Source organism: Meleagris gallopavo, chromosome 3, assembly GCF_905368555.1.
Source record: "Meleagris gallopavo chromosome 3, MGAL_WU_HG_1.1, whole genome shotgun sequence".
NCBI lineage: Eukaryota > Metazoa > Chordata > Aves > Galliformes > Phasianidae > Meleagris > Meleagris gallopavo.
This window is the reverse complement of record NC_139406.1, coordinates 47,807,072-48,095,429: the sequence shown is the minus strand read 5'-3', so window position 1 is coordinate 48,095,429 and position 288,358 is coordinate 47,807,072. Positions and strand designations below refer to the sequence as shown.

The following is a 288,358-nucleotide window of genomic DNA, read 5'->3' as shown; positions in this document are numbered from 1 at the left end:
ATGTCACATGAGAGTCAGAGGATAGAATATGGTGCTTACTGAAGTCAGCAAATAAGCTAATTATACTTAGCCTGCTTGAAGAAGGGTACAAGTGAGGCCTGGTCCACCCACATATTAATGCAATCATCATTATCCTTATCCCTTGTTTGCTCTGTGCTCATAGTACAAAAAATTGTGTCTCAAGCAGAGTGTGCTACTGACCCCTTGTGGAAGAAACACACTGCAGACACTGCAGGGTGCACAAGTGCTGCCGTGTACAGCAGCAGGCATTCAGTTTGTACACTTACCTGCTACAGATCTACTTCTAAAGAAAATCTAGTGAAACAGCACTACAGTGTCAAGAGAGGTCAGTATGTTCTCATCACGTGTGTATTCTTCTGCCGATTTGCAGAAACTTTGTATGAAGTTTTTCAGGTCAGTCAAGTAAGCTTCAACAAATCTGAACTGTAAAAGTATATTTTACACTAAGTTTCCTACACCTTTGTCCTGCATTGCAACAGAATAAAAGTTTTATGTTGCCAGCTGCACAGTTCTTGATTTCTAATATCATAAAATCTTAGAATCCTTAGAGTTTGAAGGGATTAGATTTTTACACAGAGCTGTGTCTTTGCTATCTGCCCTTTCTTCTGGGTCTTCCATCTTCCCAACTATGGATGAAGCCCCAAAAATACGAAACATCAGTACCTTAATGGTAGCCAGATCCACTGTAACCATTATGAGCTGAAACCCTAGAGAGACCACAGAGCCCAAGCCTTAAGCCTATGCTAAAGCTACTACCATCACTTTCAATTTAATAAGTATGCAAACAGCTTGTAAGCCTTAAAGAACAGTAGGCATTTAAACGTTTTGATAATCTGCATCAACTGTTTTCAAACAGAGGTTAGAAAAGAAATCTCTCTGAAACTCTCATTTATTCACATAGATCTGTCATTTAAACCAAGATTGAAGAAATCTTGAAAAGGGAGAGACTCCCAGTGAGCCTCACCTCTGCCTGGGAAGAACACGGAACAGATCCTCCTGGAAGATACATTAAAGCACACCTGACCAATCTGGTGGCCTTCTATGATGGAGTAATGGCATCAGACAAGAAGGGAAGAACAACTGATGTCATCTCTCTGGGCTTCTGTAAGGCCTTTGATGTGGTCCCACACAACATCCTTAAGTTGGAGAAATATAGATTTGAAAGGAGGACTACACGGTGGATAAAAATTTGGTTGGATGGCTGCAGCCAAAGGGTTGTGGTCAACAGCTCTACGTCTAGGTCAAGGTTAGTCACAAGTGGTGTCTCCCAGATGCCCATTCTGGGCCCACTGCTCTTCAGCATCTTTATCAACAACTTAGATGGTGGGATCGAGTGTAACCTCAGTTTGTTGTCCACAAACTTGCTGAGTGGTGCAGTAGATACAACGGAAGGAAAGAATGCCATCCAGAGGGACTGGGCCAGCTTGAAAAGTGGGTCCACAAAAACCTAAGAATGTTAAACAAGGCAAAGTGTAAGGTGTTACACTTGGGTCAGGGAAATCCCAAGTATGTGTGCAGACAGAGTACTCCTCATTGAGAGCAGCCCCGTGGAGAAGAAACTGGGGGTCCTGGTGGATGAAAATCTGGATGTGAGTCAGCAGGGTGCTCTTGCAGCCTGAAAGGCCAACGGTATCCTGGGCGGTTCCTTCAAAACACAGGTGAGCCAGCAGGGAAAGGGAGGTGATTGTCTTCCTCTCCTCTGCTCCTGAAAGGTCCCATCTGGAGTACTGTGTCCAGGCCTGAGGTCCCAAGCAAAAAAAAAAGATGTGGAGCTGTTGCAGCAGGTCAAGGAGGCCATAAAGATTATTAGAAGGCTGGAATATGTCTGTTATGAAGAAAGGTTGAAGGAGTTGGGCTTGTTCAGCCTGGAAAAGGGAAGGCTCCAGGGAAAACTCACTGTGGACTTTTGTAACTTAAAGGAAGCTTATAAATAGGATGGAGACTGACTTTTAACATGATCTGATGGTGATAGAAAAAATGGGAATAGTTTTATACTAAAGGAGGGGAGATTTAGATTAGATGTTAGGAGGAAATTCTCTACTCAGAGGTTGGTGAGGTGCTGGCACAGCTGCCCAGAGAAGCTGTGGTGCCCCATCCTTGCAGGCGCTCAAGGCCAGGTTGGATGGAGCCGTGGGCAGCTGAGCTGCTGGGTGGCAGCCCTGCCTATGGCACGGGGTGGGACTGAGTGGACTTGGAGGTCCCTTCCAAGTTAAGCATTCTGTGATTTTATCATTAACAGAGCTCTAATTAGTACTATGAGCTGTATTTTATAGAAAAAAATATAGAAAATATTTATAGAAAAAAAATATATTCTACAGATGAAAATATTTTATCTATATTCTATAGATTAAAAAAAAAAAAAAGTCAACAATCTGCCCTTCTTACTTCGGTTGTGTTGTTTAAAAAAATATTTGAGTATCTGGAAGACTCAAAGGCACTTGATATTTCTGATGCTCTTTGGTGATACATTCTAAAGAACAAAAATACTTGGAGGTTTGCAAACTCCCTCACTAGATAAAGTCTGTTGCATCTTTAAACATTAAACATCAAACAACTCACAGTTACCAAACACTTGTTCAGGAATACAATTTTCTAATTCTATGGGTGATATCATTACAACTAAGAATCTTATCAAGTAAGTTGCAATCTCCCCTTCCCAATAATGTGTGCACAATAAGCAGTATTAATTCCATCTCATTACATTTTTTAATCAAAGCTATTGAAGAAGAATATCTTATATAACAAGTTTTATTAACCATTCAGTACATTAGCATTTCTCTCGAGAAGCTGAGACCTTGCTAAGCAGTTTCAATGAAAGCAATTATATAATGCTATCTGCATACAGAAAAATCCTCTACATTCACACAGACAACCATAAGTTTCTCCAGTAAACAGTCATGTCAAAAACTACTGAAAATACAAAGTTGGTTTTAACGTAGCAAAAATGTTCCTGCGGTTCAGAAAAACCGGTTTTCTAATAGGAAGAATTTGCATTCATGAAGACAGTAAGCTTGTGATTAAAAAAAAAAATCTTCTAGAAGCGTAAAATTACTTAATTTCTTGTAAATATGAAAAAGCATGCAAACACAGAATTGTTGCTTATTCTCTCTCTCCCTTCAGAAACACTTACTGGGCCAGAATAAAGAGGGTATTTTTGTTTTTATTTATTATTATTTTAATACAACAACCTCTCCCCTCACACAAAAAAGATCCCATACAGAGCTTTTTATCAGCTATCTTTCCCAGAAATGCTACTTTGGTACATTTGAACACTAAGCCCTTCATACCCTGCTCCCCTCTCCCAACTGGTGCAACAATGAAACAACTTACAGAAAGCTTAGCAAGACCTACATTTGCTGATTTTCCTTTACAGAAAGTATATACAAGTACGTAAATCCATAGCAGGGATATTACAGCTGCATTAACATAAACTCCTCCACTGGATTAAGAAGATACTTGCATTCTGTAAGGACTCTACGGCTGCTGCCCATTAAATAGTTCTATCAAGGCACTGTACAGTCATAAATCTACAATGCTCTCCGAGACGTGCTGAAGAATATCGTAAATGTATTTAAGTTGTTAAAAAGCCCTGAGTCAGAACTTTTTTTTTTTTTTTAAACCACAGGCTCAGCTATAAAACTTCTAAACTTCTTATACTAAAACCTCTGTGATAACAGTTTTGCTTTGTCAGCACAAACAAGTTACGAAATACATAAAAAGACAACAGTACGAATTCCAGCAACTTGTGCAAGAGTAATATACAATGTACATGGTGGCAAATCATACGCTTCTACCGGACGTCATTTATACAGTCAGTAAAAATGCTTCGCAATGCATTTAGACATCAAAACCGATGAAGCAAAAACGAAACTGAAATGTTCCCCATCCTTTCCCCAAGACAAACTAACTCAGAATTCAGTACTTAGAGAGAAAGGAGGTAGCGTTACTAAAAGTTAGGATGCTGTGATTTTTTAAGTGAAAATCTGACTTAGGCAGCACAAAGAACAGGATAGGCTTCTCGGTTCACCAGCTGCTACTGGAAAGTTGAGTTTCTGATGTTTAATGCACAGTATTGTAGGGGAAGCTTAAACAGATCACTAGCCCAAAGCAGCTTCTTCAAACAGCCTGGTGTTTGCATAAACTGCAACTAATACTGCTAAAAACAGGTATGCACACACAAAACTTAATCTCTAGAAAATATCTACACAATAAGGACTTAAATTATTTTAAAAGGTCATTTAATGTCTTCAAAAGAAGCTAGAATACCAATTGTAAGACTATGCTAACAAGGCACAAGTACTTGTGCAAATCTGCTAGATCCTCACTCAATTCAAGTTAGGAATAGTCGTTTCTAATCAACCTTTCATATTTACAAAGTAGCTCGCTTATTCTCCTGCCACATTAATTCAGTATCCATGCCAGTAAAATGGGATTTCTCCAAACTCTTAACATACAAGTACAGAATATTTCAACAACTGGAAGATAGGTATTATGAGCCCAAATTCTAAAAAGTGCCAAATGAGTTCAATGGGAATTTGGGGTATAGCAGATGATACACAGCAAGCTTGTAAAAACAAAGCAAAATAACAACAACAAAATACAATTATTTAGCATGTTCTATTAGCCTTTTAGGTTGTCTCTATACTTTAAAATCACTGTGTAGTGGTATGACAAGTTATGTATTCTACTGAATTGAAAAGAAAAAGGATTTACTTAAACATCTGAACATACCTTACACCTGAACAGTACTATCAGTTCTTTTCTTGATTGGTTGAGGAAGATAATGGAGGTATATCATCCAAATTAATTTCAAAACTGCTGTTGAATATTGAGGGACACTCATAAGAAACAAAGCCTGTTTTTCATCCTCTTTGTCCTCTATGTCTTTAAGTGCTACTCGATTTGCTAACATTTTTCTTCATTGAGTTTTTTGAAGGACAACTTGGGAAGGCTACACATCTCTTTCACCTGTTAATTAGGCCAGTAGCAATGTTTCAAGCATGTTACTCTACCTTGCATTTCTAGTTCAGTTGTTTATCTTGATATCTGGAAAGCATGAAATTAAATTCCCAACAGTGATACCTTTCAACTGCAACTGTCACACAGCGCTGTCCAAGTCCACTTGGCATGATTACAGTACAAAAGACTACAACTGCTCCTATAGCAACACCTTCAATCGCTGTGTCTATATCCATTTGACTGTGATGACATGCAAGTATTAAGAGTATTATGCAGTAATGTAGAGCTTCTCTTGTAAAGTACAAGCCTATCAGTGGACTTAGCTATTTTTGCTAATATCTCGCCTCCAGATTGGGAATATTTAACACTCAACTCCAGTTATCCACCCAGGATACTTTAGATCAATTCTTATTCAGCTGCATTTTTTCAACTAATGCAAAGTTGAACTGCTTTCAAGTAGTTCTGACTTGTTCCAGTAAAAAAGAATTAGAAAAATGCCAGCTGCTACAACAAGGCTTTAGTTTTGAGCTGTATTATCAAGAAGAAATCCACTCTGCTTTTATGTCTATAGAGGTCCCCTTGAAGAGTAAATAGGGCATGATATTCAAAACGTGTCTACCAGAACTAGAGGAAACAGATGTATACATTACAGGACAAAAATCAAGATGGATGGACACATGGCACATCTCACTACAAAATCATTTTTGGAGGAAGACTGAAGTGTCCTGTAGACATTTCAGCTGACAAACACACTGTAAAAAAAATCAGGCTTAGTGGCATACGTATTGTCTAAATAAGTACAGCACTGAGCACTTGTGCAATTGTAGTCTAAGTGGAGATAGTGAAACAACAAAGTGGAAAAAAAAGTTTTTCATCTAAAGTTTTCCAAAGCTCCTTGAAGTCTTCATATTTCAGTACAGGGATCCAATGAGTACCAAAAAGGGAGGGCTATTTACTTCGGCCAAAAAGACAGAGACATAGATAATTTTGAACAAATGACTATTAATATACAGAATAAAACAATATTATATTGATTCCAGATTAAGACTGTGTCCAATGAAAAATTACTGAAAAGAATGATGACCACATTTGCAATTCTGGATAAGGATTAAGTTGTCTATAGAAAAGTTGTACATTACTTTGTTAAAAGACACTGGCCATACATTGTTTCAATATATCATTGTAGCTGTTTCCTGGAAAATACTATTAAGTGTTTAAATCTTACTGTTTAAAAGTTTATCTATCTTTGCAGTTTACTAGTAACATTCTTCTGAGAATTTTGCCAAAGTTTACAAGGTTCTGGCATACCAACACAAGCTTCAAAGGACTGAGATCGATTTTTCCAAAGAGGCCAGTTTTATTCCTTTATTCCTACTTGGATCTTCCCTTGAACTATCCCTTTTGCCACATTTTTGCAGTGAGAATGAAACAAGAAATTAATCTTTGCTGAAAGGAAGGCACTTCAATGATTCCAGCATGTACTTCTTCATTGTTCTGCATTCACACAAAGCCAGTACAATGGCAAACGGCTACACAAACTGCACTCAGGAAACTGCTGAGTATCTTACAAGCAAGAACACATGCCTGGTACCTGCAAACAACTCTTAAATCAGCATGTTCTTTTTTTGTTTTTTTTTTTTTCTGTCCAAAAAGACAGAAGGACATATTTGTTATCAAGACATTAATTGTTTGCAGCTCCTCACAGCAGTTCTTTCAGATTCATGAATACTTTTCAGTCACATCAGTGACAGCTAACTCCCTCATACAATTTCATCTCACCTAAGCATGGCTCCGAAATCAATGCTCTGCCAACAATATCCTGAACTGCAGTATTACCTATCGATCCTAGCTAACATGGTTTTAACATTTAATGTAGATGAAAAGCTAAATTAAATTTTTGATCCTGCTGTTGATTACTATTTGTCTGGAGTCAACATAACTGAATTAAGAAAGGAAAACGATACCCGTTAAAAGCTTGCTTCATACTTTGTAAGGTAAGATACTGAAGTTTAACTTTTGCAAACTTCATGTCTTCAAGTTCTTCTAATTTGTAGACAAAGAGTATTTGAATGGCACCACATATATATCTGTTCCCTCAAAACGGATCAAATTCACTCATCTGAAATGGATAACTGACCCACTATTCTCCTTTCCAACCAGATTAAAAGCTATTCCATAAGAATCTATGAGGCTAGCAGAGTCAAGAGGTTGATATTATTTAGGTCAGCTTGAAACTGTTATGCTAAAGTGCAGTTTGAAGAACGTAACCTTTCTAAACCAGATTTGTTTCTTTTTCCTGTTTCTTTCCCACTCATCCTCAGCAAAGGGCACATTAAGGTTGAAATTACCTTAGCATTGTATTTTGAGACCTGATCTTATGGAAATAGTATTACCTTTATTACAGCTGTGCATACATTTTGTATTGACTAGGCATTATTGTGTATTTCAAGATGAAAACCATTACAAATTATAAACGTCACAGAATATTTGAACACTCTCCAGAAAAGCATTAAAAAAAAAAAAAAAAGCACTAAGTAGATTTATACTCAATAGTAACTGGCATTAAAAAAAATATAGAAAAACTACATCACTCAACACCTTATACACACATTAAAAAAACAAGAATGAAACCAAAACAAGATTGTCCCTTTACACTTTAAGGGGAAGAAAACGACAGAAAGAAAACAAACAAACAAAAAACACAACAAAAGAAAGGACTGCTGTAAATTAGCATCTTTTCTGAGTAAAGTTAAAAGTTGACTGCTCAAATACTGTTCTATTATTTGGTGTGTTCACAGTCTTTAATGAACCTGTGCTACAGTATTAGAAATGTTTTCATTAGAACCTTTTACTGCCTTTCAAACTTGCAGAGATTTAAATCACCAGAATGTCCTTACTATTTGTAAGCTAACAGATACTTGTTCCACTTCTTAATACAAAAGAATCCTTCGTTCGATCGCCTTGCGGCATATAGGGCATTCACTCATTCGGTCTCCACAAAGCTGACACGTCCCATGGCCACAGAGAAAGATCATGTTCTTCAGACGGTCCAAACAGACAGGACACATAGTCTGCAAAAGATTTTAACAGGTTATATAGTCAATGGCAGCAGGGATACAGTACTGAGTATGCAATACATAAATTAAAGTTAACAACAAGTATGCCATCTTAAGCATAACAGACTGTTGCCAGAGCATAACCCAGCTACTAAAGCATGTATTACTTAACCTGAAAAGTTGTGGGCTTTTTTTTTAATCTCCATGTGTGTGTTTTTTTGTTTGTTTTTTAAATGCACATTTTTACATCTCATCCACTTCAAGTACTGAGGTTTTTCCTACCCCATGATGACACAAATGTGGTGTCTTTTTTCCCCCCTGCAGGGAGTTGTAACATGATGGCCCTCAGGGTGCCTTCCAACCCAAGCCGTTCTATGATTCTATGATATCTTTAAGTCAATTCAGTAGTAGGTCGATATCACATTGGCAACATCACCAGCTACATTTGCAGAATTAAGACGCTATTTGAGCAGCATTCACCTTGACATAACATAACCTTTCAGGATACAAAAACTACACAAAGTTTTATGTCATGTAAAGCTCAGGTACGTGGTTTAGCAATTCCTTCTCAGGCTTGTAGTTCATCACATACTTACCTCTACAAAACAAGCACTGAACAAATGCAGAAATAATAAAAAATACTGCATCATCAGTATTGTATGTAAAGATTCAGTAATAGCAATTTCAGTCTTTGCTTGTGGAAATTATCTAAGTTTTATATGAAGAGCAATTTAATAAATCTGTGACCTTCAGTCATAACAATAGCACAGCAAACTTTTAAAATCCGTTTTAATTGCTGAACATTATAGTGACAGCCAATGCCCAATGAAGATCTCCTAAGGCTCTTCAACAGCAAAATTTATTTAGTACCAAATGTCTAAGGAACAACGTCCTTCACCTTTTGTCATATGCACAAACTGAAGTTTTTGTAAGGCATGTTCCTTCACCATAAACATATTGCAACTATATTTTACATTAGGATTTCATTTTTAACAGGTTTAATAAAGGTTAGTAAATGGATAGATGTTTTAACATATAATTGTTAAGTTTATTCTATAGTCTGACATATCAAATATAAGATGCGCTCAAATCTGAGACACACTAACATTTAAAAACACTGAACTCATACCTCATTCACTTATGATATGAAATGCCAGCAAGTCCAACATTCCAAACAAATTCATTTTATCACCACTTTGCACCTGTGTTTTGTTTCCACACTTATCATGGGGAGTTTACTTCAGACCATTCATCTCATGAGAGATGTTCCATGGCAGAAACCCTGTCAAGTATAATCTACAAGCATTCTTCCTATGGAAATGATAGATACTACTTCCTAGGGCAGGTAGCTTAGATGAAGACAAATATATATATATATATATATGTATGTATGTATATATATTCACCATCAATCTGCTTACACCAAATTTGAATTCACACAGAATTTGGCCAAATGCCTATTTTAATCTCCAGAACATCAGTATAATGGGCCAGCAGTGACACAAAATTTCCAGATAAATCCTTCTGTCATTTTGTTTAAAAATAAATAAATAAATAAAATAAAAAAATTATTCTTGACAAGAATGCTATGCTCCATCTTTGTCAGAATTTCAACAGTGTCATACCAAAACACAAATTAAAAACTTGCAGACCAACAGTCTGTCCGTCAGTCCAGCTTATTTTTCCATTCACACCAAGTCACCATTTATACTTCCAATGGGAAAATCAGAGCTTGCTTCTTTCAGTAATCTACAGACTTCAACATTCAATGCCTCATTACCTGACATCCTTTGATAAAAGACTGACAAAGGCAATCCAAATCTCACCTCTGGAGAAAAAAATAAACACAAAAAACTTTCAGACCTCTATGTGTTTAGAACCAATTTTTTGCCCAATTCCTCCAGCTAGGTACAAATGTAAAATATTTAAAATACATTACTTGTTTATTTCTTACTATGATACTATTTTAATATTAATACTACTTCATACAGTAGGAGAATTCAGCTGGCAGAAACAAACTTGCTGTCTGCTATGCCACTATGCTGACGAGGATTTTCTCAATCAGTTCAAAAGTTTCCCAGCCAGGATGCAAGACAAAGTATGTGAGTTTTACTCAGCTTCCAAGGAGCACTCAAAATTTAAGCACCAGCTCATATGCACTTTTACAATGCAATAAGGTTCATGCATGCCTTACATAGATTTTGTGCCACAACATCATTCCACTGTACTGCTAGTTTGCTAGAACACTGTGTGAAACCATATTTTACACTTCTTTTATCTGCAGGGATTGTTTGACTCCCATATTTTGAAGCAAAACAAATAGTATAAAAATGCACTACCATCTATTATATGCAGGAATTACTTTGAGAGAGAAGAGCAGTCTTCAAAAAGTGTTCAACACACTTATAGCTTGGTCTGGTAATTCAAATAAATCAATTTTTACCACTAAAAAGACGTTTTAAACTGTTTGAAGTATTTCCTCATTATCAAAAATATTTTCTCCAATAACATGCAGGTGCACAGTGACAAAATAAATTCATTTTTAAGCAGAAAGAAAGTGATGTAGGTATGGTGAAGGAACATACATAAGATATTAGACAGATGATGGTGATTATGTATGAAATGAGGTGAAGGTATTGCAATTACAGTCACAAGGGTTCACATTCAGGGAATCCCTGAAGAATGGTGTGGTCATCAGATGTGGAAGATTCAGCTGACATCAGGCATCACTTCTGCTTGGCACGAGAAATGGTTTTAAAAGCTTGCTGCACTAACATATTACATTATCATGGAAGGTATGAGTTGAAACATAGGTTTATACCTGCTGAAAGAGAACAAATTGATTTTGAGGACAGAAACATCAGTGTAAAAGGGAACTATTAAAGCATAAATCAGAAGTATACATGACCGAAGGTCAATGCTGTGCATCACTTGAAGCACAAATTCAAAAGAATAGATGACTAATTGTAATCAAATCCTACTTGCAGTTCGAAAGTATGATACAAAGCTTGCCCCCTCAGTGGAGTAAGCAGAAATGACACTAAACAAAACATGAAACAGTCTCAAGACAAAACCACACGAGAACAACCAGAACAACCTCCTTCTGGTCAAACAGGTGTGGAATAATCATTAGTTCTATACTGATTTTAAAAAACTTAAAAAAGATAAAAGTGAAAGTCAAAGCAAAAGAACCTCAGTTCTCAAAACATTTCAGTATTAAATATTAGGTGTTGTCAAAAATATGAAAAAACAGAAAACTTAAGTAGAAACTGACATGTATAAAATGATGTTTTTTCTCCCTGTAACAGCATAACTTTCTGATATTGGAAAGCTTCTTGTGAACATTTCTTACGGTAAGAATTGTTATGAATAAGAGCACTTCTGGAAAATTGGAGAAAAAACAAACCCGAGGTCACATCTAATCAAGGAGAATAATTGTAAAATGAAGCAGTCATCCTTTCATATCCCCATTAAAAAAAAATTATTACCATATCCTAACAAAACTCAAATCATTTATAAACTCGAAGTAAGTAGAAAAAATATTAATGCATTTAAAGAAAACAGATTTCTTGGATTTAAGCATTCATCAGTATATTTAGATATATCATTTTAAATGCCAAAGTAGTAGGCTTATTATGTCAATCTTTTTATCCAATTATGTTTAAAAGTAAAACTGAAGCAAACCAGCAGATTTAATAAGTCACAGATACACAGTAGCTCCAGACATTATTCTTGAAGAAGACATAGATTTTTCAAACGACATTATTTAATTTGTGTGTTTTTTTCTACACAAACTATGAAGGAATGTGTTTTGAATAAGATATTTGAGTTCTAACTGCCAGTGGGGTCTTTGGCCAATTCTCCATATACCAGGAGTAGTTCTTTTCAGACATGCTACAAGACTAAAACTTGACAGAACATCAGTTCTCAAATTTAAAATATTTAAAGTTATGGGCCCTAGAAGTGGTGATCCAAAACTTCAGTCTTGTATGTATACCAACAGCTGAGAGCAATAACTGTCTCAGCTGGATGTGATGCTGACATCACTGAAGCATCACATACTGCTATAAGTCTCCAAGAGGAAAAGGCTAGTTGTAAACACGAAGGCTTCTCTGTCTCCTGTATCCATTAAAACAATTTTTTTTCCAACTGTTATATACAAGGAAGCCAAAAACCACATTATCAAGGCTCTTTTCTAATACAGTAAGTTCACACAACAGTCAGACACTCCTTTACCGCTGAAAACATCTCAAATATTCATTGCTCAGATGGAAAAAAAGGAAACCATTCAGTGATTTACCATAGCAAAGTCTCACATGCAGACAAGTATGTAAGCCATTTCAAATGGACTACATTTACAGGTGTAGCAAATTTAAATATTCTCGATTCTCTGAAACAATATTTTCTGTTGTTTTTATAATGTTTCTAAATTGCATGCAATTTAGTTAACTGATGAATTGCCACTATCATCTATGGCTAATCTGAATAGATTTCTACCTGCAAATATGATGCATACTTACAAAAGAAAAAACTTTCACTTATATCCCAAATATTCCAGTTACGTACAAACACAATTGCCTGAAGAGTACGTACAGTAGAGCCTTTCATGATACAGCTGACAGTCACTGTTCAAAGGTAGCTCACAAACAGACAAGTAAATGTTAAGCTAGGCACAGAGCAGTGAAGAATATCTACTTCTGTGAGAACACCTGCTGCTGCAGCTAACACATTCAGGTCAGTTACAGCAGCACAGGACATACTGACTGGGCCGAGCACCCTTTTTTAAGTCACACTGACACAGATACTCTGGTAAAAGGAAAATTGCCATCTTTTTTTAAATCTGTATGTAGAAGACAAAAGGATCACAAAAATTATCGGTTATTTAACTAAAATTTAAGAACTGAATCACTTCAATGGGATATTTTGTTTTAAATAACAGAAGATCCATTGGCTTTTTGCAGTTACCTTACTGGCCCATAAAATTTTTATCTAGAGTTTTACCTGTTCCTTGATGTCCTGTAACTGCTGCTGCAGCTTTTGTACATCTGCATTGACGTTAGTGTTGTCTTTGTCTTTCTGCATAACTGGAATGTTACCACTCGCTAGAGAAAATAGAGATTTTAAAATTTAGAGAAAATAAAGGTATATGATTACACCTAATGAAATAGGAATAATTATTTTCAGAATATTAACTATAATTTTTTCAATTATCTGAAGTGATGTCATTAAAACACATTTCATAATCTGAATTCACTAGAACCTCACTGCAGCTCAAGTCCCAAGCAAAAAAACCTCTGAGTTTTGTAGCAACAAATGTGGTAAATACTTCCTCAGTAATGATGCTCAAGATGCCTGTAAGCCCCTCAGTGTTTTTAGAATTCTTATTTGTCAGCAATGATTCTCCAGTGAAGTTCTTTCCACACATACACAAAAAAAAAAACCAAAAAAAAAACAAACAAAAAAAAAAACCAACAAAAGCCTATAGCCAAGTCCTTTCACATTGAAAACATTTTTTTATCCATACAGCTGATTCTATTTGGTGACGAGAATTACACAAGTCGCAGGGAAGCAGTTTGCTGAAATTTTAAACAAACTCAGCGTACCATTTTTATCTTTGACAGATCCAGGAAGCAATGTTGCTATGTGAAACAAAAAAACCTGAAAAGTACTTCAAATTTCCAACACGCGTTGTTAAAAAATTATGATTTTAAGGATTATACTTGTCTGTTTAGGAATACCATGACAAGAATAACCTGGTTTTCCAATTCAGATAAAATGCAGCTCAAACATTGTATACCACATACATTATAAATATCCATGGATTATTTTTCCACGGAAATCATTCAAAGAAGTCATAAGAAGTTTAAGAAATGGTCAAAGATGCAAGATTGAAAATCCATCATGAAAGTTACTTATACCTAGCTGCAGAACATTTACCACTCCTTTATTAGTCAGATAGTTCCAGAAATAAAAATAAAACACGAATTTACTCAAGAAGTCAATGTATGTTTCAGCTTCTACTCTGGATGATGGAGGGAGATTTTTCGCGAAGTGGTTGGTGCTATCATAGCATCTGCTGCTAGCAGTGCAAACAGCAAATGGGATACGTAGCTTAACACTGTTTTCTTAAACTTTTCTTCAAAATGGAGAAGAAAAATTTAGGCCATTTCATAGAATGAGAATGAAAATACATTGGTGGGAGCAGGGGAAAGAGTACGGGTATTGGAGTCACTCACAAATATCATCAGTGGTATCTTCTGTACCTTTCCCTCCACAGCACATTATGAAAGGCACTCTTCGTTCTACCACTGCCCGACACTGTACACATTTCTTCATCAAGCTTGCACAATCTGAAAGGACAGAAATAATCTAAGTTTAAATCCTGCTATTCTTATTGTTTCTTTTTCCTATCCATGAACTTGTTTATTCTTTTCAGATTAACTTTATAGCAATATCACAAGAAAGTCTTATAATACAACTAAGTTGGACTCAAAATGACATTCTTAATGAGGTTTTAGGGTTTTTTTGTTTTGTTTTGTTTTGCTTTCAAAAGTCCTCTCTTTGAGGACTGTTTCAAAAAGAACATCCCGTGAAGTCTACTTACTCTCACAAGCACACATATGACCGCAAGGCTGGAAAAGGACTGCTGCCTTTTTGTCTGAACACACCACACATTCTTCAATCTGTAAAGTACAATAAACATACATATGAGAAAAGTTTATCTCCTGATGTTTACATGAACTTGCATTTTTCACTCTCTTTCATGAGGCACGTGGATTTTAAGGAGCTCCCTCTGATGCTGTATATACTAATTCATCACCTCAGAATGCAATTTAAAGCAGTTACCATACTGACTTTGAAGAACTGATATTTGCTGGCAAAATTTATGTGTTCAGTATACTGGCAGGCATAAAGAAGCAGCTAGGACATTTCTTTTTCTTTTACCTTTTCTATTTCCTTTGCCTCAATGTATTACAGTAATCTGTACTAATATTCTGGGTCAGTTTTCTCATGCCATTTAATGTATAGAAATGTATACAGCGGCCACAGACACCTCAAGCCACTCCATTCATATTGGTCTGGATCACCTCTTCCAGATCATAAAATTGTTGACCATGTTCATTCATTTCTTAGCACTACATTTTAATATAGATAATATATATATATATTTTTTTTTAATTTTTAAAATATTTTTTAAAATTCTTGCATACCAATAAAAATATTTAATATTTTTATATAGAAGAATGTTAGAGAAGTACTGAACAGATATTCCACTCTCTAACTCTGCAGAAGAAATCAAAGGAAGGTTATCCATACAGGTCAGTTTTCACATAGGACAGCTGACTTCGATACATTCACTTCTTTATATGGATGAGGGAAAGCAGCAACTCTGCTGCCCTGAATCCCCACGGTTAAACCTTTCAATTGAAATTTTTTTACATAGTCTGCAGAAAAAAAGCTACGCTAAGATTTGTCATTTGAAAATATGCATGGAAAAATGAGTAAACAAGTATGAGAAAGAATAAAAGACTGAACACTATAAACAGTACAAATTTATATTTGCAATTTGTATACTTACAGAGTAAAAAAAAAAGCAAACAACAAAATCCAACTAACCAAAGGTATTTGGATAAAGATAAAAAGAACAGAATGAATTTTCCACAGATTAGAAAACCTCTAAGTGGAATATAAGATTTATTTATTTAAACGGCCAAAAAGCAGCAGAAGGACAAGACCTGGTGATTATTGGGAATAAAGAAATACTCGAACAAAAGCAATGGAGATGCACCCAGACTAGTCACAAATACCTGTGAGCAAACATTTGAGAAACCTAAGGAACTTAGTCTGATTAGGTCCTCAAAATAGGACACAAATAGCTGATACTCTGAGGGAGAAAGCATAATAAGATATAACTTCAGATGGCTGTATTACAAACTCTGATGACCTGAATAATAAAGATAATGATGGGGAGAGAGAGAATGAGCAGCAGACAAGACAGGCAAACAGAAAAGAGCATCATGTGATACAGGTAGTTCCATCCAGTGAAACTACATCAAGTGTAAGGCAAAATACTGCTTAAAATACACTTTTTACCTTTGTCCTAGACTGAACTTGCTCTTTACAGATGAGGCATTTTTTCACCCGTGGTGAGCACAGAGAACATGTGGCAATATGTCCACATGGGCCAAACAGAGTATCTCTTTTCATATCTGAACACACCATGCATTCTTCTAAGGTTTCAGAGTCATTGTTGATCATAGATGGACTTCGGGAACCAACTTGACCACTATAAAGAAATCTTGCAGTGAGACTTTCTTATTATTATTTTTAGTTCATGCTGCACAACAATTAGCTGCTTATTTATACATTCCTATGCACTCAAGCACCAGTGTATATGATAAAACAATCCCAACTGTATTTTCCCAAAAGTACAGTTTACACCAGTAGACAAGGTTTCATGATCAGTTAAGACATTCTGCAAAAACAGACCACACAAATCAGAATAGCATTTTGTAAATATAAAAAACTTCCCTCCTATTTCCAAGTTTATTTCAGAGTAGGGTAATACCTTGTAGATTCAGACCTGCAAAACCTAGAAAACCTAGAAAATCCTGAATATGTTTGTAATAGTTTGCAATCAGGCTTGTAAAAGAACCCTCAAAATCCCTAAGTGTCCTCAACCTATTTGTCCCCTGTTTCAGCTCACCCAGCAGAGGGAGCACAGGTTAAATGTAAACAGCTCAGTCCCATAATGCTCACAAGCCCATAAAAGGTGGCAAGAAATAGGAACAGCCACAATGATGAGACTGACCAAAAAAAAAAAAAAAAAAAAAAAAAAAAAAAAAAAAAGACTGCAGAAAAACAAACCTTTCATGCTAGGGCAACATCAACAAAAAACAGTTCCTCTCTATGACAATTTGGAAGTATGGTCTTTGTTGTCTTACAGTGATTTTTAAACAGGAATTAAGGATGAGAATCAAGTCAATAATGGGAATATAACTATATAACTGGAACAAGTAGCAAGCTGTAAATTTTCATGCGCGAGATACCAGCAAAACTGTAATTCTTAGAGAAGAGCATCTGAGGTGCCATGTCTAACCTCTCCTTTTCTTTTTGGAAAGTCATACAATGATTCAGCTTCACAGGTACTCAGAAGGTCTGTTAGGCAAAGCAGAATCAGCACTGAATTCACGCCACATTATACTGGGCTTTGCCCATTTTAGTCTCCAAAACTTGCACAGATTTCTGAGCCTTCATGGGCAACCTGTCCCAACGAGCTCCTAATTCTTCCATTGATTTCCTCTGCCCCTTTCCTGGAGCTGGAATTCTACCAAATACAAGCTGCATCTTGCCCCTTTCCTCTCCCTCCCTCCCACAGGAACATGCATTTTGCTGTAATTCTAGTCCCTGGTACTGCAATCTCCACCCTGAGTGTAAGAACCAGTGTTGTTTACTTCCCAACTCATCAAAATCCTTGCATACCAAGCTCCAGGAAATAACCTGCTCTAGTCACACCCAGTCTAACTCTCCGAAATTCTTAGAACCTAATCCTAATTAGCTAGACCCTTTTTGAAGTTACCAAACCCCAAACCTATTTAGTCTCTCTCCCCGCTAACAGAATTCCTCACAGCCTAGTCAGATAGTTGTTTTTCCTAGACAAAAGCACAGCCAGGCCATCACACTGTTATGATGCCTGCAGCGAACCCACAGAACAGTAAGCCTTAACCAGATCCAGATGCCACAGGGCAGGGGTACAAGCCACCCTGGCTGGTACCTGCCAGAGGAAGAACAAGGCCTAGGAATTAGGTACAGTTCAAATTTCAGTCACTACATGGAACTCTTGCAAAACTTACTTAAGTTTCAACAAGCGCATTTGCAGATGGCATTTGGTGTACCACTGAATATAAAGAATTAAGCAAAAACCAAGAAAACGTTTGTAAGTTTTAATACTATACGTAATAAAAGCATGATTTTTAAATACATCGGTTAATCTACAGAAAACAGACTGGAAAGTAGGAATTTTATTATTATACTAACCTGACTTTTTCTTTGTGGCATTTAGCCAGTGCTTTGCAGAGGCTAGGGTCAGGGCAGAGATCAAGAGGAGACTGACCCTTCTTATTACGAATGCTGAGGTCAGCTCCATTGGCTGCCAGGAAGCAGGCGATAGATGCTGCACTCTTCTTCTCTGCTCCCTGAGTGCCAAGTCCCATTATTAACTGAAAGGAAACAAATACGTAAGCAACTTGAGACACTCTGCAGTTAAGAGTAGCCTGACCAAAGGAAAACATGCACATGTGCACATAAACATGCATATATCTGTATGCCCAAGGAAGTGACTCCAGAAGTAAGACTATTGTACGGTTGTTTAATTCTACATCAGTCGTACGCAGCTTTTCTTTAAAGGAACTAAAAGCCTTCAAGGAATAGCTCAGCTACTGAAACATCAAATCTCCTGCAAACCTACACACACTGGAGAAGTAGCTGTGCTTCTATAGTAAGCATTTCAAAGGGTATAATCCCAGTGTGTATGTATGCAGAATGCTAAAACCAAAACTCCTGAGTTCACACAAAATGGTAGCACCACCATACTTGAACTGAGAACAGCTGGGCAGAGAAGTAGTACACACTTTTATAGCCCAGTGCATATAGCAACTGCCCAACAAAGACTTGATTTAGTTTTAGGATCAGAGATACAACCTTAAAGTCTTTTTGTTAGATATGCCACCTTTTTCCTACTTTTCTTTTTAAAATCTTACTAAAATGAATCCAATGGTATATATTTTTTTAACCTATACAGCTCAAATGAAATTGGAAGAAGACAAAATGAAAAAATCTTCCTTTTTCTCTGAAACATGAAACTCTCAAAAACAGACGTTATAAGGTGAAAAAACACTAGAAAGAATAAATCAAAACAACTCCTTCAATTTCACCTTGGATGTCACTGATGGTAAGGCAATTGAAAAACCTATGTATCAAATGCTGAATCTCAGAAAGAATATTTATCTTATTAATTCCTTTCAAAATTAAATACATGCACACAAAGCATTTTGACCATGGCTCACGGAGTCCACTTCAGATCATGAGAACACAACCGAGTTCTAATCAGCTTCTTCCTATCACTTATAAGGACACATTTTCTTATTTATGTCAGTCGTACTTTTAATCTCTTTTCAAAGCTTAGCCCAGTGTCTTTCAGTAAAATTAAGTTGACAATTTGAAAAATATTTGTTGTATAGTAGAATTACTTTTGAAGTAAAGTTTTGAAGAAAGGCTTTTCAATCAAGTTTTTCTGGAATGAAATGCTAAAATTATCACCCACAGTTTAACTGTGAAAAAAGTATTATGATATTGGTAACAAATGACTCAGTAAATCTAATTCTGTGCTATGCTGCACATCTTTAGCATTCATAGGAAAAAAAAAAAAAAAGTGTTTGCTTTCTACCTCACAAATCACTCGCAAATTTTACTTCTCCCCTTTCTATCAGCCAAATTAGAAACTTCACGTGTGCTCACAAAGCATTTCAGATGCGAGCACTTTTTTTGTTAATTAAAAACATTTTGACCTTCATTACTTTGTGTTTCATAGACTATTTCCTTACTACAGTATTATTACTGAAATGAACTCTGTCAAAAAGATATGGAACAATCAATATATAAAGACTAAGAATGCTTTATTCTAACAGAAGAAGCTTTCAGAAGGTTATAGAAGAATCTGAACAATGAAAGCTACAAACAAATCATGCAAAATGTTGAAGCACAGAAAACGATTTTAGTCTTATTCTGTACTATATTACTGTTTATTTCTCTTTCCAAAAACCACTTCTGATTTTTTGGCAGCTGCATATGTTCACTATGAAAGACAGACTTCCAAAACTATTTTGAACTAAATGACCTCGATTTTTCTTTAACAAAGACAATGACTAAATATGAAAAGCCCCATTAAAAAAGGATTCCCGCCTACACTACAGTGTAAAGTGGTATTTACACAAACTTATGCTGCCAAAAAAACCAGAACAGTTCAACAGTACAGAAATGAGATAAGCTAGAATAATGAGACAAACACATAAGAAAAAAAGAATAAATAAATGCATTTTATTTACTGTGTTCTTTGATGGCTCCCAAGCAGTATCTACCTTGCCCACATCTTGCATGTCTTGGAGCTGGCGGAGCTGTGACAGGGTGTGGTGTCGCAGGGCTTCATGCAGGGGAGTATCCCCGTCTTTATCCTGGATATCCAGCTTAGCACCTGCACGGACTAAAAGCTGAGAAGAAAGAGAACTCACTTTAAAATATGAGCACAGATCCTTTCAAGGAATTTATGCTTTAGGATCCACTATCAGGTCCAAAAGGGTTATTCTTTTCCCACACCGCAGTACACAGTTGAGAGCTCAGCCTTCAATCGAAGCACTTCACCTCTTTCAAATATCAACTTTATTTCAGCAGAAGCCTAGTGCTTGACTGATAGCTAAAAGAGATGCTATTTCACAGGATTCTTTCTATTTTTAATTTGTACCAAATAGCCAACAAACAAGGCAACAGATCAGTGTATCAGAAACAGAACAAAGCGGGCAAACGTTCTGACATCTATGCATTCTGTAACATTAGGTTTCAATGACCTCCAAAATCACCACTTTCACACCATGCTAAATTTTACAACTTAATGTGCAGTAGTATTCTCACATTAACAAAGTAGTTGAACACATACTTAGGTTACTTCTTACACAGCAGAAGACATAAAAACCACTGACTATTAAATACCATCTTAGAACACTTTGGAAAGTAATGAACTGTAAGAATCATTCTTAAGGCTAAAATTAGCCGTATCCCCTGAAGACACGTTCCAGCTCAAACGGTAGAGAGGTAAATAAGGCTGCACAGGCCTTCATATTCATACTGCCCTTGCACAAAGCACTCTTATAATTTGATGCACCAGAACTTTCTTAAATATGCTGCTAAACAACACAATGAACACATGCTAACAAATAACAATGCCTGTAAAAAACAACAATCACGTTGCTTTTGAAAAGCTACAGGCAACAGCTGATGTTTTAACTTTTGTTTCAAACTTCTGCTACTCTTCAACACTCTGAATTGCAGTAGTGACAAAAAGAACAGCCCAGAAACAGGAATATATAAAGGGAAATATCTCCCTATTCACAACAAGCCCAATTGCAGGGATTTTAGCATCTTAGAATTAAAGAATCAAGACTCTAGAAAAGACTAAAAATAAAGTATCTATGAAGAAACTCAGAGCATGTATTTCAAGGAAATATCTGTCTGTAATTGACTGCAGTTTGTCACATTCCCCCAGCTCTTTCTTCCACAACTGAAGGCAAGAAAACCAGCTGAGATTCACAACAGCCCCACGTGGACACTCTACATCTTCTGAATGGACTCACTCTGACACAATCTTAATTTCTTACACCCATATCCTGTGTCTGCCACCAGTAATTTTCTGCTTTGGTTTCTCCTAGAAATAAATGGCAGCATGTCATTAAAATTTCTCTATCATTACTATGGATTTTTAGTCAATCTCTAGAAGATTATCTGTAAGAAAACTCTCTTCAGAGTGACATGGAATCCTTGGCTACCATGGAAATTCAAACCCTTTGCAGAAGTTAAAAAAAAAAAGATTAAAAAATTACCCTTTGTCATGGTAGCAGAGCTTTTAAAAGAACTCCGCTACCTTTGACCACTATTCCACAGATGCCTGAGGATACAACCCAACCCTGGAAGGTACCCAATAGGAATTAAATTTGAAATATAGGAGCCAACATGTTCTTTGCATGGCTGCATGAGTTATTTTAGGACTTCTCAAAGCTAATCCAACGTTGAAATATGGATACTCTACCGAGTCATTCACTTAAATATTCTTGGGTATAAGTATGCCAATCCAATACATAATCCAACAACACTAGTTCTTCAATGTGCCTACCTTCCTGCTCATCTGCTGCATTAGTGTTGGATTCCCAGGTACCGTGTCAGTTCCAGAAGGGCACAAGAGCTCACCAAATATAGCTGCAGAAAAGCTTGCAGAATGCAAGTGACACTGACTCTATGAAACCATTCTTTTGGTAGCAAGTGGTTCCAGATATAGGGCCATATCACATGTTTCACTGTAATGAGATCACATCCATCAACCCGCAGAGATGGAGAAACCTTACTGCAAAATAATGCTCAACAGAACCACAGATACAAGTCTACATAAGGGGCACAATTCTCAGTAGGCCTGAATAGGAAATATTTTTCATCATAAGAAGAGTCTCACAACACAAAGACAATTTTTGCACAGGGGGCCAAGTCCAGGGTGATGTATTCACTCTTAGCAAACATATTCTACAGCACTGAGGACTCTCTCCCAAGCTTAACAGCCCATGTCAGCAGTCCATGCCAGAATGAGTAAGCAGTGCCATACTCCAGTTTCCTCTGCCTTTAACCAGGTTTTGTTAAATGGAAGCATTAAACCTTCATAACCATGCAGGCAAACAGAAATTGCATTAATTTCACCGGTCACTTTATTACTGCTTTTAGCTTTCCCAAGTTAGGAAAAGAGAAAACCATACAGTAGACTGAAAAGCAGTGAAACTAGTACGGTGTTGTTTCACCTAGCCACAGTTTGCAGAAGCTGTGAGCAAGAACAATTACGCTCAAAGTAAGAGGCATCAAAAATGCTATTGTGAGGTCCCACTACAAGACCATAAAGCTCAGACAAATAACAGAACACATCATCCCTTACTCCATAAGAAGAGATTCCAGAACTGGCAATTACAGAAAGGAAACGATAATGCTCACATACAATAATTTAGCTTTCCTAGAATTTCCTTCATATAGCTCGCTGAACTTCTATACAAGTTGGTAGGTTCCCAAATTGATCAAAATTAATCATACAAATATTCAACAGTTATAACACGCTGCTAAGCCAATTACTAAATTTCATGAAGTATCTCTGTGTTAAGAGCTACAGTTACCTTGAATAAAGTACCATTAACCACATGGCAAATTGCAAGTAAAATACTTACCCTAACAATTTGCGTATGCTGACGCTCAACAGCAAGGTGCAGAGCGGTTTGCTGGTTAACATTCTGGATATCCAGGTTAGCATTGCCCTAGAAGATGTTCAAAGCATTAGACAGTTATCCCAGCAATTCATTAATGCAAGGCAGTCAATTAAAGCACCAAATAAAACCCTCAATATGATTACTGTTTTGAAGATTTGAGAGCAAAAGTTATTAAGTACATCAATCATTTGCTGTACAGATGTTTGAATCAGACTGGATATCAGACTGACCAATCCCAACTCCACTATGAGGACAAGGTACCAATCTCAAAAGCAACTCTGACCTTTGCAGCTCCCCATATGGCTCTCCCTGCTCCATTGCACAGCAGGTATCAAGAGCAAACTATTTTCACATAAGACGTTTAATCAAAGTACAACATATAAACCCTTCTGAGAAAAGAATCCTACCTGATGCACCAAAAGTTCAGCCACCTCCACGTGATTGTTGAGAGCTGCCAGATGCAAGGCAGTGTAACCATCATCTTTTTTCTCATCAACAATCCACGGTCGTGGTAACTTGGACAGCAACACACGCATTGCACTAAAATAAACAGAGACAGATAAATGCATTTGTGAGGTATTTGTTGAATAACAACACAACAATAGTAAAAACAGTATTCATTCATGGAGCTACAAAGCAGCAGTGAAAAAGACATGCATAAGCCTCTTTTTAGAAGTGAGAAAGGAGAAAAAGTGAGTGAAAAGTTGTGAAACAGCTCCAAAGCTTAATAATTTCATGCTCAGTTTCTTTCAGTTTAAGTACGCAAAGCAGCCAATCACTGAGCACTGAACAATAAAACTTCTAAAAACAAATGAAATAAATGCTGAAACTCTTAAGTGGCCGTTAGTGGAATACAGGATTCTCTGTAACAGAAAGTGGCTGAGTTTAAAACACCATGGCAGTGTTCAGTCTTCTACCCCACTTCTCTATGTGCTTACCAAGATACCAAGTGGAAGTGGATTTACTTTTTACATTTTAAATTCTAGGGTGGGGAAAAGCAATATGATTACTGTAGTATTAAAGTAAACTAAAATCCATTAAGTCCAAAGAACGCGGGATCGATCTGATCATCACGCATTCTCTCTGAAAGACTTTCCTCAAGTTCACTTGTCTTCACTTAGCTTCTGGAACAGGCAGGTAATCAAACATGATTCCCTTTGTCTTTGTAAAAAGCAAAAGGAGTTCCTTTATGACAGTTGCTCAGAAAGCTTCTTTACAAAATCCAAGCTTTAAAATACAATGCTAGCTAACGCAGGCCATGAGCTGCCTTCCAGTGTGGATACCAAAATGGAATTAAACAGATCTTCATTAGAGCCCTAATATCCCACAAGTAGAATTTCAGTAAGCCTCAGAAATAGTCTGATGCAAGAAAGCCTTTCAGCTTTTACTCAAAAATACTCGCAGCAGGTAACAATAGGCTGTCTGTATTACCAAACAATAACTTAGCTCCTAATTCCATCCCAAGCATCTGTTGCCTTGATCATCCACATGACACAAATGCTATTCACTCCTGAGCCCCCTTAAGGTAAGAGAATGAATTTCCTATAAAGTAAACAAGCTGTGGTTCTGCTCTAATGAGCAGAAGTAAGAGATCATGAGGCAGATTGTGCAGTCCTTCCTCCACACTGCTAGGACCCCATTCTAACTTCTTAAGCACCTCCTCATGTTCTCCCAATGCTATTTCACACCCTCTTCACACCAGAACCACTGTTTTTCCCCTCGATTGCAAAGTAACCACAAGAAGTAACTGCACTTCCAGGCTTCAGGGTCACACAGCTCCCGAGGAGACCGATGACCACACAGAGCCCACTGCCCACCTGCTCTGCAGGGCAGTGCTCTGTACAGTCGCCACAATCTCTTCCCTGGGAACTGAATGTATTTTGTAGTCAGTGAGTCACCTCAGCCTCCAGCAGAATCACAGCTTTCTAAAGGTAAGCACATTAAAACATTCCGTCTCTCAAGATCGCCTTATTTACCTGGCTAAGCTTCTCACTTCCTCACTGTTCACATCACTTGTAACAGCAAAATGAGACCACAGCACTTAACAGATTGTACATTATACAGTCCTGGCTTCTGTTCATCTCATTGTCTACAGTTCTGTCACATGTTAGTAAAAAAAACCTGCAATATTTGAGGAAAAAAAAAAACAAAAAACACTATCCTTTGAAAGATTCACTTACATAGGTGTTTCAAAAGTTAAGTACTTAACTTTTGAGACAGGAGATACCAAAACATTATGAAATGTAGCAAAGTACAGGGATATTAGTTGCACCGTAAGTATTATTTATTTTGCAATGAAATGATGCCTATCCAAACCCCAGATATAAACACACCACTAGTTAGAAACATGTCAACAGTTTCTGGCTGTCCCAGAGGGAGCAAGCCCAGAGCACTGTGGTTTGTGTCACACCTAGCTGACAACTGCACAGTGTGCCTGGGCACACCATCAGCTCTTCAGAAAGTCAAGCTGATACAGAGCACATCTCAGGAGCATGTGAGGCCAAGAGGAACATCAGCCCGGTCCTCTGCTTTATCCACAAGGAATCACAGCCCGTACTCTCTTCATTTTCTACTGAAAGGCTCAGTGCTTCAACAAGCCACAAAGCTCTGGAGTACCTACTGTGGATCACCCGATAAGCACAACACAAATAACATGAAAATTCCTTATGACGGGAAGAAAGAGGTAACATGACTACTGGCAGTGACCTATAAAAGGTGGGGCAACAGAAGACTAAGAAGAAAAACGAGGTGAAGAAATTCTCACAACTGCAACTACATCTTCAGGAATGCCGTGGTAAGGTACAACACCCAGACAAGCTGCTCTTTAAATATAGTTGGCTTATTTCCAAAGTTCTGGTCACTGAGCAGGGAATAACCCTAACCAACTCAGATTGTATTTTATGTCCTTGTCTTCTGCAACAAAATAAGGAACTGCCAGCTCAACAGATTTCAACAAAACAAAATAATATTTAAAGCACATTCACGTAAACAGATGCACCACGGAGTGAGTATGCCTCAGAAATACTATTATTATTTCTTTAACACCTCATCTATGAGAGAAAATTTAAAAATTGACAATGTAATATCTTGTATGATATTAAAAAACTCACTCATCCTCATATTTGCAAGAGCACAAACCTTACCAGTTCTGCTTTCAATTCTTTTCCTACTTAGTTTGCTTTAAAGGCCATTGAGATTTTCTTCTAAAGTTCAACTATTAAACAACCAAGGGTTACAACCACACCTTACTTTTGTGCAAATACTTACCAGAGAGCTCATCTGTATACTTTTACAAAACTGAAAAAAAACAATACGACCAATAAAAAAAAGCAGATAATTTCTGTGTATAATAGACATGTATATTACTTCTCCCAGTGAGCCGCTGGAGTGAGAGTAATTAATGTTCACTTTCTTCTGCCTAGGCAAGTTAGAGACCACACACTTCTCTTTGATCCAGACTGCACCAAGTTACTAGGCAGCAGGATGGAAGCATGGATTCATGGACATGACACCTTAGAAATTGGCAAGATATAAATACGCCATAAATGGGAAACTCTTTTAAGTAAGAAGTTCAGTGGCTGCAGGCTCCTTCCCACAAGCAGAGAGGCAGCTTCTTGCAGTGCACAAAACTCTGCTCTTCACGTTGCAGGCTTTCCTGCTACTGCTGTTCTATTTATCAGAATTTTCTAGAGCTGCTGCCAAAATTTTGACAACTTGGCTAAGTGGCTATCATTCAGAACAGCACTCACTGAAACAAGCATGCACTGTACCATAAAAAGTCATCTCAGTGAATTAATGTTGCATGCCAATTACACAGCAATTCCTAATTCACCAATCCACATAAAGTATTAATGAGGAAGCTGAATCACACTATTCTGTTTTCAGGATCATAACATCAACGTGGTCCTGAAAATCTGCTTTCCTTTTCCATACATTAAAACAGAATACAGGCTGCTTTCACTGTAATTGTATTCAAAGGATTAAGAAATCAGCAAATCTAAGAGTAACTACGAAATCAGCTTCAGACTATAATCATCTGCAGTTTATTCAGCTATTACAGATTATACGGCTAATTGAATAGCTTCAAAGATTACTGATAAACATTTAAAAGCCTCATTAAGACACCAAATTTGTGCCACTGCTATGCCAACTACTATTTTTGTTTGTTCTGTATCAGAAAAGTTTTGTCATTAGCTAGTCTACAGTAGGGGAGTTGGAAGTAGATGTTCTCTAAGGTCCCTCCCCACCCAAGCCACTCTATGACTGGCAGATTAACAGGAAGCTGATAATGATCTTAGACCTTTTTCAGTTGGATGATCTCGTGCAAGTTCAGTTTGAAATTTTCTAGAAAAAACTTTGGTGAACCTTTTAGAGTAAATTTTCTGCAAAGCATTGAAGTGGATGAAGGGGGTTCATCTTTCACAGGAGCTAAACACCTGCTCAGTGAAAACAGGAAGGAGAAAGTCTAAGCATGGGCAGAAATCAAGGTGTGTGCTGTTTCCCCAGCTCAATTGCTGGGGCATGGTAACTTACAAAGCCCACCATAACTCACGTTTTCTCTGGAACTGCCACCTTCTGGTCCGACTTATCCTCCCAATACAATGATCATCATCTAGGTTCCAACAGCTGGTAGTGACTTGGCACAAGAAACACCCATCTACAGCTTTAATTTGACCTTGCCATTCAAATATGCTTTTTGAGTGTTGTTTTTTTATTTTTATTTTTATTATTATTATTATTATTCAGAGAGTCTGGAATCATGGCTTAACATACACATATTAAATAATGAAGTGTACCAGAACACAAACTCAACAGCATGAATTTTCTGACAAAGCAGTCATCAGTGTCATGACCAATGGCTTGAACATACAGTATAGTATTCACTATTGACCTACATAATTTTCCTTGTGTATTTCTTCTTACAGAATTTTTACAGCTGCTCACAACACTTTTAGACACAGTTTGAATTTTGGGTGGTCCTATGCAGAGCCAGGAATTGGACTCTATAATCCTTGTGGGTCCCTTCCAACTTGGGATGTTCTGTGGTTCTATGATTTTGTGAGCACTACCTTAGAACGCTGCATATAATAAAGGCTTTATTTGTAAAACCTACAAGGTAAAAAATATTTACAAGGAAAATGAAACTACTACATTGCTGCATAGAAAAGATTTGAGGTTTAACATTCTGTGCTGCAAACCCATCCTTCTATCCTGTTTAAAGAAAAACTAGGCAGGAGATTCTCTGTTACCAACTGCAGTTGTGATTGCATGCAGCATGATAAAGGGGAAGGTTGGTTGCTTTATGTTTGTTTTGGTAGAGATTAGATACATATGTTGAAGTAAAAAAAGAGACTACACATCTGCTTAAGCACATTTAATTTAAGTTGCTATCAAAAGACACTGTCCCACTTTCCTCTACTCTGCCAATGCAAGCATTATGTTCGCTGCATAAACAGTCACTGAAACGACTGCCAGACTGCAGACTAGGTATACTCACTTTCACTCAGATCAGTGAGCTCAACCAGGTTACACTGCAACTTCAGAGCCACTGTGAGCAATAGGAACAAGGAAGTACTGGATCTGGAGCTGCAGGGAGGGCAGACTGCCCTTCCCAGGAGCAAAGCCTTAGTTCAGCGCAAACTGATCAGGAAACCTTATCTCTAGGGGTTGTAATAATGATTCAGTGCACCCTACTACAAGTTTCTCTACTCTCCTGCCATTCTCCTCCCTCAAGTCAGCTTTCCAGTGTTACAGTGTGACAACATCTTCCTCACACATGATAATTCACATTAAACTGTGTCTTGAACTGTTGCTCCCCCACCCACACACTCATTCCTCTGCTCATCCCCAGCCCTGCTCAGCCAAACCTGTTCACATGCTTCCTCTTATATCTGCAACACTTAACGAAACTGATTTAAAGACAGCTGCAATTGCAAAGTCATCTTTTAAAGTATATATTTACATATACTTTAAAACACAAAAGCAGCAAGACATTTTACTTATCCTAATCTTGTCTTCTGATCACATTTGTTTGAAAATAAAAGTAGTTCCCACCACAGCACCTACAAAGAACGATCTCGTTCTGTAGGATTATTTCTTGTGCAGATTACTACTCTAGTCCTGCTCACCAGGAGCCAAAAGAAGTATTTGTACCAACACAGTGCAAGAAGTAACACAGGAGCGGGACAGCACTATTTTTGGCAGCGCTATGATCTGCAGCACACGTCAGCACAGAGCTCCAGGCCAGGCAGCCCACTGCTCCAGCTCACAGCAGCTCACGGACAGCTGTGCTTGGAGTGGGAAAGGAGCATCCCCAGAACAAGTGACACGTGGAACAGCACCTGTGAGCGGCGCTACTGATCACCACACAACCAGAGTTCAGCATTTCGTATCCATCAGATCACTTAGTTAGCATGTGTTTAAGCAAGGAGGCTGCTTCCTCCTTTCATTTTTCAGTACTGTCAATCAGTTCTCAGCACTTGAGAACTTCAGTTCAATAAGCATGAAACTAAAGGAGCAGTAAGGTATGTAATACACAGGGATCACAAAAATCTACTCTATATTAGTAGAACATCAATTTAGTCTTCAGAGCACAACTTTGAAATCAATGGGAAACAAATGCAACTTCTACCAGAGAGCTCTGCTGCAACAGGAACTATGGGACAAGTGGGTGCCCACAGCTGGGGGACAAAGACTGCACAAAAAGGGGAGGAAATGAGCGAACCATGATCCAGGAGCGTCCCTTCAGGGCTCTGCCACTCATCACCCACCTCAAGGTGCTGAGCTTACATGGATGAGTAACGACACACTACGTCAGTGTTCACAGAGATGGTTAGTTTTAGAGTGAGAAACTCTTCAGCACTTTCACTCTTGCTCCCAAGGAATGTAAAGACTGCTGTGCAAACAAGAAAATCTTGAAATACTAGGGCTCCGTATTCTGTCATATATGTCAGTTATTTTATTCACTTCAGAGAATAACACTGCAGATATTCATAGAGAGATGAATACACTCTTCTGTTCTGCATGTGTTGCACTGGTGCAGTTAGAGGCCAGTTCTGTATACACACAAAAATCAGACTGACAGAGTGCGCTGTTCAGGGTTGGGCTGCTATCTTTTCTTCCTTTCCCTTAGATCTTTCTCCACAGAACAGCAGCACCCACCTCACACCTCCATTTATTTTTCAAAATCCGTTCCCTAGTTTAGCATGGAACACCGCAGGTCTACCGAACACCGCAGCGCAGGAATTCGCTGCCCTCCGGACTCTCCTGCCACTCCCCACCCCCCGGGCCGGTCCCCTCGGGCCGCCACACGCGGGGTCTCGCTGCCCTCGGGCGGGGCTGGAAACGCGGATCTCCCCCGGCGCGGAACTCCCCGGGCGCAGCGGACCCGCAGGCCGCTCAATCGATAGGCGGAGCGCAGGAGAGCGCCCGGATCGACAATCGGCAGCTGGGAGGCTATTTTTTGCGAGGGTTGACTAAATATGGTCAGGGAAGAACGAGGCGCGGGGGAGCCGGGCGGCCCGGCTGTGCGTGTTTCAAATGCTTAGCCGCCTATAAAGCCCGGCGGCGGGGCTGCGGCCCGCGAGCGGCAGTGCGGGCGGCGGGGTGCTGACCTCTGCGGACGGAAGGAAGGAAGAAAGGCTCCGGCAGCACGGAGCTGCAGCGGCGCGCCCCGGGAGCGCAGCTCGGTCACGGGAGGATGCGGGGCTCGGCCGCGGGAGCCAGAAGGAACCACCACTGCGGGGAGGGGGGGAGACGATCGCTGCCTTCATTTATTTATTTATTTTTATTTTTTTCTGAAGAGACTCCCAACTTTTTTTGGGGGAGGGGGCTGATTTTCTTTTTGGGCTTTTTTTTTTTTCCTCTTCCCCTCCCCCCCCTCCTTTTTGCCCGTGATTACTCTCATCTAAGCCCACCTTCTCATGGCTTGCCAGCACCTACCCTTGGACTCTTAGCTCCCAGCCCAGCAGCCGTGAGGTGAGGTACCACCTCTCCACCACCACCACCCCCCCACCGCGCAGGCAGCAGGTGCCGCCGGCCCCGCACCTCACCGCACCCTGCAGGCCCGGCCCGGCCCGAGAAGCTGGCAGGTGAGATGGCAGCTGCCGGGCCACGGCCGCACCGCTGCCAGCCTGCATGACCCTGAGCTCAGGTAACGCACCGCCACACCGCCTGCCGTGTTCTGCACGTTTAAGGATGCCTATGACTTTCTGCATGTGTGACTTATTTACTAGATGGAGTTTTTTTTGTTGGTGTTTTTCTTTTTTTTTTCTTTTTTTTTTTTTTTTAAAGTTGTGATTAATCCCTCTGCTCTAGGAGCAGCTTGGTTTGAGTGTGGTGGAGTATCATGCATTGGTGGTGTAAAGAACAGGCAAAAAGAAAACACCACGAGTCCAAAATTCCTAGCAAGAAAGCCCAACTTGTCAGGCAGAATTCTTGCTGGAGAAGATCAACTCAGATACCGCAATACCATTAACTGCTCAGCAAACAGCATTAGTTTCACTGATACTTTCCTGTTTTCCTGTGCAAACCACAACTAAAGGACTACCAACCACACAAAAAGCCACCAGCACAGCTGGGCAGAGCTCTGAAGCTACACAGAGGTGCTTCATCTCGGCTGCACGAGGGAACAACCTACTTACAGCACTAGGATGCTGCTGCATTGCTGCTCTCAGTGCTGTGCCGGCTTCTGCCACAAGCTGATTTGCTCTCTGCCAGCTGCACTACAGCTCTGCCATGAACTGCAGAAATCTGTACTACCTCTGCTCTCAGCTTGCCTTACCACTAGTACATTTACTAACTGTCACGCCATTTACCTTCTAATGCTGGAAAAAGAAAGCTTACTCCTCACAGTAACCCCAGTGAACCTCTGAACCAAATTTAAGCAGCCCCAAGCGGTGTCTGACAACTCTGCTGGAGCCAAACCACTCCAACACACCTAATGTTTAACTTCCAGACCTAGCGGAGTCTGATCTAATGGTTTGGCTGGGGTTGTTGGGCTTTTAAAATTTCATAACATTTAAAGCGTGAACAGCACTTTCACTGAAGCAGGTGAGTGCCAATTTAGGGAAAAAAAAACAAAAACAAAAAGAAAAGCAACCCTGTTCTGTAGAAGTGTTGAATAGGAATTAGCTGTCACATGTGACCTTGGGCCTGACAATCCAAACCCTGTCGCAGCAGTTAGAGGTTGTTTGCTGAACTCCATGCCATTATGCCTGAGATAAGCAGGACCACCACTGGCACACGTGCATCCACTTTTTAAGACAACTCTCAGCTACAGCAGAAACCTGCAGTGAGTTTGCAGAACACGGGGTGTATGAAGCAGGAAGGTGGGGCTGGGGAGGGTAAGGAAGTTTCTAACTGCTGTATTGGTTGAGCTTGTGGTTCCCTCCAGGATCCTACACGAAGAAACACATGTGGAAGTATGCCTGAAGACCTCAGAGAAAGCTGGCACTTTTGCAGTGGAATACAACTCCGAATCCCAAGAACACATCCTGCAAAATTACCAGTGATTCAAGTCTCCATTCAACCCTGGTCGCTCAGAACAGCAAGCAGCTGCAGAAGCTTGAATACGCACTTCTCATGTCAGTGCCATCAGAGCAGTGAGCTATAACTGGCTTTAAGCCACTGCACAGGTAAATTGCATTGTTAAATTAAGTTAGATTGATAAGATGGAGTTTCTATCATCATTTAACTGTAATATTGTTCTCCCAAAGAAATCTCAGCCCTGAATTTTACTTAATGAAAGAACCAGTAAGCAGCAGAGTCCTTTTCAGGTTCATTTGACAGATAGTTGAGCAACTCTACAAGTACCTGCTCAGAGCACATACTTCTTTATGTACCCATATGAACATACAATGCTATGGAATGTAAAGAAGTATGTATTTTTGGCAGGCACAGAACGACCAGTAAGAGGAAACTAACAGCTGTTGGGAAGAGTGTGCTTCCCCACATTTGAATGACATTCAAGTGACAAGTTAACTGGCTAAGGGTCAGCTGATATTGCCTAAATAACACATACTTATTAGTAACAACTCACAAAGCATTAAGTTAAGGGACTATATACGTGGGTTGAGAAAGTTCTTCTTGGATTACAAACAGAACATCAGCTGTAAACACAAAACCCACAAGGAGGCTGGGAACAAGCAGTTCAACATGCTAATTCAGATCAGCAAAAGTTATGATTATAGTACACCTCATACAATAGAACCTAAGCAAACTTTAAAAGCCCGATTACCAAAACACATCTCATTTAACCAAGCCATTGTTTTACTGATCGCAGCAAGTTCTGTATACTTACAATGACACCTTTTAAATTTGTATCTACCACAGAATATTTAACTTACAGACTGCAACCAGGACATTAGCAGAAACAGATGAGAAATTAAGGCTGTGATTTAGAGAAAAAGATTTACAGAAGTACATTAAGTGCAATGACATCTACCATTTAGTATATAACATTTAAGTTAGAATTTTCTCCAAATCAGCATTTATTATGCTCACTGAGCTCTTCAGTACAAATTGCTGTGTCTGGTTTATGCACAGAAAGTGACAATACAGAGATTTCTAGCCCCCAGTTGCTAGTCAGCAGATTAAAACTATTGACAGATTCCTAAAGGGAAAAAACACAAATGGTAAATAACACCTAAGTTACCTTACATATCATTTCAAATTAACCACATTTACTTTAAATCTGGATTTAAGAAAATTGGCCATGCAAACATTTTGTAACACCTTGGAAATTTTGAGACCTGCTTTGGAAAAAAGTCCCACAACAGTTTAAGTTCTAAAACCAGGATTAATTAAAATATGCGAATGCATACCATCCCTAAGTTAAGAGGCTCAATACTAAATTCAGGAATAGGGAAAAATCAGAGGAATACTCTCAGCCCACTGGTACAGCAATTCTATTCATAAAACAGTCTTCTAAGAGCAGTTAGATGATACATTCATGAGAAACAGGCACATTTGTCCCAGATTAAGAATCCTAACTCTATCCATCTGCTTACTAAAATGTCTGGGGAAAAAAAAAAAAGCAACAACAAAACCAAAAAGCAACATACCAATTTTAGATTGAGAACCTTATTTTTAAAATACTCAAATAATTCTCAAATAGCTATTATACATAGCCTGCTATTTTTATTGCCTGAAACACTGAAGAGTAACACACAGAAGAAAGAACCACAGAAGAAAGAAGGAAGAATGGTTCTCCTATCAGAACCACTGGCTAACATGAAATGCTTAACATTTTTTAAAAAGTCATTTTTCTTACAGGCATATATTGTGGCACAAAGACACCAGCATCTCTAAATCCAAATTCAAATCTAGTTTATAGTGGGAAACAATCAAACCATAGTGGCTATTCTCAACAGAGTGATGCTACTGAACTTGATCATGCTCACAGAAGTAATCTGGTATTACCACCAGCTTTACAGAGAGGTTAATTGCTAAGCATCCAGTTGTTCTACTGAAGAGTTCCTGCCCTCCGCACTAATTGATTTGGCCTCCACTGTGTACTCAAACTTTTAACATCTCAAATGTACTTAGAGAGGGTTTTGGTAACAAGTCATCATATCGAGTTCTTTCTCCTCTGCTTTGTGTAACATTGCAGCACTGTTCCGAAACAAAATGACAGTTCTGAGTGACACAGAAGTTAAAATTATACCTTGACACTGCTTCCTGCTAGTTCATGTTAGCGTAGCTCTAAGAATACATATCCAGTCACTCTGAAATGTCACATCCATCACTTAGATCAGCTGTTCGGTTTTTAACTGAGCACACGTTGAACTTTGGGCATCTGCTGACACAGTTGTAACTCAAACATTTCAACTGTGTGACTGACAGGGATAACAGATGCTGACATTATCAAATGCTACACGGCTTTTTTTCCATGGCCGTTTTTTGTCCCGATATGGCCACTACATGCAACTGTATTACCATCCAAAAGCACACTTGAGCAGCTGTATCTGTAAAACAGTTCCTGTATAACTGGTAAAAATAGAAACTAATTTTATAACCATCTTTAATGCTGAAGTCCAAGTGACACACCTGCTATGTTTCTATTAGCATGCATGGTGTTGGGAATATATTTACATAAATCTTCTCACCAGTATCAGACCATGCAGCAAACAGATGCAGACTATACTTGATGCAGTCATTATTAGTGAATGGCTCCAACTAACTTTTGTCTACTATTTCCCACTGCAGTCAAAGCTCATTTAAATTAAAAAAAAAAAAAAAAAACACCACTGAATTCAGCACACAACATATAAAAAGCCATGGTAGCATATGCACATGTATTAAAGGAAGCTTGGTTTAGGAGAATTAAAAAAAAAAAAAAGATTAAATCCCAGATTTATCTTTTTTTTTTAAACTGCATTTTACCTGATATATAACATTTCCATATACAATCAAATAGAAAAAAAAAATCTGTCTTGCTATATTATGTAATCGTTCCTAAAAAGTTAATACTAACCAGAGATATAGTGATGGAATTGAAAGCACTTGACATTTACACTGGTGCTAACCAAGTACAGCACTAAAGCAGCTGCAAAGGGTAACCTGCCAGAAAACCAAGGGGGTAGGGAGTGGCAAAATGAAACCTTCTCTCCAGTAATGCTTAACATTGAGAGGCAAAGGAACTCTACGAGTACAACCTGAAAGCACGCTGTTTTTGGTCATTACCCTAGAATTTCATTGCAGATCAAGAACAGTTTATACTGCAACTAGAATTTGAGCTGAGACTCAAAGAAATAGGCAAGGAAAACACAAGCCTGTATGTATGAGGCCTCACTGGCACATATCTTTAAATTCTTTAATTTTGAAGTGGCATAATGGAAATTTGCAATGACTAGAAACAAAACACAACTCAGGAGAAAGCCACACATTCTTTGTGAACAGTCCACATATGCTCAAGGGTCTTAAAAATGTTATTAAATTATAACCTTCCTGCACTCCAATGCTTTGCTAAAGCTGGTAAAATGGAACCAAATCACCTCTTCAATGGATTTGGTCCCCTTCAACCAGCTGTAGCTATGCATTGATCACTACAGGATTTTTTTATATATTTAAAGCTAGACGCTAAGCCAGAATAATTTTGCAGAGAGGGTAAATTTTTTCCAGGCACTTAGAAGACAGAAGGTAACAGGTATAGTGAATTCCATAGTTCAAAAATCTCAAGGTTGTACCTGTAAATAAACAGCTAATGGTGCTTAATATCATGTCTATATTCGTTGCAAATTGACCTGAAAACATTTTTGAAGATAGGCAAACAGCGAAATAAACACATTTTCCAATGACTGATTGTCTCCTGTATTTTTCCTCAAGTCTGCTGCACTTTTAACAGAACTGATCTCCCCCAAAAGAAGATAAAAAATGAACAGTATTTGCAATAGCACATCTACTTTCTGGACACCTCTGTTATCCCTCATTGTCCTTCATCCCCTTCTCTCCTTTAAAAAAAATACAACAAATTGCACAAGGGAAGCAACACCCCTGGGTAGAAACTCTATTTGCTGTCTTGTATGCTATCTGGGCATATTATTTACTATTTAAAGATAAAGTTGTCACTGACCTCAGCAGCTACAGGCTATCTAATTATAGGTCTGCCCATGGAGATTATATTCCTTCTCAACACCAATCTGAACAAAAGTCTTCTTCCAAAGCATTTTCTGACATAATACTTAATAGTAAATGGTTTTAAGAGCATGCTTTTAAATTTTTTTTTTTTAATATATTTTGAAGCATTCAGCTTCAAACTACATTGTCTGAAGAGCAAATATGGAAGCAAAGATTGCTTTTACTATTTCAGAAAACAATTTTACAACTCTGATTATTCCAGACCTTGTCTCTTTGAGGACTTGCATGACCAAACACTACAAATTCCTGAGATACTAAGAACAGCTGAAATCCTAACTCTCACAGAACACATCAGTTAAACTCCATTACCATCCAGTTCAAGCCATCTGCACATTCTAAAAGGACAGATCTATGAAAAATAATATAACAACTAGGGGGGAAATTGCAATTCCATTTTGAAACACTATTTCCTATTTGCTAGTTTATGAACACAGAATTGACAAACCGCTTGCTATCAAAGAGCAGTGTAAAAGCTGCATCTTATTCCAATTTTTTTTTAACCTAAAGAATAGTTCTTCAGTTCCTAAGAATGGTCTGAGGAACTAGTAGTACATGTGCCAAGAGAAGTCAGCTCCAAAAGCAGCCTCCATTTAGGATGCTGACTGCAGTGTGAATAGCTCTTTTCACAAGATACAATGCAAATCTCCATCTAACTGGGGCAATGGATATATAATACACCCACACTTCACAGTCTCATCTTCAGATGAAAAACTCAAAGTCACAGGTACGTGAATAGATCAAACATAACCAGAAGTTGAAAACGTGGGAAACAGAACTGATCTGTAGAGTATATTCAAATTTTATTCTGAAAAATCTCATTAACACTGAGGAGACAAAGTCTGCCGAGCTTAAAGGTTCACGGTACTTTAAATGAAAACAAAACATTCGTATAATAATTATTTATATGTTTAATATATTTGACCTTAAGGGGAGTCTAGTGCAGTCTATTCCATATATGGCACCATAGCTTCAAGCCACACAAACTCCAGCTTAGAAAGCTTAGATTAGGAAATACAACTAAGTGCTTAAGTAAAGCTTCAAGCAGAATGTACTGCTTGTGATCCATAACAGCTACAAGGTAAAATTCAGAGTATTATTTTTAACAGTACTTTAAATATATTGTGCTCAGTGCATTTAACAGATTAGTAGTATCTACTGTTCTACATCAGGTTAGAAAGAACAGGTGACTAATATAAAAAAAATCTGCTTTCATCTGGAGTGAAGCCAGTGGCAGAACTACAGATCAACATAATGAAATAAATGATAATCATTTAAGACTAAATGAAAGCAGAACTCAACTCTCATATGAATCAAATAATTATGATTGGGGCTGGGGGAGGATGTGTGGAAGGAGTGGCACAAAAGAAAGCTTTTTGAAATCTTTTTATTTCCATTAACTTCTTCCCAGGTCGATATGTAAAATGCCTAATTCTGTTGGGGAAAAAAAAAAAAACCTATCAACTTTCATAGTAGAAAAAAAGATTCTCTCTGTCTACCTGCTTCAGAGGTATCAAGCACAGCTGCGACCAGAAAGTAGATACTTAACTGCTTTATATAGCAAACCTTTTCAGATAATAGTCAAAACACATATGCAGGGAGGTATACACAAGGTTCTAATCACTAATATTGGAAATATTTTTTATTCTTCAAGTAAAAACTTTCAGAAAGAAGAAAGGATTCAGGGAAAAAACTGCATTATGCCTCACGTTCTACCAGCTGTCAAACCAAACCAGTCTAAGCTCCAATTTTGATCTCTCTGTCAAAGAAAAATCTTGTAGCTCCTAAAACATTCACCCACAGAAAAATCTCCAATACCCCTAGGAAGAGCTCTTTTTCCATACACTTTCCTTGCATTTCATATTGAGATCGTTTTCATGCAAACCAACCGTGACAAGAGCCTAAGGAAAGTAACACAGAAGTTAAAAAGAATCCAATCCAGGTAACTGGAGACTGCACACAGTATTCCTGGTTAACGCTGTTAATGTAAATATGGAGAGTTCATGTTAAATGGGTTAAGTTACCCATTTGTGAAACAACTGTCTTTGCCAAAAATATGCTCTCTTCACAACATCCTCAAAACGTTCTCTTACAGACCTGTTACAGGCACTGTAGAAAGCTGTAAATACAGTTATTGTTCCTATCAACCCCAACCACAACTTTCAACTTAAGTGATTCCATTCATTTTACATATGTAAACGCTCATATTTACTTTCTGACTATCAGCTCGATAGCTATATGCTAAGACATTCACCCACATGTTATTCCCATACACAATGTACTTATTCATCTAGCTTCATTCAACTGAAAAGCAGCAAAATTTAGCAGTAAACAGGTAAGCATATACATTACTTTCTTCATGCAAAGACAATTCTCCACCATGCAATATCAAACTAAAGTCCTGTTATTGTAACAGCCTTCAAGAAAATCAGTTTATCCGTAACATAATAAGCAACCAGCAAGTTCTCCCATGAAGCTCTACCAACACAATCATTTTTTTTGCAAACTGTCTTAACTGAGGATTCAAAACAGATGCATTGTATGCAACTGGCACAAAACCAATTATGCCTTAAATCTAACTTCTTCAGAATAACCTGTTACATAAAGAAGAAATTCCTTCTACACGTGCTTTTGAGGAAACAAAATCACGTTTCTTTTAGCAAAGGGGATTGGATCCAACAATCCTATCACTTCATAACCACACAGTATCTTTAGAAATCACTCAAGTGTTTCTAAAAACTCAAACTCCTTCCCCAGTTCCAACATTTAAGAACGGAAGCATTTTTACGAATGCTTTAAGATCCTACTTAACTTCTCACTTGTAAAAGCCTATTTGCAAACTTTTACAGACTTCTACAGAGATCCAGAGTTGCCTCAACACAGCACTGAATGCAGCAGATTAGCTGTTTCATACCAATTGTGGCTACTCTACTATTAGAAACAATTCCTATCTAAGCAATATCAAAATTTAAGAAACACAATTATATGCAGGCTCAAGGACCTTTTGAAAGAATAGCATTATTCCACATTCTATGCACTTGTCTTTCTCTTACAAATGAGAAAATATTTTTTTAAAAACAAATCTTTACCTTGGGTTTCCTCTAAGTGCAGCATGGTGAAGAGCATTAAAGCCATTGTTGTTGGTGATAGTAACATCTGCACCAGCTTCTAACAGTACAGCCAAGATGTCATCACGCTTTTTACTTATTGCATCATGGAGTGGAGTATCACCTTCAGAATCCTGAAACCAGAAACAGTTTGCATCAGTTTCTGTATGCATCCACATTAAGAAAAAGTAACACGTAAATATCACTGGGAAAAACTGGCTACACAAAACAGGTCTTTGTTTCTAGAAGTGTGGCTATATTGTAGAGTTCAGAGCATGGTGCTTCTGCTCTTATTCTGGTTTTAGAAACACTCGAGTAGGTGATCCATCCATGGGCTCCCAGTTTTCTATGATTACCCAGCTACCAGAACTCCAAACCAGAGTTTAAGCATGCGTTGCATGCGACAACGCTGGAGATACTGGTGTAGATATCAGCTCCTGTATCTCACATCTGGATTAATGAGATGCCCAAATTAACATTTCTGAGTAACAGAAGGTCAGTAACAAGAACACCACAACAGAGATTAGCCAGGCAGGGAAAAGGCAGGGAATTCTGAGTGATGATGGAGAAGATTGAGATAGTAAATTAACCACGTAAAAGATAATGCCAAAAAGATGATAGGAAATAAAAGCTTAAAGAAAAGGAAAAAAATAAAATGCAGACCGAGTAATGAATTTAGGCACATCTGCCATTTTAACCAAAGCACATCATTTTCCATGAAGCAAAGGCCAATCTCACAAGCAATATTAAGCTTTTAAACTTCTTATAGCTCATACTGGATTACATTACACAAGGAAAATGAAAATATTTCTCTGATTTCATTGCATAATTAAATTGAAGACAAATCATTTATATTTTTAGCTTGCCATTTTATTCTTCAAATATCCCAAATAAGGGGAAATACTACTTTTTCCTAAAAGTAGTTTGTACATTACTTATTGGAGGACCCAAATGGTTGGGCTAAAAAGGAATGTCCTATGATTAACAGTGAGAAAACACATCCATTTATGCTTATTTGCTGCTATCTAAGCAAACTTTCCAGATTTATGCTTCCAGTAAAATTTTAACACCATATAAGTCAGGAAGACTTTTGTCACTGACTCAACTATTAACTGATAAACACAGGAACTGAATATTTTAGCAATACAATCTAACATGAAAACAAATCTTTTGAATCTTTACCATGAGAATCACAAATTGACAAACAGAAAGTGTCAAATAAAGGAAAAACTCGAACCAGTTTGCTAGAATTTAACTATGCAGCTTTTATCTAGTCTAACTGATGGTATTTGTTGAATTTACTGCTTACAAATTAACATGCTTCTGTTTACACAGAGAATGGGTTTCAGTAGAAGAGCGATGGGCACTTAAATTCCAGTCGTGACTCAATCTGACTACTCTGTGCTCTTATCCACCAAGTCAGTCACCTACTCACTCACCTACTCACATTTGCCCGTTAGCACAGGATCTGAAAGTTCATTATGTTCAATGACAGTTTTATTTTCCAGGTAGAGATCCAGAGCACCATTCTACTGAATTTTTCAAACCAAATGCATTTCTGTTATTTTAAGTCAGAGATATTCACTTTGGCTACCCACAGATCATTTAATGATGCACATTATCACCCCTGACTAAACTCAAGACAAATACTCTTTACTTATCCAAAGTTCAACAAATACTAAGGAGGGTATGGATGAACACTAGCTGGCTGACAGCTCAGGCTCAGCAAGCTGAAGAGTCTACACACGAAGCCAAGTAAAAGCAGATAGACAATCAATATATTCATTAATTTTAAGTTTGCTTTACTTTTGTTACATGAAAATACAGTTTTGAAAAATTTACTGCTTTTTGACATGATGACAAAGCAAGATGGTAGATGTATTATTAACGTGTCTTGATTTTACCAGGACATTACAGCTGCTTCTTTCTACTGCAAACCTCTTCTGACTTGTTTTACTAATGCACTGCATGAGATTGCATTAAGCTCATGAAGAATATGGATGCTTGCTTATTTGACAGCAGGTTTCTCCTCTACCTTCTCAACAGGAGGTTCCACTCATATGTCACAGCTTCCACCACATTCATTACAGATAAAATTGCCTGTGTAATTATGGAACTCAAGGCCCCATATATCATGACCTTTTAGATAAAAGTCTGAGCTTTAAAAGAGAATTTGGCTAAACAGTTGTATCAATGATAGGTCAATTCTGGGGGGGAAAAAAGGTTTCTTTCAGTGAAACATTCCACAGTATCAACATCCAAAGAAAAATTCAAAGCTGCAAACAGCTGCAGATTAGATAGAACAAGAATTTGGAGGAAAAAATTAACAATCACAGATAACTACAGTCTGTGAAAATATCAACTAACATGAACTGGCCTGAGTAAATCAGGTGCCTTTATCAAGCTTTTTAGAAAGCCAATCAATAACAGCATTTCTATTACAGCTGTCACATTAGGGTAGAAGATTGGAGAGAGAACTTCACAAGGTCTATTCCTTTCCATACTATTTTCCATAATTATTCTATTATCTATACATAGCATCCACATGCTTCAAATGCTAAAAGTAGAATAGATTCACATTTTAGGTATTTAACATCTGCATTACCTGGAGACTAGGATGGCAGCCAAAGTCCAGTAAAGTCTTCACAACTTGAAGATGACCTTTGTTGACAGCAATATGAAGTGGAGTCTGCCTCCGTTTGTTGCGAGCGTTCAGATCCGCGCTGCCTCGGTGCAAAACCTCAATCACAGCACCCTCGTCGCCAAAGGCCGCGTGATGGACAGCCCTGTCTCCATCTTTATCCTAAGGTAGAAACATTAGTTTATATATTCCACACTTCATTTCAAGAAGAATTTAAACAGAACCATGAAAATTTCTTTGAAGAACGGGATATTTGAATGGAACTGAGATTATTTAAACTAATAAAAGAACTGACCAAATCATAAAGGAATAATAGAGAATGAGGAATCTGTGTACAGAAATATGCATTCTACAATATATAGTACTAAATGCTATACCACTGTCAACAAAAACAAACAAAAACACAATACATCACCCACCCTGTAACTAAGGATAACCCATTCTGTAATCCAGGGACTGCCAAATTCTAAATCATGGAAAAAGACCAGAGAATTGTTCATATAACTTACTTAATATATATTAGGGCTTATTGTATCTTAACTTTGAGTTTATAAATTGTTTTCAAAGGAAATTTGAGATTGAAGCTAAAATTAAATGCAAGTTCTGATTCTATGATGAAGTTTCACAGCATTAAAATTCTGATTCAATTCAGTTTGTCTCAGTTTCATTACTTCATTCTCAGTTTAGATGAAAGTCATAAATTTGCTAGTTAGGTTTGTTTTAACATCCATAAGAGTGGACTGTACTAGTGAGGGCTTGGACTTCACGATCTTTGTGTCCCTTCCAACTCAGGATATTCTATGATACCTCTGAAAATATCAACAAAATATCAATCAAGCAATTTTAACATTAGCAAGAGTACACAAAAGCAAAAAAGCAAAAAGAAAATAGAACACATAAGAGATTTCAATGGTATAGTAATTCCCATAAGCTAGTTGCTTGTCTGAACTTACGTGCGCAGTGAGATATCACTAAGCATTTGCAGGATTTAGTTTTGGCAACAGAAAAAGATTAAAAATTCAGAAGCAAAGTTGTGTTTAGTGTAGTAAAGGATCAGAAAAGGCAACTTTTCACTATTCCTCATCCAGTTAGAATGATCACCATGAGATTAAACTTAACCATCAGCATGCCAAGTATTGTTTTACTTCATTCTGAGAGCAGTTTCATAGGAAGGTGGTAAATTGCTTTTTCATATTTACAGTCTACAGAGTTTTCTGAGATACTTGCTGATGAAATCCCACTTAATTTATTAGATATTTTACAGTTTAAACATATTCCAGTTTTGAGACAAAACCACGATTTCACAAAATCTTAACATATGGAACTCCTACTTTTATGAGCAGTGATTTACAGAAATCTACTAGTTTTTACAGTAAGCTTAAAAAAAAGCACAATCTCAGGAGCTAATTTACACTGTATAATTGCTAGATAGTAGTCTATTAATATACCTAGAAAAAGCTAGCAACTAGTTAAGCATTTTTCCTAAGACAAAATAAATCTAATGTTTTCAATACAAAACCAAAATACTAAAAGCACCATATTTCTCCACACGCCAAGGACATGACATTGTCAGTGCTGCCAATATAACTGATACTCGTTCATTTCAGTGGACTAAAAAGCTACTACATATTGTTACTATTTAATAGCGGGCTTCTTAAACTGTCAGTAACAATTTTTTTCTGACAAAATAGAGGCCACTTGAACTCAGAATTAAGCTGAGTTAAGCAAAGAGGAGGCAACACCAACAGAACCTTCTTACGATTGAGATAATGGGAACACTAACAACCCTACCAGATAGATGATTACAAGATGCCTTATCTCAAAGCTGCATAGATAACACTCTGACCTCCCTCTGCAATGCATCTAATCCTTCCTTACACCACTGAAGTATCAGTCCACAATTTGATTAATGCTGCAGGTTGGATCCCATAGTACAGACAAAAAGCAGCTCAGATTAGTTAACAACAATGCAGGGTGTGTACTACAGCGAAAGCACTGCTTCTAAAATGAAGGTATTTCACATAATTTTGTCCACAGCAACAAAGTACTGCATCAAATCTGTCATTTTTGCCATTTAAGTAGAAAACTTCTACGAAGCAAAGACGTACTAGTGAATACAAAAATTATTTCAGTACCAAGGAATGTATCATTTCATCAGTGATAACACAGCATAACTAGCTTTTAAGCACAAAGCAACACATCTTATACTAAACACACAAAACACTTTGCCACACTGTGTCCAAGAAAAGCAATCTGTATAAAAAGTAGACCGATTCATTTCTCTGCAACCTGGTTACATACCATTAAAAAAAGTAAATTTTTCTACACCCATTATTACTCTGCTTATTTTTTTTTTTTTTAATAGCTATCTACCAATCAAAAAAGCAAAAGTAGTTAACCTGTCATCAGGAAGAAACATGTTAGGAAGCTTAGAAATATAGTTGTATGTAGTGCAAACTAAAATAAACACAGAAGAATTTACAAACTATTGCAGGAAAACAACTCCAACAGGTATGCTATTCATGTGTGTAAGTAGTTTAAAACTTAAGGGTACAAAAAAATATTTGAAATATTTCATTTACCTCTGCTTCTACATCCACATTCTGTTTCAGAAGCAACTTCAAAATGTCAACATGGCCATTCTGACTAGCTGCTTGCATAGCTGTGTGTCCAGCACACTGTCCATTTACCTGGAAGCAATTAACACTTTGAGATAATTTGCAAGATGCACATACCCCTACAAGACACTGCATACATGCAAGTGTCTTAGAAAACAGAGTATATTACTGAATCACAACACAAGGCTAGCAAATGAACTATTTTTAGAAAGCTGCCTTTTTGACATCACCTCCTCCTAGGTCTACTCTATCTTATTTTCATAGCATTAGCTAGATTGAAGGAAAGCAGCAGCATTTATTTCACACATTAAGATCTTAATGATAGCTGGAGTAAAAAATATAGATTACCTTTGGGCCTCTGTAAAGACAAGCTTTTGAAAAGAGGCCACATAATGATGTCTGTTCTCTGCTCTAAGTTATACTTTACTTCATTTTCTAATTTATGTCAACAACAAAAGTCAATCTGAACAGAATATCATGCTTTACATAATCTTGAGCTACAAACTAGCCATTGGAATTGATGAATATTAATCTTCCTCCTTCAAGGATACCTACTGTTGTAGTGACAAAAAATTCTGATTGTGATTTTGTAACATTTTCCCTGAATCAAGTAATTAAACATTTTCTGTCCAATTACACAGTAATGTGACTAAACAATTTGGGAAACAGTATCTGAGAGAGATTAGGTGATCTACTTTACGAACATAGAGGAAAAAAAAACAAAAATCCACTCATCCAAAATTACCCTCCCTCCTTCTATTCTCTAAAAACAAAAGTCTAAGACCCTTCATTAATTGTGAGAGTTTAACTCTCTGCCCTGACTCTGGAAGACATAGGACTGAAGACACTTTTATTCACAGCAGACAGCATAACAAAACTTGTCCACTGAAACAGGGTGTTAAGCAGCATTTCAGACATCACTCTGCACAATTCAAAGGAAAACAAATGGGAGATGATGCACTGGAACAAGGCGTATTACTTCTATGCAAGCATGCTACTGATTGCCTAAGGATATCTATTCCATTAGCATTACAGGACCCCCAGTAACTCACATCCACATCTGGTCTCTTTAGCAGATCTTCCACTTTAGCAACATCTCCATTGGCAGCAGCTTTAACCAATTCTTCATTGAGATCTCCAGATTCTTGGGTTTCAAATAATTTCTTCAATAGCTGGGACAGTCTCTCTACATTTATTAAACAGACCACAGTTAAGACTACAATTCTAGCCACAAAAGAACAGGAAAAACAACAGCAAAGATTGTCACAATTCTAAAGACATGTAACTAGCAATACACAAACCACTTTTAAAATTACAGGGTTTTGAATAAATCCTGAACCCTAATCCCTTTAAATAGTTGAGACAGTCACATCAAGTATTTCAGAACAGAAGGGGTTTTTTTAAAACACAAATAGCTCATCTACCACAAAATACAGAAAGGAGGGGGAGCAGGTAAAAATACAGATTTCCATGTTAATGTATCAGGATTCTTAGTCTTCTATCTTAACTGTGTCTATTTCCTGCCTTCTATTATCATAGTCATAGTGTGTCTTTTTTCTATTTTTTTTTTCCTTTTCAGGAGAAAATTCACTGTATCTATGCTCACAGTCCCTATGAAAAAGTCTAAAAGCCTATATAGAAAGATTTCATGACATTAGAGTAAATATGTGAAGGGGAAAAAAAAAACAATTAGCTATGACAAAGAAGAAAAAAGACGATTTAGTACAACCAATTAATGAAACAGTCAACAGAACACAAAATTTGTACTGGATAATCTTTCTGCCATCAGTATTAGATGAACACTAACACTTTAGGACAAGGGGCAATGATTTTAAACTGAGAAGGGGAGGTTTAGGTTAGATATTAGGAGGAAGTTTTTCCACACAGAGGGTGGTGACACACTGGAACAGGTTGCCCAAGGAGGTTGTGGATGCCCCATCCCTGGAGGCATTCAAGGCCAGGCTGGATGTGGCTCTGGGCAGCCTGGTCTGGTGGCTGGCGATCCTGCACATAAGCAGGGGGTTGAAACTAGGTGATCATTGTGGTCCTTTTCAACCCAGGTCATTCTACGATTCTATGAACATAAGCAGGTTCAACAGAACTGAAATGTGCTTATGTAGCCTAAAAAAGAAATTCCCACTATGATTAGCCGAAGTATATCTGATTAAGTTTTAAGACAAGAAACCTTTTAAGAATGCTAACGTAAGTTACTGCTTACAACAGATCCCTCATTTACACTTGCTATCTTCAACCCACTTAAAACAACAAATGTGCTGCTTCCTTCTCCCAGTGATACTCTCTTCATGCCTTACAGCCTATTCCAGTCTAACATCTCTTCTAACCACTCCAGCTTTAAAGCCCTCAGAGCTGGTCTCCAAAGATATACTTGCAGTAGCCAAAGAGAATCACACATTTGATTCTGCATCTATCAAGATAACAACTATAAACAACTCCATGCCTCCTGCAAGCTTCTCCTTCCACCTCCCAATTAAGAGTAATATTGGAGTAGCTAAACATCAAGTCTTGAGTTTTATTAACCTTAAATACTGGTACAGAGTTTGTATGTAACAATTCTGTGATTAACACAAGTACTTGACACACATACATTACTGGTTATTATTTAAACTTACCACCAGACGCATTACTTATAGCAGATCCTGCTGATGCCACCTTTGAGACAGCTGCTGGATTATACGTCCAAGATGTCCCACAAACCTCTACCTTTAAGTCACTGTCCGAATAGATCTGCTGGACACGACCAACTTTACCTAAAGTCTGCAATGAAGGAAACATCATAAGTAAATACACTAAGAATAAAGTAGTTAGATATCTGAACATTACAGAAAACAAATTGTATCAAATCAGTTGTATAATAGTACAGTTGCTAATCCTTCTTGCTAAGTTTCATCAGGCTAAGCAAGTATTAAACATGGTTTGGTTAAATATACTTTCTCTGACACTTTCATGGCCTCCAGGTATTATTAACAATCATAACCAGAAATATTACACAAGTTTAATCACCCTGAGTCCAAACATACAGCTACTTACAGGAAGCATTGCTTCAGCCCACTCTCCATGACCTCTCTGAAGAAGCTTGATTCGCTCCAAGTCATAGCACACTTGAACAAGGTCACCCACTTGAAACTGAGAAGTACCTCCTTCCGCACCTTGAGCAGCATCTCCACTTCGGACAACATTGGCTTTGGTGAGAACAGCTGGATTGAACGTCCACCTAGACAAAGAATCATTTCAAGTAGGTTTTAAACTTGGGAAATGAAATGAATGTTAAAAAATATGAATAAATAAACTGGATAAGGTTGTGCTTGTATGCCTAAACCTTCCCGTAAATTGATGCTGCAGCAGATGTTGTTAACTACTTCTTGCCCATATGAGTGAACGTTGCTCATCATTTGAATACTGCCATCCTCAGAGATGTAAATTACTGAAGCAAACAAGAAACGTCTTACAAGCTAACAGCTCATGACAATTTAATATTCTTGAAATTAGTTTTTTTTATTATTCTTCCAGGGCAAGAAAGAGTCAAATTGGAATGGGAAAGATTAAGTTTCTCACAAATGACTGTACTGTCAAGAAACAACAAGGGAAGAACTCTGGATGTTGCCCCTCCTCTCCAAAGTCAGAAGATGCAACACAGAGTTATAAAAAGATTCTCCAATCAAACGCATGGTCGAATTTAACTGAGCTATCCTATTTTTCCACTATCAATTTTATTGTTTTACAGAAATTTAGCTGTTTTTATGTCTGATTATATTCCAGTATTTAATAAGGTAGTCTGCACTTCACATGTAATTTGTTCCAGGATTGACTTGCATTCAACTGTTTGATCTGGTTGAGAAGCACCAGGTGACTGATGAAAGTCAAGGAAAAAAAAAAAAACAATATAGATTAGCTCCTCTGATTGCCTCTATAGCCACAATTATCAGACAGAATGGTACCTGCATCCCTATGGCTCCTATTAGTTGGGAAAAAAGATTTTTGCATTACTTCGCAATATTACAAGCAATATCCAGAGGGAAAGCCTGAACATGCTGACACTAATCTTGACAGATATTAATCTTGATACTTTTTTTTCTTTCTAAGTAGATTAGAGTGGTGAGCAATCACTAACCACATGAAGTTCATCAAGAGCAATGATTCTTAGCTCTTTTGGGACAAATTAAATAGGTCAGTCTCCAGGCAGAACTGAAATAATGACCTACTCACTGGCTGCTTTTTAAAGAGAAAACCAGTACCTGTAAGCAAAATGACAAAACCATTTGGACATATCAGCTCATATCTATCAGTACAGCTGTGTTTAAACCCTGTTAGCATCAAAGCAGCTAACAGAACATGAAATCTTTTTGTTTTGGCAACAAGTTCCCCAACGCTTCCTATTCCTGCCTCACATCTACCCAAACTAACACTCCATTGATCAAAAAAAAAAAAAGCTAGATACAGATCAAGTCAATGTATCTATACTATTAGATGAGATTCCTAACAAAGACATTCATCACCAGTTTTCTTAACCTATTTTCCTGAAACTCTACATTGCACTGCTCTTACCATTCTCCTTGAAACCATGGGGTACTTCATAATAATAAAAAAACAAGTACATTTCAGAAATAAGATATTCCACAACTTCATTATTTTGGACTCAACCTTTTTCTAAGTGCGAAAGGCAACAAATCTCCCTGTCCTACTAGAGCTTCAAATCTTTAAAGTTCAGAGAGCTTATATTTATAAATATAAATATATTTATAAATATAAAAAGTCCTCATTACATATTGCAAAAGAAATATAAAATATAAAATATAAAAATCCTCAGAGATATCTTAATATACACAAAAGCAGAACAGAACCTCTCTGGCAGTAAGCAATCACACATGCCAGAGGCAAAGAAAGTTTGTGATTATGAACAACAAAGGCTACAAAACAAACCTATTGCCACTTGGATATTGTACTACAATGTCATGATCCTCATCAATGCCACAAACTGTTCCAGTTGTTGTTAAGGTTTCAAACATGCCATCAGTCCATCCTCCATGACCATGCTGCAAGGACTGTACAATTTCCAAATCAAGGTCAATGTTTACAAGGTCACCAATTTGCAGACCACCAGGATTTCTGTTACCATTTTGCTCACCTAAAATAGAAAATAAAAGGTGTTCACATGACCACAGTAATTTTCCAAGCAATCTGAAAAACAGATTTCTGACAGAGCTGATAACCATGAGGCTCCATATCTACAAAACTGTAGTAGTCAAGAGCTAAAACAAATAGGAACGTGTTAAAAACTCTGAATCTCTGGGTATTAAATAATCTATTTCTTCTTGAGGTTTCAAGGCAAGTAAAAAAGATGGTAAATACTTCTTGCACTATGGCTTCTAACCAAGATGTAATAGCTATTATATGGTGCTAGACATACGGAAACATCTAGCTCTGATAGTTTTGAGGTAATCATATACAAAGTGCCACCTAACCATTCATAGGTCGAAAGATAGACAAAATGCTTATAGAAAGCGGTTTTGAATTCAGTCAATCCATGAATGTCAAATCAGAACTGGCAAAAGACAATCCCCAGAATGATCAATGACGAAAGCGTCTTTAGTGGTCTAAGTGGGAACATGACTACAAAAAAGAAAACTTGCAAATTTGGGGGCAAAAAACCTCCACCGTGGACAATGCTTGCTTTCAAAAGACATCATTACAAAAAGTCAATACCTGATGGAAAAAAGCATACATTCATACACCTCAAATTGCAGTAACTGATGAGAGAAGAAAGTTGTACAACTGCTCACTGATAGAAACAGAGGATGCTATCTGCTGCCATCCACAGAATAGCAGAGTGACAACCACAGAATTCATGAGTTCAGTGACAATATTGGTTGCATAGGAGAGGGTCAACAAAATTCCTTTAACAGTACTCCTGCCTAGGCAAGAGGCAATATGAGAAAGGGTCCTCACGCTGTAATACTAAGTAGAAACAAATAGTCTGACACAGAAACAAAAAACATTCTTTGGAGGGAGACCAATTCCACAGACTGAAATCCACACCAGATGTAGTTCTGCAGCTAGCAATGCCAGTAAGTCTGCAGAGGACAGAATGGCCAAGAAAAGACTTGATACTGTTGAAGAAGAAACTGCTGTGGAAGGAAGCACGCTTGTGAATGGGTGCTCATGTTCAATGAACTTTGATTTCTACAACCACCCATGTTGTCACAGTGACTTGTTTCTGTTCTAGTCTTTGTTTAAAAGACACATAGGACACTATTTTCAGTCTGCATCCTTTACCTCTGGGGAAAAAAACAAAAACAAAAACAACACAGAACATGGTAAACAGACACTTCTGCAAAGGACAATTAAGTTAAAGAATATTTCTTCAGAAAAACTGCCAATATGGAACTCCGTAGATAGAAAACTATCCAATAGAAGGCATTACAAACATCGCAGAGACAGCCCTGATTAGACAGGGAAGCTTAAGCAAGAGGAGAAAAAAAAACAGCAAAACAGTAAAAATGGTAGAGAGTTCTATGAGTGTTAATTAGAGAATGGGACCTTTGGAGGCTACGTGGTCTGAGCTCTTTGTGTAAGCTCTGAAATAATCCATCCTGTTTTCTGCCAAAACAGTGCTAAAAGCACATTTTGTCAGTGTTGCCTCACCACTTTTGGTAAGAGGGAGATAGATGTATTCTGTTCCCTAACACAGCCCACTATCCAATTTGCTTTATTTACAAATAAATGATGGCATTCTGCCACTTAGTATTCACTTCAGCACTCAGGTCCTCCTCATCAAGGCTCCTCAATTCCCAATTTGTTCTCATATATGGAGTTATACCAACAAGTGTGCAAAATTCCATTCAAATTTCACAAGGTCTCCATTTACTGAATTCTTTTCTCTCTTAAGGTTCTTCTGAGTAAATCCTGACTTTCAGTGACACCGTCCTTTCAACTTCTTGCCAACTGCAGATTTCCTGGGACTGCATTCTGCCTCATCACAAAGGTCACCAATGAGGCACAAAATAAAATTCAAATAACTCTGCTTATGTATACATTAACTCTGTTACGTATATTTTCTAAACATACCTAATTATTTAGAAGTGGCTGGGCACAAGAATAGGCTGCTCAGGGAGGTGGTGAAGTCACCGTCCCTGGAGGCGTTCAAGAAACATTTAGATGTGATACTAAAGGACATGGTTCAGTGGGCAATATTCGTAATAGGGGACAGTTGGACTGGATGATCTTAGAGGTCTTTTTCAACTTTAATGATTCTATGATTCTAAGTCTTTGTAAGAATGCATAGATACTTGGCTCCCTAGAAGTAGTGCCCAATGTGATTTCAATACTTAACAGTACCCTTGCCATTCACTTGGCACACTGATATCAAATACACTGAGGAAAGAGAAATTTACTATTAACACAGAAATACTATCATTTACATTCACTATAAAGGGCTGTAATTTTAGATTAAATTTGAAAAGAGAAAACAAGACTACATATAATTAACGCAGATCAAAGCAAATTTACTTTGCTTCCAACTCACCTAACACAGGACAATGGTCTCTGTAGAAAGAGCCTCCTTTTGCATCTTGGACGCATTTCAGGTCAGACTAAGGAAAGAGATTAAGACAACTTTAATCCTTACTGACTGAGTTTTATGGATAACATAGGTAACTGGAACTAGAATACATTTGATTAAGCAAAGCTGAAAGTTATGAAAGTCACTAACCAAAGAAACTCAAATACTTTCCAAGTTGTCAGCACTGACATTCTCAAGATTTTAGTAACTTTTACCAATATAAAAGGCTGTGAAATATAAGGTATTTTTAACTCTGAAAAGGTGTTAAAATGACATAAGCCTCCTTGGCATTGTTTTATGAAGTTATCCATAAAAAAGGCATATGATTGCAAGTGCAGAAAGCAGCATCTGCAGACGGTGCTTGAGGCCACAGCCTTTTCCTGAGTGATATCACTTAAAACTTGCCAGTCCTGCCCCCCTCTTCACAACTTTTTTTCCTGACAAATATGTTAACAACTTAGAAAATACAACCTGAATGAAAATTCTAAAAAACAAATAATTTCCCCATGAAGAATATTTGGAATACAAAGATATTAGGTTTTTTTGTTTTTGATTAATTATGCTGAGTTACACATGATCACTTAAAGAGAAACATTCAAAAGCCTAAGCCTCCAGAAAGATTTGTATTGTCTGAGGAACAAAAGTTTCAAGAGTGATAACCAGCTCCTGCTCAAAAAGCCAGTAGAGTCCCTGTAATTCTCCCTTCCTCTAATTCTCTCTCTGTGTAACCCTCTAAGCCAAAGGGCTACCATCTGGCATTGCTCCTTGCAGAACAATCCTCACTAAACAAAGGGCATTCTGTGTGCATGATGAGTTGGGAAGGAGATGGGGTACTGTCTGTAAACGTCAGAATATTCTAAGGGAAGGGGAAGGAAATAAAGGGGACAAGTGGTGGCTGCGATGTAACCAATCAAAACTAAACAAACATTTTTATAAATATTTTTCCTCCACACGCTGAGTTTATTGACTGGCAAAAGTACAAAAATGAACTCTCAAGTCGTTCAAGTCACCAAGTCACTGCTGGCCACAAAACTTCCCTCAGTGACTTGAAACTGCTAAGCAGCTAGAAACAGAGAACCCAGAGTATACGTGGACCTATGAAGAATGCACTGCCACATTCTGAAAAACCAATAGAAACAGGCAGATCGAAATAATGACACATAGCTACACCTCACGGGCAGCCATAAAGCAGAGGAGCTCAGCCGGCTGCAGTGGCGTGCTGCCACCCAGCGGGCAGGCCTGTCTTCCGCTGGGCCGAGAACAAAAGGCTGCTAACCCTCCCAGATGACAAGCTAATGAACGCCCACAGAGCCCTCAGTGAGCCGGGCAGCACTCAGTCTCATCCCCTGAATTGCAGGCTCCCATGTCAGGCAGCAAGCAGGTGGCTGCACGTGAGCCAACGGGAGCAGATGGGGGAGTACTGCTTCTGCTCCCTTCTGCACACCGAGCAGAAAGGTCCCGAACATTTCTTCCTGCAGACAGGTAAAGTTTGGGTGTATTACAGCCAGAATTAACGTACTGAGAAGTGATGGCTAAAAGCTAACTGCAGAAAAAAAGACTAGTTACACTCTTGAAACAGTAATTCTCACGAAGCAGCCTGAAATATCTCCAGTTTCACAGGATAAAAACCTACCTATCTGTTCTCTCTTACTGGCCAGCCTAGGGCGTGTTATTTCTGGAGTATAATAATATACATACTTGTGTGTAGCTATTCAGTAAGATGTTGCTTACTGTTCAACCTCAGCTTCACACTTGCCTTCATTCCAGCAACACTGTGGAGTCAATGTTAGATTACCAATCTAACTACCATACAAAAGCAAAGCAACGTGATTATTTTTCCACGTAAGCCTCTGCCAAAGAAAGGAGAAGGAATCAAACAAAATGTACTCAAAGTTGAGGTACTGACAGAGATTAGGACAGTAAAAGTAACTGATACACACTGTATTTACAGCCAAGAGTTTCTTCCACAACAACATGACCAACCCTGAAAAGAACACCAAGAGTTGTAAGACAGGAAATTGTACTTATTCTAACTCACTATCAGAAAAACTGATTGAGTAACTACGAATCTACCTCAAGCAAGCTAGCTGCTATCTTTACCTAAACCAAAAAACATGCTGTCTTCAGCTGAAGTAGCTTGACTTGAAAAGCAAGAGTGGTACAAAGGCATCCTCCTCTCAGGACTGTGAGGGAAAAACAGGCCCCTAGTGACATTGGGGCTTAAGCACACCCAAGTCTGGCCACAGCACACTGACATTTCAAGTACGTTTCAACTGCTAGCTCCTCTCCTCACTTGAAAAGCTCTGCTGTACTGTCCTTCACTTGACTCCACCCAGATTTTCAGAAGTCCTAAGAACACGAGTGTTACAGGTGGATCATTTGGAGATGACACATACAAGTACAAAATGCTAAGTATACCAAAAACCAGGAAGTTTGGTATACTTAGAGAAGAGATGGAAACCCCAGTCAAGAAGAAAATGGCTAAAATGTAAATGCAATAAATTTTAGCACAACACAGCAAGACTTCAAGTAACAGTTGATGCATACAAGCAGCAAGTATGAACAACTTTTGCCTAGAGTAATTATCATTTTTATCATCTACCTCCTTTACTTTGCTGAAAAACCCTTTGAATTCTAGGAATATATGACTGAATTATATAAAGATCATGACCTGATGAACCAAATAGGAAATACAGAGAACGGCTTACTTGGACTTACTATCCAATTATAGCATCAACATCATAAAATCTTCAAGGAATAAAAAAAAAAAAAAAGGTGCATTACAGCAATGTCAACAGTGCTGGCAGATAGTGTAAGAGGGCCATCATTCCTGACCTTGAAGAGTAAAACTATGTGAAGTAGCAGCTGCTTACTGGAATAATTCATTTATTCTGATCAACATGGGTGCCCAGCCACTCAAATGAGGGACACAAGTCTATAGAAGTAAGAAGGAGACCAGGCGTGATACTAAGAAAAAGAAGAACATTTGTACCAGATGCACTGAAATAGTGCCTACACTGGCAGTAAATACTAGAGAGATTACTACTGATCTGACAGTTATTCCAACCAATACTGTATCCCAGGTGAACACACTTCAAATATCTGTTTAAGTCTTTAATCTGAGAACAAAGAAGTGTGCCCTCACAGGGAAAATGAAGGACAGTGTATGCTGCATTGTCACCAGACTTCAACAAGGGACTGGACAAATGCTAGTTTTAGCTAAAAGCTTTAAGGAATGCATTATTTCAAATTTAATGAATTTAAATTCTTCCGTTCCAATGAGCTGACAGAAGTAAAAGCAATAAAAGCAAAAGCTAGAAGACAGCAGAGAAAGTAACTGAAATTACAAAAACGTATGAGGTGCTAACAGCAGCCTCTTGCAGGGGAAATTAGACTGCAGACAAGATCTGCATGAATGGCTTACAATCTGTCTACTGATTCTAAGTACATATAAAAACTTTCCACGTCAAACTTTCTCTATTTCTAAAGGGGACCACTTTAAATTCATGACTGTCTTGCTTGTAGGTTTATATAGCAAGTAACAAAATTGGAGGAGTGCATCTCTGCTTAAGGAAAATAAGTTTCTAAACAACTCAGTTACAGAGAGATGAAAAACTGGGCTTCCTTGAGACTACAGAAGAATAAAGAGAAGTAAGGCCACACAAAGAGGAGCAAAACAAAATCCACTGACAAATACAAAAAAAATGCACAAGGTACCTAAATACTGCACTGCTCCCACTATTCAAAAACAACTATCCCTACTTTCTGAATGACATCAAAGTTGAAGTTTGCCAATACAGAAGAAGCAGCCACTTGTAATAAGAATAGGAATCAATAACTCTTGTGCTTCCGAGCCATGTTCCAGACAAATTCATCGATTAGGACAAAACTTTGTCTTAGAGCAATTCCACAGCTACTCATGAACCAGAAGTTTGTTAATCCTCCCAAAATTCCTCATTTTTCAGGTACAGGGGACAAGATCAAGGACTAGACAGCTGAAGATCTGACTTGCATTCTATGTCATAACTGCACAAGAAAGTGTATTTCTATATAATTTGTAATACTCACCTGCAAAGCATAGCATGGCAAAAGATCTACCTTGGTTTTATTTGGTTTTTTATTGTGTGTTAATAAACCATTCTAATTACTGAAATTACTCTAGTGTAATTCCAAAGATTATCTTTTAAAGGTAACCCCCCAAAAAAGTGAATACCAGAAAGTAGCTATCAACCAGGATGAGAAACAAAGTTTAAAACATCAAAACATCAGGACAATAAGTCCTTCTAGTTTCCCTTATGTACTTAACTATATAGACTTTCGTGGGAAAAAAAGTGCACAAACACAGATGGCTTACAGATGACTTTGACAATGATGGATGAGAACTACAGTTACTTCTTTCAGAAGCTCCATAGATGAAAGGAGATCCTTCATCATGAAAAACAATAGGAGGTTAATCACAGCAGAAAAGGCAAGTGGTCAGAGCAAAGAAATTTAATAGCACAGAAATAATTCCTAAATAATTAAATATATTTAGGGCATGCTTGCTGTGGAACCATTTTCTGAAGTTTTTCTAGCAAAATCAATCTACTGAACACCAACGGATTTACAGTTCTACATCCTTAGGTGATTAATATGAAGAAATGAAAACTATAAACAAACTCAAAAACCTAAATCACAGTGTTCTCATTTGATTCTCTAATTCCATGCAGCATAATCCTTTTTATTGCAGTGGGCTGTGTTCACACACTCTTTAAATAGGAAAACATGGTTAACAGCTTGGTCTGGCCTAGAATCTGAATACATATACGTATGAAGTGCAAGCACTGCCGATAATCACATTAGTCCACAGTACTTCATTCCTACTATGGATATAACAAACATATTATTCAGCCCTGCAGCACCATAAAACCAGATTTCATTTCAGCGATTCACATTCTACATCATGATGGCAGCAGAAACTCCTAGACTTCGTAAAGAAATACATGATGCACCCCTCAACCACTTCATACGTAAACACGGCCACAGCAAACTCTATTAAAAACTGTAAAAACTGTAAGGATTTGACTGCAAATAAATGGAAATTGTCAGGCAGCACCTGCTGTCCTAGTAGCCAACCCCTGTCTCTCCCACAGAAAAGCTGGCAGGCCAGATAGATTCATTTTGAGAGCCAGACACAGCCTGTCTGTTATCAATAAACAACCCTGATTTACGATAATAAGCTGCTTTTCTTTAATCAGCTTCATTTGTGTCTGAGTCAAGTGTTATTCATTTGCAAGTACTGCTCTCTCCCAGCTGTATTTATGTGGACACACACTCTGCATATTGTTTCCACACTCTCAGGACATTCTTCATCAATCCTTAAGTCCCCAGACAAGTTTGCCCCAACTATATATGAGCTGACAGTCTATTAGCTAGCTTTATATAATAGAGCATCAATACTAGCAAATAGCCATAATTCAATGTACAAATTGGGATACAACTCATCAGTTATAAAACACATTTTTATGTGACTGTCACAGATACCCAAGAGCCCACTCTGTCTGAGGGGAAAACTGTTTTCGTTAAAAGTACTCAATGAAGACAAAAATAACACAGAGTTGGACTGCAATCAGGTAAGCACTATACAAAGCATCAAATTCTCTTTGATACGTATATATGCATATCAACATATAGTATATTACTCTTTATATGTTATGCATACTTATTGTGTTTCATGAACAATTTAAAAGATTTTTTGTTAATTATGAACTTGGTGGATCAAATATTTCTATTTGTACACATTTCAGGGGGAAGGTAAGCATTTACTTATCCGCTCAGCTTACAGTCATTGAAGCAGTTAAGTATTTTAGAAATATTTAACACTTCCTCATGAGACAAGTTTGCCAACGAATACAGATAGATTTACAAATAAGTTATTCCCTTAATAACAAAAATTATTTATTTTAGAACAGAGTACAGCTTATCTTAGCACAGTTTTTCTGCCGTCAAAAGGAACATTTAATGATTCCAGAGCATTATATCCCCTATCAGGCAGTTCACACATTTTAATTCAAGAACTCTGAAATTGCAAAAAAGAAAAAAATAAAAATTAAAAAATTAAAATCACTTGAACTCTATCTCAGTCGGTCTATACGTCAGTAATTAAAATTCTTTTCCACAAGTCACAATCAAATATTACTGTAACTATTTTTCCCTTCTGCTAGCATATTAGAAATGTTCTTTAAAACTGGGGGGACGAGGAAGGATGTGACTCGATAACGACTTGTATCTTATCCTTAGCACCTACCTGTTTCAGATTACTGATAAATTAGTACATAAGCTTTCCAAAATATGCATCAGAAAAGCTGACCTGCACTACAGATATTTACTCTTTCTAAATCCGACATTAAAATATGTATTTACTGCTAACATTGTATTAATTTCTGGCTTTATTCTAAAAATATTTTATTTCAAATAAGACTATAAGGCAAGCAGGTTATGTTACTCTCTAAAAAGAAGCAAACTAGTCATTAAGATTTTATTACTAATATGTATCTGACAAAATGACACCTCAATGTTAAGTTAATGTGGCTTTCCTCTGCATTATCAAACAAAAATCATGCAAAGAAAATGTTAAATAAGCTGTTATAAGAAGCTGATAATCAAAGTAACCTTTCCCTGACCCACATTAGGATATGAAAACACAGCAACAGAAGGCACTTAGGCTAGAGTCTAAGCTATCTTCTCTCTAAATGCAGTAGTAGCTGTAGAAGTTCAGAAGTGAAAAAACCTACGGCTAAAACAAATACAGGTTGTGATGTAATTCTACATCTCCCCTGCAAAAAAAAAAAATTGCTCACAAGAGGATTCTGAACATTTCTTATAGCTTAAAACCTGCAAATCTTGCAGTAATCAGACTAAAATTTGAAGTGAACTTAGGAGTTCAGGAGTTAAAAACTAAGGTCTTTAAAAAGTTCATGAGTAAGTTATTTTCCTTTCTGAATTTTAATTTAAGCACATTATTAGCACAACAATTATTATATGCAACATAAATATTTACTGTACTTAGACAAAAAGCATCTCTCAACTTTAAATTACTCACATTTTATGAATTCCCAGATCAGACCTTTTTCCTAATACATATGTATGATCCATACAGCTGTATTCACAATGACCCGACTAACAGCATGCAAACTGACAAAGGATATTAGAAAAGCAGCAGAATAAAGCTCAAGTATTCTTGCTACCCTTCCCCCACTAAACATTTTACCCTTTATCTTCCTTTATGCTTACCATGCCCTCAAAGCCAACTCTGTAAAGGTTTTTAGCACCATTGTCCCAAAGAACGTATGCTGCACTGTGTGGACTTGACGCACTCCAATCTTGGATTTCAGTTACCTATTTAAAAATAAGAAATCATTTATATAACAAAGATTCAGAAAAACTATTGGAACTTAAAATCTTATTGATCCCTTCGGACAAATTAATAAAACAGCAGTTCTATTGAATTTCATCAAACATTTCTTGTAATTCTTCATAACTGCTGATAGAACCATTCCCTAGGTGTCTTAATAAAATAGCAGCTTGTATATGTAGATGCTCATTGGCCTATTTTTCTTTTGTGTATATATAGATAGTAGATAACCTTACTGCTTAATTAAGGAACAAAAACTGTATTGCAAAAACTTATGATGCCCTGACACATTCTTACTAGAAAGTGTTTCAGTAAGGAAAAGAGAATGACAAATTTTGTTTAACCTACATTAGCCAAGTGGCAGAAGACTATGAAGAAACAAGGTTTTATTTGTAGAGCCAATCTGTTCAGCAACAGAACAAAAGAAGGGAAGAAAAGAACTTTCCTTGACGTTTCTGAAATCACGAGGCCATGCAGCAAATTCTCAAAATACTTCTATTACTCAAAGAATCAATTTCCAGAATTTGCCCTAATATGTACCTTTATTTAAAAAGTCTCTCTGTTCTCTTCTGTTTTCGTAGTTTATATCTATCTTGAAAACACTTCACACACAATTCCATTTTACTCGTATCTCATTCTTATTTAGTACACAAAAGCAACACAAGTACCTTGTTTAGCAAGGTTCAAAATATCCCACGCAATTCAGAGCGAAGGATAAAGAATCAAGATGAAAATAAACTATATGTGAATACCTCTTGCTCAAAGATATTTAAATTTATTATTTCCTCTGAATAAAATCCAAAATGAAATCCTCAGAAGTCCAAGATTGTCATTAATAATAGCCCATGTAAGGTAATAAAAGACATTGCCTATCTTACATGCTCTGCTTAAGTTCATACTTAAAACAAACTTTCCTTAGTTCCAGGTAAGTTTAGAATGTTGCAAATCATAACATTTGCAAGTTTTCCACATCATTCAATGCAATCCAATTCTCTTTTATTTATTTTTTATTACTATAAATGGTATAAAAAACTCATTATGTCCTGAACAAGCCAGTAATGTAACATACACAACCAAAACTTGCAAAGTTCTCACTTTAAATTGAGATAGTCTCTATAACAATCTGATGAAAAACAAAAATCTATGGTGTAAGCACTTAAAACCAAGACAAATGTGATGACCCAGAAGCAATCAGACTACAGAGTGCAGTAGTGACCAGCAAAGGCTATGCTTGAGAGGTCTGTTTTTATACCACCTCTAGTAACGCTGAAATAAATACACTCAAATCTTAAAGCCTGTCATACGCAGAACGGCAGAGACAAATATGTAGTAGTTTTAGAAATTTCACACTGGAACTGTAAAAATGTAAATTTCAATGAACTGGTCATGCTATACACCCCTTCCTTTTCTAACTGCTTGGGCATTATAGTTAGTCGTTTCTGAATCTTACTCTAACTATGGTGCTATTTGTACTCTTCAGTTAGAAAGGCCACCAAGCTCATTACATTATTACACAGAAAAGCAACTTTTTATTTAAGACAGTTGTGGTTTTTTGTTTGCTTTTGTTTTTACCTTTCCCCTACGCCCATTGCCACCATCTTGATCTTCCCATTGCCAGTCAACTCCTCGCACCACTCTGGCACCTGCAAAGATTCCTCTTGCTGTAATTTTCTTTGATTTACGGCGAGACTCCAGCAATACCCTGAGGTTATTAAAAACAAAACAAAAAAACACAACCACCCAAAAATGTCAAGATAATAAAGAAAGTTCAAGATGAATCTTTGGGAGTGGGAGAAGAGATCATCTTGAATAAAATAACTAAACAAATGCAGACCTCAGTATGTAAATCATCAACAAATTTCCAACTTGAACAGCAACCCACAAGACAAAAAGCTACCATCTTACTAAGCATGTTTTATCATATGCTTAGAACTAGCTTTTAATTCTACTAATTTCTTCCCCAAGCTTCCTACTACCAACAACAAACTGTGATTAGCTGCATATAAAACTGTACTCATTATTTAAATATTATTAAAATTAGTAAAGAAACAGACTTGTGAACAAAACAATCCTATTTGTCTCCGATGCACACAAGGCATTACATTTCTGCAATTATTCAAAATTATACCAAGTAAAGGAACTACATTTTTTCCTCTTCCTATGCCTTAGACATTTTTTACATACTGCAGATAGCTTATCATGGCAAACGTCATTCAATATATCAGCATTTATTTTTTCAGTCTTGTGTTTGTAATAACACCCTATTTTCCTAAAGCAAAACTCCTCTCTGCCACAGACTTAGATGGACTTGAAGTACGTAAGACCAAACAGAAGAGCTGATGGCTCTAGCAACAGAAAAGATATTCTCCTGCATTTTAAGTCATCTGAAAAGCCACCAGTCTGTATGTAATTTGACTTCTTATTTCATGCCACAAGAATGCTGCCAGACAAAAGTATTTTTCAGCTGAAATTTGAATGTTTCCTGATTCCTTCACTGTAACACCCTCCTGCTCAACTTTTAAGATCCAGCAGATGGCAGACAAGAAAAAAGTTAGACTGCTATGATCAGTGCAAAGAACACATGAAAATCTTTGGAATTTTTACCTAAGTAATACTAAATGGCGAAAGATATTAGAAAGATATGTTATTTACAGTAACCTTTAAAAATCTCAACATCTATGAAATTGAGACAAAAAACATATTACTTCAGTATGCACTTGAATTTGTTGAATTTTCTGAGGTTCACCTGGGCCCACTGCTCGAGCCCCTATCTCCAAAACTATCCTTTACACACCACAATGGACCACTCAAAAACTACAGAGGAAACTTCAGCTAAAAAAAAAAACAACAGAAATTACAAAGAAAAAAGGTCTGGCAAGCATTCTCAAAGGCAATGAGTTTTGTTTTGGATTTTTTTAGACAGAAGTAAAGCAGATCTGTATTTTGCTACTTAGTCCTTACAAATCATATTAAGCCAGAACTTTCTACTCTTGATTCCAACTTTTAAGACTTGCTCTACACCAGAATATTGTAACTCAGATACTAAGCTCATGCTGCTTGGTAACTAGGCACACTGGCATGAATCTCCAAAAAACAGTAGGTACTTTTTGATTAAGCGGTTGGCCCAGACATTTTTGCCATAGCTGAACTTCAAGGCAAATGTCCGAGAACATAAACAGAGTCCCTGCAAGACACTTAATGAGAATTCAGTCTGTGTGCTCCAACCACACCTCTCAACTGTAAAATTGCTGATAGAAGCAAAGTATTGAATCACAGCATATTTGTAAACCTATTTCATCAAGAAGGAAAAAATGGATTTAAGGAGAGAATACTTCAGAGAGCTAAAACACTTAGTCGTTACGTAGTACTTTAATGCAGCTCTTGAAGTGTTTAGTATCAGGCAAGTATCACTGTTCTCACTTAACCAGTAGATAAATTATTACAGAAAGAGGCTCTGGATCTAAACGAGTCATTTAAAGTCAAAGAATATAAGAACAGCTGTGTGAGAATAAAACAAATGCCATTTCTATCCCTACAGATATCCCTACTGTAAACAGCCATAAATTTGAGCATAGGAAGTTCCACATCAGTATGCAAAGGAACTTGCTCACAGTAAGGGTGACAGGGTGCTGGAAGAGGGCCCAGGGAGGTTATGGAGTCTTCATCTCTGGAGATATTCAAGGCCTGCCCAGACACCTACCTGTGCAGCCTGCTATAGTGGGCGTCCTTTGTAGGGAGACTGAACTCTGATCTCTAGAGGTCCCTTCCAACCCCTACAATTCTGTGATTCTACAGCACTCTAGGAGACTTAGTTAACAGACACTTAAGAAAATAACATTATAAACAAGATGTGGTTTCACAATCTCTTTTCTCTGTTTTTTGTACTGAACAGTTTAAGGAGTTCAATTTATTTCTTTTTCTTTTGTCTCCAGATCCTCTGTGCCTTACAGCCCACAAGAGAGAAACTCTTCCTCAATCTAATCTGCCTTTTGAACCTAAAGTGACATTCACATTCAGGAACTCATTGACAAGTCATATTGTGATTATACATTGAGCAAAGATAACAGTCTTTGTTTTAAATCTGCTAATTAATAACACAAGAACTAGGAAGTATACAGTGAGGTTAAAGAAACTGAGTAACTGCATCCAAACTTCTTTCTCTACTCCATTCTTCCTAAACTTCCACGTTCTCCAATCTCCAGAGATCTGTTTCATCCTCACAAAGAGGCAGAACCAGTAACAGAATCCAATTCTTAAGACAGTGTTTTATCTAACCCAAGTTTCAATAACCAAACCTGCAGTTACAGAAGTTCACCACTATTAACTGTTCCCTACTTAATTTCATGGGGGAAAAAGTTATATTTTACCTTTCACTTCCTGGTGTGGTAATTCTGTAAAAACGATGCCTTAAGTGATGCTTGTCCCCATGGTAACAAACTGTGCACAAGTCGTAATTCGTGCATTCAGCACATTTCCATCGGATGCCAATGATTGGTTGCTGTCGACACGTGTCACACATAGTGCCATCATGCTTGATACCTGGTAAAAACAAGATCAACACTGCTACATCACTATACAGATTTGTAATCACCAATGCAATCTGAAAATATACGTTAAAAAGTCAATAAAACCTGACAGCAGTACCACATCAGTCCATACAAATGAGGGGAAAAGAGTGACTTCACCTCGTATCTCCAGCTGTCAGCCTGTTCCTGCTCCATCTTTTTTTTTTTTTTCCTCATCTCTCAAATTCTAAGAGAGACGCTTCTTTATTGCACCAATACAAGTACTCAGAGATTATCTTAGGAGAATGAAAATGAGGAATCCTTTAAGAGGTTAAAAAGCTAGAAAAGTGCATATCAAAACATACAGGATATCTGGAATTTTATTTCTATCAACAAAACAACACAAAAAAGACAGCGAAGTTCAACCGTGTATAAGAATTTCAAGAACACTCTTTGTATACTGGATAAGATAAGCGTTCATCTCTATGCTTTACCTATAGGAAGAAGTTAGGCTCTCCTGGAGAGCTGTCACTAACTTCAGGAAATGTGCTACCATTTTGCTTTCTGAAGGAAAGCAGACCAGATGTAATGCACACGCATACACTCTTCCCAGCCTTCCACCATGAAAGTCAGGTTCTCAGGTCCACTATTACAGCATTGCAAAAACCCTTAAGAAAGGCAGAGAGCTGTTGGAGAGGGTCCAGAGGAGAGCCACGAAAATGATCAGGGGATTGGAGCACCTCCCTTATGAAGAAAGGCTGAAGGAGTTGGACTTGTTCAGCCTGGAGAAAAGAAGGCTGTGGGGTGACCTCATTGCAGCATTTCAGTACTAAAAGGGAGCCTACAAACAGAAGGGGAATCAACTCTTTGAAAGGGTTGGTAACTACAGGACAAGGGGAAGTGGTTTTAAGTTGAGGGAGGGGAAGATTTAGGTTGGATGTCAGGGGGAAGTTCTTCACAGAGAGAGTGGTGAGGTGCTGGAACAGGCTGCCCAGGGAGGTTGTGGATGCCCCGTCCCAGGAGGTGTTCAAGGCCAGACTGGATGGGGCCCTGGGCAGCCTTGTCTAGTATTACTGGGGAGGTTGGTGGCCCTGCATGTGGCAGGGGGGTTGGAGATTCTTGATTCTTGAGGTCCCTTCAACCCTGGCCATACTGTGATTCTGAATGAGCAGACAAAGTGATCAGCTATACACATTTTCAGTCCATATATAGCAAATACAGCGAAGCGACATAATATTGAAAAAATAATAAAAATCAAACTCTGGAGCTTTGGAGAAATCTGAGCAATAGAAGGGACACACAACAAGCACTGGCAATCAGTATGTAGCACAAATTAGAAGTGAGCTCTAAAGGTATAGAGGAACATGACATTTTCCCCATTACTCACCCTTAAAAAAAAGCCACCAAAAAACAGGTCCATGAAATTAATGAGAAAAGAAAATGGTTTTCATCTCCTCCAGAAGAGATGCTTTTGGAAAAGGACAGTCATGTTAGCTACAAACCTATTAGTCTTTTGTGCCCAAAGGATGAGCCACCTGCAGTGAAGAAAAATGAGCAGCTGGAGAAGCAAAACTGAAGGAAATGCCTTTTTGTCTGACTGTTTCACAGAATCATGCAACAGCTGAGGTTAGAAGTAACCTCTAGAGACTGCCTAGTCAAACCTCTGCAAGATCTCTGCAGCCTTTTGGCTTGACTTGACTGGTAAGCCAGTAAAACAAAGGTTTTACATCACATTCCAGGTGTGACCTGTAAGGAAGGATCACCTCCCTCAGTGTGCTGGCAGCACTTCACCTAAAGTGCCACCAGTACTGCATGGCCAAACAGACATGCTGCTGGCTCCTGGGCACTTTGCCATCCATCAGGACCCCCAGGGTCTTTCTGGAACCACAGATTTCCAGCCAGTTGGCCCCTAATACATACTGCTGCAGGAATTATTCCTCCCCTTTCTGAATTACATGAGATTCCTGCCAGCCTGTCGACACCCCTCCAAATAACAGCACAATCTTTTGGTGTATCTCATGCATCATTTCTCCTAATCAAGAAAGTTTCTCACTTCATCATCTTCAAGCCTTTTATAAAAAAAATTTACTTAGAAAGACTTCCAGCCTCACAATTAAAGATCTTCCACTGAAATAGAAGAGTAAGGCTGAAAAAGGCAAAGCTTTTGGAGCAAAGACTGCACGGCATGTTGTAAAGATGGGAGCAGTATTTTGGGGCAGCTGAAGATAGCCTTTACAAACAGCAACTATCCTGAAGTTGCTGACATTAGGCTAAATGATCACTGTAACTGCTAAAGCATCCATACCTTGACCACAAATTCCACACTAAAGTTTTGAAGGCCTGGCACAGACAGCTCCTGTAATCCATGACATTATTTGCTGATCCCAACTCCAGACAACACAACTTTTATACCATAATAATTCTCTATAACTATCCTTCTACATTTGGAAGTACTTAATGCCTGGGAACACTGTTACACTTAAACATCTAAAAATACAATTTTCCTTCAAAGCAAGAGCTCTGAATCATCCATGCTTCTATCATACTCCCAAACCACTGATGATATTTTCCCCAAGATGGAGGGTCAGGGAAGCTAACTTCCTTGGTTCTGCACACTAAGATTTTGACGCCTGGTATTGTGTTCTTAGGACAACTGCCTCACTGCTGCAAAGTATACTGGACCATTACGCTATTTTTGGAAGCCTTCAAGAGCAGATGCATTCAGAAAGCTGGGACCGATTACCACTTTTTTGCCCTGCTTAAAGAGTCTTACCAGATATAAGGCTTGGCCTTGTAGGGTTGAGCGGTGGCACTTGGAGTTTTAAAAAATGGATTGCTAAATTGGTATTTCAAAAAAGAAACAGAGCAGCTGTGCATATTTGGAATTTTTTAATAGCTGCTGAACTTCAGGGAAAACAGTTTGCCAAGCATTACATTTACTCTGGATGTAAAAGGACTAAGGAATTGGATGCCTGTAGGATTCTTAAACTGGTCCAAGCAGCAAGAAAAGGGAGAAAAAGACAAATATAAGTAGGAGTCCTGTAATGAACCATACTATCTCAAGGTACACGTAAATAAAAGCTAATCATTTCAAGCCACTGAAGCTAAGTTGACTTCCTTAAGAAGGAAGAAGAAAAAATGACTGATTGAAAAGTCATTTGACTATAGCATCTGGGACTTGAAAAAGAACAGTACCTATGTGTATTTGGAGTCTGTGACTGAGAAGGTCACATTTTTAATTTCACAGACTCCCTAACAGCATCCTGATAGGAACTCCTTTCTTCAGCCATTCCCTGACGCACAATTCCAGCAGCAACACCCACTTTGGTATGCAGAATCACAGGCGGTTTGGGTTGGAAGGGACCTTTAAGATCACCTAGTTCCAACCCCCTGCTATGGACAGGGACACCTCTCACTAGACCAGGCTGCTCACAGCCTTAGCCAGCTTCACCTGACCATGCTGCTCCATTCTCTTAATTATGCCAGCAAAAGGGTTTGCGAGGTGAAGCTGCAAACTGAGTCAGGAAACATACCCAGCTGAAACACAGCCAGGAGGAAAAGGATCCAGCTGAATTGGTTTCCCAACCCTGTTCTTTTTGGTGCTACACAACACCGCTGGCATAACAAAGCAAGCATTGCAGGGCCGGAGCAGGCAAGTAATCCTGTTACAGGATGTCTCACCAATGCATTAGAGATCCGGAGGGAGAAGTGGCTTTGAATGCTTCCTGCAACAGTGGACAAAGAGGCAGTTCTAACTTCACCCACTAAAAAGAAAGCTGAAACAAAAGTGTTACTACCACCTATAAAATGTGATAACTAAACTTTTACTCATGTCTCTAATACAAACAAAATGCACTACGTTAGAATATACTATTGATCTAAGACGACTGAAATATTAATGTAACTTGAACGAGATAGAGAAGAAGTACATGAGTGTGGTGGGCTGACCTCAGCCAGCTGCTGTATGCCCACCTATCACTCCCCTTCTTCAACAGGACAGGGAGAGAAAGTGAGATGAAAAAGCTTTAGAGTAGAAAGTGAGAAAGAAAAAGTGAGATCAACAACCAACTGCCAACAGGGGAAAAAAAAAACTTTGAACGCAACTTTGGGAAAATCTCATTTACTGCCTATTAAAAATAGAGTGGTATGATGAGAAAAAAATGTTAAGAACACCTACTTCCTATGCCCCTCCTATTCCCAGGCTCAACTTCACCCCCTTGTTCGCAACCTCTCTACCTCCTTCCTCTATCTTCAGGTGGGGCAGCTGAGTGGGGTCAGTCAGTGCACAACAACCCCCTTCTGCCACTCCTCACTGCTCCCCTGCCATAGCCAGGTCCTCTCCATGAGCAGCAGCTGCCTGCTGGGCGCATCCACCTGCTCAGTCCAGCACTGTGTTTCCCACAGGCTGTGGCAGGAAATGCGCTCCGTGTGGTCCTCTCCATGGGCTGCAGGGCAATGCCTGCTTCACCGTGCTCTCAGCTGGGGCTGCAGGGGAATCAAGGTCTGCGCCAACACCTAGGGCTCCTCCTCCCACGTCTCTGGCCTTGGTGCTCGAATCAAACTGAAAAGGATCTATTCACCAAAACTCACTGCTAAGATGTTACTTCAGACTGGCTCTTATGTTACTTCTGCTCAGTAACTCACTGCTAAGATGTTACTTCAGTCTAGCCCAAGGGACTGAATGCTCAGCAGCCTTAGTCTAGCCCAAAAAAATAAATCAGTCTGCATGCTCTAGAACTACCCTGGAATACAAAAGGAAGCACAGCAGAAGCAACTGGCAGGGTGAGTCAAGCGTAGGCACTGAAGCTAAACTGAAATTCTGACCAAATGCAAGCTGTAGCAATCAAAATGCTTCTGCTCTTCAGAACAAAGGCTATTTAAGAAAGGTTAAGAAACAGCAAATTCTGTGAAGTTCACATTTAGAAGTTTTCATTTTCCAGATCTGAGATCTTCCAGATTGCCTGGGCCACATCTCCTCTGTTGTTACTTATTAATATAATTAACGTAGGGATTTTACAGCCTTTATCTATGTGTTTTTAAAACCTACAGTTGCTCTTAAAGCTATGAAGTGTAACAAAAATATTGTTGTTCAAATCAGTTACTCCTTGTTACAAAGCTCTCTTCTGTACCAACCACACATTCAAATGTGGCAACACGTAACTGCACCCCCTCCCATCCCTCCAAAAAGGAACATTTTAGCATTAAAGATTGACAAGGAGTTCCCATACCACTCACTGTTAGACACAGCAGAAGTCAATAGCAATTCCAATCAGTTTTCAGAACCAACAAAATCTGGTTTCCAAGGGACTTGTGGATCTCTACAGAACTTCTAAGAAGCTGCAATCTTTTCACATAAGGACAATACTGCCATCAGGCAAGAGAAACCATAAACTACAAAGAGATGCTTTGTTCTCCCCATTCTTTCACTCCATACATTTTTGACACAATGGTGAGACTGGAAACAAAGGATTCTTAGAGATTAACCAAATTCTACCAAAACACACAAACAAAACTCATCTATAAAGTGTCGGATTTGGCCACAGCCAGACTTGCCATAGCATGTGCCCTGTCTCACAAGATACAGGAGCAGGGAGGATTATTGTGCAGGAGACGTGGGGGAAGGGCAGGCAGAACAAAAGACAGGCTCACACAAACAGGCTTCACAAGGACCCTTGCTCATCCAACTACTAGAATTTTAGCTGTGAGGGGTTCTGTAAATATTGACAAGCAGCCACTATGCAAAAATCAATACAACCATACTTAAGTGCCTAAATTGAAACCTGATGCACTAAAAAATCAAGTCAGTACTTCAGGTAAATCATCCAAGATGCTCTACTTTTTAAGATGTTCCATGCAGCTCTTCAGGTTACAGCAAAATATTAGTGCAAGTACAGAAAACCATTCAGACTTTCAGAAGGTTACACTTGAATTGTTAATACAGGCAGAGTGCAGCACTCAGCTGCCAAGCTGCACACACACTCACTCTAACTGAAGGATAATTTTGCATCAACATTTCATTTCCTGATCCAGCTCCACCACCACCTCCCCTTATTCAAACACAATTGAGTACATACCATATGCAGGAAAATTACATTGTTACTTTGAACCAAAAGCATAAAAGAGGAAACGGATGACAAACACATTTTTGCCTAGACTTTGTAGAACTAATCTTCAGAAAGAGCATAAACACAAAATTCTGTAATGGCCACAAATATTATCTTAACACAGTCGGAGGTGCTCTTTGCAAGCATGCTATTGTAGTCTTCACCTTTGGCAAGAGTCTGCCTCCTCTCCTAAATATACAGCTTGGTTCTACACATTTAATCTTGCTTGAGATAAAACTGTAGTTTTGAACAACTTCAAACTTACCCTTTCCTTTCCTTCCCACAACACTATTGAACAAGGGTACTCTCAAGACTCCCCTAGAAGTTTCTTTTTTTTTTTTCTTTTCTTTTTTTTTTTTTTTTTTTTTTGCAGACTCTTTGTTTAATAAATCCTCTCAATTACTTTACCTTGCTTAAATAAATGCTGGCCAATGGAAATACGATCACTAATGGGCTGCTATACAGCTACCTTGGTAGTGATCACTGAAAAAACAAGACTGGTACATCCAGAATAGTCCAGAAGAGATCCTTCACATCAATCACTGATCAGATTTTCACAAAAATAGTCCTAAAATGTTAGTATTAACAGCATAAGGTTTCACAAGAAGTTAACAGTACTTGCAGTAATGATAATAGTCTGCAGTTGCTACAAAGTAAGAGCAGCACTACATTACTGAGTCTATGAAATGCTGTTCTGGTATAAACCAAACATATGTATTTGTATACACATATATCAAAACTCAGGGTCTTGCTTGTTTTAAGTTAGAATGGGCTCCATACTTCCACAAGCCCATGGATTCCTGATGCATCACCACTGTTTCTGAAAACACATGCCTCAAACTTACCAAAGCAGCTACTCTGGCTGCAAGGACTGCTTTTAAGAACCTATAATCAAGTCAAGTTTTGAATGCCTAAGAACTCTAGGCCAATAAACAATCTAACTTTGCTTCCTACTGCTCTTTTTTTTTTTTCTCTGCTATAAACTTAAAATCATGTTATGATTGTAAAACAGACTTTTTTTTTTTAAAGCGTTAAACTATAAAGATACGCTTGATTCAATACTCTGATATGAATTATCAGCAAACTAAGAACATTCATAAAGCTTCCTCACTACGGTTAACGTTACGGTTATAAACCCCTGCCAACCAACTCCACTATTCCTGCTGTGACTTAGATCAAAATTGTCTAAACAACTGTAGCAATAGTATCAAATTATCATCCGATGTCAGAGTCCCTTATACTAAACAATGGACAGTCATTACTGTGGAAAAAATATAAAAAGCTGGAAAACTAAAGGGAAGCAATTTGGAAGAATACAAGATGGATCCAGTAGTAAAAATCAGATTGTAGCCCAAACTGACAGCATTCTAACCCCATGAGCTTTCAAATCAGACTACAGCACATTCTTTTTACTGCTTTAAACATTTTTACTCTTTCTATCTTCAGGGAACTGTGACCTGAAAAGCAAGTCCCTCTAGCAAAAAGCAACCTGCGTAGTTCCAAGCAGCAGTTCTGTAAGGATAGTGAACTCAATGGCCAAAAATCTGGAGAAATATTGCTCGCAAAGCCTGAATATTTTTTAATTTTCCCCAAAACAATATATGCATGAAGCAGAAATTAAAACTCTGATACAGAAGTATGAGCATAACTGAATATTCAGGACATAAAACTGAGCGCTACAGGAATATTGGGATATAAACCTGAATATTAAGCATACACTTCCAAATACAGTTAACTACAATGTCAGCTTTTAAGTCAGTCAGGCAAACTGCAATAATGAGTAAGCAAAGCTCATATTCAGCCCTCATGCATACACTTTGGCTGTAAGCAGAAGCAGCCCCACTGGTTTCCACAAGACGTCAAAGGCAGGTAAAGTTTCAAAGCATAAACATCTACAAGACAAGGATCCCCAACCAGAAGGACGACTTCCAAAAGCCATCTCCAGCTGAAGCCTTAATAGCATCTCCCCTTCAAAACAACAACAAAGCCCAACCGTGAAGCAAGGGGAGGAGAATCTACCCAGGCAGAAAAGAACAAAATCCATCTCAAAGGTTCACTATGAAAAACCTACGTGGCGTTTCTTAGGAAGATTTTTCTAATTAGAACTAATTAAATGAGTCTGTCTATTTCGAAGCCTGCTGGCTCCAATTCACCCCTTAACTAACTGCCCCTCCTGCAATACCACACACAGCTGGCTCAAAGTCGGTCTCCGCTTGCCACTGCATTCTGAATCAGAGATGCTACAACAACACGATGTCCGAGCACCCCAGCAAACAGCACCAATCACCCCGTTATTGAGGGGCTTCTCCTGGGAAATGCCCACCGCATTTCACATCGAACTGAACCATTTCAGAGTTCTCACTGCAGAGAGAAGGGAACGTTTCAGTGCCGCATCATCCCAGCACAGACCTAAACCTATTATCCGATCTGAATTTATAAACGTAAACAGGGAGCAAGTGAGGAATTAAAGGAAGAAATGCACCGATTTTCTTTCTCCCAGTACTTCCACTCTTCAGGTCTGCCGATACACCGAGCAGACAAGGCGCTGCTTACAGGACAAAGCGGCGTTCCCATCACCCGTACGTACACACACAGGCTCCGACCCCGCCCCGAGGAAGGCCCGCCGCCCCGGCCCCGCTCACCGGTGGGCGCGCTGTCCAGAATGCGGAGGTCGTAGGCCCCGGAGCAGCGGTAGTTGGCGGCGGTGCCGTTGTCCCACACCACCACCACCTCCTCGGGGCTCTCGAAGCTGCGCACGGTGCCCACGTGGCCCTCGCCGCCGTCCTGCTTCCCCCACTTCCAGTCGGGGCCGCGCACCACGCGGGCCCCGACGCCTTCCACCATCACGCGGTTGTTCCTCGAGCTGCTCATCCCGCCGGCGCCGCGCGGGCCCGGCCGGCGGGGCGGCCCCGGGGGGACGCCGATGGGGTCGGGAGCGCGGCGGGAGGCCGCGGGCCGCCGCCGCCGCGCCGAGAGAGGCGATCCCGACGCGACGCCGGGCAAACGCGGCGGCTGCCGGGCAGAGGCCTGCGGGCCGCTCTCCTCCCGCCTGCGGGCCGCCCGCCGCCGGCCCGCGACCGCCGCTACATCCGGGGACTGCGGCCGCAACAGCGGCGGCACCAGGGAGACCGGCGGCGGCCGGCAGCCCCCGCCTTCTCGCCTGCGCATGCGCTCCGCACCGGCCCGCTGCGCAGCCGCGGGGCGACGCCGCTCGAGCGCCCCCTGCCCTGCGGCTCCGCCGCCGTGAGGTGATTTGGCGGCAGCAGTGGGGGGGGGGGGGGCGTCTCGTCCTGGCTGGGAGTGCCGCGTCTCGCTCTTCCCTCTGTAATCTTACACAGAATGCGATCCTTCATTCGAAATATTGCTTTTCTTTCCCCCTCTGTGTTCTTTGACAACTTCTTGGAGGCGTCCATCTAAAAGGACGGACCATCTGTACTAGACAAAAGAGTGCTTTTTCAGTCAGCAGGGAAATGGCTGCAAAAAGGCTGCTCTTTGTATCCTGAATATTTGTACCATTTCTGTGCGTCTTTCTACTTTCATTGGTATTCATACGGTTAGAAGAGTCCATGAGGTCGTTTCCTGGTTTCTTTTGTGATCATTCTAACACAACATACAGAAGAACGCCATAATATAAATAGCCACCACACCACCATCACATCTCTCCCATCACTCATCCCTTCCAAAGCCTGAACTAAAGCTAAAAAATGCCTCCTCAACACAAGGTTTGGCCCTGGCAATAGTCACTGCCAAGCAGCGTCTGATTGCTACTTCTACAACGACTGCTGCTTTTACACTATGCCAACCGGTACCCCCCCAGGGAAGCATGCAATTGTCAGGCAGCTTGGGTTTCTGGCAGATGCATTTCCCCATACAGAAGCAGCCCACAGCTCATAGTAGCTTTTACATTTGGTATGTGGAATTAGAATTAAACACGTACACATGGCAGAATCTCCAAGGAATTCTGGATATTTCTTGATCTAACAAAGGTTCTATGTGGGATCTATCTAGGACAAATCTACCACATTCTGCTTTTCCAGGCAGTTATTGGCAAGTATAAAATTCATGCGTGCCTAAGCATAAGTAGGAGCACATTTTTATCACTCTTTGATAGGGCTGAATAAAAAAGGCTTTCTGCAACCAGTGTATGTGTGCCAGGAAAACCAGCAGAGTCCGAGACGAGAAGTAGTGACAAGTCGCCTGCAGAGACCTGTCACATTTATTTTTCCAAGAATGGCATCTTCTACAGCATAGGCCTTAAGCAGGATACTGCTGCAGTTCAGCAGCAATGCATGTGTGCAGGTGTTATCCTGGAACTTCTTCTAATGATCCTTCTCTGGTCACATTTGCACCTCTATACCGGTAGTCCCTGCCTCTCCTTCTACTCACCTGCTTTTTTTCAGTTGTAGGATTTACTTGTTAAAAAACAAAACAAAACAACAGAATCTGTAAAGGTACCTGACGTACCATGGAGGAGGTTTAGACACATGAACACAGATACTGGCCTCTATGGGCTGAAGGTGGGTGCTCCCCTGACAGCTAAGAGGGAGTTCTCTGTATGTTCAAAATACAGAGGCTGTGTCATTTTGTTGGTGTTGTCAAAATATTTTAGAATCATACATGGTATTACCTACCTGTACATCTGCTTGATGTGTAACCAAACAGTAAGAGTTTTTAGTTCCTGGATCTTCTCTCCAAAACAGATTTCAAAATAAGCAGTAGAAACCAGTTTTGAATGGAGGTTTAAAAAGAGACAGCAGAGAATGGAGAAGGACATAGCTTTGGTGAAAGATTTATTTTTCAAGCAATGTTGGTTGGATGTTAGTTTTCCTACCTAGTATTTTTCTAATATCAGCCACTGAAACATATATCAGCATGGAAATTAGTACTGCAGTGATATGCAAAATAAGCTACCTCTGAGTAAGCACCTAAAGGCTTTTTGAGAATCACGGAAAGAAAAAGATACAAGAACCAGAATGTGAGCAGCAAAAACAGAAAGGGAGTCTGAAAAGAAGCCAAAGCAAAGCTAGAAATAAATGACTCAAGGAAAGTAATACAAGAAGAACTATTTTACTTTCCAATAGGAAAAAAAAAAGAGAGAAAAAAAGAAAAAAAGAAAGAAAGAAAGAAAAAAACCCTCTTGTTAGCTCAGGGCATTTCTCGGGCAGAGAGGATTCATTGGTTGGTTGGTTTGTTTTACAGATAAATGCATGTGGCATTTTAAGTTGCCTCTAACAAATTTTTGGTCCCAAAGCTCACCAGCTAAAGGCCTTACTTACCAGAACAGTGGTACTATGATTAATCACTGCTGCCTGTGTGGTGAGGTAGAGCTCAGTTTGAACACCTCCAATAGTCATGACAGAGCAGCTGGACCACAGGCTGGCAGAAGGAAATCCACACTGCTCTAGGCATATTTGACTGTAATTACAAAGACTTCCTAATATGCATTCAGTGCAGGAATCTTGATGAACAGAAAGAGCCACAGAACTAGTTCTCTTCTGGCTACCAAAAATTACACATATTGCTGAGTCACACCATCCTCCAGCTGATGATTATGGTCTTTCCCACTGCTTCCTGCCATTTTAGAGCAATCCAACAAGGCGCCATGCAAGAAGACCTCTGGTTTATTCAGAATTCAGCATTATGCATAACCTAATGACATCCCTTTAAATTCCTTGTTATTCTTGGAGAGCATATGGCCCTTTTGTAAGTGCAGCTGTTACCCTCACACAGAGCACGACAAACCTCACGGAGCCACAGGAAACAGGGCCTTGGTGGTCATCCAGCCCATGAGCCTGTTCAAAGACATTCTGGAGGGCTGCTTGTCTGAACTCTGTCCCATTGTCTTGTGAATCTGCAAAATGTCATGCTACATCAGAGAATCTTAATATAAGTGTTTCCATGTATTGAAGACAGACTTTGATACAAGCTTTTCTGGACTGTTCTGCTTGACTACAGCTGATTTTAATTCTCTACTTTCCCCAAAAGGTTATTTTTCAATCCAGCTTTTTTTCTGGTGGAAGGAAAAAAAGAAGCATTATGAAAAGTCATTAAGAATAAGTAAGCAATTGCCTTGATTTTCTTGAAATATGCATACTCTTCCACGTGAAACTCACTTGACAAACCCAGGAAAATAGACTGAAATATTTGCAAACTAAGTGAAAAGCTGCTTTACTGAGAAGTTTTGCTCCAAAATGTCATTTAAGAAAGTATGTAAACAACTTCCACAGAAACCTCTGGTCTGATGAACTTACCACACATTTTTTGAAGTGAATAGAAAAAAAAAGAAGTTGTCCATCTGTGTCCTCTAATGTATATATTCTAGACTCTGAAGAATGAGTCATTAACATTAGGCCACATCTTGTTTGTCTAGGTTTTGTAGGGAAAAAAACACTAATTCCTCAGCCTCTGCTGCCATCACATGGCTGCGTATTGTCCCCCATTAATGCACCTATCCTGTTTACTGTTGCATTGTATTTTCATGCATTTTCTTCCCCAATTTTCAGAAATGACATAAGTAACTGACGTTGTTTTTTTTCCAAGTTTCTGCGGATTAAATTATTTTTACTGGCAGATAGTGAGCAAGCTGTCATACAACAGAACTAGCAGTTTTGGTGGGTTTGGTATTTGCCTTATGCTATGCTATGGATGCTTATTATGCTACCCCTATGAATGTGTTAATTACAGCATATATATTAACTGCCAATGTCAATGCCACTGTTTCTTTCCATAACAAGTTCTATCTGCTGTTCTCTTCTAGGAAAAAAACAACTGAGCAGAGATTATAAATAAATTACTTCATTTTCATACTGTGAAAATAAACTAATTCCTTGGAGAACCTGCTAAAAAGAATGAAATGTCCCAGTATCTAAGACCTCGCCATTCTGGAAAGCAAAACAAACTTTTAAAAAACACAACATTTTAGGATGAAGAAGGGTATTTTTCTCTGAAATAATTATCCCAGAATCTTCTCCCTTGAATAACTTTTTAAGGCTGAACTATTCTGACAAAAAACAACATACCTGAGAAAGAATACATAGTGTAAAAGTATGTACTTGTGTTTGTTACAAATCCTCCTACATCAGTACAGCAGATTAAAGAGCACATTCCTACATGACACTTCCAAATGTTTAGCCTGCAGTAGTAGGCCACCAACTGGAAGGCAGTCTGGTAGAAAAGGACACCTAGGAGTCCTGGTAAACACCAAGCTGAACACAAGCCAGCCACGTGTCCTTGCAACAAAGAAGGCTGATGGTGTCCTGGGTTGTATTTGTCAAAGTACCATCAGCAGCTCCTGTAATTGATGAAATCCTTCCACTCTTCTCAATGATGGTGAGACCAGGCCTGAAATACTGGATCCAGTTCTGGGCTTCCCAGTACGAGAGACATGGACACATCGGAGAGAGTCCATCAGAGTGGCACAAAAAATGATAAAATGGCTGGAACACCTCTCCTGCGAGGAGAGGCTGGGAGAGCCAGACAGTTCAGTCTGGAAAAGAGAAAGCTCAGGGGATCTCATTAGTGTCCATAAACACCTGAAGGGTGAGTGTGAGAGGATGAAGGACAAGAGGCAATTGGCACAAACTGGCACACAGCAGTCTAGCACTAGCACAGGTTGCCCAGAGAGGCTGTGGGATTTCCTTGAAAATCTTCAGAAGCCTCCTGGACATGGTGGTCCTAAGCAACCTCCTCTGTGTGTCCCTGTTTGAGCAGGGGTTGGGCCAGATGGACCCAGAGGTCTCTTCCAATCTTAACCATTTTGTGATTCTGTCCTATTTTTAAACTGACAGGAAAATAAACTGTCGTCATGGGTAATTTTTGTTAAGATCAATTAATCATGTCCTTAGTCAAACATATAATGTAGGGCCTTTTCTTATTATGAAGGATTTCAATATGCACAGTGCAATGCCTGAAAGATTATTTAAGTACTGAGTAATATATATGTTCAATTTTAACAATCTGCTAAAGCAGTATCAAACATAGAGAACTAAAGGAGAATCTAAACATTGTATGTTTTATCCTAAGTCCTAGTTACAACATAACGTAATCTTAAATTCCAGTAAGATGTCCAGCACACTCCATCAGATCTGTTGAATTCTCTATTTAATACAAATACTGCTAGAAACTTTCAAAAATACAAAGAAAAAAAAGCTGTTGCTAAACATACATATATAAAGTATTTTTAAAACACACCTCATTTAAGATTGTGTCTACTGCTAATAAATAACTTTAATTTATCATGCTAAAGAAAAATCTCAGGAATTGTCTAAAGGAAAAAGAGCCATTGGACATATCTGTCAGTCTACTGAGTTCAGATGGATCCATACTACATTTGTGAACAGAACAAGAGTTTACCAAGTATGTATGGTAGTCCTTTTACATTAGTATAGAACACCCTAAAATGCTTTGATTTTGTGTTTGAAATTTAAAAATGCAAAATTTTATCAGTTTTAAAGTGTATATAAAGGAATTAAAATAAATAAACAAAATTGAAAACATTTCATCTTCAGCTACCAAAATGATGCCTTGGGGCCAGGAGAAAATTTAACCTAGATTCAAAATTGAACTCTACTGCACTCTTAGAAAAATTCTCAAGTTTTGTAGCAGCTTTTGATAATTAAATTCATTTTTTCATTAAAAATGTTAAGAAAAATGTGCTCAAAGTATTTACTTGCTTTATACTGAGTTCAGTTTATTTTACAGTTTCATATTCTCAATTTTCAGCATGCCATGAATTATCATCATTGACTTCTGAACAGTCAGTTTGAAGTTAAATCACATTTCTGACAGCTACATCTCACAGATTTTTAATTACTCCTTGGATGTTTTAAATTACACAAAACAAGTTTTATCACCATTATTTAAGTAGCGATGAGTCAAATTTGCCCAATCTTCTAACTACAAACCTGCGTTTAGCAGTTCATCAACTGTATTCAAATGTAGGGAATTGATTTCATGTAGAGTAAATCCCACATGAGGTTGTCCAAGGGAGAAGAGTACCAGGCAGCCTTCATGTTGCAACAGCTGTTGACGGTATCTTCAACCACCTAAATAGAGAGTGAAACAGGGCTGTTATGTAGTTACATTTGTGCTCAGGATACCAGCTCTACCATGCTGAACTGGAATTCTCACCCTTTAATTGAAGGGACAACAGTTAATGGAAAGCTGAATTGAATGATACAAAGCATAGCATTCCCTTTGAATCTTATGTTTCTTCTAGCTTTAATGAATAGAAAGGGCTGAGGAATATTCCCTGCAGGAGCGAAGAAAAGCAGCGTGACAGAAAAAGATCTGGCAGTGTGAGGAAGTGAAGATAATGGCCTAAGCAGCAAAGTTCAGGAAAGGGGCAAATTGAAACAGCTATTCCTAATGCCACAGTCATCGACTTCTTTAGTTATTTTTCATGAACACCAAGGATACAAACATATACGCAGCTGGCTCTTTCCTTCAAAATCTGACATATGTGGGCTTTACCATTTCACTACTTGAGTCACATTTTAAGGACAGAAAAACTTGTCATACACATGAAGCCTTCAGAAATGCTGACTTGAACTTTTCAAACATGTTTTTCTTTCATTCCCGTGCTGATAATAAATAAATAAACACAAATCAAGCTATGACTCACCAATTTCTTCTGTAAATTATTATCTATTGCTTAAACAAAATAAATTGGGACACAGTGTGAAAGAACAACTCCATGCCCTTTCCCTTCTGACTAATCTTTATAATTCATTGCAAGCTGGGTTGATTCAAGAATATTAGTAAGCACTGGAGATCCCTATGCATCCTAATGCTGAGTCCTCACCTCAGTCAAATGACTGTCTCCAAAGGTTCCTAAACTCACCTTGCTGAAGTCAACACATTTTCAGAGTGAAGCTCTCTAGTGCAGCTGCTCACACCACTTCCTTCATAAGTGTTCTATCCGGGGTATACAGCATGATACTCCAAGTCAGTCAGGACATCCCTATAGCTTTCTCTACACACAGAGCAGAGAAATTGCAAGGTTTGTAACAAATGGTTTTCCATCCATTCAGTTTCCTTTTTCTGTAACAGGGTAAACAAGCAAAGTCCAGATCCTTCCTACCTTCAGCTTACTGATTCCCATACTCCCTTCAAATGTTGATGTACCCCTGTATCTCTGCTTCTCTTCAGAGAGAGTAACATACTCTTACTAGTTTACCCTTATTAATAAAATATAAATTATTTCGTATCTTATATTATTCCAATTGTATTGAATACTTGAGTCATTTTTGTATCATTCAAATTCTTCTGTGGAAAATTCTTAAACTGTACGAACTGTTTTTGCAGAAAATGAAGAAAAGTAACAGATTTCAGCTTGTCTGACTGAACTGTAAAACATGTTGGACTTTTCCAAATACCACATCCCAATTAGCACTGCAGTCAGAAACAGACATTTCCAAAATCTTCAGATGTTACAATCGGCTTTATGTTGTTGTCGAATTAGGACTGGAATCCACAGGTTTGACCAATTGGTAGGAACAAGGTAGCACTTAAAAGCAAGGAAAGCTGAAGCCTCTTGTAGTACTTCCCTAAGCTCTTTGCCTCAATATCCAAGACAGCAACGAGTTTTGCCCCCGCCATTTCGTGAAGAACAAGTCAGGACCAGAAATGTTTTCAAATTCTGTCAGAGCAGTGCCTCTCCGATAAGATCTGAGCAAGGAGAAGCAATGAGGTTGGCCACGCCTCATCTTCAGCTTTAGCATGCCTTTTCCTGTTTGTGTTTTTGTGATGATTCTCCAAGGTATAGCAAGACAACACTGCTAAGGTAAGCAATAGAAAAACTAAATCTGTCTTGCAAGGAAGAGTCTCAATAAATATGTCGTTCCTCAACAGATCATGGAGCTGAGGCATAAAATAAGCAGGAAGGTACTGCTGAGTCCTGTGATGTGTGAGAGTACCCCCAACAGCAGATGCTCAGCTGCTGGACATTTGCATTATCCCAGGCATGTGCAGCCTGAGGGTTGGCTCAGCTTGCAATGCACTCACCATTCACCCTGAGCTATGAAAGTGATATTTCTTCACTGCAGGGTGGTTCAGGGCATGTACCATTGCTCAGCAACAACCCAAACCATCAGTGTGCTATTCACACGACTGAAACCAGAGCACAGGGAAGGCAGCGTGGGCAGTGCTGATTCAAGTGATGGAAAATAATGTTATACATTTTGTTAAATTGGCTAAACACAGTACTCTGAACAGCAAAGAATATGCAGCCATGCATTCCGTTTTGATAAAGGAATTTTAGCATCAGTTTCAAGATTGCTAAATAAATCAATTTATGTTCACAATATCAATTTCAGTTAATGGAAATACACTACCTGAAAATTTCAAATGAAATATATAGAGTTGCAATCAGATATTCAACTCCAAAATGTGACCATGTCTCTCTATCAGATTTCTATGAGCCCTCTCTTACCAGAGAGAAATACCCCTCACTTCACAGCCATGCCTCATTCATCTCACTGCTTTTCAGCAATACATACATGTGTGAGCAAATATTTTCAAGGATGAAGCACAAAAAAAGTAAAATTTAGTCAAAAATCTCTGGGGAATACCTTGAGAGCCCACTGAGAACTGCAGCCACTGTCACTAAACCAGGGTGATGTGCTAGTTTCACAAAAACAAGGAGAGATATCCCACTAGTTTTATGTTTTTTTTCTTCTTGTTTCTTATAATTTTTAAGAAAAAAAACATTAAAAATTAAAATGTTTTGTTACTTATATATTAATAATACTCTATATTTTACAAGGGCTGCTCTGAAAGTAATGTTTCCTATTATATAATGTTGGCCCATGACATCAGAGGTGGATGTTGGTGGTATGGCAGTAGAGGCTGAACCTTCCCACCAATGTTCTGTTACCTGTTGTTATCGTGTGACAGATGGCAGCAGAGGTCTGACAGAATGGCGTCTGACATAGAAGTGTGTGTGAAGCAACAGTGTCACTGAATTCTTCTAAGAGGAAAAAATGGCACCCACTGACATTCACTGACGCTTGTGGCTGCAAGCACAGTGAGGCAATGAAGCCGTGTGTGATGTTGGTGTTTCAGCAGTGGTGACAGCGACAGTGGGTCATCTCTGCTGGTACAGATTTTTATGAGTGTAGCATGCAGATTCTTGTTCATTGCTGGCAAAAATGCAGAGCTAATGGAGGTGACCATGTTAAAAAACAATGTTTTGTAGCTGAGAATTTGCTCTATCAAATAGCATTATTGTGCTCTTTTTATCTGTCATAGTTTCCATGGAAATAAATAGGAGAGTAACATTCAGAGTAATTTATGTATATTTACGGCCCCAAAATCGTTACACTTCACTCAATGTGGCGTAGGCAAGCCAAAAAGTTGGATTTCAATGTATTATCGACTGTGATCCTACGATTTTACCAAGGAAAAATGCAGTCACACTGCTACTTCAGCTGGAGACATAATCATCAGAGCAGGTAAACACGTGCGGGTCTCGATGCAACAATCCGTGCTGCTGGAAGGGAGCATGCAGAGATACCCTGGGGAGCTCCAGAATGCACCTGCTCCGCTCTGCTTTACACTAACGCCTTGTAACGCAAGGGAGAGGTGGCAAAGCCGCCACGCACTTCAGTCTCAAGTACAACGTTTCCACGGCTGGTGCGGATTAGCCAAGCTGGAAATCCCCAGCGTCCCCTATCCCTCCCGTATACTTCAGGATTCTTGTCCTGTGCAATTAATAGCGTGCGGGCAGGGGCAGTACTGCAGTCACCGGGTTTACATAGGTCGGCACCAGCCGCTCCCTCTCCCCCGGCCCCAGCACGTCTCACGTGAGGGGAAAGCGCGGGGCTGAGGCACTCCAGGAAAGCACCAGCCGCGGGCTGAGGCGCCCCACGGCCCGGCCCGGCCCCGCCGCTTCGCCCGGCCCCGCCACCTCCTCCGCCGCCTCACGCCGCCCCCGGGCGCCCCGGGCCTGGCGGCCGCCCGCTCCCCGCACACCGGGGCGGGCCGGGGGCGGGCCGGGCACGGCGCCGGCGGCGCTGTAACGCGGAGCGGTGCCCGGCGCCGTGCGCAGCCGGCGGGCAGCGGGAGCCGGGCGGCGGCTCCTCCTCCTCTTCGCTCCGGCCGTGGGCGGCGGTGCGGCGGGATGGACTGGCAGGTGCTGACCCGGGAGCTGTCCCTCTACCTGGAGAACCAGGTCCGCGTGGGGTTCTTCGGCTCCGGCGTGGGCTTGTCCCTGGTGCTGGGCTTCGGCGTCGCCTACGCCTGCTACTACCTCAGCAGCATCGCCAAGGTGAGCGGGAGGGCGGCGGGCCGGGCTCCGCAGGTGTCCCACTGACAGCGTCCCGCGGCCCCGCGAAGGTCACCTCGGCCCCTCGGCGGCGGGCGGGGCGCAGCATCCCCTTCTTGCCCGTGCCGGGAGTGCCCGGCGTCCTTGCGGCGGGGTCAGCCTGCAGAGGGCCCTTCCGCAGGGCCGGGCCGGGCCGTGGAGGAGCCCCGAGCTTGGCTGCGCGGCCCTCCCGGAGCGAGGGGGTGCGCGGCCTCCCGCAGCCCGAAACGCAGCCCTGGGGCTGGAAGGGGGGCCCGGACTTTGTCTGACGTGGGGTGACGGGCTTTGCCTGATGTTGTCTTGCAGTGCAGTTAGGCGGGGAGTGGTGGCTCGGGAAGGGACTGAGGAATCCCCGCTCCGATGTGGGGTTTAGGAGCAGCACGGGTAATGAAGGAGTTCCCTGCCCTTGTGTCTGCCCTCAGTGCCGGTTTAAATACTGTTGGACTTGCTGGTGCTGCATTTTGGGGCTCTGCCACCCTTGTATGTCTGTGTGATACACTGAGTGGTTTCACACATCCTTTGGGTGTAATGAGTCTGATCCCATCTAAAGCGGCCCTGCGGAGTAATAGTGAGTGCCTCATTGAGTGCTTAACCAACTGAAAATACACATATGCAAAGATTTAAGGCTGGTAAAGACTTGCACGCCACCACGAGCTCCCATAGAATTGCTGAGAACATTGCCTTCCTCTCCGTCAGAAAAAGGACGCTTTATTTTTGTCAGAGGAGGCAAATAAAGGGTCAGGAGGACACGCTGCTGCTGCTGCTCTGCGTGCAGTGGTTTTTTTCAAATCTTCTGTTATTGTCCTGTTACTGGCTGCTTGCTGGAGAGTCAATGTAAAAGGGAAGCTTAAGAAATATGGTTGCTAAAGTATGAGTCACTTGGTGTGACGATTTCCACATTAACTGGAATTGAAGTATTCTCACAGTGAGAAATATATCTGCATGCAGAGCGTTTTAGAGGTGAGTACCAATGCAGTGCGTGCTGTAGCGTGAGGTGGGAGAGGGAGTGTCCTACCAGGTTAAAATAGGAACTGCAAGAGCACAGTCCACATCCCTGGTTAAGCTTCATTTCTGCGTCATACAGGAAAATCGATGCTACACAGTCTTTCTCACTTGCAGTGTTATGCTATGTTTTTGGTTCCTCAGGGAAAGGTATGATGCTGGTAGAAATAGAGCTGGAATAATGTATTGTCAGAAATAGGTAAGGAATCCTTAATGCTTAGTGATTTATTTTTTTTTTTCAGTTGTACAATTTTGACATTCCATTTGTTTTTTTGTTTACTTATATCTGCACTACAAAAGGAAAAAGTATTGTAAGTAAATATATTAAAGAAATCAATCTTCTGGGAGAGGATTTAAACAGACTTTTGTTGATTTACTACTTATTTATTTATTTTTCCTCTGACTGCCCATTCCTGACTGTAGTCTCTCTTCCTAGAAACCCCAGCTGGTGGCAAGCAATGAACGTTTCTGCCGCTTTCTGGAAGAGTACTGTCCTGTTCTGACAGAAACTTACTATCCCACGATTTGGTGCTGGGAAGGTCGGGTGCAGACACTCCTGCGTCCCTTTATCACCTCTAGACCCCAAGTACAGTACAGAAAGTAAGTGCCTTTCTTCTAGAAAGTGACTGTTTGTGTAGCCAGTGGTTACCTTACTCAGGGTAATCACAGCTACCATTGTTGCTCAAGCTCATGCCCATACATTTGCTTTATGCTCATCTCTAAAACTCTCTCCTAAGCTTCATACTGTTTCTGTCCTGGTCTCAATACGCAGTAAGTTTAGAAAGTCAGGATCCCTATTCTAGCTCAGAGAGTTTTGGAGCACTGAAATACTGGTGTCAGTATAGGAACTGATATGGTTATATGTTCACAGACTGGTTGAGGTTGAAAGGGACCTCTGAAGGTCATCTGGTCTAACCCACTTAGAGGTTGCCCAGGCCTTTGTCCCAGCAGCTTTTGAAGATCTCCAAGGAGGAGATTCTGCAATCTATGCCAGTGCTCCATCGCATGCGTGGCACAGAAGTGCTTCCTGATGTTCAGAGGGAACCTTCTGTGTTCCAGTTGTGCCTATTGCCTCTTGTCCTGACACAGGGCACCACTGAAAAGAGCCTGGCTCTGTCCTCTTTGCTCTCTCCCTTCAAGTATTTGTACATGTTGAAAGCTACCCCCTTGAACTGAACAGGCCCAGCTCTCTTAGCCTGTCTTCACAGGAGAGATGCTTCGGGCTCTCCAGCATCTTCATGGCCCTTTGTTGGACTCTCTGCTGTGTGTCCATGTCTCTCTTGTGCTGGAGGACGCAGAACTGGACTCAGCACCCCAGGTGTGGCCTCACTAGGGCTGAATAGAATCACCTCTCTTGACCTGATGGTGAGACTTTGCCCAGTGCAGCCCAAGATACCATCAGCCTTCTCTGTGGCAAGAGCATACTGCTGACTCACCTTCACTCGGTGTTCACCAGGACCCCGGGTCCTTTTTTGCAGAGCTGCCTTCCAGCTGAGTGGCTCACATCATGTTCTGGTGCCTGGGGTTGTTTCTCCCCAGGTACAGGACTTGGTACATCCCTTTGTAGAACTGCAAGCAGTTCCTGTGAACCCATTTCTCCATCCTGTTGAGATCCCTCTGGATGGCAGCAGAGTCATCTGGTGCATCAAATATTCTGGTAATTGAATGCTTTCATTTTTGAAAGGTAATACTGTCACTCTCTCCGTCCATTTAACCAATATGTTCAACCGTAATCATAGCACGGCTGCTCTCAGCCCAGTTCTGAGTACAAAAATTCCAGACATCTGGAGTTTTCAGAGTTACTTTTACCTCTCAGGTTAATCTTTTGTTCTTTGATGCCTAAATTCTAAGAGGAAAGAAATTAGATGTATTGTTTGTCCTTAGCTGATCTCTCTCACACAGAAGTGAGACTAAGTCTGGCAAGTGAGGCATTTGGCACAAGAGCTAAGGAGAAATACTTTTATGCTCCGGAACCTGGACACAGCACAAGTTGTTTCAGCTCTGTTTGCATGGTAGAATAGATTTAGCATTTAGCAGCTTCCCTTAGTTTTAGTAACTAGGAAACATTTCAGTAGCATGGCCATGTCCACTTTTTGTAGCCTTGCTTGTATACTCTCTGTTGCAAGGAAAGAAATGTAGTTCCATGGGGCAAAGCTTAATTTCACCATTTGAGATTGTGTTGGCATTACATGCTAGAGTTGCATCTACGGCCTATTACTGAAAAAGGGCAAAGCTGACATTGTGAGTTCAAGAAGGCTGATTAGCTTTAAAATCTGTAGAAAGTTCTATCTTTGAAAACTGTATTTTCAAATGAAAAATCAAATGCAAAGAAGGCTTAAATTAAATAAAAAATTTCTACATTAACTCCCTCACACAATGTATTCATTACCAAAAGATTCTGTATGTTTCTATTAAAAAAAAATTATATATATATATATATATATATATATATATATACTGAAACCATCATTGTATTGTTTAATGCATGCTTAGCTTCTTGGGATAGTATCATATTTATTACATTTTAAGATACATGTTTTAAGAGTTCATGCTAGCAAAGTTGGTAGAGATACAGGGTGAAATTCTGGCTTCGCTGATACTGTAAAAACGGAGTAGTGTCTGTCTGTGTTCCATGTGTTAAAAACATAGCAAAGTGTCATCCGTTGTACTCACAGCTTCTTTGAGTAGAGGGAAAAAAACATGTGATAGATATTTAGCATGCTGCTCAAAGTGCTATCAAAAGGTTCGCAGACACACAAAGGAAAAGAAAACTGTAGTAGGCAAGCCCACATAAAATAGGAGGCAGTGCCAAAAGCCAAGTTAGTTCCAAACTTCCACTACATCAACAGCAAATGATGAAAGGTCAGCTCTTCATTGACTGTACGCTGGAGTTGTGCCATGACTGCACTAACTCATGTCACCTGGAGGTCCGATTCTTTAGGAATGTTGTACCTGTAAACATACTGAGGTGGTACTTTTAGTGTTAAAACACAATAAACAAAGTAGATTTCATACCTGGTAATTTTTACAGTTTGAGGACTCTTACTAGAACACATATATTTTTAAATCTAATCATGGTTGTCTTTAAATGTGCCTTTCAGTGAGCTCATTAGAACAGCAGATGGAGGACAGATTTCGTTGGATTGGTTTGATAATAATGACAGCTTATATTATCCGGATGCCAGCACAAGACCTACAGTCCTATTATTGCCTGGTCTGACGGGAACAAGCAAGGAATCCTACATTCTTCATATGATCCATCAAAGTGAAACACTGGGATATAGGTACTGTTGTATTTCATTACTTGTATTTTGTGTGCAAGATCAAATATGTGTATGCAGGAGGCGTCTTTCTGAAGTAAATGAGATTTAGGGAAATTAGTTTATGTAAGAAAGTATTAGAGGTAATAATAATAATAATCACCAAATTATGTAATGGGCAGTAAATTCTAAAAATCTGTGTTAGTATCTACAGATGTGCTCCAGAAATTGCAGTGAACACAAGCTATGTCTGCATAGGTCTTTACTGCCGTGTCCTAAACACATCAGCACTTGTGTACCTTCATACTTCCTTGAGAAGGGGTTTGTATTCAGCTTCACAAAGCCTTGTGTGGATGGATTGCTGGCAGCAGACATTGGAGGAGGTCAGCTGCTGAATGCCAGAACTGCCCGATTCAGTAGCCTTCAATTTGTGAGTGCAGAAAGGGAAGCCAACCCACTCGTACTGGTAATGCTGCAGGAAGAGGTTTGTCACCTCTTGACTGCCACTGTGAAATTTAGTTTTGTTATTAAGGTTCTGGTCAGAATTGGGTATAATAAATGGATTAGTCAATGAGTAAATTCCTTTATGTAATCATATTCCTGCAACCTGTGCTTTAAAATACGTTGTCATTGTTCCAAGATCGCTGCTTGAAATGTAGCATTTTATAATTGCAGACTGGCTTCTGGTATTGACAATATGAAGTTCTTCAAGTATATATGAGTGTTTGTGCTCATTTCTGGCTATTTGGTCTCTGTTTGGACATCTGGGTGACTGCTTTATAAATTGTAAAAATACAGCAGCACTCTTAGCTGTTCAAACTGCTTTTAAAATCACTATTGCTTCAAAACTTATTTATAAACAGCACTAGAGGAAGAAAGACCCCAGTTCAACAACTTAGAATTGTTTTTAAAATAGTCCCAAAAGAAAAATCTGCATTTGATCACCTAACAAAGGAAAATATAGCATTAAAAAGAAGAACTTTAGATTTTGTTTTTAAACAGCAACATTTGAAAAATAGCAAAGTCGTTTTTTTCATTCTTCATTTCTTCACATGCCTTTAACCTGTCTAAATGTGTATTTTTTATTTTACTAAGTTATCCCAGTGACATGGTAGAAAAGCAATAGAAAAATAAGATTTATTAAGAAAGCATATATTTCTAGCGTAATATGTAACTGTTAGAAAATTCAGCAACTCTAACATAGAGAAAGCAGAAATATTGCTGTGCAGGACAAAAAAAAAAAAAAAAAAAAGTCCCCAAGAACTTGCACAAAATGCAGATGCAGCTGTTGTAGTTTTGATTTGGGTCATTTATTGCTATTTCATAAAATGATGTGATATGGAGAATATCTGCATCTTTTGCAGAGCACTGCTTTAGGCTCAGCACTGCACTGGCATAACTTACAGCCTGTAATTGGCCAGCTCTGAGTGCAGGCAGAGCAAGATCCATGCACTGTTGTCAGGTAAGCCATGCAGTTCTCATCCTGCAGTCTGACCTAGACTGACAAATCACAGTGTTCACTTACATTCACACTGACTTCAGTGAAATCCTGTTCTGGTATAAAGGTCATTCTGCACTTGTCAGATTTCAACATTTGTAGAGCAGTGGATGTTTATGTGCAGAACTTATGCATAGAATAGGCTTGTAATTCTTTATGTATTTTCATTTGTGTGTACACATTATCTTTTTAAGATGAACAAAGAATTTATACAATTGAATTTGCTTTCTCAATTTTCAGATGTGTGGTTTTTAACAATCGAGGGATTGCTGGTGAGGAACTTCTGGTAAGGATGAATGTTAAGATAAACATCTCTCATGTGTAATCAGTATATATGTAACCATCGGTGTCTATTTGTAAGGCCCTATTTAGATCAGAGAAGCTCATAGCGTATGTTGAAAATGCAGAGAAGAACATCTCATCTGGTAGATCAATCAGGAGCAGATATAACTTTTATTTTAAATCTCAGAGACCAACCGTTCGACACAACATTGTTTTTGAGTAGGAGCAGTGGTAATTACTTTTACAATTGCCAATATCAATTTAAGCTAAATTCTGATGTGGTTAAAAGGTTGTGCTGTTAAAATTTATCTGCATTATGTGTTACTGAATTAATGAAGCAGATTTGTATGGATAGCCATGTCTAAAAGTGAAATGCAGTCTTCTGTATTTCTCTGCAATTATGACACAAACTCAAAGCTACAAAATAGCTTTGCTGTGTGTCTGAGACATACATGTCACGTTTGCCTAGAAATAACTGGCAGTCCCACAGATGATAAGATTGTGAAGCTAAACATTTCCTGCAGCTGGGCACAAGGCGTGATGAAATACTGCTGAATAAGCTTTGTTTCTTCATATGTGTTTTGCTGAGAGTTTTGCAGCTGGTATGAGTATGCATAATACTCAGTATTGTTTTGCATTTTTTAATCCCCTGGTTTCAAACTTAAAAAGCTCTGAATGTTTTCCCATAATCAGATAAAATATTTCAATGCAAATATTGCCACGTTAGGGTAGTTTTCTGCATACTTCTGGAGATGGATGTACAAAGCAGTTTTGTGACACACAAAGTCCTTATTGATGAATTTCTGAAGCACTAACAGAAAAGATCTCTTGTTTGGGTGCATTGTGTGTAATTTAGTGTAATCGGATTTACATATTTAAGCATTATAAGTTCTTACTGTGAAGCGAAACAGCTGAAATTCTAACGTTTTCTACAAGGGAGTTTCTTCACTTCAATATGAAATCCCTAGTTAATGAGTTTGAAGCATGGTTGAGCAGCACAGTGGAAATTAGTCATGCAAGTAATTATTTTTCTCGTCTCTTCAAAGATGGATGTAAATTTACAGTATGTGACAGATATACAGGGAATCAGCTAAACAAATTAGCTGTTTTTTTTTTTTAATTAGAAGTTACTGTGAATTATTGTTATGGAATAATCAAATACTAAATGATCACAGCCAATGTGAGTTAAGACCTTAGTACAATAAATAGGTATCCTGCTAAGAATATCAGGAATTAACTGAAATTCAGTAGTTTTATAAACTATAGTTTTATAACTTTAGTTAGTTATAGTTTTATAAACTTTTAATCTGATACACTTTCACTTAGAAGACATTAGACCTTAGTTACCAAACGTAATTTATTTTTCCTTGTAAACTTGACAACTTAATTAAAATAAGATACATTCACACCATTTATAATTAATAGGATGTAATAAAGGGCACCGTGATTCATGTGGATGAGAATTGGAAATGCAACATAAATAGAAAACATCTTCAGCTTTAATTATCCAGATTTAGTTTTCTCTCCTTTTTTTTTTAATCTCTTACTTCAATATTTTAATATTCATGTTAAATGTACTTTAAGTAATTAGCTTCTTCTAATTAAACTTAATAAATTTGTCCACAAATATCCAAGCTGTTTAACCGAAAACAGTTTATAACAGCAACAAAACAGGGAAAAAAAAAAAACACCTTAAAATACAATGTTGCTTCAAGCAACAAAAATAAAATCAGTTAATTTAAAATAGAATACTTTTACAGTTAGTTTTAATGTTTGTACTGAATTCTGGCAGACTAGCCACTACCTTAAGTTAAGTCAAGGTCACTAACACGTTTAGTAACAACTGCAGAGTTAAAATCTCTCTTGCTGTTGAAGAAATCTAGAGAGCACCATTAGAAAAACAACAACAAAAACCAACCAAACCAAAAAAAAACCACCACTGTGACTCCTACTATTCCCATAAGTATTTATCTCTCTTACTCTGCTCCACAAAGTCTTCAGGTTGTGACCTGTGGTAGTTGTCTATGCAGGCGAGGCTCAAAAGCCAGGCTTATCCTACCTTCAGGTAAGCAGGGAGGGGAGTATCCAAATACCAGTGATGGCAATGGGAGGCATTCCACATTCCAGTTCAAGATCTGAAGAGCTGCAGCTAGTAGATAGAGAAGGAATATAATATATGTGTTCCATTGCTTTTGTTAATGGAGTATGGTAGCAAAGTGGGTAAACTGCAGTACTGAATTTTTATTTATCTGCTCATATTGTGTATAGAATCTAAATATAGTCTACCTTACAAGTTTGAGCTGACAGAACTTGAAATTTAGTATTTTCTTTGGCATTTGAATGTGGATGGTGATGGTCAAATTGTCATTATGGCTATTTTTTATTAGTAAATTATAGCCTTTATGATGTGTTTTCACTTCCTTAGGATATCTTAAAAATACTGGTGCTTGTCTAGTTTTATCTAGTTTAGCTAGTGACTCTGTGGTCAGATTTCACCTAATGATTTGATAGTTGCAGGTAGTGAACATCCTTATTACTTATTTTATTTTGTAATGATAGCAAGTGTCTTCTTCCTCCGCCTCCTCCTGAAATGCTTGGGTTTCTGTTTGCTATTTAGTGCACTTTCAGGATAAGTGTTAAATTTATCTTGTTATATAAATGCCCCACTGTACAGTTTGCTTTGTCCTTAAAGGTTGATATAAAAGCTTATGGTGGCATTTTTCCCTATGACTCCTTACAGACTCCAAGGACTTACTGCGCAGCTAACACGGAGGATTTGGAGGCAGTTATTCATCACATACACAACTTGCACCCCTCAGCTCCCTTCATGGCAGCAGGTGTTTCTATGGGAGGGTAAGGTATTATGTAACAGAAGTCTCAGCTTATCTGTGATCTTAATAAGACTGTTACAGCACGATTGTAAATTGTAATTATTCTGCAATACTTACTGCAACTAATTTTGGTCTGTCTGTACTTGTGAATATTCAGAAGACTCTTAGAAGCTTAACTTCCTTGAGGCTTTTAGCTCTGTGTCAGGTAAGGCAGAAAGTGGCCAGTGTTCAAAAGATGGTGGGGAGGAGAACAGAGGGACAAACAGGGAACACTGACAGATTGACAGAGAAACAGGTGGGCTATACAATTTGTGGAAGCTATGAAAACCACCTTTGGAACAAAGGAATACAAAATAGAAACTAGAACTAATGTACCTGTCTAAAACATCTTTCTTAACAGTCTCTGGAATTTACTGGTTTTAAAAAGATTTTCAATCTGCCTGGGCTCTGCAGTGTGGGTAGGTTGTGCTGGAAGAGATGTGGGTATCTGCTCTGTCTCGCTCAAAAGCAAGTAGTAGCATTGTTACTGAAGCCAGCATGAGTTGATTTTAGCATGTGGTGTTAAGACTTGCTGTGTTCTGGTTTGTGTCCAAAAAGCATAGTTAGAACAGATAGTGATAGAACAGTTGCTAGAAAAATCACTGCTAGAAAGTAGGAAAAATGTTCAGACAGCCTCTTGAACAAAAACTGGAGGAGAAGAGAGCTTCCCTTAGAAATATGGCAGGCACAGTGGAAACTGAGACTTCTTTGTCATGAGTTTTATGGACAGTGGGCAGATAACAGACCTGTACATTGACATTAATTTACCAATGACTTGTAAGAGCTTTGGGATAAATATGGGTTTTTGGGATAAATATGGGCATTGTAGTTATTAATAAAATCAGGAACTTGGAAGCCTTTTAAATCAGTTGGACCAATGTTTTTCCATTGTTCCTGTTGAAATTTGGTCAGTGTATTCAGGATAAAGAAATATGGACCTCTTCAGTTTGTCAGTATCAGTCTTTCTGGAAAGTCCAGAATTGGGCCCACTACTCCAGGTACTACCACCCAAGTGCCAAGTACAGGGAAATAATCACTTGCCTAGACCTGCTTGTTTTGCTTGTACTAACGTAGAACAGCATATTGTTAATCTTCATTGCTGCCAGGGTGCATTGCTGATCTGTGTTTGGCTTGCCCAGTCTTTTTCAGCAGTGCCACTCTTCCTCCAGTCATGAATCTGTCTTAGGTGTAAGACTTTGTATTTGCCTTTGCTGAACTTCACAAAGTGTCTGCCAGTCCATTTCTACAGCCTGTTGAGGGCACTCAGGACGGCAGCTTTGTCTTTTTGCACCTGCCACTCTGCATAGTTTTGCCTGCAAGCCCACCAAGGTTGTAGTTCATCTCATTATGCAGTTGTTAATGCAGGTGTTATGCGGTATCAGCCCCAGTATTGATCCCAGAGGAACATAACTAACAGATCCAACTCCTTCAGTTGCGGATTTTACCTTCGTGATCACAGCCATCTGAACCTAGTAGTATAAGCCAGTTTTCCACCACACTGCAGGTCACCTACAAATACTCTGTCTCTCCACTGGCTGTATGGAGACCATGGAACACTGTCAAAAGCCCTGTTAAAGTCAAAGTAAGCAACGTTCTTTCCTTTCCTATAATCTTCAAAAGTGGTCAGCTTATTAGAGCAGACAGTCAGGCATGCTTTGTCCTTGGCTGTTTGGCTGTTAGCAATCACTTTCTGATTTTCACATGCTTGGAAGTGGCATCCAAATGAGAGTGCCAAATTTGGGCTGACCAGCCTGTATTTCCTCCTCCTGTTTTTGCAGAGTTTGTGACATGTACTTTTTTCCAGGCATCAGGAATATCTTATAGTTGCTGCAACATTTCAAAAGTGATAGCAATTTCACAGAGATCTTGGCTCTCTCCTTCTGGAGCTTTGGTGCACCATGCTTCATCCCATATATGTCTGGTTTGCATAACTGAGTCCTCACCCAGTCTTCCTCTTCCATAAGTAACACTACAGTCTCCCATATTCTGTCACTAGGCAAAGGGACCTAGTAGGTCTGAGAACAGACTTAACTTCAGCAGTAGAGACAGAAAATAAAAGGTACTCTTGACGTTTTACAAATGTTTTGTCATAAGATCCCCTGTTCTGTTGAGTAGTTGGTCCAGGGCAGAATACAGGTTGGTCAGCTTCATTCTTTGAGGAGATCCTCTGAAAGCCATTTCCAGTCACACAGAGGATAACAATGAGACTGGATTTATCAAGGTCACAGTGTGCTTGAATGATCTGCTTGCCTTCTGTTGAGGGCACTCAGGATGGCAGCTTTGTCTTTTTGCACCTGCCATTCTCCATAGTTTCAACCTGGTTTCACTGTTGAGGGGTAAGGAGTGGATGCTGTTCTGAGCATTTCTTTTGTTACCAGTGTACTTAGGGAAGCCCTTCCTGTTCTGCATGTTCCTTCCCAGTTCCAATTCCAGCTGAATGCCAGGTATTCCATACAGCATCTCCTGCATGCTTGTGCAATGACTGTATCTCCTTGGCAGCCAACTCCCCACCCGCCCCGCCTTCCACCTTCAGAATATTTTTTTAAACTCGATCAGAAGTCCACATGGGGACTATCTCCATACTTCAAAATTAATTGGAGCACTCACATGTTTAAAATTAAGCAGGAGCAGAGATTTCATCAGGAGCATATTGTGAATATCATCCACTTTTCCAAATCTTACAATATTTTTAATTATTTATCTTTTTTTCAATTTTTTCTGAATTTCCAGTTAAGTTTCATAGGACATATTTGCCCATTTGAAAAGAAAAATAGACATTCACTTCACAAAGGTATAAATGTAAATGATCATCTGATCTTTGGTACATATTACTTTGGAAAGGGATTTTGTTTTCTAACATAAATATTCCTAAACCTTCTCTCCCCTACACATGTTCTGTAAATTCTGTTAGAAGTGGTTTCTTCTGCCACTGCAACATTTTTAATTGGTTTATGGCTCATTTTTCTTCTTGGAGTATATAGACCCATGGATCATAAGTTCCTCCTTTTCTGTGAGTAAGGGGGAGCACACACTACCTAGATCCTATATGTGTCACAGACAGCTTTCCTCGTTGGGTTTAACTTGAGTAGTTTGCAGGCACACATTCCCAAGCACTGTTAGTTATTCTTTTCCTGCTTGTTCCTACCAACTGGTGAGTAGGCAGGAACCTACATCTCCCTTCTGTACTGCTATCCTGCGATTTGGTGGTAGTGTGCAGGGATAAATTCTCTGTGATGGCAGGCTGATTCGCACTGTCATTGCTATAGGCTGCTGTCTCCTACAGTACAACAGATGAAGCCAAGGTATAGACTGTTGGTGATCCAGGAAGCTACGTGAATTTGTGGAGCTTCTAATGTTCTGACTTCAAGACTTGATGTTAAAATGCTGCTTGGAAACCTTGGGGTATCAAGAGGCAGTCAAGTAAAACAGTTGTTATTTTTCTTTTACTATCTTCTTGCTGATTTAATTTTTCAGCATCTGAAGAGTCAGGTACTCATGAAGTCTCCCCTTTTTCCCACTCAATTAAACATCAGCAGTACAGACTGTAAGTTGCAATTGGTCAGAAAGGCAAGATTTATACTATTTGTTTGGGTCATGATTTGTTAGTTTTACTAATTATCTATCACTTCATTCTTTATGTGCTTTCTGTTAAAGAAAACATGTTCTCTCATGTGTCTGAAGTGGGGTAAAGGCATTACATTCAATTCCAAAGACAGTTTCATAATGATGCAAGTGTGCCAGGGGTGCATTTATCATGCAGACTGATTAGATTTACTGGTTCAGAAAGTCTAAGAGTTGTAAAATTGTAAAACCTACTAACAGTCAAGAATACCTGTTCCATGAGTAAGGTATATTTGCTTGACGTTTTCCTCCCCTTCAGTGATATAAATAAGACTGGTACAGATATCTTTATTTTTAAAAGCACTTCTACCTATATCCCACACGATGCACTCGGTTCCTTTCTGAATGTAGAGAGAGAAAGCAAATTTCATGAGTCATATATTGATAACATTGACTACTTTTTAGAAGTATTAGGCACAACTGTAAGGCTCATAATGAAAGGAAAAGCAGACAAAAAGGTGCCTGATTGTTATATTTGCTTTAGATTGAAGCAAACAACTTGATAGTATATGTGTTTCTGTTTTTCATTTCTGTTTGTAGCATGCTTCTTTTAAATTACCTGGGCAAAACTGGCAGAGACACCCCTTTAATGGCAGCTGCAATTTTCTCTGCGGGTTGGAATGTTTTTGAATCTGTAGAATCTCTGGAGAAGCCGCTAAACTGGCTTCTTTTCAACTATTACTTGACTACTTGTCTACAATCCTCTATCAGCAGGTGAGTTGTCTTCTAAACTATTTGTCAAGATGGAAGGATGTTAGCGTAAGGTCTAAAGCAGGTACAATAACACTGGCAAAATTAATGCTGTAACAACATTTCACAAAGTTGTCCTGTATGCACTTTTCTATGGGCTTTGAAATCAAAGGGATCTTTGCAAGAAAAATTGTCATCAATGTGACTACATTTCTCTGTCAGCAGAAGACTAACATACTTCTGGATTTATGGAATTAATCAATTTAATTTTTTAGACACCTGCACATATAGAGTTTGAGTTGTATACTTACATACATGTATTATATATACTAATTCTTTTAAGTCAGCTTTGATTGCAGAAATGTGGAGAGAATTAGTTCATCCTTTGTTTTGTAAAATTAGGTTGTATTTTATATTTCAAATATTTAATTCTCTGAACTTCAGCTTCTTATGACTAATGTAGATTTTGACCTTGTTCTGGATGTGTCTGCATTGAAATGAATGATTCTTATGTTCTTGATTTCCACAAGCAGATTTTTCATATGATAAAATTAAAAACAGGCACGTTCTTGATAGGGAGTTGTTGTCTATACAAATGTACCTATGGACCACAGGGCTTCTACATCTGTTCATATAACCCTACAATTTTTATTCCTTTCTCTCTAGGCATCGACAAATGCTGGAGAAATTATTTGATATGGATCTCGTGATGAAGGTATGCAAAAATGCAAAAAACTTTCACTTTATTTTGATGGTGTTTTCCAAATGCTGACATAATTCCCTGTCCCATAATTCTGTACTTTAGGCTAGAACTGTTAGAGAATTCGATAGACAGTTCACTTCAGTCATGTTTGGCTACCGTACAATTGATGATTACTACGAAGATGCCAGCCCATGTCGCAAGCTGAAGTCTGTAGGCATTCCAGTGTTATGCCTAAACTCTGTGGATGATGTTTTCTCACCAGGTCATGGTAAGTTTAGCTTTTTTTAAAATGTATTTCTCTATTTGTGCAGTCCTTAAGACAAACTATAAAGGCCTGAGAATTAACTGTGTGTGAAGTTCTATGTAAATATTACACATAGGATCACAACCTCCAGGAGTTGGACAGTCTTGCAGTTTACTTAGTATAAAACACATACAAAATAGTTGGGTACAGAGGGGCCTGATTAGAATAGAACATAGAAGAAGCACATGGAGTGGCAGATATTAGCTTTTAGTCTCTATATAAAAGCAAAGAAAGACGTGCGTTTAGGGTGTGATTTATTTTTTTTTTTTCACTGTAAGAAAGATACCAGATGTATTGCTCTCCCAAAAGCACCTGTTTCTATTAACCAAGTATGGAGACAGCCTGTAACAAGGAGCTTAGTTATAGATGTCTGGACAGTAGGCATCCAGAGTTCAACAGAATTTAAAGCAAATATTCTTTGGTACCATTTTTTCCCTAGTCCCTACAAAGAATGTGTAGGGTTTGCTTATGTTTCAGATGACTCAAAGTCCCCTTGTTGTTGCTCGTGATTCCAGTGACATGAAATCCAGTTTGTGAAAATTAAAAAGGAAGAAAGTTAGCATGTGGACCAAAATCAATAAAAACCCAGCTAGATGAAGCAGCAATATTAAGTAGTAACTGATTGGCTAATACCTTGCTTTCCTTTCTCTTCCTATTTTCAGCCAGCCATGCAATCATTATGAATGCTGTGATTTTGATCTTTGACCCTGTTGCTAACTGTCTCAAAAAAGATCTGCTTATTTCTGCAGTCTGTGTATTGGTTACAGTGTCTGAGAAGGAAAAGAAAAGAAAACTTAATGTAGAAGAAAATCACTGTAATGAACAGCTGGTTGAGAACACCAATGCAGTGAACACCTGATATCTTTAAATACAAAGTTCATTCGGTTGATTTATCTCAGGGAAGTTTTCTTCTGTTACTACAAGTCAAGTGAGATTATTGTAGAATGAATCACAAAATTGAAGTTGGTAAACAGATTAGAACAACAAACAGAAGAATGAAGGAACTGAAAGATACTGCATACACATGTATGTTCTATTTATGTATGCCCACATGTAAAGCATACACTGAAAAATGCACATATTTTATGTTAGAATTTTGAAGACCTGTTAGAGACAAATGTGATATGAAGAGAAAAGGGCCATTCCAGTGGAGTGCACTAGAAAAAAAGTCTTTTTTTTTTTTCCCCTCCTCTTGAACAAAAATTTTCTGTGCTACTCAGGAACAATATAAAGAGCTGGCAGCCACCTATCCCTTACACTGGCCAAAACAGAGACCTAAAAAAAAAAAAAAAAAAAAAAAAAAAGTAAGATTGAGGCAAACATAGTAATACTCTTCCAGAATACTTCATTGACCTTTGACAATTAATAGTTCAGAAATGTAATAAGACAGCGTTTTATTTACTAGCCTCTGTAGGATTTTTTTTTTTCTTTTCCTTGAGTTACTTTCCTGCTGCAAGCATACACTGGCTTGGAAATGATAATGGATATGGCTATGACCTTAAACTCTGTATCCAAATGTAAAATCTGGCTAGTCATTCTGAAGATAATTTTTTACCCATGGATGACTTCCCCCATAGTACCACTAGGTGTTCTAGTGTGCCATATTTCTGCCTCTCTGATTCACCTCTGTTTAGCTTTAGCTCAGTTTGTGGTTTCTATTCAAAAAATGAAATACTGTGACAGGAGTAAGCTGGCTAGTTAGCACAAGTAGCTGCAGTGCTGAATATGTTAACCTTATTCCCAGTGGGAGCGGGACCTTTGATAGATAGACTACAGCTAGTGCACGGATGCTCTATCCCCCAAATCTGATATTATGAAATTCAGTCTGAACACAGGTAAACACTTCTTTTTTTTTTTTTTTTTTTTTTTTTTTCCTTTGTGGTTGGCCACACACTGGAGCAGGTTGTCTGAATAAGTTGTTCGAACACATCCACCCATGGAGGTGTGTCTGTCAGGCTTTGAACAGTTCTGGGCAGCCTGCTCTATCTGGTCCTGTCTGAGAGGGAGCGAGCTAGATGATCTCAGGAGGTCCCTTCCACATTCATTGGATCTGGGATTCTGTAGCTTGACAAACCATTGGACTGAGTCCCCTGGAGTATGGCTGTACTGCATTTCTCCTCTCTTGAAACTGGTCTTTAAATGAAACACGGCTCTTGGTGAACAGTGGATTATAAGGAAGGTCTCTTGTTGAAGATTAAGGATCAAGCACATTCTTAGAACTAAACAATAAAAAATGCATTAGGTGTCTTGCAGCGTAGAGAGAGGTGAGGGAGAGCATCATGAAGAATCTGAAACAATAAATGTTATCATCTGTTAGAGACTGTCCATCCTCTCTTGAACTCTGACTCTAGCTTGCCTTTCTCAATGAAAATGTCCATGGGAGCAGGCATTCGTTTATTCCTTGTTCACAGAATTGCAGTGTTGTCGTGATGGTGATTAGTTTACTCTAGGACAGGTCACCAGAAAAAATACTGATTCACAGATAATAGTATGACTGTATGTGTATCCTCGGCTCCTTTTTAGTTGGTGCCATATGTAACAACTTTTCACGTTGAGTGCTGGTAGGAAACACAGGGCACCCCAATTAACAGCCTAGAATTTGCAGCCACTACCATCAGTTACTGGAGGTCACTCATCTTGACACTTCAGCTGTCCTGTGATAGCAAACCTAAAGGGCTGGTGTTATTCTGGAGAGTGGCTTTAGTTTTTTTTGTTTTGTTTTTGTTTTTTATTTTGCTTTGTTTTGCTTGAACTTTAAAGTGTGTGAACACATGTAAGCCTATGGCAACCACAGGGATTTTCCAGTGACAGTTACATAGGGGATTCAAAGGTACAAACTTCCTTTTCAACCAGACTCCAGTCTTCTGCTGACTTTGGGAACTGATCATTTTGTGCCTGATTGTGGTTCATCTCTCCCAGTAATGCATGCCACCTTTTAAGATACCTTCAATTCCTTTTGTATATAGCCCTCTATCTAGGAAACATAAGCTGCAGCATAGGAAGTTTCGCACGAATGTGCGTAAGAACTTCTTCACGGTGAGGGTGACGGAGCACTGGAACAGGCTGCCCAGGGAGGTTGTGGAGTCTCCTTCTCTGGAGATATTCAAGTCTCGCCTGGACGCCTACCTGTGCGACCTGGTGTAGGGAACCTGCTTTGGCAGGGGGGTTGGTCTCCATGATCTCTAGAGGTCCCTTCCAACCCCTACAGTTCTGTGATTCTGTAATTCTGTAATTCTGTGAAACAGGCCTAGAAAACTCATTGGAGAGAAAGCTCTGCCAGAGCTCTTTTGTGATTAAATATCTTTTATAAAGCCAGCCACACCTGTCTTCCTCCTCCAGAGTTTGAGGAATGCAAACCCAAGTCTGCTTTATCAATACACAATTTGGACTTCAAGAGAGACGTCATTTATAAAGTGCAAGTGCTGGCTCTGTTGCTTCTTATTATCTGAAGACTTCTTGCATGGCTTCTATGCTTTGTACTTCCCAGCAATTATTTTTTAATATATTGTGAAAATATGTCCTTTGATATTAACCCAGTTAGAAAGACACAATTCATTTGCACATCCTTAATGTTGATGCCTAAATGTTCACAGACTTTGGCAGTTGATATATCTGTAGTTTAATCCTGGAATGCAGTTCTCATGTCACGTATTACTAACTAATGAAAGCAAATGCTTTCTTTGCATCTCTCACCAAAACTAATTGAAACAAGCCACTGCTTGAGGAAATATGTAATACAATCAAGTCAAGCCCTTTTATTTTGTAAATGTCAAAAATAAATTAAGAAGATGGAATGATAGCATTCAGTATCAGTGTCACATTTAACTTTTCATCTGAAGTGAATTTTTCTCCTTTCAGAAACTTTCAGCAACATATTAGGCATCCAACTTAAGTTTCATCATACTAATGCTTAGCTAATTGCTGCTGGTGTGTGTTGTCTCCAAGCTGAAACCCTACCCTTGAAGTTAGGTACTGTGCTTTTGACTGAACATCTGAATCCAAACCTGATATAATTTCTCTTGGGTGTTATTTTGCACCCTTTTCTGTAAATATGATGGTTTGTTTTTTTCTGTTGTCCTGCAAAGAAACCATAACAAATTAATTCTGAACAAGGTAATTCTGCACGGGTATTTACACTGTGGCTCTGTGATCACAAATTACAGATCTGCACACTGCTGGATCAAGCAGCAGTACAAATTTTGGTCAGTGGAAGCATATGTATAAGTTTAGATTTGGACAAAGATGAATAGTAATGTCTTTTGGCATGCCACCCTGTAACCCAGAGAGCATCACATCCAGTGCTCCATTTGTTTGCACTTTACATTGCAGAATTTGCTCTGTTGCACTGTGGGCTTATTAGTGGATAGCTAACAGTCCCTGGAAACAGCTTTGAGAGAAGCACCATGTGGTTGCCAAGCATCATTTGCATTTTGGCACATTTTTCAGTTCTCTCCTGAGAAGCTGCAGAGCAAGAAACTCTGCTGGGGAAAAATCATACAAATGGTGACCTAACTGTGTCGAGAATGTGCCATGGACAGGCTTTTCTGTGCACTGTAGGGGAGGTTAGAGCAGAAATGTAACAGCAGGTCAAACTTGGCAGCTACTGAACATCCTCACTGCAAATGGAAATAAATGGCTACATATTCAGCACAGTGCTGCAGCTTTTGATAAGAGCAATGATCTGTGGCAGAATTCTGCTGTAAATGAATGTAAGATAGAATAGGGAACATTCAGGATGGGGAAGATGATGTTCACAGAGACCTGCATATGGCTCACACTTTACCCAGCACAGAAGATTGCTGTTACTTATTTCTGTCTGGCCAGCCTCATTGACTTTTCTTTTTAGCTTTGCCTCAGCATTGCTATAAAAGGCCCAGGTCCTGCATGTGGCATTTCCAATTTTCCAGCTGAACAAAGGAAAAGTGAAGCAATTTTTGTACAGTGAGAAACACACTTCCTTCCACTTAGTAAAGGATTGAAATCACTAAATGCTGGAATCAATCTACTTAAATGCATGCAACTTTAAAAGAATGAAAAAAAACGACAGCAGTGACTAATGAAGAATCTCAACTTTGCAAGAGAATTCCCAGTGCTCTCTGGAGCGCAAAGGCTGTGCGCTACTCAGTATGCAATCAAGTTCCGATATTATGGGCAGGAGCCAGATAACACAACATTCAAAAAAGACACTAACTGTGCTGCATGTGCATTTTAGCATCCATGTTGAGGCCTGGAGTGGAACAGAGCCAGAGTCGTGCCACGCACTGCTGGGATGGACTTCTGAGGCACAGGCTGCTCTCATGAATGTGCAGATCCAGTGCTTCTGCCCCCAGCTATTTTAAGGTGGGATCTGTTTGCTACAGTCACTGCATTCAAGATCCCATGCAGCTTCTCCGGCTGACAGTCCTTCTTTAGCTAAGGAACGGGCGACATGCTGTTCCTTTAGTTGATGAAAATGAGAGCAAATTGGCATCTGAAGCATGCAGCAGTGAGCCTGCTAGCATCCAAATGAAAGGAGGGAATGGGTGCATAGAAAAGGTAAAGATGTGCAGGGATAATGACTATTCACCTTTATTGTAGAAAGTGCATAAGTAGTGAAGAAACACAGACCTCCAGAAAGCAGGGGGGACAAAATTCAGTCAGAAAGGATATGGGCAACTGACTCACCCTAAAGTGAACCTGAGTAAATGTCTCTTTTTAAAAATGCTTTTTAATGCATAGGGCAGCATTGAAAGTCCTGTGAACGAGTCACTGCTTTCTGTTGTGGTGCCAAGGCAATTTTAACTTAGTGTATGACCTGAAATCGGATTTATTTTCTTGTGTAATCATAACCTTTTTTAGACAAATACAGTGAAATTCCTATTATTTCCTTCTCTCTGGACAAAATGGGTATTCTTTTGCTGCTGCTCTGTCAGTCCTGAATAATTTAAAAAATCTGTATGAATTTTGGTGTTTTGTTTTTTTTTTTCGTTATTTTGTTTTTATACCACAAAGTTTATTATTTGTAAACTGGAACTTTAAACAGCATTGTTCTCTGGAATACATAGAGATTTCTGCTTGTTCAGGAGAATAGCATATTTAGCATAAGTAAAACTTCAGAGGAAGCTCAAAATAACAATTTCTTGAATCAAGAGCACAAACACCATAGTTCCATAAAACTCTGCCATTGCATTGACCAGTCTATATGGTGACAATGTTATCCCATTTCCTCCTCATTTGCTTACCTTGCGTGTTTAGATGATGAGTTCCTCAGGGCAAGCACTATCTCTCACTATATTTTCATGGTGTGGTCTAAACATACAGATGTAATCATACAGAAAAACGGATACAATAATGATAATAACTCAGGATTAAGTTGCTCAAGGCCCCATCCAACCTGGCCTTGAACACCTCCTGGGACAGAGCATCCAGAACCTGTCTGGGCAGCCTGTTCCATCCCCTCGTCACCCTCTCAATGAAAAACATGAACATGATTTCTGAAAGTTTTACAGCAGCCAGAAGAATCACGCAGAAAACCTGAGTTAATGATGAAGAGGTAGAAATGGCTTTCAACACAGCTCAGTTTCTAACTCCTGCCATACATTTAAGCTTATAGTGCATATTTATTCATATATAGTATGATAAATACCTAAAGTTCTTTTTCCTCCCTTTTAGCTATACCAGTGGAAACTGCCAAACAAAATGCAAATGTAGCTTTGGTTCTGACTTCTTGTGGAGGCCACATTGGTTTTCTGGAAGGAATATGGCCAAGGAAGTGCACTTACATGGACAGAGTCTTCAAGCAGTTTGTGCAAGCTGTGTTCGAGCATGGAAACAAAATCTTTAGCATGTAGCTTTGGCTATAGCACAGTGGCACATTCCAACAAGGGCAGTTAAGCTTAATGCACAAATTTTAACTACCATAAGCCAGCAAATGGAGAAAGTCCATTACTACACGCAAAAATATTTTTTGCCTAAGATTTTGTAGCAAGAAACTAAATAATATGTTGTCACTTTTGTATTTATTTTTAATATGCCTTACTAAGAATGACCTTAAATGAAACAGCATTCTGCATACATCAGATTGCACTTAACCAAAATCATCGAGTAAATAGATTGTAATTCCTCAAGATTTTAATTTAAACCAGTACATATTTAGAAGAGTTAATTTAGATGGCTTTTAATATTAGAATGGCAGCATTCAAAATAACATTTATTGTCCTGCCAAACATAGTACAAGTTGGCCCATTCCTTAGCTGAAGATCTTAAGAAAATATAAGGAAGGAACACAAAGAAGCACTGGTTCTTCAAACAAGTCTAAATTGCGGCATGCTATTCCGTAGCATTAGGCTGGTCAGCTTTTGCTGTTTTACCTTGACAATATCCAGATTTAGGGCTAGTTATTGTGTTTTAAACTATGCCAATGCCATATTCATTTTACGTGTGTATTTTTTTAAGCGGCTTACGTATAGTGTTTACATATAACCAAAAGATTCCTTTAAAAGAGTACTGTAATAACTTATGTAATTAAGAGACATTTTGCATTTCAGTGTTTGTGTATAGCTGGGCATTGTCATATCTGTAATAGATACTCCATATAACTGGTAAATTCAATTACTGTCTGTTATGTTTATATTACCTTGCAAGAACGTTACAGTTTTAAATAAGAAACCATAGAGCACTAGGAAATTATGATATAGTCTGTTTAAAATTAAAAACTGTATCATTCTGAATTCATTATCTCTGCTATTGTTTCCAATAATTTCCAATAAGAGCGTAACAAAGTGTTTCAAGAAAGATGAGAGCAGGGACACAGTGGTGTCATTGGTTTGCTTATTTGATCACGTCTGTGCTTCAGCAACAGGTTGTCAGTCATTGAAGCCTCCACCAACTGATTGCTGCCCTGGTGGCTTATGAGGTTGTGAGGCTGCCTGAGACAGTGCTATTTGCAGCCCTGAAAGAGGGAGAGCTACAGTGGATCCTTGAGGAAAATGGACAACTTTCAAAACTGCTGGGAAGGTCTGATTTAGGGCAGAGTGAAATGAAATCTTGTGAGCAGCTTCTGTGGAGGTCCTCTCCCATGATCATGATTGTTTTGGGCCCAGCATCACAAAATCAGGCAGTGAAGATGCCTTTACAATTTTATTATGTTTTGAACAGGGTCAGTGCAAGAAGAAAACGTGGATAAAAAGCAAGTCAGGTCATCTGTCTTAAGTAGTATGTGAACAGTCCTCTTGCAAGGCAAGTATCCTAGTAAAAGCAAAGGCAAGGGAAGAACAGAAATAACTTTTGTCTTCAGATAAAGCAGAAATCAAGATACACTGCATGAAAGCTAATTTTTTAAGGTGGGAGGTTACATTAAAAATTAGAAAGCGTTTTCAAGTTTTGACTTTTTAGGTAAGGCATTGGGCTTTGTACAGATAATAAAGTCTAACTTACTTCTTACCTAATAAGGACAGTGGAAAAAGCAGAATGAAATTTTATGCATGTTGCTACAACAGATGAAATCAGCACATTAGTAGGGTGCCTTACTCATTCTTAAATTCATTCCCATTATAGAAGTTATGTTCCTACAAAAACAATGAGCAATAAACTGTGTATTGAGCATTACATTTGTAAAATCATTTGGGTACGGTACTGTTGAAAACTCAGCAGCAAATATTAATAAAAAAAATAAAACCACTTATATTAAAAACACACCTTACTTATTAAATAAAAGTAACATGGTTGATGGCAGAATTTTCGTCTCTTTGCACTTATTTCATTTAGGTCCAATCCCACACACAGATCCACATGATACATTTCTCCTTATAAGTATCTATTAAGGTGTTTGTCATCCCCTCGATGTAGAGTGCTTTTGCTCACATCCTGTTGGGGAAAATGAACTGTCCAAAGCACTGCATGCTGAGAGACAACAACCAAATTTTACTGTGGTTACCTTCAAACTTTTCTGGTCAGATTTTCTGAAATATAAGATACAGACACTTAACTTGGTTATTTTCAGAGACACAAGAGATAATAAGAAACACTATAAGAAATTTTCCTATGTAGTATTTTTATATGTTGTACACAAAGCTTCACTAGCAAGCTAAAACACTAAGTCCAGGATGTGCACTCTGTTCAGAAGCATGAATTCATAGGCTTTTTGGCTTTTCGTGAGATTTGAGAAACCAAACAGCAACGGGGAAACAGGTGTTGGGGAGAACAATGTTGTTAGCAAAACACATGTTAGTGGAAAGATGGATAATGAGAACAAAATTCCAAGTCACAAAGGTACAGACACTTTGTAATGATAACTTTCCTCTTGCTTCCGAACTGTGTAATAGCCGAAGTTGAAAGGAAAATCTAGAAACTGTCTTGTGCAATCCTCCTGCTCATAAAGGTGCCTGTTAAAGATATGCTCCAAAACATAACCTCAGCTTGCTCTTGGAGCTTGTGCAATATACTGTTTATATCTGTGAGGCCTTCAGTCACCCAGAAACCATGCTGGATCTAAGCAAAGACTAAGGTTTTAGAGTACAGTGTATTAAGTCTTGTCAAATAGACCTAGACAAAATGAAAATTTAGAATAGAAATGAAAATATTTTTCTAAGGATGCAAAGAAACTAACCCATTGCATACATTTCACAAAGAACAGAAGGATTAATGCTTTTTTTTTTAGGAAACCAGGACACACACCAGTATGGCTTACAAGACTTACCAGAATGGGCTATGGAGAGCAGTAAACAACTCCATGAGAGCTACTGTTGATGAAATGGCAATAAATGCTGTTGACATGAAGCAGGTCTTCATGGTTGTGTTGGTAATGCACTGAGTATCAACATTCAGACATCCACATGCTGACTGTCATGGAGCACAGTCACTCTGAGAACTAGACTGACCACTACAGGGATTGGAAAAGGCCTCTCCTTTCAAAAGTTACATACAATACGTGTTTCTGGAAGCTCCTTACCTCCTCTCAGCTGCAAGTTGCCTCTTCCAACTGAGATCCAGTAGGCAATTGCTTGAGCCCTTCAAACCAACAAAACAAAGCAGCTTGCTTATCTTAGCAGTTCCCAAATGTTTCAGACTTTGGGCCTCTTCCCTTTTTCTGACCTCTCATGCACAACTGATGCACATTTACAGTCACTGGCCTGGCCCCAAATCACTGCAAACCAGACAGAGCTATACCTCAAACATACACACTTGATCCCTTCGTCAAGACAGGTTAGCAATGTTTCTTGCCAGCCTGGAAAACAACAACTGCAGATAACTGCTGTAGAATATCCCAACCATATATATGTATATATGTATATACATATTATTATTTGTTTCCATTCCAAGAGAGAGAAAGCAAAAATCTGCCAAACACACAAGAACCCACAATGGTCAGCAGTTCTTCATTGGCAAAAACCTCTTCCTCTGTGGGATCCAATTTTCCTGCCCTTTTTTTTTTTCCTACTAGATATGCAAGAACCCAGCCTCTTCCCTCCTCTTGGATGAGGGTATGGGGACTTCATGAATCTACAGAAAGGGTGGGAATAAGATCCCCATGCTGTCTCAGCTTCCCTTCCAGTCCATTAAAGGAACTATACATACAGTGATTAGAAAACCACTAGTCTAAACCAGCTTCACATGTGGCTTTGGCTAACCTGTCTGAGGAATTCTTCAGATGCATTGGCAGTGTGCGCAGGGTTAAACACAGCTGAGAGGTTTAAGCAACAACTACTTCTGCATCTGTCAGTCACCACTTCCTTGCCCAGATGAGGTACCTGATAACCAGCCAGGCAGGTTCAGTATGTGTTAACATGTCAAAGGGGCTGCAAGGTCTCTGTGCTAGCAGGACTGCCATGGTAGGACACAGGATCAAGAACTCAGACTGCAAGTATGCAGCAATTCCTTCTTGAGTCAGCTGCTGTCAACAGGCACTCCAGCAGTATTACACTTAAAATTAGTAAATAAAGCTAAATTAACATAAAATCCTTCTGGTTTTACACCTGTTCAATCAACATGCTGCACCTGTGTGAATGCAGTTCCTCCTTCCTCCGCAAGTCCTCTTGACCCAGAGTAAGACTGCTCCTAAGCACTGTTGTTCGCAGTCACCACATCCTCTGAGGAGAATGCATTTCTGAGAAGTTCGTGTTCTTTCAGCAAAGGAAACATTAGCTCGAACACTCAAACTGAAATTAGTGCTTCCAATGCTGCCACCTTCTGTGAAAAGTTGGAAGTTTACTCATATTCTTCTATTCCATGTCCTGAGTTTTCTCAAGTTTTGGAATGTAATGCTTTACAAGAATGCTTGCTTCTTTACAAAAAAAATTTGCTGTTCAGCAAATTACTATTCCATGGAAGGATGCGAGAAAAACCTAGCTTTACTTGCTTTGTGGTCCCAAGAAAGAAGGATGTAAAAACATCATGCTAAGTTTACAAAGCTAGCCGTCACATTAAAAAATGCTTTTATCATCCTCCAGAAAGTTTACAGGCAAACCAGTGATTAAAGTATCTTTCATCTGGAAAGAATTCTGCTCTCCTGCAGTAACCTATAAGAGACCACGTGTTGCTGCACTCACTGTAAAGTCTCAGCAGATTATCATGCATTGAAAAGGAGCTGTAACAGGAAGTTATAAATAACATTTCCTTGCTATCAGCTTTTTCAAATGCTGCAGCTGCTGAAAATCTCCATTTGCCTAGGAGAAACTGTGCTTCAGAGAGGTTTGTCAAGAAAGAAGACTTATCAAGGGCGGTTCCTTGTTTTAGTTAACAAAGCCGGGGGAGGAGGGGAATTACAGGTAAAGCAAAATGCCTCTACAGAGTTTGATTTATATATATATAAAAAATTATTCAGCAACTTGTGTATGTTTCCCAACAATTAATCTAGTATATCTAACAGCTATAGAAACAACAAAATGTTTGAGATTATAAAAAAAGGACTAAAAATTTTAGTATCAAAATGAAAATATCTTTAAAATACTTCAAATATTAACAAAGGAATATTTAGAGAAAGTTTATGCTGTGTAGTTCTCAAGTACTACTTTTGTGCTCTCTGTTAGTTTGAAATCTGCACAAGAAACTGGAGAACACCTGACACACATGACCGCGCACAAAATAAAATAAAATAAAAAATTCAAACAACTTTCAAAGTCACTGGTTGGTTAATGCTGAGGTTCACCACACTTGTCTCCAGTCATTCTGATGGAGTGATATATTCTCACCAGCATGAATATGTATAGTCAAATCAACTGAGAGATGGCTGTGTTAGCAAGCAGAACATACCAGTGCCAAAACCAACAAGTATACTACATGCATTTCAGATAAGACTTACTTTAGTTTTCTCCTGGCCTGGAAGTTCAGAAGGAGAATACTATGTATGCTGTATGATACTAGCTTCCTCAGCATTAGTGCTCATGGAATGGCTTGGGTTGGAAGGGACCTCTGAGCCCACCCAGTCCCACCCTGTGCATTGGACAGAGCTGCCACCCAACAGCTCAGCTGCCCAGGGCCCCATCCAACCTGGCCTTGAGTGCCTCCAGGGATGGGACACCACAGCTTCTCTGGGCAGCTGTGCCAGCGCCTCACCAACCTCTGAGTGAAAAACTTCCTCCTGACATCTAAATTTCCACTCTTTTAGTTTAAACCCTCTCCTTCTAGCCATATCACTATCTACCTGTGTAAATAGTTGATTTCCCTTCTGCTTACAAGCTCCCCTTAAGTGCTGAAAGGCTGCTATCAGATCCCCCCAAAGCCTTTGCTTCTTCAGGCTGAATGAGGATGAGGAGTGCGCTTTTGAAGCAACCCCCCTCCATTGCTCCTACTTGTCAGGCTCACTCTTGGAGTGTGCCAGCCAGATTTCTTTTGAGTGACATCAAACCAGCAGACATATTCCCAGAACATACATAACACGTTCCAGCCCTAGTGGTGGCAGCATTTACAGGGCTGAGCTGAAGTTGCCCTGGGTTGGTGTATCTGTGAACCTCAGCCCTGCTGATTTCACTCAGAACTTCTCCTGTTACTTGCTAATGCAGACATTAGCTCCGAGCTTGAAATATCCTGAAAGAATGAATCCACAGGGTAAAGTTAGATGGAGTACAAAACCATCATCCAGCGTAACAAGAATCATAGAATCATAGAATCATTAAGATTCTAAGACCTCTAAGAACATCCAATCCAACCATCAATCTAACGTCACAATACTCACTAACCATGTCCCTCAGTGCCACATCTACCCTTTTCTTGAGCACCTCCAGGGATGAGGACTCCACTGTTTCCCTGGGCAGCCTGTTCCAATACTTGCGCATTGTAAGACATACGTATATACATGTATGCTGTGTGCATGTTATGTACATGTTTATGCATATGAAGGACACATTTATGTACTTATGCATGTATTTATCTATGTATATTGAAGTACAAATCTCAAATATTGGCAGAGCTACTGTGCCCTATCTTGATTTCCTGTCAATGTTCACTAAAGTCGTTGGAGGTAGCAGCATGCTAAAAAAACTAAACTTTCTATATTATGCAGCCAAACTGCTCCTAAATTATAATAATGAATCTAACTCTTAAAACAGAATCTAGCTGCTGATGCGAGTTTCTAGTAAGATAGTCATACAGTAAATTCTTTTCCAAAAATGCTTCTCCTATATGTTTAATTGATGTAATTGCTGTAGGAATATTGACTAATTGCCAAAAGGAAGGGACAAGTCGCCTAAGCTACAGATCTGCAATTGGAAAAATATGAATCTTTAAGACTGTCTCTTCACTGAATTAATAAGACTGAAACAGATCATAGAATGGGGGGGGGGGAAAAGCACAGATGCATGGTTATGCTATAGAATGATTTGTGAAACACGGTGCAGAACTTGTCCAGCTGCCGGCATCTTACTGCCAAACGTGGTCAGACAGCAGCGATGGGACGAGAGGTGGTGGCATCACGTTGCACCAGGGGAGGTTCAGGTTGGATATTAGGAGAAATTTTTTTCTCATTAGGAGCGGTGAGGCAGCGGCACAGGCTGCCCAGGGAGGTGCTGCAGTCACCGTCCCTGGAGGTGTTCAAGAACCGTGTGGATCTGGCACTTAGAGACGTGGTCAGTGAGCACGGCGGGGATGGGCTGATTGCCGAAATAGATGACGCTAATGGTCTTTTCCAACTTTAATAAGTCTACGAATCCCCCCTTGTTGGTGCAGGCGCCTCAGCCCAGAAGACAGCCTGAAGGAACAGCCCGCCAGGCAACCGCACGCCGCCACCAGCCGTGGCAGCGCTCTACTGCGCCCGCGCAGCCCTTCCCCACGGCAATGCCCGGATGTGAGCCGCTCCGCGCTCCGCCCACCCGTTCCGCCCCGCCCCTCCTCCCCCCGCCCCGATCCCGCAGCTGGCAGCCCGGTGCGGAGGGCGGCTCGGCGCCGCCGCACGTCCCTGCCCTGGCGCGAGGTAAGCGGGCCGGGCGGGCGGTTGGACCGGGGGTCGTCTCCCACCCGCGGGTACGGACCGCCGCCTGACGGTAGCTCTCGTCGGCTCCGCGCCGGTAGCGCTTCGCCGAACCGTGCCTTCTCCCCGCCTCGGGCCTGCCGGCTCGGGCCTGCCGCCGGCCGCCAAGCCCCGCGACCGTGGCGGGGGCGAGCGGGCGGTGCCGACTGCTGTCGTGCCCGGCGGCACGCGGCCGTTTCCCTCAGCGCCCCCGCCCGCCCCGCGGGGACGGCCGCCCCGCGCTGAGGAGGGCCCGTCTGGCTGTGGGGTTCCGGCGGGTCCCGCTCCGACAGCGCTGTGGCCGTGGGGCGGCACCGGGCCCGCACCGAGGCCTTCTCTTGGCCTTTCTCTGGAGTTCTGAGGTCCGTGTGCCAGCCCGTCCCTGTCAGGCAGGTGTCCCTAACCGCCTCCCCCTCCTCCTTCCCAGCCCGTCAGAACCCGAAGCCTTGTTCCTGCCTCGGGGGCTCGGCGCTGTGGGTGCTGCGGCGTTGCTGGGCTCTCCTCCACTTCGTGTAGCGAAAGCTTTGGTCGTTGCATAGTTTGTTCTCGCGTTTCTTCAGCGCCTTCCCTTCTCCTCCTAACCTGGCTTTGTACCAGAGGGACTTCTTTGGGGCAGGAGCTGAAGAGCTGGCAGGTCCTTGCCCAGCTGCCGACGGCGTTAGGAGAGAGGGATTGGCTGCTAAGAAGCTGGAGCTGTTTGTAGAAAGAGGATGTTTTGTCAGTGCCCGGAAAAGCAGTACCGGCGAGGGAAGGATCGCAGTTTTTGCTTTCCTCTTGAAAGTCTTCCTTGAACGTGCCCTGTCATGTGGCCCGGAGTGGCTGGAAAGCACCAGGAAGGTTTGTGTGGCTGCATGGTGTGTGTGTGTCACCGTGATCTCAAATGCTGGGAGTCACTGGTGTTCTCTGAACTAAGAGACTGTAAGCCTGCAGCCTCGTTTGGTCTTTGTGCCTGGTGTTTTTGTCCTGAGTGCAGCTGTAAACTGACCATACCGCATCTCTTGACTTTGAGGAGTGGAAAACTGGTTTTTCTATATGCCACAGAGCGCATTCACTATTAGTAAGGCTCTGTTTTCTGCTTCTTGGGTAGAGACATGGAAATAGAATCAAAGAATGGCTTAGGTTGGAAGGGACCATCAAGCTCCGGGCTCTGCCATGGACATAGTTGCCAACCACTAGATCAGACTGCTGAGCGACCCATACAACCTGGATAAGAATCAGTATGAGAATACTACAATACGAGAAGTGCTATTAGAGATTTTTTTTCCCTATATACGTTCTTTAATGCCACTTCAAATGTATGTTGCTGGTCACATGGCTTCTTTAAATGAGAAAGTCAGAAAACAGCATTGGTGTCTGAATTTGAGCATGGTTCATATTGTGTGTTTAGAGATGGCCTCACGAGAGAGTGGGTAAATGATAATGGGGTTAAGGACAATTGTAAGTGTGAAATGTTGGAAAGAATGCATAGCTCTTTTCTTTTTGGATAATGAATGGTTATTAAAAGTTGCTTAATGTGAGTATCTGCCAAATTGCTGGGAAAAAGGCATGTGTTTGTGAGTGCTGGAAGGCTGACTGAAGTTGTGCTGAAATGAAATATCTAAGCAGTGTTGTATAGCTGGTAATTGTGAAGTTCCTGCTTGACCATAAAATCTGTCACTTTACATCAGATGAGTTAACACTTGAAAACTATTAGAGTTCTCTTTTAGAAATTTGTCTGGCTGTCCTTGGCAAAAATTAATAGATAAATCTTGACCTAAAAAGGTGGTAGGGAAGTTCTGAGCACTGTGTCTTCCAGCAACCTCAATTTTTTTAGAGAGATGATTATACCTTTACTGAACAATTATTGCTGAAAATGGTACCTTTGGATAAGAGAACTTAAAAGCTGCAGAAGCCACAGGTGTAAAAGAGCCTGGGATGGCTTCACCAAGAATCTGTCAGTTTTTAAACTCTAGTGCTTATTAACTGCTGCTTCTTCAATATTGTTTCTAGAGACATCATCTTCCTTAATGCCCGGGGCAAATGTCTCAAAAATGCTTCTTCCTAGACTTTCTGTCTCTGAACCATAGCATAATTGGTATTAGATGGAGAAGTTGTAGACAGTTGCTGATGTCCTTAAAGTTCTATAGAAGCAGACTCAAAACTTAGAATGTAATGAATTGATTTGCTGTTGCTGGGATGCACGGAGTTGTGAGGAGGCCCACTATGGAAAAAGGGCACCTTACTGTTTTTTGGAAAAATGGAAAAGGCCAAGAAACTTCAAATATATATACTGTATCTGCCACAGTTCAAAAGGTAGGACAGCAAAATGCCCAGCATTTTGAGATGTATAAATAAAAGCAGAATTTTTTGTCTGTTTGTTGTTAAATTGAATATCGAAGAAATTTTAAGCATTGTTTAAGGGGCTGGGAAAGGGTGGGAATATTGAGTTCAGAGTCTGAGAAGAAACTCAAAGTGCTGACTTGATCTAAGTGCTGTGTGAACATGTTGTGCTTTTTCTAGGTGTCATGAAACGTCTTGTTGGTAAGCATATACGTAAGGAATGCTCTTGGCACACCGTGATCAGTTACTTTGGCCTAAACATCGATTGCCTCTTGTAAAAACCTGTAAGTAAAATAAATGTAATTTGGTTGCTTCGATGATTTGCTCTCTGAACAAAGTTAGCATGGCCTGCCTCTAAAAGGAAAAGTGAATATCAGTTACTTTATTCTGTAAAAGAGGCAGGTCTTTGATTCTATTGTAAGAGCTGTCAAAGACTTTGAAAGCTGAATCAATTGTTGCGTTTTATAGAAATGGCAGCTCAGAAAAGGAAGTCTGCGTTAGTAGAGCCATCTGCTAAACGTCCCAGGCTAGACAAGAACAGCAGACCATCGTCAGCAAAGAAGGAGAAAGAGGTGTCAGATGCAAAACATGTCTCAAATAAATCAAACTCTAATCAGTGTGCAGTGCAGGAGAAAACTGTACTCAGAACCTCTGTCAAATCAAACAGGTCAGTGATAAAACAGTAAGTAATTATTCTACCTTTTCTTTCTAAACTGAATTAGTGCAGAAACGGTATAAAGAGAGTGAATTGGAGTTAAAGGTAGTTAAAATAGTTAAGTATTAAATAGTTAAATATTACTAGTGGGACAATCAGCTTTAAATCATTTTAATATCTTCTACATGATCTTTCTCCGGAACCGTTTTAGTGTCTTGAAATCCAGGAGCCCTTCAGAAAGGGTTCTAGAGGGAAAATAAAGCTGATACTTCATTTAAAGGCTACGTGTATCAACAATTAACATCTGCTAGAAATGTTGGAAGGCATTCGTGTGGAGTTCATGGTTCAGTCTTGCAATACAAAAAGGCGTTGAGCACTGCACTTAAGAGGAACCAGGTGGAAGTGATGTCTCTTTAGACAGATTCTAGAGAAAGCGATTCTAGAAGTATTACGAATATACAATTTCTTATAAAGAGGGGGAGGAAAAAAACAACAAACCACAAGCAGAGTTAGTAGGAATGTGACATTTTTTTAATGACAAATAAGATTTTTCTGGGTGCTGAAAAATAATTATTTGAATATTTCAGTGTCAACGCAAATGAATCTGAACTAGGAACACGCATGACTACAAGGTCATCGGGATTCAACTTAAGTAGTAAAACAGTACCTGACAAAAAGGTCCAACAACAGCCTAAATCTACAAAAAGTAAAGAGGTGTGCCAGAAAAAACCTGTGCAAGAAATTCCTAGGTCAAAATGCGTAACTGCTCCAAGTGAGCCTGGTGCGAGGAGATCACAGAGGCTGCAGCAGCTAACACACACAGAAGAGCCTGCAAGATCCCTTCGCAGCAGAGAAGTTAAAGAAGAAAAAGCTTTGGATGTGAAACAGAGTAGCCAGGCGAAAAGACCTGCTCACAATGTTGCACCAAAAGTGCTTAAGCCTGCTGGAGAGAAAGCAGAACAGAAAAATACCAAAATAAAGTCAAACAATGCAAAAGAAGATAAAGAAACACATGTAGAAGTGACCAGCTCTCCGAAAGAGAAGAAGTGTAAGGCAGACAAGAAAAATGATAATTCAAAAAGCCTTCAACACAGCGTTGAAGACTCATCGTTATGTCCTGATGACGGCCTTGAAGGAGTTAAGAAAGACCAAAAAGACCCCGTATCTCCAATTCCTAGCAGCACAAAGAAAGTGAAAGTAGATTCTCCGAAGCCAAATTCTAAGACAGTAAAAGGCAATATCAAACCAAACAAGGTTTCACAGCTGTCTGTAAGTGAAACAAAAGTAGCTGATCAACCCGAGAATGATGTGAAATCCAAAAGGGTGAGCATCCTTGAACTTTGTGAAGAAATTGCGGGTGAAATTGAGTCAGATACAGTAGAGGTGAAAAAAGATTCCCCTAATGCTGAGTGTAATAAAACAGAAGAAGAAAAGCATGCTGAAGTACAGCTGCAACAAAGTGAAACACTTACTCAGAAAGAACTTGCTCAAAGTACTCAGTGCAAACGTTTTTTCCCCAGCAAAAAAGGAATGCCTGTCAAGTGTACTTTGAATGGTAGAAGTAACTCCTCAAACAAAAACTCTAAATGGACCAAAATTAAATTACTGAAAGCCAATAACGTGAAGCAGACTAACTTAAATTCTGCTAATGCCCCCAAGCTTTCTTTGTTAAAAAATTTCCCTGAAGTTTCAGAGGCAAGTCCAATAGCTACAGAAGCACAGCATTCTAAGGCAGAAGGCCAGCTGCCAGTGACAAGACTGCCTGAGAATGAAAGTGCAGCTTGTGTGCAGGACAAGTCAGACCCTTCATCTGAAAGAGCTGGAAGTAAAGAAGTGGCATTAGAAATGAAACAACCCACGAAAAGAGGTGCGGAAAATGGTTTGTTGCATAATTTGACAAAACATTTCTCTGAGCCACGACCTGATGAGGTAAGTCATCTTAGTTACAGCGTGTGATGGGGAGGGTGTTCTGAGTCTGTTGTTTTCTGAGAATGCCCTGCTTAGAAGGTTTGTTTTAACAATGACTTTATTTTACAGTAACTTATGCTTTCAGATGTGTTGAAAGTCCTGTCGCTGATGTGTTATCATAGATGAAATGACAGTAAACTGGAAAATCGATCTGTTCATTCTCCCAAGTTCCTTAGCCACTTAAATGTTGATGGTTAAAAATTTCCTGCTGCAGCCAAAGGTTGTACAGGTTCATCTGGGTGTTTTGTGATGACTTAAGCTTTTCTGAAAAGATGTATTAAAAGAAATGGAGCGGGGGGACTGTTCTCTACTTCAGTATGGACTACCTAAGCTAATGCATTTTGTCTACTTAAAATTGAATTTCAATCTATGATTGAAATAGAAAAACTGGTGCTGTATTCAAGGTGTTAATACTGCGTTAATTGAGTGGTTTTGATAATATATTAGAGACATTAAATAGTTGTTTGCTTTTTTAAATTTAAATCTAATCTTCTGTGTTTTACTTAGAACTTTGAATTACGTTTGGAATCAAGTCCAGAAAGCTCTCCAGTAAAGCATCTTACAGCTCCTAAACCATCAAAACAATTTAAAAAAGAGCCTGGAGAATGCGACCTACAAGGTAATTGCTTACTAATATTTTTTCTTCTTTTGCTGATCAGCTGCATTGGAAGTAATAGTATTTCTTCCAGAGAGATATTTCACAGAGCCAAACTTCCAGAACTGGAACTGTTCACTAAAGGTTTTAATCTATCTTTACACCTAACACTATAACCACGTTAATAACAGCAAATGTGATTCTATCTGAGGGTTCTGAAGTGAGAAGTAGTATGTTTTTCTTCCCAGCTCTACTTCTGGTAATTCTTTGTGCTTTATGCATGAATATTTTAATGCTTCTATGTGCTCTATTTCAGCATAAGTGAAGTGACAACTTATTCATAAGCAAGCACAAAAAACAACCTTTTCCATGTAATAAATTAATAAAAAAACCTTCAATTTTTCAATTGCTTTCTTCTTTTGCGTCTCTTTTTGTTAAGGATCCCCTACTGGTTCCCACTTCTTTTGCATAGATATCAGCATTTCTTTCTTCTAATTTGTTGTGCTTAATCTTGACCAAATTATGAATTGTGTAATTGCTCTCTCGTTTTATTATGTATTTTTGTTTTTTTCAGCCTGTGAATTCTGTTTGTTAGACCTTGTGATTAGTGAGATGTAAATATTTTAGCTCAAGTACGTTTGATTAAGAAATACTGTCAGTGGATCACAACGTATCTTTCCCCTTGAAGTTGTTCATTCTTTTGTGTTCTTGAATTCTTGATTTGATAGGGTTTTGTTTTGTTTGAAAATCTGATCTAGAGAGCACTGCTTAATTATTTTGCTCTACTAACCAGTTACAGTTTTACTACTATTTTAGGATATTGTTGTAGAGCTAAATACTCTGTGCTGTAAGAGAATGTGAAAATGTGGGTTGTTTTTTTTTTTAAATCTATTCTGAGTTGCTTCTTCAGTTCATGGAGCATGCTTCAGGTGATGGATTTATGATTCTAATACTATAAACTCTGGTGTAGTTTCACTACTGCCCGTGCTTAGTGGTTGGCAAGCTGTTACACAGAGCTGCCCAGAAAATGTTAAAGAAAATTGCATGTTGTTTAAGTATAGGTGGTGAAACACTTGAATACTGCCTCAAAAGTTGCATCTCCTTATTGGTTATGAGCAAATTGCAGCATTATCTTGAACTTAAGTAAATTAGTTTCAGTGTTTAAAAGAACACACTGTGTAGTTCAAATTTTCTTTGTAGCTAACACCTTTCTAATGAAATGACAATCTTTGGTTAGTTGTAGGTTTGGCTCCCAAGCAGCTGACACACACCTCATCTACAAATCAAACTTCTGAAACTGAGAACAGGTATAGTATTTCATACGTGATGGAATGGCTGTAACCTTTCTTAGAGTTACGACCATTTTTATTATAAGACTGTTTTCCTAACCTCAACTTCCAATTTCAAATGAGTAGTTTCTTATTTTTATTAAATAAAAATAGACTTCAATTTTATCTAGTTACTAAAAGATATTTTTGTTCTGTTAAGAAAGTCAAGGAAGTACTTTTAAATAACTGTACTATTTTAAAGTAGGGTTTAGCAAGGTCAGGCAAACATTTCTAATCATCTGATTTGAGGAGGAGACTAAGAGAAAGTATGTAAGGAGGAATTACTATGTGATTTTTGCTTAGTGGATTTTTTTTTTGGTCTACTTTTGGGAGGATTTCCTAATCCTTAAAGTAGGATGTTCTTTGTATATGTGGTTTTTTCAGGTAAAGAAAAGAGTGCTTAATTTGAGACTTTCATATGGTTGCTCTAGAACTAAAATTCAGTGCTCTTTTGGTCAGCTGCCTTATAGAAAAGGGATGTTGCTACTATTAAGTTCAAACTGACACTGTGTAAGTAATGTTCAGATTGTGTAGACTTGTAGCTTTTTACTGTAGTTTTATGACCTACTAAAGAAAATAATTTCTTCATCCCTAAAATCTTGAACAGCAATGTAGTTGGCACAGCGGTTAGTAAATTGCTTCTTCTTTCTGTATTCATAACAAAGACAAAAAATGATTCATTTTCAGTTCTTCCTCTGAGGTCAGATTAACAGTTCAGACTATCCAACACTTTTGTATGTGCTAAACCATACTGCTGTGGAATTTCACAGGCAGTGAGTGTTAATGTAGATATAAGTGTAGTTAAAGGAACGTGTTCATTCTTAACTGTTCAATAGCTTTCTGCATTTACTCAAGTTTACTACGTTTTTAGCCATAATATCCATATTGCCTTACTATTATAGAGATGCATGTATTCTGAGAGCTTTTTTAGCCTGATTTCCCTGATTTGTCCTAGGCTTAAACCGTCATTCTGCTTGTGGTACCCTGCTATAATGCAAGAGTAATGCGTATTAGCTACAGCGTAGCTCTCTTTTTAGGTGCTTTGTAAGAAAAGGTTACAGATAGAAAAAGGCAACCCTTAAAGTAGCCAGTTAATGCAAATTTTGGGGTGTGACTATGACAGACTTAAACTGACTGAGAATATTGTAGGAATTTAAATTATTTATTCCTTACGTCCTCTTCTTCCTCCCTCTCCCCTTCCCTCCCTCCTTCCCATCTTCCCTCACTGACAGCAGTAAGTCTGAATTGAGTTTGAGAGATTTATGTTATCTGTTTTATAGAGCTTTCTGGAATTTGTGGCAACAATTACAGGGTTTGCTTCAGCAGCCTGACACGTGATACCTGTAACTAGTAATCTAAACCTTGTGTGGGAAATGAACAGCATTAGGCACCATCCTTCATGCTCTGAAAACGCCTCAGGTTTTTATTCTCTTAATAGGTGTGAATAACCTCTATCCTACTTGATAATAAATTCCACCTTTTTTTTTTTTTATTACCAAAAAAATCTTGTAATTGGTTTAGACACAAACTTTGTTTTTAGTCCTCTTATTTCCCTATTATTCCATCTGGTTTGCAAGCTAAAATATATAGGGCTATGTTTTGGAGCTTGAAACTTACATTTGCATCCTTTTGAAGTTTAGTTACTTAAAACTATTGTGATTAGTATGTCTGGAATGACAGGTATGAGCAGTCCCTTTTTAACATGAAATATATTTGTATTCTAGGGTTCCATCGACAAATCCTGCATTAACATCAAAGTGCAGTAACTTGCTGCCATCCGAGGAGCACATTCAAAAGCTAAAAGAAGCAGGAAAAGATGGTGAAAAGCAGCTGATCATAGTAAGTAACGTCCTTTTAGTAAGGTTTATAGTTTCTCAACAGATTACTTCTGAATTAGCAGTGCTGTATTTCTAAGAGCAAGAGTAAAAGTCCTCACTTGTAAGTACTACTATTGCCATTGTAACTGATTCATGAAAATGAAACCCTTGCTAAATCGTCATTTAGTTTTTTAGAGGAAGTGGTAGCAGAGTGACTTACATTTAAGAGTGATTCTTGTTAGAAAAATGCTGCTGCTTTGAAAAAATTGACTGCTCAGTAGAAATTCATTTGCTTTAGGGATAATGAACGTGCATTTGCTTACGTGCAAAAACTCAGTTTCTTAATATTCCAGATGCATGGGGGGATTTGCATCTGGTAGATGTGTGTGAAATTGGTATGAATGGTTTTATTCCTGCATCGTTCAAGTCTGCAAGATTCTGAGAGAAACTTTTTGTCTTGGAACAAATGTATGTTTATTTTTCTATGTACACACTGATTTTCACCATAGTATGTCACAGAAGCCTTGGGAAATTGAAATCTGGGAAGCTGCTGAGGGAGGGGAAGCCAGAGTGTTAGGAAGAAGGAGCCCGTGGGATGCTTCTCAATGAGATTACCACTCTCATGTTGCATTAATGTTCTGGCTAAAATGCAGTATTTTTTGTGCAAGGCATGGATTATACATAGGAAAGTATTAACCAAAGTAGAACCAGCTGAACTCTGAATGCTTTAATATTTCAAAAGCAGAACTTCTAAGAAGTGATTTGATAAGTATATCCTTGATTTGCCTAAATGAAACCCGTTTAGATGCTTGAATGCCTAGTCACAGAATGGTAAACAGTATAAAAGAGTATATTATGAACAATAGCTAACATTTACTTAAGTCGTTTGGCTGTTGCCTCTTTAAAAGTCATTTTACCAACAAAGTTAATGTGAGTGATTAAATAGCTACATAGAAAGAGCTGTAGAGTATTCCTCATCAGTGCAGTGAATTTTACATATTTTTTTAGTTAATAGCGTGTGACTGATGAGTTGCTTAGGACCTGTGACAAGAAGAAATAACTTACTGCTTAGCTACTGAGGAGAGTAATTTTTTCACCAGATATTCAAGTAAAAGTTGTAAGTTGTTTTACCCAGCAACATTTTAGATTATAAAGAATGGTCACCTCTGAAGAATAGTAGGAGAAATGAGAGAGACCTAGTTCTTGTTTTCTGTAAGTATTTCTGGAAAGTGCAAATTTAAAAACAAAATATTCTGTCTACTTGCAAGCAGCAGCTTCGTACCATCTAGTATGTTTTAGTTTTTATCACTTCATGCAAACCTTATTCACTTCAATTTCACTGTGTTTGGAGTTGGCTTTGTTACTCTCTTGAAAGAGCGTTTTGATAATGCCCATAGTTTGCTTTACCTGCAGAGCACTGGGGAATGTAGTACTCAGATTCTGTTAGCATTACCAAAAATACTGAGGATCTCAAATATTTGTTATGCCACCCTGTAAAATTGATGTTAGTTACTGCAGAGACAAGACAAAGTTGTGTCAGCAATAGTTTGTGCTGGCATCTGGGGGTGAAAGAATTGCCAAGTGGGCCTCTGAAGTACAGACATAGTTCATACTAATACTCAAAAGAATGGAATTAAAGACATGTAACAAACTATGGTAATTTTTGAAGGCAATAGTTCTGTTTTGCAAACCCATGGTGAATTTCTTAAGTGTTCATTCTGAATAGCTGAACAGCTATGAGAAGTCTGGGGGGAACTGGTTCTATGAATTGGTTTTTGTTGTTCTTATGGGGGTGGTTTTTTGGTGTGGGTTTTTTTTTTTGTTTGTTTTTTGTTTTTTTTGCTTTATTTGTTTTTTTGGAGATAGTTTCAAAGGTGCTTATGTACTTCTGTAATGCTCCTCTAAGAATAGTGAAGCAGTCTCATTCTTCTGTAATTTGAGCAACTATGAGAAGTCCCGCTTTTATTCAGAGCGGGGAACATTTAACTCACACTTTGTTATACCTTGAAGTAAGTAAATGCCTGAGAGGTGCCTTTTAACTATCTTGACAGTATAAGCTGGGTATATCTGTTCATCTGCAGGAAGGTCAGATTGAGCTCCAAAATATCTCATGTTCCAACTCCCCACTTTAGTGTTTAGAGAAGTAATCTGTTCTGAATATCTGTGAATTGTACTGTACAGGTAAAGTGAAGTTCCAAACTGGAACTTTTACAGGATTATGTACTTTTTTTCCTTATATTTGAATATGAAATCATCTGTTCTTTCAGTTTCAGAAGTTAAAGGAAGTGTAAATGTGCAAAGCAAGTATTGTCAGCTTGCATGAGATCTTGCTTTACATCCAAGATGAGAGAAGTCATCTGTTGTCTTCTTGTGAAATTCTGGTTTCCTGCCACATCTAGAACAAAATTTTGACCGTGAAAGTATGAAATGATAACGCTACAAAAGAACGTTCTGAGTAGTATCTCTGTACCTCACAGGTTTTCTTCCGTTTTATGCCACTAAGGACACATGTTTCTCTGCAAATAAAGCTAGTCTGTTGAAAATGGTGCTCACCAGTTTTAGGGAAGGACGTGTACAGCGATTGAACAGTGAAAACACATAATCAAAGTGATAACAATATAGCATTGCAGAGATTCTTCTGCCTTTCTAATGTTCTGAGCTAATACCTGGATGGAAACAAGCCTGAAGAAGCGTAGGTGATTTTATGAATGTCAGTAAATGCATGGATCAGGATTGCTTGATGAAAGGTGCTTTGATTCTGGTGCTGTGTATGGAAGTGGTGTGTAGCTTAATTCAGTTTATACATTTGGATGTCATACTTGAAATATTCCATATATCTTGTTTAAACTTGGACATAATTTTCAATTTGACTGAAATAGATGTTTTCATTTAAGTTGAAACCACAATCCTTGATGGAAATAATAAAGTAAGTGTAGAAGTGATTTCTCATGAACTTGAAGAAACTTGTGTAATAAGCGTTATTTAAAATTGCAGATTTCTTCCTTAAACTGGAACAGTCCAGTTGGCAATTTCTCTGAAGAAGTGGAGACTGATTTGGGGTCAATATTGTGGTGTTCTCAGTAGTTACGTGTCATCTCCTGCAGTCCCAGTGAGAACAACGCAGCGGTTAATGTATGAACGTCTGGGAAGGGATTGAGTAGAGATGAGAGCAATGACTCTCCCTTAATTCTCGTGTAAATCTTACCCTTTGGGACAGCTCTGCCCCTCGTGGGACTCTAATGGTCACCGTCTCTCATTGTCATTCCTTCTCATTCCTGCTCCTCCAGGAAAGCCCAGCTTTCTCAGGCAAATCCAGGTGGCGTGTGTTCAGCATTCTTTGTCCTGAAAGTTTTGAAGACTGTTCACTACGGTTAGCTGTGACCTGATACGGGGAATTCAAGCACAAAGGTTACTAGCATCAGGGCACTCTGTGATATACTTGAGTTGTGTTTTCACGTGGGTTGAGAATGGATTGTGCAGGTTTGGTTTTTAAGTTTGTATTTTTTTCATGTTGCTCTAACTGATGACCAGTGAGGACATCTCATTTTGCATTTTCTCTAATATATATTAAAAACAAACAAACAAAAAAACAACTGATACATCACAGTTCTGAAAGTTCTAAGTTGGCTAAAATTTCTTTTCAGAAAGAGGAGTATTGCTGGTGATTTATTTTCTTGTTGCTGTTGTAAATGCCGTGCACAGCAGTTCATTTCCAAGTGAAACTTGTTTCTGAGTTGGGTCGTGTCTTCCGATCCTCTCATTCAAGGAGATCCACCCATCAACTTCTGTCTTGAATGCATCTTTTGTTTAAATGGCATTCTTTGATGTTTTCATTTGCTGTGGGGAGCCCGAAAATCTTTGTGTTGTTCCTTCCTGTTCTTCTCCATTGTATTTCCTTTCCAGCCTGCCTGTTTTATGGCTGGGTTATATTCTTGCTCTATATGAGAAGATGAGAGGAAAAAATGATCTTGCTGTAACACACACTAGATAATAAAGAAAGAGGTGACCTAATCTGTGCCTGAAGAGAGAGAGAAGAATAAAAAAGGCCCCTTTTCATCTCCTACAGAGGCACCAAATGCCTTTTTTGCTTGCAGGGCTCCCTATTCCACACATGGAGGATCAGCAGACATGCATCTTCTCAAAGAAGATATTGGTAAGACTTTTCTTTCTGTCTAACGCAGATTTAAGAAATCCTTCTGGAGACTGAGACAATATTGTTGCAGTGTTCCATTACAGTTAGCCTAGAAAACCAGTGCTTCTCACCTATCCTTTATCTTTATGAATGAGGATTGCCTGATATATCGAGAATGCTTAACTGCCATCTACGCTTGCAGAATTTCATTTGGAAGTAGAAGTATTCCTGCTCCTTATTGTTTCTGTTTAGAAAACTGAGATTTACAGAGAATAACTCATTTTTCTTCCTACAACCACACGTTTTCTTAAATGCTGCTCTGATAAAGCCTCTTTGAGTTCTGAGAGCCAAATCTGACACAATTTTCTAGTTCTGGCAAGTCACAGAATCAGAATTGCAGAGGTTGGAAGGGATCTCAAGAGATCGAGTCCAACCCCCCTTCTAAAGCAGGTTCCCTAGAAGTCATCAGTATATTTATTGTCCAGTTTCTAATCCAGTGTTGGCTGACAAGATTGAAGCCCATCAATTTGAAGTTAAAGCAAGATAAACTTAAATAAATACTGCAATTAGACTGTGAGAGCATGTTGGGTTTTGTTTGTTGGCTTGTTTGTTTTTAATTCCCCACATCTGAGTTTTTAAGGGTTTCATTTACTCTCAAGTGTGGTGCATAATGTTGGTTTGTTCGTTTGTCTTCCCGTTAGGTAGAACTGGTGACCTTGAATGCAGTGTTGTTTGGGAACACTTCTTATCTCTTGATGCATGCCCTTTCCCCTTTTACTTTTGCAATGGTGCAAGGTTAAAAATAGCCAGATTCCCTAGATGTTTTCTTAAAGTGCAAAATGCATTCTTCATAACTCCTAACTTTATTTTCCATGTTCTAGTCCTGTATTATATGGATTTACAAAGCTTTTTTCTCTTCCTCCCTTGAAGCGTTGTGTCCTGCAGTGTGCGTCTGAAACTCTCTTTCAGTTACAAAGAAAAGTGCTATCACCACTATTACCCTCAGGACACTGCTAAGTATTTGCTTAACAAAAAAAAAAAAAAAAGGAAAATAGGCTCGACAAATGTTGGCTCTACAGAGTTCAGAAGATTGCTGTAGATGCTATAATGTGTTTTTCTGATGTTCACATAGCAGGTTTATGGCACTAACCTGTTTGTGTGTCACACATTGGTGCAACTGAGTGCGTCTCAAAATGATACCAGCAACATCTAAAAAACAAACTATCAAATATGGCAATGCTGCCAAAGCAGCATGTGTATTTACAATATGAGATAGGGCAAGCTAAGGAGCTTGGCAGCCGTGGGGATTTTCTAGCCTCTCCTTGTTGATGGCATCTACGTAGCTGTTTTATTTTTTGTTTGGTATTGGCTTGAGATAGGTGTTTTGGCTTAAATACCTTTAATTTCTTAGCGAGTTGAACAGAAATTGTTTCATTGCAGTACTGATATTTTAGGAGTTACTTTAGGTAACAGATTTTCTAATCTACTTCTTTTTTTTTTTTTAAGTGTGCTCCAAGCACCAGAGTAGATTCCCTCTTCACTTACTGTACCCTAGACATGGGGCATATGTTCTCCACCCTCATCTAGAAATTAAGTTTGGTTCAGTTGCTTCATTTTAAGATAATCGCCATGTATCCTTCCTGCTGAATTGCCTTTTCTCTTGTCTCGTAGATAAGCCCTTGAGCATAATTTGGTGACCAGATGGGGACCTTCTTTAGTATTATGTTGCTTCCTTAAGGGAAGTCTGCAGGTAGAGTGAAATGTATTGAATTCAATTTTTACACCTTAGGAACTTCATCTTGTCCTGACTTTGTGAATCTAACCTCAGGATGCTTCTCTCCTTTTCCTTCATCAATGTAGTGGTCTTCTGTTTGTCTTTCTGTATATGATATGAATGTGTGAACTGGCACACCATGTCAGATTCACCTTCTTTCTTCTGGCTGACTTCCACTCATGTGCTCTTAGAGAGGAGTTCAATTCTGGATCTGCGTGACCAAAGCAGTTGTACCTGTAGTCTCTTCTTGGAAAGAAACTGATACCTACATGTTGGAATTCTCTAATGGCTGCTTGAAATAAGTTGCTGTCATGTGGAGAACTGAGCTGGCATGCAGCTCTTAGACTTGCTTAAGGTGGAAGGAGTAAGAAGTAGCTAATCAACACTTCTGCACTGTAACAACATGCATTTATCTGTGAAGTAGACCTGTGAATGTATCAGCTATTAGAAAACTAATTTGGGTGTTAGATTTTCTAGCAAATTGTGTATTTTCAATTTGTGCACAAATATCTGTTACTTTAAAAAAAACATGCACAAAGCCTCATCTTTTGCTTATAGAGTATCATATGTATCAGAGCATATAATTACTTTGTAACGTGTTATGCATGTTAAAATAGATTAAAAGTGACACTTACTGCTGCTTTCATAAACACAATTTTCAGGTATAGTTACAGAAAATTGCATTTGAGCATTAGGCCGAAATTGAAGACACGCTTCTTCTGGCTGGAGACTTCAATCTAAACTAAATTGTTTCACTCTTTGTGAAAGAGCACTCTCCTCACCTGATGCTGCATTCCTTATTAGGCACTGACTGCTCAGTCTGAGCACATTTCCAAATTAATGATGCCACCTGGATGAACAAATCCCAAAGCAATATGCACTGAGCGGTGCCCTTAATTGGAAAATGCTTGGTTGGACAAAGGGTTGCAAGTAAAGTTGTATGATCTTCCATTTGTATTGTAGCTGCAGAACTGTAGTGCACACTAAATACTGTGGGTCTGGATGTGGTTTAGTGTGTGTGAAGAAATGGTTGTATTTACTGCAAGTAGTGTAACAAAGGAAGTTGGTGTTTGTTTTTTTTTAATAGAGAGAAAAGTCCATTGTCCATAACATAGGAAGGATGAAATCTAATTAAAATGGTAATTAAAATAATGGTAGTGTTTTAATGATAGGTGGTGTATGTCTCTTTTAAGGCTGTGTGGGTTTTCAAAAGGTGGAATTCTAATTTGTCTACTTACTATTTCTTGTGTTTCACTCAAATTTAGCCTTTGTATTGAGTGTGTTAGAAGATCAGTTTCACTGTTACAAAGGGCATTTCCAATGAGATGGAAGCTCTGTTATATTTTCTGTGCTTGGAATTGACATGGCTTTTTTTTTCTTCCTTTTTCTTTGATAGGACGCAGGACAGAAGAGATTTGGTGCTATTTCTTGTAATATTTGTGGAATGCTTTATACTGCATCAAATCCAGAGGATGAAACCCAACACCTGCTCTTTCATAACCAGTTCATAAGTGCTGTAAAATATGTGGTAAGAAAATATTATCTTCTACTTGCTGTGTACTATTTAAAATTAATGCTACACTGTCACGTTTGAATAGATTAATATCACAAGAGGCCACGAATCCACTGTTGGAAATAAATGGTTTCGAAAGCCATAGTAGACAGGCTCTATGTCACTTATAAAAGCATTCATTAGGATAGTGATGTTGCATTGCCATTATATTCCTTTTTTACAGTTCCTTAGTTGTGGGAGGTGGGGACACGGTGGTGGTAGGAAGACAAAGTAATGTCACTGTTTTGAAAGAGCTTAATACAGGTTTCTGCTTGCAGTGGTTGGACTAATTGTCAGGAACAGATCTGACTGTTTTTGTAATTGTGTAACGTTAGATGACTTCTAAATTGCTTTTTCTTAATTACATGTAATTCAAGAAGACTGTCTCGCAGTCCAGTTGATAGAACATCACAGTTTTTTTGAAACTTTACCAAATTTATAGTGCAATCGTAATTTTTAAGTATAAATTTCAACTATTATTCAGTAGGTTTGTTCTGTTTGCTCTAGTTAAGTATCTCTCCTATTCAAACTGAGATAGAAAAATTGTATAAAATTTTTCTGCCACTGTAAAATCAGCTATTTCTCAGTAGCTGATATTACAAGATCTATAGGAAATATCTGTTCACATGTCTGAAATCCAGAACAGAATCCCCAAAGTCTGTTTTCTTTATCACACATGTTACCTTCAGTACTCTACACTCGAGTAGATAAGACCTCCAGGATAACTGAACTGAGGCCACCAATTCATTTCATGTACGTACCAAATGGCAGTATGGGCTGCTTTTAAATCTCAAGCTCAGTTTATTCCATGATTCATAAATACAAAAATATACCTTCACAGCTAGCTTTTGAAACTGCCTGGTAAATGGTTCTGGTACTTGTTCTGCTCTTGGCTAGTTTTTGCTGAATAATGCAGACATCTTGAAAGATCTCTTCTGCTATGCAGCAGCTACCTTGTAGGGTGAGAAATGTTTTCCCATTTTACTCCTATTTGCCTTCTCCCCATATTCCCAAGTATTTTAAGATCTTATGTGTTACCAGAGATGTAAAGATAAGTCACTAGAAAGCGTTAGTTCTTTTGAGCAGAAGCTGGCATATGAGTTCAGTAGATATTTAAAGCTGCTAGGTTCACATGGTGATAGGAAGCTGCACTGAAGTTTGGAATCAAATATTTCAGAGATTGAAAGAGCTGAAATTTCTTACTTGTGTATAAAAAGCGAGAGAGTGGACTGCCTTAAAGCAGCTGTAAATAACTGAAGTTAGGGAAGATTTACCTCAAATTAAAAGCATACCTACTGTTCTTTCCGCTGCTAGGCATCTTGTTAAAACTGCACACAATTTGTATTTAAGCAAATGGTTTGCATTGTCAGTTCAGTAAGTGAACATCCGTATTTCTGAAATGTTAGGGCTTCAGTTACATTTCGTGACAGCTGACTACAGAGTGGTGATATAGCTGGGTATTCTGTAACAGAAACTGTAGGGTAAGGTGCAAAGGAAGGAGTATCTGAGTCTGTAAGTTCCTCTCTGGCTTTTTTCCTCGTAAAAACTTGACTGACTCAGTTTTCTGCCTTGCTAAGTAGGTACATCTCTAGAACTAACCAGTGGTTGGTGCTTTGTTGATTGTAGAGTCGTAATGTTCATGACAGAAACGCCTTCACCTTCTCTTAGAAAATAATTAGAATTGTAGATAAGCCTTCTTGCCAGTGAATTAGTACACTAAGTATCTTCTTACTAATGCTTTGTTGCCCAGATACCAGAAGAATGCTTGCTTGTTATCCTACTTTTGTTAGGAGGTTTCTAGTGGGGATTTCTGAAAGGATGATTTGGAGGAGGCGTGCTTGGTTTCTAAAGATTTATATGTAGTTATTGTATTGAACCTGTAACTACATTCCTTTCCCTGACAGAAGAGATGGTGCCATCAGGCAATTAGAATGTTTTAGAGAAGATCTTAGTTCAACCCAGGTGACCTTGGGTGTTACTGTATTAGCTCTCCAAATGTTGGCTTTATGTCATTAACACACGTGGTGCTATTGTTGATTTGGAGACTGTTTTGAAATATTTTAGGAGCATATTTATTTCCTGTTATTAACATTCTTCATCACATATGATGCAGTCCCAATCTGACTTGAGATAATTTTTCCAGTACCTGAAGGGGGCCTATAGGAAAGCTGGGGAGGGACTTTCTATAAGGGCAGTAGCAACAGGATGAGAGGAAATGGCTTTAAACTGGAAGAGGGTAGATTTAGAGTAGATGTTAGGAAGAAATGGGTGTTAGGGTGATGAGACACTGGAACAGGTTGCCCAAGGAGGCTGTGGATGCCCCCCTCCCTGGAAGCACTCAAGGCCAGACTGGATGGGGCTGTGAGCAACCTGGTCTAGAGGGAGGTGTCCCTGCCTATAGCAGGGGGTTGGAAAGAGATGATTTTAAAGGTCCCTTCCAACCCAAACCATTCTATGATTCTCAGCCTTTCTCCCTATTGAGTGTCTCTTGTTATGTGCTTGGTATTTCTGTTGATGATTCATCTCACAGAATCACAAAAAGAAGACTGTATGTATATGATGGCAGAGCTGCTGTTACTGTGAACTGTGAAAACTGGCTTTGTTGTTGTTAGTGGCTTGCCCATCTTCATGCAGCTGCTTTGTGGGTTATTTTTGCCTTTTTTATTTAAGTACCAAGTAACCAGAAGATAGTCTATATAAAATGATAAGTTATTTACTGTCTTCAACAGAACATATTTTTAAATATGTTTTTAATATTATATATTATATGTTTTAATTATTTTCTTACCTTTAGTAAATAATCTTTTTTAGATATCTCTGTAAGTTTCATGATGTCCTCAGAGGTAGGACAGCCTGGTAAGGAGATGGCGGAGAAACTCATTTTGTCACTGATGGCTAATAGAGACAACAAGGAAGATGCAGGGCCTTATGTGGAAAGAGGGGAAAATTAGAAAGTGTAATAATATTTTCTAGATTAGGGAACAGCAGATTGGCAAGGAACGGTATGGGTTTCCTGAAGGGTGGTATTTGCTGTTAAAGAGAAGCGTGCAAACTGAGAAAGCAAGATGGTAAGGTGGTCAGGGACAGCACTGAACAGGAGCAGTTTAAGAGATGTGCTGCTGTAGACCAACGCAGGAATCTGTCTCACTACCCTTCTGGTTTCAGACATCTGAAAATCTCCAGAAAAATACGCCATTCCAGCATGTGCTGGCCTTGTGTGATTACACACACATCAGTTGGTAACTTCAGTGCTAACTTGTAGGATGGATATGTGATTCAGTTTCAGTTTTAAAAAAGCAGACATCTAGCTGTCTCTGTGACACCACGTATTATCAATTCAGTATTTCAGCACAGACTTTTTTAGAAAGAGACGTTATTTTTAATGAGGTTTTTATCTTGTGAAGATAAATATTTAAGTTAGGAAATGTCTGTGGATTTGGTTGCGTGCTGTGAATGAAGTTAATGCAGTGTTCATATTTCTAGCTCACTCTCTCAGTTAAGAGTTCAAGAAAGCAGAAGGAGCTGTTGTTTGGGCTGATGTCAAATCTGCCTAAGTTTTAAACAGGTATTCTACTGAACAGCACCTGGGTTTGTCTCTGAGATTCTTAGGATTTTCAGATCATAACGACCAGCTTCCTGGAACCTGAGGTTAACAGATAGAATCATAGAATCTCAAGGTTGGAAAAGACCTATAAGATCATCTAGTCCAACCGTCTTCTCATTACCATTGCTACCACAAATAATACAATCAGATAAGATCAGATAAGATTAATAAGATAATCAGGCTTGAAGATGATGATCAGCTTCATGTCATCTTCTCTTGATTTGCATAAATTCCAAAATTGATCCATCTGTGCAAAATGAAATGCAGTGTCACAAATTAAGTTCTTACCATTTGCTATCTTCTGTAATACTCATTGTTTGTGAACTGTGTTAGAACAGCTGCATCCACTGATCTTAATGCATTCTGTAGTCAGAACCCCCTTCTCCATGTTACTTGAAGGGGAGGCTGAGTATCTGTGACCTGATGAAAGAGGCAGGAAGAAGAATGCACTGGGCCTATTTCTCTGCTGCAAATTATTGTAACGTTTCGTACTAAAGGGAAAATTCCACCAGTGCTTTTCTATGTGAAGATAGCTAGAATTATTCAGTATTAACCACGTCTCACTCTCTAACTCAATTGTTCTGGGGAAAGAAATTGCGTAACAAAAGTACACCACCACTTTTGATCTGTATGTGTTCACTTGGGAAATAGGACATATAGTCAAGCCAGCACTGACAGACGTAGAAAAATACCAGGTTTGCTGTCATACTTAGTACTCTTCCCTAAGAACATCTAAAACTTGAGGAAATGCACAGGAGGCACTCTTACTGTGTTTTCCAGTGTATGTCTTTAAAAGCAAATCCGTGTCAGATAGCATCACTGAGCACAACATACTGCATGTAGAACTGAGCTCAGAACACTTGAGTTACAGGGCCGTGGGAGCTGCCTTTCCACCTGTGTGCTGCCTTGTCGTACACGTATCCAGTGAGGGCAGAGTGCTGCACTGCAGCTGTATTTACTGTCTGTATCACTTTATCCTGATGGACTGGCAGCTGCGTTGTCCTTTTTCTGGTCTCTCTTTTGTACTTCTATTACTGCCGTACTTGAATAAGCAAGCACAAGCAATCTTCAGTCTTGTTTGAATTGGATGGGAAAGCTATCAAACAGCTTGAAACATTATGAAATATCAGGTGGCTTTTCAGGATGCTTTTTCAAAGCATTGTGAGTCCCTGTGGGGTAAATAGCCATGGCATGGAAGGGAAGAGGGCATTGCAACTGTTAGTATGCACCAGTGGGGCTCCGTACAGCGCTCATCTGCCCATCTGTGGTGATGAGGTTGTATGTGCCACACTACAGCTACTCATATAGGTCGTCTGCTGTTTTTGAAAGACTTCAGTGTCAGAGAGGAGTGGTATAATCACCTTCTTCTACCCCAGGCCTTTGCAGAACATGTATCCTGGTGAGAACAAGAGCTTCCCTTTTCATTCAGTTCATCACAAGCGATGTACAGGAGTGCCAGGGCATCTTGCTCTGCAGTAAGTCTTATTGCCCTGAAGCAATGTCAATTAAAAGGGAAGGGAAAAGCATTTTCTGACACTGTAGTAGAATATTGTAAAATACACTGCAGACACTACTCTTTTGTTTCTTACTGTGGTAATACATTGCTGCCCTCTGCCTGCATTACAGTCCAGTTTTAATGACACATCTTGTGCATGATTTCTGTTAGTCATTTTTATAGGGAGCACAGTTCCTTCCTAAGGCTGAAAACTAAGGATGCTGGGGAAGCAGGTACATAGAATGTTAGTTTGTGTGAAACGCATGGAGCTTTAGTAACAAGGGGTTTAAATGTGTCTTCTCTAATGTAAATCAAATGAACTAAAAATGTTAGATGAGCTCAGCGTTTGCAGGAAGGTTTTGAAGAACTCTATTTAAAAGATATGTTTCAGCATCAGTTCCAAAATGCTTGAATGTAGAACTTCCCTGATTAGTTCCTATATGGTACCCATCACTTAAGAAAATAAATAGGTAAACAGTAATGAGTTCGGAGTATTAGAGAGCAATTTTATCTTTACAGTTACTATATTTTGACTGAATAAGGTTTAGACTTCTGCTTTATAAGCTGTTGCTTATAAAATGTTTCTGAACAGATTTCACTTTGCTGGAAATACCTGGCTATTAGGGTAACAGAGCTTTAAACGTAGAGAGCATTTTTCTGCATGAGGCCTGCAACATTCTGGGTGCTCTCCAGGGCTATTTAGCTGTTGAGTGATGCTCAGAGGTGGTTTAATGTAGGTTACCAGAAGCTTTTCTTGTCCGAGGTTGGAGAATAATAAGCCTTGCCCAATTTTTTTGTCCACCTCTTCCAACAGTCTCAAAGCACACATCAAGTCCTACAAATGACACTTGTTTGCTTACCCGAATCATACTTAGACCGCAATAAATACGAGTCCAAATGGTTGTGCTGATACCTAGTGCAAGCAGTACAGAGCAGGGAGGTAGGCAGGATCTAAATGGTAGCTGTGTTGCTGCTGTCGCCCTGCTGGGGGCGGGACTTGGACCTCAATAGCTGCAGGACTGCTGGCAAGCAGGGGAGCTCCTAAAGTTATTCTCTTCACGTCATGTTTGGGGTGAGGGACTGAAACCAGCACGGTGCATCCGAGGTGCAGATCAAGTGTTATAACGCTGAAGTTGGTCACTTCTTTTGGTGGTAGTGTACACGGCATTCATTTGGTGCCAAACTGCATTGCTTGGTCTTTAGCTGAATGTTATTTTGCGGAAAGTTACGGATTGCAATGAGAATTACTCCATCAATATTGTTTCTTCAAAGGCTTTTCCATTTGCAGTTGCTTTGCGTAAGACTTGTTGATCGGCCTTTCTAGTGGCTGAAGTTACTTCTGCATTCAGTGTTTTAGGTCCCGTCAAAGCAACTTGATTTCTGATATCTACCAGTCCCATCTTACTAGATTTAAGTGGCTTTTTTGTTTTGTTTTTTTCCATGCAGGTACTGCTCATTATTCACCACGAGTGTGGATCTGAAGAAGAGTTAATTACCTCTATTTTTTTGAGTATGTTTATACTTCAGATACACACAACGTAGCCTCCTTCCCCATTAGATTCTTAGAAGGTAGTTATAAAAATTTTTTTATAGTATCCTTCTTGTGGCTTTATTAGTTATGATCAGTAACAAAATAAACTATTCCTTACATTTTGGGCAACTGCATGCCAATCAGTTCACTTAGAACCTCCTGGAGGTCTTTCGCATGCCAAAACTTTAAAACTGAGTGTGTATTTGTGGAGGTAACTATGTTAAAAAGAAATCTTTCAATAACCAGTAGGGTTTTTTCCATTGGCTGGACTCAAAAATAAATATGACATAGGTGTGGAGATCAGTTGTGTGAGCCGAATGTGCTGCTTCCATTTAAAAATTCAGTGTGCACTGCAGTCCTTGGGGGAAAAAGTCTAGCTGGGAAATGAGACGCTTTCATAAATCATTCCTAGTTGTAGTTAGGCTGTTGTATTCTACCATAAATAAGATCCCATTGTATCTCTTGTGCTCATTTTAAGACTGAAGTAGCTGGCTGAAGTTTCCTTCGCTAGCACAACAGCTGCTAAATAGTTGGAAGTCTCTGCCTAAGTTCAGCGTCTAGAGCAATGATATGCAATTTCTGTTTGTAAAAGTACATCTTGTATCTGGTTTAGATAAATGTTTGTTTTATTTAGGGATGGAAAAAGGAGAGAATTTTGGCTGAATATCCTGATGGGAGGATAATAATGGTTCTTCCTGATGACCCAAAGTATGCACTTAAAAAGGTATGGCAAGAAGAACTAGGCTTGTATATCTTACTTTGTTTGAAATTTTAATATCAGTGATGGGGCTGTAGAGTTAGTAAATTTAGGTGGAAGCAGTTGTGGTTGGACTCAAAGCTGCCGTGGCTCTGCAGCCTTCTCCACAAAGACGTCTGAGATCTCGCTCCTACAACGTGCCTCCCACAGGGAGGTGGGCCTGGGCTGAAAGGGAGGCAGGGCAGGAGCAGCTCCAGCCAACTGGTGCTCTCACTGTTTGTAATATGTTTGCTGAATGCCTGCCAGATATTTTGTGTAACAAAAAATTTTCTGCTACGCTTAAACAAATAGAAACATGCCGATGGTATTTCACAGCATGAGTGTCTTCACCGTTTTCTAGCTGATTCTTGGCTAAAAACAGATTCAGTGGCTTCAAAGTCTTCTCTTCCATTCCTGCGTCCAAAGCAGGATTTGCTCTGGTTATGCTGCATCCAGTAACTTTCTAATACTTCTAAAACTGCGGGCTTTTTGTTTGTGTGGGCCTTTTTATGTAACTCCCTGAGACTATGTTGCAGTACTTCACTGTCCATGATGTGGGAATATTTCCCTCTGTGTCCAAGAGGATCTCCATACTGCAGTTTAAGCTCATGAGTGCACGTTGTTCTTCCAAAGCAAACAACTTGTACGTGATTTTCATTAGAATGCCACTAACTTCATATATTCACAGCACCATTACTTCCAGTATTGTGTGTAACTGCAGTGTGCATTAAAGCAGCTTGTTCCTTTTAATGCACCACTTAGGGAGGCCACCTCATTTCTGTGCTTTGGCATAGATCTCATCTGCTGGGTGAAGTATCAGAGTCACACTTTGAGAGCCTACATTCTGTTAGCTCTTAGTAAGTGGGGCTTAATGAAAGCTGATGTAGAGGTGTCTACTCTTTCTATTTCAGCCTAGTATTGTTCAAGAAACAGCTAAGTGGACTTGTACATTCCTTAGGACAATCCTTACTTCTGGAATAGCTTTCAGTGTTCTACATGCTTTAACGTGTTTCCGTAAACCTGTCATTTTTATGAATATTTGTAAGAATGTATATTGATATATATATTTCTTATATATCATTTACACTTATTTTGACAGGTTGAAGAAATTAGAGAAATGGTAGACAATGACTTGGGATTTCAGCAAGCTCCGCTCATGTGTTACTCGAGAACGAAAACTCTTCTTTTTATTTCTAATGACAAAAAAGTAATTGGCTGTTTAATTGCAGAACATATCCAGTGGGTAAGTGATGAGTTGGAGAAGGACTGTCTGTAAGAGCTCCTCACATTCTGCAACTACAGAAATACCTTTGAATCCAGGACTGGCCATTGAGCTGATATGGGGGGAGGCGTGGGGAAGGTTTTTGGTGTTAAATCACTCTGAAATGCAGCCGTTCGTTTTAATATGGTTGGCGCTGAGCTGAGACAGACAAGAATTACTTTATTTGATAAAGATGCTGTTATAAAGTAACGAATGTTCTGATGTCACCTGTAGGGCTACCGAGTGATAGAGGAGAAGGTTCCAGAAATTAGTTCAGAAAATGAAAAAGTCATATTTGAAAGACAGAAAGCGTGGTGCTGCTCAACCTCCCCAGAGCCTGCTATCTGTGGCATCAGTCGAATATGGGTGTTCAGCATGATGCGTCGCAAGAAGATTGCTTCTCGGATGATAGAGTGTCTTAGGTAATATTAAAGATGTTGCCTTGGTTATATGGCTATTTTAGAACTTAATCCAAGACGCCCTTGCGTTACTTTGTGCTTCAAGCTTGGGTTTTTAAGTTTCCTGTGATACCTGGGAATATAGAGGTGAGTGTGGTTGACAGTTCCAGTACAGTGTGGGGTCAGTAAGTAACGTCAGCATTCTGCAGTATCTTGTGTTTAAAAGAGGGTCTTTATTTAAGAGCCAGCCTGCAGGTGGGCTTGGGTAAATTCCTCTCAGGTAATGATGAGTGAAGGAAATCAAACTGTGCTTGGGCTGAGTGTTTGAGATCCAAGTGTTAAGGACTGTGATGCTGTCACTGGCCAAAGACCCATTCCTTAGAGGTAGGAAGGGGGAAATGAGTGGAAAGAAGTACGTACCACTATTTGATGGAGCCCAGTCAGTGGCTTACAGCTGCACTTCAGTCATGTGTTGCTTTTTTTTTTTTTTTTTTTTTAAAGCTTTGCTCAGGTTCACCAAATATTCTGAGAAACTTTCGATTTCCATGGGGCTTCAGTAGCTACTGATGAGTAGCTTCAACTGAATACTAAGTGCTAGACATGTAAAAGGACTCAAATGTTTGCACCACTGTTTAAACAGATGTTAAAAAATGTTGCATCTCACCTTACACTGTGTTCTGGTGCTTGTCTGGCCTTCCACTAGCTTGTTTTCCTAAATTTGCCGATGTAGCCATCTAGGAAAGTACAACAGTATCCTTGACTATTTCCTTATTTACTCAAGCAAGAATAGAACTTATATGAAATATTTTCATAAAAAAGTAAACAAATTGAATATTCCTTTTCATATAATTATTACTGAATGCGTATTGCTTAGGAATTGTATTAAGGCCATGTTCTTAGATGTTCCAAATCAAACCAAGCTGTGCTATTATCCGAAATGACAAACGTGACTTATTTCAGACTGGCACTTGAAATTCCATCAAACCCCTCCGTGAGGACCCTGACTTGCTGGTAGCTGTTGTTTCCCTTCCTGGTGCTTGTCCTTTATATAGTTGGAAAGAATTCAGAGCAAACTCTGACACTGAACTTGATGCAACTCTGAAGAAATGGCCCCATAGAAACACTTCTTCTAAAAGAAGAAAACCTTCCCAGAACGAGGGCTTCTTTTTGCCATTTGATAAGAGCAGACAGATGATGGGTCATAGAGAATGAGGCTTCCTCCTTTGGAACATCCCACTTCTTAATCAATGATTTGTGGCCTGACAGTGTAAATAATCTTACATTATCCCCTGAGGGTAATCCCCCCCCTTTTTTTTTTTTTCCCTCTCTTTTAAACAGGAGCAACTTCATATATGGCTCATATTTAAGTAAAGAAGAAATTGCATTCTCAGACCCCACTCCCGATGGCAAACTCTTTGCGACGCAGTACTGCGGCACCGGCCAGTTCCTGGTGTACAACTTCCTCAACGGGCAGCAGCAGGCTTAGCTGCCCCTGAAGAACTCCATTTGTACTGGGAGACTTCTGCCAAAACAGACGGAATGGGTGCAGACCTTACGCAGAAGCCAGGGCCATTTTTCTTACCGTGAACTCAGGACTGGTAACAACCAAAAGGTTGTACTATTTTATTAAAATTGTAAACAATGCAGTAATAGGCTAACTTTTGTTTTTTTAAAAGAAAGATATTTTATTAACTTTTACAAAAGTTTGATTGTATTTTATCTAGTTAGTCATGTTTACATGCAGCAGAAAATTGTTCATAGTGGACTGTAAACTAATGCAAAGACTATAGTCTCACTGATGAGTACGTGCTGAAGTTCTTAATGTGGTGATATACCAGTGCTGGGCGGAGCTGGGAGCCCACCTCCCCCTGCCAGGTGAGGCAGCTGAAGGCTGCCTGCTTGGCAGAGTCCCCAGCCCTGCCCTGTACCAGCAGCACCTGCACAGCTGTGCTGGGCAGAGACCCCTGTGGCTGCTGGTGAGTGTTGGGTGCACCTTTCTGCTGCCAGTGGGCTGGCCTGGCACCAAGCTTCTTGGCCCAGGTCAGTCGTAGAGTAAAAGGGGGAGTGCTAATGGCAGGGAGTGGTGTGCAATTCGTGTTCCCTCAAGTACTGTACTGAGTATATGCCTTTGTTAGTGGACTTCACTTTGGTACTTGTCACTCCTTCATAAAGCTCTCCTCTTTTAAAGGGTTTGTATGTTGAAAAACTGCTGTGGCCTTTCTTGATCTGTACATAATGTAGATAGATGAAAAATAAAATTCTTGATAGCTTTTTCTAAAGTTACTCTACATTGATACCAAGTGTGAATGAATCCTTCCTGTATTTATAATTCTGTATGTGAAATATGACCGTAGCACTGTGGGTTGGACGCAGGCTGTGAAAAACAATCCCTGTGCTCTTGGGGTCAGAACTGCCTCTTTGGCAATCGGTGTGGGGACAGTGGGTGCTGCTGGTCCATTCCCAGGAGCTCTGGCTCAGCACCATCCTGCTAGGAGGCTCACAGGCTGATGAGAGGTGATAACATCATCCTTGACTGATGGCCTAAAGCCTTCCTGGGGGGTGGGAAGGAACTGAAATTTGTGCTTTTTGTTCGCTTTGATTTGGGAATTGACAGGGCAATTAAGGAACACTTTTTTGTGTGTGCTGGGTGCTGCCATCGATCTCCTTAACCTTGGTCTAAGGCTGAAGCAATGAACTAACACTGCCTCTAGAACGTTCTTCACTCAGTGTGCTGAAATCTGAAGTACCTGCATGGAGTGCCAGTCCACAGAGGCTGCGACCAGCAGGTGTGCAAGGGCGGTGTGAGCTGTGCTGCAACGGGCTTCATCACACAGCTGGGGCAGATGCACAGAAAGCCAGGAGGTGAGCGTTGCTGGTGGGCCTGGAGAGCAGCCACTGCCAATGTCACAACAGAAGCGGTCTTAACTGGTATCTTAATATACTCGAATTTAATGAAAGCACATTATAAACATACCATCGCCACAACTTCAGACAGTTTCAGTTCATAAACAATAACATGAGGTAGACTGACTAGTGAAGCTAAATTCACCAAGTTTTTTTTGGTTAAGAAAACTTTACACTAGGAAAGCGACACTTTATCTCTCTTCCAAAAAGTCACAAAAAGCAATTACATAAGTTAAGCAAAAAGCATCCGAATATGATTCTTTAAATCTTAGTTTACATTCAAATTTAACCTGTGAATAGGCAATAACATCTACAAGTAAAATATCACGCTGGCCAGTGTAATACATTCATAGGCATGGCTGTGAGGGCGAGGCTTGAACGCAACATGGAATAGCACTAATCCAGGTGTCAACCAAGGGGCTCCTTTCCAGAAATGCACTGGACGGGCCTACGTGCTGTGAGCCCATTTGTGTCCTCTTTCCCAGCAGTTCCAGACCTCCTCCTGACTGCGCAGGTAGGACTTAAGAAAATCTATTAGCTAGGTTTGCTATTTCTCGGTACAGGAAGGCCAACATACTGACATTCTGCAGCCAATCTCAATCTCTGAGACAATTTTGCACTGTTTCACTAAAGGGCTGCATCCTCACAGCAGTCTCAGCATCCACGATTTTAAGAACTTCTTAGTGCAAACAATAATGCAAACAGAAACAACGTGATTCCTGAACACTGAGTATGTGAACCTTTGATATCGCACTGAGAGCCAGAGCCACCCTTCGCCCCTCCTGGGCAAACCATGACTCTGGGGCTGCGGTCAGGGACAAAGCAAGAGCTTCAGCAACCACCTTTAAGTCCCTACAAGTGTTCAAATATAAGGCAGGCTGCGGCTGCAGGAAAATAAAAAATCCATCTACAGAAGAGTGGCATTCAGTTGAAATCTGCTAAATCTGCCGCACCAGAGTTAATCTACATGAAGACAGGCAGCTAGTTTTCCTTTCTGCCTCAGCCTAATATACTACCGGTGTCTTTCATCCGTAAACATCTCATGAGATAAAAAAGTTGCTCAGTTACCACAGGATGTGAAAAATAAGAATGCAGCTTTCGCAGCTCCAGCAAGTCGCAGCTAAGTATCCGTGTATTAATTTCATTATTTTTCAGAGATTAAATTAACACACCTGGACTTCTCTTAAAAACACACCGCATTTTTCTTTCAAATAAAGGCATCGCAATGTGCCAGGAGATTTTTAATAATGTAGAGACATCAGCTGGGTTACCAATGCTAAGAGCAGGAGTGAGACTGTGTCCCAGTGGGATTTAACCCTCACAACCAAATTCTACTGCGCCAGGTTCCTCTAAAACAACGTACAGATTCCTGATTCTTGTCCAGCAGAAGACCACAGTGTGACCATCACTAGAGCCGATAGATCAATGGAAAACAAAGGGCTGACAACCTCAGGGGGTGCATCCAATGGGCACTGCTTCTGGGCAGAAGCCCCCCTGAGCAGTCCCAGCTCCCTGGGACTTCTCCCTTTCAGATGCTGTAAGATCTCTTCTCAATCCAGCTCAGGCACCGATGCCCTCCCAGCACCTTTGTCTGATACATTCTGATTTACATACAGATGGGAATTGATGGACCTCAGCTCTGCAGCCAACCGCAGCTGACTGAGAAGGATCTGATAGTGCTTGGCCACCCTCCAGGCACCGTACAGTCATTAAGAAAAGATCACTGAGACCATCCAGTCTTCATGATCATCCATCACCATCCACACAGCAGGACACACCGAGGAAAATGGGCCACAGCTTTCCAAAACTTGGAGAAGTGGGAACCTGAAGGTCTCCTGCTGGCAGGTTGTGCTGGACTCCAACTGAAGCGAGCCTCTGCAGGAGCCTCCTCACCACGTGAGCCAGCAGCTTTGTCCCTGGAGGTGAGGAACTCCACAGTGGGACGCAGTAGCATCGCAAGGAGGACCCGTGAGCACTGCCCCGTGCCTGCCATGCAGTTGCTGATTTGTTCAGGTTCAAGTAGTAAACTTTGAACACCTGTGGAAATTTTGCCAAAGACAGTTTCAGTACAAACACAACTACAAATTTTAAACTAACACTGCACAGAGAACGAGACTATTCCTTTTAATACAAATATCTACGATACATTGTAGTTTCAAACCCCTGAGTATTACTGTACCGCAGTACAGTCTGTAGAGGAACAGTGGGCTCTCCTCTGTGTATCTTCAATAAATCCCATATGCTGCATTGAGCTTTTGTAACACATTCAAGTGAGAGGCTGCTGAAGGCAGCTTCTTCCAGAACTAACTCAGTTGGAAACAGAGAGAATTCCCCATCAGCCAAATTCTGTCCTCTTCCCAAACCCTACGGCGTGGTGGCTGCATGATTGGGGTCAGCGGTTGGGACCGATGTGACAATAACTGGAATCTGTGATCCTCAAAATTATAACTGCTGTGATAATTTGATACCTAGGAATAAAGCCTGCTTTAGAACGCTGGGGAATCCCTTAGAGTAGTCTTGATAAATATTGGTTGCACTTTGCTCCACAGTGATTGTACTTTTTAAAACAAACAAACAAACAAACAGTGTTTTTTTCATGATGGGTGTCTTCTCAAAGCTTATATATGGCGGCCAGTAAGAAAATAGAGCGGTCTGTCATCACTGCTGTTGGCAGTTTGGAACTCATCCCGCAGACGGAACTGCCACTCGTCCTCCAGCTCCAGGCGAACGATGGTCTGTCGCAGCGAGCTCCGGTCCTGGCATATGACACACAGCGTGGCACCTTTGAGTGAAAATGCAAGAGAGCCTTAAGGAACTGTAACGACTCTCCGTTTCATTCACTGCCTGACAGTATCGTAAGTACCAGGCGCTGGTATCAGCCACAGCAGGGAGAGCATTAATCTCAATCCACGATCCTTAAATCATTACTGAAGTAGTTCTGCCATCCTCAGCACAGGAAGCTGATGTGCTCAGACGTTACCACAAACTCACCCATTTTATCCCATGGCTTATCATAGAATCATAGAATCTCAAGGTTGGAAAAGACCTATAAGATCATCTAGTCCAACCGTCTTCTCACTACCACTGCTACCACAAGCTACTAAACCATATCTCACAGCTCCTCATCCAGGAGGACGCCTCCTGAACACTGCCAGGACTGCGACTCCACCACCTCCCTGGGCAGGCCATTCCAGTGCCTGACCACTCTCTGAGAGAAAAAGTTTTTCCTCATGTTCAACCTAAACCTCCTTTGGTACAACTTGCAGCCATTTCCCTGGGTCCTGTTCGTTGCCTGGGAGAAGAGGCCAAACCCCTCCTCACCACAACCTCCCTTCAGTAAGTTGTAGAGTGCAATGAGGTCTCCCCTGAGCCTCCTCTTCCCCAAACTAAACAATCCCAACTCCCTCAGCCGTTCCTCATAAGACTTGTGCTCCAGACCCCTCACCAGTTTTGTTGCCCTTCTCTGGACATGCTCCAGGGCCTCAATGTCTTTCCTGCAGTGAGGAGCCCAAAACTGAATACAGTACTCCAGGTATGGGCTCATCAATGCTGAGTACAGGGGGATGATTACCTCCCTGCACCTGCTGGCCACACACAATGCAGGCCAGGATGCCGTTGACCCTCTTGGCCACCTGGGCACACCGTCGGCTCACGTTCAGCCAAGCATCAACCAGCACTCTCAGGTCCCTTTCCTCTTCACAATCATCCAGCCCTCATCCCCACGCCTGTAGCGCTGCATGGGGTTATTGTGGCCAAAGTGCAGGACCCAACACTTGGCCTTGTTGAACCTCATCCCATTCATCTCAGTCCAGCCATACAGCTTATCTAGATCCCTCTGTAGGGCCTCCCTATCCTCAGGCAGATCCACACCACCTCCCGACTTGGTGTCACCTGCAAACTTACTGAGGGTGCACTCAATCCCCTCATCTAGGTTGTCAATAAATATATTAAACAAGATGGGCCCCAGTACCAGTACCCAGTACCTGGGGGACACCACTTATAATGGGTCGTCAGCTGGACTTAACTCCATTAACCACTAAATTGGCTAAATTGGCAATTGGCTACATGTCACTATAAAGACAAGAGAGAGACTTGGACGAGGTCTATAATGTCCCGGTGAGAGCGGACCCCCTCCATCCTCCAGCTAAGAGCTGTCCCATCCCACAACACTGAGCATTTTGTGCCATGGTACAGAACACTGCTGTAAAATGTTTCATCTGTGTCAGCATTGACAGTGCTCTCAGCTCTCAAGCTGCTGCACGTACAGCTCACAGATTGATCTCCATATATCCTCATTTTTCTGCACCTGTCTCCATGCGATGTGACTTTAAAAATAATGTAACAAATGCAATTTACCAAAGCTGAGCTAAGGTACTACCAAAGCAGCAGTATTATACACTCCAAAAATTGACAGGCCATCTATTTCTTGTGAAAGCGATAGCAGCAGTATCATAGAATCATAGAATGGACTGAGTTGAAAAGGACCACAATGATCACCTAGTTTCAACCCCCCTGCTATGTGCAGGGTTTCCAGCCACCAGACCAGGCTGCCCAGAGCCACATCCAGCCTGGCCTCAAATGCTTCCAGAGATGGGGCATCCACAACCTCCTTGGGCAACCTGTTCCAGTGTGTCACCACCCTCTGTGTGAAAAACTTCCTCCTAATATCTAACCTAAACCTATCCTGTCTCAGTTTAAGATCATTCCCCCTTGTGCATCTGTTCATGGCTCTGCCTTCCCATTTCCCCATGTGCAACTCATCCCGGCAAAGCAGTCACAGAGCATGCAGCAGGGCAAGGTTTTACCTTTCAGAAACCGGAACCGCTTGAGGAGGTCAGCGCCGACAAAGGAGTCACAGAGGTACAGCAGGAGCCCACTGAAGAACACCCCTTCACAGTTGACATTGACGGAGTGTGGGCGGGAGCTGACATAGCAAATGGCCACCTGCATGAAGGGGGAAGCATGCCCTTGTGTTAGACACGGCCTAGTGAGGGCCTTAAGTGGAAGAGAGCACAGAGTGATGCTGACTGGTAGGTGAACTGGTGCTGGCCATACAGACCAACAACAGCAGTGACGAGCTGATTTCACTGGGAAATAACTCACCAGATAGACCAGACTAACTTTAGATTTGGCCACAAACCGTGAAATGCCTTATTTCAAGCCCCTGAATTAATCACAGAACCATTAAGATTGGAAAAGACTTATAAGATCACCTAGTCCAACCATCAACCCATCCCCACTGACCACGTCTCAGTGCCACATCCACATGGTCCTTGAACACCTCCAGGGATGGTGACTGCACCACTTCCCTGCGCAGCCGGTGCCAATGGCTCACTACTCTTCCTGAGCATAAAGTTTTCACCCTCAGAGATGCAGAGCTAGACCAAGCTCTTTTCAATCACAAGAGCCTGTTCACAGAAGAAGAGTTTTCCAATACTAAAGATGCTGAAGTACAGGTTTGCATTTCCTGCTCCCCATTATCCCTGCAAATATTTTGTACCTCAAGACCAATGTTCAGATAGCAGTCAATGGCCAATACTGGGTTCTTGAAGTTATGAATGGCTTTAGGGAAGAGTTTGTACGTCGCATGCTGAAGGAATTTCTCCAGGAGGAACTGAGATGGGGCTGCCAAAAGCGTGTGCTCACTGTCTGGGGCACAGACGTACTGAAGAGGCATGATTGGTGCCGGGCTGTCTGAAACCTGCAATGAAAACAAGAGGAGCCCCTTTAAACCCTCCTGAGTACATCTTCCCTACGGAGATTCATTCAGCAGGGGAGGGGATCACCACTGCAGAAGGAGGAGAGAAAGCTCAATCAAAACCCCCACTTGATTTTGACACGTGAATGCATTAATCATTAAGGTTAGAAAAAACCTCTAAGATCATCTAGTTCAACCATCAACCCATCCCCACCATGCCCACTAAGCCTAACCCCAGTGCCACATTCACACGGTTCTTCAATACCTCCAGGGACAGCAACACTACCTCCCCAGGCAGCCTGTGCCACTGCCTCATCACTCTTTTGGTGAAGAAATTTTTCACCTTCAAAAGCTGAAGAGCTAGACCACGCTCTTTCCAATCCCAGTCTATCTTCTAATTGTTTAGGAGTGTTACTGTTGGTCATCTATCCTTAGCAATACTTATTTTCTTTTTATGATGTGGCAGCTCTGCCACAGAATAGGCCATAAACTTCAAATTTCAAGTGAGCACTAAATAAAACTAACAGGAACTAACAGGCTAGAAAATTCATTCTTTTTCAGGTAAATGGGTCTGGATTTCACTTTTTACATGACTGAGCACTGACACTCACCACAATTTTTGGCTTAACAACAAAGTCCTTCTGTCCTCCAACCTGAATATGTTTCTTCATGACACTGAAGTTGTTGAAACGACAGATGAGCAGGCCACTACTGTTTGTTCTCAGATTGAAATCTATATCTTCACAGAAATACCTGGGCATAAAACACAAAGTGATTGAGTCAGCTACATTCATAGAATCACAGAACTGCTCAGGTTGGAAAAGACCTTAAAAACTATCAAGTCCAACCACAACCTAACGATACTACTCTAACTCTAACAACCCACCACTAAATCATGTATCTGAGCACTGCTGCTGTAAGTCAGCAATACACACACCAGCTGCTAAAACAGATCCAGGTGGGCTTAGCAGTGAACTCTGGAGACAGTGTGATATGCTTCTTGTACAATTTATTTACAATACAATAGCTCCTAAGATTTCTTTTCTTCAATGTGTTCCTGGTGTAGAAAAACAATTTCTGGTAATCTTAAGACAAACTTTTGCTTTTCAGCAGGATGCAGGTGGAGATGCCCCAGTGGGTTTACTCCGAACCCAGCTGGCAGAAGCTAGGGGAGGGAATAGGATTTTGCTTCACTCTGATAAGAATTAGAAGTAAAGGCCTACGATAGCTGTGCCTCATTGCAAATGCTTTAGGATGGAGTTGTTAGAAGGAGGGGGGAAAAAAAAGGAGGAAATATACAGCAGAGAGCGAACTGTTCATCTGTTGTAATTTCAAGCCAGGTGGCAACAGAGAGGGAGAGGTGACTGAAGGAAACAGAAGAAATCCCTCGTCAATGCTCTTAACGTAGCAATGGCCCAGCCATTGCCCACGCTTTAGTTCTTAGTCATGTAAGAGGCTCCCACACTCCAGGAGCCTCACACTTCCTGTCACTGACTCATTTTGTTCTCTGTTCCCCAGATGTGACCTCCCAGTTATTTTTTTCTCCTGAAGCTTCCCTTTCCCATCCCTGCATTTTCAGCTCTCTGTAGCTCTCTCTTGCCTCACAGCTTCTCTCCCCAGTCTTCTGGCTACTGGTAAGCATGCTTTAATGCCTTATTCACTCTGACGCAGCATACACCATTCTCTTTTTTTCTGTGATTACGTACCTCAGACAGGATCTTCCCATTCATCTCAGAGACATTTAGAAACATGGTGATGAGCTTTTGACATTCAACACACACTACCTACCTGTTCAGATCATATTGCACATTCTGGGTCAGGTCTATGTTGAGCAGAATAAAGTCACGCACATGACACCGGGAGAATGGAGCCTTTGTCTTCTTAGCATTCAGCTTACTGTTCCACTTCTGAACACCCAATATTGCATAATGAACAATTTTGGGGGTGGCTTCAATGTGCTGCAGAACATTCTTCAAAGACACGTTCTTACTGGTGCCCCCAGGCTCCAAGGACTGGCTGCAGAATGGAAGGAAGTGCACACAACACGCAGATGTGGCTTATTTTGTCTATGTAACAGACTCTATATGTATGCGCTTGTGTGTGTGCATACCTATATGCACGTGCACAGTTAATAGCATACCTGTAGATACAGGTGCAAGAAATTCCATTATCAAGACATGCTATTCTACACGCTGTAAATAAACAAACACAGGCTTTTTAAACAACAGCCAAGCAATCCTATCCCATCTATTCAGCTATCATAAGAAGAATGGCCCTTCAGCACAATCAGGTCTTATGCAGCAATTTAGAAAGGGAAAAGGAACCAACCCTATGCATCATTCCTGGAAGGAGACTTACCTGGACTGCTCGTGGGCACTGTGCATGTTCCACAGCACACAGGAGTCATCCATGACCACAATGAAAGGCCACACGCACTGGCGCTTGACTCCCAGTTCCTCCAAGCGGTTTCGCTCCAGCTCCAGATTGTGGTACGAAAGCTCCTTAATAAGAAATCTGGCAGCACCTGAGGAAACATCTTAGATTTTATCACTCTCTCCTGCCAAAGAAAGGCTATGCAAAGATCTGCAAACCCTTTATGAACTTAGAGTTCACCACATCTTAGTTTAAGAAGAAATCAAAATGTCCATTTTTCAGTATGAGTGCAACCTAAAAGGCAGACGCAAAGAAAAGTGGATCTTTTAAGAGATTACAGAAAATGATTTGGTGGGCATTAGAAGAATAACAAAAACCAAGAAGTGGCTGAGATCCTAAAATTGAAGCTACTTAAAACTTTATGCAGGTGAAACTCGGGAACTCCATGAAAATGAAGTCCAAAGTTCAAATCCACGGCATTCAGCTGCAGTTAATATTTAGCCTCAGCTTAACAAAAAAAGAAAATTTGGGTAAAATACCTAGAATGAATATTCACACATCAGGGCCGAGTAAAATGAATGAATGCAGTCTATAAAACACCATGTTTTTAACTGCAAAACTATACACAAATAGACAAACTACATCTCCAACAGCGTTTCTTACAAATCATCATATCTTGCACACAGATTGCTGTTATTCACAGCACTGGAAAGTTTCTCAAACAACATGACCCATACTGCCCAATGTGGATGCTGACATTTTCACAGCACTGTTGGTGTTTCTTACCCACGCCAGCATTGTTGAACATGCCTGGCAGGACGAGCATGATGTGGTTGGGCCAGTACTTGCGGTACAGTGGCATTTCGTACTCCTTGACTACGAGGAGGTGAAGGTGACTGATGCCTTCCATGGCATGGTAGAGGTTCAAGAGGCCATGCTCATGACGTCCACTCGATGGAGTGAAGATAGGACTCTTGACTGCATTCAGATTCTGCTAGAATAGGAGATATTTAGCCAACATTTTGTAAAAAGCAAGTTATTCCTGATAGGGATTTTTATTTATTATTCATACTAGTCTTGGACATTATTGATCATTGCAACACATCTGGGATGGATACCAGGAATGCAAACAGGAATTAATCTCTTCAAAAAACTCCAGTTCTAAGGAAGTTAATGGCTAGAATTATGTAAAGGACTAAAACAAAACAGCAAAAACAACAAAAAGATAAACCAGCCAACCATCATTAGTTTGCAAATGCTTGTCAAGCTGACTGCACTCAGCACATGTAGACCACAAATTGAAGGGAGCCATACACGCACCTTGTCAGAAACGAGAGGGAGACGCATGCTTTCTAAATGCTTCCCTTGCTTGCTAAAGACAAAATGGCTTTCTTTGGATTTTGGGATTATAAAATGCAGTTGGACCTCTTCTCCTAGCATTGAAGATGAAAACGTGAACGCATGCAGAGTGGAGTCAGACACCTGTATTAAAAATTAAAAAAAAAAAAAAAAAAGAAAAAGAGAAAAAGCAGAAGGATTTGAAAGTAGGTAATGGACAAGGGACATATGACCAGGCTGGATGTGGCTCTGGGCAGCCTGGTCTGGTGGTTGGCGACCCTGCACATAGCAGGGGGGTTGAAGCTGGATGATCATTGTGGTCCTTTTCAACCCAGGTCATTCTATGATTCTATAATATGTCAACCTGCTCTGGCAGTTACAATACTAGCAACCACCAGAGAAAAACAACCACATTTTCTTTCAGTAACTGAAGCTAACTTTATTAAACTCTCATTTTCCTCTACCACAAGCTACATTATGTAGGCATGTAACTTCCCCTGCTACTGAAACAATCACCTTTCTATGCCACTAGTGATCTTTGGCCCATCTGGACTTTTCTGAAGTCTGTTTGAGCTGGAAATTATTTATTAGTATTTACAAGGAGAAATGGAACATACGTGTGTACACACACACACACACACACTAGGGTAAAAAACATGCAAACAGATTTTCCCCAAAGATTCAAAGACCACTGCATTATATAGGTGTTTCTCCACAGCAGAATGCTCAGCCATTCAGAGGCAGCCGCAGCAGCATGGTCACATGAGTATGGCATTTTTCCAGTGACAATCCTCCAATCTTCTTCTAAGCAAGAAGTAACCAAGACAGACCCCTCCACTAACAAGGCCATGAAGCATATGGGTGAGCCTGAGTTTGCACAGTGCTTTACTGAACCATGCAAACGCATACAAAGTGCTGACATATTTAGTAAGACTTCTTCTTAGAGAGGAGGTGTTGTACCTCAAGATCAAATCCTTTACTCTTGGCAGTCACCCCTCTATAATCTTTTCTAAAGAGCTGATGTAATTAGCCTAAGTAAAGATGAAGCATGAAAAGCATTTTATTTAGATTCTGTTAAAGCATTTAAGAATCTCTCTCCCTTCATAATGCTTTCAATCCAATGACTCTCCTTTGGATATGTAATTTCTCTGAGTTATCTCTCATAACTATATACACAACTTATAGTTACAAGAACAAGTAGATACTTTCATTTATTACTAGTCATTAGGTTTGACCAGATGCACAAAGATGTATAAAGAGAACAACAGATGTCCTTTGGGAGGATTTGCTTGGGTCAACGTAGGTAATGAAGCATGAGGTTTAAAAGAGATTTGCTGGTGCAGCTCTGTAATAACTGACATTGTACATTTCCAGGTCAGTGTGTCTATGCTGTGTTAGGTTAATAGCAAGCTGCTGGCAAAGATTAGTAAGCAAGAAAAGAATGAATTGAGATAAGAAACCTCAAAGTAAACTATTGATGGTGGTTAATAAGTAATTCTGAGCTACTAAGCAGGAAAAATTCTTACCTGCCAGCCTCCTGTGAGCAAAAATCTTCATTTTGGAGAACAAAAGATCAAAAGGATTATGAAACAATTAAAAATGATCCTTTTTGTCCAATGACTCGTAAGCCACTGCTGAGAAGCAGGTAGGTTACCAACAAAGGGAGGAAAAAATAGGCCCAGACTCATGCCAGAGGCTGGCTGGCACTTAGGCAAACAAACATCCCTCTCAGTCCTTCAGTCTTCTCCCATGACACACTAGGAACCCTTTGGGTAGGCTGAATAATGCTCTGGCTTGAGATAACTAGTCACAATATTCACCCTTTGTCAGAGGCAGCTGGGGAATAGAACTGCTCATGCATAACGCAGCAGACACAGTTGATGCTCCAGGGTCTATAGCTCAGTATCTCCCCTGAGAATGGAAGAAATTAAACAATTCCACCTCAGGGAAGGTGAAAGCATGAGTCTTCAGACCAAAGTGGTATGCCTGCAGAGACCACAGAAAAATCAAGGATGCAGTTTACCCTTGGGCCTTGGCACCAACCTGTGCAGCAGGATTAATGTCCATGTACTGATGGCACTGCTCACAGTGATGGAACGTATTGTAAGCTGCATATTTTGTCAACATCATGGACACAGTCTCTCTTTTCTTAGGCTCCTCTGATTTCATTTCTTTGCTTGTTTCTTTACGCAAATGAAAGAAGAAAAAGAAATTTTATGAGTGTTCAAATCTAGAGATTGTGATCCTACACAACTGTAAAGAACAAATGTTTTGTTTTGCTCTGTATCATTTAGAAGAATAAAGGCTTTTCTTAAGTTCAAGTGTCCAATTAAGATAATAAAAACCTAATTTTTTTTTTTAATGGAAAAGTATTCTGAGAAAATTATTTTTTTACTTACCTTGTTTGATTCTTGACAGTTGTTCTGTGTACACTGGACTTATATTTCTGTACTTGGGGTCATGTACACTCAGGTCAAAAGACATTTTACTGAAGATCTCAATATCTGGCCAGTGGTCATTGCTAGACTGAGCAATTTCACTGCTTTCTGTATGATCTGCAACAACACATTTTAGGTAAGCAGTATCAGATACCCACTAAATGGTGCTTATGTGATGTTGGCTGATCTACAATTGCACAGGAACTCACACAAGTGTACACACACACACACACAAACACACCACAGACATCTCTGAACATCATCAATGTTACCAAAATTGAAAATACGGTCAGCATGAAGTCACTTCAAAAAAACAGCAGTTCCTTGGAAAATGTGTGTAGGTGAAGCACCCTCACGGGTTACTTTCTGCTCTGCTCTTTGTCAAGTTGCTGAGGTATAATTCGCTCTGGTTTATACACAAACTGCTCAGATGAACTGTCTCTGCAGAAGATACAAACAGCCTCCAGCCCCTCTGTGGTTCCCTTTTTAGTACATGGAAAGAAGAGCAATGGGTAAACAAGAAGTAAATTCATCCAAAGGCAAGAGGATGAAAGCGAGAAGAAAGAGTGTATAAACATGTATAAACTAGCAGTTGAGTAGATGATAAAGGCAGTAAAAGACACACTTCTGTTAGAGAATGGGATGTAACAGCAAAGATTAACTAGAACTTTTTTTACTTCATCCAGTACAGGTATGTCCAAGGTAGACAATCAAGTGTGATCAACAACATCAGAAAGCACTGTCCAAAGATGACAAACTTTGCGTGAAGCTTGTACAGGAACTGATCCAGTTTAAAATCAGAGAGAAGAATACATAAGAGTAGGCAAATGAGGTTACTGATTTCAGAAAGACAAACTCAGATGAAACAAAAGCAGTGTCTCCAAACAAGCATGCGCTCACCCTACCAGACTGACTGGTAGGAAGCTGCTGGTCAGAGGTTGTTAACCTCTGAAGCCCACGAGTGTGTACACGCAGACAAATCCTAAGAGAGTTGGCCCACTGGGCTGAAAACACCAGGCACTTCTCTACAACTGAGAGCTGGATTCCTTGGAGTCACTGTCACCAAAAAATCAGTAATCAGCAAACCAAGCAATGCAAGATCACCAAGAGGAAGGGGCTACAGAGGCACAAAGGACACTAAGAATGTACAAAGTCCAAGAGAAATGGAAAAAGCTCATCAGCATATAAAGCTTTGCCTCAAACACCAGCAAGTGCAAGATAAAAAAAAGCTTTGCCAAGTATCATGCCAAGGCAGATCTCAGCAAAGCACATGAAAACGAATAGCAATTTTCTTGGCTCTACCACTTCAGCTAAGTAGGCAAATACATGTGCTTTGTTTTAAATTTTGATACACACCTAAATGAATGAGAACGAATAAACTTCATGACACTTTTCTTAAATAAAAGGTATCTGAAATCAGGTGTAAACCTGACTGCAGTGCAAGCATAATGCATATATTGTCACCATTTCAAAGGAGATCTATGAAACTCTGGGTCCGTTACTTTGACATTAAGTTGGGGTAAATGAAAAATGCAATGAAATGCAGTCACACTCCTTGGTTGACCAAAGAAATCCTGCATGACTTTCATTACACAGATGTGAAATACCTATTTCTTTAAATAAAGAAATGCAACACACCTTATCTTTCTGGACTTAAGTATTTGATATGATGCTATATGACAAATCACATCAGTTAAAGAAAACAGACAAGAAATGGTCTGTAAACTGAACAAGTTGATTAAACAGAAGATGGCAGCATGTAACATTATAAGCATTAATGTTGCTGGAGAGTACCAATGAAGTTAATAGAGATCAGCAGAGAGGCATATTGTTTAATATTTTCACTAGCACCACTGCCTCAAAAAAAAAACAAACAATAAATTTGTGTCACCAGCAAACTTAAGAGCTACCATCAATATAGAAAAGGCACAGAGGATAAACCAGAAAGAATTCAATGAGCTCAAAAACTACAGCACCAGAAACTGGGTGACATTCAGCAGAAAAAAATGTAAGTTGTACGTGCAGTCAAGGTCTAATAACAAGCATTTCTGCTGTAGGCTGGGAATTTCTCAGCTGAAACCACTGAGTTGCAGAGGAACCCATGAGCACAAGCTAAGTAGAGCTGTCAGTGAGACAGGAAAATGGAAAAGTGCAATCATAGGTTTCATCAATCATGGGGCTTTCAGTGGAGGCAGGGAAATGCACAAGCTGCTGTACATTGTATTGGTTAAACATCCTGCACAACATCACACACATTTCTAGTCAGACATGTGCTGGAAGGATAAACTGAAAATAGACGTACAGACAAGGTACTAAACTGATGAGAAGAATAATGGCCTTGTCATTTGTGAGGATCCTGCAAGCTGGTTCAGGCTACCTAGATGAAAGCTGGGAGGGAGTAAGATTTCTGCATGACTACATCACATAAGCAAACATCAAAGAAAAGTAAAAGCATTTTAAAGCAGTACTTTTTCCAGTCTTCCCTAAAACGTTTCTAATTGGGGCAGGGGATCATCTTTTGACTGGGGAATTAAAAAAAAATAAAAAATCACAGAATTGTAAGGGCTGGAAGGAACCTCTAGAGATCACATAGTCCAACCCCCGAATATTTTCAACCACCAGAACACGAAGGATCTAGAAAAGCATTCCATTAGAAGCTGTGGGAGAAAAAAACCCACAACCAAAAACCCCAAGTAAAACCCAAACTGCTCTTCTGACGCACTGTCACACATTCCTGAAAGAGGTGTGACACATTTGCTGCGATCACAACAGACCAGACTTCCTGGTCTTACATTCTGACTTCATCCTAAGCTTCTGGGGCTATTTTAGTTCAAATAATGAGAAAATAACAGTCTTCAAAGTTCCAAATCAAAAGGAAATACATTTATTTTTAAGATTGGTTTCTAATTTTTAATTAAGTAATATTAATGTCTCAGGCAGAAAAGTAGTGTTCTTCAATCTGTCTTTTCTGCTTAGAAGCAGCCACAGCTTAAAAATCAGCTAGCAGAGATACTGCAAATAGCAAGCAGATGTTTCCTGTATAGAGTTTTATATTCACTTTCACTTTAGTGCCAAATAAACATATCAGTCAAAAATGCACTTAAGAGTTCTTAGTTAAGTCCACTGTAAAATTTACATTTTTATGAATCTATTTTTAAGCATATGCAGGTATCTACAAATCTAGCTGCCCATTACTGGACAGGACAAGTGGCAGGTGTAATTTATGAAGACTTTTTGTAAATCTAAAATATTTGTCACTGCTTACCAATATATAACAAAGTCACTGAATAATGTGTATTAACAGTGACTTCTAAATACTCACTGGCATTAATTTCTTCTTCATCATACACATCTACTTCCAGCAACCTGATCAGCATGCGGAAGAGAATCCTTAGGAACTGCAGGTATGAGCCAGTCTTTCCCACCTGAACCAGAGATGAAAAAAGTCTGAAACACAACTCAGATTAATATGAAAGAAGGACACACTTCAGATAACTGCATTTGACCTAATGCCTGTTATTCTGCCACTCTAGTTCTTCCTGATAACACAACTTAATATTGTCCATTATGCTGAATGGCATTACAAAGTTGATCTGTGAGGAATATCTGGCCTAGAACCTGTATCACATGAAGGGAGATGTGCAGTGGTTGACCACTTCTCTACTGATACATTCACGGCAATTTAATGTCTGGTGCCATTCACAAGTATGTCCTACAAGCTTAAAACACGAAACTTAAAGAACCATTCTTTTTACCACTTTTATCATGAACTTAACCTTCAAATTTGCCTGATTGTTCACCTCTAAATACATAGTTGGGTACAACTTTGCACAAGCCTTTCATGGACATCTCCACCTGCAGCTATAGCAGTCCTCACCACTCGTCCACTCATCCTGCTAGTAGGGCAGGAGGAAGGAACTGTGCTCTTACTTGTGGTGGCCCTGTCAAAAGCAGCCGCCTGGGGTGAAAACTTCTTGAGCTGGATGCCTCCCCCTGATTGCTGAAGTCTGCATGGTGCTGCCGGGCCGTTGTCCACTGCCTGTAGTAGAGCGACTGCTCCTCACTGCTCATGTCCTTGTGAAGCAGAGGCCTCAGAGAGCTCAGCCAGGACACATCAGCATGAGGCAGCAGGGAAGAGGAGGAAGGCAAATTCCCACTTTTCTGTGAGCTCAGGAGGCAGTAAGCAGCTTTTGACAGAATGACGATGCGTGGCAGTGCAGCACGGATGGCCTTGCTGTCTTTGGTTGAATGACCAGGCCACCGAAATGTCTGAGAGACTGATGACAGTGACGATAGTTTTGAAGTGGTGCTGCTTGCCATCTGGTTACCCAAGGAGTCACATTCTTGTTTCAGAGTGTCTCCAGCTGTGAACCCAGGGTAAGTTCCCTCATCTACTGAGCTGTGTGCAACCATTTGAAAGTTAAGTGATGGTGCTTGCTTCTGAGACTTGTCTGCAGCACTTGAAGAGCTCACACCATTGTCAGCCAGGGAACCTGGTGAAAACAAAGAGCGGGTAGTAGACAGACAGGGCTGACAAGAGGCAATGCAAATAAATCCTGACCTCATCTGGGGACAATCCTACCCTACAAATTCTTCTGCTCCACAAGTACAGCTGGGAGAGCTCACCATAGGCTGCAGATTGGTCCTTCACCATTAAAAAAAGAAATAATAATCTATCTTCCTCTTTTGTTGGAGGGGCAACAGCCTCTCTTTTCAAGTTCAGAATCCAAATGCAGTCCAACCCCAATTCCAAACGAACAGTAATCCCAGTATGTTAACTATCATTTTCCATCAGGGATTTAGAATTTGCACGGGAGATTCAGGCTGGACATTAGGAAATACTACTTCTCTGAAAGAGTGATCAGGCACTGGAATAGGCTGCCCAGGGAGGTGGTGGAGTCACTGGCCCTGGAGGTGTTCGAGGAACGTTTGGATTTTGTGTTGAGGGACATGGTTTAGTGAGAACTGTTGGTGACTGGTGGATGGTTGGACGGGATGATCTTGTGAGTCTTTTCCAACCTGGTGATTCTATGGTTATCTTCTGAAATTCAAGTATAAAACATAATTGTATACACAGATCAATTTCACTCTCCCTTCTATGGAGAACAGAGCTTTTATTTCACAGCAATCTTAATGCGAGTTGGGCAATGCTCTCTCCTCCTTATCAGCCACTTTCATGTTAGTGTATGGCAAGATCTGGCACACAATTAAGCTGACTTAATACCTCAAATTCACACAGAAGCAAAGGGAAGGACTTAGAAGTGCCAGATGAACGCAAGAAAGGAAAAGCTTCACGGGGGATGATTCTCTACTGATGCCTGAAGAGGAAGGGCAAGACCCGACCATTCTGCTGGTCTTGGCCAGAAGGCAAACATCCAACTTCACCCACAGCTACCCACAGTTACACAGCATTCTGCTATTCCTAAAATTATATCCTATCTATTTCCATCCTCGTTTTTAAGATCTTTTCAGGATCCAACAGATGAAACTATCGCAACTGTGAAATTTAAGTTTAAACAAAATCATAAGGACAATTAGGTATGGCATCCCATTCTCCCAATGCACCACTTTCTCCTTTTAGCTGCAGTCAGGAAAATTGCTCACTGTGGCAAGAATCTGCTACTAGCATTTCACTGGTTAGCCTGCAGTAGCATACTTCCAAGCAGTCCACATTTGTGGAAACATCTCAATATTTGCACTCAAATTTCAAAGATGTATAAATGAAGACTTACTCTTCAGAGCAGCAGCAGTTAACTGACCTGAGGTTCCAGTGACAGCACTGCTGTTACTCTGTGGTCTGTCCAAGTCTATCAACAGCTCGTCAGCATCATTCTCGCTACCGTTTGCCTTCTCATGCTCTTTCTCACTAAGGTCAAGAGCTACAATAGGCCCTCGAATCACCTCCTTCGAGACATAGCAGCATGCCAGGCCCACTTCTTGCTCTAATGCAGTCCGAGTTAAGTAGCTTGAGTCAATTAGCCGAAGGTCACAGTACTTCAGTGACCTACAAAACCCAACCAAAGGAAAAAGGAAGGTTTGTCTTCTGCAACTCTGGAGAATATTCTGTATTTTTAACTGCTTATTAAATATTCATGAACAATTTTAGTACCCATGAAATATCACATAGTTTTAAAATATTCAGCACATAAGTCATGCTCCTCGGTACTTGGCACAGATGTTCACTGACCCACACAGTGTAGAAGCCTTATTTTTCACAAACCATCCTTCCCAAAATTTTAAAGTGCTCCCAAAGAAAGCCTCCTAACATGCACTTCTCTGTGAAAAAAAATAACCACTTGGTATCAAACCACTTATCTTTTCAGAAACATTTATCTAAGCGTTTTACAAAACAACTGTAACACAAGAGCAGTAACAGCACCTGGGGAAGGTTTCTCCCAGAGGATCCTTGCCAGTTAAAATAACAATGCAAGGTAGACCTTCCAGATCCTGATAGGTGCGAGGAATCCAGTCGTCCTGCTCATTTCCCCTCCAAGCCTGTGAATGGAGAATATTCAAGTCACATCTAAATGATACCTTTTAAACTGTCACTTCTTTTTGTTTCCAGTTCCCACTTTTTCTTTTACGAGATTAGCAGACTCTTGTTTCAGCAGAGCTTGGTGAACATGGCTGAGCCCATTTGTGTTCTCTGTTTTGGGTGCAGCCTCCTAAAATACTCCTCTGTCCTGAACACTAACTTTCTTGCACTGTTGCACAGTGCCCACACTTCCAGATGTTACAGGCAGTATTTGATCAAGAGGCACAAACACACTACAGCAACTGTTAACAGGAAGCAAAGGTGAATGACTCAGAGACACTTAAAAAAGCAAGTAGCCATTCTGCCTTTACAAACATCGAAAGTATAAAGATGAAATGAGAAAATGCAGGTTCACATCTAGCCATCCTTGTCCATACTTTGTGGGTACTGCATGATAAAACTGCCTCTTCGATCAGTGACCAGTCCAGGCAGAAGATCAGCAGAGACTAGCAGTCTCTTTGCATATAACGCGGAGATTTCACACTTCCACATTGACTAGAGACATTAAGGGCTCTCCAGACCAAGAAAATAAGCCATACTGGTTCCAGAATCACCACGTGTTTGAATTACATCATATTAGTCCTCTGGAAGTTGTTTTTCTGTCCATTTTTCAGTAACGTACAAAATGAGTTGAGAAGAAAACTAAAACCTAGCTGAGGCACAGAGTCTACTTTGTTGAGTCACACAGATGGCAAACCCAACCACTCATCTGCCCATTAAAACTAAACATAAATATAAAAATTACTCTTTTCAGCACAGATGGGCAAGACAACAAGACAAAGTTGTCTTGATAAAGCAATTAGACTTATGCAAACTGTATGAAAAACATGACCTGAAGAGAGAATCCTGTCCTGAATTCCCTGTCCATTCTTCTGTTCTCAACCTAAATGCTTAACCTGTTCTTTCCTCACCTTTCCTCCACCACAGAAAGGCCATGTTTTATGAATCATCTCAGACAGACAAAGGGGATTGAAAAGGAGGAATCAACAGCAGATCAGTGACTCAGCATGCCATTTTATCTTTAGAAAATTTTCACTGAAATAACCCATGATTCTTTCTTTCTTAGCTTAGGAAAAACGTGAATTGAAATAGTATTTCTCTTCACTGTTATGGCTTTAATTCTCTTCTCTCAGCCCTGATTTCCTTCCCCTGCTGAATTCTGCATCCTCTATGTATCATGTTCATAGAAAAAAAAAAAAAAAAAAATTCTCCAACTACCTAACAAACTCTATGGTTCAGTTAGCAGCCTCAGACACTGAGATTTTTAGGCTCAGCAGGGTTAGTCTGGCTGTGTGTCAGCCTGCCTCTCCAATATTGGAAGCTTCTCAGAAAAAGCAAGGCTAGAAAATGAAATAGGGGAAAACAGGTACAAAGATGATCTTATTTCTTCTAGCCTAAAGGTTTAAAAAGAAGCTTGAGTGCCTGAAGCTTTCAGCTGTGAACTGGCATACAAATGTATTTCTTGTCCGCAGTACTTAGGAGAGGTAGACAGATGCAGCCCTTTGGTCTCCTCACTTCTGAATGGCTTCAAAACTGATTCTTGTTACACTTAAAAGGTGATGTCTATAGCCGTGAAAATAGGCCTGCTCAACAGTTATTTCAATTATTTCCCATCTCTTCTTTCATTCTGCACCTCCAGAAGATCCTTCCCTCTTGGAGCTCAGCTCTCGGTCTCCCAGGCTGCCACGGGGCTTGTCTGATGGAGAATATTGCTCAGCTACCAGCACCAGAGACCATAGCCCTGCTGGGGAATCATGCACACTAGTTACTTGCTTTTAGGAAGAGGCTAAATCAAATCAAACATTTCCTCTCCGCTCTTCCAAAAGACTGGAATGAAATCTCATTCTCCCTGCAACCCACAGCAGCTGTTAGCAGGACCAGCATTTCATGCCTCAGACTCACCAGCAGCCTACTCTCCTCTTCTCTGTACTCACAAGGAAAGCAGACAGTGATCCATTCCCCACCCTTGCTCTCCAGCTTTAGTATTCCACTTAACATAATGAGAAAAGCAAGATGCCAGACTAGCAGGTACGGCAGCCAAGCACAAGCCTCACAGTTGATCTTCATCTTTCTGGAGCCCCCAGCTGAGATAACCCACTTGAAAAGACTTACATTTGGGCAACTAAGTTCTTCTCCTCACTCACATACATCTTTCTGAATTTAGTAGGTTTTTTTTTCTAGTTGTTTAGAAGGAAAGAAACAAGTTCAGAAGCCTTTGTGTACTCCAGAAAAACATCTCATGTTGTGGGATAAGAATTATTCAGGAGGGATTTTTTTTGTTGTTTTTTTTCCCCCCTCTATCTGATCATGTCCTGTATTCAGATCAAGGGCTATGTGGATATTTGCTTGCATCAGACTCTCACACTCGTCCTGGTCTTTACTAAAAAACCTAACAGGCAGTTCTAGAAGTGTGCGTGGGGCTGCAACCATAAGACAAAGGGCTGTAAAGAAACCCTCACCATACTCACAGCCCAGAATTATTTGAAGTCTAGCCAAATTAAAAAAACAAAACAAAACAAAACAAAAAAACCACACAACTTCCACCAGCAGAGCACAGAGCTGTTACCTCACAACTTATTTTCTCTTTCATTTTTTTTCTTCCCTCCTCTGCTAGAGGCGAGATTTAGGAAGCAGAAGGGGTGGCTTCTCAAAGGACATTTTACCTGGTTTTGGTTGTAGAGAAGCTCTTTGGAAGCTTTGCAAAAAGGCTCATACATTTTCTTCATTTTCTTCATTTTTTGTTTCTGAACACACTGAATGAATCTTTGTGTGAGACTTAAAACAGGAATCAGGACAGATAACCTGAACTACTCTCAGGCTAGTACCTAAGAAAGGCAATCAAACTTGGTTTAATATGGTAAGGTTAATACAGGAAGTGGATGTGGCTGTTTGTACCAGATTTCTACAAGTCCACGCACAAGTTTAGCTTGGTGTATATATGCTATGCAGAAGAGGCTTTCAGCATGTAGTAGTTTGAGACAAGAAATCTACGAGAGATTTACTGGTTACCAGAAGAGTAAAAGGTGCAAAGACTGAGCGTGCAGTTAGATGCCCTAGACAGATAAGCTGGTGGTAATAATTAGCCTGTCTAGAGAGATCTGAGCTCTGCTCAGAGATTCAAAGAGGAAACCTATCTGACTCACGCTGATATTCAGTTTTAAAAAGTGAGATAATATCTGGTGACTGACTTCAGGAATTCAGAAATCAGGGTTCAGAAACAACCCGATCTGTTTTCTGAGTTTCTAAATCATTACACTCACCAGAAGTACAGTATACTTCCTTGGAGAAAGATACAGAACATTCATCCTTCTCCTATAAAATAATCAACTTGGGAAAACATAAAAAACATGTCCAACAGTCAGATGACTACAATGGTCATACAAAGAAATAGTTTCTGCTCACCTTCAGACGTGTCACAAAGTGTTTCGCCACAGTAAGCTCTGAGGCAGGATTCCCAAGCAGGATCTCAAAACGATACTGCAGACCTAACTTGTCTCTTACTTCCTGCAACCTCTCCTTGGCCAGCATGGCTAGCTGCACTGATGGCACCCTAATGACGAGCATGTGGCCACAGCCGTTCTTATCCTTTCCTGGAGAAGTGATAAGGTCATCCATTATGCTGAGCGTTTCAGGTGTGCTGTGATCTCTTAGCGAGGCCATGGTCGTGAGAGACATCAGAGCTTGGGAATACTGCTGAATGAGAAGGTAGCAGCGAACCACCATGCTGTGTAGCCGTGGATACCTTTGGGGAGATAACAGCTCTGTGTCAGCACATGCAAAAATCAAAACAACGTCTGAAAATTAACCAAACACCAGGAATATGGGGTAAAGAAGTGCCCATCTGTCTTTAGTGCTTAAAGAATGAAGTCTTTAATTTTCACAGACAATGACTTTGCACCAAATCTATGTTTTAAAGCAAACATTCCTCGAATGCGGAGAATAAAGTGCAAAGTCCTGCTCTCATCTAAAAGAATGATAAGCTTCTATTATCTTCCTTAGGGAAATAATTTCAGCTAAAGTTCTTTGGTTTCATGAAGATACTGATCACGTCAGATCTGGTTCACTCCAAGACCGCAGGATAATAATTGCTTTGCTGTTCAGAAGGTTTTTTTCTTCTACGAACTCAGAAGACCACTGCTGCTTCAAGTGGTTTCTGTAAGAAGTTCTTCATGATTTCCCATTTCCCACTCTCTCAGTAGAAAGCGAGACTTACCAGTAGGGACTCCTGGCTCTGAGCCAAAACTTGCACTTTGCCTTTTAACTATGTAGTCAACAGTTCTTTCTCTCTCATTACAGCTACAGTCAATGATAACAGATAAAAACTCAAAATGTAAAATGCTACTCAAGCTAAAAAGCACTTCATTTCTGCACATTCCCCACAAGTTCACTCATTGCCATAACATATAAAAAAATCCAGCACTAATACACTTTTAGTAGTAGCCCTGTGCTACAGAAGACCAAACAACTAAAAGCTCCAAATTTCACTGTTCCCTTTCTTGAGTAATTTAATAGAAAGTATGAAACCCACTTGAATAAAGTTTTGAGCCTGTCTGTTACAGTATCTCTATATACCATAATCAGTAAATTCTTAAACACCTCTTAACCCTCCTCCTGTTCAAGCACCCACTGCAATTTGGAGTCTTTCTGATAATGACAAAATGTCTGACATGTTTTCAGACTTGTAAGGTTGCATGGCTTACCTACACAAAAGGTATAGTCCAATCTCTTGGAAACAGAAGCTTAAAGAGTAAAGTGTGATGAAAAACATATAATGGCTCCAAGAAACATGTTCACTTTCTCTCTATTTCTAGGCTGATCTTATCCTCAACATCAAGATAATATTTGCATATGCTCTAATCTTCCTTCTCTGTTTTCCCCATCCACATCTTGAGAACAGAAAGACAGCAACAATGGCCATCATCTCTTCCACTGGACTTGGTCAGAATTACTATGAAAAGCTGAAATAACTGATGCAATGAGATTAATTGACCTTACTATTATTCATCACATTTATTACTTACATATTTGTAGATAATAAACATGAATGAGCTTAATGATTCACACTGCTATCTTAGCATATTTGATATTGTATTTTACTTAATAAATATAGATACATTTTTAATTATTAATTGTAACAGGATCAAGAAGAAATTCTATAGGTACATCAGTGATAAAAGCAAGGCTAGGGAAGATGTGGGCCCTCTCCAGAAGAAAACTGGTCATGAGGGGTAGAGAGAAAACTGAGTTCTTTGCCTCAGCCTTCAGCGTAAGGGCTCTAGTGATATCACCCAAGTTGCAGAAAGCAGCAATCCCAAGCACAAATACAGGCTGGGCGAAGAATAGCTTGAGAGCAGCCCTGAGGAGAAGGACTTGAAGGTGTCAGTTGATGAGCTGGCAAGTATGTGCTTGCAGCCCAGAAGATCAACCATATCCTGGGTTGCATCAAGAGAAATGGAGAAATATCACCAGCAGGTCAAGGGAGGTTATTCTGCCCCTCTACTCTGTTCTCATAGATCCCACCTGGGGTACTGCATCCAGTTCTGGGGCCCCCAGCACAAGAAGGACACCAAGCTATTGGAGTAGGTTCAGAGGAGGGCCACAAAGATGATCAGAGGGCTGAAGCACCTGCCCAGTGGGGACAAGAGCTCAGGCTCTTCAGCCTGGAGAAGAGCAGACCTTATCACAGCCTTCTGGTTCCTGAAGGGGGCCTTACTGGAAACCTAGAGAGGGACTTTTTACAAGGGCATGTTGTCACAGGACAAAGGGAAATGGCTTTAAACTGGAAGAAGGCAGATTTAGACTCCACATTAGGAAGAAATTATTTACTGTGAGGGTGGTGAGACTCTGAAACAGGTTGCCCGGAGAGTTGTGGATTCCCCCGTCCAGGAGGTGCTCAAGGCCAGGCTGGATGGGGCTTTGAGCAACTTCATTTGGAGGGAGGTGTTCCTGCCTATAGCAGGGGGGTTGGAACTAGGAGGATCTCAAAGGTCCCTTCCAACCCAAACCACTCTATGTTGCTATACTGATATATATAAAATTGGAAAGAAAAAAAAAAATACTGAAGACAGAACAATCCTGTTCTATTAAAAATGAAAATACAAGAGCTATAGCTTGAACAGTTACAACACATCTATCCTGCTGATATGCAGAATAGATCAGCTCCACAAAATCATACTATTGCTTTTGTTTCTGTAATGTGCACATTTAGATATATATTAGAGATGCGCTATGAAACTAACTTGTTCAGGCAGCTGCAGGTTACTAACAAGACACTTTCAAGCTCTGAGATGCAGGAATGAAAACCACAGCCAGCTAATGAAATAAAATGGAAGGTTTAGAAATTATACCACTTATCTGGGACTCTGCTAGCCAATCTGTTGGCAGTCTCAGCAGACAGCCACCAGAAGTGAAGGGGTATGAAACTTCACCTAGCTTAATGAGGGCTGAGCCAAAAGGCAAGAGCACCTGTGAGCATGGATTGTCACTGAATGGGCCTAATAATTCTATAAGGGAATGAAAAATATCCCCTCCTTCTTCTTGTTGAAAAATACAAGAATTTTTGTTACAAAAATAAAAATTGCACGTGCAACAGACTCAAGATCAATATCAAATGTTATCATGTCTTCATCCTCCCATGATGGGGCTGATAATCATCTGTACACTTAAGATCCCACTTCAGCAGCATCCCACGTTACTATTTACCTTTCTAAAAGCGTGGTGACCATTTTTTCAAAGGTTTCATCACATCTCAAAAGTGGACTTGTGACTCCCCATTGGAGAGATTTGCTGTATTCATTCAAGCCAAAGTACAGCTTGTCTTCACTTGCTGTGTCATCCTGTTTCATACAGAAAAAGCAAGAACATACAAAAAGCTAGATATACTTTCAATTGTAAAGCAAAATATATTCATTCACTCCTTCATTCCACTATTCCATCTGCTGCTAACAAAAGCTAGACTACTTGAAAATGGAAAGTCAGCTCCAGAGGTTTCCAGCACACCTGCAGAACTCTGTCTGACCACAACATAAAGAGTCAGCACTCATCTTACATGACCTGGATAAAGGAAAACATGATTCCTGGGCCTAAAGGTCAATCGTACCTCTACTGTCACCATCCCAGGATTGTGTAGCTAGAACCCGAGCAAACAAACACCAGCAGAGAAAGAGCTCTCTTCTAAAGTTTTTCTTTAATATGTATCTGCTAGATTCAGTAAACAATTCTGTTAAAATTCACAGTTATAATTATATATTAAACACTTACCACAGCATCAAATTGTATCCAGTGTACCTCATTGCTAGAGCTGATCCTGGACTGCTGCGTTTGCAAGGCGTAAGGAAAAGAGCTGACCTGAAGAACAAGGAGGTTGAATGCTTCAAGAACCTCCCTGCAATTAATAACTCTATCAGCCAGACCATGACTAGGCTCACCATGTGACAGGGAACTTGAAATGGCACTGCAGAAATAAGAATGCAAAGAATTGCCTTACTGACATCCTGAGATTCAATGGATTACTCTCTTTCTCCAGAAAAATCTCCAACAGCACTGAGAATCACAGCTCAAAAAACTCTTTGAAAAGGTGAAGGATGTCAAAAACATTTGAGCGCTCTCTATAGGTAGTCAGGCAAGAGGTAAAAAAAAAAACACCTAAATAAAGGACTAAATCTGTTGTAAGTAAAACACTGAATTACTGAGCTAATTTAATCCATCTTAAGACAGAAGCAACTAAAAATGAGCCGAAGTTGATGAAGTCTCTCTCACAAACACTGTTGCATGAGTTATGGGGTTAGGATAGAGTAACACGTTCACAAAATCCATTTGATTTTCCAGGCAAATACAACATGTTTTTTAAGAGATTAGAGAATTTGATAGTCTCCTGTTGTCATGATTTCCAGCTCCTGGAATCAAGTTGGCCTCCAGGTTAAACGGGAATTCCAAAAATCAGTGTACACCAAACACAGTAACAAAAATTTGATGAGGAACATAAAGCAGGAAGAATATTGCCTTTAGATACTTTTATCTCTTCATCAAGGATAGTATTTTCATTATTGACTCAGCTGTCAAGTGAATCCCACAACCTTATACACCACATCTAAATCACATTAACATTTTTTCCTCAGTTTACTCGAAGAACGAGATTAGAACAATTAGCTTTTTTTTTTTTTTTCCCATTGCAAAATTATGATTCAGTGTGAAGAAATTTTTCTTAGCATTTGTTTATGATCTAACACTGGCCAACTTCCACAGAACTAATGTTTTTTAAGTCCTTTTCTCATAGGACCTAGGATATTTTTCAGAAGATGTTACTGAAAAGTTAATCGTCTGTAACCGTTTTCATTTCAAAAACAACACTATCACTAAAGATAAAAACATAAATTAAAACATGACTAGTTTGTGAACATGGGAGAGTTTTTAGGTTATGCACAGAAATAAAAACCACATAAACGGGGTATAGGAAAAAGACAAAGTAAACAAAGTTGTAGAATTCCACTCTTCTTGCCAAATTTCTGTACTGTAGAACTTATCCCTATTAACAGTTTTATTAAAGACTTAAAAATCCAAAGCTAGACTCATCCTACTTCAATGGAATCAGTTAACAAACATCAGACCCAAACAAAAGGTCGATATTTGATTCCATGGAATAAAGTGCCTTAGAACTAGGGAAACCTCTGGGTGTCAAAGATAAATCTTTTGAAATATGTAACAGAAAGATATCAGAAGAGGATTGTTTTCCTTCAGTACGTTGAATCAGCTACCTTGTTAGATCCACATGGGCGTTGTCATGAACCAGCACAAACAGCGTGTATGGATTCTGCTTCACTCGTTTCATGAAAACTTCAAATTTTGTTTGAATTTCATTGTCTAGCCGAACCACATATTTCTCAGCTCTCTGATATGCTGTTCCATTGTCTTCTAGGCCCAAGTCCACAAGGACACCTGCCAGAAAGGAGAATGCAACAAAAACCTTTTCCTTTGAGTGCATCCAAAAATCAAGCGTCACCTGCAATACTATCTGCCAATATCAGAACTTTTCACTGATAGGCACTGGTAAAATGACGGTGATCAGAATGCACTTTCTCACACAATGGAGACTGCCATTTGCTTTTTGACTTTGGGGTTTCCTTCAAAATATGCCTGAAGATCTTGCAAGACTTCTCACGTTAAAAGCAACAAAAAAAAATATATCCACAAAAAAAATTCCAGAGCAGCACTCAGTTGACAGTGCTACATGATATTAGCTCGAATTTCCCCATGCTAGGCCGTAAATCTTGCTAGAGTCAGAAACTGTTGCTCCGATCTTAGCTTTACAATAATAATAAACTTTAGTAAAAGTAGCTTTCAAGAATATGATTTTTTTCATGCTCTTTTCATGCTCTACCTCAAGGTTAATGTTCAAATGTCAGTAAAATACAGCTACTCTGTAGTAGTCTTTGCAATGATCAACTGTCATATTCATAAAAAAGGTAAGTTGTAACGTAGCTTTTAACACCTTCTGAATTAAAGAAGTAGCAACAAACAGTGGTGATACAGCTCAACTATACACTTACCATCCACTGCTCTAATCATTTTAAAAACTGTGTAAAATAAAGTAGAAACCACTCACTCAAAAAAATAAAATAAAATAAATGTAAAACACTTAGCAGATATCAGACCAGCTCTGGTTTAATGTGGAGCACTATTATGACACACGTGATTAAGTGAATAAAATGTCTGGAGAAACAAGAAATGAAACAACAAGCAGTCATTTTAGAAAAGGAAAAGTAATGCTTACGTTAAGTAATCTATATCATTCTTTTCATTTTAGCAGTAAAATAGTATTGGGCTGAGAAAAAATACATGCAGAGAGGGACTATAAAATTGAGTACAACAAAGAAACTCCTACGCTTTCCTGGGCACACATCAGTCACTAACAGAGCGAATCAAAAGGGCCATTCTCAAGAGAGATGTACTCTATCATATGCCTCCTAAAGACTTCTTGTTCTTTAAGCATTTGGTATCAGGTATGTGCAGATAAAGAGCCTGACATAACTCACCGTTTGAACTAGTAATTATTGTCCACTAATGTGAGTGCACTGCCCACTCATTTACTTATCTAAGAGTTTCCTGCACCTATCCCTGTGTTCAGTACACAAGAGTATATGAACAAATGTGTACCTAGAATGAACTGCATTACCAATTATAGGTGATAAAAGATCTGAACAACTGCAGTCATCCATCTCCTTTTTCTCTTGACAGCTGAATATTACTTTAAGTCATACATTCCTCATTTCTGAAAGAATTTCTTTTTTTGCTTACGTGATACAGTTTGAGTCTAGTCTGAGAAAGGAATATATTTTGAATTCATCAATAATACCAACTAAAGGAGCTAATACAGGGTGTGCAAAATACATGCTAGTGTAGCTTATTTTTGCATTTATATCAAATATGACCTAATAGCACGCACATACTTCGCTCTGAATTAACAGTTTCTTTTCCCTCCCCTCCCCTTTACCTGACTGTCGGATCCGCTGCAGGGTCTGCTGCACCAGGACTTCCGAACGAGGAACTATAACAATGAAGTCTACTTTGCTGAAGTGGCCTAGGTCCAGGGTCTGATTGCCACTGTCTGCTATAGCACAAACCTGGGACAAGAGCTTTCTGGCAACTGTAAGCTGTGGCTGGTAAATTTGGAAGGTATCAACATCCAAATCTAGAGTGTGTTTGTTTGGAAAAAGAAATCAGAACACAAGAAACATGTTTACTTTCCCACCCCCCCCAGTAAACATGACCAACCAAATAATGTATTCTCTATCATCAAGAAAAAAGAATAACTCACCAGAATAAACTCTAACACAGATCACAAACATCAACTTTCTCTTTTTTGATCAAAACTTGATTATCTGTCAAATGACCTTGAGTACAGCACTCCCACTCTTAAAATGCCTTTTGAGGGTTTTTAAGGGTAAGCCCTAGGAAACCTCATTGCCAACAAAGTAACACGCAGTCTGGTAAATGAACCAACACATACATAGTATGCATATATTAGAGATATCTATATATCCCTCATCTTTTTCCTGAAGCTTGCAGTTCTCTTTCAGAAGCTTCCCTTACTCCCTCCTGCCAAGAGAACCATCCACGGGTGCTGAGGTTGCTGTACTCAGGGCACTGTGGCAAGAGAACCACCACACCTCTTAATCTGAGGAAATTGAGCCCAAGTTGATAATTCTGCCAAAAACATTCTAGCAGGGCAGCTGGGGAGTTCATTCATATATCAGCTCTACTCTGATTGCTCGAGCCTCACTCACTCTAAAGTAGCACTGAGATAGCCATACGTTTGTATACGTCTGTACACTGTCTGATATTAACATATACTGCAAATGGAAGGCAAGCAAAACAATTAAGGAGTAGATTACTGAAGTGGGGAGCTTTTTATTTTTTTGAATTTGTTTAGAGTTTTTTCATTTTTAACAGGATGTTAGTCAAATTAATTTGAACTTCATAAAGGTCAATATAGTACTAGCTGCATAGAACTGGGGGAATGGACTTTTCTATAGGAAATATGAAAGCTCAGATATATGCCTAAAAGAAAAAGCATGTTCCTATATTTCGGTATTTTCTATGCCTAACAATCCAAGTTTCAATAGCCTTGAAATTTTGCAACTTGCAGATTACTAATAGTAAATAGTATTCACCACATCAGAATATGATCAGAAGATCATATATTTTGACTTTGGAATTATCAAACACAGGGTGGTAAACACTACTGAAGGTTATGACTAAGATTTTCTGTCCAAGAGACTGCTTTATTTCTACATCCAGCTGGCAGTATTAGTATTTGAAGGTTGGCACAGTGACTGCAGCCTTCAGACTCTTCTAAGGCATAAGCATTTTGACATTTAAAACCTACTCACTTATTTCACATCTTGCATGTAAAAACATTACCTGGTTCTTGTGTAGATACCATGGCAATTGCCTCCTGAGATGACACACACTCACTCACATCTCCATTAAAAGGAATAATGACACTTTCCCCTCTCTGCTGTAGCATCTTCTCTAGCAGCTTATCCAAATCATCACCTAGTTAAGAATTAACAACACTAAATTATCTGGAAGCACTTTAAGACAAATGATGTAGAAAATGACATACACATGTTCGCACACAGCTGATGTAAAATCTGTGAAGAGAAGCTGGAAATAAAGGGAAGAGAGGAAAGGAGATTTTGCTAGTTAAATCAATTCCAAGAAAAAGAAGTCACAGCTGACTAATCCCAGTTCCGTGCCTTTATGCTAATGGTGACATCTGATGATTACAAAGAAACACAAACTATAAAACAGCTTCAAGCCAATTCTAAAAACACAAGAGCACTCATACCTATCACATTTAGCAGTACCAACAGTGTTAAAAACATTTTGTCAAAGGATGAGTAATTCTCAGTACACAGATGAAGGATAAGATGAGCACTTCTTTAGACTCATTCAGTGAAGAGAAAAAAGTAATGCCTCTCAATGGAGAAGGGAGAGCTATCTTCGTGCATGCATGCATTAGCTGCTGAACATCAACCCTAAAGAAATTACACGATCACTGCCTTCACTGGAACTTCTGTTTCTTATGATCACTCACCCAGAGAGGTATTTTTGAAGTGTGATGCCAGGAAACTAACTTTCCCCGTGATGAGTTCATAACTGATCTCTTTCAAAAACTCACTGCTGGTCAGCATGCTTTCTGCAAGTGCTCTAGATTGATACTGACCTGGAAAAAAAGTAAGATTCATCTATAATACAGTGCACCATCCACACGATATTTTTGTTCTAGAGTTAAGAGGCATGTAGATCTTCAGTGATGGACCTCCACTGACTGGGAGACAAGTCTCAAAACAATTGCGACAGTGACAGAACTATTGGATATACGTATAGTATATCCTTTGCCAGCTGTTGCCCATAAGTTCGTACCTTGGGTAATAAATAATATGCAAAATAAATGTTTGTACCTTGGATGGAATGTAGGATTTTGGCTAAAAATGAAAAAGTAATTATCCTTAGTGTGGGAAATTAAAAAAAACAAAACAAAAAAAAAAAAACCATTATTAATTTATCAGCTTACTAAGGAGAGAAGACAAGTCAAAATTCACTCCGAGCCAGACACACACATGCGCACACAGATGTTAGAGCCAATCATGAATGAGGAATCTAAAAATCAACATGGTAAAGAGGGTAAAATAAGGGTAAAATAATATCATGTTTTACAGTGATCTGCAGAAAACTGTGGTCAATCCGATACTGCCATGTAAGATGGCACAGCTGTTACATGAAAGAGAGAAAGACACTAATTTGCCACTGGGTCACTCCAAGATATTTTGTAAGGTTGCCTCAAATATAATAAAGTTTCAGGCCTCTCAAGGAGTAGTAACCACTATCGTACAGTAGTTTTTCTAGGTTCCTATGGATACCAGTGCACCAAGTCTTGATGGAGGAACAGTGAACTGTCACATCGCAGTATAACTACACAAAGGTGAATAAAAAGAACGTTTTTGAAAGCTGGAACAATGTCTTGGGAAAATGCATTCAGTGTACTGCAACTGTACTTACCCAGGACTACTACACAGAATTCATTTCCTCTTATCTTTGATGCACAAATGGCAACTACATAATCTGGTAGCTTTTGCTGATGTTTCATTTCATTGAGAGTCCTCAATGTCTCTGAGATGCCCTCTGCCAGAGAGTTCTGGGTAACTACCACGTGCACGAGGTCCCGAGACACGCTGGCAATTAACCTAGCGAGCCAGGGGAGTTGAGCTGGTGACACAGAGATGCACTGTGCACTCATCTGCAAGGATCGCTCCCTCAGAGTGAACTCCTGCATAGCTTTCAGCATGATCTGCTCAAATTCTTCCCTCAGGGGTATCTGGTCAGGACCTACATCAAAAACAAACAAATAGAAGAACAGCACCTCATGTCAAAATGTTAAGGAACCAGAAATAAACTCTCGTCTGTCTCAATATGAGAAGTTCCTTCACAGTATTTTTAAATGTAAAAACCTTCTCTCTACACAGTGGATATCTACCTGCATGACATATTCTTGCTTTCTCACATCAGAATCCCCCTTCTCCCTCTGTACTTTCTCTCCTACCGTCCCTTTATTTTATTCTGTCAACAAGGTATTCCATTTTATTCCTAGCTTTTCTACCCTCAGAAAATGGTGGCCCAAACAAGGGGAAGGGGAAGCAAGTGCCTGAAACAGAAGGATTAATCACACTGCCCTCTGTATGTCTTTACAGCAGAAAATGCAAATCCTTGCAGTCTAATCACAGCCATGCAGTATGACAAAACCTGTCACTGGTCTTCATGTCGGTTTTCCTCACTTTTCATACCAGTAAACTAAACTTGGACGCAAATGAATTTACATAACCTCTTCTTTTATAATTTAATATAGCAAATTTTCAAGCTCATAAATTTAAGCAGCATATGTACATACAACTTTACATCTACATTTCTCAGAGCTTGTAAATTATATTGTAAACTTCTACTGGAAAACAGAAGTCATCCTATCTCAGTATCAGTCACTCAGCTTTCAATAACATTTTGCTCACTAATTATCTTACAGCCAGAAATACCCAGGAACAGATTACAAATATTCATGAAAGCAGAGCAAAAAGTAACCATACTTTAAATCGCCTAGGTCCCATGTCAGTGCAAAAGCAGACAGAGCTTTACACCTCAGCAGCTTGCTTTTCTGTGACAAAAAGGGGGGCATAAATACCAGCAACATGTGAAATGCTGTTTTTTTGTTTGTATGTTTTCTCTCAGGGCCAAATACAAGAAACAAATTGAGTAGTGAAAAAAAGAAAACAAAGGTTGTGACAGAGGCAGGGCAGGGAATGGGTGAATAACACAAGTACATGGTATGTAAATATTGCTGCCTGTTGTCACTTTGCCTTTTTGAGAAGTAAATATGGAGAATGTCACCAACCAATTACCTACCATAGCATGCTAAAGTAACTACAGACTTCTGAATTCAAACCTGTCTTCATTTTTTTCTGCACACTGAAAAGTTCTGATGACCCTCATTTAACACATGGACACTATGGTCTACAGAGTACAGACGGACATAACTCTCTCATTATAATTCTCATTTTTTTGGAAAAAAGTATTTTCCTTCTTAAGGAAGCATCTTTGAAAATCTCAAAGTAGCAAAGGAAATATTAGTTGATAGACAAATAAACAGCTTTCCGCAGAAAAAACTCCATCTACATCTCGGCCATAACAAAAAAGATGTTCTAAACTAAAAGGAAAAATTGAAAGCCTCTCTACAGAAGCGAGTTCTCAAAGGATCATCTTGACTTTTGAAATTGAAACTACTAAGGAATAATACCATATACAATTCACATCTGAGAAAGACCTTATTAAAGTAGTTACGCTTTCAAAAGCATCTTCTTTAAGTTCCGTGCCATCCAGTTCTGGGAACACATACTTCACTGTGTACCCCAGATAGTCCTCCAGCCATGTAAGGCTGGGGGCATTGCCAGGATAACCTCGTGAGGTGTGGATGTCTGCATACCCTTTCACAGAATACAGAGGCTTGTTCTTGCACTGAGCAAGAGCACAGTCAAAGCGATTCAACTGAGAAGGAAGGATTTTATAAATCTAGACTGGTCAGATAGTCCAGAAATCTCCAGTTGAAAATTCAAAATAGAGACCTTAGAGTCGCATATGATGAAGTAAAGTAAACAGACAATAAACGTCACTGAAATCAAATACATTTCCTCATCATTTTTATGTCATTCATTCATCAGTCAGCAGAATTTATTTACAGCAACATTATGGCTTGCAATCATAGCTTTAACTGTGAATTGCCTTCATAGTAGATTCAAAACTACAGAATTAGAGATGTGCTTACTTTACACTAATTTGTAACACTGCTGTGAGATCATTCCCTTGGTTGCAGAAAATTTAACAGCATTTTATTACTATTAATAATGCTGCCATGGTTTCACAGGGAGTCTGAAACAAATTCTCACACACACACACAGCATATGTATATAGTTTTGGCAATATATATATATTACCAAAAAGGAGAACTTTCATAAATAATGTACGTATGATCTGCACTCCTATACAGCTTTATGCACAAATAATTTACACGATCAACGAGATATGAAAAAATTAGGCAAGGCTCAGGATATGTTATTCTTCTGTCTTTTCATCTTTGCCCTTATCATACGCTCTTGTAATACACTCTAGAAGAAATAATAGCTTTTTAGAACTTTCTCAAGAAAGAGGCTCACATGAAGGAACTATTCGTGTGTGCAATTTGTCTTTTGTCCCCATCAAAAACTTGGGACATGGTTGCCCTCCAATCATCTTTAATCTGCTTTGATTTTACAAATTGGATGAAGCCTACAGTTCAGTGCAACTGTTAGGACTCCAACAGTTTTTAGTTTGCAGCAGGATCAAAACCAGTGCCATGTTTTGATCCCCACGCTCTTCAGAACGTTTCTAACTTTTCCCTCATTAGGTTCTTTCATCTCACAGTGCCAATGCCCATCTCCACATAAGGCCCAGTAGAAAACTGCTCAGCTTTGCGCACCTAGCCAACTCAACACCTGCTAACAAAGGAATTTCTTTATTATGAAGGCATAGTGCTTACTAGACATAGCTCAGCTCAGCTCCAGACTGTAGCAAGGACAGACAAAACATCTCCTAAGGCAGGATTTACTTATGGAATGAAGTTCACTGATTCCATAGGTTTCAATAAAAAAATATTTCTAACCAGAAGTGCTGTATCAGCAGGCTACATGTCTCTCTGAAGGAAGTTTGCAAGCTGCCTCTATCAATCCAAAACTGTGTGAAGCAGCTGGTTTTAAAATGAAAATTCTACAAACTTTCTGGTGAGGTTAAAAAACCTCAAGTAATAAATGTAAGTCCAGTCAAAGAAAGCAAGAAAAATACATTCACCCTGTAAAGAAACACTTTGTCTGTTCCAGCCTGGCATACAATGGGCTATTAAGAGTATTTCTCAGCAGAGAATGATAAATAAAGCAAACAGGTCACTTAGGGCATTACAACACAGAAGATGGCCTTCTTCCTGTCTGTAACAGTACTGCATCAACAGAGAACAGCAGAGCATAAGAATACACGGGTTAAACTGACACAGAGCACATTTATTTCCCAAATTACAGGGTTATCACCAGTTGCACTCCTTTTGAAATGTCTGCACATTTCACACCATTATGTATTACAGATGCTTTAACAGGAATCTAGTACAGGAAAAGGAGTGTGAGCTTCACAAAAGTCACTTCACACTCCTCTATGATAAATAGCATCTTCAAACACAGAAGTTAAGACAGAAACTGCTGTGAGAAGCTTCTTAAAGATGTCCTGCATCATTTCTTTGACTTCTAAAACCTTACTGTTGACACTACTATATTTTTATCTAAGGCAGGGAAAAATGTCTGGACCTGTAATAAGAGAAAGAAAACCTGCTTTGCTTTCAAATTTGCAAAGGATCCATTTCAAATACATTTACATGAATGAGATATTCTTTTAACAACTTGCCTTCATCTGAATAACAAATGTGGTTTTCATGTAAACGGTGCTGTCACCAAAACAATGATGACCATCACACATCTGCTAGCATTTGTTACAAAACTAAATAAAACAGACCAAGTGTCCTTAGAAAGAGCTGTGGTAACTGATGGTTTGATACCCTAAGCAAATGAGTTATCTGCATTGCAAAGGAGGATCAGTTTTCACAAAGGTGACCTGGTCAATCCCCATATGGAGTGCAGAAGCAGTATCAGCCCTAAAATTCTCTTATTCAATCTGATATTCGAAGTAGTGAATACACACACACACACTAGATGGAGCCACCTACTTCTTCCAGGCACAGAAAAATAGTCAGAAAATTGAAGCAGATATAATAAAGAGGGTGACGAGAAAAAGGGCAGTAAAAAATAAAAACTGAAGTACTTAGGACATACTGCTTACCTAGTTGGACAAGATATTGAATAGTTAAAAGTATCATGTTCTCCACGCTTAGCAGCTGACTGCTGGTCAAACTCAGGAGCTCCAAATCCTTGTTTTCCAGCTGTGGAATCTTATAGCAATTCACCAGCAAGGGACTTACAACAATATCACCCACATTGCCATAGAAATAAGGTAAAGTGCCATAACCTTTCATAAAAGAAACAAAACAAAAACCGGAAATTCGCAAAATATGTCACTACATGAAATCATGTACAATGTATACATTTCCAAATTTCTCCTACATGTTACCTTGCCACATATAGTGCATCAGTGACTGTTATTGACATTATAATTACTAACAAAACAAATGAGATAGGCCACTGTTCCTTTAACTTTTTTTTTTTTTTTTTTAAACAATGAAGGATCACACAGATTTGCAAAAACTATGGACAACGCCATATTAGGATAATTATTTTTATTCAAATACAAATGAGAACATTATCTGCTTGGGTCTTACCCTGACCTTTTACACATTCTCCATAATACAGAGTGCAGAAAACCCAAAAATCAATGGACACAGAAGAATATTGATCTTAATGTTACAAAAGCAGCATCAGTATCAGTAGAATTGATTCAGCTGTTGCCATATTGTCTTGATTAATTTCACTTTTCTTCCATGTTTTCTTTCTGTTTTCATAAACAGTTAAAAAAGTATCAACAAATAAACATGGTGTTCTGTCAGGTAAAGCAGAGGAGGAGAACAGGCTCTATTCTTTTCCTTGAGAATGTTTTCCTTTCAAAAAAATTTCTGCACAGATATTGCCAAACCCATCCATTTGGGTACATCTGGTTCTGTTCTATTAATAGGACCCTGTTTCTCAGGGACACTAACATTTAGCCTCGCTGAGGACTCCATTGGCAACTCTCCAAGAGCCTAAGGGCTGCATTCAATTTGCACTTAATCTGATAACTGTAGACAACCTCATCTTTAATAATGAAATGTTTCTCTGAAAACATTAAAACACCACACTAGAGCTTTAGAATATGCTTCTAGAAAACAAGACAAACCAAAAGAAGTGTAACCCTAACCTTGATGGTTTTAGTGGTGTAGATAGACCTGTTAGTGCTTTTGAAATTATGCATATTAAGATTATCTGTGCAGGTGAGGACTCTGAGAACTTCTCCATTTCTTCATGAATGATAAACTATCCCATGGATTACACAGACAGGCATTTTCTTTTAACACTGAAGCTACTTTATATAAGGATCTGTACTGTGCTGGACTGGAAAGAGATTTGGAGAATTAAAAATAAAATCTATCCTCAAAATTTTCACAGACCTGGCCAACTTCTCTCTGTTATATTTTATGTCTATATTGTTCAGCTTGAGAAGAATATTCACATTATGAGTCACATTTTGCAGTAAAAGCAGTATCTTTCTAAGGCATAGCACTGTACTCATATAGCTAAACAATTTTAAAAGTCTGATCTGTTATCTCAATTGCCTACCGTAATCATAGACTATAGAAGACAAAAAGTACAGTTCACTTTGGATCATAAGATCACATCAACTTTCTGGTTTTCGTGTGGAATTCTTGGGTTTTGAGATCTAGACTATAAAAGTTGCAGGAAATACTTTCTTGTTTTATAAGTTGTTTACACTGGAAAGCTATTTCCATTATACGGAAATATTTCTATTCTTGGATTTTACAAAAATGTCATTTGTACAAAATTTCAGCTTGGCCAGAGGTCATGACCTGCTTGCAAATAAGGTTCTCTCAGAAATCTAACTTCAAATTTGAAGTGTTGAGCAACTAAATCAAACTATCCATGATAGAAAGACTACATACTGTACTGAATGCAAGAAGCAACAAAAAGAAACTAAAAAAGAAAGCAACACTTTTCTCCTAGGGAAACATGTATTCGTTCAAAATGCAGCATTTGACTCCACAGTGTAAAACGTACCTATCAGAATCACTGGTCTGACTCCCGAGTTATTCAGCAGGTTTTCAGGAACAATTACAGTCTCCCCCGCTGGGATGGGTTGAGGCTGTAAAATTCCAGTTAACATGGATTGAGGAACTGGGACTGACAAAAGAGGCTCTATAAAATAAAGAAAAGAGAAGCTTCCATTACTAAAAGGCTCATACTGTGATTTGGCCATATGAACAAATAAAAAAAAATAACTGCAGATCACAAACTGTAATAAAATTCAAAAGGCCTCTGCATTTCCTGCTACAGCTTTAAGTAATTTAAATTAAGAAGCTATATCCTTCTGTAGCCCCACCCCTAAAATAAAACTTTTCTGGCCACTGTATTGTTGGTGGGAATGAGGGAGGAAAACACAGGTTTGAATATGCATCTTCAAACAAAGCCAAGTACTAAGCCAAGAGGCCATCTCTAAGGCAGCGGCCATCTCAATAATATCTTTCAGTAAAAGGGAAGCAACTGGTCTGACTTAGGACCTAGAACATATATAAACAAGAAAATAGAAGCCAAAATCTCCAAGATGTCCTTAAGCAGCTGTTAGAAGGATAAGAATTAGGCTTCATGCATGAAGGTGCAAAAGTAGCTTTCACATGTAAAAAGAAACAAAGTGCAAAATTCTGTCATGTGTTATCAGCTTTCGGTGTGAGGCCTGCTTCAGAAGTTTCTCAGGCTTCTTTTGGTTGTTTGTAACAGATTTTTCAAACAATGCTATCTGCAGAAAAACACCACAGGCAGCATGAATGAATGTATGCGTGCATATGCTTTAGCTGTGAAAATAGCTGTGACTGACTGGAGGTCCTCAAGTAGGCAGAACTGCTCAAATGGCCCTTTCTACTATGTAACCTTCTTCCCATGATAAATACCTCTGAAAATAAATTCCAAAATGTCTCTCAACCGAATCTTCCATAGCAGAATTAAAAATAGGTTGTACATGACAACAAATGTTTCAGGCTTTTTTCCTTTCCTTATGTGTTTATTCTCCCACTCTACAGAGAGATCAGTAATTGCATATTCCCCTTTACAAACTATTCTGACTCCCGCAACTGTGAAGTCCTTAAACAGTAAACAATTTTATTAGTAGTCATGTGCGAAGTAGAACTGATGTGTATTGATGATGACTCACACATGAATATGCTTAATCCTATTTCATACTGTGATATTATATGTTTCTCCTAGAGTTTTTTCACACATAGGCCTTTTGGTCTCACAGACTTCTTCTAACCCAAAATGGGGATATCAGCATCCTGCGTCAGGCCAAAATTCCATAAATACATCTTTCCTGTACAGGAACCGAGTGTGCTGTTTCAGCAGAATGACACACTAGATGGAGACATCATATTCAAGCAGAAGGCTAATGGAAAGCCTTCAAATATATTCAGGTATTCATACACCTGCACAATTTCAGAAGAACTGATTTACATTTGGGGAAGTTAGGTAACATTAGATCCTTGTAACTCTCATCTTCCTTTTTTCTCCCTCTTGAAGGATCAAGAGTTTTGCTTTCCCACTGTCCCATCTTTGATTATGGAAACAAAGACAAAATAACTGTGTGCTTTTCTGGGACATCTGAAAAACTCTCCACGTCGTCTTTAATTACTAACAGCAAGCTCAGTGATATTTTCTGTGCAATCCTTAAGTGAAGCAGTAAAGGGCTGCTGGTCTGCCTGAGTACAGCTTTTTGCAAATGAAATCTCTGTCATTCAAGTTTTACCTGTTCTAGTTGAGGGTCGAATTGTAGGAACAGGTACCACTAAACCAGGAGGAGGTACTGGGGATCCAGGAGACCATCCCCGATGACGTTTCTTTGGTGGTCCAGAATTGGACATTGACGCTGTGAAGAAAAGCAAAAACTAATTTTAAACTCCATTTTTGAATGACCTGACTCCAGCCTACATTTCCATTTCACAATAGTGTTGAGCTGTTTCACACTACAGAGCTTCTCAGGTTTACACCTAGACTTACACGAAGCCAGACTACGATGTGACAAACCCTATCGTCTCTGTTAAAAACTACAGTGCTTTCATCACCAGAAAACAAATGGATCTAAAGACTGAACTGCAGAAACAGTATGATGGGAAGAAAACCCAAATCCTGAATTTCAGGTCCAATAGCCATTGCAGCTTAAAAAAGAAAAAAAACATAGAGCAGAGTTTTCTTTACCTTGGTCTCCAGCTGCACAGGCAGGGCTAGGAGAGGTTGAGTGAGGCATTGGCCGAGAGACCGTAGAACTCAATACATTATTTCTTCCTCCATTAGTGTTTCCATTAGTACCATCAGTGGCATGCAGTGAAAGAGGAGCTGAGTATAATAAAATACAGAGTGTGTGGCTTGAGACAATCTTGAAAACAAACAAACAAAATAATACGGCAGCATGCACACACAAAAGAATATGGCAAGATGCCTGACTGAAAGCATGGAGAGTACTTAGCGGAGGATAATTTGTACACAGGCTTCAAAATCTTAACATTGAAACAAGATATCTGCATTTCTAGGCAGAAAAAATTGGATGAAGAAAAAGTCCAAAATAACCTCACCAGAATAAAAAGATTATACACAGAAAAAAAAAATCACTGGTAATCTTGTGAAATGTTTTTCAGACACCAAGAATTTTAAAAAGTGCCCATCGTAAATTCAGTTCATAAAGGTTTCTATGTCTCACTAGTACATCTACTTATTTTTCTCCCAATTATCCACATGCCATACTCATTAAGTCAGTACAGGACTCTCACTGAAGCCTTAGCATGGGAGATGTGACAGTTTGCTGTACAGCATGCCCTAAGCATTACTGAGGCAAACCATGCCTCTCAAAATCTGAGTAATAGCACTTGCCCATTTGTACTCCCATGTCAATGATCCAGTATGGACAGTTCTGGTGGATGTGGCTTAATTACAGAAGTAAGTTGAAAAGGGTGAGGAGTAATTCCCCCTGCATGATGAATTCTCTTACTCAAGTAAAGAGAGGAAAAGTACTAGTATACTGAAGATATAATATACTAGAATACTTAAATGCAGAATTTGCTGGTATTTTATACAAAACTGTGTTAATGATTTCTTCAATGCAGTATATCCCTTAGGAGCAATACGTATAATAATATGTACATAAAATAGCAAAAATAAAGCATTATGTGCAAAACATAATGCTCACACATAAACCAAGTAAACATATGCTTGAATAAGGAAAAAAATATATTTCCCTATATTATTTCTGATAATTTTGATCGTTCAAAGAGCTAACTAGATAAATTAATAAATGATCAGAATACCACAACAGAGTACCTAAATGAGGGGTCGAGGTGCCACAGTTGATACTTATTAAATGTACAGTACAGAAATGATCGATTAAAACAGCACATATAGTAAACCTCTTTTAAGTGAGACTGTATTCCACAAAATCCATCTGGAGTAACTATACCCATTACAAAAGGCACACAGGTCTTGGTTATTGTGGCAAGAATCACAGGTGACTTTTCCACTCTCTTAGATGTCTTAACAAGTTCAAGAGTGATATGGTAAGCACTTCTATCAGAATGTCAAATCTGAAAGCCAAAGTGTGGCTCTGTCTGGAGATAGTAATGACCATGGATAATCTCAGTCCAGAGGACTGAAAGAATGTCAGGACTCTAGAAAATACTAGTGAACGTTCTCCTTCCCTAGGATCTCTAGGATCATTTTCTTATTTCTTTGCCACTAAGCAGATAATTCCCTTGGCTTTCATTTGTCCTGGAAAGCAAAGTGCTACCTGAAGCAAATGTCTTTCCTACGAGCTGCACTGACAAAGCCAAAGGTTTCACAACGTTCTTGTTCCGAGATGGGTCTTGAGTTCCACTTAAGTTAATAGCAGAAGATGATTTTGCTGGACTGAACACTGAAGAATCTGAGAAAAGAAGATGTTTAACTAAGTAATAATTGAAAACTACTTATATCAGTATTTATGCTTTGTACTATATAAGCACAACCATGCATATACGTTTATCTATACACCTTTGCAAATAATGCAAACTATTTTACACTTTAAAAAAATCATTTAAAGATATCTTACAGGAGTTGTAACAAACATTTACCAGGCATTTCTGTAGAATCTAATAATATACTAAACCCATGATAGATATCTTTCAGAATACTCAGTCTTCACATACCAGCTGAAAAATAATTTAAGTGTATAAGGAGTCTGCTCTCAAAACTGCTCCTTAAAACACACCTGTGAGATAGGCAAATAAACACATTTATCCTGTGTTACAGATGAGAAAGCTGAGGCAAAGAGATGGTGTGACTTGTCCCCAGCAAGCACAGCGAATGGGCACTTGGAAAAAGCTGCCTAAAAGGCTTTGGAATCTCTGTCACAGGAGACTTTCAAGAACATGCTACACACTTCTGTCAGACTAAGATGAGCCTGACTTTGGGCATAAAAAAATTAAATACATAACCTCTGGAGATCACCTTACACCCCTAATCTATAAGGCTATGAAAAGTGTAACCCTGCATAAGAAATGCTTAAGAAAAAAGTCTAAAAGAAAAAAAAAATCTGCATAGGAAAAAAAATTTAAAGTTTGTCCTGTATAAAAATATAAATCGTAACAGGTTCGGAAACTCTCTACATGCTAACATTAGGCATTTCGTGCCTGCAATTTATTTCAAAGAAGAATTAAACATTGGGAAGCTGATACACTGGCAAATCCAATTTTTTCTTTCCAGGGTGAAGGAACATTATCTCAACATCTGTGCAGAAAATTGTTTGCAAGAAATAGGCTAAGTTCACCTACAGATGTCCTAGTAAAACAGCCAGGGGGGAAAAAAAAACAAAACAGAAGGCAAAGACCAACTTGATCTGCCAAATACATTCCCCCTCAGGCGACACACCATTTGGTGAGGAAGGATGGGAGGAGGAGAGTCTGTTTTGCCAGACAAGCAACTGAGATGGGGAGAAAACAGGAACCAGTAGGGTTACTCCAGCAGAAAGCCTTGTCCACGTTCACAGGACAAATGCTGTAAGGCCACCAGACTGCTAGCTCACAGGCTTTGCAAGATAACACTGGTCTCTCATTTTTTTTATTTGTTTGTTTTCTCCCACTCTCTGAATTCTAATACATTTCTTGACATTTTATGTGTGAAATCAGATGGCTGGTATATGTATAAACATCACATTGACACCTAAGCAGGACTTGTAGTACTGCCTTTTATTAAAGTAGTTTATCTTTCTATCATAAAACCTTGTATCTAGTTGTTTACCATCCTTTAAACACCTTAATTGAAGTTTTTATCTCTTGCATGTCTGCCTAAAAGGAGTTCTTGATGCTGTTCAAAGTTTCAGCCACTTTTGTAATGCCAATTAAAATACAGCTCATTTGACACGGAACTGCATCTTCCCATGCTGTTCTGAAAAAGGGACAGTGTCACAGCCATAGCACACTGTCAAGTTTAACTAGGATATTTCAAAATTCTCCTGCGTTCTAATCTCTGTCATGAAATTACAATTTCTGACGTGACTGCCTGCTTACAGATGTCTTCTAGGACATGGAGTCTTAACTAATGCCTTACAAAGGCAGAAGACAGAAATACACAAGTTAAAAGGGAAAAATGGGTGAGTTGACAAGAAACTGCAAACAATTTTAAAAAGCAACCTGCTAATGTGTACTCCCATTTTAGAACAACATGCCATCCATCCTGAAGTGCAAGTAGCTATGCAATCCAAGGAGAGTAACAGCCAGACCTTTATGGGCAACATATGTCAGAGTTCACACCGGAGGAAAAAAGGTGCCCTTCCCCCTTCTCCTGGTCACTGGGAATTCAAATGTATGGATGTGGCATTATCTTCACTAGAAGATAACCCAGAACAAGATGAAAAGGTCTGAGGCAACTGACCTAAGTGTACAAACAATGACACATAAAAACCAAGCAGACTGAAAATCACAATGAGTGATAAGCAGAAAGCAGTATATAAAAGTGTATCTATTAACTTGGCAGGTACAATAGAAGACAAAGCTGCATTAAATATTGTGTCGTTTGTTATTTCTAATAAATAGGTTCTCATGCATCTGCACAGTTCTCACATCAGTCTCTAGAAGCCAATGGATCATGCAGTGAAATGCAGATGTGTTTGAATGACACTCTCAATTCATTCTAACAAAAGCTTCAAGCATACAGCCTGCTAAACAGAAGGAGGGTTGACCACTTGGAGAAAGGATTTTTCTGAGCATATTGATTAGTGACTGCAGTTCCATTAAAAGGCCTATGTTCAGTTTTTGTTTGTTATGCACTTACAGTTTTTTTCAAATTATTATTATTATTTTTTTACTTTTCTTTCTATTTAACAAGCTTGTTTTTTCATCTGCATTTCATCCTCTGCTAAACGGATTTCTGTTTGGCACATACATATCAGCCACTTATAACCACCAAACAGAAAGCTTTTTTCTGCTTTTAATTTTTCAAGTAATAGCAGAAATAGACATAAAAGCATACAACAACACAGATAAAGCTGCAATGAAACAATGAGAAAACAAAGGTCAAAGAGAAGCTCTTCAGCTATTTGTGAAAAATAAATTAATTTATGATGCTGCTTCTTTGTCAGCCAACGTCCATTTGATTTTTACTGTTTCTCCTCAGTCAAGTATGTCATTAATAGCATTTTAGAACTGGAAAGCACATGAGACTCATACTAGAGCTCACATAACATTAAAAAAGCCTGTATTTTAAGAGGAAATGCTTTAATTTTTACTTCTACCCACGTGGAAATAAATAAATAAACAAACAAGTAAATAAGAACTGTCCTGCTCAGCCCCAAAAGAGAATTTTTTTTTTCCATTTATAGGCAAATACCCTGGTCTATATACACTAAAGATCTTGCTATAAATACTGTAAATATATAATTCAAATATTTTGAGATTCACAAAATGAAGCAAATACAGGGAAACAGAATCAAATAAATTAAACAAAAGATCATTTAATGCTTTTTAATTGACTGCTCTTATGAAGAACAAGTCCGTCTTCAACCTCATCTGGCTTTTAATCTCTCCCACAGCAAATTCCAAAAGGTATCCTCCCAGCTGTAATCTATACATGGCTCAAAGTAAATACTCACTTGTTTATGGCATCTCTAAACCAACAATATCTGAGGTAACTTACCACCCCAATGGTTATCTTTATAGCACTTTCAGCTCCTACCTGTCTGAGTGAACCCTGATTTGTATCCATTAGCTGATCCACCCTCTGGGGTCGTGGACGGTGACACCGCAGAATTTGGTTTAGCAGAGAGGCTAGCAGCAGATGATTGCCTGCTTCTACATTCTGCAAACGAAGCAGCTACAGTACATATTAACAAGGTCTGCCTTCCAGCCGGAAAGTTCAGCAACACAGCGGTGAAAGGTGACAAAATGTTAAAAGCATACACACAGCACATACAACAAACAGCGGCAAATGGCAGCATTCAATGAAAATATAGCTCAAGCAGTTTAGTCAACTTTGTCTTCTAATTAAGAAAACCTCCCCAGGGGCCACTGAGAGTGCCAGACAAACAGAGACCAGATGCTGCAAAAATGGCAAGAGCCCTCAACTCTCAGCCTGCAAGAGATTTGAAGGTTTTGGACATATCCCAAGAAATGCTATGAGGCACAACCTTTATACAAACCATCATATCATATGTTGCCCTTTAGAAGGAAAATTGTGCCGACACTCAGATTGTTAGTATGCATCCAGAAAATCTTCAGGGAAATCCCATCCCTGGAAACGTCTGTCTGGATGAAAACTTAGTTGAGAGAGGAGAAAATGACTTTTAAAATCTCATATTGATCTTTTTTTCTTTTTTTAAACTGAAATCTAATCAGGCTTTGTTTGAAGAGATTGGGATGTTCAACAGTTCTTTTCCGATTAGAGCTTTACTGTAAATAAACGGTGAAGTGTTCCTAAACGGATGGTATCAATACAGGGGTAGAGCCCATCAAAATAATGCCCAGGAAGTCCATTTTTGATCAATTTTTCTAAACTTCTGTAGGTTCTCAAAACACACACAGTCATCACATAACCAAAAGCTAGCCTTGTATCTACTTCTTCCACACCATCACATCTGTGATTAAAAGGTTTAAAATGGGTTTCCACGCATGCTAGCCCTGACAGTATGTACCAAGACACACACCCACCCCTTGCATCTCCGAATACTAGTAGCCTAATTATTGCCTTCAATGAAAAAAATCTACATACAACAAAACAAAATGCGTGACTGCAGATTACACTTTCTAACCAAGCAAAGGTTAAGTGATTGTTGTCAATAGTCTTGCATATGAACATCAGCAGGCTGCACAAAATGTTCCAACAAAACAATCTGCTAAGTACTGCATCAGACTGTACTGTATTGTATGGACAAATCCCTTCATAATTCATGGAAAATAATGTACAACAAGGGTTTCTTTCTCAGTATTCAGAACTTAAGAGACTACCAAATTAAATTTCAGAGGTTCTTGTGAAAAATGAGGATGAAAAACATATCCACTCTGAAGTAGTAGATAATTATACTTGTAATCAAGAAAAACAGACAAAGATAGGACCCCTTTGAACCACAAACTGAGACATTACTATAATTACTCATACAGTTTGATGATAATCATCTCTCTAGAGTCCTGTTGCCATTCACATGAGGATGTGACTCTTCAGATATGTGTCAGTCCTCCTGAGGAGTTTCTCCTCTCCTCATCCACTTTGGAACAACAGGCACCAGATCGAACTCTGTCATTACTGAGAGACAACACAGCTGAGGAAAATAGGCAGCCAGCTTATATACCAGCTTAGCAGACAGTGAATAGGTAAGCTGTTCTCTCCTCAAGACTTTGTATGGCTCTAGCTCAAAAATCCTGCGTCCATAATTACCAGACCCCCTTGCCTTGCCTTTGGGTTGCAAATGTCATCTCTTTAGCAGATTTGTTAACTATACTGCAGAGGCAGAGGGTAAGCCCACGTATAAAACACCCAGTGAATGGCACGAGTACGCATAATCTCCTTTCCCTGCAATCAGTGAGCTGAGCTTTCTTAATACAATGATGTGCTGGCTATCCTCAGGCATTAGCCAGATTGAATTGTACCTGCTAAGATGAATATCAGAGTAAAGCCAGTGCCAGAGCCCTGGCTGTGAGTCACCTTGTTTTAGGTACGGAAAAGAATTACCAGATGGAGGAATCTTGTTTCTTCTACCTAGGTGACTGCACATCTTAAGGATAGATTTAGCACTCCCAGTGGAAGCACTGCGAGATGGAAGAAGACAATTTCTATTTGTGCGATTACTACTAAGATACAAAAAATCTCTTTGGCACAATCCAGACTTCAAAGAAATTGTAGAGAATTTTACTTTCAATCAGAAAATAAATTCACTTTCAATAGTTTGTTTTTAACGTATACATTACAGCAGTAACTTTCATTTTTTTCACTCAACATCATGTTAATATAATATTAAAACCCCAAGTGAATGGGCACCTTCATTACCTTTCCAGCAAATAAGAGGTCCCTTTGACAGTACGCCTTGGGAACTTCTTACTAGGTAGTACTTTAAGTGCTTCTGCTTCTTTGGCTGAGTGGTTAATTTCAGGTTGATATGATTAGAGAACTCTGTGAAGTACCGAAATCCTCTTTCTCCACAGCCTATACAATTCCCAGAAAATCCTGCATGAATGAAGCAGAAGGTACAAACAGATTGAACAGCATGTAACAGCTTCTAGGAACAAAGCCACTTTACCCTACCTGCACATCCAGTTCAGAGTGCCTAGATGCCGTCAGCCAGATAGTTACCATAGATGCGCTGCTCAGCACACGTGTCAAGCAGCAGCCAAACACAGGCAGATTTTAGTCTTTACCCTTCTGAAACTCTTCCATATTTTCAGGTCATGCTAACTTAAGCCAAAATTCTACCACCGCTGTTCCACTCTATGCAGAGCAAAGAACTGTTTGTGAGGTTGGGAGAAGCTATGATGCCAAGAAAGGAAATTTCCATAAGGTCTCCCATTTTCGTTCTACATTTCTACCTCAAAAACCACAGGTTCCAAGCCAACTACTTCCTTCCCTCTCTCAAAATAGTGCCTAATCCATGATATGCACAGACACTTGGTGGGGCTAAAATTAACCTAATATCCAGTGACTTTCTCTGAGGTCCCTCATACAAGGCACTCTCCAAGAAAGGTGGACCTTGCATCTTTAATATTGAAGACTTAACACCACTCATTTAAAGCTGAACCAAACATATTTAGAAGCAAGGTAGGCAGAAGGCTACTTTTCTGCAATGTTTCTCACATGGTTTCATAAAATTGGATGAAATTTTGAGTTGAGTGTGGGGGCCTCGGTCTATACTGAGGACCATATACATACACCCTTGACACAGCTGTGAATGGCACTGGAAATCAACGATAGTACTGTACACAGACTGCAGCAGTCTGGAATCTTCTAGAACAAAGCACAGATTATATTCTAAAATAAGCCTGCCTTAAAATCCTTGTTGCTTGAGTAAGTCCACTTCCTTTATTACCCAGAGCTGAACAATTAGAATCCTTTGGCTTATTTGCCACTCCACTAATCTTCAAATTGCTTTCAATCTTTAATGAAAAAATACTTAATATTCTTTCTAGAACTTCAATAATGATTTAAAATAGAGCTCATAAATACCTTGTAGAAATCCTTTACTTTTATTTTTGTGTTTTGTTTTGTTTTTATTTCTCAGATCAGTATTTTTAACAGAAGCAATCTTTCACCTCCATTATTATAATTACTACAATGCTAGGCACCTCACATAATAGTTTCCCACACTTTCCCCATTAAACTCACAGTTTTATAAAAGAACATATTTGGTCTATCAGTCCGACAAAATGCATTTTCCATAGAAGTCTAATTAATTTGGCAATTGTCTTTAGCCTAATTGTGCCTCATTATCACATTTTACCATCACGTTGCTAGAGATGCCATGAAGTAGACTTCTTCATTTTGTTTATCCTGGGCATTAATTGGTTCTTCCCTTCTCCTTTGCAACCCATAGGAACTATTGGCTACAGTTTTCAGAAATAGTCATCAGGATCTCACAGGGTTACTCAGTCAATTCCTATGTACCACTTACACAGGCACGGAGTTATTTAAATATGTAACATCACCAATGCCAGAACACAGTTGTGAGTCAGTAGGCTCATTATCAAATGACATCAGAGACAATTAATTGATACAAAGCTCTGGATGTGAGATGGGGAGCTTACCCACAATGATTAGTACTACCACGTCTGATCAGACTGAACATTAGCACTCTGCATATCAGATAGCTTGTACTGATCAACTCCCGACATTCCCCCTGCTCACTGGGGAGCAGTTCCTATGAGGATAGCAATAAACACCAGTATACTCCCCATGACCTCACCTCCCCAACTGTACCCAGCAAAGGCACATCACATAGCATCTAATTTTTCCCGCTGGAATCTCTGCCCCAGGTCAAAGGTTTACAGAATATTAAATAGGCTTAAGGGAAAAAAGATATTAAAGCTCAAAAGTATGAGGAGGAGATGCTTTCAATAGTTATTAAAATATTGCTAGAATGGACCAGAATTTGAGTCATGTGGTTAAGAAGGGGTATTTATGCTTCACTGTAATTTCTTCTCTGGAGGTCTTTCTGAATGTATGCTAGGCAGCACAGTGACTGAGAAATGAGAATGTAAATTCAAAACAGGATATAGGTGCCAAAATAAATTACATCACTTTTACTATTCTGTTAAAACGCGCACCAATTGTGAGCCAGGCAGGAAAATCCAAGTGCCTTTCCCCAGTGACCAAGAAATATTCCTGTATTAAAATACAGAAGCTCATAAATGTAACCAGTGATGTAAATGTATTATCAAATCCTGTGTATTAGTTTCTGAGAGCCAAATTGACATCAGAGCTCCTATTGAAAACTATGTCCCTGACGGAGAGAAGAACAGAATTTGTCCATTAATCTACAGAAAAAAAGCTCATCATCTACAGCTGCATGAGCATATTTCTTCTTTAATGAAAATGCTGCAAGCATCAACAGAAATAAAGAGTACTTGGATAGTTCACATTGCCAGGCAAACAATTATTTTCAGCCCACACAGAAATCATCCAGCTTCAGCTGTGGAATCAGGGACTTATTTCAAAATGAGCTTTCACGGCAGGTTCAGCTATAGATGTCATTTAATAAAAACAAGCCTCTTGTCAACATATTTTTAATAGAAGGTCATCAGCTGAAATGACTTCAGATAATTCTGAACCAACCTTTTTCTCTGAATTGTTATGGTACGAAGAAAAAAAAAAACCTCTTACCTAAAAGTGCATTTTTTCCATGATCATCTGGCAAAAACCGCTTGTCGACTGCGCAGACTAGAATGTGCTCAGGAAGGTTTGGAGACTTGGCTCCTACTAACAGGAAGCCTGCTGGAATATCAATTTGCTCCGTGCACAGTGAAACTAATCGTAAATCCTTGCCTGCTTGACAAAAACCTAAAAATAAAATAAAACCAAAACAAGTGATACATCTTTAAAAGATTTTTATTAGTATTATTTCATTTTATTAGTTCCATTAACAAATGGAGTTTCACAACCTGATGCCTTTTTTTTTTTTAATATATATTGTTCAAGGGAAAAATGATGCAGCATCTACTCAGATCCACTAGCTCAGGGGTTCAAAGACAGTAGATAAATACACTATTTAAAAGAAATCCTGAACATTCAGGAAGAGAAGACTGTAAAGACAAGATATCAAATGGCTCAGAAACTGCTGTTTTTTCCACAAGCTTTCAAAACAACACGGAAAACTTGTAATTTTATAGCAGAAAGTAGCTCCTAAAACACCCCAAAGAATTATTCTTTTCTTTACAAAATCTTAGCTTACAGTCTAAGTTCAGAGGAATCAGTTTTGATTTTGTTGCTTGTCTCAGGCTGGCACTGGTACAAAATTACCACTAAGCAGTACGAAGGTATGATAAAAAATGATGACTGAAGTTTAATACTGACTATTAAAGGAATAATATTTTCAAATTAAATTCTAACTTGTCTCTATATTAATAATTCCAGCAAGGAAAAAATGAGGTAATTCACTGTTTCAGTAAAAGCTTGCTCTCATCAACCTGTCTACTCTGCAACTCCATACTGAACATGTCAGCTCTGAGTTTTTTCAGAAAGCTTTTAGCATTCTGCCTCAGTACTTTTTTAAAGAAGTTCACTCAGACATCTCTTAGCTGGACATATTTTTAGAACTGTACAAATGCTTTCTGTAAATCTCCAGCTGAGTGCTGTGTGACTTCAAGTCTCCAGTTTGTTTTTCCTGCACACAGATATGCAAACGCAGTGTGAACATAACACTGGTTCTGGTACAGCTACTTAATACAAGGGTAAAGCCAGTAATGTGGGCAAGGGAAACTGGAGTGAGCAGGGTGTAAATGGTAGGATGGAACACACCAAAAAGTAGCCCAGATCTGTGGCTGAGCATCCCAGCAGCATCCATGGAAGCTTAGGACTCATGATGGGCTTGGCAGCCACCCTCAGGATTTTTTAAAAGGCTGGATGAGATAGCTTTGGAGTTTTCAACATTGCAGAACAATTTAGGGACCTCTGAAGGTCCACCTGGACCAATATTTTATTCAAAAGAAAGCCAACTGCAAAGTTAGATTTTTGTAATCTAATTATGCTCCCAACAACTTTCAAAGACTCCCATTAAGTTCAGTACTGAACCTGAAGGATCACAATCACACAAAACTTTTTTCTTTAGTGATTTCCACTATCAAATGCAGTAGTGACAGGTGTGAGAGAAAGCAACAGTTATGTGGTTTCCTCTGCGGGCAAGGATACCATCACACAGGACTTCCTGACTTCCCCTAGGCAGAAATCAGTAGACCAACTTTTATTAAGATCAAGACTCTCATGTCCAAAGACATTACGTAGTCACCCACTGACCATCTCTCTTTTGCTACACCCATAGAAATATGGTAGCATAAACAACATATGCATGTATCTGTATGAACCAATATTTCTACATAAAGTATCACTATAACGTGTTCTGTTTTCACATTATCATTAAAAACACATCAAACTTAATTTGGAATTACCTACTAATCTGAAATACCTACTAACACTTAACCTACTAGTCGGTATTAATTAGATTTAAAATATTTTTCAATTACTCCATAGCTAGTAGAGAAATGAGAAAGAAAAACCAAACCACTAGAGGAAGATTCTAAACATCAAGAAACAATTTGAAGTTTAACCCGCAGCCACCTTGACTATTATTAACTTGGCTGTACTCTCATGTAATATGCTCACACACAGCTTAAAACTTCAGCAAGGATAGTGAAACCTACTTTTTGTTTGTTTTTATCTCAAACCTTTACCTGGTAAGGATCATGCGAACTGGAATGCCTGCAGTCAGCTGTTGAACTCCCTGGCAAGCAACAACTTGCTGAAAACGTGGTACAATACACGTTCAGTCCTGCACCTACACCCACAGTCTGCTAAGCCACTTATTGGCTGAATATTTTCTTCAGTAATTCAGTTAGCTCAGCTGAAGCAACAGCTCATTCAAGCTGAGAGCTAGTCCAGATTCGCCCTCTTACATTCCTTCTTCCAATCAATTAATTAAAATTAAATACCTTAAGGTTTTTATTTGTTTACAAATCAGTGAATTTTAATGATTGCTTACCAATGAGAAGGAGCCTACATTTTAGGGGAAAAACACTGAAATTCCCTATTTAAAGAAAAACAACTTATTTTATGATTAGATGAAGTTGGATTACCATATGTAAAGCTCTTTTAAAGGTGTATTCCTTAAAAACATTAGGATTAATCCTAATCAAATGGAAGGCTAGGTGCCCAGGTAAGAATTATCTAGACTTTTTAGCGTAATTTGTGAAGAAGCAGATAAATATGTGAATGAAAACTCTCTTACATTCAGAGCAGATTCTTCTTACTCAAATGTTTATGCTGTTTGGATATTATGCCCAGAATTTTCAAAATAGATCTGAAGTATTTTGTGCATTCGGTGAAATTTGAGTATCTGACATACTTAGAAAATGCCACTGTACATCTAGATTTAAAACAGAAAAATTACCCACTGTTGACAATGTTGGCAAACAGGAAATCTGTAGATAAGGATTACGAAACAGCAAATGTGATAAGATTTCAAAACAGATTTAAACCTGTCTCTTCAAAGAACAATTTTCTCAAGAAATGCCCAGAGGCACAAGCAATGTCTAGAAAGAGGCTATTGAATGAACTGTTGGCAATGGCAATACTGGGACACCAGAGAAAGCAGGATTCTGATTGTCAATACTTAAAACATTTCACTATGGACTTGCTTTCCACGCAACATTCAGATGGCTGAATACAGCGATAGTACAAAAGGTAACAGTTTTAAATTGGAAGAGTAAGCTGCCCATGTAAGCTGTGGTACCCCATCCCTGGAGGCACTCCAGGCCAGGTTAGATGGGATCCTGGGCAGCTGAGCTGCTGGGTGGCAGCCCTGCCCATGGCACGGGGTGGACTTTGAGGTCCCTTCCAACCCAAGCCATTTGATAATTCCACATCATACATGAAACTCTGAGCTTTTCTGGATGCTTGAAGGTTTGGATGTCCCAGTGAGTTGAAGCGTTGCACCAGTACACTACATAAACTCCTAAACTCTGCACAACTTGCAAATAATATGTAACATTTCTCTCTGTATCATCTCCTGCTCCATCCAAAGTTCTCTGAGATCCCTTCTACGATCTCCTTCTTCCTCCCTGTGCAATCTCCTCCTGCATCTTTTTCTGTCTCAGCTAGCGACATCTCTGCATCAGAGGTATGCATGTGTAGATCAGCTGGCCAGCACATGCCTCCGTAATGTTTGGGCTGTGTGAAAGGAGAGGTATAATTACTTTTCTGCCCTAGGGAACACTAGTTTGGGGGCTCCAATGTCACCTGACAAGCTCCTGAACTTTACAGATCTTGCTGATACTAAGCTCTCTACATTTCAGCCCAAAGTGGCCGAAAGCAGCTACCATCCCCCTGACAGGAGGGCAGCAGGACATCCAGGCAATTGCATCAACCGCGTTTTCCTGGGAAGCAGACAGATTAACAGCACCGATACCGAACGCAGTTCCCCCGGCTCCCCTTGCCGCAGGGACAAGCCGTCCTGAGAGACAGGCAGCGATAGGGGGCAGCACAGGGAGCCTCACACCTCCAGGGGCTCCTGTTCACCCAGCTGCCACAACACCAGCGAGGGGAGGCTGGCAGTTTGGCCAGATACAGTACAGCTGGTGTTCGCTTAAAGCAGGAGATACTCAGAGAAGGTAAAGCTGCTGCTGTGCAGCGAAGTCTTGAATTTTCCTTCAAAGAAATGGGGATGGTACTTACTCAAGAACCCGTCGTTACCATCCTTCCCCTTGGTTTTTGGGACTGTAAATCACTCTTCTAGTTTCAGCTGCTTTTTTAAACTAAATGAAGAAATTCCACGCAAGAAATAGTTATTTGGAAACAGGTAATTGATTACAGGCAGACGAAGGAGGGATTAACCACTTTCTCTGCTACGTTTGAACTATGAAGGTACATTTTTCTAGCAAGCAAGCAACACAGAGACCCCAATCTTTTTTCCCCTCTGTTTTGCAAGATTATGAATTGATATTTAATTGCCTACTAGAGATAAGAGTTTCCATATTAAGAAAGACAATACAGGATCTCTGCACAAATATAAATTGTGCTGCCCATGTATAAGATTTTGACAATACAAAATCTATTTCCATCTCATGGCTGAGATTTATAACTCATTTATAACTGAGTTAACACCTAATTTTTTATGCTGAGCAGCCCTAACACACACGACTAAGATGAGGAGAAAACCTATGAGCCTCTGAAATAATTCAGCTTCTCTTTATGAAATTGTTTATCACCGTGCAATCATAAAAAGCAAGAGCACACAGCTGAGCTGCTCCGTTAAAAAAAAATATATATCTTCCCACAGGATCTCAGCTTTGTTTAAACACAGAACAGGCATTTGTATTCTGATTGGGGATTTGCAAATATCAAGAGCAGTCACAGAAAGAATAGTGAATAGCTTTTACATACAGACATTATCTGCATTTCTTTGAAAGAAAATTCATTAGTTTTTGTTTCTGAGCAGTATATTTGCATTCTCAACATCATTTTGTTCAGGTTAATTCAGCGCCATCATTTTGAAAATGAAAATGTATCTTCTCGACTGCTGACACCCAGAAGCCCTGGAATCTTCTTCAGATTGAAGTTTTTATACATCTTCCCTTTCCCCGCCGATAGGAAGAAGCAGTTTCAGTGTAGGCTACCAGCCCCTAGTTGAACTGCAATAAATGAGGTATTTGCATAAGAAATTAGCTTCCAAGAATTACATATGAATTACCAGTCACTGTCACTTGCTATTGTAACTTCACAGTAACTGATCAGGTGTTAAGTACCTGCTTACCTAATTGCCTCAGAAACTGCTTCGGCCCTTCTTTAAGCGTCGTGTAAACTGAGGATTTTCTAACAAAAGAAAGGTGCTACTATTGTGCTTCCCACATTTTGCATAAAATGCTATTCTACAACTTAGAAACGGTCCGTTTTAAAGCAACAGCAAACAAATCGTTAAGAGCAGTTTCCTGTTGTTGCATACAGAGAAGTATTTTTTCTTAAAATCTTATTTTCGTGGAAGTTAAATAAGTTAATCCTCCAAACTCTATTATTCTTGATTGCAAAGCCCTTACTTTTATTGCTAGTAGTGAGCATCGATAACAAATGCTGTTGCTCTTTCCAAAGGCTAACAGGAAAGTTAAGGGATGTAACATTACGGCCAGCTGCGAAGGAGCATCCAACAAGCTGTCACTCGCAAAGCACTTATTTTTACCGATGAAAAAAGACAATGAGTGCTTTCTGCGTGCATGCGACTGACAACTCAGCCATCTGAGTAAAAGAACAGGTCATGACAGAAAATAATCTAATGACAACAGCATAGATCCTGAATTCAGGAAAAGCAAACAGTACAAATACCTTAAAAGGGAGAAAGATTTCACCCCATCTGTGCTAAAACGTGGGAGATGGGTTTTACAGCAAGAGGAACTATGAACTGTGGGTTCTGGTACCAAGATATTGCTCTTGGATATGCAGTGAAGCATATGCTCAGTTTAAAGCATCCAAACAGCCACAGTGACTTCAATTAGTCTACCAGTATTCTTTAACATTTACCTAATATTATTTATCTTTGTAATTAAATAACTAAGATAAGGAATGTAAACAATGACAGCGGTGGTATCTTAAGTCCCTGGAAGGGCATATTCATGAAAAGAAAGATGAGCTATCTGATTAATAGCTCACTGAAATACAACTAGCAGAGTGAATGTTTTAAACAAAACCAGGGATTTTAAAGACAAATAAAACTGTTCTTACAGATCATCGGTAATCTTAAATATATATATTTTCCTTTCATTTTCCAGACACAAACAGAATATACTCTTAAATACTGAAAACACTGAAGAGAGAAGATTTTGTAAATTCAAAACAGCTAAGTTAACAAAGGGTAATGAACAACCCTAAAATTTGGGAGAATGTAAGACAGGAAACTTTCTTCTAATGTACGCTGACCATAGACGACTTTTAGATAAAACTCAAAACACAGAGCTGCCTATGTAAGGTCTTCCAGAATGTACAATATTACATGAATACATGAGCATATAGCTACACACACTATGTCGTCGAGCACTTGTCAGCGAGCATCTCCTTGCAGTGCACACATCAGGCAGCAATGAAGCAGTCCTGAGTAGAGGCAGCATTGATGAACACGGAAAAATTTGCATTTTGCGTAGATCATAGAATCACCAAGGTTGGAGAAAACCTCTAAGGTCATCAGTCCAACCATCCACCTACCACTAGTATTTCTCCACTAAGGCATGTCCCTTAACAAAACATCTAAACATTTCTTGAACACTGCCAGAGACAGCAACTCAATCACCTCTCTGAGCAGCCAGGAAATTTTTTTTCCTAATATTCAACCTGAACTTCCCTTGGTGCAACTTGAGGCCACTCCCTCTAATTCTATTGCAAGTCACACAGGTGAAGAGGCCAATCCCCACCTGGTCACAACCTCCTTTCAGGCAGCTGTACAGAGTGATGAGGTCTCCCATGAGCCTCCTCTTCTTCAGAGTGAACAATCCCTATTCCCTCAACCATTCCTCATAAGGCCTGTGCGCCAGATACCTCACCAGCCTCGTTGCTCAATTCAATTGCCTCTCTCATCCCACTTTTAGCTACAGCGTCCTGCTGGCATGACCTTCTCTTCTTCCTTCTTAGTGTTTAATCTTTAATATATTTAGATGCCATATCAGTTCTTGTTCTGGTAAGCAAAGAACTTCCCATAGTGCCAGTCTTTCTATTATTTGTATTAAAGGGAACTGGAGGTACATTGTCATGGAGAGTAAATGCTTAAATGAACTACATTCAGAAAGAAAAAAATAAAAGTCCAACAGGTATATTCATAATGATCCGTCTGTTTCATTCACACATTTAAAAGAAAACAAGAATAGTAGTGTCAGCAATTTCGATCACCTTGAACAACAATCAGGATTGCTCAAGGTAAGCAACCAATAACAAGTGCGCAGGTTGGGAAGAGAGAACAGACAAGGTTGCACTAATGTCCCTCTTATCCTCCTTGTCGCAGAACAAACAATAAGTCTCTTCCCCACATTCTCCTTCCAACTCTTCCTTCTGCCCATGGAAGCAACAAAATCCAGTGTTGCCAAAGTTTCTGATACACCTCAATGTCTAAGCACTCCGCCAAGGTTTTAGGGATAGACTGGGAACCAGCCATATCAATGTTAACTCAAAAAATTTCTTTGAGGACAGTAAATCAGCGATTAGTAAAGAAAATAAGGGACTTCCAGAAACTAACAAAGTGCTACAGTGAATCTTAGGAACTGTTTTCAAGTAACACATTTCATTTTATGTCCTAAGGAGAAAAAAAAAAAAAAAAAAAAAAAGTCCTCTTACTCTATGCTATCTTAGATCTAAGACTTTGACTATGAACAGTTAATTCGAGATCTCCTTGCTCAAGTGTTTCTACGTTCAGAGATAATGCATTTTACTGAGAACTGCTTTTAAAGATCTCACAGGTAAAAGAAAGTACACCAACCATCAGTAGTGCAAGACCCTTCTGGGGCAGGTTTTTGTGAATATGGAATTGGTGGACTGCTTGAATCTGACATGTCTTCATCCTCCTCTTCATCTTCCATTTCATTAACAGTTTGGTTAGTAGAAAAGTCCGAATTTCCATTTTGCGAAAAGCGATGTACTAATTCTTTATCCAACTCTTCCACCTTTGGCTTCACATCTGAGCAAGAATAAAATACAAAACAAAAATTTCATTTGTGACTATCCCCTTTAAAAAAAACAGTATACTATTCTCCCTCCTCAATAAGGCTTGAAATTCAGATTTTGTGTCACACAATGAACAGCAGTACCGCTTTTTGTTATTTAATGAAATGCATCCCACCCTTTTTTCAGAAAAACAACAATTGAAATGTGCCATACTTTCATGGTTACCTTCCGGCAAGAAAGGTGGCTGGTCAGGATCCAGGTACAGCTGTGAGAAGATTGGCCGTGGGACAACGCTACTACATCTCAGAGAAGCTTCTATGGAGTTATGAAGAGCTTCTTCAAAACGAGCAGATTTTAGTTGTCCTGCGTATGAATTCCCCATGATCTAAAAATGCAAAGAAAATGGTTGATAAGCACAAGGGAAGGTGCATACACAGATCTTTTACAAATATCACGTGAGGTCTTCTTAATATCCACCATGCCTGACATTGGCAGAGACATCAAGTTAGTAATAATACTGTGCTCTGAGTAGCATTACATTTCTAAGTATTTGGTACTCCATGCATACTCTTGTTTCAGTTACAGTTTTAGCACAACTGCTTTGTGTTTTGCGCATAGGTTTCCTTCTCAAAAAACTCAAGAACCCCTCTGGTGTAGAGTTTTGTTGGGGGGGGAGAGGAAGAAGAGAAAATCATTACTATTGTCATTTTTAGGATTTTCAAAATAGACTATAGAAATGAACACAACAAAGGAAATTGAAAAACGTCAAGTCTGGCTTTCATCACTAGTTACTGAACTACTTTAACATTATTTAACTTGGGAGTATGCCATCATTTGCAAAAAACAAAACAAAAGAAACAAACAAAAAAATCGTATATAGACATCCAGTAACTTGAAATTTTGCTTTTGCTAATACTAACTGAAATTGTGTGGAAGTCAGCTCTCTTTTAGGAGCCTTTTGCAAATGCTGTGAAGTGATTTTAAATTATGCTTTACACTGCTATAGTGTTAACAATCTTCTAAATTGTCTATTTTGACAGTTAACATTCACGTTTATAACGATGATTAATTTATGAACTTTATGAAATATTAAGCACAAATAGACCTTTAGATCATCACTTCTCCTTGGGCAACATTATTCACCCCACAGCCACTTGTATTTGTTCCCTCAGCATTAGGAATCAGTAAACATCTACTAACAGGATGGCCATGGAAAGGTTTGCAACTAGCTAGGACAGACTCAATGAAATATGAAATCTTCCACTTTGCTGGGTCATCACGCTATGTAACATTTACTCCAAAAAAATTAAGATGTAACATTTTCTACTATTCAAAATAGGAGACTGCATTTTCAGAAAATTTTGTTTCAACAAAGGTTACTTTTCCTCTGTTAAATCAATAGTAAAAAGTACAAACACTTATATTATCTTTGTAATTTCCTTCACTAGATGTCACCTAGTCCCATGACCAGAATAAGATCTCAGCCATTAAGATAAGTAGGCATTTAGAAAATCTACAACTAGTTGATTATTGGGTTGCTTAAGGTTTTCAGCACCATCTGTAGAAGGGCAACAATGACGATAGCTGCTTATAGTAGTGTTTCAGAGCTCCCAGCATTGAAAAATATTTCTGTCCTACCATAAGACTCAGGGATGAAGTTTATCTAATTATTCACCTCAGATGGATGAGAGGCATAGTCAGCTGTTCAAACTTTGTACAACTCTGGGTAAACAATTCCACATAGAGTCATTAAGGCTGGAAAGACCACTAAGATCACCTAGTTCATCCATCAGCCCATCCCCACATCCCTCGCTGCCACATCACACTGTTCTCGAACAGCTTTAGAAACAGTGACTGTACCACCTCCCTGGGCAACCTGTGCCACTGCATCACCACTCTTTCTGAGAATAAATTTCTCTCAATATTCAAACTGAATCTTCTAACAAATCTGGGGACAACAGCATTTCTTTACCCAAAACGAAGACAATGCAAAGATAATTTTTTTTTCCTAAGCTTTCATTAAATTAAAAAACATCAGGGAGTGTGTATAAACATACACTACCATAATAAAAGCGAATCAACATTTAATAATAAAAAAAATTTCCACTTCCCAGAGGGCACTATCTGAAGTCACTTCATACTCTGTTTTCTCCATAATCTATGTGATGTATATTGTTTATGCCTTTTTTTGAGAGAAAAATATTAATAAAATGCCATATGCTTGAAGGTAAAAGTGTATTTTTAATTTAATTTTTCTTCATGGGATCTATGCAGAAAAGACCTGCTTGTGGAGGACAACTGTCATGGATTAATTTGAAAATGGTGGGTTAACATTACTGGAGGACCATTCCAGCTTGATGTGAGAAAACAAAGCAAGATTCCAAGGACCTTGGAAACATCCAGTAGAGGGAGGCTTAGGAATTGGTCTCCTCAAGGCACAAAATGGAGCAATGGAGCAAAAGGAAGGCTCCTCTCAAGACTTGGAGGGAGAAGGATGAAGAACTGGGGGGGGGAAGGAAGGGGGTGGAGGGAGCAGCACCAAGTCACAGGCCTGGCTGCAGCAGGGCAGGCTAGGCCCCAGGGAGCCCAGTGCCAGCAAGCCAGAGCTGGGCAGCTGATGTCCTAACACTGCCCCAGGCCATTAGGGCAGCTGGGCCTCACAGGGAGTTCAAGGGAGCCGGGGAGAGGAGGGGCAGGAGGAGAAGGAGGCTTCCCCTCTGCAAGGGAGAGGGCTGGAGAGGCCTTCCCACAGCACACAGCTCACCCATCCAATCTTCTGATCCAGCTGACCAAAAGCCAAGGGCACTGATTCAGACCATTACTGCCTTTGTGTTTCTGTTTTCGAATCTACCCTGAGTGCTTGGTGCAATTAGAAAGCATTTCATTTTCCTCCTGACTTTGTCAATGGTAGCAGTGGCAGAGCTGCAGCATAGCATTGTCTGCTTTAAGTGTCTGTGAAGGGGCTCCGAGGATGCGGCAGCCTGGAGGAAAAATAAAAAGGTGGAATTGGAAGGGAGAGAAAAAGGAGCAAAAAATATTTATGTCATTAGAACATGTACCTGCTGTGTCTGCATCAAAAATTGACCAAAACGAGTGATTTAACACAAATTAATGATCATTATTTAAAAAGTTTTCCAAAAAATGTTTACCCTATATTTCCACATTGGTTTAAAAAAACACTCAGGGGTCTCTAATGTACAAGAGGTTTAATCTGGGGGCACTTACTTCTTTCCATGCACACTAACTGCAGCTAGTTTAGCACAGACCTGGTTAAATTCCTAGATTTCAGCCTTATTAATTCACACCACTGGATACCGTGATTTAGAAATTGCCTTTTGTTTTAAAATCTCTGCAGAAGTCTGTTGCCCAGTCGATCCTTAGCTGTTTCAAACTGTATATAGTAACAGAGCGTTGTTATGTGTATTATGCTGAGTATGTATGTGTAGTAAGATTTTTCTCTACACTTTCTCATTACTCCGCCAAGGAAGAAGGTTCAGACATCCCTTCTATTTCACCAACTTTGCCATTCTACGCAGGCATGTCCCTAAAACACTTATTAAGAGACACAAGACAATTAAAATGGAACAACTTCAAAATGAAATTTGCAGCAAAACCTAAGAAGAGAACTTCCTGACATTCAAACGACCTGTACCTCCCACCTCTATCACTCTCAGGGTGCTTCTCTGTAAAGATCCTGACACTAAGTCATCATGACTCCTACCCTATACATCCTAAGTATCTCCACTACTGCTGTGCTGCTTCAAAGCTGATTTACTGAGACTATTTCACGCCTTCTTTGCAGTAGCCAACACTGAGCTGGAGGATTAAGGGGCATTTGCTGGAGTTAGAGAGCTCTGCAGTCTGAATTGGGGTACTAATGCTGCAAGTTTTGGTTGGAATTGAACTATAGATGTTTACTGTAGAAAACAATACTAGGACTGACAGGTGACTCCGTAAAGGCAGACGGAAGTAACTAAAGATTACAAAGATGATTTTAGCACTGCAGTAAAGGACACAGACAAATCTGAATGCTTCTTTCAACCACAGAGGCTGAATTTGCAATAAAGTCGTATCAATTCAAGCAAATAATTCAGTTCTGTACAGTCAAAAGATCTGCACACAAATAGGACACTGCATGTTCCAAAAGCAGCAGGGCCTAGCTTCTTTACAGCTCCAGCAGACTGGCAATATCTGAGCACTGCAAACATTACAAACTTATTCCAATCAGAAAAATACATCACTCTGGTCCTGCACATACCCCTCCCACACACTAAGAAAAAAAAAAAAAAGTAGAACTTTTTTGGAAAGTAGACCATTACCCAGCAATTCTCTGGTGCAGATTTACATATTGAGCTGAAGGCTTTACGAGTAAAAATATAATCAGATCATTCAGTACACCAGATAGCACATATCTGGCCTCCAGGTGGGTCATGACCCCAGAGACTTTAAAGGAGAGGAACTGAACTGGAGGATGAGGGAGGGGGGTGACTGTTGTTGTTATGGCTTAAAGCAATTTCACAATTACCTGATAGCGAATGATGAATCTGATGCAAACACCCTCCATTAAGTCAGCTCTATCAAGTCCTTACTTTGTGTTTAACCTAATGATGTAATTGTATTCTCCAAAACACATAATCTGACTTTTGATCTGGCCTAACCCCACAGAAAAGTTTCTCTTCAAAGGAAAGGAAAACAAGCTCCTTGACAAAGGTACTGTCAGGCCCCACAAAGCTTCTGTATCTTGAAGGGTCATCTTAGGCAAAGATTTATTTATACTGTAAAATCATTTGGGAGCTGGGTGCTTCAGGTACATTGAGCATTTTCTGTTATTTGCATCAGCCTTACTGATGTTCTGGGAGTCACAGTTTTTCCACTAAGGCATCATTAGGATCTATCACAAACATGCATACAAGCAGAAAGGATGACAGCTAATAAAACCAGTAACAAATATATTTGTTAATTAAAAGTGTAGATTACGTTGACAGAAGTATATACCAGCATCAACCATAGCAACAAGTAGGGAAGACTGAATATGGGAGCCAATACAAGAATGCAAGACAGTGTTCTCATTAACAGGTACCTTATCTCACAGCCTTTGTAAGATCCCTTTTACCCCCACAGTCCTTTCAAGATCCTGAGATTCTCACCCTGCTTTTGTCTGTGTTGGGGTTATTCAAGCTCAACTGCAAAAGAGTTTACAGTTTTATCTGGTGAGTGACAAGACAATTCACAAAGCCTTCCAGAAAAAAAAAATGAACGATTTGATAATACTGACTGTCTATAGTGGGGCTCTTTTACAATTTTTCATTTACTTTGAAGAAAATATTGATAACATCCTATATCCACTACCACCTCCAAATGAAGAATGTGAAAGACGAAGAACACTTACTTTTCCTGACAAGATTTTCCTTCTTCTTACTCCGTTAGAGTACGGAGTACTCTCTGTAGTTGGAGTACTGAACCAGATTACATGGGATTTGGAAAATTCCTTCACCAGATGCAGATAAGAAAGCTATTCCACAAGAACAGAAAGCAAATCCCAAATGGCTGCTATAGCCTCACTGCATCAGACGTCCTCATACTCTTCAGGCACAGCTCACAAAATAATAAACATGCTAAAGGTAAAATTCGCACCCAGCTCAGAAAACTCAGTGATGCAGCACTGAGGCCAAAAAAGGAAAATAACCAAGAAACAAAATCTGAAACTCGATCACCTATTTAAAACTCTGAATGTCTCTAATTCTTTTTAACATTATTAGCGCACATCAAGAGGAGTTTACAGCTGCAATCAAACTCAGAATACATTGTGAGGTGCTGTGCTACAGAAGTCTCTCAAAGTTAAGCTCAAGTTTTACAAAATCATCATTCAGTAGTTTTAAGTTATGAGCTCGGCAGTTTATTGCTCAACATCCTGCATTTTCCTTCATTTTTCAAATGCCCTGCAAAAGCCTTCCCAGAATCTTTAGATGTAATCTTTGGCAAGTCTGAAGTTTTCAAGTACTATTTCAAAGTTCAGTGTGTGGTTAGAGTCAATCTGTGTCAAACTGACAGCAGTGGGTCCTCCTTAGTCCCATCTGGAGCTGAAAACCATTTGGCCAGATTCCCACACGAGGCTTTGTGAGTTGAACTACACAGAGCTTGGGCTGGATTTACTTTCCTCCAGGCCATGGCTCCAACTCAGAAACCAGACGCCGAATCCCAGGTAGTCTGAGCTCACATGGCACAAACAGAGGAAAGCTGGGGATGCTGATCACGTTCCTCTTGTGAGATTTGAGATGATTTAAGGATTGAGCAAGTACCAAACTACCTTTGACGCCATTTCCTCAGTAAACAGATGCAACAGATGAAAGAAAACATTTGACTACTTAATTTATGGAAGTTCACCCACAGTGATTGCACAATACACAATAATCATGAGAGGCTAGTATCTGTGAACAAGTGACACTATGCCATAAGCATTTAAGGCAGTGGATGCCTACCTGCACACATAAAAATTACTGAAAGTATTATAAAAAGGCTAGAACACCAATGGAGCAAAACCGCAACATCTAGCAAGCTGCTCTGAAACAAGGAACATCTTTTGATGGCTGCCATACGCATGCAGCCTCATGTGCAAAGAACCTCCTATGCATGTAAATCCTCATCTACAAATAAACACTGTGTGTCCTGTCACCACTTGCATGCATACACAAACTTTTACTGCCTCTTTTACACCCTCAGCCCCCCAAGTTGTTCACATATACACCCAAAAGCAAACTCCCCAAACATTTTCCTCTGATGGACTACTGAGGAAAAACAAACCTACTTAGAAACCATAAACAAACTGTGGTTTGTGTTTATAATAATTTAAATTAAGTAAATAATAAATAATTTAAATGATTTTAATTCTTTTCTCATTGATTCATGTTTTTTCTTTGGTGTTTCACAGAAAGTTCTTCAATATAGGTTTGTGGAAGAGTGCAAAAAGAAGACAAAAAATTTGAACATAAGGGCAAAAAAAGAGTAGAAGAATTAATAAAAAACTAACTTGCCAGTAATATAAAACTTTAGTAATATATAACCATATAAGAATGAGAAGATTATACAGTGGAACCTGAGCTTTACACAAATAGACTTATGTTCTTCATGAAACAGAAGCTTCCAGAAGTTGATTATGTTGATTTAACCCATTCTGACTGCAAATCTTCTTTGAGTCCATTAAATGATTCTATGAAATCAGCACTGAAGTTACTGTGAAGATTTTCCGAGGTTTTTAAAATTAAGTTGTGAAAGCTGGAGCAAATCCTTTTATGCTACTGGGATCTTCCACCATGTACACAGGGAACAGAACATTTCTATGTACCTTCAACAGAAAGAGTACATTTTCCTCTTATTTAAATGGAAAAGCCTTCAGGAAAAAAAAAAATCATCATAAAAATCTAGCTTTTCATTTTTAGTTTTTGGTAATGTTGAAATACTTCTTCAATTTAAAGCAAAGGATGTGCTCACACTGATTGCAGAGGCAGCACAAGGAAATCACCAAGGAGCACTTCCGAAAATCTCATCTTGCCTCCTTAAAACAAGCCTACTCCTACTCAGTTTTCACCATTTATGGCCTTTCCCCTAAATCAGTAGGGCTATTAACCACATTATTAATGCCAGTGCAATACAACTAAATCAGTAATGGTGCTTAATCTCAGCTCTAAGATCAAGGCATATTTGGCTGTGTAATTCTGATTTAGCAATTAGTTGCAGACATGAATTGAGGCTCCCAAAAACTTTGCGTCTTAGCACAATCAGGAACATTATATGTTTGAAAACTTTGAGGTACCACTACTAACACCTCAGCAGATGAAACTAAAGAACGTAATTAACATAAAAAGGATTTAAATAACTATAGAGTGATGTAGCAAAACTGAGTTGTTTCACTGATCTCAAATAAGTTCCCAAAATCATATAATCAAAACTGGTGTCTATTTCCAGGCCTAGAGATTTTCATTGCGGTGTTTTGTTTGTTTGTTTGTTTTTTAAATATATACATAGTTTTCATGCATACAGATATGCAGGCATTCAGTGACAAAACATATTCTGATAGTAAGCTACTAGCTAAAATACATTTAGTGATTGCTAAGTAAAACAAACTAATTAGAACTACTGCAGACGTGACGTTTTAACATAGTTTACATTAATCTATGTAAACTTAAATCTTCTCAGTCACATCAGTTAGCTAACTTAAACCTTAAGTTTTAATGTAGATTTAATGGTTATTACAATGGAACACTGTCTAATAATACCCCATTTAGATATACATATATACTTTAACATATATTTTTTAAATTTCCATGACTTGAAAACTCAGTGAAGAGTCTTGATATATATTTCCAAGTAAAAAAGTAAAAAGGAAAGACAAATCCATATTTGTCAAGAATTTTAGCATTAATAGCGATTTCTAAATTGTTTAGTTTCAGGAATTCATTTTTGGGTTTTTTTTCCTGAGACGTTGCTTCTGAGAAAGTGGAAGGGAAAGCTACCAGTGTTTCAAAGGAGATGTGCAATGACAGAAAATGAAGCATTAATGGTGGCATTTCAACTTGCATTGCTAGTAAAAATGGACTTCATGGCTGTCTATTAGGCTAAGTTGGCCTGACTGTGAGAAGCTGAGTGCTTCACCTATAGCCCCAAACATCATTTGAAGGCCTTATCAGTAAAGTTTGTGATCAACTCTTCAACACTACTGGACTAACAAAAATCACCATGTGAAACTGCTAATATCCAGCTTGTTTTGAACCTTTACATTTACTCAGTTTTTTCTTAACTCATATTCTTTTTTTTTTTTTTTTTTTTTTTTTTGGCACATATGCTCTATACCAGTTTTCTTGGTCTGTCTTAAGTCCTTGGTCCTGTAAGTACATATTAATCTGCTTAGTGTTGTATTACTGTTTTCAGTATGACTATGAAGTAGGACTTCGCACTGTGGATTAGCAAAACATATACATAAATTAGATCGTTAGTACTCTGTACCATAAAACATAATCTGTTTTGAAACATCTCAACATTGAATTCTAGGGTATAGGCATTAAAATGCCTACTAAAAATTCATATAGGCTTTTCCCCACTCACATGTTAACTGCTAAATAAAGAAACCAGGAACACTGTTTACTGCCAAGCAATAGAAAATAATTTCTATGCATCTTGCAGAGACAGTCTTAATTCCAACAATATGTACTAACTGACACCAAAAATAAAAATAAGAAAATTCCAGTACGAAGCATAATGGTAATACAGGTTTCATTGGCTATTGGAAATTTCCAAACAGAGACAATTTGATTCTTCAGGAACATCATGCCTGTTCTGATTTGTGACAGCTGTAAAAGACTAAAACTGAAGCTCTGCAGGAGGACTTTTGTAAGCTTCATCCCTTCTTTTGCTGCAAGCAGCTCATTTTTACCCCTTGAAGCCAGCAGAACTGCAGTCATCGTGTGGCAGTTTCTCAAGTACGCAACCAGAAAGCCACCTCAGGATTGTTCTTTTACTGGGGTTAGCACCTTGAAAACCAGATGGGCTCCACAGCTAGAGCATGGCTGTGATGTGGCACAAACCAGGATACTTAGCAGCCGAGAACCTCATGAGCTCTGTTTCCCACATCTCCTTCATCCATAAAATGTATAATCCTGCCAAGAGCACTAAGTTTTGCTTCTTTCTCTCTTTCAGATTATTAAACAAATCCAGAACACAGATTTCTAGATTAAAAAGTTCAAATAAATCAAGGACTAATAAATAACGTCTTGAGAAATCAAACTGCCTTCACTAAAGCATTTATATAAAAATGCATACATGGGTTATAGGTTACAATCCTCTTTAAAAAAAAAAAAAAAGTCTCTTTTTTTCCCTAATGCCCAGATTGAAAACAAGGCTAGTCCAAAAAAGCGTTATCCTTGCTGAACCAGCAAAGGTGGAAAGGAGCCTCTCTTCTGTTGTGGGGAGGCTGTGTCAGGATGTTTCTCAGAAGTTCTCAGAGCACATTCCTGTGCAAATCTTCCCAAAACTATTGGGAACTATTGGGTTTTTGAATAGGTCAAAGTGGTTTCATTTCTCCTCGTGATAACTCAGAATATGTTTTTAAAAAGGAACAAGCAATTATTTTCTAATCTGAAGCTCCCATGCTGTCTACAGGTTGAGAGACGTATGTAGTATCTTTTTTTTGCAGCCTCTTTTAACTAGTAATGCAGAGGCAAACAAATAATAAAGCAAGCTGCTTTCACAGCCATTTCTCTTAAAAAAGCAAACACTGAACAGACACAAACCTTGCATAGGTCAAAACCACAGTGATCACTTTAAACACACAATCTTAAGTTAAATATTGTATGGACATTTTTTGCAGCCTGCTGAGACTGCTTATATCACTGATAGAATTTCTATTAAAAAGACAAACGCCTCACACAGAATCTTGTTGGAAATGAACTTCAAATTGTGGAGTGTTTTGTAGAATTCTTTTTCCTTCCCCGAAACATGTGTTTATCATGTGTCAAAGTTGACTACTTTCTCCCCTTCCCAGAATACCATGAATTCTTCTGTAAAATAAACAAAGCTCTGTCAAGCATCTCTGAAATTACCAGAGGCAGTCCCTGTTTGAGATCAAAGATGCACATCACTGCTAGGCCTTCTGCAACATCCAGCCTTTCAGTAAAATGAAAATTTCCACAAACAGGTAATCAATGGAACAAAACATTAACATCATCATATCCAAGGGATGTATCTAAAAAGAACAGTTTTGTCATTTGAAGGGATATATCTAAACAGAAAATTGCCATTGAGGCTTCTCTTCGGAATCCCAATAGGTGTTTGAGGGATGTACCTATTTCTGGGCATTTATATAACATCATTTAGATCTGACAAAGAAAAACCTTAATCTTTACCTAAAAGATGCAAAAATCAATAATTACATATTAGCATCCAATAGCAAAAGAAGAGTTTCATAATTCTGCTGCTCATATTTGTTCTGTAATGCAATTCGTTACTTGTTCTGACACATTGTGTATGGGGTCTTTATGTCCTAGAAGGAGAAAAAATGATACTAAAATTATTATTTACTGGAGGCATCAGATGTGCTTCCTACTTGTTTTTCTCCCAAAAAGAAAAGTCTTAAGAATGTTTACAAGCTGGGCTTAATTTACCTGCAACATAAACACGCTATCAGAGGCAATTTTGATTCCCAAAGTTGCTATTATTGTTTAGTGAGTTGGTAATACAAAAAATTTACTGGTTCTATGCACTCTTGAAGGCACTTATATAAAATTTCCAGTGAATATTGACATTCAGTATGAAGAAAATAGCCCTCCCAGTATTTATATTCTACTTTTCTCTGACTGCTGCAAAAGTACTATATGCAAAATACTTACTGTGGGCTAAAATCTTTTTTGGGTTTAAAAAAAAAAAAAAAAAAGATAAACATTTTAGTAAGATAAAGAGCAATTCTCTACAGAACAGCAGATGAAAAAAATCTTAATAATGCATGTACTTCCATGTTATATATCTTAACTAACGAAAGTATAGGATCTTAAAACTAAGTTTTCCAGCTCACATATATACTCCCCAAAGTGTTTTATTATTAACGCTGATATTAAATATCTCTTCATTTCATATAGACACATATAAAAAATGAGATATTCGTATTTATAAAGCTGTGAACAGACATCCCACCAAGTTCCTATGGCAAAAGCCAGTCAAGTCTCATGGATAAATAAATCATTAATTCTTTCTTCATCTGTCATTGCCTTATTGCAAAATAATTAAGCTAAGGCCTAGAAAGTCAAAGTTAAGGCTTTACCTTCCATCCCTACCCAATCTATCCACTCCCCTGTGTACCATTCAAACACACATGCTATCATTTCCTGATGATTTGATGGGGTTATCAAAAGAAATTCAGAATATGTGTCAGTTTTGTAGCAACTTGAATGCTATACAAATATCTTCTGTGTTTAATTGGTGATTTGTATTTTAGTAGCTTTATTCATTCACAACTTTATTTGTTTAAAGGTGCCTTAACCTTGACATAAACAAATGCTAAGCATCTGTAAATAGCATTTTTGAAGAGTTTAAAAATTAAGCTCTTCCGAGAGCCATAATTTGCAATCAAGTTACTTCCCCCCAAAAAAAGGAAAAAAAAATCAAATACAAAATTGTCAACATCTTTGCTCGTTTTTTTTTTTTTCCCTTGAAAATTATGCAGTTTATTCTTCTTTACTCTTCTTATGGTATTCTTTTAAAGATCATGACAAACCACCATGTTAGTTACTTTAAAAACGCTAGCACTGGCTCCCAAGTATCTTTTTCTTCCTAATTTGACAATGACTGTTTATGTAAGACAGTAGGGCCAAGGAGTCTGAGATCTTGGGTTGTGGCCCACGGCCACCCCCCTTTCCAAAGGGAAACAAAAAGCACTAAACCTTTTCAGCCACATACATGCTCCTTCCCCCACCACCTTTCTTGCAAAGACAGCTGCTATTGCATTTCCTTTCTTGTTACTTACGAGGTCTTGGTTCTTGACATTGATTTCTTATCTGTTTCTGTGACAAATGTTAAACGTTAATAATCTGTCAATTTGAAGAAAGATAATGCTAAATAAATTATTGGAATTAATTACTCAAAAAGGATCCTTTAAAACTCACTGCAATCATTACAACATGAGCAACTAAAATTGCTCAAGAGCAGCAAAAAAAACCCTCATATTTTCAACCAATTAGTAAGTGTTAAGAGATTAAAAAGTTATAATTTAAACGAGGCTGTATCCTGATAATCTAAAGCAAATCTTTGAGGAGACACAGAGTGACTGGGACAGGACAGCTCCTTAAGAAGCAGTCTTTTAATTTCTAACTGATGGGTTTTACTTCGTACTTTTCGATTATGACATATAAATTTTAGGATCAAAAGGTGAAAGTTCAGGAACCTTTTCAGTTATAGAACCAATAAAATGATAAACATTTGGGATACCAAAGTACACTTCTACTCGAACTGTCCTTTCAGACCCGCACTGACCGCACTATAATAGCTGCCAACATTTGGTAAGGATTAGCCTTTCATTTAGACAAAAGAAAGCATTCCTTAGCTAAATCAGCACTTTTTGCCATCAGACTCATAAAACCTTTTCACAACACAGATTTTCAAGAGAATCCTTTAGGGTTTTAGGATGCTGCTCCTTTTACTAAGTAACAAAATACACCCCAGGGTGTCTCATTGACCGCACTCAGCTGTCCTTTGACCTCCGCAATTGTTTAGGCCTAACTTCAGGGCCACAGAATCTGCCTCCCCCCCATCAAGGAGGCGAGTGTTGCATCTTCCAGGCACCCAGGGAAGCAAAACGCTGGAGGTTCCCCCCTTACTGACTTCTACCACGATCCAGATGTTGCCAAGTAAAGCCTTCCTGCAGGCAGGTTTTGGGACCCTGCGGGAGCCACTCGGGACGTAGGTGGTGGCAATGACCCCCTCGCTCTGCTAGGCCTCCACACTGCCCTTGCCCCAGGGATGCAAGAGGTCATAAAGCATCTTCAGCCTTCTGGGTACACTGGCTATTTAAATGCAACAAGAAACTATGCAAGCCCAATACTGTGTACTGAGTCAAGCCTCCCCCTTTAAGAAGTCAGAAAAAACACTTGTGAGAATCTCAGTTGGAAGCACAAATCTATCCTGATCATGACAAAGATCAGCATTCTTCTTCCCATTTGTTTTAAGCCCTTTGAGAGGACAAACAAACAAACACCCACTCTCCAAGTGCATAAAACTCATATTTAGCTAGTAGCTTAGGTATTTGCAGCACTTCTAAGTACAATATCAGAAGAAAATTGTTACAGCTTCAAAAGAACTGCCATTAAATAACAAAGTTGACCTCACAGTGAATATGTAAGAAAAAAATGGAAGCGTATATTAGACCTCTCCGGAGAACTTAAGATATATACATGATCAAAGCAAAACAAAATAGAAATCTACTGTCTACAGCATTCTTAAAATGTAGTCAGTGTATTTGAAACCTCAAACATTAAACACAAACATCCCACATATTCTCTATTAGGAAAGAGGAGTACAGTACCTTCTCAGATTCCTTTTAGCCTATCTGAAATGCAGTCATGATTAAAGGATGCAGCTAAGAGTTTGTGAAGTCTTGCTGCGAAACTGTTTAAAACTCCTAACCGCCTGAAAAATAAAAAGGGAGAAAAAAAAAAAAACAAACACATTAGAATGATTTATGCCAGCATGTATTTTATAACAACCCAACAAAACCTGCCTATTCACACCTGGAACAGGGCATACTCGGTTAAATCTGCACTGCTTTTTTCTGTGCATTCTACCAGAGAAGTCGTCCAAGTCTGTCGCTATATTGTATATTTTTGGTGCTGAAGTCACCATATGCAACATTAGGAACCTACCTCATCAATATGAAACATTTAACTGTTACAAAAACATCAAAAAGAAATGATAACGTAGATATAATTATTTGACTCCTCATTTAAAAAAAAAGCCAACTAAATGGGAGGTTGATTATCTATTCTGAAGTAGAGATCAGTTTTCAAAATGAAGTCAGAATTTGTTGATTTCTCTCCTACTTGACATCCCACAAAGGCATTTAAGTGAAAGGATTTATAATAGAAATTACAATTCATAAAAGAGAATACACCTGAAATACCCAAAAGAATGAAAACAATGGTAGAGCAAGTAGTGAGCAGAACAGTACCTAAAATACTTAGGGCTGTACAGAACAGTAATTAACATCAGGAAAAGCATTAAGTTATCATCAGTGGGATTCTGACAAGACTTTTAGGCATACAAGCTGGTTTGACTTCTTAATATTTTGTAAAAAGATTTCAAGGAATCTGTCTTCTTGCTCACAAACAGGATTTTGGGCTTAAAGCTGCTACTACACCTTTAGACCTGCTGTCAAGAACAGAATGAATACAACTCTTCAAGATGTATGCCTGTAGTTCGGAACCCAGGGTTTAAAATGCAAAGTGAAAAAGCTTTAACTTCTTCCTTCTCCTGTTTTTAGAAATCAGACTATTGAGGAAAGCAATTCTAGCCTTTACCTCTTACCAAGGAAATGTTTTTGTTTGGAATTGTGTTCTGGGCGAAGACATGTACACAGCTCTACTCGTGCCCTACATCCCTGCTAGGCCAGCAGCAGATCTACCACAGATGGCCAACGAGGTTAACATGCTCAGCTCCTGACCAAACCAGAGTACTCTGCGATGACTTTAATGATGGCAGAACGGCAGTAATCCAATTCCAGCAGCTCCTGGGTCTGAAATTGCTATTTTTCGGACACGTGCTGAACATTTCACCTGCTAGTAATGACATTTTTGTATTTTCTTCTAATTACACTCAAAGCTAAGACCTTTGGCCCTAGGCCACAGACCGCTATTCAGGCTGCACACATTCTCTTAAACGCCCTGATCCTTTGTTGTCACCCTTAGTCTTTCATCTATTATTTACATCCATTGAGAAGAGAGATACTCTACCATTTGTGAAGCTTTAAAGCTTCTAATCATCTTAATTTCTTCGCCTTTCAACCAGTGCTTCCCCTTATGGACCAATGCCAATAGTGTGACAAAATAATTTTTCAAGTCGAGATCCTCCCAGACCCTTCCCAAACCTTGACACGCACTGGGCTGTGCCTTTTGTTTGCAGCCAGCTGCTTTTGCAGACACAGACCTCTGCTCCATTTGGAGCTCTGGCTTCACTTGTTAGCATGTTGGGGGCAGTTTTGGGGGGACTTGGGATATGCTGTTGTTGTTTTGTTTTGTTTTTTTACACCACTTTCTTTCCATTACAATGTCTAACTGAACTAGTTAGTTAGGCTGCATCAGAGATACTGTACTGAAACTGTTTAAAACATTAAGCACCCTTTGAAAGCCAAAGTGCCAAGAATTTCAAGTTTCCTGTTTTTCCAGAAGCAAATCTACTAATAAGCTCAGCTTTGATTTTCTGTTGTTACAGACACACTTGGTATTGAAAGATTTCACATACTATTTAAGAAATGCAAAAAAAATTGGCAACCCTTCTGCTGGTTAACAGCAGCATTGATTTTTCTTAGCCTTAGAGCATGATGCAAAAATAGAATTTCTTCACATGATGTTCAGATCGTACCCTTCAGATCCACCTTTATTTGCAAATAGGAAGAAAACCTATGGCATTTTCACCAAGACAGGTCTTTTCAGCACACATCAGTCTTCAGTCTTAGTTTCCAAGACTCATGGGGTGTGATCCATCTTGGCTCTTCCTTCCACTACCGCCTGGCTTACTTTTGATTTCTAACAGAGCTTCCTTGTTGTCTGTCCCTTCTGAAGACCCCAGCCCCCTCAGCTTCTCTTATTTTCACCATTTGCTTCAACCAGCAGTTCACTTGAGACTCATCCATCTTACAATGCCCCAAGTGACAGATGCTCTTAGGAATGACCACGCTGCTAAGGGAACAAAAGATAACATCATCTCTAGGAACTCAGAGAGAAATACAACTTCAACCCTAAGACAGGGCTGTCCTGAAGGACATGGCACCATAAACCTCTCTCAAGTGGAAAAAAAAAAAAAAAAAAAAAAAAACAATTGCAAAGAAAAGGAATCTGACACAATCAAAGGCCAAAAAGAGTATGTGTTTTGTTGCAGCTGTAGTTAGTGGCATTGATGGCCTTTTTACTTTCTTTATCCTAGCAACCTATGGAAGGATTTTGTGAAATTTACCTGTGATCAAAATGAAAGAATAGAGATATTTGGTATAAAAACTGTTGAAAAATTCCTACAAAATTTAGAAGGCGTTTGGAAACAGTTTCAGGAACATGGCACAGAAGTAAACAGACCAGCTGTTGCTCAGTTAAGTTCTACAAGAATTCATAATCACAGTACAAGCCAGTGTACTTGATGAACAAATAGTCTAATGGGAGTTACGTTACTTCAACATCGCAGCTGCTTGATGAATCTGTAATTTGCAAAGTCTGTTTTGACATTTGAGCACATATTATTTAAATTATTACTAATTTTTAAAATTAGAGTGATATATTTTGCAACTAAAACTCACACATCTAATCAGATTGAAGCAAAAATTTCTGCTTCAAAATGCACCCGAAGTCTTTTATCCAGTTGGTGCAAACAGACTTCTGAGTGGGAGAGAAGCAGTTCTGGGTGGTTCTGTAAATCTCTTTCTCAACAAAGAGGAGGGCATATTAGCATCTAGTATCTAGTCATCCCTAGTAAAAGTGATGACACAAATTCTGAGAATCCCTTCATCTATAGTGGCATGCAGAGAAACCTACTTCTCTCTCAGGAAAGCTTTAAACAGCATCTCATGATCGGTTTTCAAACACTACAGGAAATAACCGTCATTACAGTACATGAGATTGACAGCACATGAGGTTAATGGACATAAAAGCTAGAGCTGTAACACAAAGCATAGGAGGTCTATTAACCAAAAGTTTTCTGTGTAATGTAAGGTCTGGGGAAAACTGCAATACGCACTTCTGCAGCCATATTTTTTGACAGGACTTGAGTTAGTCTCTCTGCATATCAACTGCAAAAAATAAATAAATAACATCAGCTACATTTGGTCCTTTTTGAACAGAAACTGTGGAAGCATCCCAACAACAGGGGCGCATTCTAACTCACAGTTGCTCTCCCACTCTGAGCCACTGAATTATCCCTGCACCAAAAGGTTTGATAACGTCCCACTCGGTTGGGAAAAACTTAAATGTAGGAACCTCTGTCATACTGGGACATGACTTAAACAGCTGCACAAAAGACTCTACTTTCTATCTCACTGCCCAGCCTGATCAGTCCACATCGCTCTGAAATTGTATTCTGAATACTTTGAGGTCTTGGCATCAAGTATAGACCAAAAGCAGCAAAATATATGCTACCCTACTCAGATAGCCATCTTATCATAGAGATAATCTTTACATGTTGTAACTCCAAATATTTATCACAGTAGAGAGAAGTGTTTATAGTTAATATGCAGTCCATCTTTTTAGGTAAACGAGACCAAGAGAAAGGTAAAAGGTCAAAACTACAATATGGAGCTCTGAGTAATTCCTCTGACTTTATAAATCTCTTGCAAGAAAGGACAAGGTGTAAAACATGTTCTTGGAGTCCAACTTTCTATGCAACAGATCAGGCAAAGGACACCGGCCTGACCTAAGCAGTTGTGAAGAGTAACACAACTACTTGCGTTGACATATTTACACCAGGCTGCTTTGAAAATGTCTCGTTTGATGAGTATAACATTCTTCAATTGAAACTATTTTTTAAAGTTTTTTTATAAAAATAGTTCTAATACAATTTAATATTAACACAGAATAACTGAAATATTGCTACTACTGCCATTAGTATTAAGTTATTGACACTGAAACATGACCTTGAAATGACAGCTCCATTAATGCAAGTCTTACGGAGGAAGGTTTCAAAAAGCCCCGATTAAATTAACTACTTCTAAACACAATAGGATCAATATGTATGCAGAGAATGTACACCCCCATAGCAAGTCCTGCTTGCTTGATTGATCAAAAACAAAAAAATCCTGTGGCCTTCCAGATCTCAGCTGGTGCCAGAAATTCACATAGAAAAAAAAAATCCATCTAAATGAAACTCTGAAAAGGTTTACCCTTCACCAGTCTATTTGCACTTCAAAAACTCCTTAAGTCCTTCAGCTAAACCCCAGGGTTGAACCATTTCAAAAATGAGAGGGGGATGGCCATGATTTATCTTCCTTCTGTGCTCTAGACAGAGCTGTAAAATCTGCCTGCCTGCATGCCAAAGGCTCGTTTTCAGGAGCCTTGGAATATTTACCATTTTTAGAAATAATGCTGTCCATTTCCTTACTGTCACTTATCTCCTTCAATCAGACACAAGTACATTGATAAAGGATTTCTTTTTTTTTTATTTCTGCTCCCTGATACGCAGCACGTGAAGCTGAGTCAACAAAATGGCCAAGCATTTGAAATCATCGTTTTAAATAAAAATACAGCAGACCTCATTAATGCCTGCAAATATCAGTTTCTGCCTTACTGAATTTGTGCTGAGAGCACATTTGCTTAAGAATGTAAGTTAATCCTACCCCTTCCATCTGTTTGTATCAAAGACATTTTCGGCAAAATGCTCAAAATAATTTTCCCACTTGTACATAATCAGTGCATTGGGTCACACAGTATGCATTTTTCAGTCCTCTATACTTCAGGATACATTACCAATAGAAGGAAAACGGAGATTTCATGGGTCACAAACTTCTGGGTCACAAGGACTTTCAGCACTGCTGTCAGCTTGGTAAAACTCAACCGACAGACTCTCGCTTAACATGGCCATTATTGAAAAACCTGCACCTGAATTTCTACACATTTTCTGAAGTACAAACATCAACTCGACATTACTGCAATTCTTTGAACAGAAATTAATGCTCCAATATTCAGGTTATGCGTTAAAAATATAAATATACATTCATGAAATAATGAAACATAACCTCCTCCAACATCACAATAAATTCTGAAGCGTCAGCATCACAGAATAGCACGAAGGAAGGGCACTGAAACATGCCTGTGTGTTTTAGTATTTATAAAGCTGTCTTCTAAAGATTCAACCCTTCAAGTCACATATCAGTGAGACAACTCTTATCACTCTAAATTCTTCAGACTCGGATAAATAGATTCACTATTATCTTCCGAAAAGGGCCCATTTATTTCCAAAATCCTTTTGCTTTTATCACAGATTCGGTATCTTCCATTCTAAAGCAACAAAAACAAATAAAAATATTTTACAAAGAGATAAAAAAAATACGCAGATCCTGTCACTGTAGGTCCTGTCTTAATTAGACTAGCAGGAAGCCTGAAAAACATTGACATTGTGCTTGTTTTTGTGCAAGCCAAATGCTGGCCGTAACAAAATAGTAGGCCTAATAAAAAAAAAACCCTAATCACTCTATTAGTCCCCACTCAGATCAACAAGGATAGTTAAGTAGGAGGTTGTGGATATAGACTGAATGGCAACTTACTCAGATTTGACATTCCTGCCAGCTTAACTCCTCAGAGCCTGAAACTCACCTCTACTTTAGAAAATAAGTACAAAATGTTGAAGCATATATTCTCACTGTGTGTATATATATGTGTGTGTGTGTGTGTGCATATATATATATATATTTCATATATATAAATATGTGCATATATATTTTTCATACTTAAAAAAAATCTCAGATCTACATGCTTTTGCAAAGTCTAATAGAATATTTATTTGACTATGTCAACTATGCCCTTCACTTGCTCAGAACAAACAGACTGCACTGATAGTGTTTCTCAACTTAGGTCTAACTCTGGTGTGCTTGCAAGAGTTACAATTCCAGCTGCAGCACAATTAATAAAACACTTCAACTTTCTTGTTTATCACATTTGCTATTTTAATTGACACAATTTTCTTGAAGGAAGGCAGTTGTCTTTCTCAATTCTACATTCAGTAGCACAAGGAACAACTTCTGTTTCTTTTTGTTATAAGGAAGCTTTGAGTATTTTGTGTAGCTGCTTATTTTTATTTATTTATAAGTTCTGAAAATAAAGTAAAGTAAAATAAAATAAAAAGCACATTCTGATCAACAAAATTTGGAATTTCATTTAAAACATGAATGCCACCAGAGCCAAGTAAAGCAACTTAAAGAGCAGAAGTTTGAGCAGAGGGGAAAAAAATGCATAAGAACACAAACAGTTCACAGGCTGTTCCCTCCCCCCCAAAAAAAAGCCGAAAAAACAAAACATAAACAAGAAATACCCTGTGGATTCATTAGCAACCAGGGTGGCAGGCCTTCCTCTAATTCCCTTATAAAAGCCCATGACTACCTGCAGAGCCTGGGAGTGCAAATCACATTAGTGGAGACACCAGATGACCAAAGAAAGCACTGGAGGCCTGGTAAAACCAGTAAACAAAAGGCGGCATTCCAGCTGAATACCACTGCTAGAGTCAGCATTGTAAGATGCTTGGATCTGATAACCCAGAAGCAGATTAGCTGCAGGCAACAAAAGAGTAAAATGAGAAACAAAGGGGTCATTTTGACACATGAAGAAATCATTTCCATTAAGCCATCTTGAGTTTACTGTGTAGTTATAAAAACCGCTCCTGCTTCAAGTGACATCTGAAGCAATGAAGCCGAGGCAGTGCAGCAGCACAGCCAAGCTCCTGAAACAACGCATTCCTCGATGCAACATAAAGAGGTAAACGAGCCTCTCTGCCTTTGAATCCTTGTGACTTTTTAGAGATTTAATAATGCTTTTTAAATCTGCTGTACAGATTTCCGTTGAAAGATTGCTACGTTTATTAGGCAAAGCGAACAGAAGATTTATTAGTTCTACCTGTATGTAAGAGCCACGTGCAGAGAAGGCGTATACCACAAATATCCTCATGTCACCCCATGAGAAGGTTCCTGTGTTGCACACATACGTGTCTCACTTGCTCACTCTCATCGCAGGAAAAAAAAAGAGTTGTATTACATGCCTTATCAGAAGGGGACCATTCGAAGGACTTTTATCCTGAAACAGGTCTGGGCATACTTCTATCTCTACAAAAAAAACTGTAAAATCAAAGCACAGAGGTCTGTACAGATATACAGATATTAGAGAAAGTAAAGTTTTCAGGCTAAACTCAGAAAAATTGCCACAATTTTGTGTCTTACCCAGAACACAATGAAGAATTAAATATGCTGAAAAGAAATGCAGGTATTTTGCTTTCTTTCCTAGAGAGTGAACTGCCGTGCTATGAACTATCTATAAGGAGCACAGAGAACATTCTGGCTTGCCAGCTGTGTGCTGTGCATCTCCTGTGGGCAGCAGGACATGCAGAAATCTGGCACACAGAGAAGAATCATCCTTCGTTTCACACAGAGAAATTTCCTATCCTTCTTTTGCCGAGACACAACAACTAACCTGCCAGATTCAGATTCAGGATTTCATAAGCATATGCATCCACAGCTTCTTCTCAGGGGGAAGCATGGTGAATGTACTCTGAAAAAATAGCCTGGAGAAGTCAGAGATAGCATAAAGCCCTAACAGAGACTCTGTCCAGGTACAAATTACAGTATATATTGACAAGGAGAGCCTGCTATCGAGGCATCCCATAAAGACTCTGCAAAGACCCTGTTACCTGATGGCTTTGCAATAACACACGAAACATATCTGAAAAGAGGAAGATGATACAGACATCTCATTTCACAGTAAGGACATCCTCTGATGACACTGGTACCAGCATACTGATATCAAGACAAGAACAAAAACACAAGAAAAACAGTCCAATGGCATAGAATGGATACTGTGCAAGAGTGATTTTCCATGGTCCCAAACTGCTCTGCTGTGGGACATCACCATGGCTCTGCACTGCAGCAAAAATACTGCAGGTACAACCGGGGAGACAGAATATTGACAGAGCAGAAGACCTACTCTATTACTGTGCATTCAAAGTTAACTTCTTATCCAAAATAGGCTTAAATGTGCCTTTATGAATTCACAGAAATAAAAATGCAGGGGAAGATGTAAGGAGTGTCATGAAGGAAGCAGATTTAAAAAAAAAAAAAAAAAAAGTAACGTGCAAACGTACATGCTGTGTAAATCTATGTGCAGGGAAAGCACCAGATGCTGTCATGCACCAGGCTCATCTTGAATCCCTATGCTAAGGAGAAGGAAAATCAAACTGAAACTCAGAGATTCCACCTCTCATCATTCAGAAAAACACTTTCTGCCGAGTCAAACCAAAATGTTTATATTTACAGCCATCAGTCTGAACCTAAAGGTGGATGCTGCCAGTAATCATATAGAACGATCCACTTCAATCCAGGTAGCCTTTACTCTGCTGAAGGACAACACAGTCTCTGCTGGCAACCATGGACACTAAAGCGATCTTTTCAAAGTACCTTTCTTATAAAAGTGTCAGAGCACCCTAAACAAAAAGGCAAGCTAATTAGCCCAGAATATTAGAAGTAATCTTTAGATTCTTAATTCAAGCAGATCCCGTTTCATTTACAAAGGGCTTTTCTAAGCAACATTATTTTCTAAGCAAGAACCTTTGGGTTCTTTCAGCACGGTGGTAATCCAGCAAAAGAGAAACTCTTGGACTTGCTGCTTAACTGCCGTTGCTTGTGCAGAAAGACATACATAGCCACATCTTCCTAAAAATTCTAATGTTGAAAGTCCTTGTGTCTGTGAGGAATTCTAGATATTTTTCCATAGGGGTGAGCACCTGACTCACCAGTCTTCCCTCACCCCACTTTGGACAGCTGACTGAACATCTTGGAGGTGGAAGAGATTAGGTTTCTTGTTCCTGAAGTTCCTCAGCAGAGCTGGCAAGAAGCCTCCAGAAGGAAGACTCCCACTGGCAAACTGATGTGTTCCTCTCAGACGTGGGATAACTGCAAGAAGGTCATGGCATCTTCACTATTTGTGTTGATCAAATCCTCTAAGAGCGCAGTTGGAGTCTAAAACCTCTTTCATATTAAACTGGTTTTGTTCAAAAGCCCTCCAAACAAGGACCTCTGTAAAGCCTAGAAAGCTACCGGAAGTGACAGTAAACTTGGGTTACAAATAACATACACTAGAAGAGCTATCTTAGTAGAGAAGAAACTGTATCTAAACAGATATTATGTCTAATTTAGACACTGCTTGGTAAAAGGAGTATTTCTGAAAATGGATGTTGAAACTTATTTTAAGCTTGTTGTGAAACCAAACACATTGCTCTTTGAGCACTCAAGAAATCTAGCATAGACAAAGGCCTAAGTGAAAGGCACAGGACTGGGAAGGACAAATACTCAGGTTTCACAAGACAGTGATTTTGCTCAGTCCTGCCACATCTCCAGTGCTCTAGCATAGAGGAAAAAAAAACAGTTTGGGAAATAAAAGGCCTTTCAAGAAGAATTTTATAAGAAAAGCAAATAGGAAGAAAACACCCTGTTCTTTCTCTCACACACTGAAATAGAGAGATCCCTCTGTCTGGAAGATTCAGAAATAAGGAAGAGTTTGTTCTGTGCTTGAAGTATAGGAGAGTAGCAAGGGATGGCAATACTGATAAGGAGGTTCTTTCTACCTGTGATTATGTTCTCCACAGTCTAATAAAGGTGGAAATAATAACATTTTCTTCTTCTGGCATCATAACCAACCATCAGAACTCCTTAGGATAGAGCCTATCTTCCTATTAACTAGTACAGACCTCTGTTTTAGTCAGCGCTTCTTTAGTGAGCACTGCAAAATGCATGAACTGAAACACTCAGAGAGATCCTGGAAAAGGCTTTCATATTTCCAGCTGTTAATTATAACATAAAAATCAGGACTATATACAAAGACACTTATTAATCTAATCCTTTCTGCAGGCCTAATAGGTCTCATTTGCTGTGAAACGTACATCCTCCATCTGCCTCCTTTTTCTTTCAGAGAAAAAGCTTCATTGCTGCTACATGTATTGGCTTTCAAGGCCATATTCATACACTGCTCTATAAAGAAAACAACATGCTTTGCAGAGTGGGAACCTTTTCAACGAATTCAAAAAGAAGGCAATTTTTTGTTCTCTGCTTAGTAGATTCTTATTGTACAGACAGTTTCTGAGAACAGGTTGTGTACAAGCTAAGTAGGGAAAAATCCTAGCTTCACTGCCTGTCAACCCTGAAATCCCTAATGTGACAATAAGCAGTACTTCCCCACCATATGCTGCACACTTCTGGTGCCTTCTAGGAAGCCTCTTTATCTGATACTCAGAACAGACTCTTACCACAGATCAGAATGCAGAAGATCGAAAATACTGAGATGGAGCTGAAAAAAAAGGGTGGTTGAGGATACGAAGAAAGAGGAAATGATTTCTCAGAGATGCTATCTTTGCTTTATTGCTTCTGTTCCACCTCCCCCCATTCCACAGCCCACTGCCTGGGCTGTAGTGACCATGCTATGGTTGAGTTCATGCTCTAGAGGAATATGAAACAGGCAAAGAGTAAAATCATGATGCCAAATTTTAGGAAAGCTAAATTCCAGCTCTTCAGAGAGTTAGTCAACAAAACACCCCGGGAATCTGTCCTCATGGGTCAGGGTGTAGAGCAGAGCAGGCAAATCTTTAAGGAAGCTTTCCTCAGCACAGAAGAACTCTCCAACCCCAGGTGTACCAAGTCAGGAAAGTCAGAAGGCAAGAGTCTGGCATGGCTGGGACCTGCTGTTCAAACTGAAGAGTGAGAAGAAAATGCACAGGCAGTGAAAACAGGGACAGGTACTGTGGGAAGAGTATACAGAAGCTGCTAGGTTGTGTAGGGGTGGGGCTGGGAAAGCCAACACCCAGCTTGAACTAAATCTTGCAGGGGATGCCAAGAACAAGAAAGGCTTCTACAGGTACCTCAACTAGAAAAGGAAAGTCCAGGAGTGAGAATCCCCCCTACTGAGTGACACAGGCAAACTGGTAACAATGGAAAAGGCTGAGGTACTTAAAAATTTTTTTGCCTTAGTCTTCTCTGATAACTACTCGTTGCACAGCCCTGAAATATTCAGTTTGGTAGGAGAGGGTTGAGGAAGCAACGTCCCTAGAAGTGAAAATCAGGTTTGTGATCACCTGCAGAACCTGAACATTGATACGCCTAGGGATCCCAATGAGATGAATCCAAGAGTCCTGACAGAATTAGCTGATGTAATCACCAAGTCACTCTCAATGATATCCGAAAATTGCGATCAGGTGAAGTCTCTGGTGACTGGAAAAGGCAACATTACATCCATTTTTAAAAAGGGTAGAAAGGATGACTGCAGGAAATACAAACCTGTCAGTCTCACCTCTCTGCTGGGAAAGTTCATGGAGCAGATCCTCCTGGAACTGATGCTAAGGCACATGGAAGACAGGGAGGTGATATGGGAGAACCGTTATGGCTTCACCAAGGGCAAATCCTGCTTGACCAAACTAGCAGCCTTTTATGATGGGTCACTGCAACAGTGGACAAGGGAAGAGCCATTGATGTCACCTATCTGGACTTCAGAAAGGACTTTGACACGGTACCCCACAGCATCCTTCTCTTCAAATTAAAAAGATATGGATTTGATGGGGGGATTGTTCAGTGGATTGTAGGACCAAGTCCACAGAGTGGAGGTGAATGGTCATGTCTGGATGGAGATCAGTGATGAGCGGTGTCTCCCAGAGATCAGTGCTGGGACTGATCTCTTTAATATCTTCATCAGTGACACTGACAGTAGGGTAAACTGCACCCTCAGCAAGTTTGCTGATGACACCAAACTGTGGGGGTGTCAGCAAAGGGATTGGATATCATCCAGAAGGACATAGATAGACTTGAGCAGTGGGCCCACGTGAGGTTGAACCTCATGAGGTTCAACAAATTCAAATGCAAAGTCTTGTACCTGGGTCAACACAACCCTCACTACCAATACAAGCTGGGGGAAGAAAGGATTGAGCGCAGCCCTGCCAAAAAAGACCCAGGGGACTGGTGGATGAGAAGCTGGACATGAGCCAGCAATGTGCCCTCACAGCCCAGAAAACCAATCATATCCCATGCATCAAAAGCAGTAAGGCCAGCAGGATGAGGGAGGTAATCTCTGCACAAAAGGCCTCACCTGAGCACTGCATCCAGATGCAGATCCAGATCCAGTCCTCTGTCCAGGAGACACATGGACCTGCTGGAGCACGTCCAGAGGATGGCCAAGAAAGCAATGCAAGGGATGGAACACCTCTCCTATGAAGGCAGGCTGAGAGAGCTGGGGCTGTTCAGCCTGGAGGAGAGAAGGCTCTAGGAAGTCCTGATAGTAGCCTTTCAGTATCTAAAAGGGAGCTATAAGAAAGAAGGGAACATTCTTTACCCAGGTCTATTGTGATAGAACAAGGGGAAATGATTTCAAACTAAAAGAGAGGAGATTTTGATTGGATGTAAGAAAGAAGTATTTTATAGTGAGAGTGCTGAGGCACTGGAACAAGCTGCCCAGAGATGTGGTTGATGTGCCATCCCTGGAGACTTTGAAGGTGAGGCTGGAACAGACCCTGGGCAACCTGATATAGCTGTGGTGTCCCTGTTCATTTCAGGGGAGTTGGACCAGATGACCTTTAAAAATCTCTTCTAACTCTAAGGATTCCATGATTCTTGCTCTCCATCCCTCACCAGCTTCCAATCATATCAACTCCTTCCTAGCTACTAGCTATTGAAAGAACGGAACTTTACCAAGAGCATCTCCCTCTACTGGTGCACTACAATTCTCTAATTAGAGTACTGTCTGGTTTACCCTGGCCTATCTTTGGCTTCCATGTGAAAAGCAGCAACTGTTTTACTTGCAGCTTTTCCCACTTTCCTGAGCATTGTTTTAAATCCCAACTAATGACAGGGTTTGAGATCTTGGGGAAACTCCAAGAAACAGCAGAAAGATGAAAATTACAGTGTACGAAGGATAAACAGCCGTTTTTCTTTTTGGAAAACCAGAGTCCAGCAGGATAACAATTCCTGATAAGATTTAAATAAACGAACGTGGGAGGCAACAGAGAAGACAGTTGGTTCCTTATGCTCACAGGTAATGACCTCTGTCTCTCTTGCTCTCCCAAAGCTAACAGTGCTGGTTATTGCACCCCTCCACTGTGATCTGGAAAGGATCCAGCACGCTACTGATTACATTTCATCCCCAGTTAGCTTAACCTTTGAAACATGTCAGTCAGCTGCACAGAACAGACCAGCACGTAGGGTCAGCTCAACCTTGTTGGTCCCCACATTCTCCCAGTGTTTGCACAGAAAACAAACCTGTGCTCAGGGATTCCTTCCTGATAAATACAAAAGATCTAATGGGAACAGCACTGAAACACTGACTTTATTGCAAGGTGCCGTTCACAGCTATTCATCTACTAAAGCAGAAAAACAGTAGTTCTTATCTTTCTAAAACTGCAAGAAATAACATATGGAAATACTCTCTGTAGGAAAGCAGAGACTCAACTGTTTTATCTGACATTAGATATCAAGCAAAAGTAGCATACAGATTACTCCTCCATAAATATGTGAACAACAACAACAACAAAAATCAAAGAAAATATACTCTGCAATGACACTGAAGCAATCAGGTCAGCAAGCGTAACAAAAATACTTTGTGCTAAAAGCAAGGTTAAAACATTCCTATTAAATTGCCTCTTTTTCTCAAGTTCACTGCCTTCCCAGAACACTCTATTTTCAAGCTCATATTTAGTCTGTTGGAGATCTAATTTTGAAAAAGAAAAATCATCATCTGCCATTTCCTGGTACTCCTACAGAAATGTACAGGTCTTTGCAAGATCAGATACTTTGTCCCTTTTAAGATATTTTTTAGGTTTCAACAAAACCCTTAGTTACAAGAAAACATGCAAAAGGAGGGTAACACTAAAGTTCTCAGCTTCAAAAAGCTGTTCATTTGTTATTTAGGAGTTGCTGTATTTTCCTTCAGGTAGATTGTGAGTGTTTTAAAGTTACTGAAATGGGAAAAAAAAAATATATCAATTTTCCATACGAACTACAGCCATCTAACATAACAGCAGCAATGCTGAACTGTCCCTTGGAGCACGTGCACTTGGATTTTTCATTATTTGGGTAAGTGTTTGTGTGGATGACTCAGGGAACACAGGCTTTTCAAAAGCCAGAGAGAGGTGAAAAAGAGGTCACTTCAGCAGAACTCATTTTCTCTTAAATTCTCAGAGATGCTGCTGAAACGGTAACAAAGCTTTCGCCTCTACTTCTCCCTGCCAGCAGCCTCCTAAGGTTCCTTCAGATACAATACAACAGTATCCTTGGGTATACCCCAGCATCCTATTTTTGCTCCTCAGAGAGGAATTTTAAGACAAAAGCTAGAGATAGTGAGAGCAGAGTTAGCTGGCTGAGACCTCCAGATCCCTTCTCCGGCCACCCCCTCTGGCGCTGCCACCGCCACCAGCTCCCTCAGGAGCACCACTCCCCCAGAGCGAAGGCCTCTCTGCGCTTCCACCCACAGTGCTGTAAAACCCCATGGTCCATACCAGCTCTAAACCCAGCCTCTAGACTTCTCTGGAGAAAACATTGGGCTCTTCATCCTACTCAGCACTTTCACTGGAATGCAAGCACCCCCAAGCCCAGAGGAACGGGCAGAGAACTGTACCGGCTAACACAAAAATCCAAGTCCAGAGCCAGCATGGCCCTAGATCAAGGTCAGCTGTGTCTGCCCCATTAGGCACTGCAGGCTGAATGGGTCCGGGGCTGACATCTCAATAACAAGGAAAGACAGGGGGCAGATAATGGGAAAGAAAAAACCTCAGGGATTTGAGGGCCTTGAAAGAGAAGATAAAGAGCTTAAATTCGATGCTATAAAGACAAGACAACACAAGCAGAGGAATGCAAAAAAAAAAGAAAGGTAACACAATCAAGGCACAGAAAACACAGGGCAGGCACTAGGTTCTGTTTGCTCAAGTCAGCGAACAAGGGCTCAACACAGAGAAGGTGGGAGGTGAAAATCTGTGATTCCTCCCCAGTGAAAGACCACAACTGTCCCAAAGGGCCATCAGAGAGGTAGGCTTTGCCACTGCTGGCAGGGCAGGCTCAGGGGGAGAAGGGATGTGAGAGGGAGGATACCGTCTGCTCTCAACATGCTGAGCTGACAGCTGAATGTCCTCACAGCAGAGACAGGTCAGGGCTTCTGCTAGAGCACAGGGAGGTGGGTGATTCACTTTATGACCTGTGAGTGCTTCCCTCCAAAGTTCACACAGGATGATAATATCCCCTTCAAATGAATTCATGCAGACGATGGTTCGTCTGAAAGATGCCCTTTCAATTCAAAACGAAAACATGCCGTCATGTCGTCAGCAGACAAAAACTAGCAGAAGCCAGTTATTGCTATGTGAATTATTTCTACAGCTGCTTGTTCCATTTCAGTGGCAATTCGCACCACTGGGCTATGCACGCAGGGCCACCAGGCCAGGAAGGGAGATCCCTATCTCCTGTCAAATTCATAGGCCACACCAAGGCCATATTCCTCAAAACATGCAAGTGAAAAAAGAGATTGTGTATGGTCCTGCAATCTAACTTCTGAATTCACAATAAATTCTGCAATGTAACTTCTGAATAAAATAAAAGTGTACTCCAAGATGGACAAGTTTGAATGTTTCAGGAAAACGCTATTTGTGAGACAAGTAATGTTCATCTCAAGTCAGACTAAAAAAAAAAAAAAAAAAAAAGACTTAATAAATATATAAATAAGCTGCAAGGAAGCTATTCCTTGTCCATTCCATTATTCATTTTCCTGTGCTTTTCTCATGTGAACTTGTGATCCTTATAGAGGTTTACATACGTAAAAATAAAGTTTCAAGCTGTAAGTAAGTGTTACCTCCCCACCAATGCAACGATTCACATCAGGAATTCAATACAATAAATGTGGTAGGGGGATGCAAAAATACCCATTTCATTTTGCTGCCATTGAAATCAGACACTGAAACTTGTTCATTGATTTTCCTTCATTAAAAAATAACCGATTGTAAAAGAAGCGTTGCTTTGTAGGATCAAAGCCAATATATCCTACAGGAAACACACGCACAAAGCATTTGGAAATGAGGGTTAATTTGGCATGCAATTTAACAGCATTAGCTTTTAACAGCAGCATTTCAAGGTCAGGCACATCCATGTTGAAAATGCTGGTTTAGTTACGATTTTAGTTATCATATATTAGAGTTCAACAGTTTTAAAGTGACATTAATTTGAAGGGAAGGTGCACAGGAGCATCAACATTAAACATTAAAAATTGAAAACTCAATACAAAAAATACACTCCGTTTCATAGAATAGCGCCGCAAACATTAAAAACAGAAAACCTATTCCAGAGACACTCAGCTGAAAGAACTGATGCAGCTGTGTAAGTCTCCAATTCTCTTTTACTAATTTAAAACTTACCTCCTAAGTAATACGTAAGTACATATAAACCAACAAATTACAAAAAATGCTTTCCATCTGACCACAGGACTAAGTCACAGAAAGGAGTCCTTTCACTGATCTAATTTCTGCAACATTTCAAGAGCTTGCTTACTATCTCAAGTAACAAAGTCAAAATGGCCTCACATTTTAGGGAGGCGTTTTTTCCCCAGGTCCCTGATTTTTAAGACTTTTTTTTTTTTTTTTTTTTAATTAACTTCAATCTATTCTATTCAGAATTCAAGTTAACTCATTGTATTGATCTGCTAAAAGACTAATTTAAAATGTCAGATCATTCCATTTTTATTGTATTCTACGCTTTGTTTATTCAAAACATGCAGAAGGGCAATGGTAAAATAAAATACCAAACATAATTCTACAGATCCAATAAGAAAATATTCCACAATCATTTATGAGAGATTTCCCCTTTTAGTGAAAATGTATAATTTCAGAAACTAACACACAGTTGCACGCTTTTGCATTCATGGTTAAGTCATAGAAAGGCTTTTGAAAGTTTGATCTTTAAAAACCTAAACAAACCCACAGTCTGACAGCCTGCAGTTCGATTAGCACCACGTGTTTCGTGGGATCAAGTCCATACTGCACCTGAAACAAATACTTTGATCAATCAATTACTGGCAGAACCTCACAGTACCAGGGTTGTATGCCTAAGAGCTTTACAAATGCTTACAGGACAGTGATGTTACAGCACTGAAATCTCTTAAGCCTCTTTCTTTGCAATTCTGTCACAGTTCAGAAGAATGCCACCCTATTACACCAAAATGAGAGGGGGAAAAGTTCTCACTGCTTGCATGAGCATAATTAATCTTGTGACACCTTGACAAAGCAGCTTATTGACAGCGAAAGAAAGGATTTTTCTGATTTCCTCTCAAGACAGGAGATGGTCTTTATCCATCATCCCTTCTTCCTGATCTCTTCTTCCAGAGTACCCACATCAGCAGATCTGTCTATCAGAGCCGACAGCAGGAGGGAAAGGCCTGAATGATTGATAGGGCACCAGTGCTCACAGTGCTATTTAAGTGCAGGAACCTATTGTTGGAAACTTACTTTAGAGCAGTTAAACAAATATAATGGCAACCGATTCAACCATTGTGTGGCTAGAGTCAGCTCAGGCTAATAAGTAAAGTTAGCTAATTACACAGGTCTGATTTAAAATCCAGAAAAGTGGTAGAGACAGTCAGCATTACAGTGCATTGAAAGCAGAGAAATTTGAAATAAAAGTTGTAAGCATATTGTGCTTTCTAAATGATGGTTGCTTCCACTCTCACTCTCCTTTGTGAGCAGGATTGCACACCCAGGTCTCCTTTCCTTCTCTCCCATTCACAGGCCTGCTAGAGATTCCTAACTAATGTTTTTCTTATTACACAGTTCAATTGCCTCCTCTTTTCCTACTTTTCCCAAGTTGTAACATATTTACTTGTGAAAATTGAGAGGCATTTCCTCTTTTAAAGGGAAAACAATTAAAAATGCCTTTTTAAAGGAGGATACTATATACTACATACCCAACTGAGCTCCACTCTAGTAATGCATCTTTGAGGGAGGTGATTTGTTGTAATCCACCACAGATATCCTCATGTGTAGAAAGAAAGAAAGAAATTCTGAATACTTCTCAAAAACATGTATTTACTAGGCAAAATGCTATTTTACTCATATATATGCATACATTCTTATTATATGCACGTTTCATATAATTGTACTTATCTTTTATTTCCCTTCCACTCATCTCCCTCACCTTTCCCAAGAAAAACATAAAGCAAAGACTTAGCTATAACTATATGCCCATTTATGCACTCACAGAGAGGGGGAAAATGGTGTTATACACTTCTTTTAACGCCCTAATTCCTTGACAACTCTTGGTCTGGATCAGAGAGGATCAGGGAATGGCACTCTGGCAACTACTGCAGTCAGGGATGTCTGATTCAATTCCTGGTGACCTATTTCAAATGTAATTGAGCCATAGCCTGTACAGTCCTCTGTCTCACAAATGTAACCACCAAAGAAAAGCCTACAGCAGTCTGTGTTCTCTGAGGCTGCCAAGAAAGACAGCTTCATTCAAGACATGGGAACTGAGTAACCCTGGGTTTATCTGTCCGATTTCATTCTTGAGTGTTTAGATGGAGACTTACCCAACTCCCCCTTAAAAATAATTGCTCATGCTGTCTGGCCCTGAACAGTTCTCTCTGCTCAGTTACACCAGAGGGTCTGGTCACCATTTCTACGATGTATAAAATCAATTCAGTAAAGTTAGCTGTTCAAAGAATGAATGCAGTGTTCTTTCCACAAACTGTGTGATATTTTAGGGGACACCAAGCAGCCTGGAACTGTCTCTAAGTTCAAACACTGCTTATGTCAGACTAAGAAACTATGTTCCGTTACTGCAGAGAATACTGCAGGCCACAACCTGGAGAAAGACCTTGCCATCACTTTACTGGTATTTTATGCAAATGTAAGCATTAAGTATAATTTAACTGAAGAAATGTAATTGACCACACAGCCATATGTCACAACAGCAGAAAATGTCCAAGAGGGCAGAATCATCATCTATGTTACCTCACACCTGCCTGCACTTCTGGGTCCCAGAAGAATCATGGCCACAGCTGTTGATGCTTCTGTTATGTGTAAGGTCAGAAATGAAAAAAGAAAAAGCCCTAAACTTGTTTTATTATCTACTAATTTCCAGTCAAAGCATAACAAAACTGAAAGCATGCAGAACTGAGAAGAACAGACAAGATTTTGAAGTTCTGTACTCTTGGGTACAGCCATGAAGTAGGAGCAAACGAAATCATAATTGATAGAAAGTAACTCTCAAAGTAATTATAAATTATTAGATACATATTTTACTCAAGACAATAAGCTAGAGACCATACACCCCATAAGCAGAGAGAAAAACCTCTAACTCTGCTAGCAGATTTGCTTGGTGTGTCCACTTGAGCAATCTATCTATTGCAGCTGTCCTGCTCCCCAAATATTTATCTCTAGGATCCTTCCACAGCTATCTCACACAGAAGAAATGCGAAGCACCCATACTGTATATCTTGCTTTAAGGGATATAAAGATAAGGGTAAGACTGCTTTCCTCTTTCTTCCCCTCTCCCTCAGTATGGGCTATCAAAAGAAGCTGCTTTTCCTCATGCCCAAGCCACCTTATTTGCTGCCAGAAATAGCAATGCTTTTGTTTCTGGATCGCATTCCCACACTATTGGCATAAGACTTGTTCCAGGCTGGGAATGCAGAGTCAAAATTAGGGGGCTGGAAATAAATAAAGATTGTAAACTGTAACCCTACAAATGCCCAGGCCAGCCAATAGCAAGTTCCCCGCAGTAGGGAAGAGGCTGTCTGCCTCTTGGCTGAGCATTCTGTGTTGTCAAGTGAGTGGCAAGAACTCCACACACGTTTATGGCCACAGCACCAGATGGAGTGTTACCTGTGTTACCACAGGAATTGGACAAGTGCATTCAGGAACACTGGAGGACTGAAAAGTATTTTTAATTAAGCTTCAACTATGCAATAACTCCTAGCACTCTTCAACTGTCAGTTCCGCATTATCTTTCTTAAATGGGAAGACTAAAAGCAAGCTAGAAGTCTCTCAAGCTGGAGGCATAGTTCAACAACAAACAATACAATTGCATTGTCTGCTGAATCACAGAATCGCAAGGTTGGAAACAACCTACAAGATCATCTAGTCCATCCTCCTATCACCATTACTACCCACTAAGCTACTAAACCATACCTCGCAGGTCCTTATCCAGACGCCTCTTGAACTTTGCATTACATGCATGAAAGCAATGGAGTTGTTCTCTGCCAGTGACAGAATGGGAAAGCACTGGGACCAGCAGCAGTTTGGGCAAAGATAAGACATGCCTTTGAAACTATTTTTTTTTTTTTTGTTAACACAGCATACAATTGACCTACAGTCTGTACTAGGCTGTATCTTTCCCACACATGCAGAGCAAAGATATCTGGGCCAGGAGGCAACTTGAGAACTGGGATACAGCACACACAGCTCCTCTGGTACTTCCTTCTGAAAAAGGGACTGGAGCAGCTTCTTGCTGTTCTGGTAGGTGCCTTTCAAAGACCAGCCTTTTCCTGGAGTCCAGCTTGGATGTCTTTATAGTGCATTGCAGAAGAGACAATTAAGAAAAAACACAGCTGTTTTAAAGTTATTCACTTTATAAGATTATCTTCTTGGATGGATTACAGTTCTAATGTCCAGAAATAAAAAATCATGTGTCTGAGTGATAAACACAAATGTACTTGTTAGTTTGTGGTTTTGGAAGCAGCGTGCATTTCTGTCCTGAAGGTGAGTGGCAGTGATTAAGAAATCTAATGATGGGTTATGCAACTTTTCTTCTTTGGCAATTCATCCAATTCATTTAGAAGCATAAAGTTTTGGCTCTTCACCAAAAAGAAAAACAGTGAGAAACTAGAAGTTATCAAAGGAAAAACAAAACAACAACAAATCAGTAACAAAAAAAAAAAAAAGCAAGTTGCTTCAGATGCAGCAGGAAATTACAAGGAAAAAGGAGAAGACATGGAAAAGATAAATTAAAAAAAAATAGACTAATTATAAAAGCTTTATTTATTATGATTATTTAATTGCACTAAGTGGTAAGGAACTGACTGGAGAAAAGTACTGTCTATTGCAGCTCCCCTAACTTTTTGCTTCCAGATAGAGTTGAACCTTCTGGAAACGCATAACTTGGCACTCACAGAAGGAAGAGTAGAACTCAGTGGTACACAGATAGCATGTATTACATGACATTGTTTTAGAAGACAAAGCAATGAGCAATTCTCATTTACAACAAGAATCTCTGTTCAACCTTTCAGCTCCAATGAGAAAAAACAATGTTATTTTGACTACAGTAACATAAGACTTTGAACCAGGATCAGAAATTATATAACCATTATACTTGTATTAAGTATAATAAGTATAATTTAGACTGTTAAATCCTTCATTTAATTCCTCCTCACACAAATATAGGAAAATTATTGGCAACGAAAGGATGACTCTCACAAGTTTTCTCTCATATATTGTCTATATTGTCTAAGTACTAACAACATAAGGCAGACAAAAAGGAGATGTAGATACACATGGAATAGGTTTGAACTCTCGCATAGCAATTGTAACTTCATAAAAATTCTGTCACCATTTTATTGCTGTTACGCTCTGTTTGAAATTACTCATCACCATGAAACAGCAACACAGTTCTGACCTTACCAGTGTGTCCATCACCTCCCTGTGACGATCAGGATTCAGATGCTCGTCTACCTGTCACGATCTCTAAACTTGGTAGTTTCAGTGCATGCCATGTCCCCAGCAACAGCAAAAACAGAGACCAAGTACAGATGTTTCTGCTCTTGTCAGAAATGAGGCTGCTTTAGAAGAGCAAGGACTGGGAACAGTTCATCTCAGAACACTATTAGATTCAGATTTGGGGTCAGTTACTTCAAGGCTTGCCATAAGCAGCTGCTAGATGTACAATAACAATATCAATTATAAACACTGGATTTAGGAAAAAAACTACGTATTTTTATAGTATTACTTCAGCTTCATTTTAAGCCACTTAAATTCAGCATTTGAAATTTAAAGAGGTGTCTGAATGATTTGTGCTTGTTCAGTGCATGCTGCTCTCATCACGAACATTTAAAACATTTCTTATCTTCAAAAAGTACATTTTGTTCTCTGCCACTCAAGCATGCACACTAAACACTAAGTTACAAAAAAAAAAAAAAGCAGATACATTGAAATGAATTATAGTTGTTTTCATGAAGATGAAGCACATCAGAGAAAACCTGTATTTTTCCTTTTCTTTTTCTACCATCATCCTTATACATCCTCAAAGTAACAATACACAGTTTGTTCCTTGCCTTCTAATAATTACTCTTGAAGGTCTATTTCCAATTACCTGTTCAGTTAAAATATTATACAGATGCAAAGCTGCAGTTATTCTTCATAAAATTACACACCACTCAGCGTCCATCCAATTAACATCTCCATCCAAAGAGACTGTAGATCAGTCACTAACTGTGGTGGCTCCACTTGGATGCTGTGGGAAATGACCCCTTAGAGGGCAACATTTACCCCACTAAATTATTTAAACAGAATCTGGCATTCTGCAAGGCTGGTAACTATTTTTATTGTTGCTGTTGTATTGAAGCGTCCTCCCACAAGTCTCAGAGTCCTTCTCTTGAAAGTAACTGCAGTTGAACAGGGAGAAACGAGTCAAGCTAAGTATGGCACACTTGGTAATATTAATTCTGGAAGTCGATGGTTTTACAAAAAAGTGCTCTACAGTTTAGAAAGAATGCATGCAAATAAGTGAAGAGCTATGATATTATCTGCTTTTTTGCACACCACATTGTTCCGTGTCTACAGCAGAGGTATTTGAAGAGCAGTTCCATAATTCTTATAAAGGAAGTGGACAGCATATTTTTTCCCAGTCATCTCTAAACAGGTTTGTAGATTATTCACAGATTTGCTCAAAACAGTTTTCAGTAAATGAGAAAGATCAAAACTGATCAGACTGGGAAGTCTGCAGACTGTTTGTATTATGCTTTAAACCTAAAAATCTACAAGCACAAGTCCAAAGAAGGCAAAGAGACTTTTTTACTTTACTGGGCAGAAACTAATACCGCATCTCTACATAAATAAATAATGCAAGAAAATAACTGATAGCTATGCTATTACACAGTGAAAATGAAAATTATTACAACTTACTACAACTTACAACTCCTGAAATAGGTACACCTCACCTCAACAGTTTCAGTTAGTCATTTTCTTCAAAATTCAGTTTATATAAATTTATAATGTAAACTCGTTTACAAAAGTAGCTACCAAAGTGACTTTTGAAACACCCTATTCTTTTCTAGCCTATTTTTACTAGCAAGTTAGCCAACACTGGATTCTGTGAAAATGAATGATGCAAACAAGTTTAAGGACTAACATTTCAAGAAGATTAAACAATTTTACATCTTTTGAAACTGTAACTGAAGTATTCAAAGACTGTAACCTCAATTAAACCTTCGCGAGCCTTACAAGCAGTAAAATTGTAACATAGTTCTAAGTTTAAAGAAGTGACTTCATGTATTTTGCTCCTCTACTCCAGCAAATGCTGTATTGCCATGACTTCACACTGCAGTGAAATTTATGTCATCTTCAAAATCAACTTCATGTTTAAATGCTCTTCTTCCTGCTCTGTCTTTTCTGGTGATAAACAGTGGGAAATCAATGAGGAAACATCATTTGAAGTGAGCCATTCATCATGTACCGAAAAGGGTAAGTACCCCATAAACTGCAGTGATCCGCTTCCTTCTAGAAGCGCACAACAGAAGGTAACATCATTTGCATTAGCAATTTTTATGACCTCTGTAGAAAGAGGATAAGGTTAGGAAATGGCTTATGTTTGTCAGCTATAAAGCATTTGTTGGGTGGGGAAGGAAGAATTGGTGACAAGTGGTGTCCCTCAGGGGTGAGTACTGGGACCGGTGATCTTTAACACTTTCATCAATGACATCAACAGTTGGATTGAGTGCACCTTCAGGAAGTCTGTGGATGACACCAAGCTGTGGGGTGCTGTTGACACACCGGAGGGATGGGATACCATCCAGAGAGACCTAGACAGGCTTGAACAGTGGGCTCACATGAACCTCATGAGGTTCAACAGATGCAAATGCAAGGTCTTGCACCTGGGTCAACACAACCCTCACTATCAATACAAGCTGGGGGATGAAAGGATTGAGTGCAGCCCTGCCAAAAAAGACCCAGGGGACTGGTGGATGAGAAGCTGGACGTGAGCCAGCAATGTGCCCTCACACCCCAGAAAACCAACTGTATCCTGGGCTCCATCAAAAGAAACTTGACCAGCAGGGTGGTGATCCTGCCCTTCTACTCTGCACTGGTGAGACCTCATCTGGAGCACTGCATCCAGATTTGGAGTCCTCTGTGCAGGAGAGACACAGATCTGCTGGAGCACGTCCAGAGGATGGCCAAGAAAGCAATGCAAGGGATGGAACACTTCTCCTATGAAGACAGGCTGAGAGAGCTGGGGCTGTTCAGCCTGGAGGAGAGAAGCTCTAGGAAGTCCTGACAGCAGCCTTTCAGCATCTAAAAGGGAGCTATACAAAAGAAGAGAACATTCTTTCATTCTTTACCCGCGTCTATTGTGATAGAACAAGGGGAAATGGTTTCTAACTAAAAGAGAGGAGATTTTGATTGGATATAAGGAAAAAGTGGGGTTTTTTGTTGCTTTTTCTTTTTTGTTTCTGGGTTGGGGTTTTTTTTTTTTTTTTTTTTTTTTTTTTTTTCTTTTTTACAAGAGTGATGGGGCACTGGAAAAGGCTGCCCAGCAAGGTGGAAGAAGCCCCATCCCTGGAGACACTCGAGGTCAAACTGGATGAGGTTCTAAGCAACGTTCATTGCAGGGAAGCTGGACCGCATGACCTTTAAAGGTCTTTCCCAACTCAAAATATTCTGTGATGAGATTATTTATTTATTTATTTTAAGAGAATCAGAGTTATTGGTAAGCAAAAAGGGAACTGGGAGGGAAGGAAGGGAAAGAAACAACATGGAGCAGTCCTACCAATTTCATGTCACAATTAAGAGATTTTTAGATTGGCAGTTCTCTTAGGTAACATTGAATATTTTAGTACTTTTTTTTTTTTCCTCCAGATTCTAAAAAGTATTTTGCAGCATGGGTAGAGGCCCAGAAGGTTTGTTGTCATTGCTCATAACTGCTTCCTGCTGAACAGTACTTTCCTAAAATCTAGAGACTAGAAGGACACCAAAAAAAATTAAAGGAGAATCCAAATCCAAATACTGTATGAGACAGAACATCAAATAAAAATAGTCTTCAAAATGAAAAATAGATGTATTAAATCAAGCATTACATTCTTCCTTAACACTGTTCCCCTTCACTGCACTTCGTGCCTCCTCCACCAAAAACAGGCAAGCACATTGGAAAAAAAAAAAAAAAAAAAAAAAGGCAGAACTTCTAAGTTTTGATGTTCCTCTTTCACAGCCTACAAACATAGTATATAAGGATATCACTAAATATTAGTCTTGAAAGAAGAATGAAGCTTTACGTATCTTTACGTATGAAAAGGCTTCTCCTAGAGTGCTGGGAATGGGGTTGAGTGAAGGTAGAGAAAAAGAAAGGAAGAAATTCTGATAACTTAGGGACTTAATTGATTACCAGACAACTAACTTTAGTCTCCTAACAGCATTATCAAAACATTTTTCATTGAAATGCGTAAGAGTAGGAGCCCAGAACATAATTCACCTTAACTAAATTTTTCTTCCCTGTGTCCCTGTTTTGACAAAACAAAGGTGACACTACAGACTACCGACCCATTTGTACAACACTCTCTTACAGAAACCCAGGCACCAGCAATAAGTCAAATAGCATAGCTTATCTTCAATTACAGGACTATGTCACAGTTTGATTTTTCCCACGTGATGAAATGAGTTCCCCACTTGGCCAGCAGACAAGGCAGAAGCCCCATACTCAGACATACAGCCACAAAGTGGCAGGCATGTCTCTACAGAAGGCATTCTGGGAGCTTGCCAGTTTTCCTAAAACTGTATGCCACACCTCAGTTTCTAGCAGCCCGTTTCTTTGGCTTCCTATCCTGCATCCTGGTCCACGTTTGTGTCTCTCCTCAGCACGGAGGCTTTGATGTTTACTCTGTTACACAAAAACTTTTCTTCTCCACATTGCAGCCTAGCTCCTTCACCTTTGCCTTGCTTTTGAAATTAATTCATTGTGCTTCTCTGGTTCCCTGACCTCAGTTATTCCCACCCCTCCTTGTGACCCTGTTTCTATCCCAGTGCCAGCCTGACCCAGGCCTTCAGCCAACTTTGCCATGCCCTCACCACAGCAGTGATCACAGAGCGCCTGCTGGCAAACTGAAGCCCCAGATGGAGGGGCTGATGGTTTGTCATTATGAAGACAAACAGAAGGCAAGCAGCACTGCCAGTATTCCCACAGCTCACAGTGCGTTTGGTTCTCCCACATTTGCTTTACAAATAGAAGTGGCAAAGGGCTTTGGAGCTCTCCCCTTCAGGTCATGGTGCTCCACACACACCACTATCAGTGAGGCAAGGCTTTGTCAGTCAGACTTCAGAGATTTACTGACAGCAAAAGAATGACCAGGTTAAGGAAAAAAAAAAAAAAAAAGAAAGAAAAAGAGACCTCCTATTCAGTTTTGGGCATTACAAAGGATAAAGTGACATGGAAATGCATTATTCTGATCTAACATTCCCTGTTTTCCCTCCCACCTGTTTTGCCCAGCTGTAGTCCAGCCTATTTCACTAGACAGTCTCAGTTGTCTCATATAATCCTCATTCCAATTCTAGTTATGTCCCATCCAAAGGCTCCTTACCAATCCACATTTGTAACTGAACTAGTCAGAAGTACTTTATTTCATCAAACCTTTTTTCCCCTAACTTAGTCAGTTCTCAGGCTCCATGGCACAACGTTCTCAGTGTCATTACCCAGTTTTGCCTCCAATGGCTCCATCGCTTCTGCTTCTCTTCCTGATTCCCATATCCTTCTTCCTCATCAAGCCAATCTCAATATCTTCTAGCACGCACTTCCTTCTTTGTTTCCAAATACTCAAATTCTTGCATGGCCAGCTTCATCGCCTTTACCTTTTTTACTCTCTCTCTGAGTATTTCCATACCCCCACATCTGCACGTTGCCTAAATCCAACCAGTGAACTCAAACACAAACTAAACCCTAGAAGTCTCCTCAGTTTCAGTGCCTGAGCTCAAGAGGGCTTGTCACGGCCGGAGGTGCAACTGCATGCAGAAGTCCTGCTCCATTTCTCATAGCTGTGGGCTAGAACAGAATCATGAGGGAGATAGGATTTCAGCAGCTCAACATGCTCATTCTGAGCATGAATTAGCTAGAAGTGTTGGCTTTTAACTTGGATAGCTTTGGCTGAGTTCTGAAGGGACAGTTAAGATGCACATTAAAGACTAAATTGATTCCTGCCAAGCACAAAGTAATTATAGTGCAAGGCTGTTAGAAAAAAAAAAAAAAGCAAGAAAGAGCAGTGATCTTAAAATGTTTCCCCTTCTGCAAACAAAGCAATTGTTTCATCTGTACGCTTGATGCCAAGAACTGCCAAATACTGCCAAATACTGCGACTGAAATATGGGGACAGAGTAGTCTAACAGCTGTTCAGCAAGCACAAGTTTCACACAAATAACCACGGTCTGGGAAACCACCGGAACACTGAACTGTACAACAGAAACTACTTACAAAGCTTAACAGATTACATTACTAGTTTCATCTATAATTATTAAATCAATTAATAAATCTTTGTCGAAACCAGAAGTGCTCACTGGTTCCTTTTATTTGTTTCTGAAAGTCACCCTTCTTTCATTGCCCACTTTAACCTTGTTAAGACTGTTAGCCTTCATTTTCCCTCAACCCCTCCAAAATCCTAGAAGAGTTCAGCCAAGAACTTTAGGTTTACACTCAATTAGTTCATAGACATGACTGGCTTCAGATCAACTATTTTAGCTTATGACAAAGATCACATGAATTTGCTATTACTATTCACTGCCAAAGTCATTTACTGCATAATTTCCAGCCTCTTTCAAGACAAGAATTCCCATCTTTTTAGTAATAAACCAATGGCTTGGTAAACTGATAAAAATCAAACTATGCTCGAAGGTATAGATTCAGACAGGCTCAAACCAACCAGCTCTACACTGCTGAAACTTTACTATGTAAAAGGAAATAAAAAGCAAGGCTCCACATTTAGCCTTGGCAATGAGAAAAAAAAGTCACAAGAGAAAAATTCGAAATGAAAAAGATTAAGTCATCTAATGCCTCTTGTCTTCTCAGGCTACAAAGAAACACATTCCCTAGTGCTGTGACTCTCTGTGGCCAGGTGCCACCTGCACTCCCTCTCCCAAATACTAGTCCTGTCTTTTACTACTCCAAAAGCCATCCAATGCAGTTACTGAAAATCATGGTTTCCAAAGAGCCCTCTCTTCTTTTTTTCCATTTCTAATTTTTAATCTTTATAAGAGGTGGTTAAAGCATGGTGGAGTTCAGACTTTGAAAATCCCACTCTGCTCAGGAAATACACTTCTACACATACGTAAGATCACCGTATGTACAGAAGAATTGGTTCTGAATCCATTCAAAATTCACTGAACACCTGAGCTAGGAGAGAGGAACTAAAACACGTGGCCACATTGCCGACAACCACAAATTCCTCCAAACATTCATCATTCATGAACAAAATCCATAAACAAATTCAAAAACATACATTCATGTACTGTCACCAAAAGGTCATTAAAAAGCTTTGTTTGAAAGGCCTAGGCACTAACTTATGAAGTCTTAATTCAAATTTGATAACATTTTCTCTGTCTGTTTGAAAATACAGTACTATTCATGTTAACCCATATGGTGTGGAAGTAAATGAACGCTCGCCCCTACTCCCCCATACTCTTGGTGGTTTTTTTCCCCTCAAAAAAAAAAGTTTAGAAGCAAAACAAAACTATCCTGAAAGCAAAAACGTGTTTTTAATAGGTGACTTTTCTCTTAAAGATGGTAAATAATGCTATTGCAGTTTTACAGTGCTGAAACAAAGCCAGCGAACAAAATGTTCTTGCTTTTCATGGAAATATGAAAGAACTGTATTTCATCGTGAGGTCAAACTCACTTCATGTGGCATAGCACAGATGTCAGAACAGCACCGAAATCATCAGTGCTCATATAGTATCGGAGATAAGTCAATAAACCCTTCAAAAATCTGTCTAGGTCAGTAATTGTCAACACTATCCAGCTGGCATTTAAAAAAAAAAAGCCACAATCATGACCTTTGCATTTTTACAAACATTGGCTATTGTCATGAGGAAGACCTCTTTGGCCTCATAATTCACGTGCTGTTAACAACCAGCAAGAACACAGCATGTTGTGTCAGTTAATAAATAATGTAAGAAAAATTGGATGTCACCCTCATGCCCCTCTGTTCCTGTGCACATCGAAGCAATGACGTGCTACACTTAAAGCTTTAAAAAGATTTAAATCTTTTAGGGGACTATATTATTACTATTTGGGGCAAGACAAGGACTTTTTTCCTAATGATTTTATTTATTTTGCACCATTTGCTTTATCCACTTCTGATGGAAATGTGGCTCAAATAATTACATTTTCTGTCAACTACATTTAAACTCACGAATAAATTTCATAAAGATTAGACAGGGGTACAATAGATGTTTAGTCCCCTCAATATTCATGAGGGAACCTAGCCAGTTAGGCAGCACATCTGACTGTCCCAGCTGCTGGGGAAGGTAACATAAGAAGAACCCACTGAAGGAATCGACCCTACCCAGCAACTAAAAAACCTAAATATTTAGGAAATATTAGAAAATTTATGTTGTTTCAGTGCTCCTTCAATTCCTTTGAATACTTAGTTTTATAACCTACAAAACCAACACAGTCCAGAAAACTGTATACTGCTTTCTTCTGGCTCACTGCCAGCAGAAAAAGCACTGTGAGCAAATACCAGAACTGGTACAGCCCATCCCATTCAATCCAGTGACCCACTCAAACAAAGAATTATGAAATGGTCTCAACAACCTAAAACTAGACATGGCATGTCAGCCCACAGGCTTCCTAACTTCATTCACAGTGACCAATAGCTGATGCTTAGAAGAATACAGAAACCATGACATTACTTTAGGAGTAACTATCCAAAGTACCATCCCAGCCTCCACTGACCCATAGCTCAAGGCTCACTTAACAGCAGCTATGAACTTGTCCAGCTTCCTTAAAAAAACACTTAAGCCTCCAGCATGCCAGTGTCCTGAAAGCAGGGCATCACAGCTCACCTTACACCTGCAGTTACCACCTTTTACTCATGCTCAGTATGGCACTCACTGATTCCATTTGATGCTCCTCAGTTCTTTTTCCACAGAAGACATGACCAGGTCCACCATCTGCCCCACATTATTTTGTGGATTTCAGCAGTCTTTCTCCCAGGCTAAGTTTAGTTAATTGTTCCTGATACAGTAGTTCTACATCTTTGGTCTCTTACCAACCTTCTGGTTTTTTTTCCCCAGTGTTAATACCTGTTATTGCATAAAAGGAAAGGGAGACAAACTGCATATGACATTCAGTAATTTGATACACTAAATATGAATGTGGCAGAATCATGTTCTCTGCTTTATTCTCTTTTTTTCTTTAGTAACATTTGCTTTTGTCTTTTTTTTTCCCCACCACTACAGTCCATTAAGCTAGCATGTTAATCACACTCTCCATTACAACATTTAGACATTGTTTTTGAGCAATAACTCAAGAAAAGCATCTATACAGAACGGAAATACACGCACTCACCTTCCAAGAAATATGAGGCATTTCTGAAAAGGAATATTGTATATGCCCTGTACCATTATCCTAGTCCATCCCTAGGACAAAAAAGAAGTAGGACAATAGGAATTCAGCTCTATCGTTCCTTATCTGTTTTTATGGTATGTAATTAATTGTTATAGTGCTTCATAACACTAACAGAAATATTACACATGAAAGCAGGATAGTAAATTGCAGGTCAACCCAAGCTGACCAGAAATTCTGCATATAAAGAGCCCAGGAACGCTGACAAACTTTTTAGTGGACCCAGCCCAAAATTTATTATAAACCAATGTTGTATTTAGCTATGTAGTACCTTCAATCCATAGTAAAAAAATGTTCACAAAGTATTACGTTTCAGTAGAAAAATTTCAGCACTAAAGAGTATATGAAGTTACCAGATACAAATATATTTTCTCTATAGATATCTTTAAAAAAAAAAAAAAATTGAGTGCTAACTCACTTTTAGGAAGAGAACCTGACAAGCAATTACAAAGATGATACGAAGACATTTTTTCTGCCTGCTCAGTCCCTTAGGCTTTTATCAGCAAGAAAATGAGGTGAGAAAACAAACAAAAAAAAATTAATAACCGTTCTGACAGCTTTCCAGCAGCTTGGAAGTAAATGACACTTCTCATATGTGGATAATCACATCAACACATGTTGTTCTATACTGACCAGTCATAAAAGATCACAGAAACAGCTGAGTGTGCACTGTGTGAAAACCAGAAGATAAGGTGGAATTTTCCTCTCCCTTCTCCTGAAGGCTGCCAAAAGATCACTAAAATTAAACACTGCCCAAGGCAATTGTTAAAAGCAGTTTGGCCATTAAAGTCATGTCATCTGGTGACCCAAGTGACCTACATTAAACCAAGGCTAAAGGGCAATGTCATCTTTCTTCTCCTTTAGATAGCATGACTTTGCATCTTCAGCACAGATGGAAGACAACCCCTTTGGCCTCCTGGTTTCCACTGTATCCCTCTTTGCAAACCGAAGTCAGCTGCAACTAGTCTTTTGCATAACACTCCACATATTTAAGACTCAAGGGTTAAATCAAATTTGAAAAACATTGTGTAATTAACATTAGATGCATTTCATTTGAATTGTCTGAACACACTAGAATGTTTAATCACTTTTCTATTAAAGCATTAAATAACAAAGACGATATTACTCAATATATGACTAAATTTAGATTTATTGCATGGCCTTCACATCCTCTCCAGATTTTTAGAGCTGCCATGCTGACAGTGAGACATTCTTTAAGAATTTACTTAATTTAGAAATGACGTTAACGATTCACAGAAACACTGCTCTCCACAGATAATAGGGTAGGTTGTTCCACCTCTCCAATCCTCTTCAGAATCATCATGCTTGATGAACTAAGTCAATTCATGATATATATATATAAATGGATAAAATTTTGTAGCCTGCAAATGTTCTGAAACCATTTCTATGATCCATTCTCCCATAAGAGAAAACCACTTCAAAGACAATGAATATTCTTACATTTCATTCCATTTTTCCTCAATGTGGACTGTGATACACAACACCTATTTATATGGTTAAGACTTTTCTTGTTTGGTAATATAAGCCATTTTAAACAGCTGCTAGCATGCCAGGAATAAAGTTTGATTCTACAATGTCTGTGCTTCTTCATCACTGTCATCTTCGTCAATGGGGATACATCACTAGGCTGCCTAATTGTTCAGCCAAACAAGCTCTTCCCATAGGAATTATTATTTTGAAGAAACCCTAACTTTCTAGACTGTGAAAAAAGTCAACAGTTTCAGAGAGTTGGCATTCAAACTACAGCTCTTTTCTCTGGCGCTCTACCACACCTGGATATTACTGAGGTAAATACGATCTAATCAACTGATGGCTAACGCTGTATGGCTGAAAGATCCAAAGGCATGTAAATCATTCTGACTGCTATTTAAAAATAACAGCATTTGAGTATCTTCCATCAAAATAGCTAAATAAATAAAAACAGAAGTCGCAAAATTCTGTTCTCAAATTTACTATAAGAGTTGGCACTGTTAGTTGCTCTAGACAGATTTACACAGAAACACGACACACATTTCTAAAAATACACACGCAGCACCTACTGCAATCTCCTCCAATATTAACACTGATTATCATCCTGATGAGAACCTACAATTCATGCCTTGAATTGAAAGTAAAAGCTTATGACTGCACTAACATCACAGTTTATCAAAAATTTTTGTGTTATAGAGAAAGGTTTCCGTCGGATACATTTCTTTCAAGCTACCATGATAGAGGAGCTGTCAGAAGGAATTTAAAATAGAACCTAGAACATTGGCAGAAAAGCAGCATTTCACATTGGTCACGTTTCTCACACAAACGAGAACAATTTTTCCTTCAAATATGGCCTACAACTGTGCTAACAAAAACCAACTTGCTTTCAGTTTTCTAAACTAAGCCATTTTAACGTACGTTACAAAAAAAAAAAAAAACCTAAAAAAATCAAAGAACACGTACTTTTGGTTGAATGATGTTGAGATAAACTGTGCATATACACTAATCTATAAGGATAAAATATTTAGAAAAGCTTTGTTTCACTTTCTAAACTTTCAAGTCAATAGAAAACTGTAAAGTCAGTATGGGTAAAATGAAAAGAGGAAAAGATCAAGCTCTTCAGCTAGTACACCACAGATACTGTACCATATATGCTGGTATATGGTTTATAGCAACTTTCATGCAGAAGACAACTTCCATTTTTATAAGAGCAGCTCTTGTAATATCCATAGGTACTATCTGACCCATCAATTCATTAAGGAATGAAATCAAAAGCTGAAATTCAGCAAAGAAAACAAGAGAAACGAGTAGTGCTTTTGGTTTTCTTGCTTTTTAATAATTATTATTGTAAAATCAATTTTCAGAATAATTATCCTTTCTCATTCTTGTACCAAAGGCAACTGGCTGAAGTGTCAGTTAATTTGTGTAATCATTCAGAAACTAGGCAATGAGATTCTTAATTGAATGGATTGGCACTTGATTCAAACTTGAGAGAGAGGTAGTCCAGGAGCTAAACAGGCCAGCATGGAGCAAGAGTGAAGAATTCTGTCCTCAGGCTTTCCCTGTCCAAAATATTGTATGTCTTGTTCTGCAACTCTGCATCGCAATATATTATGTGCTCACCATTAGGTAACGTTTGCCTTTTGGTGACATACTGATTCTCCTTGCTCCTTGTTGAAATGAAATACTGCCTTTAGGACAAGAAGGTTACATTTGTTTTAAACACAGACCACAGATTTCTATATAACGTAAAGCCCTTCCATTGAACTGTATACTACGTTTACTGTGAATTCACCCTAAGCCAAACGGGGTTTCTATTACTGGTTGGGCTTTTTTCCTGTTCATTTGTTTTAATTCAGACTGTAACTTCCACAGATTAAGAGGATGTTCTCTCATGCTGTATTTGAAGCGTGTTTGCATAACCAGGCCTAAGCAAATGTGTAGGTTCCAGATCCAGGCACTCACATTTTCTTCAAAGGCAAAATTGGGCATTTTTCTGAAAAGCCAGCAATGTCAGACAGCAGCAAGTATCTGAGTGCCCTTGCACTGGGGACAGCACCAGAGGATCAGTGTGCTGCCAGGAAGACTACTTCAACTCACAGTTCAGCCACAGCCATGCAATATCACCTACCTTTTGCCTACTGACTTTCTCCCTAGAACTGCTCAAAATCAGGTAATACATACAAAAACAAAAACGTAGGATAGCAGAGTAAGGAGTATGAGTCTTAACTGCACAGAATATTATTGATAAATTTGCTTTTGTTTCCTTTTTTCTACTCTGTTTTTCCCAGAAACAAAAGCAGTATTTTGGTCAGCCTCACTTGCACTGACCATTCTCCTTTCTTTATTTCCCTAAACACAGGTTCTCTATGCTTATCTATTTACGAATCTCACTGTGACAGTTTCTCTGCTTTTTTTTTGGTAGCTATCACAAATTGCCAGAGACACTTGTATTTCCTCCCTTTATTTCCTCACTAGAGATTATGATGCAGTCTGATAAAAAAAAAAAATTGTTTTCAAAGAAAACAAAACAAACACCAGATCTAAAAAAAAAAAAAAAAAAAAAGCAATGAAGACTTTTGTTAGAAATAAAAAAAATTGCTTTAAAAAAAAAAAAGTTAGAATTGAAAAAAAAAAAAAAATAGTATGAAATCTATTTTTGCACAAGACTTATTCCTGCTTATTGGATGGGGAGCCGAAGAGGGAAGGAAGGTTTGTTTCCATTGACAAAAGGCAGGGCTCTGTTGAGCTGCACGGTTACATTCAAAATGACAGAGCGCACACAAAGCACCAAGAAACACTCCCCATTTCCTACAGTGAAGTCCATCCAGTCTCTTCTGGGAGCCTCTGTACACTGGTGATGGGTTAACATTCGTCGCTCTTCCGGCAGAGAAGGAAAACAACTATTACAAAATAGAAAAAAAAAAATCTGCTAGGAGGTATAACAGCCTCCTGCCACACTGACTGGCAATGATTGTTCCAAGTTTGTAAAAACAGCAATAAGAAGTTTCTATTTAAAACAAACAAATTCTTGTAGACTCTTGCATCCAAGCCAGTGCTTATAGCCTTAACAATTTGGTCACTTCTTTTTTTTTCCCCTCCAAACTAAGGAATTTACAAGCTGTCCCAGTAAGCTTACAACAGCCACATGCTGAATACTACTACCTTCAAATCTCAAAAGCTTTACAAGGTAAAGGGAGGGAAAATTTAAATACAAGCAGCCCTGCAACAGCAACAGTAAAAACAATCATGAACATGAAACTGTTTATTAAAACTTAAAGTCTTATGGCAAAGAAGTATACTTTTTCTTTGCATGCCTTATTTCTTATCATTCCCTTAATTAGCTTTTTAAACAGGTAAGTCTTATTTATAAGTAGCTTATTATAAAGAGAGGAAGTCATCTTCATTTGTTCACAGCTGTTCTTATACTGAATCACACCTTTGTCCAGGGCAAAGCACCAATCACACATGCAGAACTATTAAGGAAACAACCTAATCAAATTAAAGACTTCCCTACAAACACTTTAAAACGATGATTTGTGTTAGATGCTTGCCAAAACCCTTCTGCCCTTCATCTCAGGGAGTACTTCAGCCTGCCTTCAGCTTCACCCCTTCAGGTCTGCCACCTCCTTTTTATGGGGTAATCTGCTCTGCGTTAGGAGAATCCACACATCAGCCCCTAAGCCCTGTCTCCTTTAGGACAGCTACCTCCTGCTGTAACAGCAGTAGGGACAGCTGTAGCCCAGCACACACAGCTACTTATCTCACTAAGCCCAAGCCAAGACCGGTGCCATTCACAAAATGGCGTCCAACAGGGCCTCTAGCTTATGTTCCCAAAGAAACTATATTCAGCAGCAAACAAGCAGCAAAAACGTTGTCTTTATATAGCCAACCTTTATAAAAAAATGCAGTCCAAGGGCACAGTCTCAGTGAGTTAGCGAATCATTTCAGCAGTAAGGGGATCTTGCCCACAGCTACTGCCTATGCGTGGGCAAAAGGCTCTGGAGTGTAAGGCTATGGCCTCACTTCAAGGACAGACAAAACCTGCATCTTCCCCAGTATGGTAAGACTGTTCTCAGCTAAAAACACTGTCTCTCTAACAAGCAAGAAGGATTTAGCATACACCATACTGCATTTGGTCTGGTTTGGGTTGTGCACAACAGTGAGGTACAATGCCTGAGACTGCAGCACGGAGAGATACAAAACGCTGCATCCCAAACTCCATCTAAAGCCCACTTCATACATTCAGTCTCACAGAAATCCCAATTTTTATACTACAGCTACATCAGAGTAATCATTTTAAAGAGAGATGAAAAAGACTGCTTTCATCACTGGAAAAGTGTTGCCTATTCCTAGAAATTATCTGGTAAGATTACTTATTCTGAAACAGAATCTGGCTTGTAGATAACACCGTTTAAAATGAGATTTTATTAAACAAACAAACAACAACAACAACAAAAAAAACAAAAAACACATTGCTTAAGCAAGGGTTTTTATGCAGAGGTAGAAACACTAGTGCAGAATTAAAGATGAGCCCAGACTGCATATGTGAATGAGACATAAGCTGTTCAGTTAGTTAAATGAAAATATTCAAACTCAGTTACTAGCAAAGAGGAAATCACAAATGTGATTGATTTGAGATGCACAAAGCAATATTCTGTTAATCAACAGGAGCTCTAACAACAGCTAGAAAGTCTTCCCTGACTCTTCAAACTCATTTACACCATATTTCCTGCAACACAAGCTGTAAGCAGCTGTATAGTGAGGCAGTATGCTGTTTTAAAAGCATTTAAATTGCAACAGGCAAAGAGCAAAAGCTGTTTAGGAAGAAAGGAGAGTGGAGGGAATAAAAGAAACCACACCAAAAACCATCAGTGAAACAATATTTAAACTCCATCATTCTTACAAAATGGCAATTATTTAAACTATGTTATAAAAACACAATCAGAGCACTAGCTTGCTTCATATAAACGCAAGAAGTTTCTTTTTTTTTTAATTAAAGCTTATATGTATGATGATAATTATCTAGTGATATGATTAAAACTTTATCAAAACATCTGAAAATCGCTAACAGGGAGAGCTCCAACCTTACCTTTTGTACATCATGATCTGGACACATAATCTTACACACACAGCATCACAGTCCTCCAAAGTACTTTATACACATCGGCTAAGACCTACAGTTTTTCCTCCTAACTCATATGTGGGCATTATCTGTATTTTACAGAAGGAAGATTCTATGACACAGAGCTTAAAATTACGCATCTAACAGCCAATGCACAAATTAGCTTACTGTAAAGTCCTCAGTAGTTTCAAGAGTTAACACTGCACCAATTATTTTTTTTTAAATAGATCTCACAGATACGGAGAGAAGATGTTCGTTGCTGCAAACTTTCTAAAAGCCAGTAAAAAATAAGACAATAAAAAAAGTAATTTTCTAGAAGATGCATTTAAAATAAGTCCGATCACATCCACCACAATCCAGTTTTCCAGGGAAGATGTGAACAAGCATGTTTCTGCTCTAGCTAAACAGATGCAGAGGAGCACCAACAGAGCACCCTGGGCTAGAGTTCTGGTATGCTGTTAAACACACACAAAATTCTTCTCCTATTTATCCCTGGATGCTTCATTTTTTAAGTATGATTTCACTGATGCAGTGAAGTAGCAGTAATACAGCTTGTGAAATTCAGGTGACTGTCACAGATGTATTTTAATCAGAGAAACAACACCCTGATGCAAATCCAAACTTCAGTTTCTTCAGGACAACTGTGTTGTCAGGAAAAGGCACAGTTACAAAGTGATACTCTAACATCTATATTCAAGGAGTCCTATAATGAATACGCCTCAAAAGAGGGGGGGGAGAAAAAAAAAAAAAAAAAAATTCCTCCATGCCTAAAATCCAATCGCTAAACCGATGTTACATTCTGTATGAAGCCTCTGAGAAGTAGCACTGAAAATTTAAATGAGAGAAGGTAATTGATTCATTACATCTATTTCTACTATATTTCTTTTTGTATTTTTCGGTCCCCATTTCAAAAGGCATTGTTTAAATTGCCCTAATCTGCAAACAGCAACAATAAGTGTAGCAAATACTTGACAATGAAGATGTAAAGCCTCTAAAAACCTGTTACCTTAGTAACCATGGGAATGCAATAGAATAAGAATACACTGAGTGTCAGGACATCATTTTGGATTCCAGAGGGTTTGGGCTGAAATACAGTCAGCTTTCATTAGCTTTTTGTTTTTCCCAGTAGGCCCTTGGACTTTGAAACAAAACCTGAATGACAGCTATGAGCAATTCCAGCCTCACTCCTGATTAGCCACACCAAACAAAACAGCTCTCTTCAGTGTGAACCCCCCACCATTTGCACCCAACAAACCTTGAAACAAACATTATTTATGTTTCTGACCCCCATGGATATCACTAATAAATAGCATTCCAAAACAAGGCGTAAAACAAAGAGCCACTTTTCTGTGACTTAATAGAGAATTTACTTTAAACAAATGTACTGCAAGAAAAATAAGCCAAGATATCTGCTCAGGACATTTTGGTAACCTCACGAACAGTTTATTTACAGGCTTTAACGGGGGTGTTAATTCAACACAAACACTAAGGAGAATTTAGCTGCTCCTTTTACTCATGGAAGAAAGAAAAGGGGAAAAAAAAAAAAAAAAATAGATCACAACAACAACTGAGTTCCAAACGCCCGACCCTCAGGGTCTGCTAGGAACTTTGTGGTCAAGACGGATCAGAACAAAGATCCTCCAGCCACTGCTTTGAGCCGGCTTAACTCCAAGACCATCCCCTTGCTGGTATCTGGTCACTTGGGAAAACAATCTGAAAAAGCTCCAGGCAAAGATGTCAGAAAAAATAAGCAGAAACTTAACCATCTGGATTATGTTAGAGCCAGCCCCTAGCACACCAAAAGCTCCTCCAGCTTTACACCCACAGCTTCGTGCAGTTTCTTCCTCTGCAAGTACAACACCAACACTTTCAGAAAACCCAAGAAAGTCAGCTAATTCTCCTCAAAAGAGAACTGTGGAATCAACTACAAATCACAAACACGCAACAATACAGCCAACAAAAACATCCTGTTAATCAAAACTAAGTTTTCTCTAGAAGCTTGATCAGCTTCCTTGATATGATGATAAAGTGTAGCGGTGCTGCAGTGAGAAAAATAGAGAAAAGGAAAGAACATTTTTTCCTCAGTGAGGGGAAAAACAGAAGTAAACAAGACCTACATGGTCATCATGTGATGACAAATCTTTACATGAGATAAAACTGGAAGGTAACAGCAGTTCAATCAGAGAGATTGGTCTAATCTCCCCATGCATTTGATCACCTCCTTTCAAACTGATACATTCCATTTTATCTGCTTTCATTCAAAGAAATTGCCATTTCAAGACACCATTGATAAACACAAAACGAATGCCTCCATTTATTTGCAGTCTTCTGCAGTCACTTACAAACATATAGGATGAGTACCACACTGTGGCAACACCTAATTTTAGAATCACATAAAGTATTCAGAAAGGCCGAGTTTAGACCCTCGATGGCTGCCTGAACAGACTAGTTCTCCTAATCACACAGCAAAACAGCCGTATTTCTCCAGGCAACTTCAACTTCTAAGTTAAATCAAAAAGAATACCTATATGAAAGCCCACTAGTCATTATGTATGGAAGAATATTTCATTATCCATTCACATCTTTTGCAGATACAAAAAAAAGGCTTGCTATCTCCCTCCTCTTGAATGCCATCAGGTGTCCAGAAACAAGCTGAGCTCCACAATGGTTAGTGCATTCATAAGAGCAGTGAGGCAGCAGATTATAAAAGAGCACATTTTCTCCTGCCACAAACACAAAGAAGGTCACCTCAGGTTTGAGACATTAGCTTAGGCCTCAGAAGTCCAATTTTCAGGTCAATTAGTCCCTTCCTTTTTCAATCACTCTGTTCTCTGACTGTAAATGAGGCAAAATAAATGTAATCACTTTTAAGGAGAAAAGGATCTTAGGGAAACCACAAGTTCTAAAAAATAATTTTAAAGGCTTCCTAAAATATTTGAATAAATTAATTTATTTAGCATACAAAACGTATATTGAAACCAGGTACAAATTTGCATAAATTATCAGAAACTCTATCGCTCTCCAATTTTCCCTATTATATCAATTCATACCTTCAGACTGGTTTTACATGCACTGCTTGGCACAGCCCTGCCTGCCTGCCAAACAGGGTAAGAGCACCCTCCTCTGCCTAGCAAGGCCATGAAAGGCTCCCCCCAGCAAAAACAGCAGATTCTCTTCCAGCTCTATAAATACCGAAATGATTCTTCTCTGAAGAAGCAGAAATGGAAGTGAACTTAAATCAGTTGATTTCATCTAAACCCTACAAAGCTTCTCTATGGATTTTTCTCTCTTGCGACAAACGATAAAAAGGCAGCTGTTCCAAGCAGTTCCAGAAAATCTCCCAAAGACTGCTGCCCAATACTAAGCATTCTCACCATCCATCAAGAGGCACGTGAGATGAACCAGAATGCAGGGCAGGACTGATCATATGGACTATTTCGTGCTTTCAGAAAACTGAGTTCCCTAAAATGGAATGTGAATTAAGCTAGTAGAGGTGGTCCAAGAGGAGCAGCTCAGCCAGCAATCAAGCCAATACAAAGCAAAGACTGGAGGATAAGCACAGTCAGCACGCCCAAGGGCCAGATCTATTCTGAAGTCAAGCATTCACCTATGGAATAGCCTCTAAGGCAGAAGAAGGCTGTGACAGATGATTAAGTAGCTGACCACTTCTCTGTTAAGCTCACAGTTCTTCTTTTTCTTTCCAAAGATAAGCTTCAGCAGAAAACCATTTGCTGGAAAAAGAAACATTCCATAAAAATCTTTCTTTAGTTACTTCCCCTCTGGAAAAGCCTACCACTGGTACAGGCAGCCACACCTTCCCAGAAGAGAAGCTTGGCACTTTCACCTTTGATGCACATGGTTTTAGAAATAGCAGTATTGGCTGGAAAAGACAGGAAAGCACCATCCTTCTCACAGCAAGAATTCACTGATACAGTGACCAAACACTCTCTCCTGCATACCACAACTAGGCCTTTACACCACAGGAAAGAAAAATTTCTCCAATTTGTATCAAGAATAGCACCACTACTTGTTCTGTATATGGTGGCTGAGTTGCAATAGGATCATTGTAACAATGACATATGCAAGGAGCTAACATTAGTTCACCTAGTATGAAAAAGCAACTTGATCACGACCCTACCACTCAAGATCCTAGCCCACCTGTGTCCCTTCCTCAAAGGAAAGCACAGCAGAATGCTCCAGCACTGAAACCCACTACTCAGACTCTGGTTGACTGCATTCAAAAGGCAAGAGACATACATAAATAATTGCATCCTTGCAACAGCAACACGAGAAGGTGAATGCAAGCAGATGCCAGTCTCCTACCTGCTTCTCAAATTACTGCTCTCCTGCATGTAAGGTAAGCCACAGGTGCGGTGCCCTCTGAACAGCAGATCTGCAGCTGCTTTTATCTGTGAACAAAGGACACGCGAGATCTGTTTTAATGGAAGAAATGCAGTACAACACAACTCAGGAAAGCATGGAGATAGGTGCAAACCAGAATCCTAACTGCTCTGTCATTTGCGTGCACCACTGACTCACCTGCTTGAGGGAACTGGACCTTCAGTCTCTTCCCTGCAGCTTGAGCTATACAGCTTAGCAACATAAAAATAACTACTCTTTGCCAGAAAAATAGCTACTCTATGCCAGAAAATTACATGGAACAGAATTTTCAACTTGAAAGAAAATTCTCAAGCTCTTTTATTTTTTCCCCCTTCAAAGAAATTCATTTCTGCAGGTAGGAGGAAAAAGAATCAGTTCAAGACAATTCAGAACAGCTCCCTCCCTGCAAAGTTTAAACTCCCTAGCCCCGAACAACAACCTAATTTACACAGTTACACAGATGTTTTTGGATTTTCAAGATGGTACAAAATGGCTAAAAGATATCTTGATGTTGTCTATTAATCTCTAGCACAAGAAAGGCAGAAAACAGCAAATATGCTTGTCCAATTAGTTTTTACAAAAACTGGCTGTACATCTATCCAGTTAACAAAATTCCCAAACTAATCCTAATGTAGTATTTCTCTACTTAGCAGAAATTTCATATGTTTAAACAGCTCAATACATTTGCCATTAACTAACGAAAAAAAGATTATATCCAGTCACACATATTGCACACCTGAGTTTGGTGTGTTGGATCAAGGAACTTACACACCTGAAAAACTAACCTAGAAAAAGTTCTTTTCAAGTGGATCACTTCTATGCCAGATCACAGCACATGGCAAACGAACAGCAACACAACAGGGGGAAAAGGCTGAGGTTCAGGTATATAAACAGCCAACCAAAAAGGAAGATACAAAGGTGGCTAATCAGCAAGTAAGCCACAGTGCTATCACATGTCTAACCACAGGCTCACTGACGTGGTTTGATATGAAACTCTTATTAAGTAAAGTCACAGATTTTAATCATCTCATGCAACTTCAAAAAGGAAGTAATAAAAACCCACAAGTATGCCTGACCCAACATCCACTAAAATCAGTGTTTAGTAGGTACCTTGCTACCAGCTCAAAAAGATCCTAATCCAGTATATCCAAGACAATGTTGAAAAGCTTCAGACTACATATCTTCTGTTTTTGCAGATATTACTTGTCTCTCTGGATACACATTCCTTACTCTTTTTTCAGCTGATAACCAAAGCATCACCCTCTTCTCTGAAGCTTGTAATTCAAGGCAGGAAGAAAAACAGAATGCGAATGCTTAACCAATAAAGGTAGCTACAGAGCACGTGCCTTGTACCCTGCGTGCATAAACCTAAAGGAAAAATATGGGCTTTTGCAATATAAATAAAGATGACAAAAATAACCTAATCAGAGTTTAAATCTATCTATTACTAACCTAAGCAAACATCAGGAGATACTCAAATAGAGAATGATTTTCTAACAATTAAGCAAGAACAATAGCAAATATTTTATTTGTAAGTAAAAAAAGAAAAAAAAAAAAAAAAGAAAAAAGAAAAACCACACAGAAACCTTTGGTTTTGTTTCAAAGAAACAGCAGGGATTTCTTCAATAGTGACTTCAGTTAACTTCTGCTCCCGTCACCGCCAAAAAGGTTATGCAGCCAAAACTATGGCTTTTTCCCAATGACTTCACACTACAGAAAGAGCATTATTATTTCTTGAAAAAAAAATATTTCAATTAAATTTGTGCCACTCTAATACTGTACCGATGGACGTTCTCCAAAAAGGAAAACAAATCAATAAGAAGAAAGAGGGAGCAATACAGACGAATAAAAACCAGAAAAACCACAATTAGTGGCCTCAGAAAAACCAAAAACCCAAAACGTTTAAGAAAAAAAAAAAGTGGTAGGTCTGATTTGCGGTCTCCACAAGCCAACCTGCTGATTCAGGGCAATGTCACCAACAGTATCCTTATCTGCAAAGGGTAACAATCAATTGTTTGACAGAAACAAAGGACAGCTCAACAGGAAATCAACTGGCTTGGGACAGATGGTCACTGAATCAAGTTTCACCCCTCCCCTCACCAAAAATAGGCTTAAGAGGCATTTTCTGTTACCAAGCAACAGCGCAAAGGAAGGCATAAATCTTCCCCTACTCGTTATTCCCCTCCTCCCCGATGTACACACATTTCAGCCCGCTCGGGCGCTACGTTTGTGCCTCGAGTTATTTTTCGAATGAGAGATGCAGTGCAGGAGGGCTTATTCCACTCAGGGGCAACGCACGAGGGCAGCGGGCCTGGGTGTAAGCAGGAGGGCAGCCTGCAGGCTCCGGGGGAGGATTAGGGCCCAGGCTGGGCTGGGCCTCACCGGACACCTGAGAAAGGGCAGCGTACAGAAGGGCACGCCTGCAAACAATCCGATTGCTCTGAGCACTCACAGTGCACCAACCAGCCTCGGTCAGAATGAGCGACTGGGGTACTGGAAAACATCTGCAGAATCTCCTTCCCAGGGGCAGAAAGCCACAGTGTCTTTCTGTAGGGAGTACAGAGCACGAAGAGCGGAACAGAGTAAGAAGCAGTGGCTCTGAATTGTCTGAAAGAACAAACTGGTGTGTGTGACCTCGTGTTATACAAATGGGTGACAGACAGGCAGGCCTCAAAGGAGATGTAGTTAAATGTAATCCTACTAAGAATAATCTGCAATTAAAAAAAAAAACAAAAAAAAAAAACAAACAAGGTTTACAATTACAGCTCTTGCAGAAATTAAACACGAAAGAAAATGCCTCGCTTCAGCAGCAAGGTGGGGTAACTAACCATTCTATATAAGCTGGAGCCTGGATTATTAGACTACTAAAACACATGGCCAAAAAAAAAAAAAACAACCAAAAAACAAGAAAAAACCACTAAGAATAAAACGAGCCTTTCTCTGGGCGAGGGGAAAGGCTGTGCCAGCCTGCAGCCTGCAAGGGCTGCATTTGCTCCTCAGCGAACCAGAGCCCTCCTCCCAGACACAGCCTGGCCCCCTATCCCTCTGTATTTTATATAACCATTTGACAACAAAGTAGATAATGAGCAGCAACACTGCCATGGGTAAACACAGTCTGCTTCACTGACAAAGGGCCTTGGACTTTAGAGTCCATTTTGCTGCAAAACAGCCTCAGTGGGGACAGCCGGCAGGCTGTCCACACGCAGCACCCTGACCTCACAGAGAAACCAGAGACCAAGGCATTTTAACTCAAATTACAGCTAAGCTAATTCAAATTAAACAGAAGATTTGAACACAAAAGGCAAATTAATAACTGTTCAGGCATATGCCAGGAACAGAATTTGTGGTCTAATATGTCCACAGCTTCATGACAGCAGCATGATGCACAGTGACCCAAGGTCACGACAGGACTGTTGAATTAAGGACCCTTAGGCTTGGTCACAGAAAATCGTAACACCTTATCGTTACTGTTGTACAGCACTTTAAAAGCCTCCTAGTATCACCACATCATCCTCATTTTATTGAGGCAGCAACAGAGGCATAGAGGAGCTGTACATTTTCTGCAGAATCTGGAAGCAAAACTCTTCTGAGGACCACAGTCCATATCATACAATAACCCAGAGCGTTGAAGTGAAAGCAAAATGTCATTCACTTAAATTCATGACCAGAATCAACATTTTTTCAGCTGATTTCCCTTGCCTCTTAACTGATTACTAAGAGTCTTGTAGCGGAAATCACTTTTTTATGAAGCTATTCTCCCTCATCGAACAGGTGATGAAGTTACCTAGTGTTACTCAGAAATGGATGTAAGAATTCTTCTAACACATCAAGAATTTCGCTAAAGAAGACAAAAAACCTACAATTTTTCTCTAACGTGCGTTAGCAATTTGTCTGTAGCACATTAAATGAATTATGGGCTGCAATGGCTTTGTTTCTTCTAAGCATCAGTGTGCTTTGAAAAATGCCCTTGCAACAGAAGCCCCTTTCTGCACTACTACACAGTCTATCACATTAACAAACCCTATTCCATAGCTTCACATAAATATTTATCCGTTTCATAAGTTTTCCTCTTATACTCACAAACTGATATCCTTAACATGGCACTATCACGATATAAAAAACATAGTTCTACTTGACTCTTTATCTTGAACTAAACCATTCTTCACTCCTCTAGTCTGACGTGCTAACCTCAAGCTAAACTTACAAAACAATTATCTTCTCCAAAGAAAGTAATATACTAGTAGTACAAGTAGAACCCAAATATGAGCAGGAAAGGGAGCGGCTGTTTAAGAGGGTGGACAGTGACAGGATAAGGGGAAATGGTCTTGAACTGAGACAGGGGAGGTTTAGGTTAGATTTTAGGAGGAAGTTTTTCACACAGAGGGTGGTGAGGCACTGGAACAGGTTGCCCAAGGAGGCTGTGGATGCCCCATCCATGGAGGCATTCAGGGCCAGGCTGGATGTGGCTCTGGGCAGCCTGGTCTGGTGGTTGGTGACCCTGCACATAGCAGGGGGGTTGAAGCTAGATGGTCATTGTGGTCCTTTTCAACCCAGGCCATTCTATGATTCTATGATCAGTTGAATACAAATTCTTATTTATTGAAATCATAAGTGCTTTTCTCCAGTGAAACAAGGAAATGAAAACAGAAGAGTAAAGAACAATGACCAAAAGCTCTGTTAAATAAAGATCAGTATAGCTGTAGAAAGTTAGAAGGAATTACAGAACATCAAGTGAAGGGAAACCAATAATCACTGCAAGCCTCATTTTCAAAATATAGAAAATCACCATCTGAATAATAACACTCTTGATAGTGCCTTGAACTGTTTACTCATCAACTTGACACCAACACATTGCAGAAGACAGTTCTCTTACATTATTTTGTCCCGTTATGTTTGCAGTGCCTTCTATTTTTCCCAGCACACATAGTGACAGCCTGGATACAGGAAGACTCACCAGTGTATTCTCTTACCTCCGCACACTGGCTGAAAGAAACAATTTATGGGATTTATTCCAGATGAAAAAGGCACTTTGACAACACAGAGAATACATTTGATTTTCAACATGCATTTTTTAAATGAAGATTTATCAGTTCCCCTCAGCACGAACTGCACTTTGGAACATGGAGGACAGAATTGTTTTAATGAACACATCCTGAGGCCAGCCTCCTTGCAAGCATTAGCCTAGAATACGCTCATACTCCCTCCTTTAGGAAAAAGGATTGGTTAGGAATCTTAACAGCTCTGCTCTGGCCCTTGTAACTTGCAGGTCAATTTCTTTCTAAAACTGCGTATCTTGAAAAACATCCCATCTCTAATTGCCAATTTCCAGATCTTCTTCTCCCCTTTTTCCCTTGCTGGTGGTTTTTTGTTGTTGTTGCTTTTGTTTCTTTGCTTTGTTGCTATCTTGGTTTTTAATAAAAACTCAACTTCCCACAGTTTATTCAGTTAACCATTTGGAGCAGGAGCAACAGCCACTCCTCTTTTCACAATTGGAACTAAGAAGTGCAAATCCCTTCTTCCCACACTTGGCTACTGGAATATGTTCAGCTAGACTGAAACTCCAACCCATATTCTGAATCATCACATAAACATCAATACATCCTGAAAAATGAAACGTATGGGCACGCATACAACTCAGTTACTAGAAATACGCACAAGGGGAAATAATACAGAACAGCATTTCTCAAACCTCACCGATTACTAAAACTGTAGAAGTGACCAGCTGAAATTAAATAAGCAAATCTCTCTTCCTTACGCATGATTTTAGTCCAGAAAAGGATTAAAAATATGTTACTGGGTTTATTTGTAGTTTCCCTGAAGTAAAATGTTGGATTATGAACATTAACCTAGAAAGACTGATTTTAGACAATGCATTAAAGTCAGTCCAGTGGGTATCGTTGTTATCCTCCGGTGCTTGACCTTCCACCCAGACCAAGCTGAACAGCCTCTTATGGAGTACTGAAACTTACACACCACAGCCTTCCCACTGATGTATGAGCAGCAGCGCCACAATCACCAGCACGTTTCTAGGTTCTCGTGAAGCAGCACAACCCACCTGCAGAAATAACTCAAAGCATCTCTCCATTTATGTATACAACTGGATATGAAATCGGTATGCATTTCTAATCACATCAGAAAGCACATCTAGCCCAGGGCTGAATAACACTCAGAAAGACAGCAAGCAGAAAGAAGGTTACCAGAATAGTCCATGCTGCTGATAGCCTGCTCCTCAGGTACCTTTAGAAAGTTGTGAGACCAGATAAATTGTTTCAGAAGTTGCATCTAACCAACTGGTAACACTGGTCAGTTCTGTGAATTTTTTTTTGTACCTCCCTACTTTCCAAGAAACAGAATAATTCAGGCTGGAAGGGACCTCTGAAGATCATGCAGCCCAACATCACACAGAAAGCTTGGCCACACTGGAAATACTGTGAAAACAAAACACTGCTTTGATGTCTTTTGGTTTGTGGCTGACATGCATCAACAGTTTTGACTTCTTAACCTGACAAATTTAGATGTAAAGGCTCTCAGTTATTCTCAGGGGGACTAGAATTGAAATTCTATTTCTTAAAAATAAAATTTCAGAGGCACAAAAATACATCTTTCCCTCAGGTTAAAAAGAAAAAAAAAAAAAGAGGTGATGTTTCATTATTTATGTTTAATCTGTTTCCCAATACACAGTTACTGCAATTTGGATAAACGACTAATGAACTACAAAGCAAAGATCCAGTCATGTGTCAAGGTTACACATGGAGGTTCATCCTGTACTTGTTTATGCAGTGATTCAGAGTAGAGAACACAAGCCTCAAGATATCAGTATCATCAGCCATCACAAGTATCAGAACTATGCAGCATCTGCTGCATTCCTCTCTTTTTCAACTGTAAGCCCCTGAACTGCATATTACTGAATTCCAAGGTGAGCCCATTTTCACAGGACAATTCAATTAAAACACATCTGGAAGAACACTGCCTTCCACTGAATGCAAGTCCCAGATCCAGCTCTCATTTATTACACTGCTGGGACAGCATCCTTTATACGCTGTGATAGAAAGCAAACCTTATTTTTCCCTTCAAACAGACATCAAAGCAACAACATTAGGAGGAGTTTCCAGCTGTCCAGCACACACAGATGATGCAGATTTGCTTTTTTTCCATCAAGAGAAACTCTGGCAGCACACAGAACTTCACAAGTTCAATTCAGCAGTTAAGCTGTCCAGTCTTAGCACATAATCACAAATGGATTTACTACAGCAAATGGAGATGCAAACCTTCGCCATGTCATGGGGGAGGGCGCTTTACCCTTATCACAAACATAACCATCTTCCTACATCAAATCCACAAGAATCACCCCAAAAATCAGGCGTGACAGAAAGCCAGCCAGCTGAGCCATATAGGAGAACCGAGCATCTGTCTGCACAGCCATATAGGCACAAGGGACTGCAAGGAAACAACCACGTCAGACAGTTAGCAAGCAAACATTGGTCATTATGAGAGCTGAGAGCAGCCAGAAGAATGCTCCCTCCCAGGCTTTTCTGGCTCAAGGTCACATCTGCTTTTGAAAATTGAAGCTTTTTTAGTGATGGTTTTTATTTAAGAATTTCTGAGGCATACAACTTCAAATATTTCTATTTCTACTACACACGAAGAACTCCTGGCCTAGTCCACAACAAACACAACCATGAACATACTCTCTGCATTCACACCAGCATAAGCCATCTTAACAAAGCAACCACTGAACAAAGAAAATGAACACTATGACCCATTAAGACATCAAGCCCTTATGACACTGGGTCCCTAAGTAATAAGGGTATTAATACATTAATGCTGCAAAACAACAACAACAAAAAATCTGTGCATTTAGATGTCCTGCTGTTTCACTTTGAAAGATCCCGCAACTCAACACAAAAGCTTCCAACAGCAACATGTTTTCATCTTGATGCCTTTGAAATCCAGGTTACCTCCCACATCTGCTAAAATCATGACTGCAGACCTAGAGGGAGAAGGAAAAAACAACAATCTGGCAGCAAAGCTGTCTTCCCTCTCCTTAAGAGACTTGGAAAGTCTGGCAGAAAGCTACGCTTCACGATTTGCTGAAACTGCTACAGCTAGGACTACGAGAATGCGTGTATTATTCACGTTTTGCTTGTTATTCTGCTTCTAAATACTTCAGCAGTGCTTCTGCATACCTCTGTCCTGGGCACTGAAGTCCTCTTGGATGTGCGTGCCCTCTCCCTTTAGGTCGTCTTTAAAATTGCACCTCTGTGAGCTGGTACCCATCGGCGACCTATTACACCTAATTTCTTACTGTTCTCAAGACCAGAATTTCCCCTCAAAGAGATTAAGATAGGAAGAGTAATGGCAACTTTTGAACAGCTTACCCCTACAAATAAATTTTTGAAAGCATTTTTGACAACACTAGGAAACCCCCACATTCTTAAATGTCACATCCATCATAGTTGGCCTTGGCAGGAAGCTGTTAACCTTTTCTCAATGCAGTGAAGGGCATGGTAGGAGTAGAAAAGTCAGGATTCAACTCCTGGCGTTCAAAGACATCTCTCAGTTGCACTTAAAACTCGATTCTATGGAAGTGGTTTAAAGAAACTACAAGATGAAGCTTCCTTTACAAAACAGCTATTCTCAAAGTAGACTGAAAGTGTGAGAAGACTTATGCCATGTAAGGTTCTAAAGGAAGACAGAATTTGGAGGGCTTGCTGACAAACCACGGGGAGATTAAGTGAAGCAGAAACAGATGCAGTAAAAGCAGATGGCACGATCTCCTGAATAGCAAGACTGAGATGCAGCTCCACACCAAAGAAACAGTAAGCACAGAACTAGAAGTAGCAAGGTATACAGCAACAGCAGAAAGCCACTGCACTCAGGACTGGTTATGGAGATCCGTCAGATCACCGACAGCCAGCAAGACAAGGTTTTGCTGCATTTGATCCTCATCCTGAGACATCAGTTACATTTAGAGGAAACAATAATGCTTCTCACAATCTGAATACCTCTATTTCACCAGTGACTCCAGTGTAGAAGAGGTAGGTGCTCAGATTCCTCACGGCATAGAAACCAGCTGCACTAAGCTATTGAGAAGAGCTCTCACTTATCTTACTAACCTTAACAACTTCACACTGTATGTTCCAAGAAAGTCTTACTTTTGGCAAGATGCACGGTTGAGCTTTCATTTTAAAGCTAGTTACATTCAGGAACTACCTTCACTTGCCTCTGAGGGCTCTGCTCAGATCACATCAACCACCCTGAATAGAGCTACTGGAGACTGTGATGGAGATAGGGAAGAACTGGGACACCTTCATACAGCATTTTATGAAACCAGTCACTCCAATGTTGTTCATGGAACCACTATGACAGATGTCTGATAATCTCTTAAGTAACAGTATCATGAGCCTGCCCACACAGTTTTGCTGTTCATAGCACCATCAGTTTGAAAAACTACTTCAGAATAACATCTCTGAAATCTTACCTGGGGAATATTACATGAAGGTTTCTATTATAGATCTTGTCATACTGACTTAAGCAGTTCCCTACATATCCCACTGTTCTGGTGATTTTATGTCACAGCATACAGTTCTTAAAGTCTGTTCTGTTTTATCAACATTTTATTTGGTACCATATTTGCAATTAAATATATATATACATTGATTAAATGCAAATTAACCAAAGCACTCAAAAAACCTGCTGTAAAGTCTTCAGACAGTGCGTGTTTGTTGTTTTTTTAATTAAACCTCTGAAGTGCTATGGAAGTTAAAATGCCAGCTCAGTGGGAATTACATGAAATATATTTCAATTAAAATACTCATCTACACAATTCTCAATGGTCTCAGGTCCCAGAAGAATTCCACAGAAGCTGGACATCACAGCGTACCCACGTAAGACAGCACAAACCAGCTGACACAGTTCCAGGAGTCACTCAAAGCAAAAATAATTATATTTTAGAGTCATTTATATGAAGAACTCCATACTTCTACTTGAGACTCCCAAGCCAACCATAGCAGAGTAGAAAACGTGGCTGCTACTGCCACGAATAAACACTGTTCGAAATCTCTGTCATCTGCAGGGTTCTCCAGCAGACATTCTGCAGAGGTTTTGTTGTTGTCTTCCTTGGTTGGTTGTTTTTTTGGTTTGTTTGAGCATTTATGTTATTAAAATAGTAGGAGCCTAACATTACTGGATAATTCACCACTATAAGCACCTTCACAACATAACTCCTTATTTTTGAGTAGATTTCACTACCTATTTGCTAGTTAAAATTCATTACCATGAGCTACATAAACCATGCTCAAAATTGCAAACGAGCCTGTGATGACTAAATGAAAATTCATTTTCCTTCACATAATAAGGAGAGAATTGGTATTTTCAGAGATCTCAGTAAGAGGATGTGTTTGCAATATACAAGACAAAATCAGCACATTAATGTGCACGTTAGCGTACACAGAGTAAAGCATGAAACCAGATGAGGTTAGTTTGGGGATTAAAAAAAAAAAAAAAAAAAAAGAAGCAAAGCTGACTATATTGGGCAAAAACATTTTTAAGGGACATCATGACAAGACATAAGTTGAAGAAAGTCATTGATGCTTACTAAAAAAACATAACAACCACCATGCCAATTAGTGGTAAAAATTTAGTGTTGTTTTATGATTGCCACTGTTTTATGTTTCAGAATATCCAAGATATCTTAATCAGTTACTGTTTCCAATGAAGTCTAGTTCACAAGACTAATTCTCTAGAAGACATCATTGTCAAAATGTCAAGGCTTATTATGCTTTCATTTGTCAGCCTTCTCAACGGCCTTCACAATTCTGTTTTCAAAGCAAAGGAAGACACATCTTCTGTGCCATGCACAAGAAATGATCATGCAAGTACTGGCAAAATGCAAACAAATCCAAGAGGCTATATGACTGAGTTCTAAAACCAAAAAGCTGAGGTGTTTTCTACACTATTTCATCACTCTTTTTACAAGAGTAGACGCGATGCCTTAATATCATGTCCAAACTCCAGGTTTTGTTAATTACATCCTACCTTCCTAACAGCCCCCTGTAGTTTCAATTAGACATGCTACTCTTCTTCACTTCCCCTCTTGATCATCGTGCCCCATCGCTAAGCACTAGTTAACAGATGCCACATTCACCCAATGTTGGCTGCACTTTAGTGGTCATTCAAAGAATTAAATACAAAACATATGGTACAGAACCATACAGGACATAAAAGCACTTTTAAAAACCACTCAAATATGAAAGAAACAGCAGGATACACCTCTCAAAGTAAAATCCTTACACACCCTTAAATTTTCCTAAAAACACAGAAAATTATAGAGAAATTCTTCAAATCATGTTTAAGCTGTCACTAATAAGGTTTTTCAGTATATATTTTTGACATTATGCCAAGTCAAGCTTTTCACTGAACAAACAGCCCAGCATTTGTAATGTAGTAGGCTTCACAGTACAGAGACTTTTTCAGATTTCTCCTCAAAACCATTTCATTCCCTATTTCCTATAGCAATTAATTACTTTCCAAACTTTCTTCTTCCTTGTAACTATGAAATACTTGACATATGAGTCATTGAACCATCAAATATCAATGCCAATAGGGATGCTTTGGAGAAGACCTTGAACCAACCTGCTTTATTGAATTCTAAACCAACTTTTCACACTGTGATGCCCTCGTGAGATCTTACAAAGCGTCACGTATTGAACCAATCTACTAAAAGCTCTGTATTCGGGTTTCCTATTCCCTTTAATCTCACATCCTGGGCTTACAACCTGCCTTTCCAAAACATCATTGCTACTTGTTGTTGTTGCTACGTCCCTCCAGCCAAAAGCAACTAACAAAAAGTACCAGTATGTACACACAGGGCTTTTATAACTAAACTTCTTTTGTTAAAGATCTCGGGCAAGATTTGTTTCACACAAACAGCCTTCTTTTTCTTTGGTATGGCCAACCAGAGAGAAAAAGCCAAACCCAGTGAAGCATCCAGTGTTTAACAGCACGGAGAGCTCTGAGCCGTCCTCCCCTTGTCACACACAGAGCTACATCCTGAACTGAAACAGGCACCTACTGGCTTCCCTCTCATCCACACAAAGGAAAATGTATGCTTCGTTTATTCCTAAGACGTCAAGAAATAAAGTCCGCTTTATTCTCCAAGGGCCTTTTATTGCAATCTTTAAAAAAAGCTCTTTATAACAAAGCATTGACGACACACGGAGAATCTGAAGTATCACTTCAGGACCAAAACGTCACTCAGTGGCAAAGTCGCAAGCGTCAAAGGAAGCCAAATACAGTCATACTTACAATGTCACATCTTCAGGGTGATTAAAGGAGAAATCCTATCCAGAAAAAGGAGCAGGGAGCATTTTTTTGGCTCGGTAGGTCAGAAGCATTCTGCACTTTAAACGCATTTGCCCATCGATGCCTCTTACACGGCAGAATGCGGGCAGACCTGTGGCCTAGCCAAACGGCAACCAGCGGACAGAACTTGACGGCTTAAAGAAAGTTTTCACCTTTCCGACGCTTTAGAAAGGAGCCAGGGAGCGTTTGGAAGGCCAAAGTCTCACTGCTTTCCAGACGCTTCCGAGAGCGGGAGGCGCAGCTAATAAATCTGTCAGCTGCTTTCGAGCAACGATATCTACTTAAGCCGTTTTGGTTTTTTTTTTTTTTTTTTTCCTCCCCTCCTGCACTCAGGCCCTCACAACTCGGGACTGCCACCGCAACTCCGAGCGGTACCGTGCCCTCAGGACCGCTCCTCAGCCCCGCGCCGAGACGCGCCGGCCCGGCCCTCCCCTCCGCAGCACTCCGCGCCCACAGCTGCGCCTCCCGCAGCGGGGGGAGCCCCCTGCCGGCTGCAGCCCGCGCGGCAACGCCGCAAGCCGAGCTCCGCGCCCGCCGCCCTCCGCCGGAGCCACCTGCACCCCCCGCGCACCCCGCCCACCTCCGCCGGCTGTGCCGCACGGCGCTCCCAACGCGGCTCTCCCACGGACGCCGCTCGCTGTCCCCGGCCTGGAGCCCACCCGGGGCAGCGCATTGGCAGCCGCCGGTGACAGCGACCGCGAGGCGAGCGGCGCCGAGTTCCGCACCGCTACCTTTGTGCCCTCCTCCTCGCGCCGAGAACGCGAAGAGAGCCCCGAACCGCTGCCTTACCTCGCCAGGCAAGGAGAGCAGGAGTTGAACGCTTTCCTTCCACCCCTCCCTCACTTTTTTTTTTTTTTTTTTTTTTTTTCCCCCTCCCTAAAGCCGCCCCCTCGCTGCAAGCAGCGCCACTCGGCAGCCCCACTGCTGCCGTCTCCCTGCGGGTCTCGGTCTCTCTCGCTCTCCACCGAGAAGAGAGGAGGGCAAGGGAGGGAGGAGAAGGGGGCGGTCCCGCAGGTGCCGCCCCTCCTGCGCTGCTCTGACAGCGGGGACCGGGGGTCGGCGGAGACTGAGGTTCCTGGGTGTGCTCAGCGCAGAGCAGAGGAGCTGAGGGAAGGCCTGATGGCGGCTGCAGCTCCTCACAGGGAGCGGAGGGGCAGCGCTGAGCTCTGCTCTGTGTGACAGCGACAGGGCCCGAGGGAACGGCATGGAGCTGTGTCAGGGGAGGGGCAGCTCGGGGTTGGGGACAGGTGCTGCACCACAGGGCGGTGGGCATGGATCGGGCTGCACAGGGCTGTGGGCACAGCCCCGAGTGCTGGAGTTCAAGGAATGTCTGGACCATGCTCTCAGACATAGGGTTGGGTTTTGGGTGGCCCTATGTGGAGCCAGAAGTTGGAATTGATGGAGAAAGCAGAAGATGGCACTGGGCAATGTGCAATTTCCTTCACGAGAGGCGGTGACTACCAGGCAGGAGTATGAGCACAGCTTATCATCAGATGGGTCAGCTCACATCTTGTTTTGGGGTTGGTTAGAGATTGAGCTAGTTCACAAGTGTTAAGGTAGGAACTGGAAGAGCCGAGTGAGTTGGGAGGATGCTGGAAACAGAACAGAAAAGAGCACTGTGAGCGTACTTGTGAGGAGATTAAACTGAATAGGCCAGGGCAAGGCAGACAACTGAGAGGACCTGAGTGTATTGAAGGCAATGGACGGAGAACGTTCTGGAACATTTCAGGCTGTAAGAGGTTACAGTCTTTGTGGAAAACAGTGGGTTTGAACTCCCAGTGTGCATAAAGATGAAGGTCAGATTTAGTTGGAGCGTGGGCAGGGGGCTGGAAATGCAGCAGGGCACTTGGAGGGTAAACAGCCATTGAAAACGGCAGAAAAATGATTTCACCTTTTCCTCCTTTTACCTTTGAGTAAACTACCATGCAAGTCACCACCTCCTCTCTTTTTCATTTTCCCCTTTTCAAAGTGTATTCCTGAACCTTTTTTTTCCCTCAGGACCATAAGCATTAAGAGCTTGTACGGCATCCCACCTTTATGGCTCAACAGCTGAAAAAAAATGAACGTCACAGTAACAAAAGAAACTGGTAGTTTTGTTTTTATTTGACAGCAGCTTGTTGCTGTGTGACATTGAGAGGCATAAGGTGTTCAGTACTTTTCTTTTGTCTTTGCTGGTTAAAATGTTAAGTTCCAGCATTATAGCTAGTGCTCTCATTACCACAAATAATGATAATTTTACATCAAAAGGGAGTACAGAAAAAACTGTCCCTACCTCTTGGAGAAATTAGAGATTGCTCAGAAATGGCATGGCACTGCACTACTTCTGCACATTCCAGCAACAAGCAACGGGTTTCTGTCTAACAGATTATGTAGATGTCTGTGATTATTCAACAAGGTTAATCTTTTTATTTATTAATCACACTTTCTCTAGTAGACATTAAGGAGGCTTTTTTCACTATTAGTTCTGTTTTGTTTTACCTTGATTAGAGCACTGCTTTTTTACGCTGTGCTAATTTGTGGTTCCTTTAACTGATGAGGAACAGCTGGGACTGTAGTAATGCATGCGCACATCTGTGTAGGTATGTTGGAGACCAAAGGTTGGTAGGCAATCTTTGAAACAAACGTGCCAGGGAAAAGTCTTCACACGCAACAAATATACGCAGATGTACCTCACTGCTTTGTATGCACCCGTGTGAGTATGTACTTCTGTATACGTGTTTTTTTTTCTGCCAGCTTCTTTGGCTACAGCCATAAGCCCCACGGTGTTCTTCCATATGCTCTCATGCTACAGTTCTCAGGAACAGGGTAGCTGTTAAGTAATGGACTGTTCACATACTGGAATTGCTTAGAGCTATGCTTCAGCTGTGGGTTACTGAAGACATAACTCTATTAGCCCGATTTGGTTTCTGTGTATTTGCAAAGTTGTTAAAATATTGCAATAGATGGCTAAAACTTTGGCCAAGGTGGAGTTCAAGAGAATTTGCTACGTCAGATCAGGCTTTTAGGTCAAGTCCTAAAGCTTTGCAACTTTGCCTGTTCTAAATGGTACGCTTATTTTCCTGGAAACTTAGAAGTTGATTGTTGCTAAAGAGTTTAGGCTACTGTTCTAGCATGTTCACTTGTATGTTGTAGATGTCAACTGTGCTGTCAATATGCTTCAAAATAAGAAGGAATTGAGCAATATCAGTGTTAGCCCTCCAACCTAATGTTGCCACGTTACCCTGGACAGATTTAGACAGTAATATAATCATTACTTTAAAAAGCACATGAGAGATTTGAAGGCATGTCAAGGTGCTTGTAAAATACCTACTGTAGCATACTATCATTCTAACCTAGATGACTTAGTTATGCCTAAATCAATCCCTGCTTAATTTTACTTTAATTTTACTTTGATTTTACTTTACTACTGCATGACTGAGAATTATTTTGGTTGCTTTAATGCAGTAGGTCTTTTTTATTTTTATTCTTTTTTATTTGGACTTCTTTTTTTAAAGGAAGAAACATTCATTATATGTTTTCTTCTGACATTCCATTTTGCATGTTAAAATTTACAGCTTGTAGGGTGGTTTCATCTGTGCCATCTGCATGCCATATTGCACATCAGATGGCGGGATAAAATCTGTAACAAGAACATTTTGGGACATTAAAGTCTTTCAGGATTTGAAGTAATGATATTCACAGCACAAATGTGTGGAGCCACTCATATAACTGAAATAGAAGATGCAGAATGCCAAAGCAGCTGCTGAGTGAAAAAGAGACCACACAGTTGGGGAAGCATACAAGCAGCGAGGACAAAAGAACGTTTGAGGGAACAAGAAAGTGCAACTTCAGGCAGTGAGAAACTGGAGTCAGTCACTGGGAATTATTGACAAGGAGCCATGCGCCCGCACAGAGATTAGAGTCTCACTTTGGATGCAATGTCAATTAATACTGATGTAAAGAGTCGGTATCAAAAAGGCACCTGGCTTAGTGTTTTCTGATCCCTGACTAGGCAATTTTGTCATTTATTGTTGGGTTTTACACATGTTCACAGTCACAAAGTAGGACACCATTACCTGTACTAACTTCTGTTACAAAGAACTGCCTAGGAGCTAACTATGACATTACAGTTTGCTCAAGGATTGATAGGGCCCAATGGAACTCCAGATGTTGATAGGTATACTTCAGTCTTGAGCCCTCACAACAGATTTCATTTTCCCCTACCTTTAAGTATCTCTTCACTTTCCTTGTGATTTCTGGTTTAAAGAGCAATAGGAATAAGATCCCTTTAGATGTAGTATGTTTAATACTGTGGCTAGTAGGAATTGCCAGTTCTCCCCTTCCTAGCTATGAGTGCAAACTTCTCAACAATTTTCAACAGCTTTCAAACTTTTCAATGTATTTTATTTTTAATAAAATAAAAGCAGTCTGTTCACCTTAGATCATCCTCTGAACCAGAGCTTGTATTTTATACTTGTCTTGCCTGTTACATTTGCTGATGACTCAACATTTCCAACTTCAGAAGTCAGGTTTCAAGAAATGAAACAAATACAAATAGCAGCAAAAGGGAGCTCTGCTTTATTTTCTTGATATTCATGAGCTATGAATGTCATACATACTGGAAGCAATATTTTTTTTCCTAGAAAAATTAGTATGAAGGTTTTATTTGATCCAACCTTCCGAACTGTTGATATTAAGCTTTATCTGAGAAAGGTATCTGAATTCCACAGACCTGGTCTTGCAGTTGTTAAAAGCTGATAGCAAACTTTGCTTTGATTACCTTTGGGGCCATAGCAAGTCCCACTATCCTGATGGATAATTCTGATTGAGCCTTCTAAGTAACTTTCATTTTTCTGCGTGAATCACAATGGTCTTTTATGATTTGGTATACGTTTTTCTTTTATTATTGTCATGAATTATTCCTTCTCTGGTCGTGACACTGTGAAGTTCTGTTGGATATGTTTAAAGTCGAGGCAGTGATGAAATGGGCACAATCCAGATTAGTTATTCCCTGAAGAATGCTTCTTCTAAATGGACAAAACAGATGTTTAGGATGAAACAGAAGCAATGCTGAAGATGGGGAGCTAGAGTGTATAAAATTAAATGGGTTTACTGCAAAAAAACCCCTACCATTTAGGGCAGAGCTAGGAGCAGAATTCAAGTCTCTTGATCAGCCACTGCTTTAATTCCAATGTCATCATATCTAGGATTGAAAAGGGCTTTAAGGAACATCTAGTTCCAGCCCCCTGCCATGATCAGGGGCACCTTCCACTAGATCAGGGTGCCCAAAGCCCCATTCATCCTGGCCTTGAAAATTTCCAAGAGTGGAACTCTCCTGGTAGTTTCACAGTAGCACATCACCAGTGGCACACAAAGACTTTCTATTCCTTCCTGATTTTGAGAGGATTTTGCAGAATGAGCACTTTCAGAGATAATCATTTCACAAAAAGAAAAAAGTGGTTACATAAAAGCCCTGAAGCTAATCACTAGAATGTCAGTCTCAGTGGGAATTACAGCCAACTTCTCATTTTTTTTCAGAACTTTCTATAAAATACTTGGTACTGCAATATCAACTTTTGTTTACAGGCTTACAACAGTACTCTTCTAGACACAGTAGGATGCTTTTTCCTTTTCTCAGAAGCATACCCCTAACAGCAGCCTGTGCCAGCAAAAAGTAAAAGGCATTATCCTGCCTAAATTTAAGTTATTCTTTGAAAAGGAAGAACATTTTGCACCTGTACTGTACAAGAGACTCAGTAACTGTGCTTCTCTATATTGTTTATAAAATTCAACTTTTTGTTTCAGACAAGGCAATGGAAAAGGACTTCCCATTTCTTATACTGAGAGAGGTACTGTGAAAAATTAGGTTTTGTGTTAAAACTATGTAAGCTAGCATTTGTCATAGCTGAGCCTTTACAGAGTTATGGTTTGAGGGTTGTTTTTTTTTTTTTGGTGTACATTTTGCTTTTATCGTTCATTTTCAAAATTCATTAGTATATCTGATTAATTTTTTTTTTTTTTTTTTTTTTTTTTAGTAATTAAGCTGTGTAGTAAAAAAGATATTCTAGAATGTGGCTGATTGAAATTTAAGTAATTTTCACATGTCTTTGAAAACACAGGTAGGACACCGGTACTCCTCAACTGCTAAACACATAATCTAATCAAACTCTATTTTACAATCTAGAGTGAAATAATCCTTTTAAATAAGGCTTACTTAGGTAAGAGGTAGTCATGTCTAACTTGAAGCCACTTGAGAGTTTAGCTCTCATCTGTCTTTACTTACACAATGAAAGTAACTTGTCAACTCTGGTTTCATCCCGTTCTGAATTGAACACCTTTGGAATGCAGCCCCTCTCCCCCGGTTCTCCTCTTTGACTTTTAAGGAGCTTGAAATCCACACTGAGCCTGCACACCTCCACAGCGCCACTATTAGGTGAGTGCAGCCCCTCTCCCTGTAATACCACTGATGGCGTGGTGCAGGTATATAAAACATTCCCACTGTCGTTCTCTGATGCGCACAATAGAAGCACTCTCAGGCTTTCTCTGAAGATCTGTCCCCTGGCTCTCTCATCAGAGGTGAGAAAAGGACTTTCATATTAGCTGTTAAATTCTGACCTCACAAAAGCTTGCTTTGTTGCTTGCAGCATTTGCAACAGTTTTTATTGGTAAAAGCAGTGAATCTCATCAAAGTAAATGCATTGGTGCTGGTTTATGCTTGTTGGGATATTTGCTCTGCAGCTACATGCAGAATAGCAGTGAGCTTACTTGCTGTTTTATTTTTGCTGCCTGTAATTAGTTATTTGCTCTTTGTAGGAGCATGAACTATTAAGAGCGTAACACTAAGTGTAGAAAATGGCCCTGAATGTGGAGCCAAGACATGAAAACTGGGCATTTTACAGGCAAAAACCTAAAATCCCAAATTACAGTATTCCTGGTGTTAACGTTCATACTGCAAAGCATTGTTAGCATTTTAAAAATGGATTGACTTTTTTTTTTTTTTTTTTGCAGCCTATAATCTGTGGAAGTTTATCTATCCAGGACATCACATTTTCCTCTTGGTTTGTGACTTCATTTTGTTTTGTTGCCAGAAGGTCAGAGGTGCGCTTGAGCTTTTTGGGTTTTCTGAGATGGAAAATATTTTTAAGATGAGGCGGTGAAGCCTGGACAAGCCTGACCATGCTTGGTTTTGTCACTGCTGTCTTTACACAGACAAAATTCCTGCTTAAAGCAGCTTACGGCAAACTCCCCAGGCCTGTGTAGCTGCCAGAACTAACAGTCTCTCCCCTCCCAGTTTTCCTACTGGGTCCTTGCACCTCACAGTAGGCTTTATCCTAATGAAAAGCTGAGTTGCTGAGCGGAGGTAGTGCAGCGTTCACAACATCATAACAGGCATAGGTGCTCTTGGGAGCAGACCTCTCTCACAGTCTTCCGGAGGCAGATCTCTGAGCCTGCTTACTCCCGTATTTACAAATTCCCTGACTTTAAGAGGTTTTACATGTGTGTGAATGCAGACACACCTTGGCTGGGTTGTCTCCAAGCACAGAAAGCCAGGTAGGCATGTGCCGCAGGGCATGACATGCCTTTCCCATAGCCATAGCTTCCTCCAGAGCTCCAGAAACATGTCTAGCAGCCACCACGCCTCTGTGGGGAGCTCCTGGAGTCCTCACATTGAGCTGCCTTAACCTGCACTGTGCAGGTGTGCAGGCACAGAGGGTTTTAGCTGCTTGTCTCCCAGCTGGCTCTCATTTTTCAATGAGAAAAAGCCATAATGTTAAATGCTGCAGTATCTATTGACTACAGTCCTACTTCCAGAAATAAATCTGTATATGAGTTATCATGTATTGATTTCATGTTGATTACATATACTTTTATCTTCCTACTATCCATGTTCTTCTCCTATGAATAATTCTCCTGAGATGTGAATTTTGTTTAATGCACAAGAAAATTTTTGGTTTAAATTCTGAGTTACATTTTACTTAGAGATCAAGGAAATTTCTTGTTCTGTATGTTCTGTATTCTGTAATCATTCACCATCTTTCACTGTATTTCAGTATATATGGTGCTACCAAACATGCAGTCAGTGAGGTAAATTTGCTAGCCATGCACTGTACAGATTTTTAATTCCCATCTGTCTTCTGTGGGCATCAGTGTAGCACATCCAGTGGAGGGTCCCCACGTGCAATTTGCCAGCAATCCAAGATGGGATTCAGATTCAGGTTTGTCAGCAGGGAAGGCTGCTGTGCTAACTTGCTCTATCTGTTTATCTGAGTACCTGCAGCAGCTACAATAACCCTCAGTCCTGGCTCTGGCAGTGTGGGATCCTCATGACTACAACTTGAAGTTTCAGATCCTTTCTTATTTACATATTGGGCTGTAGGGTTTCTTTTACAGGTTTCTTGGTACCTCCTGCTGATTAGACAGAGAGCAGATTGCTATTGCCATCTGGAGGGAAGGAAATCTGGCTATTTGCACTGCTCAGTAGAAAGTAGAAACTGCTAAAAGCAGTTGTAAGGACAAAATCCCTATGGCTACAAAAACTGTAGTCATTAATGCTGTTGATTATTTCCAACATAAAACTCTAATTAAGAATTACATTACCAGTTAATCTCCATTAATTTAATTATTATGTGTGTGTGTAGAGTAGCCGATTAATCCAGCAGCTCCAGAGAAAGGGTAGGTTCAGGTTATGCAAAACAAATTCCTTTAGGTTTTCTAGTTTGCTTACAAGAGTTTTTGTTCATCTAAAGTAACAAAATGCCAGCTATGTCTCTTACTATGTCTACTTGTGCCATTTATCAATCTCTAAACTTGAAATAAAATATTAAACCACATAAAGAAGATTTCTGCTTTTACAGAAGGGCTGCTTTCAGATTGGTAATCCCAATCGTCTGTATTTCCTTCTTCCTTTGCTTTTAGTGTTGCCAGATATCTCTGCTCCTGGTGTCTGGGTCCTCTCTACATCTGCTCTGATTGTCAGCACCAGGGACTTCAATGTTATGCGGAAGGAAACTTGAAAATCACAAGACTTTAAGGTATTGATTTCCAAATAAATGAGTGAGGAGAGGTGAGGAGAAAAGCACACTGTGAGTGGAAGGTTTCAGGAAGGAAATCCTATTGACAATGAGAGCTGAAAGTGGATGCTAGAAGTGGCTTATAAAATCCTTCAAGAGATACTACCAGGGAGGGAACCAGAAATTAATGGAATTGTTTTTGCCATGTGTGGATGGACAAGAAATGGAGACGGGTAAACACAGCACTTGTTACTGGTTGAAACAGTCTTCTCTGGTTTCATAAATGCTTTGGTCTACTACCTGTTCTTTCACTGCCGGCTGACTGGGAGCAGTGTTTCCACTCACACCTTATCTGGTTTCACTGGAGTGGGGTTGCTGAGCAACAAGTTGGACCAAAAGCAAGCTCAAGAATGTTCAGGCCACCTCCCCGCAAAGAAGCTTGTCCTTCATCACATCATGATTGAGCACTCCCCTTCCTACTGCAAGCGCTCACCTGTTGGGGAACAAGAAGGGAAATTCCACCAGGAAGCCAGAGAAGAAAGACTTCAATGCCTCTGGCTGCCCAGAGAGACCAATGATTCCCCATCCTGGGGCACATTTAGAGCTTGGCCCTGGTCTGAGCAGAGGGGCTCGAGCAGGTGCTCTCCCTTTCTTCTTTCAGTAAGCAACTGTGTACTGCCTCAGTAAAGAAAATGGGACAGTTTTAGGCGCATTCAGCTTCCCAGCTACAACAGCTTCCTCTGCTGTTGTAGCTAACATGAAAAAACTAACAACATGACAGTGAAGTGTGAAGATGTGGATGGCTTGCATAGATGTAAACACACAGACACACAGAAGCACAGGCTTTACCTGCTCTGTGGGAAAGCAGTCCAACAACAAAATGTGAGGGTGGAGGGAGGGGTGCTTGAGGTTGAAGAAACCCTTGGAAAAAGTACAAATGCTTATTCTTAACAGATTTTCTTTCCAAGATGCTTGTAGGGAGCCACTGCAGCAAAGCAAGAAGTCTGAATGAATGGAAGGCAATGTAACAGGCACTGAGTGCTGGTTGCACAACTCAGTTACGTGCTCACCCCTTTCTCCCTGGATCTCCTTTCCTGGGAGTACCAGAGAGACTAAATAAATTATCTTGGGGGGCAAATTTTGTAATGTCTTTTACTGTGCTATTTTCAGAATTCCAATAAAAGACATCATCAAACATTAATTCTGGACCTCAGAAATATATAAAGGTTTACATATTTAGGATGACTATTGTAAAGGACATGATTTCCATCCCACGGAAAAGACTTGCAGACCCTGACTTCACGTGTACTTAGTTCCATCTATGAACAAAATTCAGGTACATTGTATGGTTCCAGGAAAAAAATCTCTGATACTTCTCAGAAAACAATCTTTCAGATAAAATAAAAACCCTCTGCTTTCTCAAATTTTATCATGCTGGTCCCTAATTTACACCACTTTCTTGCCCATAAGTGAAGTCCCTTGGAGCATCAGAAGTACCTTCTCATGTGCTCTGTCTGGGTTTTGTGCAGCAGGATGAAACCAACTTTTCCCCTGGTCATTCAACAACATCCTGAGCCCAGGAGAACTAGAGCTGGCATTTCAGCATCATGGTGAGGTATGTACCAAATCCTGAAATTCCCTGTTAGCTCAGCTCCTGTCTCCTCTGCCTGCATATCTGAAGATTTCATCATCCTTTAGGTCCCTCTTGCAGTGGGAGTTTCTGTTCAGCTCCTATGTCCTTCTTTTCTGAGTCATTTCCAGAGCTTCAGAGTCTAGTTTCCATCTTACTGCAGTGGCATTCATTCTCTGTTTGTAGATACAGAGCTTCATGTTTACCTGTAATAAACTAATACATCACATGCTTGCTTTCTGTTTAGTGCTGATTACATCAGTGACCTATTTTCATTTCAGTTCCTCTAGTATTCATGTCTGTGGCAATATGATGGCTTTGTTTTCTTCTGTATCACAAATTAAAATGTGCAATGGCCAGGAAACAACTCCCATGGTGCTCCCTAGTTAACACCCCTCTGTTCAATGGCTCATTGTTTCACATTCAGATTAAAAATTGGGTTAGCCAGTTTCTGAACCAGGCAGTCAATTAATTTGCTACAACTTCTTGGTCAAATAATTGTGCATAACAAAAACCTCATGCTTTATAGGCGTTTACTTTATGAATAGAACTGTTTTTATGAAGTAAGCTCTTACTCCTCATAACACGTTAGCTCAGCATAATCTACTTTCTGTAAATCCACGCCAGTTGGCATAAATCGCCTCTACTTCTTTTTATTTTGTGATTTAATAACACAGGCATTTTTTGGCCAGCATTCTTGTTAGACTATGAACATCCATTAGGTTCATAGCCAGCATGATGGTGAATAGTCCATAGTCTGAAATGGCCTGGGCTCTGCTGCACACCTTTCAAAACACTGTTCCAGGGTGCCCTTCTTTCCCAGCCCCTGGAGATCCCTTGGACTTCCAGTTCTTCTGAAGGCCACATCTAGTGGCTCACGGTGTTCTTCAGAAAGCTCTTTGAAACTTCAAGGATACACTAATGGTACAAGTTTTCCAATTTTAGGATGCCTGATAGCAGCACCTGTTGTTTAGAGCCTTTTGAGGCATCTGCTTTCTCACCAGCCACATGGCCAGACATAGCTTGCTTTTTTCAACCATCTCAGTGGATTAAGATGCATGCAGCACACTGCTATTGCTCAGCCCATACATGTGTGTATGAAGCAAGTCTTCCTGAGGCCTCACTGCCTCCGTAGCTCACCTGAGAGAGATTCCAGTTGAAGAGATTTTTAAACAACAAAACTGGATCTCTGTTTGTTTCGACCAAGCATGAGTCATTGTAGTTGGCACTAAGTGCCAGCACTACATTCAGTACAGCAGGGCTGCCATTCATCTTTTCCCACCTCTCTTCATCCACAGCCCTTGAAGTGGGACATTGTCAGCCAATGCTAGCAGTGAGATCTTTGGCAGTCAGGAGGTTGGATTGCCACTGGCTGCCCTTCTTGGCCAGCTCCATATGGGAGATGCTAAAGTGAGAGTGATTGGATGAACTCATAAGCAAGCAGCACTGAGGATGTCCTAATCCCACAAAAGATTTCCAGTTCACATAAGTGCATGATTTTTAAAAAAACATATAATGGCTTTGGAATGGAATGGAATGGAATGGAATGGAATGGAATGGAATGGAATAGAGTAGTGTAGTTTAGTGTAGTGTAGTGTAGTGTAGTGTAGTCTTCGAAGATCATCACATCGAACCACCTGAGCAGTTCAAAAAGCTAAAGCACAGTGAGGGCACTGACAAAATGCCTTGAACACTGACAGGCATGGGGCACCAACCACCTCTTTAGAAAGCTTGTTCCAGGTTTTGAACCCCCTCAGGATAAAGAAATGTTCCCCACTGCCCCAGTTCCCCAGTAGCCTCCCCTGGAGTTCTCTGCCTTTCCCCTCCTGCCATTGGTTTCCAGGAGCAGAGCCCAGCACCTCCCTCTGCTTCCCCTCCTCTAGGAGCTGTAGAGAGCAGCAAGTTTGCCTCTCAGCCTCTTTTCCAGACTGGACAGCCTGATATCTTTGGCCTTCTCTCACAGGAGATGCCTCCCAGCCCTGCTTTGTTGCCCTTTTCTGGATGCTTTCAATGACTTTGTCATCCTTTTTAAACTGCACATAATATTCCAAGTGAGTCCACAGCAAGTATAGCAGGAGAATCACCTCTTTTGACCCAGCTGCCTGTGCTGCGCTTAATGCACCCCACAATGCATTTTGCGCTCTTGGCTGCCGGGCACACTGCTGCTCACACTGAGCTGCTGGCACCAGCAGCCCCAGGTCCCCTCCTGCTGAGCTGCTCCTCAGTCTGTCCCCAATCCAGCGCTGCTCCATCCCAGGCTCAGCACGTGGCATTTTCCTTTGCTGAACTTTGTGCCACTGACGATTGTCCAATGCTTCAATGTATCTTGATGCCTCTGAAAGGCCTCTCAACCCTCCAGGAAGTCAACAGCACTTCCCAGCTTCATGTGTCACCAAACTTGATGGAGTGGAGGATGCACTCCATTCTTGCCTCCAGATCACCAGCAACAACTCCTGAAAGGAGATCGTGGTGAGGTGGAGACCAGCCTTTTCTGCCAGGTAACAGTGATAGAACGAGAGGGAATGGCAGTAAGTTGCTCTAGGGGAGGTTCAGGTTGGATATTAGGAGAAATTTCTTATCAGAGCGGTGAGGCTGTGGCACAGGCTGCCCAGGGAGGTGAGGGAGTCACCATTCCTGGAGGAGTTAAAGAGTTATGTGGATGTGGCACTGAGGGACGTGGTCAGTGGGCATGGTGGTCAGTGGGTGGTCAGTGGGGTGGGCTAATGGTTGGACTAAATGTTCTTAGCGGTCTTTTTGCCTTCTTTTCATCCACCAATCACGTAACCTTACCGTAGAAGGAAATCACCTAAACACATTATGATGATTTTCATCTCGAAAATGTAATGGCTTTCAAACAGATGCTCACGGCTTCCTAACAAAGTCGGTGTCTCCTAAAGAAAGGCACGCAGCGCTCCGATGCGCTCAGCTCGGGTGAGCGCTGCTCCACTCCCGGCCCGGCCCCGCACTGCCGCCCAGCGGTGCCTGCCCACGCCGCGCCCACGCCGCTCCGCCGCCTGATCGGGGCTTCGTGCTTGGCGCATAGCCGGTCCGCTCTCAAAGAAAGCACGGGGTTGATACGGCGATAGAAGATGAAAGTAAAACATGCTGCGCGGTGGGACTCGGAGGCAAAGTAAGGGGCAGCAAGGAGTGGCTGCACGGAGACCGAAGGGGCTCTTACTTGAATATCCCACCGAAGGACTCTGGTGATGAGGCCCGGCCTATGGCAAAGACCGTGGATGCTTCATGGGGAGATCCATTAAAGCTCGAGCACTGACAGTATCAGAACAAGCCACAAGCCCACCTGCACAGAGTTAACATCGCTTCAAGCATATTTCAGCTAAAATCACAGAGTCATTAAGATTGGAAAAGACCTCTAAGATTATCTAGTCCAACCACCACTTCTCACCAAAACATTTTAGAGGACGTGTCTGCAAGCTGTTGGTCTGATACTACAAATCCTGAAGCTAAATCTGCTGTGTTCCAAGATTGTAGGTATTTAAAATGTATTCAGTTTTTTTTCTCAATGTGTTTCTCATCTGACCACTGGCCCCGTGCCTTTTGCATTGTACCATGCCAAATAGCCATTGCCCACATTTTAGGAGAAGAGTTGGCTGGGGATCATTCACAAACATAATTGTGGCATAATATTTAAGTTGGTTTTTAGAACCACACCCCCCAAATGAAAATTTAGAAATACTTGAAAAGCTAAAAGAAGCAAGGATGAAGACACTACTTTTTTACCCTTCTAGCAGGAGAGATTTTCCAGTAAAAGGTACAAATCAAATGATTAGCCTTTCTGTTGCACTTTTCAAACCCAGATTTTAAAGTATTCCGGTTGGATGTTTCTCCTTTGAAAGAGTGGTAGGGCAGTGGCACAGGCTGCCCAGGGAGGTGGTGCAGTCACCATCCATGGAGGTGTACAGGAAATGTTTAGATGTTGTACTAAGGGACATTGTTCAATGGGAAATATTGGTGATAGATGAATGGTTGGACTGGATGATCTTTGAGGTCTTTTCCAACCTTGTTGATTCTATGATTCCATAATTTAAGTATTTTACAAGAGAAGTCAAGTATCGCTGGCAGAAAAAAACTGAACTCAAATGGCAGGATTACTTGGTGCAGCTCTGCTAAAGATGTAACAGCAGAATTAAATGCTGAGAAGTGCCTTGCCTCTCAGTTGTCTGCATATCAGGGACTACACTGACTTTCACTGCTATATTAACTACGCTGAGATAGTGAAAAGTGAAAAAATACTCACCACGTGCTTTGGACCCCTGTGAGGATCAGAAAACCATGCCTGCATTAATCAAGTGGCACTGTCTAAATAAAACACATTGTTCTTTCCTAAGTTATCTTTACTATTATTCAATCATGCAATAAATGTATACTTGGCTTAGCCTTGAAAAATTGCTCTTTCGAATAGTTTATATACTGCAGGCACTATTTCTAAAGCCAAAGAACAGAGTTTTGCTGACAAGGGTTCCTCATGACCTGATCAGCTCATGGAAATCTTGGGGATGCTGGACACATCTCCTTCTGGTTTTGTCAACACCAGCATGCAGAGCTGCTATAAGCTGTATCTGCAGAATATTCACTGCATTCGCAGTATCTCCATACCACCAAAGCTTTTTTACTTCAAATCTTTGTTTGTGTTTTTTTCCTAGAAACAATGCACACTCATGGATATGTGAGTTAAAATACCATTAAATATTTATGTGACACATTTTTTGACCACTCGGGAACTGGAGATGTTCCAGAAAGCACCGCTGAGCTATTCAGATGGCCTGAGACTAAAGGTTTCCCAGTGCCAGCTCTGCCCACTGACCACACATGGCAGTTACACCATGGAGAGCCTCATTTCTCAACAAGGGCTTTGCAACATCACCACACTGTGCCCAAATTATTTCTATTCCGTAATCAATGAGACAAAAAAATGCTCTAGCTGTAAAATGTCCGCAACATTGCACAACAAGTGGCCCAACAGCAGCTCTGACCTGCCAAGTTAGCATAGCTGGAAGATGTTTCAACCTCAGGACTGATCTTGTGTTGGCTTTGAAGGTAGGGAAAGGAGTGCCTCGTTGTTGCAGTTGCTGTCCTTTGGCTGAAATGCTGAAACAAACTGCATTTTCTTCTGCTGAGAGCTGTTTATCCCAACATAGATGTAGATACAAACAAACGGAATATGGCTTGTGCTTTCAAAGCCCAAGTGTCAATCTCAGCTTCCCAGTATGGTTCTCAGACTGCATAGGCCAAGCCCTGCCCATTCCAAGCTATCATTACTCCACCAACTTGGAAGCCACTTAGGATTTGTTTGTTTTTCTGTGCTATTCCCATACTTAAAATGTTTCGAAAAAATTAATCTTCATAGAATGATTTGGGTTGGAAGGGATTTAAAGCCCACCCAGTCCCACCCCGTGCCATGGGCAGGGCTGCCCCCCAGCAGCTCAGCTGTCCAGGCCCCATCCAACCTGGCCTTGAGTGCCTCCAGGGATGGGGCACCACAGCTTCTCTGGGCAGCTGTGCCAGCACCTCACCGCCCTCTGAGTAAAGCATTTCTTCCTCATATCTAATCTAATTTAACTTGCCAAAAGATGTCCAACTTCTGGACAAATGGGAGCTGAGTCTCTGTTAAAATCAGCAGCCCTGAGCTGCAGCTGACAGGATGCATGAAGGCAGGGTCCTCCTCTGAGAGACTTTATCTGTGGGATGAATGTTGCTCCGAGGTGAGTCTTCTGGCTCTGAGCCCATCCTGCAGATAAACAAATCCCAAAGGCCACGCTATCCTCCCTACCTGTATCTGTTTTTTTTCAATGTTTTTGGTGGTATTTGGTATAGGCATAAAAGGTATGACCTAAAATCACCTAACACACTATCTCATAAAACATTGATTGGTTGTCCGGTACAAAACAAGCATGAAACAAGGACCCATCCTAGTCATGCTCAGTATTCAAGCAAGTCCTGCTGCTGGAAGGTGACTTTTTCCCTTTAAATCTGAAGATTGGGGTCATATGTTATGACGAGAAGGCTTTAGAGTCTGTAGTGCTGGTGGGAGTGTCAGACAAGCTTCCAGAATGCATGGCTCACAGCCTCCTGCTGCTGAAAGGCATTCATAGCTCCTATCAGCCTCCCCTTGACACTGGCTTCCCAGTGACAGTTGTCATTGGCAAAGTCCCACTCTACTGAAAGGTCCTGTGCAAACGCAGAGCTGAACATCTGTCATGCTGCTTGCACACCACCGAGACCACTGCTGCTGTATTTTCTTTCCTTTAGCTATATCTTTTAAGAAAAAGCTTATTTGCTTTATTTTAATTTCTACTTCTAACATCATTTACACTTGTATTTTATATTCTAGTTTACAAGCAGAATCTTTTTGGCCATAATAACATGAAGCAGTGTTTTCCTGGGAAAGAACAAGTAGTTAATTCTTTCCTGGCTGGCCCCAAGTGACTCCGTGTTCCCATTGCTTTTGAAATCACTTGAGTTTGCTTAGCCTGAAAGATTACAGCTATAGGAAAACTTACGTTTCAGTGTTCTATTTTAAAAAGGAACAGCAGAATTTTTAAAATAGCATCGCTACTGTTTTTTTTCTGACTGTGGCATCTCCAGCCCAAGTACGTAGATGCAATTTCCAAAGCACTAAGAAATGTCTTAGGTCACATTTAAGGCGGATCAGCCAAATCCAGGATCAGTGAAAAAATGACTTGTTCATCTGTTCTGGAATGAGATCTTTCTTCCCACCATTCTTAGTTATAAAGATATCTTTTGTGTGGTTGATGCTAAATTTAAGCCCAGGCTGAGTGTATTTGTGAACTATCCTCGCACATTTTATGCATCAGCAGTGCATTGCTGGTAGGCTGCATGCACAATTAGGGCTTTATGACTTTTGAAGTCACCTAACACAAAGATTTTTGCAGCAATAAAAGCCTGCGATGGGATGGATGTTTTGCAGACCTACAGCCTGACTCTCCTTTGTGCGGTGTTGGTTTAGCTCCACTGCCTGCTGTGGCACCGATCCTCACACCACTTGAGCACCACAAGAACAGAAGAAGGAAACCCACCCTTCAGTGCAAGCCCAGGGAAGTTGAATTCTGCACAGCTCGCTCTTATTTCAGACCATAGCCCTGTGCAGAGTGGGCCTGGCAACGGGAAGGACACCTTGCAGGATGCTCCTTGCACCGAGCAGCTCATGCAGCATTGTCACCTTGTGGGGTCATGTCGTGGGGGCTTCCAGGGCACCAAATGTACAGGCATGTGCATGGAAGTGAAAGGAACATAAGGTGAGAATGTGCTCTTTTAATACATGCATTATTATTCTGTAAAAAAAAAAGAAATCCTCTTATAATCTATTTCTTTCTTCACCAAAGCATTTGGCTACTGCAGTAGGATTGAAAAGAAAGAGGAGCTGAACTTCTACAGACTTACAGCAGCAGTTAATAGCAAAGTCAAGTCCTTGTGTAGCTGTTTCCTGGTGTTATAATGTTTTGATAACAATGGTACACAAAGGCTTGTTTTGTTTAGCGTGCGCCATGTCACTGCTTGTCAGACAAAGTCTCAATTCTCTAAATCAGAGACAAAGTCTTGATTCTTTCAGTTCAAGGCAAAAGCCCTGGACAAATGTGTGACAAAAGTACGGATCTGGAATGTCTCAAACTGCAGAGGAATAAAGAAGGGGATTAGTATCAAATTCTGCTTCCAACTATGACAAAAAGAAGGGACAGACAAATATGCACTTTCTAACTGGAAGGGCACATTTAGGAAAGATGTTTCTCCTCACCATTCCCTGGCTGATACTGAAATCCTAATGATGAAAATGCCTTTCCTGTTCTCTGCGCACACTGCCTACCCCAGGCAGACTTGCCCTCACTGGGCTGGGCTTGGCTCACCCACAGCAGTTTCCCTTCAAGAGGAGAGCAGCTTTGTTTACCAGCCCCAGGTGCAAACCTCATTAACTGATGTTTACTTCTTTTGTGTTTTCAGCTTTCGGTGAGGAGTCAGTCAGGTTAATGGATACTGAAGATGGTGGTAGTAGGGAGAATGTTATAGAAAATTCAGGAGCTGGTTTTACATTTTCAGTTTTGAAGGCCCCTAGGCAAAATGGTTCAGAGCTGTTCAGCTATGGAAAAAAAGGAAAAAAAAAAAAAAAAAAGAATCCTTTTGTATAGGTTTTGGTTTGTTGTGTTTGTTAGGGTTTTTTTTCATGACAGTGGGAAACAAAGTGTAGCCAAACTCCTGACATCTCACGAGTTATAAATATTGCACCAAATTCTACTTCTGGCACTGGAAAATGCTTTCTTCTGTTGTTCAAAGTGACTCCAGATGCTGGTGTACTTAGTGTACTGCGTGGAATGAAAAAGTGAAGTAAATAATTTTATATTCATCTATCAATATCCCTAAGGGACGGGCTGTTCAGACTGCCAAGTCTGCTCTGCGTATGTGTGCATAACTTCAGCGGGCCGGAGATTCCCACAGTGGAATCTCTCCCATGAGTAGGGCTTCTCAGCTGCTACAACCTGGTGGAGGTGGTGACCGCTCCCCTTCTGATTGTTCTCCATCTCCTGCAGGATTGGCAGAAAGAACTTTGTAAAGGACCTGGGTATTTTACATTTTAAATAGCTATATAATTCACTGACTGCTGTCCCTCATTTGAAATAGTTCCAAGAAAAGGGATTTTGACTGTACAAACAGCAGCAATTTCCATCCGAAACGCTGGAGTGATTTGATGCCCATGAAAAAAGCAAACAGGGCATACGTGAGAGAAGAAACTACTATGGCCAATGTCCAGCACGTGTTGGAAATACATGTAAGAAAGCAGAAAAGATGAGGGAAATCAAGTGATGAAGCATAGAATAGAATCGTAGAATCATGAAGGCTGGAAAAGATCACTAAGTTCATCTAGTCTAACCACCAGCCCATCCCCAGCATGCCCACTAACCCACATCCCACCGTGACAATGAGAGAAGCAAGCTGTGAGAAAGGGATAAGCAGTATTTTGCTCAAAGATGAAATGTCCTTCACTCAGCAGCTATCCTCAACCATGCCAGTGTCCCAGGCTAAGCAGCCCTCACCAAACTTATCTGCACAAAGACTGACCCAAGCTAACGTCTTCTTTAAAGGAAAGCAAACAGGAGAGTGGGCACACTGACCTCTTTTAAGGCTGGAAGATTGCCACATATCTAAATTGTGTTTACAAACTCAGACCTCAGTCTATTCTAGGACTTTAGGGCACCTCCTTTGTACTTCTGCCCTATGAAGAATGGGAAGTGACTAAGATCAGTGCCTTTTTTCTCTGCTCACCTCTGCTTACTGCAGCAATACAGCTGTGTTCCTCAGATTTTCTTGCTCAACCTCAGATTCCTTCATTCATCCTCAGTTCAGCCTAAGGGAATGTCATTTGTGATGAATAAGAAACCTGACCTGACAGCAATGACTTTTTCCTCTCTTTGTTCTGTGCAATCTAGAATGGGGTAAGTTATGGTGATAAAACATAAGACCTTTATACCCATCACCCCCCTTCACCCTTCAGAGGGATGCCCAAAATGTACCTTGGCACCAGCGCCAAAGACAAATGTCAATATGTTTCCCTGGTTGTTAGAAACAAAATGTTTTCCAGTTTCTACAGAGCTTTTACCCTGGGCTGCTGGGTTCCAGGCTGGACTTGTCTAGCCTGCGTCAGGCTGAGCTCCATGCTGCCAGGGCCTTGCTTTGGCAAAAGGTGCTGAAAGATCCGCTGGGATCCCTGGAGAATTCTGTGGAGATG

At 39.7% G+C, this 288,358-nt stretch overlaps 4 protein-coding genes and 1 long non-coding RNA gene across 22 annotated transcripts; 3 read left to right on the top strand and 2 right to left on the bottom strand.

Annotated features, from left to right (window-relative positions):
- Nucleotides 1-2,753: 2,753 nt before the first annotated feature.
- Nucleotides 2,754-73,874, bottom strand: MIB1 (MIB E3 ubiquitin protein ligase 1). Of its 2 annotated transcripts, none has more exons than XM_085220875.1 (21): nucleotides 73,320-73,874; nucleotides 64,436-64,607; nucleotides 61,641-61,770; nucleotides 59,948-60,052; nucleotides 52,640-52,706; nucleotides 50,038-50,242; nucleotides 48,148-48,331; nucleotides 47,730-47,874; nucleotides 46,152-46,285; nucleotides 45,064-45,171; nucleotides 42,446-42,643; nucleotides 39,823-39,974; nucleotides 23,506-23,638; nucleotides 23,060-23,146; nucleotides 20,174-20,302; nucleotides 18,075-18,256; nucleotides 16,131-16,323; nucleotides 14,641-14,719; nucleotides 14,273-14,386; nucleotides 13,038-13,138; nucleotides 2,754-8,051 (listed from the first exon to the last, which is right to left on the bottom strand). In XM_085220875.1, exons 1-21 carry the CDS (start codon nucleotides 73,843-73,845, stop codon nucleotides 7,911-7,913), a joined length of 3,285 nt encoding a protein of 1,094 aa, XP_085077001.1. In that variant the 5' UTR covers nucleotides 73,846-73,874; the 3' UTR covers nucleotides 2,754-7,910. The 2 variants fall into 2 exon arrangements, with proteins under 2 accessions (XP_085077001.1, XP_085077000.1); XM_085220874.1 differs by having other exon boundaries at nucleotides 20,141-20,302; nucleotides 73,320-73,873.
- On the top strand, nucleotides 30,392-36,397 carry LOC146544698 (uncharacterized). Its single transcript, XR_014882455.1, has 2 exons — nucleotides 30,392-31,250; nucleotides 32,493-36,397. It is a non-coding gene; the product is annotated as an uncharacterized LOC146544698 (long non-coding RNA).
- Nucleotides 73,875-83,419: 9,545 nt separating the features above from the next.
- ABHD3 (abhydrolase domain containing 3, phospholipase) lies at nucleotides 83,420-106,925 on the top strand. Of its 2 annotated transcripts, XM_085220872.1 has the most exons (9): nucleotides 83,426-83,944; nucleotides 85,419-85,582; nucleotides 88,084-88,266; nucleotides 89,981-90,026; nucleotides 92,763-92,875; nucleotides 97,054-97,227; nucleotides 97,870-97,918; nucleotides 98,009-98,174; nucleotides 104,862-106,925. In XM_085220872.1, exons 1-9 carry the CDS (start codon nucleotides 83,798-83,800, stop codon nucleotides 105,038-105,040), a joined length of 1,221 nt encoding a protein of 406 aa, XP_085076998.1. In that variant the 5' UTR covers nucleotides 83,426-83,797; the 3' UTR covers nucleotides 105,041-106,925. The 2 variants fall into 2 exon arrangements, with proteins under 2 accessions (XP_085076999.1, XP_085076998.1); XM_085220873.1 differs by lacking the exon at nucleotides 97,054-97,227 and having other exon boundaries at nucleotides 83,420-83,944.
- Nucleotides 106,926-112,481: 5,556 nt separating this feature from the next.
- ESCO1 (establishment of sister chromatid cohesion N-acetyltransferase 1) lies at nucleotides 112,482-140,088 on the top strand. 3 transcript variants are annotated; one of them, XM_085220871.1, is made up of 12 exons: nucleotides 112,482-112,593; nucleotides 115,129-115,232; nucleotides 115,417-115,615; nucleotides 116,191-117,532; nucleotides 118,079-118,190; nucleotides 119,404-119,473; nucleotides 121,219-121,333; nucleotides 128,614-128,745; nucleotides 136,034-136,123; nucleotides 137,235-137,378; nucleotides 137,631-137,818; nucleotides 139,133-140,088. In XM_085220871.1, exons 3-12 carry the CDS (start codon nucleotides 115,419-115,421, stop codon nucleotides 139,278-139,280), a joined length of 2,538 nt encoding a protein of 845 aa, XP_085076997.1. In that variant the 5' UTR covers nucleotides 112,482-112,593; nucleotides 115,129-115,232; nucleotides 115,417-115,418; the 3' UTR covers nucleotides 139,281-140,088. The 3 variants fall into 3 exon arrangements, 2 of the variants coding, with proteins under 2 accessions (XP_085076997.1, XP_085076996.1); XM_085220870.1 differs by having other exon boundaries at nucleotides 115,417-115,630; XR_014882454.1 differs by lacking the exons at nucleotides 137,631-137,818; nucleotides 139,133-140,088 and adding an exon at nucleotides 135,315-135,437 and having other exon boundaries at nucleotides 115,417-115,630; nucleotides 137,235-137,283.
- Nucleotides 140,089-140,715: 627 nt separating this feature from the next.
- On the bottom strand, nucleotides 140,716-269,070 carry GREB1L (GREB1 like retinoic acid receptor coactivator). Of its 14 annotated transcripts, XR_014882453.1 has the most exons (36): nucleotides 268,771-269,069; nucleotides 255,562-255,647; nucleotides 213,378-213,481; nucleotides 199,529-199,700; nucleotides 199,131-199,328; nucleotides 191,294-191,470; nucleotides 188,471-188,647; nucleotides 186,167-186,289; nucleotides 182,748-182,882; nucleotides 181,169-181,306; nucleotides 180,720-180,839; nucleotides 178,985-179,122; nucleotides 177,042-177,227; nucleotides 172,644-172,970; nucleotides 171,679-171,807; nucleotides 171,000-171,134; nucleotides 169,570-169,767; nucleotides 167,834-168,014; nucleotides 166,341-166,533; nucleotides 165,783-165,916; nucleotides 162,483-162,822; nucleotides 158,925-159,040; nucleotides 158,278-158,549; nucleotides 156,476-157,038; nucleotides 155,868-155,970; nucleotides 152,507-152,662; nucleotides 152,151-152,290; nucleotides 150,090-150,251; nucleotides 149,556-149,763; nucleotides 148,755-148,920; nucleotides 148,185-148,412; nucleotides 147,008-147,149; nucleotides 146,199-146,399; nucleotides 145,504-145,642; nucleotides 143,167-143,480; nucleotides 140,716-142,735 (listed from the first exon to the last, which is right to left on the bottom strand). XR_014882453.1 is itself a non-coding variant. In XM_085220857.1 (35 exons), the coding sequence occupies exons 4-35, from the start codon at nucleotides 199,695-199,697 to the stop codon at nucleotides 143,317-143,319; spliced, it is 5,958 nt and encodes a 1,985-aa protein (XP_085076983.1). In that variant the 5' UTR covers nucleotides 199,698-199,700; nucleotides 213,378-213,481; nucleotides 255,562-255,647; nucleotides 268,771-269,069; the 3' UTR covers nucleotides 140,716-143,316. The 14 variants fall into 14 exon arrangements, 13 of the variants coding, with proteins under 13 accessions (XP_085076983.1, XP_085076991.1, XP_085076990.1 ...); XM_085220857.1 differs by having other exon boundaries at nucleotides 140,716-143,480; XM_085220865.1 differs by having other exon boundaries at nucleotides 140,716-143,480; nucleotides 199,541-199,700.
- Between the last annotated feature and the right edge of the window lie 19,288 nt (nucleotides 269,071-288,358).

What these genes read in the sequence shown, in the direction of transcription:
- MIB1 (XM_085220874.1), bottom strand. Translation starts at nt 73,845, where the DNA reads ATGCGCAGGCGAGAAGGCGGGGGCTGCCGGCCGCCGCCGGTCTCCCTG. An exon ending in GCAATGGGCGTAGGGGAAAG is followed by an intron (nt 60,053 to 61,640) that starts GTAAAAACAAAA and finishes ATTTTTAAATAG; the next exon opens with GTAACTGAAATCCAAGATTG. An exon ending in AGACCATTGTCCTGTGTTAG is followed by an intron (nt 50,243 to 52,639) that starts GTGAGTTGGAAG and finishes TTTCTATTTTAG; the next exon opens with GTGAGCAAAATGGTAACAGA.
- ABHD3 (XM_085220872.1), top strand. Translation starts at nt 83,798, where the DNA reads ATGGACTGGCAGGTGCTGACCCGGGAGCTGTCCCTCTACCTGGAGAAC. An exon ending in AGTGAAACACTGGGATATAG is followed by an intron (nt 88,267 to 89,980) that starts GTACTGTTGTAT and finishes CTCAATTTTCAG; the next exon opens with ATGTGTGGTTTTTAACAATC. An exon ending in CTACAATCCTCTATCAGCAG is followed by an intron (nt 97,228 to 97,869) that starts GTGAGTTGTCTT and finishes CTTTCTCTCTAG; the next exon opens with GCATCGACAAATGCTGGAGA.
- ESCO1 (XM_085220870.1), top strand. Translation starts at nt 115,419, where the DNA reads ATGGCAGCTCAGAAAAGGAAGTCTGCGTTAGTAGAGCCATCTGCTAAA. An exon ending in TAAGTGCTGTAAAATATGTG is followed by an intron (nt 128,746 to 136,033) that starts GTAAGAAAATAT and finishes TGTTTTATTTAG; the next exon opens with GGATGGAAAAAGGAGAGAAT. An exon ending in CAAAGTATGCACTTAAAAAG is followed by an intron (nt 136,124 to 137,234) that starts GTATGGCAAGAA and finishes TTATTTTGACAG; the next exon opens with GTTGAAGAAATTAGAGAAAT.
- GREB1L (XM_085220861.1), bottom strand. Translation starts at nt 199,697, where the DNA reads ATGGGGAATTCATACGCAGGACAACTAAAATCTGCTCGTTTTGAAGAA. An exon ending in ACCTCTTATTTGCTGGAAAG is followed by an intron (nt 186,290 to 188,470) that starts GTAATGAAGGTG and finishes CTTCGTTTGCAG; the next exon opens with AATGTAGAAGCAGGCAATCA. An exon ending in GCCCATGTGGATCTAACAAG is followed by an intron (nt 166,534 to 167,833) that starts GTAGCTGATTCA and finishes TTATTTCTGCAG; the next exon opens with TGCCATTTCAAGTTCCCTGT.